Below are 220,721 nucleotides of genomic sequence, written 5' to 3' on the forward strand. Positions count from 1 at the left end.
AAAATTCTTCTGATAACTGCTCAAACAAAATAAAACAAAAAATGCACCACTGAACAATGTTATCAAAGGGAATAACAAGACCACCTCTATTCAGGTCATCAATATAGGCACCACATTTTATATAATAAAATTTTGTATCAGTATAATCATAGCCATTTTTTCTTTGAACGTAACCAGCGATATATACAATTGAAAGCAATGATTCTGCTTGAACTTTATCTTCTAATTCTGGTAAGTTATCAAAAACCTCACATTCCTGCTCATTTAAACGTCGAAAACAATTATTACAGGAATGACCATTAAAACAATCATCAAAACACTGCATTTCTAATTGGAGAGAAAGTTTTGCATGTTGGATTCTAACTTTTTCTATGACAGACTGAGCAGTAATAAAATAGGTTCCTCCAGAACCCTGCCTAAGCTTGCTGAAAGCTTTCTCCAATGGATCGGTTGTGAACCACCCCAGGATAACATAATGGATGGATGATTTTTTAATGCTGCAATTGTTTCATCACAGAAAACTTGCAAACAAGTACTAACCTTCTGCCTCTCAATTGGTTTTGGTGAGATGGAAATATCATTCAATTTGCTAAGCTTTAAAAGATTGCCAGACTCTAACTCATAAAGATTCTTTAAATCAGCCCATTTTGCTATATGTTTATTTCCATCAAACTCAAAAACTAATTCTCCGTTTTCTTCAGTTAACCAATTATTACGAACACACTTCATAACATGAACAAAATCAAATAACAAAAATCTGTGCTCGTCATCTCCGCACCAAGGTTTTCCTTCAATTTTATTCATCATTTTGAAAAATCTTTGATTTACTCTATTTCCATCAGCAATAACCGATAACAATTTTGCATTCGGTTGATTGTTAATCATTCCAATAATTGGTTTGCATTGATTTAAAAGAAAATCAGAATCTAAGCAACTGATTGGAATCATTTTTATAAGAAACTTTGGTCCACCAAATAAACATTTTACCATTATAGCCAACATAGTTTTGGCAAGGACACCGGGTTGATCAGTAGAATACCCAAACAATGTACCTCCATGATAAGTTAATATAGATTTGATATAAACTTCATCAACCAACAATACACATTTACGCTGTGTATCTTCAATACTCATCAAAACATTTTTTAAAAATTCCATACTATCTTGTAATCCAACTTTTGAAGTGATTCTTGTCAAAGTTCTAATACTTGGTAATTTATAGTCATTGGAAATACGACTGTACATGACCTGGATATTGCAAAATATTCAAATGCTCTAGTAATTATATCAGCAGAGTAAGTAAATTCACCAATTTTCTTTTGAGACATACACTCCATATGTTCGAGTAATATTTTTTTTTTATGGCAAATATCTTCGTTTTTTAAGTATCGAATAATCTCATCGAAGACAGACCAATACTTACAATAAGATGATGACTTACTTGATAGAAGAATAGGAATACTGCAAGATGATCCAAGGTGAAATGAAGTCAATGTTAAATCCCTATTAATAATAACCAAAAACTTTGCAATACCACATATAAATTCTTTTGACTGAATGTAAACATCATCATTATTATCATTTATGTTGTATACAATAAGATCATTATTCTGCAAAAGTCTCTCCTTGATGTTATCAAATCGAAAAAGATCATATTCTCTAAAACTATCTAGTTCATCTGATGTTGTATTTCTTATAGTGAATGATGAAAGTTTTGTTGGTCTGGGTCTAGAAGGAGGTAAATTAAGACAGCTAGATGGTGTGTTAGGAAAGATAGCCGGTGGTTCTGTAGGACGCTCTTTTGCACGATATGATGTAAATGATTTGCAATCTACAGGCCAGTGAAAACGACACACAACAGTGTACTTGTTAACAACCAGATTTTTCCTAGGAATAGATTTTATCCATTTGTCTTTTTCGTATTCATCGCTAGGAAATCGATAAGTGGACACCTTTGTAGTTGATGACGCATAACCACTATTACAAAATGGTACACAACATTTTCGAGGCATATTTGATAATTCTTTATTGATAAATATATTGAAATATATTGCACTTCTCATTAACATTTATCTAAAAATGCGAAGTTTTCAATTAAAAAACGTAAGTTAGATTAGAAAACGGTACAAAGTCGCTAAAAATTTGTGTTTACGCCAATCGCTATAGAGTATTACTACCGTAAAACAAAAATAATTAAATATCGTGGAAATCCAGCCATATTCAATCGGCCTCCAGTCAAAAAAAGTTTCGGCGCGTTGTCAAGGCCTGTATTTCTAGATAGCCATGGATACAACAAATCGTAATTTAATTTCATCACGAACTGATAATGGGATACGGACTCACCAATATTCTGAAAGAAATAATGATAACAGTTGTCATCATCACATTGTGACACCATTGTATGAAATACATAGTCTAGATCTTGTTAGACAATTTCCTTTAGATTATATGCATCTGGTTTGTTTAGGTGCAATGCGTCGAATTTTATATTATTTCAAAGGCTCGTATCCACGTATTTATTCAGGAAGATTATTTGCTGCAAACTTAATAAAAATTTCTACTCGTCTAAGTCAAATTAAAGGAAAGTTACCTTCAGAATTTGCAAGACAGCCTCGTGAATTGACTGAGGTTAATCGTTGGAAGGCAACTGAATTTAGGACATTTCTTTTATATACCGGTATAGTTGTTCTTAAGAATGTTTTAGATCCTAAAACATGCAAACATTTCTTAAGTTTAGTGCTTGCCATTCGTATGTTATGCGAAGAAAGTAATAACTTGAGGCAGATTTATTTAAATTCTGCACGTGAGTTAATTAAATATTTTGTAACCAATGCCCACGAAAATTATGGTAATATTTGAATATTTTCAATTTTCAATTGCCTCTTGATGCTTTTTCTTGTTTTCAATTTGAAAATTATTTACAAATTATAAAGCGTCTAGTGCGTGGTAAAAGAAATCCATTAAAAGAAATTATAAAACGACTTGATGAGTTAAAGGGTACATTACAACAAAATCCAACTCATATTACAAAACTTGATTGTGCTCAAAACTCTTGGTTTCTTACGGAAAATTATGTGTGCTTTATAAAAGAAATTTTACCAAACGGTAGACTGGTTTACAATGCCTTTAAAAAGGCTGAGCTAGATAATTTTTTCACAGATTTTATTGATTCTAATAAACTAAACATATTCGTCATAAAAAAAACAACAAATATTCATTGGAGAAAGAAGACAATGTAGACATTGTATTAAGAAAATGTGTTTGTTTGATGCATGAAGATGATCAAGTTGTTATACCTTTATTAAGTTGTGTAAATTTTAAATGACAATAATATTGTTTGTTTGTTTTCATAGCTTGTTTTATATCTCAGTTCCTAGGTTATAATTTTTGGAGCTGTTTGTCCAGCTCTAAAAGTTTGTTAAATCACTAACCCCAAGTAAAAATACATATACTTGGAGTGTGATTCTGCTTTGACATTTCAGTATTGTTCTGAGCTAAATTTTTGTAATAGAATTAATTGTTTAAAAATTTATTATTTTGTTTTAAAATTGATTTTTGAGCGTGGTAGAAAAATAACATACTAGTTCTTTAAAAATTTGAATAAATTTACAATTTTAATAAATATTTTATCTTTAGACTATTCAGTACTATTGTGATAATTGAAAAAACCAACCAACCAAAACAGTAGTTCCAGCTCACTGGGTTGACTCTGGTAGTTCTGTTGTATATTTTCCCCCAAAAGGGTACAAGACAGTTGGTATGTATATTGCAGAATGGGCTGTACCTGAACCAGGATGGCAGGAATTTGAGTTTGTTGAGTACATATTAGATTCTGGAACATTAGAAACATGTAACCAGATGTTACATTTTCAAACAGAAGATGAGGCTGAAAATTTATGTAATTATTTTAACGTTTTTGTTAATGTTTTCCAGAACATATAAATGTAAAATTTAAACATAATATTTTTGTTATTTAGCAATAAAAAAAATTAAAAAAATAAAGCTGTAAGTCCAGTGATAGATTTCACACATATATCATCTTCTCAACGTTTTACACCTGATGATATTTTGGAAACACCTACAAAGTCTTCAAAATTCAATATTGCATCAGCGTTCAAACAAGATCATACTTGTAAAGCCACAAATTTGGTTGAGAAGCCTTTAAAAGTGGGTGATGGCGGTTCCTCATTTAAAGAAATGTCAAATAAACGTGAGTTAAAGGTTACCAGCAAAAAAACTGTTTATTGAGTTGTAATACATTCTTTTTTTTATATGACATATTTATTGCTAGTATTAGTAGTCTGTTCATAGTGACAATAAAAGATTTTTTAAATACTTTAAAATTGTAACTTTAAAAAGATAAAACATTTTTGTAAAGTTGTTTTGTTAGTATAAATCAACCTTTCTAACTGTATACTTGCTATTTTTTGTGTACTTGTTTTATTACATTTAAAATAAAACATGTTTTATTGTCAGTATGAATGAGGTATTGGTCGTTACTTTAATATACATTTTAAAACATATTCCATAAAAAAATGTATTATTTAGTATTTTAAAAAAACTAAAGTTTTCATAAATAAAATGTTACAATAGTTAAATGATTATTAGAATTTCAGTATGCAATATTCAAAGACTGGCTAATGAATTTACGCTGATCAAGGAAAACCAAAAAAAGATTATTGACCGCTTGGATTTACTAGAAAGTAATTTCGTTTGCATAACAGGAATATCAAATGATACAATTGAAGCAGACATAATTATGAAGCCTATTGACTCATTGGAGGAGTTTGATGAAGAGGAAAATAGGTTAAACCTTAGTAAAGTAGCAAGGTTGCAGAAGGTGTTTTTAAGTTTTATTTTAATAGATTCTTAAAATACTGTTTCTTATTTTAAAATAGTTTTTTCTACATTGTGTTTTCTTCTTTAAGCTCTGTAGTTTGTGTCATATTTCTTTAAGCTCTGTAATTTGTGTTATCAATGTAATTTGCGGATAGTTTAATTTTCTGATTGTAATTAGGTGAAGATACCATGTTTATTCAATTTTATTATGGAGGAATAAAAAACATTTAAAATGAAGACATTTTATATAATTAATTACTGTTTATATATTACTTTTTTGTATAGATTCGTCAGATTAGAAGTGTGGGTGGACCAAATCCAAGAAGAATAATCAAGAACGTGTTAGATTGTTTAATAGAGCGTAGAGTGCAAAATTGTTTCAGCAAAGATGGGTTAAAAGGAAAGCGAAAATTTCTAAGTACAGCACTTTACAAATGTTTAAAGAGTAAGTGTTTGTCACATTAATTTCATCCTTAATTTTTAGGCATTTAAAATATTTTACAATTATATATATATATATATATATATATATATATATATATATATATATATATATATATATATATATATATATATATATATATATATATATATATATATATATATATATATATATATATATATATATAAACATACATAATTACAAGTTTGATTTTTTTTTTTTTTTACGTTTTAGCTGCACTTATTTCTGACAAAGGTGGTTTCGAAGGGCGCCATATAGAAAGTCTCGTTGGTGATTTGTTAAAACGCGCCGGTACCGAAGTCACAAAAAGAAGAAAATTGCCAAGATTCTTCATTAACAATTGTAACAGAAGATACTTAGTTTTTTTATTACTTATTGTAAAAGATGCTTTAACAATAAATGGAAGTTATTTTAATTGTATCTTTTTTTGTCTAAAAGTTTCCGTTTCTTTAAACCGCTCCTTATTTAAACCCTAACTACTTATTTTTTGCGAAAATACTTGTATCGCATTGACCATAGTAAGAGCGTAAACGTTTTTTTGGTATAATATGGAACATTCTACGGACGTTTACAAGACGTCCAAGGACGTCTTGTAAACGTCCGTAGACCTAAAATATTCGTCCAACTTCAGTCTGCAACAGACGTCCATTAAGGTCTAAAATGGACGGACGAAACATGTTGCATTTGGACTTAATTTAGACGTCTGAGTACGTCCAAAACAGACGTCCGTTCGTCGGAAATAGACGTCCATTGTACGTCTAGTAAACGTCCAAATGTTTACTGGGTGCAATAATTTTTTGAGGTAATGATATCTAATTTATATCGTTCTACACTCATAAAAACGCAGTTTTTACAGTGACAACAATACGATAGCGATTGTTACGGAATTAATGTTTTTTATTATTTCTAAATTGTGTACTTGAATATATATCTTGTTCAACTCTAAATTTTTTATTTTTTTATTATTATCATTAAAATGCTAATAACTTATCATGTTTTTGGTATAAAATATCAGCTGCGTTTGACGGAGTTGTTCTACTAACAAACCAAACTTTTATTTAACTCAATAAAAAAAAATGTGGGTTACAAACAAAACATTTTCATTACCTAATTATCACAAATCATATAACGTATTTTAAATTTCTTAAAAACAATAAATTTCAATGAATATCTTTAAGTTGATTTATTTGTCATAATTCATATTATGTGTAAAATTAAGATGACGATGTTTTCATTACAATTATGTATTTCTCTCTTTCTCAGCTTTTACAATTTATATAGGTTTTCCAAATTCATTGTGTACAATGAATTATACAATGAATATGACGTACGCCCAACGCTTCTTTTGGCGCGACGCAACGATGCATTTTTTTACGCTAATTACAACATTATGTTCATATATTTTCTCAACATAACAAAAATTTAGGAATGTCTTTATTGGAATGTATTTAGGACTGACACCTCAAAGTAATGGTTTCCCGCTATATACTAGATAAACCGTTATTCTCAAAATTATCTTTAAACTTACTACAGTACAATCTCACTAATTCGAACTTCATGGGGAAAAATAAAAGTTCGAATAATAGAAAGTTGATTTTTTTTTCAAATATTCTGGTCAAACTACAAATAGATCCTTAGGCCTAAATGCAATAGAGATTATGTGTTTTAAACTTTTTTATTTAAAAAAAAAAAACTCAGTAATTGTAGATCGTCTTTTTTGAATATAAGCTCATTTGTTTGAAACATTTAAGTAAGGCTTTGTTGACATGATAATACGTATCAACCTTCACCCGTTTAGCCAAATTTCCTTGACGAAAAGCGTCAAAGATTTTATCTTTATTCTTTTTCCAGGTTAAAAGAATGTTTGGTGGAATATCAAAGATTTTCAAAACCTCTATTTGTTTTTCCTTTCTCCAATTCTAGTAGAACATCGTATTTCCGCTTTAAATTAGTTTCTTCATGCGGTCTCTTTGATGTCATGACGTTTTTTAAACAAAAGATAATAATACACGTTAATCGTTTTTCAATAACTCAAAACATTCGAAATTTGAAAAAAGAACTCAACGGTTAAAAAGAACTCAACGGCTTTTTACACGTCAGAAAATAAAAAAATCGATTTACAAGAGAGATTAGATAAAGGGTCCGAAAAATCCAATCGAGTTAAGGAGGTTTTCGAATTATAGAGATTCGAATTATAGAAAGTTAAACAAAAGAGTTTCTTAAGCGCATGTCACGGTGACTTTACATTTAGTCGAATTACGGAGGTTTTTGAATTAAGGAGATTCGAATTAGAGAGATTGTACTGTATAAGAAATTGTATCTTAAACTATGTCGAACAATAATACGTTTTCTCCAATTGAATATGCTGCTCCAATATCTGATTTAAAGAAAAGATTGGATAAAAGAAAGACTATAGATGAACAAAACCCTGTAAATCATAACGATAGCGAAACAATTTCAAGTTTTTCATCCGGTCAAACAGAAATTGAAGTTGATACTCAGTCTATTGACGAAGCAGCTAAAACTACATACGAATATTACTCAATCGAGGAGGAAACATCAAAATGGATATGCAATCTATGTAATAATAACAGACCTAAAAAGTACTCATGTAAAACATCAAAGAGTATACTAGATTACCATCTTGAACATGATCACGAAATAATAACGCCGAAAAAAAAACGAACTACAAGTGGCTTGTAAAAAGAAATTAGCGATAAGATTGATAGAGCTCTTTTAATTTTCATTATTGCTTGTTGTCTTCCATTTATGTTGGTAGAAAGTAATGCATTTAAAGAATTTGTTTTGTGTTTAAATCCAAAGTATAAAGTGCCTTGCCGAAAAAAGTTAAGATCTCTTTTAACTGATTTATATCGAGAAAAAGTTGAACTTTGAAGTCAAAATTATTATCAATTAAAGTTTTATCTATAACTACTGACGGATAGTTACATATCTGCAACTGCACATTTCATTTCTGACAAAACAAATTTCATTAGTTTTTGTTTGGGCTTTGCATACATTAATGGCCGCCATTATGCAGATAATATAAAAGAGGCTTTGTTAAAAATCGTAGAAAAGTTTATGATAAAAATCTTTGCTAAAAATCGTAGAAAAGTGGATGATAAAATAATGAGTATAGTATCAGACAACGCCAGTAACGTACGCAACTGTCTAATTTCTTTAAAAGTTTGTTTAAACATTCAATCAATAAGATGCATGGGACATGTTTTGCAATTAGTTGTTAAAAATGTCATAGTTTTAGTTGAAGAAGGTGAAAAAGATAATTCGTCTAAATTGCAAGAACATTAACTAAGTGCAGGAAAATTGTTACATCTTTCAATCATTCTTCTCAACTTAATGATTTATTAGAAGAAAGTCAAATGCGACAAGGTGTCGAAAGAAATCACATACTTCATTTGATTCAAGATGTGAAAACTCGTTAGCACTCTACGTTTCTCATGGCAGAGCAAATGCTTTAGCTTCACTCCTACGTAAAAGATATCTTTAATTCGAAACAACAATACAAAGATATGAGAAAATATTTACTCGATGAAGATGAAATAGTAAACTTAAAAGAAACGGTAAATGCTTTATTAAGCTTTCATCAAGTAAGCGTTTTACTATCTGGCGATAGGTATGCTACGTGCTCTTTAATTATTCCAAGTATAAAGTGCCTTGAGAAGCAGCTAATTAAGAATAAAAGTGAAACTCTTCCTCTAATTGTAATATTGAAATCGCATTTGTTAGAATCTTTACAAACTTACAAAAATTCATATGAATTAGAGAATAATTCCTTTTTATTGTGTGCCACTTTTTTGGATCCAAATTATAAAAGTTTTTATTTCTTTGAAAAGTACGAAAAAAAGAAATATTTAAAAAGCGTGAAAGAATTTTTGTCAGATTTTTATCTCGCAAAAAGAGTTGGTAAAATAATTCCAATTAAAAAGGTGACAATGGAATCAAAAAAATTTAAGTTGTCATTTGAGGATGAAGAAGATGATTCCGGAAGTGATAGTGACAAAAATGTAACCTTAGATTTAAAAAAAGAAATCAGTGAATATATAAAATTGTCAGTGAACGAACAAAGTTTTTTAGAGTTTTGGCATCAAAATCAATATGTTTTTCCAATATTGTATTGCATTTCAACGATGATGACACCTGCTACCAGTGCACCAAGTGAGCGCCTTTTTTCTGACGCATTAAACAATTTGAATGCTAAGCGAAACAGGATGACGGCTGAATGTTTTCAAATGTTGATATTTTTGTACGAAAATTTGGAATTTTTAAATTTGGTTTAAAGTCAGTGCAATTTAATCAAAGTAATACAGAAGTGTCTTGTTGTAATAATTATTTTTGAATTTATTTTATTGTTCTTGAATAAAAACTCTTAAATTTAGAACTTGAACTTGTAGTTGCGTCATTGTGTAATTCAGTGTTAGGGTTTTAATTCCGTGCTATATTTAAAGTCCCGGGATTTCGGGATTACATTTGCCTAATCCCGGGATCCCGGGATTAATCCCGGGATTTTGAAATACCTGTTTTTGAAAGATTTTAACATATTATTTTAGAAAGATATTAAGGAAATTAGTAAGACATTTAAAGTATGTTTAGAAAAGACTTTCAAATTAAAAGGAAATTCTTTGGTTTGTTAATATTATACATACCTAATTATTAAAAAATAAAGACTTCCTTGTTTTTGTAGATATAATATACGTATGTAATTATTTTTGATTATACTTAAAATACGTTTTGAGGAAGCAGAGTACATCCAAAGTTTCATCGCCCAGACGACTTCTTATTTTTGTTGCAAAAAGTCCGGCCGCAGAAAAAGCACGTTCTGATTCCACACTGGTAGGCTTAATAGTCATTAAAAAATCATACGCTCTTTGCAAAAAATCACCACGTGTTCCTCCATTTTCAAACAACACCATTTCCTTTTGAATTTTCATCGATAACGTCTCACATCGAGTTGGTATGCTGGGCAAATGTGCTTTTTTTATAGCTTTATTAAGTTCGTCTGTGATTCTTTTGCTGTTTTTAAGAGCAAAAGAAATAGATTCAGATGAAGAGTCAGAAGAATCAGAAACAATTTCGAATAGTGCCTCATTTGAAACAGGAAGTTCAACTTCTGATTCAGACTCATTAGCTGTTAATGATGTAGCTGGATTTGTAGCGTCTAGTCTTTCAACTAACTCAACTATTAATTTGCGACATTTTTGTGAAGTCGGAACTGTTACTAGCTCTATTTCAGATTCGCACTGAATGTTGGTTCTACCATTGTGCAGATACTGAAGGATCCCACTTGCATCAGTACGCCTTTGTTGCATTCGAAGAACGAGAGATGAATGCAACTTTTGACTTATAACGTTGTTAGCATCTTTAAGTTTTTTTAACATGAAAGTTATGGCAACATCTGCAGTAAACAAATTAGCATCCCGACGGCAAAGGGCCTCAACTGTTGCTTTTACTGGAAGTAGCGCATTAATGATAGCAGATACAGTTTTAATCTCAATATTAGATAAAGCCAAAGATTCACCTTCCGGTAGACTTATGTCTATTAATGCCTTTTGTATACAATTTTTTAATAAATAGACGCGTTGAAGCATTGACAAAAGACTGTTCCATCTTGTCTTGCAGTCTTTAACTAGAGCTATTTGTTTCCCAAATTCAGCCGCAACATACTTCTGCAAAATATCGTTTTTTTTTTGGTGATCGTCTGAACATTACTATTACTTTTCGTACCTTTTTGATCACTGGACCACAATTTACCTCAGTAACATCACATTGGTTTCCTCTATGCCAATTATGACTAGCATCGAGATCAACCAATTTATCGTTGTCAGAAAAATCATCATCCTCGCAAGAGTTACTCTCTGAAAAATCGTCTTCTATATCTGATTGTTCGTCTTCGTCTTGCTGATCTATTTCTCTTTCTATCCTGCTTTTGATATAGTACTTCAATAACGGCCAGTTGCACACCATGGGCAAAACATAACTGTTGATTTACAGGTAATATTCTCCCAACTTTTTTCATCACACTTGCTCCGTCAGTCATAATACCAACAATATCTTTTCTCAAATCAAGTCCATGTTGTGCAAGCTTTTGTTCTAATAGCTTAATACACTTATCTGCAGACATTGATCCCGTTATACGAATTAACCCTAAGCTCCAGAACTGACAATTTCGTGCATGTAAATTAATATTCATATAGCAACGGTTACGCAATGATGTCCATTCATCAAAAGATAAAGAAAATCTTTCTCCTACACCGAATTCAGGTTTTTTTTTGCTAGCAATTTCAGTAATAAAAAAACTCCTTATTTTTTTGCTGTAATCTACAACCATTTTACGCACAGTGTTGACTGTTGTGGGTAAACTTTTGAATCCTGTAGCTATAAGACCTGCACGTATATCACTAGAACGGCATATCACGTTGAACGAAATCCCATCAAGGGCTGTTAATCGTGCAAGTGTAGCAGGAAAAGATTTTTCTTCTTGCTCCAATATCGGAAAATAATTGGTTAACGTTTTTTTTTTTTTTTATTGGTGGTTCATCTCGTGTGTTTATTGAAATAGTAGTTGGTGTGAGGTTAATTTTATGGACGGAAAGTACGTGCGTATGGAGACCTTTCGTTGAACCACCTCCAATTTTTAAAATTTTTTTGCAGTCAGTAGACTTACACATTGCTGTTTGCCCTTTTTCTTCTCTTAAAAAATGTTTCCAAACAGCAGAATTACTTTTTTTGTCATATTCCATGTACGAAGCCATTATAATTTTAGAAACTTTACTGTTCAAATAACCAGCAATTTTTATTTTTTTATTAAAACTTGTACTTTAAAATAGTCACAAACAGATAAAGTCTATTCGAGATAAAAAGTGTCAGAAACTTGAATAAATGCGACTTAGCACCAAAAACTTTTAAGAATGTAATTGCAATCCAATTTCAATTGTTATAACAACTTTAATCCAATTATTCAAAAACTTAACTGCAAGAATTTCGAAATTGTAAAGTTCGAATTTGATTGCAATCGAACGAAAAAAATAATTTAATTTAAAAATGTTCAACTGAAAACGATTTCAAAAAAAATCCCGGGATTAAATGCTTAATCCCGGGATTTCGGGATTGTTAAAAACCGCGGAATCCCGGGATTTCGGGATCCCGGGATTCCCAACCCTATTCAGTGTGCACAATGAATATGTAGTTCGATGACATGTTCAGTGGGTACATATCCTGGAGTAATAGCAGAAAAGCATTGTTTCCATAAATGTGCTTGCATTGCTGCTCTCTTTGTGTGCTGCAGAAGAGCATCTGCAGTCGGCGGAATGTTTTCAATTGTTCTATTCTTTATGGTGTAGAGGATACGGCGGCATTCGTTAACGCCAGCAGCGCGCTGTCCAATCGATCATCAACCGCAGCAGCGGTTGATGATCGATTGGACACCAATACTACAAATCGTTCAATGGCCTTCATTGCCGTATCAGTTAACAAACCATTTTTTAAGTCTAACGTTGAAAGATTGTGAAATGCAGCATCAACTACTCGGTAGTTCATCCACGCTTTCCATGCCGTTCGTTCTCCAATCCCACAGAATGTTGATACTGTGTCACATCCAGTGAAGGCATGGAAGAGTGATAAATTTGATGATACACCATCTGGAATGTGTTGATGTAGATGGTGAACTCCTATCATTCGTCTTCCTTTTCCAACTCCAAAATCAATCCACAACTCTTTCACTTCAATCATCTGGCTAAACACAGAGAGAGCTATAACGACCACATTGGAGTCCATAGTGCGTATATTTAAGTTGCTATTTTTCAGTGCATGATTAGCATGGAGCAAAAGACGACCATCTGCCTCTTCAGCACTACATGGAGATATGGACGATACATCTAAATCTTGTTGACTGGTACATGCAGTTTCTTCAATGGTACAAACAATAACTTTTCCAACTACGGATTGCGTTAAAACGAATCTGGAAATAAGACCGAACAGTTGCTTTTTATTGAAGTCCACAGATAGGAATTTGTCAAACTTTTTTGGAATAAGTATTCCCATTGTGACGTTTATGCATTGTCCTGATCCACGATCTTCCCGTGTTTTGGACTTCAAGCTTTTTGGGACATACCGATCAAAAAATGCCAAGGCGCTTCACGGATCTCAGAAGTCTGTCCACGAACAGTCCAATCACATTTTCGCAGTATGCAATCAATCAATCAATATATTTCGTGTTAAGGATGTTACAAAAAACACAGGTCATTGCAAATAGTAATTCACTAATAAAACGCAATGACCTAAATAATAAAAAGAAAAGACAAGAGAAAAACTTAAGAAATAAACTAGTCACATAGTAAAAGTAGGACTATACAAAAATTTATAAATAACACTTATAAAACAGACTTTTAAAAGAGTTAAAATATAGGTCAAATAGTTATTATAATGTATTCACATATACATACATACAGTATTGGACAAAACATTTGCAACCAAATAATGCTAATTTAGTTTCTTTATATAAAAGTGCTGCATTTTTTCAATTTAGAGAAATAGCTATTTAACTGTTTAGAGACAAAGTTCTTCAAGTTTTATTCATCACAAAGTTCATTATTTGTACACGAAAATTAATAAAGTAATCAAAAGTATTAAAAAAAGTTGATTTCCTTCTGGACAAAACAAGTGCAACTCGACAAAATGTTGACCAAGCTGTATTTCGCTACCAATGTTTCGTGGCGAATCCTTTGTTGTCGATCACAGCCTTGCATCTTCGAGGCATAGATTCAATCAGGTGATCAATTAAACTTTGTGGAATTGCTGCCCAGGCCTTTTGGATTTGTTCAAACAGTTGATCTTTATTACGAAGACCTTCACGATTAATTCTGCGGTTGACAATCTCCCACAGGTTCTCGATAGGGTTGAGATCCGGAGATTGAGGCGGCCAATCCATCACCGATAGGTGGTTGTCTTGAAACCACTGCTTGACTACTTTTGCAGTGTGTTTCGGATCGTTGTCTTGCTGAAAAACCCATTTTATTGGCATATTCCATTTAGCATGAGGTAACATAACATCTTTCAGGATATTCTTATACATGAAACGGTCCATTATTCCATCGTTTCGATGTATTGGACCTAGACCGTTAGCAGAAAAACACCCCCAGACCATTACATTGCCTCCAGCATGCTTCACGGTCTTATGGCAGTAACGTAAATCGAGGCGTTTTCTGGCCGGTCGACGTACACGGCAAATGCCATCGCTCCCAATGATGTTGAACTTCGATTCATCACTGAACAGGACAGTTCGCCATTTCTGCACATTCCAGTCAATATGAGATGTAGCAAACAGGAGTCTTTTCTTCTGGTTTTTTTGTGAAATCAGCGGTTTCTTTGCAGGGCGTCGAGAAAACAATCCGGCTTCAACAGCACGTCGTCTGATTGTTCGGTCCGATACAGGCAGCTCTAATTGCTTTTGTATCTCAACTAATGATATCCAGGGATCCTTCTTGAAGGATCTGACGATCGTAGAATCCTCTCTAGAAGTGGTGGAACGCGATTTGGAACATAGTCTTGATACGGTCTGCTGCCACTTTCCCTTAGAACGATATTTGGAACATAATCTTGATACGGTCCATTTTTTCACGCGATATTTATCACAAATACTTTTTTGTGACGTTCCACTTAAGTAATCGCCAACAATTTTCTTTCTTAGTTCCAATCCAAGACTGTCGGGAGCCATTTTTGCACTTGAAGTCATAAAAATAATAAAAATAATCACGCTTCTCAAGGCTTACCGTGTTACATTTACCTTGTGATGATACAATAATACTCTGTGGAACACAACGGCTTGGTTGGATGTGGACTGTATTGATGTAATGAAACACTTGTTGTATTTCACTTCTTGTATTGATGTTCTTCGATAAAACACTTTGATAAAACTCACTTCGATAAACTGTCTTGATAATACTGACTGATTGACTTCCATATACTGACTGAATTACATGTCGATTTACATATCTCTTATATAGTAAAATGAACCTGTGTGAAACTGTTCTGGAAGATTCTAGATGCTTCTTTTCGATGCTTCTGGAAGCTTATGGATGCATCTGGATGCTTCTGAATGTTTCTGGATATTTCTGAATGCTTCTAGATGCTTCTTCTGGAAACTTCTGGAAGCTTCTGCATGCTTCTGGAAACTTCTGGAAACTTCTGGATACTTCCTTTAATTATTAAAAAACTTCCGTGACTTTGACACGGACCAGACTTAAGAAAATGAAACAAACCAAAAAAGTTGCACTTGTTTTGTCCGCTGCAAAATGGCACTTGTCAACGAAATTCTGCCTGTGTGCTGTCACCTGTCAGCTGATTGCTCATGTCATGGCATGCTATGACTCCAGACTCCTGAACTGTTTGCTGTGGTAGTATAGTTCGTTTCGTTTTTAAGACATGTAAAATTAGGAACACTTTTTAGCATTGTTCGATGTTGGTTGCAAATGTTTTGTCCAATACTGTATATACACATATACACAAATAAGAAATTATAAACTGTACATAAACAAAAAGAAAAATGTTATAGTGGTAAAGATTAAAGTTAAGCGTAACTTTTTAGGTAAAAGTGATGGAGTGACTTTAAGAACAGATTCTTGGATCTAAGGATAAAATCTGTTTTTAGGGTGTACGAAAGGGTGATCCAAGAAAGGATACACTGATATGTATTGGAATTTATTCCATGTTTAGTTGTTTGTTTTTGTGGGATGGTTAAGTTGCTAAAAGTGATCTTAGGTTATGCCCACACGTTTTCCTACTACTAAGGTAAATACGAAATATGGAAGGAAGTAGACCGTGTTGTTGATCCCAGATAAATGAACAATTTAGAAACTGGATTAAATCATAGAAAAGAAGAACTTTGGATGTAAGATACAGGATGTCAGTAGGGAAGTCTCTTGGACAGAAATAAATTATTCGTATTGCTCTATTTTGAAGCGAAACAATTTTAGAAAAACAGACGGTTTTAGATTTTCCCCAAACTTGGCATGCATATTGTAAATGTGAACCAAAAATTGCGTGATATATAGATAGTAATGTTTCAAAATTAACTTAGCCTCGAATTTTTGCTAACATGCCGTTGGAACGGTTTAATTTGAGAGTATGGTTATTTATGTGTTTTAAATGAAAGTTTCTCATCTGTCACAACACCAAGATAAGTTATGTTACTAGACAAAGGCAGCTTTTGGCCACTTATTCTAAAGTTCAAGTATTTTGGAAGATTCTTGTTAGTTTTTTTAGAAAAGTTAGTATACTGCGTCTTAAATATTACTATTTCTGTTTTTTTAGTATTCAATTAGATTTTATTTGCTCGGAGCCATTGAACAAGACTGGCCATATCCTCATTAATATATTTATTTAGTTTTTTGAGGGAGTTTGTCGTTAATTGAAGATTTGTATCATCAGCAAAATGATACGTATTTGAATGTTTGATTGAAAGATTAAGATCATTGATTTAAACTAGCAAAAAGCAACCCGTAAAACGGGTTATGGTCGGTCTGTTACTTAATTTATAGTGGCTGATTTCCACAATTTAAAGTTGCGAAACCTTAACTATACCCTTTTAGAAAAAATCCTTCAAATTGATAAAATTAAACCATCTGTAAAAATATACATGAGTTATTAATTTTTTGGTATCCGCTTGATACATGTTTCTTTAAAAAAGGAAATTGTCTTTATAACGTTAAATGCACACAACTAAATAAATTTATTAAAAGTAGCTGACCACTCGACCATTACTATATATGGCACTAATATAAACAGTTTTAAATAATGGCCGCTTTGTTGCAATAGTTTTAAGTAAACGGTAATTTGCTACCATTTACTAAAAATTCCTTTTGTTACTCGAAATTTTTTTGTTACTCGAAAATTCTCCTAAATATTTTGACACAAATAAAGGACCTCCCTTCCCCGATTTTGCCTTAATGGTGGTCAGGAGAATAGAGTTATTTTTATTAAGAGTAATCAAGTTTTTGATGAAGACCTTTTACCAGAATAATAAGATGTAAAACAATGATTTAAATGTATAAGAATTTTTTTCTTTTTAACATATATGAGAATTTAACATATATAAGAATTTTTTCTTCCCTCAAAAGTGTTACAAATGCAAACTAAGCTAATTAATTAGTTAAACACCTTATAAAATATAAGTAACTTGATATTTGACAAATGTGCAAGACTACAATATTCACCCACCATTTAAAAAGATCCCCTAAGTTACGTAAAACAAATTATTAGGCATAAAATAGAGAAAATTAAAAAAAAAATTGAACTAATTGCATATATTTATGTCATTTTAACTGACAAATATTTACAATAAAAGATAATCAGGTTTTTTTTTATAAATCATATCAATGCGTCAATTGTAAATCTTTAAGAAAAAAAAAAAAGAATTATGATACCATAATTACAACAACAACAACAACAACAACAACAACAACAACAAAACACCACATAAAAACTGAAAATCAAATTAAGATATAAATTGCATTTTTAGCATAATGTTGTCTTGGCTTTTAGTAAATAAATAAAAGCAGTAAGTTACACCCTTGATCCTAAAATCCAGCGAAAATAACAAACCAAATTAAATTATAAAAGGCAAAATTAGAAAACCAATTTAAAGTTAACTATATTTATCTTTTTACTAAACATATAACTACATAAAAGTATATTTGTTTTTATATTCAATATTAGTTATTCAATTACTTCAAATTTAGGACATTAAAACAGTTTAGAATTAAAGATCATTACGCTAAACATTAACAGACATTGTTTTTCCAGAATAATTAAAAAAGGCTAGACAACACAACCTAGCACTAAATGCTGCCAAGTCACACATCTGCTATAAATACACCGCTTGGCTGGCAAGGTTATCAATCTTGCTCAACATAATGCCACTTTGTCACACCACTTTGAAAACATGAAAACAAGATAAATTAGAATCTGAAGGAGCCAACTGAATTTGAGGAACAAAAACCCACTTACCACCAGAGACACCTGTAAAAACCTCGGCATAAATATAATTATTTTGAGGAGCACAAACTTTCATTCAAGTACCATTGCATAACCCAACTTTGAGATCTAAATTTCTAAGTAGCATAATTACACAACCAATTTTCAATTTTAAACAATGAGGTGGCATACCTGAAGGAGTTAAGCTGTTCAAAAACTCAATAGGAAAGTTATTTCTTTCATTAAGGTCATCAGTTTCAATTTGGTCAGCACTTAAATAAGCTTTGACATTACCCGGCAGACGTTCAAGCACTCTTCATTGATTGATAATGAATCAACATTAGTTGGTGTTAAAATTACGTGATTAGAATAATCATTTTGATCAGCATCTCCAAAAATCTTTTTAACAATCTATTCATTTTCTCTAATAATGCACTGGTTTGGTATTTCAATCCATCCTTTAAATGGATCCTCCTCTTTGACATGTATTGTTCAATTTCCAAGTTTTAGTAGCCATTGGGAAAATTCACCTTCCCCATCTTGTACTCTCATATTTTCAGTTAATACAAACTTCTGCACCCATTGCCAATGCAAAGAACATTTTATACACGATTCTACTATTTCAGCTGGTTGTCCTCTTTTCACAACAGGAAGAACTTGCTTAAAGTCACCACCAAAAAGAATGATTTTTCCTCCGAACGGAAAGTTGTTGTTGCAAATATCTTTTAACAACCTATCAATTGCATTTAAGGCATGTTTAGGTATCATGGATGTTTCATCAAGCAAAAACAAACTAACTTGTCTTAAAAAATGCCTGTGTTTAGAGTTAGGAGTTAAATTACATATACTATTATCCAATATTGGAACAGGAAGTTTGAAGAACCCATGCAATGTAGATCCATTTGTAAGGAGAGTTGCTGTTATGCCACTCCATGCAGCTGTAGCAGATTTAAAGCCCCTACTTATGGTTTCAGCAATCAAATAATTATAAGTAAAGGTTTTTCCACTACCAGCTGGTCCATCCATGAAAAACAATCAAGAATGTTGGTTTTCTACACTTGGTTGCTCATTCAGTGCAGCAAGGATAGCATTACATACATTTAATTGATTGACATTAAGCGACAGTCTCATTCGATTGGCTTTGTCAATAGATTGTTGAACATTTTCATCAAAATTTTCTAGATTTAAGCCAATAAACTCATCAATAACAGGCAGATTGTAATCAGCCAGCATTTTACCACTTTGATTAATAATCTTTTTAACTTGATGAAGAGTAGCTTGTTCAGCTTTTAGAAGTGGGACTGAGCAGTGAATGAAATCTTCCATCAAAAAAGCTTTGTTTGTATTCCAGAGATGTAAAGGATTGTCAGGTTCACAAAAGGTCAAAATAATTGAAAACAACTGTCTAATTTGCTTTGGCATACGTGTAAAAACTGCCTCAGAAAGATTATTCTGCCATTCAGTGTCATCTTGCAACAAACCTTTCAAAACACATGCTTTACAAAACGTTTCAAGGACAATACCATTAACAGTACGCACATCCTCCCAAGATGTTGCTCCTTTTGCTTGCAAAATTAACAGTCTTAGAAAAAACAATTCTCCAGTTGGATTAACTTTATACATTCTTACTATCACCTTACCACCACCCCTTTGTCTAAACTTCCATTTACAATGTTTATCATCAAATATAAAGTGATAAGGAATGTCTACATACGAATAGCAATCTGCTCTTTCATTTTCAGTATTCAACTTAAACCATGCTGTTAAGTGCATATCACAATGAGCTGCATGATCTAAAGCCATTTGTTCTGCTCCTTCTCTAAAATACAATAATTGATTTTCAGGTAATGTTTACCAAGTCACTGCACTTTGAAAACACAGAAACAACATAATATAAACATATGTACCAACTATAAACAAAATAAATGTGTTTAAATATGTATATAAGGTTGATTATTTACCTTATATACATATTTAAACACATTTTTAAAACAATTATATAACACATATTAACACATACACAAACAATAAAAACACTATCAATTATTGTACTACTTTACATTATTGTAAAAACACATTGATAAAACAACTATTTTGCACTTATTACCACATACACATACATATCAAAAAAGCATATATGCAAACAATAAACGTGTGCAAACAAAAGTTTTAAAAATGACACGAGAAAACTTAAAAAGATTCAAAATATATATTTACAAACAATACTCTTTACCTTCTTTTTTTTTTTTTCATAAGTGTTGTTCTACGCATTTAAGAGCCATTTTATTTCGTTTCTAATATCTTCATTACTTGTCAACAACCTCGACCACTTTACAAAAAAAATTGTTCGCTACATATAGCATTTAAACATACAACTTGTGACTCTTGTCAACAAATAATAATCGTTATAAAAACCGTTATAATAATAAAATTATGCAGCGTGTGAATCTTGTCAATAATTAGCTTTGCTAATTATTGGCACATTATTGACGCATATTAAAATCACAACATCTCTCCCAGCTCACCAAGAGCTCATACATAATCTTGATACTTTCGATTAGGAAACACTCTTCTCCCATATCGAGTAAACCGAACAGGGTGTGTCTCTATCTCACACTTTGTTGGATAGTTTTGACCAGCGTGGTCCGCACTATTGTCAGCTTCACCATCGTCCAGGGGATTTGTTTGAGAACTTGAATCTTCGATTACAACGCTTTCTAAGTTAGTTTCGGGAGGTTTAACCGGCGTCAGATCGTAATCGTCATCAGTTGTTATGTCTCCTTTCTTGTCCCCACAACGATGCTGCAGATGAGAAAAGTGTCGTGGCAACGTTTGCCCATTATTTTCAACTTCAGCTGTCAAACCATCACGCAGTGCCACTATACTTCCTCTTAACCATCGCCGTGTACACGGCGTCATATGCTTGAGCTTCACCCACACTTTATCGCCAACTTTCCATCCTTGAAACTTAGTTAGGGGTTTTTGTGTGAAGACCCCATTTCTTCAAATGTGCCACCAGCATTCTTCCGTTTCCATTGGTTGCCAAGGTGTCATCAATGTATCCTCTTGTTGATTTTGCGAGTGCTGAATTTTGTTGGAGCACATATCGTAATATTGAGCTCATCATCACAGGTGCTAGGTTCAGACCGAAGCCCAAACGTGTAAGCGCATACCGTTGATCTTTGTAAATGACAGTTTGGTAAGGCCAATGTCGTGTATGCACATGAATTTGTAAGTATGCTCTTTTTAGATCCACCACAGAATCGTTGCTAATTGTACTCATGAGTCTCCAATCTCTCATTGCATCGTTGATAACATCCGCATCCCTTGTAGAGGCTTTTACATAGGCGTTGAGTTCGCGATTAACAAGCACCGGCCTTATCTTCGAGAACAATAAGAACTGTAATCCTCATAACAAAATTTAACCTTTACATACAATAACATGTGACATGCCATGTCAGTGTTGGCACAAAATTTTAATTTATTTTTCTAAATTTTCTAAAAAAGAACAAAAATAGTTAATAGCTTCACAGAAATTTCAAAGTAGTAATAACCATTTTATGGAAGTAGCATTAGTGTAACTTTAAATAACATCCATACCCCTATTTTCTTTTAAAAATTAAAATAACAAAAATAAAAATGCTAAAAGAAAAGCTAAAACAAACAAAATATAAACGATTTAAGAAATTAAAACCCTTTCCACTTTAAATCCTTTCTACTTTTTCTAATAAAAATGTATAACTATTTTATTTACTTACTTCAATTGTTATATGATCTTAACGATGATTATTTATCTTAATATGATTCTTTATGTAATATATCTAAACTAATAATCAAATTCTAAAAGGAAAAAAGTTTTAACTCGCTCAAAAGATCTTTCTCCAATGGCCGCGTGCATTTAGAGAACGCGCTTTTTCAAAGCCAAGTTACTAATGACGAAACGACGTTAAACGTTAAACGTTTCTGTACTATTTATATTATGATGATACAGGATAGATTTTAGCTTTTTATATAAAAACTTTTGGCCTGCAGTGTATAAATATATATATATATATATATATATATATATATATATATATATATATATATATATATATATATATATATATATTTAAATGACGACATCTTGTATGAGAGTTGAATAAATTTAATATATGAACTTCAATAAATACGAATTCTCTCAATACTAATTTTTTATTTTATCTAAGAAATTTTCGCTAGATTATTGATACTAGCATCTTCAGCTTTAATTACAAATATTATTAAATTAAATTACAAACAAACATTAACGGTAATGTCACTTTTTAATGGCTTCTTTAAACTTCGCTTTAGTTGGGCTTCTTTAATATTTCGTAGGTATAAAAAGTATGGCGTCCAGAATTGCGTTTTTACATATTGACCGTCATCTAAATTCATACCTCCATTTTTAGGTCCGCATTTGTTGAACTGAATTTCGATTGCCTCTCGAACTTTTCTTTCAAATTTTTTGGGTTCTACTTTTAGCGTCTTTACTTGATCCCATTTTATATTACCTGAACATTTAATTTTATGATGGCCAATTGCATATTGTTCTAATTTTTCTTCAAAAACATTATTTTGGTGTTGTTTTGTTCTTGTTGCTATTTTCATTTTTGTTTCACCGATGTATTTTTGTTTACACTCACAAGGTTTCCTGCAATTTTTTGAAAATAAAGCAATCAATATTGCGCTTCATTCTAATCCACCGTTAGAAATAAAATCGTTTTTCAGGTACGTAGATGATAGCCACGCAAGATTTACAAATAAAGATAATGCCATCCGTTTTCAACAAATATTAAACAGTCAACATCATGCCATCAAATACACAATTGAATTAGAAGATGAAAATAAAAGATTAAATTTTTTAGACATCCAAATAACGAATAATCAAAAAGGTAAATATGATTTTAACATACATCGAAAAAAAGCAATAACAAATATTCAGGTTAAGCCCAATTCAAACCACGATCCAAAAATCTTGGAAGGAATATTTAAAGGATTTATTCATAGAGCTTTATCAATTTGCTCTGAAAAATTTTTAAATAAAGAAATCGATTTCCTAATAAATGTGTTTGCTGAAAATGGATACGAAAAGAAGAAATTACAAGACCTTGCAAATATTGTTATAAAAAAACGACACTCAAATAATGAAATAGTTTTATCTAACAACAAAGCAACTATGCCAACTATATCACTACCGTGGATCCCAGTATTATCACCAAAACTTCGAAAAATCTTTAGGAAAGCAGGTTACAGGGCAGTCTTTAAATCCAGTGCAAATCTTAAATCTTTACTAACTTCGCGCAACAAAACAAAACTACCATCAAATAGCCATCCCGGAGTATACCTAATAGAATGCGAGTGTAAACAAAAATACATCGGTGAAACAAAAATGAAAATAGCAACAAGAACAAAACAACACCAAAATAATGTTTTTGAAGAAAAATTAGAACAATATGCAATTGGCCATCATAAAATTAAATGTTCAGGTAATATAAAATGGGATCAAGTAAAGACGCTAAAAGTAGAACCCAAAAAATTTGAAAGAAAAGTTCGAGAGGCAATCGAAATTCAGTTCAACAAATGCGGACCTAAAAATGGAGGTATGAATTTAGATGACGGTCAATATGTAAAAACGCAATTCTGGACGCCATACTTTTTATACCTACGAAATATTAAAGAAGCCCAACTAAAGCGAAGTTTAAAGAAGCCATTAAAAAGTGACATTACCGTTAATGTTTGTTTGTAATTTAATTTAATAATATTTGTAATTAAAGCTGAAGATGCTAGTATCAATAATCTAGCGAAAATTTCTTAGATAAAATAAAAAATTAGTATTGAGAGAATTCGTATTTATTGAAGTTCATATATTAAATATATATATATATATATATATATATATATATATATATATATATATATATATATATATATATATATATATATATATATATATATATATATATATATATATATATATATATATTAGGGTGATTCATATTTGACGAATTTTTGAAAATCATGTTGGTCCTACCTGGAATGGTTGACCACCAATATAAAAATAATTCCAAGCCCAAAAATTTTAATGTCACGTGAATTTAGACGTCCCCGCCAGCCAAATTTGTGTATAAAAACATAGCAAACTTCAGGGGTCTGGCGGGCACCTTTAAAATCAACACGGAAAGCCAACTTTTCTTCTGTATGGTATATTTTGGACTACTTATTTATAATAGGGTAGGACCAAAAAGAAATACGGTGGTATTTATTCCACATGATGTGGAGAAAGTGGCCGAAAAACCGTTTTTTTCATAAAATGACGCATTACGATGTATAACTGACGCTTGTTTATTCTTCATATTTAGATCAAATTTTGAAAATTAATATTAGAACTAAGCATTAATAATGTTTATATAGAAGGGGCATGTCAATAGCTACCCGCCCCCCTCACTCTATTAATAGGGATTTATACCCCCTCTATCCCTTCTTCATTGGAAGGAGGGGGGTGGCGAAGTTATTTAAATTTTATTATAAATATTTTCTTTAGCAAAAAAGAAAATATAAACATTAAAGGCGCTACTGCAGTTTCTCCCCCCCCCTTTTTTTATTTTTGATTATGATAGAGAATTTTATGCTGATTCAGAAAAGTATAAAAACATGGACCTGAAAATCAACGGAAAGTGCTCTATTTCGAAGTCAAAGTTGAAAAAAATCCCACTAAAAACCCTAATATTCGCCATTTTTTTTCAAAACGCTTTCATTTTTAACGAAAGTTAATTACCGTTACATTGCGCAATAAAAAGACCTGGTTTCCATCAGCCTTCGCATTACTATTTTAAAGTGTTATAACGAAAGTGTAATAAACGAAATGAAATTAATGGAAGATTTCAAATAAAAGTTGAACGTAGAGTGTGGGAATGTAGACAAACTGATGAATAATTATTATTGTATTGTACGCTGGTTTTTTTTATTAAAAAAAACGGTTTAAAGATGACATTTTCTAAATTTTACGTGATAAAACAACTATGAACTAAGTTTCAAAAGTTCTTCTTTTAGGAAACAAAACTGCTGAATTCTTTTTTAAAATTCATTACAAAAGTACATTACTTGCAATATAGTTTATTCTCTAATAAATCAAAAAACGGCTATTTTCATTGCCACGAAAATTGCGCGAGATAAACATACTTTAACGACTTTTTTTAATGTAAAAACCATGCTATAAATGTATTGCTTTTGTCAGCCAAAAAATCATTAACTTAATATTCTCAAAATGGCGAATATTAGGGTTTTTAGTGGGATTTTTTTCAACTTTGACTTCGAAATAGAGCACTTTCCGTTGATTTTCAGGTCCATGTTTTTATATTTTTCTGAATCAGCATAAAATTCTCTATCATAATCAAAAATAAAAAAAAGGGGGGGGGGGGGGGAGAAACTGCAGTAGCGCCAACATTAAATTATGATAACATTTTGATTCCTTAATATTTTGGAATAATTATTCGTTTCCGCGGTTTTATAAACTAACATATTGTCGTATTTGCGGAAGACATTTTGTCGTAATTTTACATTCTGTGTGTATGTGGTGTATCCATAACAATCTACAAAAGGTAAACTGTCTGCGGTTATATACAAAACTATTATTGTAAAATACATTTGGCTTAAACAAAGAATGAATATCAATTGTTTTCTTTTATCAAATTACTTTTTAGAAACCAAGATGTCAAGATCGACTAGACTTAAAACAAGGGCATATCTTTTTGAAGAAGAGGATCTTAAAGAAAATCTTCCAGAAATAATGTTTTCAACAAATAAAGACATTATTCTCTACTTTCAGTTCAGACGATCTGGAAAACAAAATAACTCCAACAAAAAAGCTGATTGCTTGTACCATTGGTCGTCAAACAGCAAAGTGTTCTGGTCTTGGTAGCTGTCCTGAAAATTGCATTATGTTCGCAGTTAAGAAACCATGGGTAGACGGAGGATACAAGGATGGGATACTCACTGATCCATTTTTAAGGTACACCAAACAAAATTTAATTCAAATTAAAGGGACAGGTTACCATAAACACACCACAAAATTTGGATAATATAATATTTTCTAAACCTGTTATATATATTATTATAGGAAGCATATCACTGATCTGATCAACAGCTGGGAGAATTTAAAGAAAAGTAAGTGTAAGAACTCAAAAGAAGCAGGAAAAGCTAGACAAGATTTCAAAAAAAAAGGAAAGAAAGTTTTTTGGATTGCTAAACCAAATATCCAAGATATTCTAAAGAAGACTTGTCTTGATAAAGATTCGTATTGTACCGATATGAAATTTTTGAGAGATCAAAAAACCAGTCGTAAAATGACTCTGGGTAAAAAAGACAAAATTTATAACCGGAGAATTAAGAAGAGAGAACAGAGAAGATTGAAAAATCCACAGTTAGTACACAGTGTTGAACAGTTTTCTCAGAGAGATGATTTTACTACAGAGCTTCAGTTTTCCTCAGAAACCAGTGATGTAAATACCAGCATAGACTCAGATTGTTCGTTTGATTTCGATCAGCCAGGTCCAAGTAATGACACGCCACAATTAGCCAAGGATTTTGTAAAAGATATTGCTATGACTTCAGTTTCCAAAAATATTTCCTCTAGAGATTTGCTGCATGTGTGTACAGATTTGGTTGTTAATTCAGGTGGAAATGTTAAAGACTTTTTACTGTCTCAATCTACCATTTGGCGGGCACAAAAGAAAACCATCCAGCAAAATGCTGCCAAGCTCAAAATTGGGGTTAAAAAAGCTGCTGAGAAAGCACTTTTCCCCATAATAGCTCACTTTGATGGAAAAATTATGGAAGATATTACTAATGGGAAAAAAGAGAAAAGAGATAGGTTTGCTGTTTCAGCTAATATTGATGGAGACATTAAGCTTCTTGGAATTCCAGTAATGGAGCATGGGACTGGAGCTGCTCAGTATGAAGCTTTGTATAATGTACTTGAAGATTATGGAATATGTGGCGATGTGAAGGGACTATGTTTTGACACAACTGCCTTAAATACTGGAAGACATTCAGGAACCAATATTAGGTTCAGTCAAAGACAGGAATCTATTTTATTAGAGCTTGCCTGCAGGAGGCATATATATGAACTTCATCTCAAACATTTCTGGGAGCAAATTACCTCAGGCAAAACAGCAGCTCCAGAAAATTTAATGTTCAAACGGTTTTAGACAAACTGGAATGACATCAAGGAAACTGTTGATTCTTTCAATTTAATAAGGTTTGATACCAATTCCATCAGCAATACTTTCTTGGCAACCCAGATTGAGGAAACTATCCAGTTTTGCAAAGATGCATTAAACACTGACATATTTCCAAGAGGGGATTATAGGGAGTTATTGGAACTTACCCTGATGTATCTGTATCCTAAAATATTTTTCAAAGTTCGAGCTCCAGGCTGTGTTTCTCATGCTCGGTTCATGTCAAAAGCCACTTCTACTTGAAGATTCAAATATTGAGAACACATCTGCCCTATGATTTGACTGGTGCCCAAAATAAAGAGTTAGAGACAATGGCAGAATTTATCGCAATTTTCTATTCTGTCTGGTTTCTGAGAACCTCATTGCCCTAAGCGGCACCATTTCAGGATGTAAAAGCCTATTGGCAAATGGTGCTGTACAAAGAATATGTAGAAAAACGCGACTCTGATTCCAAGAGAGTTCTAAACGGAATTGAAAGTACAATGATGTCAATGAAAAGGCACACTTGGTACTTAGATGAAACTTTGGTTCCACTTGCTCTCCTAGACCCTACCCTTCCTGATGTGGAGAAAGAAAACATCGCAAAAACATTACTCTACAAACCAATTCCTGATCACTTTCAGCATTCAGAGAAGTCAAACTTGATAAACAAGTTAAAATTTAAACAAGAAGTGCCACCAGGACTTACTCCATTAATTGGAGAGAACTCTTGGTTCATCTTCAGTTTATTAAACCTGACAAGAATGGAGGACAAACTTTGGTTAAACTGTCCTGCTCCTATATGGTGCTATGTTGACCAGTTCAAAACATTCTCCAATTTTGTAAGTAAACTTGAAGTAGTGAACGATTGTTCTGAAAGGGCTGTAAAGCTTGTATTAGAGTTTGTGAACAATGTTCACAATGAGGATGATCACCAAGAACTTATACTAGCTGTGCAGCAAAGACGAGATCACCTCCGTGGGTCAGAAACCAAAGAACAGTTGCAGCTAGCGTATGAAGCAATAGGAAAGCAGAGAAAAAAATAACATGATTTATATACTATATTTATGCATTGCAATAATTATATTATATTTAAATATTATGATTTTAATATTTATTTTGCCAAATGATGTTTTTTTTTGCTAAAAAAAATAAAGTAGTTTAAAATTATATGATTTATAATAAAATTTAAATAACTTCGCCGCCCCCCTCCTTCCAATGAAGAAGGGATAGAGGGGGTATAAATCCCTATTAATAGAGTGAGGGGGGCGGGTAGCTATTGACATGCCCCTTCTATATAAACATTATTAATGCTTAGTTCTAATATTAATTTTCAAAATTTGATCTAAATATGAAGAATAAACAAGCGTCAGTTATACATCGTAATGCGTCATTTTATGAAAAAAACGGTTTTTCGGCCACTTTCTCCACATCATGTGGAATAAATACCACCGTATTTCTTTTTGATCCTACCCTATTATAAATAAGTAGTCCAAAATATACCATACAGAAGAAAAGTTGGCTTTCCGTGTTGATTTTAAAGGTGCCCGCCAGACCCCTGAAGTTTGCTATGTTTTTATACACAAATTTGGCTGGCGGGGACGTCTAAAGTCACGTGACATTAAAATTTTTGGGCTTGGAATTATTTTTATATTGGTGGTCAACCATTCCAGGTAGGACCAACTTGATTTTCAAAAATTCGTCAAATATGAATCACCCTAATATATATATATATATATATATATATATATATATATATATATATATATATATATATATATTAATAATAAACATCAAATAATACGAATTCTCTAAATATAAATATTAATTTATTATGAGAAATTTTCGCTGGATTACAGTTACCAGCATAATCAGCTCGTAAAATTATTTTAAGTTACAAAAAACGGTTAAAATTAACTGACGTCAGCAGTTGAATGGCTTCTTTCTTTATTATCCTTACGTAAAAACGTAAAAAATGGTGTCCAAAATTTAGTTTTTACAAATTGCCCATTATCAAGATTAATCCCGCCATTTAGAGGGGAACATTGGTGCCTCTGTATTTCAAGAGCCTCACGGACCTTCCGATCAAATGTTTTTGTCTCTACTTTAAGGGGGTCCTATACCATCAAACTTGTGTCGCTGACGTTTGACCTTAAAATACTTTTTACTGCATATAATAGGATGCCCAGGTATAAAAAAAGAAAAAAAACCAAAAAAATTTGAAAAAGTTTTTTTACGGGGTTAATAAACCATGTTGAGACCCGAATACCCCAATTACTGTTTCCTTAATAACTTTTAAACCATATTTACTTGTTAAATAAAATTTTACAAAAAGTTTTTTATTACTATGAAGAACAATTTGAACTAAAATCAATAAAATTTATTGAGTAGTTTATATTTTATAGATAAAAGACCATTTATATCAAAAAGTGACTATAGTTATGTTAGTTCTTATATCAAAATTTCAAAAAATACAAAGTAAAAAACTTTCATTTTAGTTCAGGTTGTAGATCAAACTTAAATGAATAACTTGGGATATTTTTAGGTCAAATTGTAAAACCTAGGAGATTTTATTCTGGAAACGGTGACTAAAAATAGGCAAAAATCAAAAACTGAGAAAAACAAAAATAAGAAAATAAATAGAAAATAACAAGTATCAAAATAACATCACACATAAAAAAATCAATATGCTCCAGTTATATAAGACTCATAGTCATTTGTGTTTGTCTGTTCATCAATAAAACCCTTTCTTTTAGCTCTTAAAACTTTTCTTTGCTTTTTATAGGAACTACTTGACTTCTTGTTAGCTTTTTTTATTCTACATAAATCTCGTTTTGGACCATTTATGCAAAATGAAGCTCCAGGAGTAATGTTTAAAAATTTAAATACATTATGAAGCCCATTAAATCCATCATTAAAATGAATAACTGCTGAACAAACACCAATTTTAATTATTTTTTGACTTCAATATTGATTTTTAGGGCATCGAGACCAAATCATTGCATTAAGTGATTCATTGACATTCTGGGTCATTCCATGCAAACATTTAATCAATAAACTATCGGTACTTAGGTCCATAAAAGTTTATACTTTCATATACTGGTTATACTTTCATTAGCAGCAGTCATGTATGAATCTAACATTTTGTTGTTAATTTCGTTATAAGCTTTGAGATTTATAGGATCTGTTAAACTTAATATACGCAAAAAGGTCTGAATTGATGCAAGACCTTTGCCAATTTCTCGAAGTGCCATAACACATCTAGTGTTAATGTCAAAACATTTTTGACCACTTTTATTTGGTAAAATAATTTCTTTAGAGGTAAAAATATTTTTACTCCATTGACAATAAGTACAGGAAAGTCTCAGTTTATTTTCCCATCCTTTCTTTTCTGTTGTTAAATTTTGAGTACATAATCCCATTTGATTACACTCTGGGCAAACTGAATATAAACATATTGTTTCTGCCAAAATATTAAAGTCTATTAGCAAATAAGATGTATTCAAATCTGCTTCCTTCACGTTATTATTTTTCAATTTTAAACCACTTGCTGAACATGGAGCTTCATTTATAATGATTTCTGAAGTAGGAATTGAATTATTTATTGTTTTTGGTGGAGCAACTACAAATCGATTTCCATGAAATACTCTTTTTAAAGGTTTGTAACCTGACTTTCTTCGACCCATAACAAAATTTTAACTGCAGTACCAATTTACTAAATTCAAACAAATTAAATGAAGCACAAGGTTAATATAGTTTTGTTCTTGCAAAGTATAGCCAAAAAATGAGTTTGAAAGTTGGCAAACTATACTTTAAAAATGCAGCGTTAACATTTTCAAACATTCATTTTAGCAGTGGGTAAAAAAGATCAGAGGAAACTTTTTTAATTTTAAAAATTACGTTGCTAGGGGCGTAACTACGCAAAACAATTTCAGCACTTTGTTTAAAATTAAAAATATACCAACTTGTGTTCTGAATTTATTTAAAATTATTAAAAAAACTTAAACTAGTATAAATTTTGCACAAAATTATGTAAAAAAAAAAATTTTGAAATTTTCCATTTTTAATGGTATAGGACCACCTTAATATATATATATATATATATATATATATATATATATATATATATATATATATATATATATATATATATATATATATATATATATATATATATATATATATATATATATATATATATATATATATATATATATATATATATATATATGTTAGATTTTTCACTTTCAATTTCACTGTCATTAAACTTATCTGGAGCGCTAAATCAACATTGAGATTTTGATCGGCGGGAACGGTTTTCACTTGTGGCATGAGTAAGTTTTACAAACCCACTAAAGATTCGTACGAAAACGTTCGAACCTGGGTTCGTATGAAAAGTAACAAATCATTTTCATAAGTTCGTACGAAATAACCCTTAACTTTTATTACTTTTTCAGATCGAATCACAGCTCCCTATTCATATCGCCTTGGCTCCTGGAGCTTTTGCTACTTTCTGAGCTTGGGGATAATTGCTGCGTTGGCTGTGATATTGCTGCCTGTTCCTCCCTTTATTAGTGTGTAGATTCATGGATTGCTATGAAAGAAATTGGTGTCAATCTTTCACTGACTTATTTTTGATAGGATCAACTCCTTTCAAGGACTAATCTTTAAATGTTGGGCGCAGCAGTGATCCTATGACATGGATTCTTTTTAACCATGCCATCTTATGTTTAATTCTTGCATTCAACTCTTATAATATAGTTTGGGTGTGTAGGAGTAATGAATTGTAAAGAAAACTCGATGAACTTACATACAATACTGAATGGTTAAATTAAGTGTTAATTTCCGAATAAAAACCTAACTTAATAAAAACGATGCGCACATACATAGCGAAATTAACACTTAAATTAAAACGATGAAAAAAATAGGTGATAAAGTTTGGGTGTATAAGAATATTGATTTGTAAAGGAAACATAAGCTTATATATAACAAAGGAAAATATCGATTTTAACAGGTTTTATTCGATATTTCTGATTCGATTGGGAGTCAAAAAAATAAGTACTTCGATACGATATTGGTATCAGCACTTTTAATAATCGATGTCCATATCAATCTCATCGGTATTGATATTATTCGTTTTTTATCGGACTTCCTTCGAAGTTACTTCGAATATCCGCTGCTCAAGTAATGAAAACATTCTCTGGAAAGTTAACTATTCTTTTTAAATATTAAAAACTTTCACATCAAAATAAAATATTTCACTTTTGTATAAAGATTACTTCAGTATCTACAACACCAAATTTTTCAGTCACATAAGCTTTTTTTTTTTTTTTGGAAGAAATTAAAAAACGGCTTTTATTAGACAGAGCTCCCCTTACTAAAAACGCTTACTCGAATGAAACCCAATTTAGTTAAACAAAATTATGAGCCATACTTGTAAGTATAAATAAGTTAAGGATTATTATATATATAACCACTAGAAAAAAATAAATTTTTCATGTTCATTTTAAAATTCTAAAAAAATTCTTCACGTGTAAATATAAATAATAAAAATTAAAAGAAAATACAGAGGAAGACGCAAAAAGGTTTCTATAATATTTTCCAACAAAATACAATTCAATTTCGGACTCATAAAAGTAAAAAGTTTGCTTCCTTAAAACGGAATGAGAAGAGAAATCGTAAACATTTTGTAACGAAGTTTCTAGATTAATGTACAAAGAAAATTTTTGGAAAAATAATTTAAAAACTATACATACTAACAAAAAATATTAAAAGAAAAAAAAAACTTGTTCAGTCTTGCAATATAGATTTTCGTAAAAATACCAAGTCAAAATGAAGAAAAGTGGTATTCCGAGGTTAATTTGAACAAAGAGATTTATCTTTTTTTTTTTTTAAATAAATAATAAAAAATAAAAAAACAGAGATTTAAGATCTTTATCGAAGTGATTCATTCTCTATACAAAGCTTTGGATTCATTTCAATGAGTTTTCCGGGATTTCGCACTGTTTTACAACCGTACAAGTGCAGTGTTCGCAATCTGGTAAAAAGAATAGGAAAAAGTAGGGGAAAAAAAAAATAAAACAAAAAAAAACAAACAAAAAAAAAACAAAACAAAATAAAAAAACAAATCCTTTATTTGAAACTTTAAGCTTTGATAACCATTCATTTTACGACTTTTAAAGATTTGTAGATGTGTACCCTATGGACATTTACGAAAATTAACATATAGAAACCGATTATCGGTCGTTTAACCATCATAAACAGTTCACTTTTAGGTATTTCAGATATTCAGGTACTCCAGTATTTTAGGTTTCTCTAGTATTTCAGCCTTAACTTAACTTGAAGAAACACAACTATTGTTATTTTTTTGTTCTTCCAACGCTAAAGTAAAACTTTTGTTTTTTAGTGGTTGGAGTTTATTATATTTCAAGTAGAAGGTTATTATGAACAAACCGTAGCTTCACACTTCGCAAAATTTTGATTGAATTCTGTCTTGATTTATACACCATGTGGAGAAATAGCTCAATCTGTGGGACGTGGGGGCATGAGACATGCATAAGTATAGATAAAGCAAACGATTATGTGACTACTAAGTGGATCTTTAACATCATTAAGCTTTTATTGTTTTGATAAACATTATGAATGGTCCATCACCTCTTTCTCAAACTGTTTCTGTGACCTGTTATTTTTCTTTTTCTTTATCTTCCATTTGCTACTCTCTGTCAGTAAACGACATTCCATTCCACATCACATTTTTTTACATTCCAGACAAAAAACGTGATATTAATTTATCTGTCAATTCAGATAATACAGTGTGTCCAGATAGTTTATACGAGGGAAAATTTTTTATAATATCAGTCTAATTTTTTGATGATAATTTTATCAAAACGAAAGATTGAAAAAAAATTAAGTAACCTTTATTAAGCTTTAAAGTTAACAAATTAAAAAAATCTTGTAATCAAAGTTTACAAATTTATATATGTAATAATACAAGAGGAACATATAACTATTCAACTGGTTTTACAAAAACTGGCAATTTAATTTAAAAGAACTAAAAGAACTCAAAAAAACTTTATAAAAAAATAATAAACTTATATTTAAAAAAGTATGGATTAATCAATCTTAAGCAATAATCGTTTAATCATCGAACTATTCGTGAATTGAATTCACATTATGAGCTGTTTATCCTAGTGAAATGTCCAATTTTTACTTCTCCCATAAAACAATGTAGCCGACAGTTTTAAACACTTTTCTAAAGTATCTTTGTAGCTACAGTGATTGAATCTTTTGGTATATATTGCTGAGACCTGGACTTTGTAAGAAATACATCCTCATATTCTAGCTGAACCTCCGCCTGTTTGTAATCTTGGTACAAAATAGAAACATGAAAACATCTCATGCTTGTATCTTTTAACATACACCTTTCCTTTGTGGTTTAATACCTCAAAATTTCACTCATTTCTAAAAACTAAATGAGACCATTCTTCAACAAACCAGTTAATTCTTTATTGGCACCATTTCAATCATTTTAAACAGTCTTTTATGGTCAAAAATGTTTTTTTAATGGCAATATATGATTCTATGGCTTTGTTGAATAACAGCTTTCTCACTGTTTCTTTGCTAACTGTAATATTCTTTAAGGAAAGGTTGAATTCTCTGGTTAAATTACAAATACTTATCCTAGGATTTAATTGGACCATGTGAAAATGACATTTTTGTCTCTTCCAGTTAACTTTGAAGGCCTATCAGACCTTGGTAAATTATTGATAGTCTCAGCTTCTTTAAACCTTTTTAATGTATTTTGAATGCAGCCCTCTGAAACACTGACTACTTTTGCTATAGAAACATTAGATTGGTTTCCTTGTTTATTTCAACCAACAATTTGCCATTTAATGCACTCAGCGATGGTTTTCTTGCCCAATTGGTCTAAATTTTACCAGATCAGATTTTGCATTATTTATTTCAAAAACTATTTAACATTTCATGAAAATTTCTTTGGTGGAGTATATTATCAATAAATAAAAGACGTTATCTTTTTCAGAGAAAACAGATGTCAAATAGATTAATAAAAATGAAAAATAATACAATTTGTTTAAACTTAATGGCCATTTAATTACAGGTAAAAAAAATCAGTAATTAATTTTCAATAAAGAGAGGGAAGTTGTCAAGAAAATTTCAATAAATAAGAAACTCTTGTCCTAATTAATAAAAAAAGATTTAAAAAAGTCTTTTATTTTGACAACTTCATCATAAAAAAAACTAGACCAACAAATTTGCTCTTATATAAACTTTATGAACATGTTATATTTCAGAGAACAAACTGCCTTTTAATGAATTAAATTCCAACAAGGTTAAAATGTTGCTATTAAAATTGCGTGTCAAAATTTCTAGATAACATGAACAGGTTCAATATTAAAAGCCCAAAAAAAACATTCCACAAAATTATCCAGGAAAAACTTATCACTCCTACAAGTTAGTTTTTTTTAAAAATCAACTCCAAATTGGTAAAAAAGTCAATAAAGAAAAATGTTTGGTAATATGTAACAAATCCTCAAACATTTAGTGTCTCATGAACAAAATTCTGCGTACTAACTCAAACCTTTTTATTGCCATTTTTATCTCAAGTATTAGCAGATATTCAAACAGGGTTTGTTCTTTACTACATTCTTTTTTAAAGTTATGTGCTGAGGAAATCAATCCATATGATCATAATGTCAGTCTTGTTATAGATGAGATGTAATAAAAGCAGCATTTAGAATATGAAATTCTGAGAACTTCATAAAATGAAAAATGAAAAATTTTAAAATCAGGTTCTTGTTATTATGGTAAGGGGATTTACGGTTAGCAAGGATCACAATAATGCCAACCTAGCTGACCCAAGAACGCCCCTTATATGGGGTGATAGCATACACACCAAGGTACCCTGTGATGCAAACTTTAAAATCATTTTACTTTGTCCGTGGAAAATAACTTCATTTGAATGTTCAAATTGAGTGAAATTTTGACTTCATAATGCGCCAATAAAAACACCTGTAGAATGAGAACCACTCTATATAATTTGATAAAACTTGGTTGCAGCTTTGTGCAAATGTTGCCTACAACTACACCAAACTTTGGATAAAATGTCAGTCGGACTGGTTCATAGGTTGTTAGTTTTTTGCTACTTATACCTCAAAACGTTACTGATTACTGTGATATTCGGTCACTGTTTTCAAAATTATGGTTACATGAGTGTTCTACAATGTAATACCAACAATTTTTATTATAATTGTTTAATTGCTACATGTACTGTTTTTATTTTATAGACAAAAATATTGGTTTACTATTTAAAGCGTGGTTTGGCTTGGCTTATGCATAGCGTGAAAATCTCGGCATTTCCTAAGGTATAAACTTCTGCCAAAATGCATGAAAATGCTAAAAATTGATTGAAAAGCTTTTGTAAGGATACCTACATAGAAAATAAAAAATATTTATTTCTGTTAAAACAAAAAAACTATGAAAAAAACCAAATATTTGTTATATTGACTAAGATAATTGACTTAAAAAATTTAGATAACTAAGATAACTGACCGCTAAAATGTTTGGAGGGCCAATCTGAGGAAAATCAATCTTTACAGATTTGGGTTGTTTTGAAACAAAATTTGTAAAACTTTTATAAAAATAATTGCAGAGACACAAAAAGAGAAAATCTCTATCAAAAGTTTTCAATAGTGTGATAATTTTTGAAGAGAGAAATTTTATGAAGGGCAGAATATTCCTTTGAAGAGCAATAAAAACCTTTTGTAGGACTGTCTCATCATATAAGATATCTTCTAAATTGTCATTAAGTGTGACAAGTATCATTGATTTAAATAGTTGTAAGTATGTCAAAAATTGTAATTGTTAACAAGTGTCATTAGTAATTGTTAACAAGTATCACTAATATAAATGATTATGAGTATGTTAATAATTGTAAGTATGTTAAGTGGATTGTTACCCAATATAAATTTAGGTTAAATTATGTAAAAGGCAGAGTTTGATTTAGTAAAGTTAGATTTAGTGAATTAACACAATGCCAAATCAAGCAAAGATTCATGATAAAAATCAAGAGTTTGCTCTGTCTGAAAAATTGTTTAAGACAGCTTACTGTTTTCCAAGCAGATTGAATATGCTAACTGTATAAGACCAAGATCAATATCAGTGATTCTCGGATACCACAAGGACTCTGCAAATTGTGCAGAGCTACTTTGTGCAGGAAACAAGAGGGGAAAGAAGTTACACTCCCCCCTTTGTTTGATTTCAAGTCAATACAAGTGAGACTTGAAACAAGAGGCAGTATGTTTCAAGCAGCAAGCATCATTGGCTAATCTGCCATATTGGTCATTCAAAGCTACAAGAAAAACATCCTTTTGAAGAGCAAACCACTATTGAGAAAGAACCAAGTGTGTGCTGCAGAAAATGCCTCAGCCTTTTAGGAAAAGGTTTGCCACACCAATGCTCTCAAATAAAGTTTAGGGAAAACCTTCAATCTTTAGCAGCAAATGATGCCAAAGCAGCCGAACAAACTGCATCGAGTTATTTCCAATAAAGAATTATCCCCGAAAGGAACTATTCAACTTGCTAAAGCATCTGACGGGCCTCCACTTACAATAACCCCCAGTAAATATTAACACTTAAATAATTTTTACATGCATATATTTAAAGAAAGTTTTGACTATTAAGAAATGAGATTAAATAGATTTCAGGAATTATATTTTTGAGAAGTTTTTTAATCTCTTTAAAAATGAATAATTTAAAAGCTTTACCAAACATTCTAAACAAAGTTTTGTATAAACATAAAAGATGTATGTTTTAGTTTCTGGTCGAAGTAGTGCCCTATCACCATCAAGCACTCCAAAATTGACCACTCCAGCTCTTGTAAATGTACAATTAAATACGGGCTGTCAAACAACAGATTAAAAGAACTGGCTAAAACTATAAACCAAACATCAAGCAGCAAGATGGTAGAGCCAAAATTTTACAAGAATTTCCTAAGAGCAGGTTAACACTTAAGTGATTTCTTCACCTGCAGTGACTTAAAAATCACTGACAGAAAAGGAGATTCTGGTACAGTTCAGGTTGTTGTTCGCTTAAAAAATAAAAAAAATATAGTAAAATACCAACAATTTTGCGTATCAATAAAATAATTTTTATTTAACATAAAATTGTAAAAAGCATTGTATTTTCGGTTGTACAATAAAATACGATATCGAAAAAGATTGATTTAGAGAAAAACAAAAGTGAAAATCTTTGCACTATGTCATGTTGGTTAACATATACACTATTTAAAAATTGAATACGATCTGATTTAAATAATAGATTTGTAAGCAAAGAAAAAAATTATTATAGTATGCTTGCTTGCGATACCCACACTTTTTATCATTACATACGGTTTATATTTATTTTATAATAATTTGTTATATAATACAAATATACGTTGTTTCTAAAAAGTTACTTACATAAACACTTTAAAAATATTCGCGTTAAATTAGTTAGATTTTTTAATACCTGAGTTACTATTGTTAATAATTTTTTGTAGGTTCTTTACTATTGTCAGTTTTTTCAAACTGAAGAAAAGCGCGTTTCTTATAAGGGAGAATCTTATAATTAAAAATTAAATCAGCATGTTGTATGTGGGTTTTACAATTAAAAGTAACTCAGCTGTTTGGAAATATTTTCTACAGGATGGAAAAGGCCAAACAGCGATGTGTAAATTACCAAACTGCAAGAAAATTTTAAAAATTGGTGGTGGCTCAACAAAAGGACTTCACACGCATAGACCTGTATGAATTCAATGCAAATCAGCCAGATTTTAACAATGAATTTTCTGACAGTGATTCATCCAAGAATGAGGACACTGAGGAAGATTTGTTGGACTACAATCATGAAAAGTTAAGACCTAAAATTGAACTAAATGAAGTTCATTATGGGCCAGTCATTAAAAAAGTACGCAAACTAATACTAAAATTTAAACAATCACCTACCAAGAACGACATCTTACAAAAATATATTAAGGCTGAATTTGGAAAACAACTGTCTTTAATAATGGACTGCAAGACACGGTGGAGCAGTCTTCTGTTAATGCTTAAACAATTTTACAAAGTAAAAAATTGTATACAAAAACCATGAATTGATATTTAACGTTGACGTTCTTTGCTTGTATTATTGTCAGCATCTTTTAATTTTGTAAGCATGAAATTAATAGCAATGTCGGCTGTAAATAGGTTAGAATCTCGACGACATATTGCTTCAACTGTTGCTTTAATGGGAACTAAAGTTGTAATAATCTCTGATAATATTGTCACTTCATCATCTGACAGAGCTATAGAATTATCTTGCACTGGGTATACCCAGTGCAAGCCAACCCTAACGGTTGAAGCAATATGTCGTCAAGATTCTAACCTATTTACAGCCGACATTGCTATTAATTTCATGCTTACAAAATTAAAAGATGCTGACAATAATACAAGCAAAGAAATGCGTAGAGCTTTAATGGCTCGCATCCATGAACGCCGAACCGATATGAGTGGACTTCTGCAATACCTGCATAACGGTCGAAGCCCCGTTGAAGTCGATGAAGAAATAATTACAGTGCCTTCTTCATTTAAATGTCGAAAACTTTTGGTAGAATTGTTGGAAAGATTAAATGCTTCCAATCCTGCTCTAGTAAGAGCATCAGTTGAGTCTGACATGCTGGATTTGATTGAGGAACCTAAAATGGCTCCTGAGTTTGAAAGTAATACGTTAAGTATTGAAGAGGAACTTGATGTTATTAAAGAAGGACAATCACCAATACAACCAATTAGACATGAAATTTTGTCATCAAAATTTCAAAAAGAAATGACACTATTTGAAAATGTGGATACACGTAGCGATTAGCTAGAAAGAGTTTATTCTTTTCTAACGACCGTGAAATCGACTTATTTCTAACATAATTGTTTAACATTAATTAACATGTAAAATTTAATTAACATGTTAAATTAAAGTCATTTAATAAATGTATTTTTAATTAAATGTAATGTTTTTATTCTAATTAATACTATATAGAAGTTGTATCTGCTTTTCAATCCCCGGATTAATCCCGGAATCCCGGGATTGATGTTTTTCAATCCTGAAATCCCGGAATTGAAAAAAACCTCCGGGATTGCAATCCCTATGTTCACTGCAATGATTTATCAAGTCTTGTGAATCATGTTATTCAATCTCGCAAAATTTCTGGTGGCTATTTTGTTAAGCTCGAATTGATGGTGGCAAATGTTTTCTCAAGTTTCATCTAAGCATTGTCGATACTGCATTCAGGGATGAAACCAGCTTACTGCCACAAAAAAAGTCTCTCACTCAAAGGACTGGTAAAGACACTGGAGTCAAAAGACAAATTCCTGTTGCAGTATCAGAAGATTTGCCAGAGAATCACTCCAATATTAAACAAATCTGGTCCCTAATTAATTCAAATGGGCTTAAACTAATTTTGGCTTGTGATATGAAAGTTGCAAATACAATTTGTGGTCTTCAAACCCAACTATGCACCCTTGCACATGGTGTGACGTCAAATCAAAGTGTTTTGCCAAATCTGGAAATTTGCAAACACTGGACTCAATCAAATCTAGTCTTGAATCTTTTCATCAATTTGGCAGGGATGTTGCTAATGCAAAGCTGTTTGGCAACGTCATTCGAAAACCAATCATCAGCGGGCCTGACAATGTCCTGATTTTGGAAATCATCCCACCAATCGAATTGCATCTCCTCTTATGAATTGTCAATCATCTTTTCAAGATCCTTAAAACTGCTTGGAAGAAGCTGTTAAGTGGCCAGCTGCTCTCCACATTCAACTTAGACCATATCATGGGGGCCAGTTTGACAGAAGCTAATGCAGAAAGCTTTTTAAAAATGTTGATGTGCTGCAGCAACTTGCTGATACAAACTTGATTCCCGATGTCTTTCAGATAATCAAAGCATTTAAAAGTTTCAATTTAGTTGTCAAAGCTTGCTTTGGATTCATCCTATAGCCGGACTTCGCTGAAAGAATTGAAAATTTCTTTCAGCGAAGCGAAAAGGTGTTACTTAACTATAACTGGTGCAAGCGTAACACCTAAAATTCACACCATCTTCTACAGCATCAAGGATTTCATCAGCCATAAAGGATCCTCCCTGGGACCCTATAGTGAACAAACTGTTGAAACCGCTCATCCAGATTTTTATCAACATTGATCAAGGTGTAAGCAAAACAATATTCATCCAGAGCACAAAGAAAGATTGTTGTGCTGCATAACTGATCTAAACAGTAAGCATCTTTAAAGAACTGCTAGCATGATTTGAGTTATTAGAGCTAAGGAGCAGAAAATCATAGCTTACGGTTTAAAATGAACATTTTAACCAACTTTATCCTTAAATGCTGTCAATTTAAAAATAATGAATTTTGATATTACATTGAAAATAGTATTGTAGAGTATTTGTACTAAAAGAGTATATTGCGCTATTTGTTAATAAATTTTTTATGGAGAAAATCAAAAAACATTTCTTAAATTGTAATCAGATGCTATATAATGGTAATGTAATGTAAAAAAAGGGGTTTTAATATTTATTTTATCACCTAATTTTGAAAGTAAATCTTTTTAAGAAGGTTTCAAGAGTCAACAAAGATGTATTTTTTGTTTTGTTTTACCAACTGGTTATCATTTGACCAGGTTTTACACTTTTTTTTTTTTTAGGGTTTATTTGCATTTTGGCAGTAGTTTATTTTTGGCATTTGGCAGTACCTTATGAAATGCTGAGATTTTCACGCTATGCATAAGCCAAGCCAAACCACGCTTTAAATAGCAAACCAATATTTTTGTCTATAAAATAAAAACAGTACATGTAGCAATTAAACAATTATAATAAAAATTGTTGGTATTACATTGTAGAACACTCATGTAACCATAATTTTGAAAACAGTGACCGAATATCACAGTAATCAGTAACATTTTGAGGTATAAGTAGCAAAAAACTAACAACCTATGAACCAGTCCGACTGACATTTTATCCAAAGTTTGGTGTAGTTGTAGGCAACATTTGCACAAAGTTGCAACCAAGTTTTATCAAATTATATAGAGTGGTTCTCATTCTACAGGTGTTTTTATTGGCGCATTATGAAGTCAAAATTTCACTCAACTTGAACATTCAAATGAAGTTATTTTCCACGGACAAAATAAAATGATTTCAAAGTTTGCATCACAGGGTACCTTGGTGTGTATGCTATCACCCCATATAAGGGGCGTTCTTGGGTCAGCTAGGTTGGCGTTATTGTGATCTGTGCTAACCGTGGATTGGTTAACAAATGGAAATAGCTTATCTTTGTAGTAACTCTAACAACTCACTTGGCTTCTTTACAATGTGAAACCATTTCCAAATTCAAGAAACTGGTTTACATACTAGATTGATAGTCTGTGATCAAAGAACTACTAACATAGCTGCCTTACATTTGCTTGGGTTTTCTAAAACTTCACTATATTTTCCAAATCCTTCAAGTAGTAGAAACAATTATATTATTTTTGATCTTCCACATTTAAAATTAAAATTAACTTGCAGAGACATATCATTTGTATTAATAGTCTTTATACAAAATAAACTCTGCATCTAGTACCAAAATAATAATAAAAACACTTAGACCCTTGTCTCCTAATCTATGAAAGTAAAACTTATAACTCAAACTTTCATTTATCAGGTTATTTCTGCATTATATTGCTATTCTAATACAAATTTACATACTCTGAGTGTCATATCAAGAGATTTGCTGAACACGGTCTGTAAAAATCAGGTTTAATGTTTACAGTGATACTTAAGAAAACCCTTTGGAGGTATGAATATTCAAATATGGTAGAGCCTAATGGCTAAGATCAAGTGTAGCTGCCCTAGGCCGGTGTGCTTATATTAAACTGATATTTTTCTTTTTTTTCTTGCCCACTCTTTAAAGGGGAGGCAAACTCAGGATCAATGTACTACTGGGTCTTCCCTGGGAGGAGTGGGCAATCTGCAAGGCAGTTGCTGGAGGACTCTAAACATTACAATACAAATATGGTAGTGACTATGCAGAATTTTCAAAGTCTTTTAGCTTTGTCCAAAAAAAGATTTTATTTCAAAGATTTTAATAAAAACCAACATCAAAACATGAGTTATATCACAATTTTGTGTTCATTTAGTAGAGGATGAATGTAAATGAAGCAAAAACCATCTAAAATTATCAACTATTCAAAATTTTTCTTAAACCAAAAATACATTATAAACAATCTGTTGTAAACATTCATCTTTCATTTTGTAATTCACATTGCAACATTCGAAACTGCCTAGTACAGGCAAAAATCATGGAAATTGCTGCAAAACTATGTTTTTTGCATTTGCAAAAATGTAATTAGGAACTTACATCACTTATGATTGTGCACAAACTTGTGAAAAAGGGCTTGGAATTCAATAATGAAAAAGTTCCAAGAGGAGTTTGTGACAACTTTTAAAAGTTATTCCAGAAAATTGACCAATATAGACCAATATGTTCAAATTTAACTCTATACAGATAAGGCCACACTTAAAATTCTATGAATGGTAAATGTTTGATTTGTAAAGCTGGAAAACTACAGCTGAATGAAAACTGCAGCTAAATGAAAACCATCCATTTAAAGACAAACAAAAAAAAATCAAGATATTTGCTCATCATCAACCTCATGAACCCCATTTCCACAACAAACTGAAAAAGTTGCACAATAAAGTATCACTTCTGTAAATGAGACAAGACATCAAAACTTATAAACGTTGGTTTCAAATAATCTAATTGGAGCTGAACAAATTACATCATCAGTTATTGCTAGTAAGCAAGGATCACCTCATGATACCATCAGACTCAGCCAAATGGTAACCAGAGGTATTAACCCTGGCATTAACTAGAGGTAACCAGAAGCATTAACCCTGAAATTTACCAACCATGTGAACATATGGATACATTATTTGATATACTGACTTAATGTTGTATGCAGACAAACCAGCTAATCTTGAAAGAAGCAAGTATTTTATTACCTGGAAGTATTGGATTGAGAAATGGAACTTTTTTAGTGTTAGAACTCAATCAAGTAAATCATGCCATTGGGGTTTAAGTGTTACAATAGATAGTGCAGTGACTTTAACTGGAGAGCTTTTCTCTGAAGGTTTCGAGTTTGTTAATATTTCTTGTTTTAATCAGGATTGCATGTAGAACTTCTTTCCCATTATTCGAAGCAAAGGTGGCTGGAATGACCATCCTAATTTAGCTGCCTTCTGAAATGGCTTACTACTTTTAACTGCAGAGAAAAACAAATCCAATAGCAACTGTATAAAGGACTCAAAGTTTAGTACAGTTCAATCTAAATTATGTTATGAAGTATTGCAATCAAACAATCACTGGTTATGGGATTTATGTAGTAGAAGAAGAAAGACCTAAGAAAATCTCTTATTTTCTTCCAGGATCAGTTTATATGTTTAATGGAGAAGTTTCAATACAACTAATCAAACAAGCCCTTTCACAAATGGCTGAGTAACTTGTAATTTAACTCAAAAAGTTAAGTTATGTGATAGGTACAAAATACACTGTTTCTTAGTTCAACTGACAATCCATCAGCTTTTGTCACTAGCTTATGAAATGGAAACAACTTTTATAAAATTCATTAACAAATATCTTGACAGAAAAGGACTGGCCTTGATTTTCATCAATAAAGTTAAACAATGCAGCCACTTTCAGTTTATACATGATCTAAATGAGAACATGCACATAATTTGGTGAGAAATAATGTTTGACTTTTAGTTATAATAAGACTTTATCATTTCATAAATCTTTTCAATGGAGATCTAAATCCATAAAAGAAGTCAAATTTGTATATCATTAGATGTACAAATTTATAAATCATTAGATGTATTGTTCATAATAGATACTTTTTCAATACAATTCGTAATTAAATGTTAAAAACCTTTAATATGCTTTATGAGTGTATATTATATAAAAAAACAAATAAATAAAGAAAACGTTCATTTTTCACCATTTCATCCTTATTGAAATATCTAAGAAATTGAAATATCTTACAACCAAGTTTATCTATAATAAAAAAAAATAATAAAAAAATAAAATATTTATGATAGTTGCAGAAAAGGTCTGGTTGGACAAAAGGCAATTTTTAATCACTTAGCAGGAGCTTTGTGTAGTGAATAGGCTTTGATTGCTATATCCAAAACAAATATTTTTAAAAACCTTTATTAAAAGTTATCCAGCCCCTTTGCTATATTTCCCTCATTATTACATTGTTTATAACTAAATTAAAAGTAATTGATATATGTTATGAAAAAGACATAAATTGGACTTACTTTTGACATCTAGACACAAGAGCATAAAGAGAGGCATCTGTTAGACCATTACAAAAACTTAATCTGAGCGATTGTAACGTATTACGACAGTAGGTTGAAATTGAGGTAACACTAAAATTTGAATAATTTAATTCAAACATCGTCTTTTTTCTTATTAGAATAAAAAAAATAAATAAAATCACAAATAAACCTTAAACTTTAGCATGTAAGCCAATTTAAATTCAAATGGCTTTTCATATAGTTATATTATACGAAAACCTTCTTCCTGTGACTTTTGTTGAACTTAAATCGAGAGACTGTAAATTAGTGCAACCTTTAACCAAGGAACTGACACCTTTATCAGTAATTTTGCCACACCCACATGCATCCAAATTTCTATATAAAAAAATTACTTTGTCATCATTTTTCCTACAGTTTACTTCAGGTGATTTAATTGAATACACTAAAAAAATGTTGTTTTTATTCAAATGCCTTGCCTATTTTTTTTTATTAAATATTATAAAAATTTTTATGATTGATCAATTTAAAATGAGTTGTGATGACAAGAAATGAAACAGGCATCAACATATAACAGCTTTGACCATGTAATTTTTTTTTCTGAAAAGAAAGCAGCAGTTTTTAATGAATTGGATTTTAAAGATTATGAAAACATATGTATCTTTTTTTCCACTTTCATTGAGTTATCAAAAAGCAAAAATGATAAGAAAATAAAGAAGATTTTTTGATCTAATTAAGATGTTAAGTTTTCAAATCAAACAAAATTTTCTTTCACTTAACATACTACAGCATTTACAAAGCATTATTTACACTCACATAAATTGACATATTAGTGTCACTAATATTGTTAAAAAATGTTGCAGTTGGTAACTTTAGATAAACAGAAAAGATAATACAGTAGCGTCCAAAAGTAATTGGACAAACACCTTTTTGGTTATATTTTCTCATCGAGTCAACATTTTTAAATGAAATTTTGCATAAGCATGTCAAATTATACTACAACTATGAAAAAGAAAACAAAAATTCCGTTTTGGGAGTAATTACTTAAAATTTTGCTAAAAGAATGGAAATGACTAGCTCAAAAGTAATTGGACAAACTAAATATGTCGTCTAAAAATAAAACTTTCTCAACAAAGGATAAATTTTCAGCATTTTTTATGAAGATTTCTGTTAAATAATATATATAATATTACATAGTGTTATATTCTGTTACATAATGTATATAATCTGAGATAATCCTAGTACTTCATTGGAAAACCTTTTGCCGCAACGACAGCATTACATCTACATGGCATTGAATCAACCAAATTAATTAAAACATCAATTGGTATTTCCTCCCAAGTGCGTTTAATCAACTCAAACAAATCATGCTGATTAGATAGTTTCCGAATACTAATTTTTCTCTCAATATGTTCCCAAAGATGTTCGATTGGGTTCAGGTCCGGAGATTGTGACGGCCATTCCAAGATACGAACTTTCTTTTAAGCTAAAAAATCCATGACTAGCTTGGAAGTGTGTTTTGGATCATTGTCGTGTTGGAAATTCCAACCACGCAACATTTTGTTATTTGCATGTGGCAGCATTATATCTTTGATTATTCCTTTATACATGTTTTGGTCCATAATGCCTTGAACTCGATAGATTGGACCTACTCCATCACGGCTAAAACATGACCAAACCATAATTGAACCACCACCATGCTTTACTGTAGGAACTTGGTACTTAACATCATTTCAAAGACCTATTGGACGTCGAACATATTTAACACCATCAGAACCAAACATATTAAACTTTGACTCATCACTCCATAGTATTTTTGACCATTGGTTTGCTGTCCAACTTAGATGTTCTTTAGCGAATTTTAACCGTGCTCTACGATTTTTTGCAGAAATAAAAGGTTTTTTAACAGGAAGACGGCCAAAAAGGTTGTTTTGTCTTAAGCGATGCTTTACTGTTGCATAAGAGCAAGAAATTTGATGGGACTGTGTAAGTTGAATTTCTTTAGCACTCTTGCGCAGATCTGCCTTTGACGATCTTACTACAACATTATCTTGGCGAAAAGTTGTTGATTTTGGGCGTCCTGACTTTGTTGATACTTGGAAGTGACTCCGTTGTTGAAAAACTTTTAATGTATAACCAACTGTTGATTGTGGAATATTCATATCTATTGAAATTTGTTGCACAGTTTTACTGTTATTGAATGCTTGTACAATCAACTTTTTCACTGCCTCGCTTAAATATTTATTATGTCCCATTACAAATTATTGATCATTGAATGTTTTTATAAAAATCTGCCTTCAGAAAAAGAAGTTAAAATAGTCTAAGTTATATCAACATTGTTAGAATTTAGTTTGTCCAATTACTTTTGAGCCAATCATTTCCATTCTTTTAGCAAAATTTTGAGTAATTACTCCCAAAAGGGAATTTTTGTTTTGTTTTTCATAATTGTAGTATAATTTGACACGCTTACACGAAATTTCATTTAAAAATCTTTACTTAATGAGAAAATATAACAAAAAAGGTGTTTGTCCAATTACTTTTGGACGCTACTGTACATACCTTAACATTGGAGACTGAGTTGATAGCCAATACAAAGTAATATCAGTAACAGCTGGACAATTAGCAACTACAAGAGATGATAATTCATGGCAATTCTCTATAATTTCACGAAGAGACACATCACGGACCTAGCAAGAAAAAAATCAAATACTAGCTTTACTATTAATGTTAAAGTTGGAAAACTGAAAGCTTGAAAAAGGACAACAAATCATATTAAGACAAACTTTTCATATTTTGCTAAGTTTATTGAGTATAGTTTTTAGATGAACATAAAGTAACCATATGTTCTTTTCTGCAAATGCAAAATTTTTTTGACAATACAATGGTAGGAAAAATAAACAACAGAATAGAGATTTTTACTTTGCAATCTTTAAAATAAGAAGAAATAGAGTATTAAATTCAAAAATTAACTTGATTTATTCTACTACCTGTGGTATTCTAGAATTACAGTTTGGGGTAATTCATTTTGTAATAAACTGTTTCAGAAAAAATCTAAAGATTGATTACTTTCAGAGGATACATGATGATAATTTAAAAACTTTCAACAATATTCCTAGCAAATAAGAAAAAGATCTTCTCTTCCACTTTAACAATCAATATCAGCAACTACAGATGATAATTGGTTTTTCAATAACAAACAAAATTTTTTACTTGTTTACACCCCCTGATATCAAGACTTTGAATTTTTCTTAAATGCTTGGCAATTAATGTTATTGTATAGTTGGTTACCTGCAATAAAAAAAAGTTTTTTGCGTAAAAAGTAATTATTCATCAAATCATTATAAACATAAAAATTTGAATTAAAGTAAAATAATTAGTAAATTATTCAACAAAAAGAAACCAGCAATGACTTTCAAATAATAATGAATTATGTTAAAACCAATTGCTTAGTGCAAGAATAAACACAGGTAGTGCACATTAAAAAATTCATACTTGATCTATTTTTTAAAAATTGTTTAATGTCTTAACAGGAGAACTTTTTGTGCTGATTTGGTAGCTATCAATAAGGGTAATGCTAAATAAACACCACATTAAACAATTATTTAAAAAATATATCACAACTTAAAATTTTACAGCTCAATTTGATGAAAAGTATTTGATTTACTATTCTTAAGGTTCATACTTATTATGGCTGAAATATCATTGACCTAAGTCATTGACATTTCAACCATAAAGTATTTAGTAGGTGTCTCAAAATAATATTTTTTCTTAAGTCAAGGGGCACCTATCAGAAAGATGCTTAATGATAAAACAATAACACAAATTTTAGCTCATTATAACAATGTTCATATCATCCCCAAAGTATCTTAAATATCATAAATAAAAATCTTTTATTTGTGTCATTGGACAAAGTCTGGTAAGTTAACCGTTTATGAATATTTATTTTAACAACCATTGAAAGCTCTTGAAGAAAAGATTCTAAAAATATATTAACACAATTGAACTATTGCATCAGTCAGAAAAATAATGAGATCACATCATCAAAAATCCATTTTTTGACATGCATTTCTAGATGAAAAATATGTACTATACAAATTTCAAATTGCCACATGACTTAAAATGATTGTTGGATTGCATGTAAAAACAAACATTCAAAAGCTAGGTTCTCTTCTTAGGACAGGGTGGATGGCAAATTCCATCTATTCTTTAAGAATGAAATTTATCTTTGATAGCAATGAAGCACCACTTCAAATATTTAAGTGATTAGCTGAATCCATTTATATTAAATCCTAGTTTACCTGTAGAATGTTTGTTGCTGCTTCAACAAATGCCATTGACTTAAGTCAAAGTTTAAGAGACTAGGATGAAAAAGTTTTAGAATTTAACATTCAAGTGCTTTAAAATGATATATATGTAAATAATACAACATCAAATTAATTTACCAGACATTCGTCAATCTATTAAATGATCTGGAGAATTTTTCACGAGACTTAAATGTTTGGGGTAGGGTAGGGGGGGTAGGTCTCTAAAAATTGTTCAAATTAGAAAAAATTTGGTTAATAGCATTGTTTTATCATTTAGCAACTTTGTGAAAGTTGCCCCTTGATATCTAGAAAGAAAAGTTTATTTTTGGACACCCTAATTATTTTGAATAACGTTTTTATTTTCTGTAACTTTTTCTGGTCTGAGAAAATTATTAAAAGTAACTAGTTAGCTATTTTCAAAGGGAACTCAAAAACCAATATTTTAAGCTTTAAACTGGAATAGGAAAAAAAAATTTTAAATTCAGTTTCAAGTATAGATCTAAACAACTTATAAAAACTTATTTTTTTAAAAATTGATTTATGATGTTTAAAATTCAATACTTATCCAAAGTCTCAAATATAAACCTTTAAAAAAATTAACCTTCTCTTCATGGAGCAAATACTGCTTTTATGTGCATGAATAGGGATGGCAAAATCCCGGACATTCTCAATCCTGGGATTTCAGGATTGAAATATTTATCCCCGGGAATGATTAGGAAGTGAAGCATGCGAAGAACAAATTTTTAAGTACTTATTTAACACTAAAAAATGAATAATTTATTGATAATATATTATCAATAAATTAATCATTTTTCATTTTTTAGTTAACTAAAATAGTTCATTTACTAATGAACATAAGTAATTTAAATTATAAAACAATACATTAAAAAGATAACACAATAATAATAAAAATAATATAAATATACATCAGTATACATGAATTATATTTATTTTTGAAAGTGCCATCTTAAAAATTAAAAGTGTCAATCATTTTGTTGTTTAATCGTGTTTGATTTTTTGAGCATAAAAACCCAGCCGCTGAGAATGCCACACTTGCCAAATAGATAGTATATAATCATATGCTTTTTGAAGGTGATTACCTCTAATGGCACCACTTTCAAATAACGACAATTCTTTTTGAATTTTAGAAGTTATACTTTCAACCCTTATAAGTAGTGTTTGTATTGCTGCCAATCCTTTTTCCATAACTTCATTTAATTCTTCACTAATAGTTTTAATTTTATTATCACACTCCTTGCTTGATAAAGCCTCGCTCAGTTGAGCATCAGTAACATTATTCTTGTCTGCTGATGTAATTACATCTGCCAAGTTTAGACGCTTTATTAGGTTTATTATAGCTTTTATTTTGGGCACTTGTATTTGGTACAAAAATATCTAGGCTTTTCAATGAAGTAACCTGGGGATTACGAAGATAATAAACTGAGCTGCTTAACGGTGTTCTTCTCTCTTTAACTTGGTGACTCAGAGCAGCATACAATTGTTTTCTGATTTCGGATTGTTGTTGTTTTATTTTGGTCAACAAATTCTAATGCAATGTCAGCTGTAATTAAAGTTGTGCTTCATCAACAAAGTGCTTCCACAGTTCGTCGCGTTGGTTTGACAAGGTTCTAACTGATTCGCGAGTAGTTTTGAGTAAATCAATGTTAAAAATTGTTATGTTCCTACCATCAAAAATTATCAAAATCCATCGATAATATTTTTTAGTCATGATAACATAAGCATTTGCTGTAAGTATTACTATTTTTTATTAAAAAATGTTTCATTCTACATAGAAAAGTGAATACCCCAAAATGCAGTTAGAACCTTGTCATAGTGAAATAATCATATTCTCACTATGACAAGGTTCTAAATGCTGTTTAATGGTAGCTAGAAACATGTTAGTTACTTTGAAATTTTGTGACTGAAGCAGTTAGTTACTTTAAATTTTGTTACTGAAACAATAATATAATAAAAAGCAAATTTTTATAAATTTTTATAAACCATTACATTAAGTACAACCCTTAAAAGTTTTTCATGTTTACTTTAAAGGTGAAGAACAACTCGATAGTAATCTCTGTCCTCGAGAGGCATAAACGGAAATGCAGCTTTAATATTTTTTTTTTTAAGTGCTAGTTCCTTTGTACAATTTTGAATCTTTGGTTTTACATTCAAAACAGTGGAAGTTGATGGACTTGTTGCTGCATTCTTTCTGTTAGGTTTTTCATTGAATTTGACATTCGCACAGCTCATAGGCTCATTGCAATCATGGGAGATGTTTGAGTAAATTTTAGAACAGCAACGTTAGAAAAAGGAACTAAACTGTAATTAAACAGCTTCGCTGTTACTGAATAATCCTTGAAGTCATGTGGTTTCATTTGAATAATACAACAAGGATTTTTTCTGTTAAATTGTTTCAACATCCTTATCAATCCAATTGGACTATAAAAATCAGTTTTCCTCTTGAGCCTTTCAATTTCGCTATGGGGATGATCTACCTCTTAGACGATCAGTGACCTGGAAGGGAGTATTTCATAGTGATTGAGTTAATGTTATGATTGTCTCTTAAAAAATGTAACACTGCGTTTGATAATATACTATTCCGATTTTGAGGAACGCAGGAGTTAGACCAAGTAATTAAGTCAAACCAACAAGACGAGTTGCTTTAACAGCAGTCAAAAGTATTACTAAATCTGATATAGTTCGATACTAATTTTTGTTCATCTTAATTGAATCATCAAAAATGGAATCCAATTCTAAATCTAGAAATGCCTTTTTAACAGAATATTTTAACTTGTCAAATCTTTCAAGTATAAGCAAGGAACTGCTCCATTGGTTTTGCAATTCATGAATATATGGATGACCTTTCCAAACTCAATTTTTACGTACTTTTGCAAATAACTTTAACTTTTTGTTGGGGACCTTTTAAACATTTTTACAATTTTCCTGACTTTAGTTATAATAGGTCCAATAATTTAATGTTTAATTATAACCTCAGTTGTTTCATTAATTAACAATGAATCTTGAGTACAATCTTCTCTTAATAAACATATTCACTATTTTAATCCATTTTCTTTGTCTTCATCATTATTGTTATCTAAATTTTTAAAAACAGTGTTCTCATTATCGAAACTTTTATCAACTTCCAAGTGACTGGCGTCTTTTTTGTAAAGAACTGATATAAATGCCAGTTGTATAACTTAGGCAAAACATAATTTTTGATCACATCTAGAATTTTTTCAAGTTTCTTCATAACGCTTGCGCCATCAGTCGTAATACTAATGATATCATCCTCAAGGTTTATTTTAAAGTTGTGGAGTCTTTCTTCTAGAAGTGAAAGGCACTTTTCTGCTGGCATAGACCCTAAAATGTGAATAAAATCTAAATTCTAATAGCTTTTCAGTTTCCGAAAGAAGTCCACTCATCAAGTGTTAAGGAAAATTTAGAGCCTCTTGATATTTGATCAATTATTTCCTTTATAACTTGCTTTTTAATCTGCTCGTAGTAGTCTAACACTATTTTTCTGATAGTATTATGTGATACAATTAACCCTTGTGCAATTAACCCGTCTCGTATATCAATGGAATTACAAATTGTACTAAATGATATACCATCTTTTGCTGTCATACATGCCAACACTTCAGATAGATTTTCCTCTTTTTTCGATGTTGTTGAAAAATAATTCATCATTTTCTGTTTTTTATTTTGAAGTTCTTCTAAATCTTTCGAATTTGAAGCTCTTGTGGATAAACTTGGTGCTTTCGATTGCAATGTTACTTTAAGTTTATGTTTATACAGTAAATGGGAATGTAGACTTTTTGTTGAACTACCAGTTATTTTCAATATTTTTTTTTGCATGTACTAACTTTGCACATGGATGTTTTATCTGTTACTCTTAAGAAATGTCTCCATATTAGATTTGTGCTGTTGAATTCAGCATAGCTTGTCATGATATTTATTTAAGTTCTAATTTTTTTTTAAATTCTAAAGTTCTTAAATTATTTCAACTTACATTTCTTTATCAGATCCCTATTTATCTTTACTTTTTTTATTACATTCCTAAAATTCCGAGAAATTTTTGTGAAAAATCCCAGGATTACCAGATCAAAAATTTGTACAGGATCCTGGGATTGCCACCCCTAATTATGAATTATTTAGATAATTGTATATGAAAAAGCAAAATTTAAAACATTAAATACTGTAGTACTCAATCAATGTTAAAAGGTTGTTTTTTTTAAAAAACAAACTAACTTACAACTATGATATGTGAAAATAATTTAAAAACATTAAATTCAAATAATTATGTGTAAAAAATAAGAAAATAGAAAATCAAAACTTTTAAAGAATTAAAAAAAAAAAAAAATTAAGATGCCTTTTTATCAGTCTAAAAAAAACAAAAACTTACTAAATTTGTACTCATAAATAAACCCTCTTAAAATACCTAGTTTTTTTTAGGTACTTTAAGGGCTTCTAAATTAAACTTTTTATCTTAGATAATTGAATTTTACACCAATAAAAATAGCTAGTAGCTGAATTTTGTTAATTTCTATCGATTAGAAAAAGATCTATAATGGGATACTTAAGGCAGTTTAGGTAAACTTGTCTGTGTAAGTTTGTAACCCACAAAATTAGGTTTTTCCATATTTGCCCTACTTTTTAATAGCATCAAAATGGAAATTTTTTCCACTTTTTATTTTGGTTTTATATATATAAGATTGAAGTATGACAGTGGGACAGATTTTTAAAAATTTCTTTGAACATTAGTGATTATAACCATCATCAGAATTAAATAACCAGATTGAAAGGTTCAGTTATTAAGAAAGGATTGGTAAGAAGATATTAAATATGGGAGTTAAGTAACTTATTGTTGCTGTGATAAAAAATTAACTAGAACCTAAGTATCTCAAGAAAATTTTTACAGCAACTAGACAACTTGTTTTAACTACTTATTTATTTTGAACTTAAAACTATCTTTGTCCTTAGTGTGTTGCTATCAAAGATTAAAAGAAGAGATTTGAAATAGGATGCTAGAAATGATTAGATCCTTGATGATGTGAAAACTCAAAAAGGAATTTCAAACTATCTGCTGCATCTAATCTTTATGTTTAAACCACTGAATTTTAGATTTACCAGACACAGATTAGTCAGAGAGAATTCACAGTTTTTAAACTTGGAATAAAACCAGTTTGTATGAACATAAAGCTTACCACTTTGTTATGTTGAGTATCTTATATTTACCTAGTGTTTTTGTGTTTGTATGTATAATAATGCAATAATTTATAAACTATATATGATTATAAACTTAATTAAAATAAATACCTTATGACACTGACCAAGGTTTAACTTTCTAATAAGAGTACAATTTTCAATTAGCTTGTTAATTGCTTGCGGTGAAACGTTAAAACATCCAAAAATTTCCAGCATCTCAAGACTAAATAAATTTAGGCAGGATATCATTTTAAAACAAATTACAATAAGAAAAGGTCTATTGCATTTTTATCTTCTTGATTAGCAAAGTTGTGTAATAACATAAAACATTGATTTCCATCATCAGTTCAATTTATTTATGAACTCATTTTTATTCCCACACAATTGGTTCAATTTAATATAAATGCCCAGAGGAAAAAACCTAATACAAGAAGAGATTAGAAAAATTGAAGTTTATCATGAATCATCTCTATTGTGAAATTACTGGAAGAAGTTCTTTTTAAAAAAAGAACTTGAATAAAGAAAAAAGGATAAAAAAAAGTGAGCTATTTAAAAAAACAAAAATTTTCTGAAGACAGTAGAAGATCATCCACACTGCGTATAATTCTATAAATCTGTGAGTCATACAAAATCCTATTTGTAAATAGATATTTTGCTGTAGTAAACCAGATACTCTGACCTAAACCCAATTGAAACACATTTGTGGGATATTAATATGAAAAGTTTCTGCAAGTAACAAATAGTAACAAATGAGCTGAAAGTGTGATTTTTTGAAGCATAAAAAGGACTGGATGACAAAACTCTGAAAAATTTAGTAATGACATAAATGTATGTGTGTGTGTGTATGTATGTATGTATGTATGTATGTATGTATGTATGTATGTATGTATGTATGTATGTATGTATGTATGTATGTATGTATGTATGTATGTATGTATGTAAAATATAAAAATAATACAAAACCTTCCAGAATATTTATCAGCAATTTTAACCATTGACTCATTTGTTATTCCTTGGCAGCCATTTAATAGTAAGTAGACAAGCCTTTAAGAAAGTACAGAAAGATATTATTTGAAACTAATTATGCCTGAATTAAATAAACAACACATCTTTGAATAAATGAGATTACTAAAATTTTAACTTTTAAGCTGCAATATAAATCACTTAATGAGATTAAATAAAGCGATCTAAATAAGACAAGTTAAAAAGATAAAATTTAAAGCACCTGGGCAGACTATTGCATAATGCTGTAATACCAACATCAGTGACATTGCTCCAACTAATGTCTAAAGTTTCAATATTTTTACAGTGCACAGCTACATGTATGAGGACAGCTTCACTATTCAAAATACCACCGCTGCAACCACTAATACTGAAGTCCTAATAAATTTGAAAAAGGTACAGTAATATTTATCACATTTCAATCACAGTAATAATTTAATTTTTAAAAATATTAGGTGTATATTTATAAAAAATATTTTTTGAAGTAAGATGGTGTAAAAGAAAAAAACCTTTAGAGAAGCAGATACTGTCTGAAACAAATGTTTTAGACCATCTTCAGTCAAGTTTTTACCATTACACTGTGAGATAGAAAGTATTGCTGGATATCGCTTAGCTATTTTCGCAAGTGTTATATCTGTCAAATTGCTTTGACGTTTTATACGGATCACTTTCCCTAAACATTAAACATTTAATTCTTTCAATATGCATAACAAAACATTTGATTCTCTTAATCTATATCTTTAAGATTAATCAATATTACTGATAATGAATGTATAAAACAGTGTATCTAGAAACAGATATTTTAGAAAAAATAAGCATGAAGGTATACTATCAACATTAGCTGAAGAAATTCTTAGAAGATTTGATGAAAGCTGTAAAATGATTTTATGTACTTTTTATATCTAAGCTAGTCAAGGTCAGTCAATATTAAGACAATAATTAATGCCTAAATTAGTTTTTGTCAAAAATTTAATAACCTGTTTCTATGAATGTTATCTTAAAACAATATTATTTAAATTTAAGTCCTAATAAAATTTGAAATAAAACTTACAAAGAGAATCATCCATTCCAATTCTATAAAGCTGCTTACACACACATAACATTTTCATAATATCTGATAATGTTAAGTAAGACATTATACGTAGCAAAACTTCATCTGGAAATGGAAGGTGAGATGAAACTACTGCAGAAATCTAAATTAGAAAAATAAACTTCATACACGATCATTTTATGTTAAGAGGATTAATGGCCCTACATGAACTACCTAAGATTTTAATGAAAAATTTTGGAGTGGTCTAAATCAATAAATCACAGCCTGAAAACTTATGCTCAATATTTTATGTGGCTATTAATTAATGATTAACTAAAAAATAGGGCATTTTGTGTGAAACCTTGTCCTTAAAGTAAAATTTTTTTTTTTATTTTTATTTTTAAAAGTTAATAACTACTGTAAAAATTGTATACAAACTCAAATTTTCCAAGTTAGTAGGCACTCTGTGAAAACTTTCAGGTAAGTAAAAATTTCCTTGTAAAATTGCATATTTTTGTAAATTTAAAGAGTTTTTCTTTAAGGACTAGATTTCAAAACTCTACAAATCAAATTAGATATTGATATACTCATACTGTATAGACATTTTGAATAAATTCAGGAGGTAAGAATTTTTTATTTAAAAGTTATGAGTTATTAAAAACTGTTACTTGAAACTCAGAAATCTTGGAAAAATATATGAAACTGCAATGACTTTAAATTATCACACGTCATTTACATTTAAAAAAGATAAATATCATTAATGGATAGTATACTATGTTAACACATAAAACCATGAAAACTATTGGATTTTATAAATAAAACAAGTTTCATCAAAATCTGAGGTTGTCCATGTAAGACCATCTAAAAATTTGTCTACTTGATATAGAAGGTGTAGTATATTTTATTTTCAACTTATCAATTTTTACATAGAAAATCCTTTTATCATTTTTTGTCAAATCTTAAATAATCTTACCCTAAATCTTTTACTAGTTGTTTAATAACTACTTGCTAAATTTTCACAGGTTATACAGTGAAAGGAACTTACAGGAATACTCACCTTGTGAATTGTTTTTTTATCGGTTGTAAAACCTGAAAAAAATTTATGTGCTAATTTAACAACCAATTTGAAAGAAATTTTCACTAGTACAAGTTAAATTTACTAAAACAAAATTGGGGATTAGATTAGAAGCAGTTGATAGATAGTGGAAATCTTGCTTACAATTTTCAAAGGATCTATCTATTTCAAAGGATCATCATCATCATCATCATCATCATCATCATCATCATCATCATCATCATCATCATCATCATCATCATCATCATCATCATCATCATCATCATCATCATCATCATCATCATCATCATCATCATCATCATCATCATCATCATCATCATCATCATCATCATCATCATCATCATCATCATCATCATCATCATCATCATCATCATCATCATCATCATCATCATCATCATCATCATCATCATTTTAAATTACATTTACAAAATGATCAAGTTTTTGTTTGACAACTTTTTTTTAGTACCTTTGAATTGGAGTTGCAATCAATAAAACTAATAAATACCTCTACTAGATGTCACTAACTTCGAAGAATTCCAAATTACTGATTTTGATTTAATCTAAAAGAATTATACTTTACTATTACACATTGCTTAGATGTTTATGTCTATAGTTATTTTAAGAGACAGAAGATAATTAAGCATTTCCAGAAGAATCCTCTTGCCAACTTGAAAAGATATACTAATTGAATTTAAATTATATAATGATATTTCATTTGGCTTTAACATATATGGATATGCATTCTTATGTAACTAAGAAAATGATTTCTTTTAGATTTCAGACATAACAAAAAAAAAAAAAAAAAAAAAAAAAAAAAATAGGCTAAAAATCATTTTTACATAACCTCCTACCCAAACAACTCCCTATGAAAGCAATAAGCTAATATTGTTTTGTAATAGGATCACTTATAAATATACTAAGAATCTTTCTATTAAATTTTTACAAAAATAAGCAACGGCATAACTGTTTTTTTTTTAAGATTATTTATTGACAGTCTTACTTTTGAACACATTTTTAAAAATCAGCTTAAACATTTTAAGAAGTTAATTTTGTTGAGCATTCTTGGATTGGGTTACTTGTTATCAAACAGTCTTAAGAAATATACCTTAAAAATGTTGTGCGAAATACTTTTAAAGTTAAGGTGTTAACTCAATAAGCGAATATTTGAATAACTAAACATCAGAGAGAATTCGCTAATGAAGCTACAGAGTTTGTTTTTTTTTTTAAAAAAAAAAGAAGTTCTTTAGATCAAAATTATAATGTAGTTGTTATTAGATTTGCTATAAGATAAGCATCTTGAGTGCAAAAAGCAACAGAATAGATATTTTTAAAACAAGATTTTTTTTTAAAATAGTAAAGCATATACAGTACAATCTCTCTGATTCGAACTTCATGGGGAAAAATAAAAGTTCGAATTAGAGAGATTTTCAAATTATAGAAAGTTGATTTTTTTTCAAATATTCTGGTCAGACTACAAATAGAAATGAAAAAAACAAACAAATAGTGATTCTTAGGCCTAAATGCAATAGAGATTATATGCTTTAAACATTTTTATTTAAAAAATAAAGTCAGTAATTGTAGATCGCCTTTTTTGAATATAAGCTCATTTGTTTGAAGCGTATCAACCTTCACCCGTTTAGCCAAATTTCCTTGACGAAAAGCACCAAAGAGTTTATCTTTATTCTTTTTCCAGGTTAAAAGAATGTTTGGTGGAATATCAAAGATTTTCAAAACCTCTATTTGTTTTTCCTTTCTCCAATTCCAGTAGAACATTGTGTTTCCGCTTTAAATTAGTTTCTTTATGCAGTCTCTTTGATGCCATGATGTTTTTTAAACAAAAGATAATAATTCATGTTAATCATTTTTCAAAAACACAAAACATTTGAAATTTGAAAAAAGAACTCAACGGTTTACGAGCTTTTTACACATCAGAAAATAAAAAAATTGATTTACAAGAGAGATTCTCACTAAAGAGTCCGAAAAATCCAATTGAATTATGGAGGTTTTCAAATTATAGAAATTCGAATTATAGAAAGTTAAACAAAAGAGTTTCTTAAGCGCATTTCTCGGTGACTTTACATTTAGTCGAATTACGGAGGTTTTTAAATTAAGGAGATTCGAATTAGAGACATTGTACTGTATTGCAAATGTCAAAGACTTATACTTTTTTTTAAACCTCTGTTATTTAATTATTCTGTTATTTAAATAACTAGTAAAAATTGATACCTTTTTATTAGAATTGTTGAAAGACAATCCTATAAAAAAGTGATCAATTTTTCAATATGACAATAATAACACAGGGCTGCGTTTGAAAAAAATTTTTCTGTTCCTGGGGGTTTTTTAGGTAATTCCTAATGAAATTGGCCTCCTAAACCCGAATATGACATTCATTTTGCTCAATCAAGTCAGGTTATTGAAACACTGCACACCTGATTGTTTTAAGAAAAACGTAATTTTCAAGAAATCTCTCATTTTTCATTCTAGTAATGTAATACATTGCAATAATTAATTGTGAACTGAAAAAAGGCTCAATTTCACTCCTTTATATACTTTAAACTTAAAAACAACTTGTGAAGTAATCGAATGCTGTAAACAAAAAATCTATTTCCCACTAAGAAAATTTATTTCCCATTAAGAGCCCCCATTCTCTTGGTTGGTAAGGAATGCCAAGTGCCTCTATTTAGCCTTTTACATTATTGCAATATACCAACGAGCTAGAAGAATCAACTTCAAAGAACCTTTAAAACTTTTCTTCTCTGTTTCTATACCAATAGAAGGAAGATTCTTTGAAGAGGAGATTGCTCTCACTAAGACGTGAACCAAGAAGTTGTGCATTCTCTTTAGAAAGACCAAGATCTCTGGTCAAGTTATTTAATTGACTTTGAGTGAGTGGTCTTGGCAAAGTCATGCTAGACGTTGGCTCATATGTCACAGATATGTCAGTGTCTTCCACTTTTACACCTTCCATATCCTCTTCAAGTTTGCCTTTCTCAGGTGGAGAAGGAACTGGAACTCCTGGACCATAAAGTACTGGCTTAATGGCAGAAGGAATATCAGGATAGACCACCATGTGTTTGTTTTTCTTATTGACACCTGAATAAATTTACATATTTATTTTCAGATTTTTATCCACTTTTTTATACAATTTAAAGAATTTTTTTGTTGAATTTCAACACAATTTTTATAAACAATTCAAACTTCATTAGACTATATGTGGGGCAAAGCTTTTGTCTTGATCGCCAAGCCTTATTCCGAACTATGCACTGTAAAGGGACTTTACTAACGTAGTTATAGTGCATTGCTGGTAGTTATGGTACATTGCAGAATCTGTCGGGACTATTTTTACATTTTCAATTCATTTTTATGAAATAAATTTTAATTATCTCATATATTAGCCTGTAAAAAAATTGACAATGATAAATAAAACTTTATAAATATACTTAAGATACTGTTTTTAGATATATTAGTACACAACTGTCACCTGGGAATTGCAATAAAATGGACACTCAGCTGTTATATGCGGTAAAGAGCCCTAAGTCAGTTTCTTAAAAACTAGACCTGATTGACAAATTTGAATCCTAGATTCGGATTTAGAAGGCAAATTTCATTGAGAATCACCTAAGAGAACCCTAGGAACATTTTTGACGCAGACCAGTGTAATAGACACACACTGAAGCAAAATCTTGTCAGATGCTCCCTTTCTTTCTTTCTTTCTTTCTTTCTTTCTTTCTTTCTTTCTTTCTTTCTTTCTTTCTTTCTTTCTTTCTTTCATGCTACATGCAAGAGATAGGAAAAGATCCTATAGTTGAATATTACACATTATGGAGTATTTTATAACAAAATGTAAATCCTGAGAGGATAGGGGATAGGGAAACATTAATGCTTATACTATGCCACTTACGGAAATATTTTATATTTTAAAATGTATATTTTTCTTTCCATTTTACAGAAGAAGCACTGAAGATGTCTTTAGATAATACCATACAAATAATCCTCTAATTTAAATGGCACTAAAGAGTCTTTAAAACAAGAATAACAGCATATTTAAAATATATGCTATTAACAATAAGTTAAAATGGTAGGTAAAAAAAAATCAAAGCAGAATTACAACAAAAACCTTACTAGCAGAAGATTTTAGACACAAGATTTAAAATTGGTCAAATAACTTCAAAAGAAAGCACTGAAGAGAAAATACCTATCCTGGATAGAAATAGAGCAATAATTTTGAAAATTTGAACAAAGTGCATTTAAAATTTTTTAAACATACACATACACAAACACATGTATACATATATCTAACATTTTAAATAATTCACTAAATTTTTAGTTATTGATAAGTAATTAGGCTATAAATACTTATCTAAGAAGTGAAACAAATTAGATTAAATAGACACTCTAACTTTATATTAAAGAATATATATTTTAAAATAAAAATTACCTTCTGGAGACTTTTACAATGGACTTTAAACATTCTTTTCTTTGGCTGAATATGATGAACTTTTTGATAAAAGTGCTTTTCATTTTTGAATAATTGTTGTTGGTTATAAACTTCAACACTTGAGGTGTTAGACAAAGGAAAAACATATCCTAGCATAGGATTACATATGGTAAATACAGGATTAAGAGAATCATCAAAAGAATAAAATTGAGATTCAATTTTTTTTTTCCCTTGACATGTTGTCTTATAACAAACAGAGTTCTTAAGATTATCAGAAAAGAATTCTTCTGATTTGTGGTTAAACAAAGCTGAATGGGTATAACACAGGGTTGCATTATTTTTGGGTGGTAATTCTGCTTTATTAACAAAATTCATATCATTAAGTTCAGAACACATTACACTCCAGTTATAAGGGCTAAACGATGAAAAGACTTCAACATCATCAGTTATTATCTTGGTTTGATTTTTATAAGATAAAGGAATATATGGCTTTGCATCTCCTTTCAGCTGCTGACACCGTCTCACTTCAACAGATAATATTGCTTTACCACATTGCAAGCACCAGTTAGCATCTTTATCATTTTCTTCATTGCATTTAGGACACTTTTTAATGTACTTAAACTTTCCCAATTGAAGAATTTCCATTTTAAATCTAGTAAAAACACACACAGATATATATATATATATATATATATATATATATATATATATATAATATATATATATATATATATATATATATATATATATATATATATATATATATATATATATATATATATATATATATATATATATATATATATATATATATATATATATATATATATATATATATGTATAGTATAAAAACGCATTTCAACAAATCGAAATTGCTCACTTAAGTTTTTAAAGTATTTTTCTGCTCAACTTGTCCTCAACTTCAACGCAGCTGTCTCTATGTATGCATCGGCTTGGAAGCTGATTGTGATTTGCAAAACTCTTTTCACTTTTTTAATTCAACACGATTTTATTTCAAAATATCTTCTAAAAGATGAAATGGCAAGATGCAAATTAAATGAAAATTATCAACTAATAAATTCTTGCATCAAATGTTGCCCAAAGAGTGGAGTATTCAACGCGCAATTGAACTTGGAAGTTATTATAGTAAAGTTTAGATATTTTTTTACTGACCCGCTTTTTAAAAGCTTGTTTACAGGGTTCCAAAACAGGATAAATGATCGGGGAAACTCCTTTGTTAACTCTACACTAAATTTTTTTTTTAATCTAAAAATACGAAATCTATTAACTTTACTACCACTGCATAGGTTACTTATTCATAAATTCATTTTAACTTATTCAAATTTAATAAATCATTTGTAAATATTTCAAAAAAAAAAATTATTTTCTTAAATTTAACAACGAACCGACACAGTGTTATCTACAGCTTTAAAAATGCAAAACAGCTTAATCATATCTTCCTAAATTACTAGTTGTCAGATTTTAGCATATCTGTCAAACCGGGATAAATAAAGCAACAAAATAAACAATCATAAAATAACAAACTCTGAATTGGACTATTTTCCTTATTATCACTTTTCCCTCTTAGATCGCTGTCACATCAAAACTCCATGGCTTTAAAATCACTGTTTAGCATCCGACCGGCTGTGAACCAGGTCTGATAAATAGCAGTATTTCATATTTACCTTTACATTTATATATAGTACAACATATTTATCTACTATTAATGATAATCCTAAAAAATATTCTCTACAATTCATAAAGAAGTCTTTAAATGAGACTTTTAGATGAGACTTTTACCATTAGTTGGATGTATATATGTGTGTCTGTTTACGTCCATTTGCGGCGTGTGTTATGTTTATAGAGTCAGTCTGTAACATGAAGTAACAACAAAACAATAAAGATGAAACATCAAACCTTATTTAAAAAAAGAGTACTATTTAGGTAGTATGCATTAATTGAATAGTATACACCTACATATATATATATTCTAGTATTGAACCGTTTTTTATAACTTCAGCATAAAAAGCATAATCATAAGATAATAAAAGTTTCAAACATGCTTATAAAATTAGAAATAAGAATGTCTATTAAGTTTATGACTTTTTTTATAACCTTGTGTTCTTGTGTCAAAATTAATGGTGACCTTAAATCCACTACTCTATAATCTGTTAAGTTACATAAGTAGACTTCTTGTAGAATTCTTCAATAACAATTAGCATTATATCATCAAAAATTGCAGAGTATAAAGAATAATTGTAGCATTAAATACAATAAGTATATTTTTAAGACAGCTTTTTAAGCTTAAGTTTCCCCTTCTTTTATAATGTGACAAATATCTAGAAAGCACTTGATATAAACACAAGTTTGGGTTCTTTTTAAAAAACTAAATAAAACTATTATCTTTCTCATTACTTTTAAATAAAATTTTATTTGTTTATGATGCAGAAACATTAGCTCACAAAACAGTTAGAAAACCCTAATCAGTCCTGAAGACTAAAAATTATATTACCACAAAAGTTTTTAAGTGTTTGTGTCAAATTGGAATCAGTTTACACAGAAATTATGCTCAGCTGTTTTATTATTCTGATTAAATTTTTGATAACAATTTTGCAGCATTTTGAATAGAAATATTATTCTTTTTACATTTAAACAATTACCATTGTTGTTTTTTCTGGTAGTCAAATAACTAAAAAAAAAGGTTATTAGTATATTTATGGAAACTTAATAAAAATAGAATAATAAAAAATTACAAAAGTTTTTATTTAGAGTAAGGCAGTAGCAATCATCATATATATAATACTTTTTTGATTGTAATTATTTGTCAAAAAAAGCTGTTATATATTGATATGTTCACAGTTATAAATTAATAGTTAAAAAGTTGTTAGAAAATGTTTTTGTAAAAAAAACTTATCAAAATCTGATACATAAAAACCAAGGATTACACTTACATTGAACTGTTTCAAAGTCCAAACTAAAAACATGATATTAATATAAAGCACATAATATAAAATAGTGCTCAATAAAGTTAGTTTAAGATAATGTTAGCATTAAAAAATTAAGAATCAAAAATTAAAAAAAAATTCATGTGCACTGGCTGAAATACTATTTTAGTATTTAATATTTATGCTAATGGATATACATCATGACAAATTTTCAAATAATATTAATAATCATTTTTGGGTGTTTATATATATATATATATATATATATATATATATATATATATATATATATATATATATATATATATATATATATATATATTATAATAATTATAATAATAAATTTCGTCTTGTTAACAAATCTTTATAAAATATATTTTCATTTAGGCAAGTGCTGCTAAATTAATAGAACGTTTACTGTCAATAACTTCAGCTTCATTTGGGCCTGGAGAAGGACAAGACCAAGTAAGTAGTTATATAATTTTATTTGCTTATATTTTTGTTTTGCTTTTTCTATTAAAATCATCAAATAACTTATTTTGCTCACATTTATAGATGGTTAGAGTTGTGCTTTTGTTTATTACTTTACTATAAATGTTCATGAAGATTACATAAGAAATATTTTTTAAAAAGAAGATTATAAAAAAATGTTGTTTTTATTTTTAATTTAAAAGCTTAGAGGTTTTATTGATCTTTTGAATTTTATTGGGTTTTTTTGTTTAGTTGTTCTTTTTTAGATAAACCATGACATTTAAAGATATTTTTCTTTTTCTATTTACATGAGCATGTGCTCATTCTTCTCAGAAGTTTCTACTATTATATATTTACAGAAGAAAATTCTTGTAATAGTTTTGTATTTTGGATACAGTTGTGATAAAATTGTAACAAAATGTTCATTGATAATCTGCCAATATAGTTTGTCTAGTAAAAAGAAATGATTTTTGCCCGCTCTATTATGATAGCTTCTAAAAAATCAGGTGATTTACTCAATAGTTAACTCAAATTTTTCAAATGTCTTTTTTAAATTTATGAATTAAAGAAAATCTATTTAATGATTATTTTATTTATAATTGTGTTATGAAATTTTAATATCAAATCCTATTATTACCATAATTCATTCAAGAGTAAGAAATGAAGATTGGGACTTTGTATTGTGTTTCTGTTTGCTAGATTGATATCAAGTGCAATCATATTTTGAACCATTCAAAATAATTTTTTTTAAAGGAAGTTTCCTTTGTGGTAGAGATTTTCATTAGCATTCTTCTTCATTCTTTTGAAGGGACACAATCTTTGTGTTTACCAATATTTAAAATGTTGTAATAAATTAGCTTTAATTTGTATATATAGTGTTATCATGTTAATGTAAGTTATTATATTAAGGTTTAAAAAATAAATTTATGTTTAGTTAAGCATTCAAAAGAGTAGAAATGAGGATGCAGGAAGCTATACAGAGTTAGTAAGAGATTTTCTTGATCCTGCAGAATTTCACAAAGCAGTACGTAAGCAAGGAATCAGTTTTTTTACTGGTGTTCCTGACTCATTATTGAAAGACTACTGTGCTTTTGTCACTACTAATGAAGCTTCTGGAAGTCATGTAATAGCTGCTAATGAGGGTTCTGCAGTTGCTCTTGCTGCTGGCTATCATTTTGCAACTGGACGAACTGCTCTAGTTTATTTGCAGGTAATTGTAAAAGTTATTAGGCTTTTTTAAACTAAAGCATGTTTTCAAAAGAGTAATTCATTAAGAACCCTATTTTTATTTACCAATAATTTTTAACCATGATCATTTGTTTTTTCACTGTTATTGTAAATGTTTTTAATCTAACCTAATAAAGAGGACAGAATCACTATACCATTGTCATGGCAACTAGGGTTTCTTACTTCAGTTGTGTATGGGATCATGAATTATTAGCCAATAAGATCAAGGCAGAATACCATTTAATACAATAGCTTCAAACATATATGAATTAAGAGGGTGAATCTAAGTTATACCTCTTTAATTTTATGTAAAAGTATAATCACTTACTCTAATGCTTGCATTAATGACTTCATTCTAGTTTAAGTGTTAATCTACTAATAACATCAATTGTTATTATTATAGTGGTAAAGCAATTTAATTTCATTTGTGTTATTTGAGCAAAGATGACACCAATTTAACTTTTTCACTCCTGGTATCTATTAGGATGAAGTGCTTTACAATTGGTTATTTGCCTATTTTACTTTAAGCTAGCTTAATCTATAAGCATCTAGATTAACAATTTTTGAAAACTTTTGTCCTAGGATTACCTGCAGGTTTTTTATTATACTATTTTATAAATAAGTTCTCTTACAAATAACCTTTGTAAATTTAAAAAAAAAGTAGATTTTAAGATTTTGAATCATGAGATCTTAATGAATCAAAATCAAACTACTATCTTGATGAAGCAGTTGTAAGTTTAAACAAGTTAGGTAAAAAGTTTGAAACACTTCAGAATGTAATAAACTAAAAATTTCATGCATTTGCTTTATGTTAAATTGACCAACTTAATATTACATGGATCGTTTTTTAGAATTCTGGTCTTGGAAATATTGTTAATCCTATCATGTCTCTAGCTACACCATCTGTATACAGTGTTCCTATGCTATTGCTGTTAGGATGGCGAGGTGAACCAGGAAAACGAGATGAGCCACAACATGTAACAAAAGGACAAGCAACTCCTGGAATTCTAGGTGTTATTTAGTATTTTGTTTATGATTATTTTCTATAGTAAGGCATTGAAAATTAGTTTATGAAAATGTAGCTTTATTTATTTAAACTAAATTTTTAGATTAGTACAATTTCTTTGGCTTTTTCAGTACTATAGTACACTCAGTAAATTAGTATTAGCAAAGAGTCCTTGTTTTTCTCCAATATAGATGACAATTAACTTTCTGATCCACCTTTTAGCAATTTTAAAAAACAATCATGAAACTTATTTAAAGTATCTTAGAATAACTATTCAATTGATTCTTTAAAAATTTACTGTAGAAACTGACAAGTATGTTAAAAGCAGGAGTTATTAGGTTTCTTCTAACTCAAGAGAATTCAAGAGAATTGAAAGAGAATTTTCTAATTCTTGTTTCCAATAAAACTAAAACTTTTGAAACAAGTTTTAGATTGTGTGAAAAAGTTCTTATTTGCTTAACTTTCTTTCTTGGTATAATTTTATATACCCTATTTTTAATTTGAACCCTGAACTGTACTTCTAAATAAAGTAAACAGCATGAACTAACCATTTGTTTACTTTCCAGTAGACTGTTGACTGTTTATTAGGGTTATGACTAAAAATCATTTTAAAAATTTTTTTTGTTTCCCATGCCACCATGAGTGGAGAATTCATTTTTTTAAACAGCAAGTAGCATAAAAAGTTTTATATCTTAGAAAAGATCACCCCCAGCTGAAGACTGTTTTCTCCTGTCTTTTTCTATTGTTAGATAGGTACAGTTAAAGATAATACAATTTTAATTCATTCCTAATTTCATTTTGCTAATTATATGGATTGTTGTTTGTAATCTATTATAGTATATTATATATTTGTTATCATCACCTGCCTTTTAACATGTAATCTTGTTTAGGTAGTCTAACTCATAAGACTAATTAAATTAACTATCAATCTATTAATTGGTGAGACTAAATAAAGATGCCTTAAAATATTCATTCTTTAGAAAATAAGAAACTATATGAATCAAATTAAGTGATGTTTGAAATGGAAGAATGCAAGAAAGTATACTGTATCATAATTGAAGATACACAAAGAGTTCATCCTAAAAATCTAAGTTAGTTAAAGAAAAAGTTAATCAAGATACCAATAATGAATTAAACAGTGAAAATTAAGAAAATTTTAGCACTAAAGAAGAAAAATAAAATGTTCTGGAAAGAGGATATGGCTTTTGTTCATCACTTGTTTACTTATTATAGGTTGTTTAAGAAAACAGGAAGCTTCCCTAAAATAAGTTTAAAAAGTTTGCTAATTATATGCAGTGCAAGATGGATTAGCTGAGCAACCTATACTTAGCTAGCTTATATTTTACTTTCAAAATAATCAGCCAAAAGTCAGTCTTCATATGGCTGACCGTTGTTTGACTATTTTGAGTGAAATCTGGTTTTCTAGTAAATATAATCAGGATAACTACAAATATCTAACAGTTTGCAAAGATCACTCAAAAACAATAAAGACTTTAAAGAGTTTGTTGTCAGTTGAGCAGACACCAACTCCGATTCAATAAGCAAATATTTTTGCTGAAAGTGGATTTAAAGTTTTTCATGATTTACTTCATTTGTACAAAAGCATTGAAAAGGTTAACATAAAACTTCTTTTTAAAAATGAATACTAAATGCCTCTATGTTTCTATTTTTCATTAAAAAAAAGCCTATTTTTTACATATAAATATATGACTTTTTTTAATATAGTTGACACTTTCAATTTGTATTTTCTTGATTTTTATTTTGAAAAAAATCCACAAAAAATAACATAGGGATAGGATTTTAAAATTTGTCATATTGCTACTATTTACACCATATAAATTATTCAACAATCCTAAGTTAATTTCAAAGTTGATAAATGAAAGAAATTTTCTTGCCTCTGGTTTTCTTTTGCAGTAAATGCCGGCTCCTGTTTTTGTTCCTAGTATTGGTAAAAGAATGCTCTGGGGCTTCTGCTAAAAATTATTTCATATTTACACCAACTGCAAAAAAAATATTCATTTTGGTGTAACTAAATTAAAAAAAAAAAAAAGTATTTTAGAATCATTCATTTGTAATTTTTTTCATTTTATTACATAGAGTTAGATAAAAATCAACTTAATCATCATAACAAATGTTTCAGTTTGTGTTTAATGATAAGTTTTAAAGTTTGGGTTTTGCTTTAAAAAAAAAAAAAATTAAGTTGAATCATTTTTTTACTGCTTGAATTATAATTCAAAAAGTCACATTTTGTCAACTTAAAACATAAGATAGTAAAAGAGCTTTTGATCAATTAAAATGCTTTCCAATGCTTCTGAATCTAAATTGATACCAGTTATGTCTTGCAGAGGATATTCTACTGATATAAATCCAATAGAAAACCTTTGGTTTATATTGGATAGAAAATTGAAAGATTGTAGGGCAACAAGTGAAGATAAACTGTTCCAAATTCTTCTTGTTGGTTAGAATGCTTTGCCAAGTGACTTATTAAAAAGACTTGTAGATAGTATGCCTTCTAGATGCGCAGAAGTCATAAGAAACAAAGGGTGGCCAATTAAGTACTAATACTGCTAAAACCTGAAAAATACTTCACAAATCCTAATTTCACTTTATCATATATAATATACAATAATATCATGCATTTCAATCAAAATTGTCTTTAATTACTTTGATTATGTGAGTTTAAGACAATTTTTAAGACAATGTGGTTTTTTTTGCACTCCCCTGAATATATAAATATATATATATATTCCAATGACCTAAAACACCACATTTCTGAGATTGTTTTCATTGCAGTTTTTTAGTTTTATATTACTAAGGAAAAGACTAAAAGTTTTTTTCTATATAAGGGCTCGTTATATTATCGTTTTGGAATGTTACTGTTAGCTTATTTCTAACTATATTCAACAAGCATTGATATTAATGATTGCTAGTTGAATATAGTTAAAAATAAGTTAGAATATAGTTAGAAAGAATACAATAGAAATTATAATCAGCAGAAATCTTTTTGCCTCCACTTTTCTTCTGCAACAATTGGTAGCTGCCACCTAAAAAAGTTGACCTTTTGGTCAAAATATTTTTTTACATAGGGTGTAAAAATCTAATAATTATCTTAAACTTCCAATATATAACCTTTGTTTTGAGTTAGTAAACTAAGTTGTTCAATAGTTTTGAAAAAAAAAAATACTGACAAACTTATTCTTTAGAATATTCAAAGTTTGGCAATTAATCATATAAAATCCAGTTTTCTTCCCAAATTTTGACTATGTTAATTAAATCTTTAAATTGTATGTCAATCAAAAAACAAAATTTCCGCCTTAAGTTTGGAGACTAAGCCCAGTTGAGGGATTGGTCTCCAAATTTAAGGCAGAAATTAAAAGGCAGCGTTTAAATCTTCTTGCTTTCAAATTATTTCAGATTATGGCTGCCAGTGGCTTCTGCCTCCTCTGTGACCTCCAAAACATTCTACTTTCAAAAAGAGTTCTTGCAGCAACTGCAAATTGGGAGGTAGAAACCAATGAAGGCAGAAGCCAGAACATTCTGCCACCAAATAGATTTTTGGGAGCTGACTGCCAATGGTTTTTTATTCGAAAAATATTGGCCTTTTAGGAGAATGTAACTTTGCTGTCATGAAACATTATCGCATCTGGTTAATTTGATGCACAAAATTTATTTGAAAAATTTTTTTTTTTACATCAAACTAAGGATATTTGAAAGTAAAATGACAATGTAATAATTTACACTAGTGATATGGATGCTATTTTTATTGTCTGAAACAGTTTGATACCCTACTTTTTTTCTCTAGCGGCTTGTGGAATTCCATTTCAAATACTTCCTGATTATTTGGAAGGTGCTGAACAAGTATGTTTTTAAATTTTTTAAAAAAATACAAGTTATTTTAGGTGAGCAATCAATTAATATATCTTTAGGACTAATATGCATTAAAAGCATTAAAAGATTACTTTTTCATATTACTATTTGGCAGTTACAAATATTTTAAATGTAAGCTTGATAATAAACTTTATGACCATTTACTTTTGATGATAAGGAGAGAAAAGGTTTCTTTATATTTATACATAGTAGTCTGTTTAATTGAGATTGTAACTGTAATTTGGACATAAGGTTGTTAAATGATATTTTTAACAAGTGTAATGTTAAATAAACTACAACAAGGTACTTTTAAAATTTGTTATAAAAATATTTGTAATTTTTCTTGGACCTGTGGTAACATTTTAGTTTTTTTTCTGGCCCTGTAGTAATTTGCATGCAGAAAAGTTAGTCATACAGCACTCTTTGATTGATAAAGGAAAATATTTAAATAAATTTCAACAAAGACTTGCTATAGACTTGGTTAAACAAGGGTAATCTTTTAGAAATATCTGAGTTACAATAATTCCTTTTACAGCAGTGAAAGCCATGGTAAAGAAATACAAACTGTATGACACATTTGAAAATTGTACTGGACAAGAATGAAAACCGAAGAAAATTCTAAGAGAAATATTAGGAATTCTAAAAGAAAAGTTGTTTTAAAAAAGTAAAAAAAATTACAGATAATCTGAAAAACCTCACAAGAACCAGAATTTCACAGACAACAATTAGAAATCTTATTCACAGAACAGGGTTTAGCTAATATTTAGCTTGTAAAAAACCATTTTCAATAAAAAATTGTATGAAGAAACAACTGAATTTTGCAAAAAAGTATTATTTAATGCCACTATCTTTTTGGTCTGTTGAATCCAAGTTAAACTTAAAATATCGGTTATTATAAAGCTTTTCATTTGAGTTACATGATAAGAGCAATTTATTATGGTGGTGGAAATGTGATGATAGGAAAATGGGGTTGTATGGCATGGTATGGTATTGGTAAATTAGAATTTATTGTTAAAACTATGAAGCTAGATTGTAAATTGATATATTGCACAGAAATTCAAAATCTTCAGCTAAAAAACATAGATCAGCAATTTCGTGTTTTAATAGGCCAATGATCCAATACAGGTTGCTAGAAAAACTTGTAGCTTTTTTTAGCAGCATGTTTTGGATCCAGTAGAGCATTTAAGGTTTTTATTAGCTAAAAAAAGGCCATAGATCAATAAAATAAAAAAAAAGGATTAAAGAAAGGCTGTTGTTAAGTCATGATCATGATTGAGAGTATTCAAATCAAATGTCTAGTGGAATCAATGCCAAACCGCCAGACAGAAGTAAATAAAGCAAAAGGAGGAGCAACTAATTATTGAAACATGTTATGAAAATATCTTTATTTGCTAACTATTTTACAAAATATGTATTTATAGCTTAAATGTATAACATTTTCTTGTACAGTTATCTTTTCTGCTATTGTTTTTTGACCTGCTTTTTTTTAAATTAAAGTAAATTAGTCCTAGTTACAAAATTTGTATATAAAGTACCAAGTTTACTCAAAAATGACTCTGTACAATTAAATTCTTTTTATACATGTGCATGTGTGTGGTTCTTACTCTGAAAACTCAAATATAAGATACATTAAAATCTCTATTTTATATTATATATATATATATATATATATATATATATATATATATATATATATATATATATATATATATATATATATATATAACAGTTATATACATATATATATATGTATATAACAGAGATTTTAATGTGTCTTGTATTTGAGTTTTCAAAGTAAGAACTACACATATGCACTACAGGTCTTTTTGTACTAAATTGTTTTTTTTTAGGTTCTATACTCAGCAAGAAAACACATGGAAGTTTCAAAAGGACCATATTGTTTACTAGTGAAGCGTCAAACATTTCTTCCTTACAAAATGAAGTATCCAACATCTATGTATGTATTTTGCATTATTTGAAATTGAAGCATGTTTCTTGGTTGGTTACTAATATAAGGGTATTTTTATTTTTAGTTTTGATGGAATGCCTTTAAATCGTGAAGGAGCAATTGAAGAGATAATTAAATGTTTACATGACCGTGATGTTGTTGTAGGAACAACTGGAATGTTGAGCCGGGAGCTATTTGAGCTGCGTGAAAAACACTTCCATGGACATGAAAAAGATTTTTTGACTGTTGGAAGCATGGGACATGCCTCTGTTATTGCTTTAGGAATTGCTTTAAAGAAACCAAAAAGACAGGTTCAAATTTTGTTGACAGTTTTAAACCAAAAAGTTACATGACAAAGTTACTTATATTTTCTATACACATTCAAATAAAAGTTTTTATTTATGACAAGTAATACAGGAAAACAATAACTAATAAAGATAAATTTTTTTAAAACCATTTAGTACAAGAAAGAGGTATACCACCCATGGTGTTTACTTTCGCCCCTATTTCCAACCCTCGTGTGTGCAACTTCTGTTAATGATTTACTATTTAGAAGCCCCTTTTAAATAATAAAAACCAAAAAAATCTTGCACACACGAGGGGTGAGAGTAGATATTTCAATTTTGCTAAGTGTTATTTAAAATGACTTCTTAGCTGTTTTTTTTTAAAGGTTCTAACTTGGAATGGATAAAAGACTAATCTATGAAATAAAGGGCTAATCTATGAAATAAAAAATACATTTTCAACTATATTTCAAAATAAAGACTTATAAACCTCTTGTTAAATTTTATTTACTCAGTTAAGCATTCATTTTATTTATTAAATATTATATTATCTAGTATTTTTAAGTATGTTTTCATATTCTGCACAGTTGTTTTTAAATTAAAAAATTCACAAAAAACAATTTAGTTTAATTTGGAACACACTATGTAGATAGATTCGATTCATGTTACTTTAATCTCTCATTCACACTAAATAATAAACGCAAGTAGAAATATGATGATTAGGACATCAAAATCATGTTTCTGTGAGCATAAATTATCCACTAAATAAAGTTTTGATTTTATATTAAAAATACTTCGAAAATGCTGTCTTTTGCAATAGGTAGTGCATATAAACTTGTACATTTTACCTTCGCCAAAAGATATTTCATTCGGTTGTTGATTGACATTTGATTTATCTCGAACATCCGACTTAATGAAAAGATAAGGAGGAACATCATTAAAATTATTTGAAATCGAAAGTTGATGTGAGCAATAAGAACACTTTTTTTAAGAAAAAAGTTCAAGACAATGTCTTCACATACTTTTGAGAAGTAGAGATCATTAATAGTGCTAGTTGAACTTCGCATGCACAATTAATTATTGCAAATTACTTCTGACTCAAAAGACTGAATTGGCTTATTAAAATAATTAAATGCTCCATTTCAGTTCTAAATGTACAGATCGAGTGATTTCCATTTTCCTCTTGCAAATGGCTAAGAGCCAAATACTTTTTGCTTTATTCCAATTATTGGAATCAATAAACCTTATTATAGAAGCAATTTTTTTCTTTGATATCAGAGTTTTTCAAATTAATCAATATGTTCTTAGACAGCTTGCTTGAAGTCCAAAGCGCGAGTAAAAAATAATCAATGGTACATGTGTTCAATAACTTAACTGGCTTTTTAAAATTTGATTTAATAAGCTTTCCTCCCCAATTGGGAATATTACTAAAAAACCATGAGTTTTTACATTGTTTTTTGTTAACTTTGAATTTCTTTGGACTGACTACATCCTGCTTATTAGATAGTGAGCGCTTTTTATTCTTGACAGATTTATCTTCATCTATGCTTGAATGATCATCAAATGACAAATGAAGAAGAAACTAAATTAATTTTAGGCTTCTTATTCAAAAACTTTTTTAACTTTTTTGACTCATAAACTTCATCTTCCGCAGTTTCAATTTGTGTCAACATTGAAGTTTCTGGTTTAGCCTTATTAGTAAAAAAGAATGTTAGTAATACAGCTGGATTCGAAAGCATCTCTAAGTACTTTCCACATGCTAAATAATAAATTACGCTAGCGATATGCGCACAGCAGCCTACAGTTCTCATGCTGGTCTTACAAGTACAGTACCATCCTTCAATTCCAGTTTCATCATTTGCATTAGGTAAATATTGCACGTACACTTTATACTTTGTAGACCCAGAATGACGAGATCTGATAATAAGAGAAAGAACTTTTGATTTCCCTATCAATTGAACAATTTCACATATTGCCAATTCATATTTTCCTTTATTGAAATGTTCAGAAATGCAGCTTAAGCATTGCCTAAGTTGATATGAGCCCAAAGTGATGTTGTTTTTTTATTATTTCTTCAGACAATTTAGGAAAACCAAGTTCAAGTGTTGCTTCAATGTTTACAAACAAACTCTTTTTGTTTAGTTTTTCAGTTTTGACCAGCTTTTCCAAACTATTTTTGAAATGAAGCTTTACTTTCATTTTATTAATAATTTTTTGTTTGTCATCCTGGTCTGAGTAAAGATGCTTGAAAAATCTATTAATAAGGGATGTTGCAATTCTGTAGTTGGTGAGTTTGTGAGGCAAACATTTATTGCGCACTTTATCTAAGGCTCTGAAAGATGTTTTTAGAAATGAATATGTGACTTCGATAACCCAACAACATTTGGTAATCATTCTAGATTGATTAGCTTGTAATGTTGTCAATTGTTTTTGACCTTTTTCTACACATGCAGGTTTTTTTGGCTCCAAATTATAAGTATTTTTTAAGTTATCAAGACAGTCTCGAAAACCTCTATCAAGTAATATAATGTCACCAGGATGAAGCAATTTTCTAAGATTTTTGTTGCCTAGAAGTACATCATTCATGATTGAAGCATCGTTTTTTGTTGCCTCGTGAAGTCCAAACACATCGACAATATTTCCATTTGATGTAGAAAATAAAAAAGGTTTAACCAAATGTGTTTTTTTTTTGTACGCTGAATGTTTTTCGTTGAAAATAGTTATTGCTGCTCTTTTAGCAATAACAGTAAGTTCCGTTGACAACTAATATCAACTGAGATTCTTTAGCATTAAATATTTCTTTGGCCAATTTGCTGTTATTTGCTAAACATTCACTCCTTGTTAAGTGACCTACACCTAAGTTATTAGGGATGAAATCTTTGACAAAAGCATCTCTCACTTGTTGCAAATATCAAGATACTTCAAAATGAGAGTCAATATCAAAATAATCAGCAACAGTGTATTGATCAAGGCCAGTTTTTAGCCAAAACAGAAAGATGGCTAGAACTTGAGATTTAGATCTACTACTGGTGTTTCTGAATGAAATCAAATCTCCGCTTAGTTCTTCAAATTGTTGTCTATTGAATCCAGTAGTTCGCTGGCAAATAGAATCAGGTAGTTTTGAATTATGAGAAAACTTTGAAAATAAACTGCTATGCTGAGCGTAATATCAAAACATCTCTTGTAAAGATTTAACTTCTGATACATTTAGTTTCACATTCTTTTTAACAACAATCAGCTGATTTAAAGCTTCATTGTTTAATAATCCAACTTCGTTTAAATGTTCTCCGCAGCATCTTGATCCAGTAGGTAAGAATTATTTTTTGGACATAAGCATCAATAATGCCTTGCCCTGAAAAAATGTGACATACGAATAAATAGTGATGAGAAGCAGTTGTTCGAGGTATATCCACTAAAAATGATGTATTTTTTTCGCTCATTCCTTCGCTTTTTTTTAGCTCAACTAATTCTTTTTTAAACTCAACTAGAAAACTTTTTGAAGACTTTAGTGATATTTGTTAATTTTGTTCAATAATCGGTGGGCAAGCTGATATTTGATTTGTTTCTAGAGTTTCAGACAACTCAAGATTCGTTGTTTGAAAATCAAACGACTGAGTCTCTATAAATCTACTTAATGGTGAATTTATTTCCTCATTCTCCTTTCTCCGTGCTCTTTCAATACAGGCAGCACAGCAATGTGTTCCAAGCTCAATGACATTTTTGTTTTTGTTGATTGTTTCTCCTATTTCATTTAGGAACCTCAACTTCATTTCTAAAAAAACTCTAGATATTCAAAGCTTATTTTTTACTTTATCCAATCTTTGGAAACAACATCCACATCTATATTCTCTTAAAGTTATTTCACTCATTTTTAGTTTTATTTTGAAAAAAATTAAAACTTATTTCAAACTGTTAATCTTTTCAATTTGGTACTTTTTAATTTTAAACAAATAACTTATATATGCCTGTTGGGAATTCTCTTCCGTTGGGAATACAATTTAATAGCATTAAGTGGTTATTATAGTCAATTAAGTATTAGAAAATTGCAAAACTTTTTTAAAATTTTTCCTTTTAAATAAGCGGTTCATTAATCGTAATAATTAATTAACTTCTATATATAATTAATTATAACTAATCATACGCATTATAATTGGAATAATAGTGTTGGAATAAAAGAAATTAATTTAAACATAAACCAAAAGGGGCAAAAACTTGATAGTTAGACGCCTAACCTCTTTAAAAAATATAAATACAGTTAGTTCCTTTACAACTTGATTTTTTTACAAAAATCTTCTGTTTGAGGCGTGACAACAAGTGTCACAAGAAGTAAAAATGGAAGAAATGTACTATGTACAATGGCAAAACATCAGAAATGAAAAAATTCAGAATGGAAAGAATATAAAATGGAATAGTTTTCAAAAGAAAAGTAGTAGAATGGAAAATAGCAAAGTTTATTTACATTTTAAAAAAGTTTCTGTTTATAGTAATTTGATGGAAATGCAATTGAGTTGTTGCTTATAGTAAGAACAAGATTTTGTAAAACTATTTTCATCAGAAAAATGATTTTTCAAGTTTGTTTCAAATGTAGTTAAATTTTATTATTTTTCATTTTGAACTATATCCATTTTGATACATTACTATTATTGTGGTTTGTTGTTGATTTATAAAGTAAAACTTGTTGAATTACAGCTTTAAATTACAACTTGTTAAATTTTCTATAAATTTGAAATATTGGATTTGAATTTGGGTATTATGCTAGACAATGCAATTGCCTAATGTTATCGTATTGAAACCATATCTTAGCTTTAGAAGCTCTATGCTTAAGATCTGTAACCTGCTAATATGCTAAAAGTATCAGCATATTTTTGTGTTCATATGGAAGAGTTATTTTTTCAAGTATTTTGATATAAATATCAATTGTCATAATTTCTGTTACTAGGTGAATAGAACCTAGAAAAGTAGTGTTTATTTAGTATTGTTTAAAAGTCATTAAAAATTGTTTAGTAAAATATCATCTAGTCTCATTTTTAAAAACAGAGAAAAAGTATTAGTAGAGTATTGTTATATTAAAATGCTGATAAAATGTTAGCAAGTGGCAATTGACAAGTTATAACAACAGCAATATCATTGTATTTAACTTATTTTTGTATTCTTGACAAAGATCACTTTTTACAAAGTGGTGAAATGCCAGACTTGACCTTTTTTAGACTAACTGAATTAAGTTCAAATTGATATTTGTATGTTAACAACTTCTTGGTTCATTTAATCTTTTTCCTTCAAGAAAAGTCCCACTTTTCAATGATTATGAAAAATAATCACTTTCCTCTGTGTCAGTAAGTTTCCAAAAGTGAGAATATAAAGGATGTTGAACATTTTTGTTAAATATTTTAGGATAAATTTATTTTTAAGATGGCAAACACTTGTTTTCTTCCATTCTTGCATGTCTCTTTTGACCCTTTAAATCTGTTGTACAATTTGGAGGTAAGTATTTGTAAAAAAAGGCTCACCGCACAACCTTTTTGTTGGAACTGAGTAGTATGAAAAAATGTTTATATTTGCATACTAATTTGTTTACATATTTAGTTTATATACACTAGTTAATTCAGTGTTTCCCAACCTTTTGAGTGCCATGCCCCACCAAAGCTCATAAAAACTTAAAATGTCCCCCCATGTTACATATGAATAATTTTTAATATTATAAATTTTTCATTAGTAGCATAAATGATATACTGAAAGAAGAAATCACAAAAAGTTATTTATTAAACAAAAAAATTCAAGTAAAAAAAATATAGTTAAAAAATGTAGTAAACATTTTATAAGTAGATAAAATAAAATACATCAGGTATTCAAGTCTAAAATAAATGAAATTTAGTGAGATCCTTGTGCTTGAAGCTGGTTACAAAGACAGGGTTCCCACTCCTCCTTATAAACCTTAAATATCCTTAATAAAAAAAAAACTCCTTAAAAGTCCTTAAATAACCTTAAATAAAGTTCAAATTTAACTGCTGTCCTTAATTTCTCCTTATTTTCTTACATTATCTTCAAGGGAATTTTATTAAAGTATATGGATTATACTTATCAATAGAGAAGCAAATAGTTACTTCTTTGATGATTTGAAATCCTACACCTATATATATATATATATATATATATATATATATATATATATATATATATATATATATATATATATATATATATATATACCCAGTTGGCACAAGACGTGTTTTAATTGTCTAAAGTATGTATTAAAACGTTTTAATACGAGTTTTAGATGCTTTCAACGCGTCTTGTGCCCACTGGGTATATATATATATATATATATATATATATATATATATATATATATATATATATATATATATTAGGGTGCATCACAAAACAACAATTTAAAAAAATTGATTTTGTCTGACACCTAATTGTGTTCTATATATTAAAAAAACACTGACTTTCAATATTTTTTAGAGGTCCCCCAACACCCTTGAATATTTGACCGGTCCCTAATGATTTCAAAAAAATTGCTTTTCAAAAGTAGTTCATGTTGGGTCTCAAATTAAGTGATATTTTATAAAAATTTAAAAAATAACCATCATTTTATTAAAAAAAAGGTGCATTTTTTGTAGTTTTATATATACATAGCAGTGAAATAAAAATGTGTTTTTTTTTTAAATGATTATTTTTGAAATTTTTTTAAAATTTTGCTTAATTTGAGACCCAACACGACCTACTTTTGAAAAACTATATATTTTTTAATTATTAGGGACTGGTCAAATATTCAAGGGTGTTGGGGGACCTCTAAAAATATTTCTTATTCTTAAGTTTTTGAAAGTCATTGTTTTTTTAATATATAGAACACAATTAGGTGTCAGACAAAATCAATATATTTAAATTGTTGTTTTGTGATGCACCCTAATATATATAAATATATATTTATATATAGAGAAAGCCCACTTTCTCCTTTTTTTTTAAAGCACCTGTTTGATTGAAATTATTTTGAAAACTGTTTAATTTTTTCAATATTTTATTAGTGCTAATTAATAAGTAAAGTCTTTACTATTTAATTGACATGTTGTTTCCTTAAAATTTACTTAGTATTACTAAATATATATAATTTTAAAACATCTACTTTATAATTTTCATTTTTTTAATGTTGGCCAAAAGTTGAGGCTTGCTGCTTTATTTGATAATTTTCTTTTATAATTTTGCTTTTATTTTCATCAGCATTTACTAACTCTAAACTTTTGTTATTGTTGTTTGAAATATTACTAACAAAAACTTAAATTAAAACAAGTAATAAAAAAAGTTACAAAATGAGCTATAAAAAAATACAGCATGAAACTCCAAAATTACGGTTGACAATCTATGAAAAAACATGTTACGAATCTATTTTTCTTTGAGACCAAAGACTATCTCATCGTCAAAAAAACAATTTGAAAAAAAGTTAAATTTTGCATATTCAATTTTACATTAAAGCGAACCAAGTAAAGTAGTAGCACATGTATGCAATTGGGCCTGCATGAACTATACAGAAGTTGTATGCTATCAATTATTTGAAGGTCAAATTAATTTTGATAAGTATATTGAAATTTTAGAATATTGATAATACCTTCGTAAAGAAAGGTCAAATGGACTTGCATGTGTGGTATTGGAATGAGGAGAGTAATACCGTTTGTACTAGATATTATACTTCAGAATTTATGGGAAAAGCTGCAGCCCCAGATATTCTAAATATGTTTAAATCCTGCATGATTGGTTTGAATGATGAAAAAACGCTCCAGGTATCTATGGATGGCCCTAATGTTAATAAACAATTTTTGACAATGCTCAATGAAGAATGTCAGACCAATGAATTAAGTACGCTCATTGATATTGGTACCTGTGGTTTGCATACTTTAAATGGTGCCTTACAAACTGGTGCCAAAGCTACAGGCTGGAACATAAAGAAGTTATTGTCTTCAATGTACCAAAAACATTTGTTTACTTGTATAAAAAAAAGTGGAAATCTGCAAACTATACTGTCAAAAATTTTGAAAAGAAGTTTGTGAGCTGTCTTAATGAATATTTAATTGTCAGAAAAAAAGACAATGAACCAACTGCAAGTAAACAGGGTCGAAAACCAGTTGCATTTGATAATAGTTCTAATAAAACTAAAAAACGGCGTGTATCTTGTTTAATTGAATCTCATTCATCCAATGAATTATTTTTTGCTGCTAATAAAAAATTTAGAGGGATATTTGTTCTTAGCTAAATCACCAATGATGGTTTTCGGAATTAGTCTCTCAAGGGAATACTTTGGCAATAAGTTTTCATGCAATTCTTCAAAGGGAATTGCTTATTGCGCAATCGCTAATCGTTATTCTGAACTAGCTTTTGAAATGATTGTCCAGAGGGAATTGTTTTAACGTAACAATCATTACATATTACTTTATTTTTCTTTGAGGTATCTAAATTCTAAATAATTGATTAAATATATTTACAATTATATTTACTGACCAACTATATTTAAATATCACTTGTATTTATTTTTAAAATGTATTAAAAATTTTAAAACAACAATAAATTTGAACAACTGCTTTTATTTCTAGTAAGCACAGCACTGCTTTTATTTCAAATTAACGGTAACGCACATTGATAGAATGATACAAGCAACTGATAATCCTAGTCCAAATTCTAATTTTCCAAATCAAATCCTAGTTTTCCGAATTAGTTTTCTGAATCCTAGTTTGCCGAAGCAAATCTTAGTTTTCCGAATGCATTCCAGCGAAAAAATTTTGGATGATGCACTTCATAAATTTCCTACACTCCACATTGGGAAAATTTCCTACACTCCACATTGGGAAACACTGAGTTAATTATATAGCAAATATCCGAAATGGCATTTAAAATCCTCATTTTATTTCAAGAACACATTTTACGTGACCAAATTCATGCACTCCTATTGGTGTAACTTTTTAAAAAATATTTAAGGGTCAATCTTTTAAAATTTATGCCTTTGTAACACGAAAAAATAAACCATAGAAATGATCTAGTTAAAGATAAAAGTTGATACTTGCTTTATGTTTTTTGAAATAACAATCCTCTCATAATAATACTGGGAGGTCTTAATCTTTTATGTTATATTCATTATTTTGTAAATAATGTGTCATGCAACATATGTATTCTCAGATGAATGATATGGCTACAGTTTTCCTTTCTGATACTTTCTTCTGACATTTTACAAATTCTATCTTAATGTAGGAGTCTCTTCAGCTAATTATTAAGGATGTTTATATTTGTAAAGGTGTTTTGTTTGGACGGAGATGGAGCATGCATAATGCACATGGGCAATTTATCAACTATTGGAAACTGCTCTCCCCCTAACTATAACCACATTATCATAAACAATGGAGCACATGATTCAGTTGGTGGTCAACCAACAGATGCATTGAACAATGAAAATTTCAACATTTGTCAAGTTGCTCTAGGTCTTGGTTACAAAAAGGTAAGGTTTAACTAATAAATTTATTTTACAATAGGGTGGTGCTAAAAAAACTTTTTTAAAAGTAGGGATGGATTATGGGAAAGATAAAAGTAGGAATGGAAAATGGGACAACTCCTTATTATGTTCCTTTTAGCATAATGGCTGTAAGCACTTTTCAAAGTAAAATTGAAATTTTTTTGTTATGAAGGCCATCAAATTTCAAAATTATTTCTGCAATAAAATATTAAACATTAACAATATTTTAAAATAGTTGTGAAACATTAACTAACAATCCAATGTCATTATTTTTTTAACAATTTAACAACATTAGTTTTTAGTTTTGTATGCAAAGTTAGTCCTGTTTATCGTTTAATAACAGTGGACTTCTGGTTTTCAGGAAATTTTTCTTGATTTTCAGGAAATTTTTCTTGATTTTCAGCTTACAATACAAAAGGAATAAAAGTTTGATAAAAAAAAATGTTTATTCTATTCCTTTAATTCTTTAAAGTTGTGTTGAGCTATTTGGGCATGCTATTAATCAATTTTTAACATGTTAATAAACAACCTCTCTCAAATCTTTTTTATTACAAGGCTCTTGCTTTATAATTAATCTTTCAAAATTTTCCATAAATTTGAATTATTGGATTTAAATCTGGTGATTGTACTGGTCAATCCAATTGTCTTATATCATTATAAAGAAATCATCCCTTAGCTTTAGAAGCCATACAGTCATTAACTTGCTGAGACGCCTAAAGCATGTTTTCATTCGCATATAGGAAGCATTATTTCTTCAAGTATTTTGATGTAAATACAAACTGTCATAATATCTGCTATTAAGTGGTTTGGACCAACACCAAAAGACGAGAAACATCTTTACACCATGATGCTCCCACCACAATATCTAACTGTTTTTTTAGTGTAGTGTAAGTTAAGTTTTATTTTGGTGGTTTATGTACATACTGCTTACCATCTGATCCAAAAAAAAAAAAAAAAAAAATTAGATTCATCATATCCTATTTTTTTATTGACAATGGAGAATACTTATGGATGAATTAATTTATGTTTTTAATATATTGCTTTCAAAAAAAAGCACATTTCTTGGTGTTTTTGATAACACATTAGCTTCTACTAAACATTCTCTAATAGTACATGACCTTATCTTTAATTTTTTAACTTTTTTTTAGTGATGTTGCTGGAGATCTATTTAACGGATCCATTTTAGCTTCATAAATAAACTATTTATCATCTTCACAAGTTGTTTTTCTTTTCCAACCTCTAGTTTCAACACCTTTTTGTTTCTTAAAAACGTTCTATTTCAAATATCTGGATATGACTCATCTATTTTTTAGTTACTGAATTACAAAGAGTTTAACCAAGGTATAATGTCCCATTCTGCCCATAATATCCTAATATTACTTACTTTACTTAGTGTATTTCCTGCTACATAGTAGTTAAAGAATGCAGTTTTAGTTTTTATTGGAAGGTTTTTAGTTGTTTTGTTTTTTTTTATCAACTTCAAAACACATGTTTTTACTTTAACTAAATATAGGAAAAAACTTCTCTTGCCTCTCATGCCTAAGCTTCAACTTGACTGCTAATTTGATCAAAATCTATTTTACTTGAGTTTCTTTAATTTTCAAGATATATTTGAGCCTTAAGAAAAATTTTGCCTAAGAGAACTTGTTCTGCATGGCCTAAACATTAAGATTTCATTAAGCAAGCTTTTTACACCACAATAATATGTATTTTACAATAACAAAATCCGTCTTTTTTAGTGAACAAGGAGTATCATGCAACAAAAAGATATTAAAAGTATAGTTAAAACTTTTTTTTGAATAATGTAGTTTTAAAAGTTTAATTTACAGTTAGTGATTTTCAGTCAGTGATTTGTGTACAATATTTGAGTGTTGTCCTCAGAAACAGTAACAGAAAATACTTTTTCTTCTTTAGATACCGATGACAACATAGTTTAAAAGTTTAGTTCAAAAATTAAAGTTTTCTCACAAAGATGTTAACTATAAAAAACTTGTACATTTTATATTATACTTATGGTACAATTAAAACATCTTACATATGTATGTATGTATGTATGTATGTATGTATGTATGTATGTATGTATGTATGTATGTATGTATGTATGTATGTATGTATGTATGTATGTATGTATGTATGTATGTATGTATGTATGTAAAGAAAGAGAAACCACCAGGTTTTTATGTCATGTCACTTGATCCAAACCTTTATCATTAGTTTAGTATTGTATAGGGTTTCTTAAAAATAGTTTTAAAATCTGGTTTGCATACTAAGGTTTTGAAATCATCATGTGTAACTAAATTAGACATTTCTTCCATTAAAATAATTTATTAATTTTTAAACTATTTTAAGTATTACTCTTAGCAACTTTTTCAATATGATTTGAAAAAGCTTTTAAAAATGTTAAAGGAGCCATTGTTTTTTTTTTCCACATATGGCTCCCCTAACTTTTTGCATTACCTTGTGGCAGATTGTAAAAACATGTATACCTAAAATGAAAGTTGTTGCTGTCAGTTAGAGCTCTTAAGATATTGCAGAGCGAATTATTTGTAATAATTTTAAAGAAATTTGTGGCCATGAAAATAGCTAATTTGACAGGTTTATAGTCACTGTCCTGGACTTGTTGACTTTTTTTTGTTTTTTGAGGACTGTATATCAAGTTAAGGTTAACTTAAACTCTTCTTTGATTAAAGTTAACTACAGAAGATAGCAATTACTCTCCATGTTGAGTATGCTCCTCTACAAATTTAAATCTACTCAATGTAGGTTTAAATTTAGAATGAATAGCCTCTCCACACTGTTCAGCAAACTTGGATAGGCCACAGTTATGGTATTCAACAAAGGACTGAACATGACACAGCAAAATGTGAAATTTCCAGCTTATTGAAATTTCTTTTCTAGAACCTGTGCAAAGTCTTTGGTAAATAGGAAGGAGTTTTTTTTAATTCAGCAAATGCTAAATTATGCTCTGACTTGACCAAAACAAGAAGCCTTTACTTTTTTTAAAGTTTTTCATGCAATAGACTATAAGTCTAAGTTAAGAAACCTGAAATGTTACTACTTTATCAAGTTCATTCAGATTTTCAAGATATTTTCGGAATTGTTTCCATTCTAACCTCTACCTTGATATCTTCACTAAAGAATTTTCAGCCAGTCATCAAATTCAGAACAAGTATTCATAAGCAGACATCCTAAAATAGATACAACTTCAATTAAAAGATGGAATTCAGGAGGTGTTACCAAATTGCTGGATAAGAGAATCTGAACTCTCCTTAAGGCAGAGAATTCTCGGATGTATCACATTCATGTAATGTTGCATGTTAGGTTTTTTGGAGTTATCTTCCACATATCATTAATCTACATATCATTAATTAGTTTTCCATATTCTTCACTTCTAAACCCTTCACACCACAAGCAAACTCTTTCTCCTGAATGGTCAGACAGACCAAACACAGCATTGGTACACTTTAAATCAAATGCTGTAAAAAACGTGACATCTTGCAAAATGAGTTTTTCTAATATTATTTTTAATTTATGGTTAAATTCAGAAATATCTTATCAATTATTGCAAAAATTTGACAACTTTGAAATACCAGTACTCATGTAAATTACAGACTTTTTACTTTCATTTGCATCAAAAATATTGATTACAACTTTTTACTTTCACTTGCATCAAAAATATTGATTATAACTTTCAAAAAGGATCCTCTGCTATCCATAGAAATTCGTACAAATACTGAATGAAGGTCTAGAGCAGGTTGATTTATCAGATCCAGTATGAAAGATGTCTCTTGAGTCTACAAGATCCTTTGAAACCTTTTTCTCTTCTCTGTCTAGGAAATCCATCTGTAAAAATATTTAAATAATTGTCATTATTTTTTTAGGCATCAAAAAACATATTTCACAACTTGTTGAAGCATGTCCAGACATGGAAAACTTAGGGGTTAAAGCATTAGCACAAAAATGCACTCAACATTCATCTTATCTTTTAGCGTGTTTTTGTTCAGCATGAATACCTCCTAAACTTATGACAAGAAAAATCAAGTTTGTTACAGCATTTAAATAATCTATTATGGGGGTGTCTAGGTACTAAGATTGAGCAGCTTTTTCCACAGAGCTCTGAGTTTTATGGTGAAGAAGCTATGATTGGTTTGGTTTCACTAATTTAGAGCATTGAAATTATTTTTCTAGTCAGCATTTTACACTCAACCTTTAAATTTGATACTTTAATACATAATTTTATAAAATTAAATGTTTAATTACAATGTATGATTTGACAAAAATCTTAGTATAGTTTTTTAAGTAATAAGGTTAGAAAACATCAAAACTCTAGACATTTATTAATCTCTATTAACCCTATGGCTTACTTTATAATAACGCTTTTAAAAAAGTTTATGAGTTTAAAAAATAATTTTATTGTGTAAGTATGAGAATTACTTTAGATACTTTCTCTCCTCACGATCCTCTGGGTATACTACCTGACTTCATCAAGTAAAAGTTTCTTCTACAACCAGAGAAAACTACAGTTGGGTAATTACAAATTTCATGGGAATACGCAGGATATATATATGCACTTCATCAGACCTTTTTTATTGATTTTACTGGAGATAAAGACTTGGACTTCGCTCCAAAAAATTTCCAGCAAAGGTCATTTCGTTCAAAGACAACAGTCGACGGGCTAATAACAGCCACTTTGATTGAATTCAAAGTGAATTAAATCCAAAAAATAAAACGGTTATCCTGTTTTAAATCACTCAATTAGATAAAAATATATTATTTTGATAAAAATGTAATTTAAAATACAATCTTTAGAAAAAACTAATAAGAAATTTTTTTAGCTGTTTTTGAAAATTGATTTTACAATATGTTTGATTCTCAAATAAGTATTTATAAAAGTTATTTGTATCATTTGATGTAAGAAACCCGTTATTTAGGATTTAGCTTTAACCTTACGCTTTTAATTACTGACATTTTCAACGTCGTCATTACAATAACTTTTTTTTACCGATTTTTTAACAATTTTTTTAAACCTTTATTCAAGGCATATAATCACCATTTTTGAAATTTTAACATTCAATTATGAATTAAAAAATAATTTTATCAATATAAACTTTTATGATCAATTCCCTATTAATCCAATCATGTGCTGGAGCATAGAGGAACTTATAGGGCATACCAAAAATGCTAAAAAGTCTGAATAAATCCGGCCCAATTAGGTCAACTAAAGAAGTACCACATTCTATTGTAGGAGGAAGATAGGGCTTGCCATATCCCCCAAAGTTAAGTCCAACTCTCTTTGTGACAGAAGTCTTTTCAAAGAAAAGAATGGATTTCTTCATTTCCTCTTTAGTTTCTACTGCTACCATAGATGAGAACAGAGCCAATGGAATCAACTCCTCAGCTAAGTACCAAGTGTGCCGACTGAATGCCATACAAGCACTTTCAACGAGAGTTGAGTCATGCTCAGCAAATTTTACCAGCTTTTCCACTAAAATCAAGTCATTAACTGGTGCACTAGCTGGTACAGGACAAACAAGCCACCACTGCACATATACTGAAACTGTGAACACAACAAATCGTTCCAATTTTCTTATTTGGTTGCTAGTAACAATTTCAGCTTTTTGAAAATGTTCTTTGATCTGTCCAGACAGAAGCACAATCTTTAGAGAATAAAGGAGTTTACTCATCCACCTTGCTTTGTGAAGGGCACCAGGATAACGCATCTTGAAGTTCTATGGTTCAGATCCCTTAGTTATTATAAGCAAACAAAGCTGAACCAGCTCTTTGTAGTCACCTCGTGTGAAAGATTGTGTTAAAGATTCACGAAAAAAATTAGCCATCTCTTGCTGGTGTTCTTCTTTTATAAACATCATATTAGGATAATGATACTTCGCTTGTTCATCTGATGATAGTTGAGGGAAATGTTTTTTGAACCTAGAAAAGTGAAAAAGATAGTAAATAAATGTTAGCTTGTAAGTTAAAAATATAAAGAGTAAGTTCACTAATCCCAATTTTTAAAAGTAGCTTTTTACTATTATATGTGTCTCTTCATTGATTGAAGGTAACACTAATGGTATATTCAATTAGACTCACCTTTGAAAGATCAAAATATTTGGACTAGCTGATGTCTCAACTTTCAAACCTTCCCAGCAATGACTTAAAAGTAATTCACCCACATGCCTTCGACAAGGAAACCAGAATAGGGCACGATCTAATTCCTTCTGTAAAGATACACATGAAGCAGTTCTCTTTCCTGAAAATGCATACATCTACAGTGTAGATGTAAGATCTTTATTCATATATTCTAAATTTAACTAATTAAGTTTACCTGTATTTGATGAAGTTGTATCAAAAACCATTCCAATAACATTTTCTTCACAATTCCATTCTCTAAGAAGTTTTTTAGTTGCTTTTGATATGATGTCTCCAAGAACTTTACCAGTTTCTTTAGTTGATTTTGGAAGTGGAGGAATGCCAAGGAGCTTTGTCCCATCAGCCCCAGACACAAGAATTGGCAATCGGTCATCTGTTCCTTTGGAATCAAAGTGTCCATAAGTTTTCCATCCCAATGCACAAGCATTATAGGCGATGGCATCCAATTTTCTTTGATCTTCAAACTTATTTCAGGTACAATGGCGGTTCTATACCAATGGGCTGTCCTTGCATTTAGACATAGCTTGTAAAGGTCACCCCCACATGCCGCTACAAGGGAATGCACAATTGCACTAAGTTGGGTTGATGAGATGTTGTTACGGATACTGCATGAAACAAGATCAGGGTTTTTCAATATATCATGAGGAACAAAGATATCTATGCCACATTTAACTAATCTTCTGTGTTTCCTACTTTGTGCTATGGTGGTAACTTCTTCAATATTCTCATCCTCACAAGAGCTAGTGCCTGGTTCAAGATTTGTTATTTCAAAAGTACGTTTACACGGGTTTAGTTCTTCTCGCTCCAGATGATGTTTTTGTCTTTCTATTCGCTTTTTTGTCTCTTCTGTGACTACTTTATCCAACCCAGAATATGTAGCTACTCTATCATTCAACATGCTTTTCATAAATTCAATATCAATATCGATGGCGTCTTGTTCAACTTTAGTTAACTCCTTTTTCTTTGCAGCCATGTCTTTTAGAACTGTGTTCTTATAAAATTTCATTGTCAAATTCAATTCTGATTTGAATTTTATTATTCTAGGTTCATCCTCTCGTCTTCTATAATCTTTCAATTTCATCAAACTAATGAATTCCTTTTCATAGTAATCTTTGATTACTCTACCAATAATGTTTCTGCCTTCTAGAGTTGGGATATTGGCTTTCTGATAGTGTAAGAGCACATTTCCTATAGTTGCAGATAAAGCTTGATCGCAGTACAAATCCTTCAGGTTTGATAAAAGGCATAACAATACTTGTCTCTGTGTTGGCAGTTTAGAACCTTTAATTTTCTTGTCATCATCTCCAGGATTGGTGCCAAGTAACAATTTTATATATTTTGTGTGTACTTTTTTATCCATTATTGTATACTACAAAACACAGTAACAGTAATATGTAATGACATGTAATAATATTTATCTGAAAAAATATCAATATACATATTTTTCTGAAAGGAGTTCAAGTTACAGTTCAAAGTCATTAACAAATGGTAATAAACATCAGGGTCAAACTAGGGTCGAGGGGTTGGGAGTCTGGGGTATATTCCCCCTGGCCTCTGCCAGACACGAAGGTCCTGGGCCTAACTATAAAAAAAATGAACAAGTAAAACACACAAAAAGACATAAATAATAATAATAAATGTTTATATGCTTCAATTTTGTAAAAACAATGCAATAAATATTGTAGTTATTTCTAGAATTAAACTGTCATATTTTACTGAATAACATTATCAGAAATATCCTCTACCCTTATCTCCAAATAACCAAAATTAAACCCTTAAGTGATTAAGGGTTTAATTTATTTTGTGCTTAATTTTTTGCTACCATAAGGGCCTTATCTATGTCTTGCCTCCAGGCCCCTTACTGCCAGTCGGATCCTGCCCAATATATTGGATAAAAATGATAAAAAACAAAAACTTTGCAAGGTCGGAGCTACCACAAAAATTGCACAATCTTCTTGAAATTTCACATAAATGCTAGTTAGACCAATATGCAATACTAAAATTATGAACAGCCCTCTACAATAAAAATCTAATATTTTAGGGGCAACTGTCACTTCCTAATATATATATATATATATATATATATATATATATATATATATATATATATATATATATATATATATATATATATATATCTGTGTGTGTTTTTTTTTCTTTACCTACAGGTTAACTTTTTTTAAATATTTTTATCCGCAGGCAACGTCTGTATCCACACCTGAGGAGATCCATGAATCGGTACTAGCAATGAGATCAATGCAAGGCCCTGTACTTCTGGAAATTAAAGTTAAAAAAGGAAGTAGAAAGGACCTTGGTCGACCTACAAGATCACCGCTTCAGAATAAAGCAGATTTTATGCATTTTTTAGCTATAGATTAAAATATTTTACGCATAAAAAGGAGAATATAAAATTATTCAAGTTAATATTATAAAAATAAAGTTACATTTCGAATTTTCCTTCATCATATGGCACACTGTTGTAAAAAAATGAAATATTGCCTGATGTCATGACCCAGAAAAATCCTTTGGGGGGTATGATTGTATTATCATTGGTGGTTACTAGGTTATAAGTCCCTAAATCTGGTTACACCGTCCGTGGAAGAAAATCCATTTTCAAATTTTGCATAAAATCCCATTAAATACATAGCTGGTAAGTAACTAACAAAGTTGGTTTTAAGAATTTTTATTCATCCAAAAAACATAACAAAAATATTTATGCAGTAAATTCACTGGTAAATAACAATTCTTCAATTCTTACAAAGCAAAGTTTCAATTTTAGTTATTTTTTCCTGGGAAAAACGTCAAAACTTTTAATATTCCTAATCCATTTTTTTGCTGTTGAAGTCTGTGATGCATCTTTGCAGTCTGTCTTCATATTCTGGGTGGTTGCTTGGTCTCTTGTACCTTTGCCAATTGTTTCTGAAAAGATGAGCTACTGTGGCGTTTGGATGAATTGTGGAATATGGTGAATGACAGCATGAACCTTGGGAGTGATGGTGGTGCCCTGAAATTGTAAGTAGGAGATTCTGAACTGCTCAATTTTTTCAGCATAGCTGTAATCAAGAGTATTGCCAAAACAAGCATGGACAACACCATTGAATTTTCTTATTGTGTCAATAAAGGGAACAGCTGGAAAGAAAGAGTGCTGCTGGGCTAATCTCTCCAAAACATCCACATTCTTCAAAAGCTTCCTGCACTCATTTCCAGCCAGTTGTCCACCATGAAATGGCTGCTGTTGAATATGAAGTAAGGCCAGCCATTCAGGAGCATGTGTCCAAATTTTTGAGAGAGACTGTAGAAGATGGTTTACGACACCAAGCAACAGATGAAGCTCCATGGGTGGAAGAACATCAAGAACAAAAGATGCATCTGAGGCATTGATGATGGGTTCATGAACGGAGTTTCTGAATAAACTTGCCATGGTTCGTACTGCACCTGGAAAACCTGGAAAATTAGCCAATTTTGGCTAAAGTCATGGAAAACCTGGAAAAGTCAGGGAGTTTTTATTTTTTCTTCAGATAGTCCGGGAAAAGTCAGGGAATTCTGATTGAGAAGTTTTACAATTAGGCTATTATGTTTCTGTTGGTGCTACCCATTTATTTTGACAATTAAAAAATACCCTACAGTGTTTCACGGGAAGGCATGTGATCGAACACCTTTATATGACCACACATATATTTTATTTTTACAATTTGACTGCGGCTTTTTAACTTTTTTTAAAGTTGAATATTTTTTTAATACTTAATATTTAGGTTTTCTTGAAAATTATCTGAAACTAAAATTTATTTGCATAATATTTAGATTTTTCTTGAAGATCATCTGAAACTTCATAGTGTTCATTCTTAGTCATCCTTAATAATAAGATCCATACTAATATGTATAATAAAATCCATACTAACATCCAACTTAATTAAAAGCTAAGTTTTATAAGTTTTGTCATTCAAAGCATGTATAATTTTAGCATTTCATTACAGTAGTAACTTTAAACATTTTATAAAAACCATTGCAAATCTTGAAAATGGTCAGGGAAATTCATTTGATTTTTCAAAAAAGTCAGGGAAAAGTCAGGGAATTTTATATAAATATTTGGCTACGAACCCTGCTTGCTTTCTTGATGTTCGCATCAGTCGTAATGAATGCCTGATAATCTCTTCTGATTGATCCAAAAGTTCTCAGAGATCCACACTTAGCAAGATCTTTTGATGAAATGTCACACCAAGAGCATGGGTGTGCACTGGAATGTGTTTGTAGACCACAAATGATGTTTGCCAGCTTCATATCACAGGACAAAATAAAGGGAAGTTTTTCAATGTTCAGCAGGTCAAAAACTTGCTTGAAATTGCTATAGTTTTCCTGGAGATCTTCAGAAATGGCAATCAGTAACTGACGCTTAACACCAGAATCTTTGGCCAGAGAATTGGTGAGAAGTCGTTTTGGTAGCGGAGATTTTAAAACTGAAACTTTTTCATGATTCCAAAGCTTACTTTTAGAAAACCACCACCACCATCCACTCCCAGCTTCATAATGCAGTCATCAGAGAGGTTTCTAGTTTCAAGAACTTGCTGACAAAGAGCTTTTAAGTCTTTGCAGTGAATGACAAGTTTATCCACCTGATTTGTGCCCTTGTCAGAACTGGTCAAACTTAGAGAGGAAGTTCTTTTCTACAATCCGGCTTGAAACAACTTGATTAAGTGTTGACACCAGCTTTTTCACACCAGAATTGGACAGCCCTGTGTTGTGTTGCATATAGACAAGCTCTTTTGCTGTCAGTTTTGGTTCTTTATTGAAAAGTCTTCTTGCTCTTAAAGATGAACCTTTGAAATAGTTAAGAAAGATTTTACATTATTATGCATTACATAGACTTAAAATATGAAGCTAAAACTTTATATATCTAATACAATGTTACCTGGAAGAACTGGAATAGAGTGGCCTCCTATTCCCTCTGGTCTGCTAAGAAGAATTGTTCCATGGGGTGAAGCTTCCTTGTTGGCAATGACTGATGCTGCAACTCTTTCAGCTGCAACAGAGTCCTTTGACACAACTTCTGCTAAATTCTTTCGCAAAGTGGACTTTGAGCAACTGTGTGGAAGACCCTTGCCAATTATTGAAAAGCATTGAGAACATCTCCTTTCAACTGAGTTCTGGTTTGCTTTAGGTTTTTGGGTTGCCATGACTGGATGCGGGGAATTGTGCTTTACTTTACCAAATGAGCAAATCAAACAATCAAAAACTGAATCTCTTGTAACTCGACGGACTTTAATATTGGAGAAGTAAAACAGTTGTAGTTGGGTTTGAAGCTTCCCTTCCTCAAGCCTCCTAAGGTTGGAACGGCAACGCTCACAAATGCCAGTTGGGACTTTTGGATCATAAAAGTCAATTGGCTGCTTCAGAACTTGTTGCATTTTTTCTGTTATGAAGCTGGTTAAAAAGCGATTAGCATTGCCAAGACACAAGAAGCAAACAGTCTTTTTGTTCTCTTCGTGGGTTTTTGCTCGATGTGGCATTTTTTGTTAATTCAGATACTAAATCTATGAAAAAAATGGATTAAATAACTAATGCTCAAGTTTTTTCTGAGAATTTTATCATAATAATTTATAAAAAAGCAAGTTCAATTTTTTTTAAAATTTTTTTGGTACAAATAACTTGTATATTCTTTTTTAAATTAAAAAAAGCTCCAATTTTTTTTTTCTTCCCAAAACAACTTAGTTAACAGAATCTGTCAAAATTTATAAAGTGGATGAAAGTAAAAGTTATAAAAAATTAAGTTTTATTGCTGTAGAGTTAAATATTTTGTAGTATTTTTAACGCGATTTTATGCAAATTTGAGAATGGATTTTCTTCCATGGACGGTGTAACAGATTTTGGGACTTATAACCTAGTAACCACCAATGATAGTACAATCATACCCCCAAAGGATTTTTCTGGGTCATGACATCAAGCAATATTTTGTTTTTACAAAGTTTTTACAATAAGTTTTTGTTTACAAAGTTAGGTGAATTCGCATTGTATAAAACATTTTAAATAGGTTACATGGAGTTGTTTCACTATTTGGTGATTTCCAGATCCACGGATATTACGAAAATCTATATACGAAAGATCGCCGTGGTTAACACCCTTTGGTGATCGCTTGCGAATTAAAAAAATTTGCCCTTTTAAAAATGATTGACAAATTCAACAGAAGCGAATTCAGCGTTTATTTTGACTCTCTTTCAACAGACCTCTCCAGCAACGTTTTTGTTAAAACGGACGGGTCGAGCACCATCTCTACAGGCATTGATTTCAATTCGAACAAAATCATCAACCTGGCAGAACCAACCAACTCGCACGACGCCGCCACGAAAAATTATGTGGACACGCATTCGTCGGGAGGAACTGGCACGGTGATTGGAACTGCGGACTTGGATTTAAATTTTCACAAAGCGATCAATTTGAATGAACCAACAATTCTTCGTGACGCCGCCACTAAAAATTACGTTGACGTCAGCTCGAGCATGCGCATCAAAACAGACGGGTTGAGCACGATCACGGGAAACTTGGATTTAAATTCTCACAAATTGCTCAACGTCTCTGATCCAACCACTTCTCACGACGCAGCCACAAAAGGGTATTTGGACGCTCAAGTGGCTTATTTAAGCATAAATTACTCAGACATTAACATGACGTCGCACAAATTGACAAATTTGGCCGACCCCACTTTATCCTCTGACGCCGCCACGAAAAATTATGTGGACACGTATTCAGGAATTGTAAAGGTAACTGCGGACTTGGATTTAAATTCCCATAAATTGATTAATGTGCTCGACCCTTCAAACTTGCAAGACGCTGCGACAAAAAGTTACGTGGACGTTTCGTCGCAAAAATCCAACTTTTTAAGACTCGTTCCAAATTCGAGCTTTTCATCCTAGGGGATAAAACAACAAACTATAGCAGGAGGATTGTCTGATGCAGTTACCGTTTTCACTTACTCGGACGGTCCTGGAGTTTTGAGGAGGTTATGGCTGGCAGTGAATGGAACTGTCACAGGAGGATTAAACGTTCCTGGGAATGTTTTTATTCGAATATTTGCAGACGGTGAAATTGGCGTTGGGAATTATTCAACAAGCACAGAAGGAATTGTTGTGGACAGCACTGCCCTTGCTTGCGACTTGCTTTTCTCACCTCTCGGTGGACTATTTTACGTCAATTTTTTGCAAGGATGCAACGTTTTCAGCACCAATTCGTTGGGAGGATATTTTACCCTCGACATGCCGTTCAGGACAAACATAATCATCCAATTGCTCAACAAAACAGTAAATCCAGTAACTTACTGGATTCAACCCTTCATTTCCACATTGACCACCATCCCACCCTCCTTTCCTCCGTTAAATTGTACTCAAGGATGTTCAGATACCTCAACACAACTTACGGAAACGAATATGTGCTGCTGAACACTGCAGGAAAAGAAAATGGCGTTTTTCTAAAATACATCAGGGTGCACATCATCGGTGCCTCTGGAAACTGGTGGGAATCCAGAGTCAGAATGTACGATGGAAATTTGCCTCCCGGCAACGGCACTGTACTCAGTCCATGGACCACCTACAGTGCAAACAGTTTTACTTACTTTCCTGGATATGACGGAGACAGCAAATGCATCTTCTCCTCGTCTGGATTGGAAGATTTTTACTTGTCCTCGTGGAACGGATCAAACTTAACCTCTTTTAACAACAAATCGACTGGACTGCTGTACCAATCCACCGCCTCCATTGGCTCCACCACCACCATTTCGTTTTACAGAAATTTTTCAGAGGCGGACTCCATACCCAGCGTTTCCACCGGCAGAAGGCTCGTCGTCACGCTCAACTCCGGTGACGCGCAAACAGGTCAATCCGGAAGCTTTTACCTTCTCCTCGGACAAGTGTATTATTACGCCTAATTCCAAGCATGCCCTTTTTAAATTTAATTTTGTGAAAATTTTGACTTAAATAAATTCTTGGCACATTAACAAAATGAGATCTCCCATTCGAGAAACTTTTTCCATTGAAAAATTTGATCCTGAAATTGGAAGAAAAGTTTGATACTGAAACTGGAAGAAATGTAATTTACGTCTTCCAATTCAAACAAAATAAAAATCAGCACGCTTGCAAATTAAATGAAAATCAACCCGATTGGAAATTGAATGAAATATTAAAAAATATACAACAAAAGAAAAAAAGAAGACGAAGAGTTTCAAACAAGACAAAATGCAAGAAATATTAATTACCTTCACAAAAAATTAAAAAAATTTTTCATTGTACCTTCTAACGCAATCAAAAGTTTCATGCTCACTTTATGCTCAAAAAAAGTTTTGTCCCAGGACTCCCAAATCCTAGTAGTTTGGGCAAAACGTTATTTTTTTAAATCTTTGTATATATTTATTTATAAGTATGAGCACTTATCCAGGGCAAATTAAAGGTTTTAATAATTATTAAAGCTCTTTTTTATTCGTATGTAAATCCTTTTTCGCAGTGCGGCTCATGAAAAAGACACTAATAGTTTAACACGCCTGCCCGGAGAGCTTCAAAACATAAAAGTCATGCTCAAAAAATAAAATCAATTGGGTTTGGTAGCCCATACATCCATGTTTCAAAAAAAAAAAAAGTTGAAATCATCTGCCTACGTCCGAGGGAAAAAAATGACTTTGATTTTTTGGATTTTTTTGTCCCTTGCTTCATCGCCCGGTGAGCCTCAAACCACAAAAGACACACTCAAAAATAAGAAATAAATAATAAAACTGATATTACTATTATTGATATGCATTGTCTATACATAGAGGCTTTAAAAAAAAAAAATTCGTTAATGTGTAGGAAATCATTGTTACTTTGAAATTGTCAGTCATTTTGACCTTACTTTTAATGGAAAAGATTTTTTTGATCACCATTTTTTCTTTGAATTTGAATCATTTCTAAACTTAAAACATTATCGCAAAATAAAAAAAAACTATTAAAGTAGTGTCTATAATTAAACTTCGGCAAAGGCTGTTTCAAAATTCTAAATATTATAGGTTTTATTTACTGTGGGTTTTTTTTACAAATTACAATTACACACAGGTTAAACAAATAAGTATTTAAAAAGATTTAATCTCATAAATAAATTTTTGCATCAGTTTAAATAAATCCATAGGTATTTTCTCAGTTGATTTTTTTTGTCACAAACACTCCAGAAATTGGTGAATTGCACTTTTTCATACATACAACACACACTGTTTTTCTACATTCGTGAGATTTGGCACTATTGGGCATTTTAAAAGAGTCCAAGTTAAGTTAAAATTATAAAAAGTACTTGTTTGTGTTTTTATTTGATAAAGCACTTATTTTATTGTCAGCAACTAATAAAAAAATTTATGTTTTTACAGTTTCCTTATTTCACTACAGGCGAGGATCTAAGGGGTGGCCATTGTGGCAATGGCCACATAGTTTCAAGTCCAACTGATTTATAAGAAAATGTATCTAATATTTATTAAAGATCTTTTAGAATTTTTGGGATTAAATATGGAAATATTTTAGGGATATACTAAGTTATTGAAAAGAATTTGAAAATATTTCGTAAGACTTGCGTAACAATTTTTTGTCTAGCGACGGATTGAAGTTCGTTGGCCATATAGATTAAATTTAACGACAGCCAAATTAGTTTTGGGTTTTTGCGCTTAAGGAATGTCTCTAAAAATTGAAATTTGTCTGCCGTAATTTACGGATTTTGGCTATAGAGATTCCTGCCATGGCCACAATAGTTCTTATTATACGTTACCGATATTTTATTCAATCAATAAATGCTGTGAAAAAGTATTAAAATATTGATCTTTTATCGAAATTTCAACCGTGAAAATAAAACTTGGCCACATAGTTGGTTTTAACGTGTCCGATTTTAAAAAATATTCTGTTAAATTGGAGCTAACAAATACGGGTTTTTATTCGCTACCGTGAGATTATCATAAATTTTTCAAAATTTCTTCTTCAGAAACAAAGATAACTTGGTTTTTGTCATTTGATTTTTTAAATATAATAAAATATGAATCCATATATAACCGAAGAATTAGTTGCTTGTGCACTAGAATCAAAACATTGGCCTAATGTATTAAATTACAAAACTCGACTCATTAAAGAGCTCTCTGAGATAAATTTAATGTTTCCAAGAAAACCTGATTCTTACCAATTCAATTCAGAAATGATGGATTTTGTACCCTTAGTTAAAAGAAATCTTGGCTATACAGCATTAAGTTATTTTTTTTCTTTAGAACTTTTTTTTATTATTTTTAATTCAAATAATATCACAAAATAGACCCAAAATTCCGGATGTTAGAAACATGAACAGTTTAGACCTTCATTGCGTTATTTTCTTCTATTTCTTTTCTTTGAGAATTCAGTCCATTTTTAATAGACTTTTTTTTTTTTTTTTTTTTTTTAGCTATTTAACTAGTTATTGGAACATCTCATTATTAAACAAACAAGTCACTAAAATTATGTAAGCGACTAGCTTGTTTAGTAATAACCAAATCACTTGCATAATATATAAATGATTTGGTTGTTTAACAAAAAGTTATGGTGTATACTAAAATTACACTAATTTTTTTATTATTAATATTACTTTTCAGTAAATATTGTTTTTTTGTGTCAGAACTGCTGAAGATGGAAATTGTCTTTACAGCTCAGTCTCTTTGATTTTAAATGGCAGTAAACATACTTCAAAAATTCTAAGATTGCTAACGTCAATTGAGATATTTGAAAACATAAACTTTTACGCAAGGTATAGGGTCATTCCAGTAGAATTCAACAAAAGTTTGGTGGCACTATGTCTCAGATTTTGCTCTTCTTTTGAAATTATGTTAATAATAATAAAATATGAACAATTTGAAAATTTCAATGCATTTGCATTATCCGTTACTAAATTATCGGCATTAAAAGATTTGCGATGGAAGCCTACTTTTTAATAAACTGTATTTTTGGCATTTTAATACGTTTATAACTTTTTTCTGTAATATAATAAATGCATATTTTTTTATTTACTAAATAAATGTAACTTAGCCTAGATAAAAAACAAGGTGCAGCTTATTTATTTGATTTCAGAAAAAAAATATCAGCACACAAAACTTGAACAATTTTCATTAAATTGAAAAAAGTACTACTTTTATACCATTATAATTTTTTTCTGATGTATAATAAACTATGTATAATTTTAGAACTATAATCTTTGCTATAAAAGTAGAATTAAAATTTAAAAAATCTTCATTTATTGTTTAACAGAAAAAATATATACATCGTTAAAAATTGCCATTGATGGAAATCGACAAATTTTGGGCTTAATTAAAATAGTCAGTAAAATTTTCTGATACCTTGTACCAAACTAATAATGACAGCAAATAATATTCATGTATAGTATATTATTTAGCAAATAAAAGTTTTCATTTATTCAGTAACATGTTAAAATGACAGGCCATTATATATTATGACATAATCTTATAATTTAGCACACTAATCTCCGCCATAACTAATTTTTAGAAATATTTTTACATAAACTGATATTACAATAAAACATTTTTATTCAACAATACAAAAGTAATGATGCCATCCATACATTATTTCAAATCAAAAAATATAAAATTGTCTTTTATTTGTGCTTTTAGGGTACAATTTCGGCTTCCCCAGAATTTCTTGAGCTCATGTCACAGGTTCCCATAACAGGAATCATGCTGAAAAGTAAATTTATATATAAAAATAAAGATTAGACAGTAAACTAATCTTCTTCAACATAAAATTATGAATGTCTTAGATTATTAAATAAAAATAGGCTGTACATATTAAGTAATGACTGAATATCTGATTAAATTCATAATTTAATATATTGCACATCATTGTTAAAAAATTGATCATCAACTAAACTAATCATAGTTATGATGGTTATTGACAATTTTTCAAAAAAGGAATAAATTACAAAAATGTATGCTTCCTGTTTATTGTTATTGCTATTATTTCTTTTAATTAAAATTATATTTACTTTTTTTTATTAAATAAGCTTTCTTTAACTGGAATAACAAGCGTTCCATTGATATGCTCACTGAGAGTATAAGCAGCAAGACCATTATCTGTTATTCGAAAGGCATGGAAAGATCGGGTTCCTCTTATTGGATCAGTCATCTTTTGGTATCGAGTCTGTAGAAATGATTGGCATTGAGAAACAGCTAACTTATCAACATAGATGAATCTAAAATTAAAAATCATATTTATTCATTACTATATCATTTTTACTAATTATTTTTCATACTTTTTTATTCATTACCATTTTTTAATTATTTTTTTTTTATCATTTATTTTTTTATTTCAATTTTATTATTATTTTATTTTTGTATTTGAACAAATATTCATGATATGTTTGAAGTTGAATTGTAACAATGTTATTGATTCAAAATAAAATACAGTTAGTGAGTGTAAAGTACTTACTCTATTCCTTTAATCTTGTCAATACAACAGTTCATAATTCTTTCAGCATTGTTAAGAAGGTGTCCCTGGAGTGATAACTTAGACAACACTCGTTTCACAGTACCTCCAATACCGTCACATACATTTTTGCCGTGGCTTGTGGCAAAAAAATTCCAGGAGGCTTCTACACCAAAATCGTGTTTGTGGTTTGCAAGATTCACTAAGTTGTATCTAAAATCGTAGAAATGTATGCTGTACAGCTTTACAAAGGTTGTTAATAAGCCTATTATTACAGGTATAGATTACTCACCGATTTTTGTATTGTGCAGCTGATCCATCACTGAAATAATGAATGTGTTTCAATTCTGAAACCAATAATTTGAATTTTGGTAAAAGTTCTTTAAGGAATGAGTGAACTGCAACATGGTTATGATCCATGGAGTTTGACAGTATGCAGTAACATTTTGATGTTAAGCCATTGGTTGTGTTGTAGTAGGCAGCAAATGGATGTAATGTCACTTGAGTGGCTGAGAAGTATGCTGCTTGTATGGAATTTTGAACAATACATGTATAATTTTCGGCAAAGTCACCTATAACCAGAATTTCATTTTGCGGTAGAGAATCCTTCAGATTTCTAAGGTATGCAGCTTGTCTATGCCTGACAAATTCATGAATGGATAGTTTCCAAATATCGAGACTTAAATTTTCAATGAACACATGTGCATCTTCTGTGATTGTTGTTAATTCACTGCGGTCAACATTTACCCATTGTTTGAAAGTGTAAGTGTCACTATTTGTAGCATATCTTTCCAGTTCCATCTTTACAGCGTTAACTCCGCCACAGTTTTCACACTTGTGGAGCATGCATTCTTCTGAATTTACACTGCATACTTGTATAGCCATCATGGTTTTTAGCTCTAAGGTACTATCAAGAGCACAAAGTTTGAGTTTTGGGTTTTCATGATACTGACATACGCAAACACTGTGTGTACCAGAAGACCCTGCCAAAACACACCATTTAGGCCTTAAACTGGCAAATGTGGAGAAACCAACCTTTATTTCTGGGTATTTTAATTTGAACGCAGCATAAAGTTCCTTTAAGTTGCATAGAATTAAAATTTTTTGTTTATGTGATTTTCCTACATCAGTATTAACACTAATATAGTCTTTCTTGCCGGGAAGTAAACGAGAATTTTCTTCATTTTCATAAAACTCTTTTATTGTTTTAGTAACATCAGGTGTCAACTTCTTTGGTTTGTTGTTTTCCAATATTCGATCTCCAAGTATGCCTTTTTCATCCCTTAGTTTTCTTGCCTCTCTTACCATATACTGTGTAGTGTTAAACTCTTGCATTGTAAATTCAAGTGTCCAATGTATTGGGACAAGTGTCAGCAATTTTATTTTTTCAGTTATGTTAACTTCTCTGTCATACTTCTCCCTTAACTTCATAACAAAATAGTCTAATGATTCTGCTTTAAGAGTTGTTTCTGCATCACTGGCTTCAATGATATTAACAGAGTTTACTGATTCATTCAGCCTTCGAACTTTAACTTTGACTCTACTTTGAAGTTGTTCATAGCTTCTTTTTTTGCTAATTATAGGGGAATGTCCAAACGATGTTAAACTTATGTTGAGATCTTCAACATTTTTTTTTATATGTCCATCATCTATATAATCAGGATCATTTTCTATTTCAACACTGATTCCATCATTTTTTGCTCTCAGCTTTCTTAAGCAGGGACAACATATCTTTTGACCAGGAATTAGGGAGTTGTGGATGCTGTGATGAACAAGAGTTATAGGGGTTAAATTCTTTTTAATGACCTTTGTGTGAAGATTCAGAGGATTACAACAGCTACGAAAATTATTGCCATAGTATCGAAAATATTCCATTTCATGATGAGTGCAAATTGTCTTCAAGTTTTGTACACTAATTCCTGTTCTCACGCTAAGCAAATATTTATGTTCATGTGTTATATCACAAACATCTGACTTTGAGACATAGGATAATTTGTGGCACTCTTGATTTAAATGATCACCTAATGAACACGTATTGTTAGTCATTATGCCTGAATAATAATAAATTTTTACTATAAACTAAGAGTTAATAGTAAAAATTTTAAATGCTTATAAACTAGTTTCTTTAGTGACTACAATGTCTTTAAAGTGTTTATAATAATTTAAAACTAAATATGTTTTTAAAGATGTTTTACTTCAATTTAACACATACTATGAAAGAAAAACAAAAACCTAAGTACTTTATTAAAAAAAATTCTTTAATTATGGCTTAAAGTTTTCTACATTTTACTTTAATTTACACACACACACACATACACACACACACACACACACACACACACACACACACACAGATATATATATATATATATATATATATATATATATATATATATATATATATATATATATATATATACCCAGCAAGCACACAACGTTGAAATAACGTTGATCAACGTCGATCAACGTTATTTCAACGTTGTTTCAACGTTGTGTGCTTACTGGGTATATATATAAATATATATAAACGCTCATATCTTTTAATAGGTGTCATTTTAACATGTTACTGAATAAATGAAAACTTTTATTTGCTAAATAATATACTATACATGAATATTATTTGCTGTCATTATTAGTTTGGTACAAGGTATCAGAAAATTTTACTGACTATTTTAATTAAGCCCAAAATTTGTCGATTTCCATCAATGGCAATTTTTAACGATGTATATATTTTTTCTGTTAAACAATAAATGAAGATTTTTTAAATTTTAATTCTACTTTTATAGCAAAGATTATAGTTCTAAAATTATACATAGTTTATTATACATCAGAAAAAAATTATAATGGTATAAAAGTAGTACTTTTTTCAATTTAATGAAAATTGTTCAAGTTTTGTGTGCTGATATTTTTTTTCTGAAATCAAATAAATAAGCTGCACCTTGTTTTTTATCTAGGCTAAGTAACATTTATTTAGTAAATAAAAAAATATGCATTTATTATATTACAGAAAAAAGTTATAAACGTATTAAAATGCCAAAAATACAGTTTATTAAAAAGTAGGCTTCCATCGCAAATTATTTAATGCCGATAATTTAGTAACGGATAATGCAAATGCATTGAAATTTTCAAATTGTTCATATTTTATTATTATTAACATAATTTCAAAAGAAGAGCAAAATCTGAGACATAGTGCCAACAACTTAGATGGAAAATTGTTGAAATCTACTGGAATGACCCAAAAGTAATTTAGATTTATACTTATACAAATAGTTTGTATCGAAATGTAATTTACTTTTTACATGTAAAAGTAAATTATTTTTGAAAGTGATCTTACGTAAATATAAGATTTTAAAAAAGTCATATTTACTTTAAAAAGTAAGAGAATACAGCATCGTAATATGAAATTACTTTTATGCGTAAAAGTAACAAAAATTAATAAAGGCAACTTACACAAAAACTATTTGAAAAAAAAACTAGTTACCATTACAAGTAAATGTAAATTTTTATCATTGAAATACTATACTTTACTTAGTAAGTAAGTAAAAAGTAAGTTATTTTATTTACTTTTATCAAGTAACAAAGTCATTTTATGTTGTTTTAACATACTGATTGGTAAGAAAAACAGCGTTTTAAGGAGAATTACCTGCTTCTGGGTACTTCTGGGTTATAATGTTAGGAATTATTCTGCGTGTATGCGGACCATTTTTGTGGAGGGGTTTTGTAAATTGGGGGCAAGTTTAATAAACATGGTGGGTTGCTTCCTATCCATGCCAATCTTGACTACGTCACTTTTCCGACAGAGCGCACTTTTTCGAAAACTTCCTTTATATTGCGCTTTTTGATTAAACATTATTTTTTATGGTGATATAACGTATCAGCGTTAATAATCCCTTCCGGCGGCAAAGTAAGATTATGCTGAAACACGAACTCTTTTTAGAGGTGCAAAGAATTGCCGTCCGCCTCCCAAAATATTTTTGCGGGCAGAATGTTTTTGCCTCTGCTTACAGTAGCTTTCGCCTTCCGATTGGCGGCCACTGCTGGAAATTTTTTTTGGAGGCTGGCGCCAACCAAAAGGTGAAAACCGCTGGCGGTTGCCGTCAGAAGTTATTTTCTATGCAAAAAGATGAAAAGGTTGCCTTCAGTGGTTTCCACTTCTTAACTGGCGTCAGCCGCCAAAGGGAAGGGGGTGGGTGGGGGTGGGCGCAAATTTTCGCTTCCTGTCGCCAGAAAAAATGGAAGAAAGTTCAACGTTTGTTTTTACATTATTAAGCAATTTAAAGATTAATTAGTGCAAAATACATTTTTTCAAAAAGTATATTTTTATGCGGAGAGAGAAAACCTCATAATGACAGTAAGCAATTCTGTCGCAAAAAATATAATCTATTTAGGAAATAAAATATTCCATCTTTGTGAAAACTTTAGTTATTGAAAAAATTCAATTAAAGCCGTTAATCATCTCTAACGTCCCTAAACATATTTCGTAATTCGTTTAACGCATTATCAAATATTTTTAGTGTGGGACATGGACCTTTCCAAAAGTTTTGCAAAAATTATAAATCAAGTATAAATTATTTGATTAAAAACGATTTCCGTCAGGGACATCGGAGGCTGATAGACTTTCTAGTAAAGCCTTATGCACCCAAATAATTTTCATTTTGGTCATCGTGGTTGTTGTTATCTACCACACTGAATAACAACAACCACTTTAACGCTATTAACAAGAACCACGCTGAATATTAATTCGAAATTTAGAAAATTATTGTAAAATGCAGACCAATTTAGTCTAACTGTATGAAAAGTCTGAATCAAAAACAAAAAACTAGTTAGTGATTTAAAACAAATTACAGCTAAAATTTTGACACTTTTAAAGCAAATTAAAAGCCAAATAAGATTTGATTGCTTTTGTTTAAGAATATAATAAAATGTACAATTATATAAACGAAATCAATCGCTGAAGCAAGAAAAAGGCAGCAATTAACCATATCGCTAAGTCCCATTTGAAAAATATTTTATAAATCCGTAGTATTATAGCCAAATAAATCTTCAAAAAATATCCCTTATTAGATACAACTTAAAAAAAAAATGCTCCTTTTAATAAAAAAACAGCCCCATAAATCGCTGGGGAGTGGGAGAGCCTAGCCACGGCCCTGTTTGCAAATGCTAAAATATTTAGGAACTACATAAATAATATATTAAAAAAAAAAAAAAACAACTGATAGTTAAAACAAACGCTATGTGTTAAACTAATCGCACAATTTTTTTGGTTTGTCAAATCGCCAAACCCCGCATTGGCATTTTTAAAAGACATATTTCATAATAAAATGTATAAAATTTCTTCCAGATCATCATAATATCAAAATATAAAATACAAATTACATAAGTGAAATATGAAAATTATGAAAAATATAAAATACAAACTATATAAGCGAATTACTTCCATTCTGAGTTACATTAAATATCAAATTTTAAAGTAAGTTTAATCTTATCTTCTCTTTAAGGAGCATTGAGTAACGTAAGTTTCTTGAGCTCATGTTACATCCTTCTTTTCGATGAATAAAGTTAGCAACACTGAATGAGGATTCTGGCCTTACCGAACTAGCAGGCGAAGTACAAACCACTCTTGCTTTAGAGGCTAACATTGGAATATCTTTTTCATATTTGTACCAAAATTCATCAAATTTCCAATTTTTCTGCTTTAAAGCGTAATTGAAAAAAGACAACTCTTCTTTGATATTTCGTTTTGATTGTGTTTTTTCTATGCATAGATTGACACCGCACAATGTTGCAAGTTTAGCGAATCCATTTTTGTGGTTCACAGACTGTTCAGGTGAATCTTGAAGTTCGAATCGAACATCTGAATCTGTCTCTTCTAAAAATGAAAATGAGTAATAATATTTGTCAATATGCAAATCTTTTTACAAAAGTACTTTAAACAATTATTTACATAAGCTTAAATATATTTAATTTTAAAAACAAATAATATTTTATAACTAACCACTTCTCGGCTGATTTTGGTCATTTTGCAAACAAGTGTTTACAAACGTTGACCTTCGAGGATATTGTCGGAGCATTGTATTCAAAAATGTTTTCAACAGTTTACTTTCTGCTTCTTGATATTCTTTTTCTGTAAGACACTCGTTAGTTCTCGGATCAAAGAACCATGCCAGTAAAGTTTGTAACTTTTGTTTTGGAGATATCTTTTCAATAAAGTATACCTTCATAAACTTGAGAAGACTGCTTCGTAACATGTTTTCTTTCTCGACCAAAGAAGACGATTGCAATAGTAAACATTTAGCTGAAGATTCATTTTCAAGAAAGTTCATTAACGTATTTTGGACAAATTTGGCCGACGAAAGTGTTGGAAAATTTCTAGTAGAGAGAAGTTTAGTTGCTTCAAAGAATGGCGCAAGATTATAGTGTAAAATTTCTAGGAACTTCCAATCTTCTGATAACAGATTTAGTTTCTTGAGTTTACTAACTTGTTTTTCTGTTAACCCATTGATAGTACCAGGATCTATAGTAATTTTATTATAAACATTTTTAGCTTTAATTATCTTACTAATCATTAAAAAAGTTGAGTTCCAACGTACATGAAAATCTGACGATAAGTTATTTATTTTTAGCCCCTCTTTCTTAACCTCATCAAAAACAAATGATTGCAATATTGAAGACCTTTTAACAAGAGCTAAAGTTTTTCTTAACCTAAATAAAATGATGGATGAAAAGTTAAATAACTGATTAACAGTTTCATCTGTAGATGCTTCTTCCTCCTCGCTACTTTTATCATCATCCGAGTTCACGTTTTCCGTTTCAAAAGTACACGCATTTTCTACTTGATTGTTTACATCGTACATTTCAAGCTGTTCGTCCGACGATATATTTTCATTAGACTCGATATCGCTTTCATTGTAGTTATTGTAATAAATAAGATCCTCTTCGATATCTGATGTTCCATCTAATAAGCTCTGTGATGGTTTGGCCCACAACTTTATTCCATGATTTAAAACGAGATTTAAGTTATGACAAACGCATGAAAGCCGTAAAGCTATAGATCCCATCGCCTTTTTAATGTCTTCAGCGTTGTCTGTTGTTATTGAAATAACTTTAGTATCAATTTCAAGTTTAGTAATTTCTTTTTGCACGAATGCTGTAAGTCTACTACTTAATTGTCTTCCGTAAAATCTACGAAAGCAAACTATATTTGATTTGTATTTAAATTTCTTTGTTAAATAATGCGCTGTTATGCAAAGCCAATAGGATCCAACCCTATTTTTCCACAAATCGGTTGCTAGAGCAATATGGGTAACTGACTTAAGTTTAGCTCTAAGATTGTTCTTGTATTGATAGTATTGCTTTCTCAATCGCTTTGCTATTGTCTTTCGATGAGACGGTTTGTAAAGTGGGGCAAGAATGTTTAGAAGACGTTGCATACCAGGTTTATGAAAATCGTTAAAAGGACGGCCATCTTGAATAATGCAATTTATTACGGCTTCATCTAATTCCAATTAATTAAGAGTATTTTTTTTTGAGAATCGTAAAGGTACTCAGATTTTTTATGAACATGGAAAATATGTTTTCGCAGATTTGGTTCAGGCCCACACACAAGGTTTCCATTCTCCGGGCACATCAAACAAACATACTTATTTGTGTTGGCAACAAATGAAAATAGGGTCTTAATAGGCAATGTTTTTATTTTACGGACTGATTTTATAACTTGATCATCGTCGGTATCAGAGTTCGAACCTACAGCACAAGCAATAGTTTATAAAAATATATTTCAAGTATCAACGCAAATTAAAGACTGATACAAATACATGACTGTAAAGCAAGTAATTATTCTGGGTCATTTAATTTCTTTGACCTTTCTGTTTTCATTCACAAGTTCATCTTAATATTTAAATAAAATTTACAAACATACCTGAATATGTAATATTGTCACCAGATAGACGTCTTGCTTCAACAGTTGGCGTGTTTGTTTCAGATAAAGACAAACATTTCTGGCGATGTATGTTGATAAAGTCTTGCGTTCCAAATAAAGGTCTTTTAGATAATTTTCCTTTTTTGGTCTTTTTTTCCAGTCATTGTTGTCGAAAAAATTAAACAAAATTAATATGGTGCTTGCCTTGTTTACGAGAAGTCTCAGATTCAAATCGTAAATAAAGACCCTGATAGTAATTTAATTTAATTAGTTTCCTCAATCATTTTTATGTCTTTGAAGTCCCATACAGAATAGTTGGATTTATGGAACGTAAGGTAATTAAACGATCGAACACGAGGTTGTAACATAATTAAAGAAAAAGTAGAACATGTGAAAAAATTTTGATATTTGAAGTTCGCCTAAGGAATGATTTGAGAATAGTAACTTGAGTCAGTTATGTAAAGTAATTTCAATTAAAATTGCTGTAACTGTCATAATTAAAAATTGACTTACCCACAAACGATTTCAATTAGGAAAACGTCATGACCACACTGAATTAAGAACAAGTTATCTAAACTTAAAAAAATCTCCTCACAAAAGTTTCTGCTCATTTTGGTAGTGGTTTGAACAGAAATTTTGGCCGAAACCGAATAAGTAAAAAGTTGTCGAAGCAGATATTTTTCGCTCACTAAATTGGTTGTCAAAAAATTATTTTTTTCTACGCGCCAACAAAACATGATTTATACATACATATACATATATATATATATGTATATACATATATATACCTTTACATAAAAAGTTTTCAACTTTATAATCGTAATTCCGTTACGGAAAGAGCACGAACGTTCAACGGCGTTACAGATTTAACAATTTCAATATCTTTTTACCTGTGAATATGATAAAAATGTTGAAGCGGTTTTTAATGACGATATTTGAGGGATATTTTTGGAAAACTATCCGGTATAAATGAACAAGAAAATTTGTAAAAGGAGATTTTTTGGAGAGAGAACTATTATAACTGTGTCGATATGATAATAGTTATCTCTCCAAAAAGTTTATTTATGTGGCGAGAAAGCTAAAATGCTGGCCAGTTTTAATGGCCTTATTATAATCTGTTTTTATATGCCCTTACTATATTTAGTGTCCCTCCTTAATTTTTAAATAAAAAAAACATTTATACATAAAACCTTAAAAAAAACTACTTATAAATTTGCCATTCAAAGAATCTCTTCTTCCTAAACGGGTGTCTCCCAGGGATTGCGTTTTCTCCTTACTACTATGTTTAGGCTATTTCTAAATTGGTTTAAGAAAGAAACCCGAGAACCCCACCCAAATATCTCCCTGACAAAAAATCCCCTGGAAAAAATCCCCCCTCTCCCAAAAATAAAAGAAAAAGAAAAAAAAAATCAAACTTTTGTTTAAATTAAAAGATTGCCTCCCCCAAGTCCTAACCGTCAGTTGTTGTGTGTACTATTTCGTGCATGTTCTCCCTAACAATCAGTCGATGTATATGTACACTCCGTTGCACAAATTCCAAAAAAAATTATCGATAAAACAAAAATAAAAAAGCAACAAATAAATTTAAAAATTTACACATTAAAAGCGGTATCAGGAAAAAAGCTGATACAAAGATAAAATGACAGTAAAGCGTATCTAAGTATATTAAAAAAAACTATTTCGGCATTTTTCCTGGGAGGTTTTTTCAGGAGGATATTTTTCTTGATACCGTCTGAATTCCATACGTTCCGTCATTGAAAATTTTCAAAAAGATAACTTCTCCGGCCTAAGACTAGTAAAATATTTCCATGTTGGACAGGAATTAAACCTTTTTTTTTAACCAGGGTCTAGCAATGGTTTCAAAGCAAATGCGAAATTGTTCCGGCGCTAGGAATGGTTTTAATCGCCAATATAATCATGGATCGGAGTCGGTTATTGATATTTTAAAGGTGCACCGGGAAAAAAAAGTCTAAATCCGTTCAGACTAGTTGTTGCCCCATATTAAATTAACTATGCTTTACTGCAAGTTTTGTTTCACTGCATTTCACTCTCTCATACAATATCCTTTCAGAGAAAAATGTTGACCAAAAGTAAATTGACTTACTTTTTAAGTATAGATTACTTTTAATTGTAACTAAAAGTTATTTAAAATGTAAACTTAAGTAATCAAAAGTAATTTTATGTAATTTACTTTTAATAGCCATTTCATTTTAGTTATAAAATAACACACGTCTACTTAAGAAAACTAATTATATAAGTAAATTTTATTTACATTTGATTGCATGTAGCTTTTTTATAATGTATTTTAAAATGCTTTTTTTTTTACAATTACTGTTATATAATTTTTCTAAAAATAAATTCTTTTTAAATGTAAAAGTAAGTTACATTTCGAGGTAAAATTATATTATGTAATGCAGTTTTAAAAAAGTAATTAACTTTTAAATGTAAAAGTAAATTATTTTCCATGTAACTCAATTTTAAATGTAAATGTAAATTACTTTTTTATATAATCTACTTACATATAACTTACATTTGAAAGTAAATTCACCTTTCTTTACAAAATAAAAATTGTTTTAGAAAAGTAAATTACTTTTAAAAGTAAATTTAAGTTTTTTTTGAACGCTTACAATTATATACGCAATTTACTTTTTCATAAAGGCTTACTTACTTGAGTAAGTAAAAAAAAAGTAAGTAAAAGTGCCATCCCTACTAACCATCCATCAAAAAGAAAAAAACTCCATAAAAACTAGCTCCATAAAAACTAGCCATCCATCAAAAAGAAAAAAACTCCATAAAAACTAGCTCCATAAAAACTAGCTCCATAAAAACTAGCTCCATAAAAACTAGCTCCATAAAAACTAGCTCCATAAAAACCAGCCATCCATCAAAAAGAAAAAAACTTTTCTTGGAGCCTACTGTAACAAATGCAGCATCAAAAGTACAAAAAAACCAAAATTGCTACAAAATTAGTAAAATCTTCAAAGTTGTCAACCAGAAAAGCAGCGACCATTTGTCGACAGTTATCTTAAGATGAGATCGACATTCATACACCTTTACAATCTGGCATATTCAGACCCACTATTAAAGAAGCTGTTAAACTTTAAAAAGAAATGTAGAGCACATTACATTTTGAAAGCTGGTCACCGCATTTTGAAAGTAAACGTATAAATCACCAAATTATCAAGTGTTAGTGTTGAAGAATGAAAAAAGAGAAGATAAGTTACAAGATCTACCTAAAGGAAAAGCAGATATTGTTGTCGAAGGCATTACATCCGTTCTCGATGAATACAATTAATGGGAGAGTACACTACGATTGTGAATACTGGATGAAGGAATGGGAACGTTACTCAGTTACAAAGACTTTTTTTTCAAAAGAATTGGCAAGAACCATTATTTGTTGGTTGTCAACATCATGTCCTTGACCGAGTGCTTCGCGAAATAATGGGTGTAGAACTTGGAGGAAAGACCGCGAAATAATGGGTGAAGAAACGTCAGCAAACACCGAATATCCTTTTCTTCCGGAACTTGTGAAGAAGCTATGTAGAAGTTTACTGGTTCATGAGAAAGCAATAAGCTCTATTGAAAAGTTTTGGAGTCAGGAACCGTCGAGGCGGAAAATGCCCAGGACAAATCAATGTGCCGAACGGGCAATCAATTGTCTTCAAGAACTTTTCAACGTTTGTAAAAAGAAAGAGAACATTCAGCTTAGATTTATTTTGTCTAACAAAACATAAGTATTGTATACTATGCCTTAATTGTACTAAATACTTCACATTCTTTTTCGTTTTTTGCAATTTCTTTTCGTTCTTATAGAATTGATATTTAATCGCTTTAAATAATTTTTTATTGTATAATGTATATTCCAACGACGTACTTGTAGAAAAAAGCTTTTCTAAAGAATAATGAAGTATTTTTATATTGAAAACTCAAACACATACAATTTTTTAAATAAAATGATAAAACAATTAAACAACCGTTACTTTTTTATGAAATATCTTTAACGTTTGTGATAAAGTGAACTTTAAAAAATAAAGAATTAACACACCTATCCGGAGAGCCTTAAAACATAAAAGTCATGCTCAAAAAATAAAACTAATTTCGTTTGGTTGCCCATATACCCATGTTTTAAAAAAATAAAAAAATTGACATCATCTGCCTACGCCCAAGGAAAAAAAATGACTTTGAATTTTCTCATGTTATTGGTTCCTTTCCTAAAGGCATAAGGAAGAAAAGATGATACTTATTTATGAATAACTATAAAATTTGATAATCACTAGAAAAAATAAAAATTGATAAAAAATAACCATATAAAATAAACGAAATGAAACTAGATTGCTTTTATTGCTAATCCATTTTATTGCTAAGTACTTAATGTTACACATATTTATGTCATTTAATAGTGCAGGGGCGGATCCAGGAATTTGTAACTGTGTGTGGCCAAATTTGGGATAACCTACTTTACTTTTGGTGTTCCTGTGGGAAGGGCTGGTGAGTAAAAGCTAAGCCCATGGGCGTCACTTCTATAACATTTTTTACTTAAAATGATAGGGAGACTCAATTTGTTTTCTTCTCTACTTAACCATCCCAGATTTAATAAGTTGAGAGCGCACTTGAAGTACAATAATTTTCACAAATGTGGGTAAAAACTTCGTTGATAAAGTCTTCCAAATTTTTCTATAAGGACTTTTTCATGGAATATAAAGAACCCTTGTCGGCAGGCCTTAAAGATTATTTATATTATACTTGTAGACTTACAAAAAATAATATCATTATATCAAGTTCCTAATTAATTATGTAATCCAAGAACACATATTTAAAAATCATTAGAGATAGAATATTTTAATTTTTAGAGGTAAAATAATTTCATATATGAGGAGTGGACTTGCAAAACCAGATAAAATTCACTTTTTTAAAAAAACAACTTTTTACCTGTTATTGAAGTCTGTTCACCTAATGTGTTTATTCGATACCATTTTGCTAATGGAATGCTATGCTAAACAGTCGAGTCAAGCTTGGTAAAGTGTTGTTTTGTATTGTTTTTAGTTATCCTGTTAATAATAAAGTTATTCAAAATGTTGCCTTGGCTATTTAGTTCATAAATTAGACATGTAATACTTGTCTAACTTATTTAACGAAGTGCACCAACGAGAAGGTAAGCCATAGGACTTTGCACTCAATCTGTAAACTGTCGTGTTGTCTAAGGTTAGCCCTCCATTTCTGGATTCTTTCCTTTTCTTGATAGCCAGGTTAAGTAAAGTATTAGGAATGTTGCCTAAGGTTAGCCCTCCATTTCTGAATTCATTCCTTTTCTTGATAGGCAGTTTAAGTAAAGTATTAGTAATGTTGCCTAAGGTTAGGACTCTGTTTTTGGATTTTTTATTTTTCTTGATAGGCAGCTATGCCCAAATTTTTTTAATATATTTTTATAATTTCTTTTCTTTTTTTTTAATTTTTAATAAATAAATATATAAGACAAAATATAATACAACAAGTTAAGTAATAACTAATAAAGTTAAAACTGATATAACCTGAAAACACTTTCAACATCAAGAATGAATAGAAATAATTTGCTTATGAAAAATGATTTTACAGTTTACAAGTTTAAAACATTGAATAGAAGTTTATGTAAGACTCTTAAAACTACTATTTACTAATCAATTCTAAATTTACTCATTTGAATATTAACTCTAATTTTCTGTCTCCTTTGGATGCAAAAATTTCAATAACTCTGCTAATATCTGGAACTATTTCCTGATGAATAGACATTAATCCAAGTCCATTCAATCTATTTTCAGACATAGTACTCCTGGTGTAAGTTTTTATTCTCCTAAGAGTAGATATTGATCTTTCACACTCACAAGTTGTGATTGGTATTGTAGCAAGTATATGAAAAGCCTCTAAAATGTTTGGAAAGCCTCTGATATCCATGAACTTTAATGTATCAGAAATAGTAGATGGTAATTCTGTCTTTTCTTTCCAAAATTCCTCCCATAACTCTAATTTGGCATGAATTGATGAGAAATGAGGAAGATCTGATTTATAAAAATTCAAAAACATTAAGAACTTTTCTTTCTATGGGCATGATCTAAAATATTGCTTTACTAAGTAAGCAGGAATAGCACACAGACCATTATAAACAATCATGCTCTCAACATCAAACCTGTTTTCTAGTTCATTGAGAAGATGATTCACAAGAGGCAATATAATAGAAACTTTAAAATAACCAGATATAGTATCACATATTTGATTATCTCTATGTTTCTGAACACCACATGTTCTAGGTTTTTTTCATCAACATCAAATGTTTTTGCCAATGCAAGAGCAATTTTATACCATTTATCATGGTAAGCATCAACATCTCTCTGTATTTCTTTTAAATGTTTAGTCAAATTTTGAATTTCATCTACTTGCTGGGAAATATCAAAAGATTTAGTTTGAAGGATGATGGAAATTCCATAAAAGTAATCCAGAAGCTGTTTAGTTAAAACCAAAGAAACAATAAAAGAAAAATTTGTCAACAACTTCATAAAAGAAGATGCTTTTGAAGATGTTTCTTTATTAAACTCTTTTAAATTATTGTCTTCCATTTCTTCAAAAGCAGAAAAAACTGCTGAATAATTATCAAAAAACACATCAAGTCCACAAAGCTTTTGTACCCACCGAGTTCAACATGTGTCAATAAGTTTTGCCTGACCAGGAAGAAGGTATTTTTTTAAACAATTACTTCTTTTAGGAGACAAGTTAAAAAAATAAGATATGTCTTTAACTTGCTCAAGCAAATTTTTTACTTGCTGGATTTGGCAACTCTTGCCAACACTTAAACTAAATTTATGTGAGGCACAGTGGAAAAATAATGCCATTGGATTGATTTTTTTTATAAGAGATGAAACACCTTTGTATTCACCTGACATTGAAGCAGCTCCATCATAAGACTGGCCTCTGCAATTTTTTTATATCTAAACTGAATTCTTTCAAAGTTTCAAGAATGTTGGTAGCTATATTTAAACCAGTTGTTCCTGTTTTGCATTCTAAAAAGCTTAAAAATTATCCTTAATACTATTGTTCAAGTCAACATAACGTATGACAATAGAAAGTTGTTCTAACAATGCACAGTCTGAAGCCTCATCTGCTATAATAGAGAAGTACTTACTTTTTTTAATATCATTTATTAGAATCTCTTCAATTGCATTTCCACAACACTCAATCAACTCATTTTGAGAGGTCTTTGAAATACATGTTGAGTTTTTTGGGGCAGAGAGAAGATGCTCCTTTAGAATTAAATCACCTGCATCAACTCTAAAATTTAAAAGCTCAATAAAATTACCCAACCCTGTAATTTTTGAAGGCTCTCCAATTTCTCTTGATATTTTCTATCATCTCTCACGGTTATCATGAAATCCAATATTGCCAACCTAGCTGACCCAAGAATGCCACTTATATGGGGTGATAGTGTATACATACCAGTGTCACCTTGTGCAAATTTTAAAATCTTTTAGGTACGTCTGCAGGAAAAAAATGACTTTGAAGTTACAAAAATGGAAAAAATTTACCTTCTTTTTTGACATAGCAAAACTGCTGTAAAATCCATACCATTAGTCATAGATCAATAAAATTTGGTGGCAATTCAGCCTATGCCAATACCAAGATTTGGGTAAAGTTTTATTCCAATCCCTGCAGTATAACAAAAGTTAGAGTAGTTTTAGTGTTGATTTTTTGTTGATTTTTTCACTAACAGTGCAAAACTTTTCTGATTATGGCCTATTACAAGCCCCCAGGCCATAATGTGGGTAACACATGTGCTCTAGTTGAATATACCAACAACATTATAAAATAAGGATTTTCATGTTCTTACCAAAATTTTTGGTTTAGGGGGTCAAAACTATTGTTCTTGATTGAGCTCTATTTACAGCATATGCACCTTTTTCTATATAAAACCTTATATAATAGTGCTATTAGTGCCCCATAAGCATTCTTTTAACTAAACCAATACCTTAGAAGTTAGTTGAGACATTTTTACAGATTTTTTGACGAGAATTATAAAAAATCTTGACATTTTTTACTCTAGTAACTTTGCGCTTATTCTACACATGGATTTAGCCCTGAAGATTTGTGAGCAAAGCAAAGAAACGTGTCAAAAACCTTTTGCATGTGATTTTTAACTGGTCAACATGTATTGTGTGTTAAAAAACCCATTTCATACATAAAATCAGCTAAAAATGCCTAGAATTTCCTTAGTGCTTTGTTTTCAAAATCATTATCAAATGTACAAACTGTAAAGTTCAATAAATTTACACTAACAGTGAATTAATTTCTAAAATTTATTCAATTCTATTCATTTCTTGTGAAATCTTGACACTCTTTAATTTATTTAACATGACATTTAAAGCACTGGTCAGTTTATTATTCTTAAATGGCACTTAACTTTGACATAAGATTGGCACAAGTTTTAACTATTTTTTTTGAAATTGACTATAACTCATCATATAGGGTTACTTATGAGCTTAAATTCTCTTCTAACAAGTAATATTAATCCATTAAAATGAAGCTGAATGTATGAAAATTTTTGATAATTTTCTAAAGGAGTTTGCTATTCAAATCCACAAGACAGCTGAACAGCCTTCTTTGTATTTATTGTTGGTTTTATCTCTCTTGTATCATGACCAATGCAGGTGAAAATCTTGAGTGCGGTCTCAACAGCTTGTTCACTGAATTGTCCTAAGGGCAATTATTTCATGTTTACAAAGTACTTGATGTGGTGGAATACTGTGTGGATTTTGGGCGTGATGCTTCCAAGTTGGATTGCAAAATATATGGCTTTAAATTGATCAATCTTGAAAGAAAAATCCTTTTCTAGTATATTTCTAAAACATGAATTCACAAGCAAATTAAACTTTTTTGAAAGCTTCAATGACAGCTCTGCAGGCAAGGTTCTTTGAGTCAATATCACACTAACAACAAGGAAGCATGCTTGACTGTGTTTGAAGTCCACAAATAATGGTGGCAACTTTCATGTCACATGCAATAATCATGGATGAGTGACCAGACCTTTTGAGTATTAGAATGAGTTTCTAGCAAATCTTCAGAGACTGCCACAAGAATTTGTCTTTTCACACTTGCTACTTTTGCTGCTCTGGAACTCAAAAGTCCAGAGCAGCAAAAGTCGAACTCACCGCTTTTGAGGTGGTGAGTTCGATTTATCTTGTTCTGTGGAACTCTTAATAAATAACACTGACACAAAACTTGAGGAAACCTTTGCCTCCATCAATGCCTAATTTAACAAAGTAGCCACCTGGAGTTTCTCTATATTGAATGATTTGATTAACCAGAACAGACAAATCTTTGCAATGAACAACAACATGGGTTGTCACAACCATTGGAATCACTGGTTTTTAAGTCTGTAAAAGTAAAAAACTCCCTCAGTTGTTGACCAGCCATTTGAAAATTGGCATAAAAGTTGGGCTCAATCAACTTCCTGTCTGATGACTAATGAACAGTTTTCACTAATTTTTTGATCCCATTGTCGGAGAGGCCAGTGTTAATTTGTACATTGATGAGGTCTTGGGTTGTCAAAGTTGATGTGGCAGAATTTAATCTTGCTGCACTTGACCCTATAGAAAATTTGCATTCATTACCTCTTTTTATAACTAATCACTTACAAAATTATAATATTGTAATTAATTTTTGCTGATACTGTACCTGGAGTAACAGGAAGTGGATGACCTCCAGATGCTTTTGCCAAACGAATTGTGGCTTTTGGCGATGCTACCTTATTTTCATCACTTTGGCATCTAATGAAACCAATTTCTGTATATTTTCCCTGAACTTTAGCTGTGAACAATGATGTGGTAATCCCTTACCTAATGGGCTGAGGCAGGTACTGTATTTCACAGCTGGCATTTGACTCACTTTCATTTTTTCACAAGGTTCACAAGGCTTTTTCTTGAGACCTAGACTGGCCAATTTTGCAAATCTAGCAGTCACAGACATGACTAAGTGTTTTAGCTCTGACTCTGATAGATTTGAAATCAAACAACTTTGGCAAAGCAACATCCTTGCCTTCCTCTTTTTGTCTTATGGCAGTTCTGCATGATTCACAAAGACCTTGAGGCACACAAGAGTCACATATATTAAGATTTGTCTGGTAAATGCGACAAACTCTTTTAGCCTGAAAAGCAGTCATCTGTCGGCCATATTTTTAAAGGCAGAGTATGCAGACACACTTTCTGTTCTGCTCATGGTTTCTTGCCTGATTTGGCATCTTAAGGAGTCAGTGGATTGTAGCTGTGTAGGGGAGACTGGTTCTCCTAGGGACGTTTTTACGTTAATGAGTGTAATTTTTCATCGGTGAATATAATTGAACTTTTGAAAACTGTATATGAAAATATGGTCCTTTGTGCACTTTTGATGAGAATCTCTGCTTTATAATCCAATTTTTTAGTACTTTTTTTTAGCCGCAAAATGAGGTCTGACTTTGTCCCTAGGTACAACATGGGGTTGTACCTAGGGACATAGGTGGTTGTACCTAGAGACGGCGGTTGTACCTAGGGACGCTGGGTAATCGAATACTCAGATTGGCTTCTATTGAGCTAATAATTATAAATACAAAAGAACCTGTAAAAAATCCTGAAAGGAAACTAAAACAATGATATAGATCGTTAAAAGAATTATTTATTTGTAGTGAATGTAACGATATTATTTAAAATAGTTAAAACTAATAAATAAAAAATAGTGAGATCAATTTTTCTAGAACAAACAAATATTTAAATTGTAAATAAACATATTTAAAATAGTTAACACCAATAGATGAAAAAAAGTGATATCAATTTTTCCAGTACAAAAAATGATTGAATTGAGAAGCAGCAATATATTTTGAATAATTAAAACTTATAGATAAAAATGTAACATCAACATATCCAGGACAAAAATACTTTAATTAAGAAACAACAGTGTTTAAAATAAAATAGTTAATAATTATAGGTCAAAAAGAGTGATACCAAATTTTCCAGAATAAAAAATACTTTAATTAAGAAGAATCTTCATTACAAGACTGGTTCATTGGGTTGTAATCTTTATCTGCAGCACTATCGTCGCTATAAGCATTTAAACATCTTTTACAAATAAATTCAAATGGCAGAATACCAGGCTCTGCACATTTTACACAAACTGCATTTCGGCAGACTATGCATTTATTCCATTTATCATCATTGTGTATTATATTGTGACAAACACGGCAAAATACTTGTTTCGAGGAACATGGAGATGATCCCACTAAACGAAATGTGTTTTTTGTTTTCGATTTATATTTTTTAGAAACTTAATTTTTCGGCAGTATTTCTCGTTTTTGTTTTTTCGATTTATCGTTACAAGTTGTTTTCTTTCTTTTCCTCTCCTCTGTTTCCTTTTTTTCTGGCGTGTCAGTAACAATACGTGCTTTACCCTTACGGGAAGGTTTATTGTTTGTCCTTGGACCAGCTTTAGGTAATGGCATTATATCGAAAGGAGACACAGATTTCAGATTTGTACAATCAGATTTTGGCGGTGTTGAAAGAAGTGAGCTCTGAGACGACGTAGGTGGGTTATTATCTTCTGATGTTAGTGGTCTATCAGTCATATTTGATGGCAAAAGTGAGCCCTGAGACGATGTAGGTGGGTTATTATCTTCTGATGTTTGTGGTCTATCAGTCACGCTTGATGGCAAAAAGTCTTCTTCCGAAAATATATCGGGATTCAGTGGATAGAGGCCACAAACTTTGAAACCATTTATTATATTGGATGGTGTAAACGCTTTTGTGTATGCCATTCCAGCTAGTTCTGCAATGTGATAAATAGTAATAGGCTTTCCTGCGTTTTCTGATGATATCATAAAATTGGTTACAGCATTATTGTAATGTGTTTTAAATGGACTAAAGACGGTTCTATCTAACGGTTGCATCTTATGAGTAGTATGCGGGTGAAATGTCACCAAATGAATGCCATTTTCTTTGGCTTTTCCAATAGCATCAATAGAAATGTGACTCGCGTGATTGTCCATTAATAAAACTACCTGGTTATCCTTACTTGGATGAGCATGCGCTATGAAATGATCCAAAAATTCACTAAATGTTTTTTCGTTCGACCAACCAGAGGGATTTGCTGCCCCAATTGATCCTGGAGGAGCTCTTCTCATCATTGTCATTTGTATATATTTGACTCGAGGAAAAATGAACATAGGTGGAATCGAATTTCCTATCGCGTTCACTGCGGCAATCATTGTTACATTGATGCCTCGCTCACCAGAAGTCATTGCTCCAACTTGTTTGACTCCTCTCTTCGCAAATACTTTTGGACTAGCCTGTACAGCTGAAACTCCCGTCTCATCTACATTATAAATCCTTGACGGATCGAAGTGGTGTCGTTGTAGAATGTCGGTGTATATATTGAAAAAATTCTTCACATTTTCTCGATCGAATGAAGTAGCCCGGCCAAAACTAGTTCCTTCAGGTTTCCTTAATGATATAATTTCCTTAAATTTGTTTTTGAATGTACGCAACCATTCACTGCCCGCTTCTTGATTTTTTTCCCACTGTTCAGGATATTTTTTATTATTTATTTTGGCAAATTGAAAAGCTAGTTCTTTCAGCTTCTTTGTTGTTAATCCGAAATGAAGTTGAGAAGCTTTTTGAACATACTCAAGCAGTAAACACTCTTCGCTATGAGTAAAAACTTTCCAATGTGCATAATTTGTTTCATACGAGTAATTTTCAGGTCCAGATTCCTTAAATTTTTTGACTTGGCGGCAAAGCATCGATCTCGATATTCCATATTTTTTTGCTGCGCCTCTGACTGTATTTTTATTTGCAACTATTTCCTTCACAGCCTTCTCCACAACTTCTTTATCTGGATCTTGCCGGATTTTTTGTTTCTTGCTGCGTGGCATGACAAACAAAATCTAGAATGAAAATAAAAAATACTAAAGATAACTTATAACTATAACTTTAATTATTTATTATTATTGGCATAAATTGAATTACAACTATTATTTCCTATTAATTACTGCACAACGAGTCACAATTATATTATTTATTACACCACGATTCATAAATGAATTATTTATTACATAAAAACACAAATAATTCCTGATGATACAGAAGTTCGGCACTTTGTTGTACCTAGGGACATGTCCCTAGGTACATGTCCCTAGGTACAATAGAGTGCCATATTGACAAAAAACGCCGACTAAAAATTTTAGGTTAGGATTTGAGAGATATTACTAACGCAATATTCAAGCAAACAAAATAATGTATTCGTATAAACTAAGAAAAATTTTGTTAAATACATTATAAGGGCGAAATTAAAAAAGAAAAATGTTAAAAAACTTACGTAAAAGGGTTGTAAAATCAATTTTTAATCACCACTTTGCAACGCTTCACACCAACACGATGACACTTCGGCTGTCAACTGACCTCAAGAGGTGGAGTGTTGTCACATACAAAAAATATTATGCTTATACAAAATTCTCAAAATATTTGAGTGTCCCTAGGTACATGTCGTCCCTAGGAGAACCAGTCTCCCCTACCTAAACAAATTTAGCCATAATATGAAATTGAAGAACATGATTGACAAATATTAAGATTCCTGGCAATGTTATTTCATTATTAACATTACTAGCGGACTCTCTGTAATGTCATTGTAAGAGATGCCTAGATTTTTTTTGATTGGATTTCAAGATTATGATAACCTTTAGAATCCTGCCATCTTTAATAGTTTGAATTTAACACAATAACATATACGTCACATTGACTCAAGCAGGTGTATTTCAAATAAATAACATATTGCTGCAAGTAGAGCTACATATATACCTAAATCAATCCTATTACTTCAGCCTAACAATTTCTATATTATAAAAATGAAATGCAAAATTTTTTACCACATACAACGATTTTCAAGTGAAAGGTTTAACAATTTTGGATATTTCTACAAACGTTTCATTTCAGTGCTACAAAAACAAAGTTTTGTTGTGATTTTAAGTTTTTATGATATGTACGTCACAGCGTACAAAACCAAAAATCATGTTAATCATGTACGCTCTTATTCACTTGATGATGGGTTGATATTGTTAATTCCTCTTTTGCAAAATCCTTTTTTTTTTCTAATCATTGTTAAACCAAAAATGGATTAAGACTAAAATTAAAACACTTAAAACTTTGAAATTAAATTTAAGTATATATTATGATAGAGATGAAAAAAATATTCATTTTAAGAATAATAAACTGACCAGTGCTTTAAATGTCATGTTAAATAAATTAAAGAGTGTCAAGATTTCACAAGAAATGAATAGAATTGAATAAATTTTAGAAATTAATTCACTGTTAGTGTAAATTTATTGAACTTTACAGTTTGTACATTTGATAATGATTTTGAAAACAAAGCACTAAGGAAATTCTAGGCATTTTTAGCTGATTTTATGTATGAAATGGGTTTTTTAACACACAATACATGTTGACCAGTTAAAAATCACATGCAAAAGGTTTTTGACACGTTTCTTTGCTTTGCTCACAAATCTTCAGGGCTAAATCCATGTGTAGAATAAGCGCAAAGTTACTAGAGTAAAAAATGTCAAGATTTTTTATAATTCTCGTCAAAAAATCTGTAAAAATGTCTCAACTAACTTCTAAGGTATTGGTTTAGTTAAAAGAATGCTTATGGGGCACTAATAGCACTATTATATAAGGTTTTATATAGAAAAAGGTGCATATGCTGTAAATAGAGCTCAATCAAGAACAATAGTTTTGACCCCCTAAACCAAAAATTTTGGTAAGAACATGAAAATCCTTATTTTATAATGTTGTTGGTATATTCAACTAGAGCACATGTGTTACCCACATTATGGCCTGGGGGCTTGTAATAGGCCATAATCAGAAAAGTTTTGCACTGTTAGTGAAAAAATCAACAAAAAATCAACACTAAAACTACTCTAACTTTTGTTATACTGCAGGGATTGGAATAAAACTTTACCCAAATCTTGGTATTGGCATAGGCTGAATTGCCACCAAATTTTATTGATCTATGACTAATGGTATGGATTTTACAGCAGTTTTGCTATGTCAAAAAAGAAGGTAAATTTTTTCCATTTTTGTAACTTCAAAGTCATTTTTTTCCTGCAGACGTACCTAAAAGATTTTAAAATTTGCACAAGGTGACACTGGTATGTATACACTATCACCCCATATAAGTGGCATTCTTGGGTCAGCTAGGTTGGCAATATTGGATTTCATGATAACCGTGTCTCTATGACCTCGTAAAGACATATCATTTCGACCCAAAAACATTATTGTCTTAACAATTGATGCAAGTTTTTTTTAGTTTTCCTCTATAAGCTGCTTTCTAGAAATATCTAGAGATATTTCAATAGGCAAAGTGTTATTTTTAGCTCTAGATAAAAGCATATTATAACAATGCATGGACTTGATGTGTAATCCGTCAACAGTTTTCTCACGATCATTGAAAACCTTTACAGCATTACGCCAGGTATTGAATGGTTCTTTGAACAACTTATGTAATGCATATTTGTTTGGTAAACTTGGACCAAAAAGAGTGCATGGAAGGCAATATGCACCATCCTCAATTTTAGAATAACAAAGCCAAGAAAACTCATCTAACCATTTTAACAAAAAATGTCTTTTTCTGCTTTTACCTGTTAAAGGGAAATGAAAGCATTTATCTGGAACCTAGACATTACTAATTAGAGATAACAGCTCATTATCATTTGTTCCTGATTTTAATTTTTCACCCAGTAGATGGTATAAAGAAACATCATAATTTGAATAGGATAGCTGATTTGTATTTAATAAACTAACATCAGCAACCATGTTTTCCTTAAGTGGAACATAAGAGTCAATATTGTTTTTATCACTGCTGTTGATGTCTTTTGAAACAATTACTTCAGTTTTAACTGTTTTATTACAATTAGCCAACTTATCTAAATCTGAAGTGTTCCTGGAAACAGTAGGAAAAGATAATTTACACTGAATTGTTTTTTGTATTTTATTCTCTGTTGCTGAGAAACTTGTCTTTGAAATTTGTTTTCTTTTGATACTAGGTAAAGTTGTATCACTCATTAAAAAAGTTGGTTATTTGTTTGGAAGATCTTTAATCAGTGTTACAAAATGATTTGGATTAAAACATAAAGCACTTTTGTTTTTTGTTTTATCTAAATTGCACCACAAAATATTTATTGGACTATTTAATTTTTGGATATGAGGCTTTATAACAGTGTTAAAAAAGCTATAATACTTTTTAAAACCAATTTCAGGATAGACAGATTCAATAGGTTGCTTTATAACACTAGATAATGCTATTAGGCAAATAAACGATGAAAATGTTTTATCAAAGCAATTTAAATGCGCTTCTTTTAAAAGAAGTTCTGAAATCATATTATCATTAATTGTTGAAAAACTATCAGAGCATTTAAATGAAACAGCTATAAAAAACAAATTAGCAAGCTGAGAATATTCTGATCTATGCTGATTAAAATAACTCAAAAAATAACTATAGGGTCATTCCAGTAGATTTCAACAATTTTCCATCTAAGTTGTTGGCACTATGTCTCAGATTTTGCTCTTCTTTTGAAATTATGTTAATAATAATAAAATATGAACAATTTGAAAATTTCAATGCATTTGCATTATCCGTTACTAAATTATCGGCATTAAAAGATTTGCGATGGAAGCCTACTTTTTAATAAACTGTATTTTTGGCATTTTAATACGTTTATAACTTTTTTCTGTAATATAATAAATGCATATTTTTTTATTTACTAAATAAATGTAACTTAGCCTAGATAAAAAACAAGGTGCAGCTTATTTATTTGATTTCAGAAAAAAAATATCAGCACACAAAACTTGAACAATTTTCATTAAATTGAAAAAAGTACTACTTTTATACCATTATAATTTTTTTCTGATGTATAATAAACTATGTATAATTTTAGAACTATAATCTTTGCTATAAAAGTAGAATTAAAATTTAAAAAATCTTCATTTATTGTTTAACAGAAAAAATATATACATCGTTAAAAATTGCCATTGATGGAAATCGACAAATTTTGGGCTTAATTAAAATAGTCAGTAAAATTTTCTGATACCTTGTACCAAACTAATAATGACAGCAAATAATATTCATGTATAGTATATTATTTAGCAAATAAAAGTTTTCATTTATTCAGTAACATGTTAAAATGACACCTATTAAAAGATATGAGCGTTTATATATATTTATATATATACCCAGTAAGCACACAACGTTGAAACAACGTTGAAATAACGTTGATCGACGTTGATCAACGTTATTTCAACGTTGTGTGCTTGCTGGGTATATATATATATATATATATATATATATATATATATATATATATATATATATATATATATATATATCTGTGTGTGTGTGTGTGTGTGTGTGTGTGTGTGTGTATGTGTGTGTGTGTGTAAATTAAAGTAAAATGTAGAAAACTTTAAGCCATAATTAAAGAATTTTTTTTAATAAAGTACTTAGGTTTTTGTTTTTCTTTCATAGTATGTGTTAAATTGAAGTAAAACATCTTTAAAAACATATTTAGTTTTAAATTATTATAAACACTTTAAAGACATTGTAGTCACTAAAGAAACTAGTTTATAAGCATTTAAAATTTTTACTATTAACTCTTAGTTTATAGTAAAAATTTATTATTATTCAGGCATAATGACTAACAATACGTGTTCATTAGGTGATCATTTAAATCAAGAGTGCCACAAATTATCCTATGTCTCAAAGTCAGATGTTTGTGATATAACACATGAACATAAATATTTGCTTAGCGTGAGAACAGGAATTAGTGTACAAAACTTGAAGACAATTTGCACTCATCATGAAATGGAATATTTTCGATACTATGGCAATAATTTTCGTAGCTGTTGTAATCCTCTGAATCTTCACACAAAGGTCATTAAAAAGAATTTAACCCCTATAACTCTTGTTCATCACAGCATCCACAACTCCCTAATTCCTGGTCAAAAGATATGTTGTCCCTGCTTAAGAAAGCTGAGAGCAAAAAATGATGGAATCAGTGTTGAAATAGAAAATGATCCTGATTATATAGATGATGGACATATAAAAAAAAATGTTGAAGATCTCAACATAAGTTTAACATCGTTTGGACATTCCCCTATAATTAGCAAAAAAAGAAGCTATGAACAACTTCAAAGTAGAGTCAAAGTTAAAGTTCGAAGGCTGAATGAATCAGTAAACTCTGTTAATATCATTGAAGCCAGTGATGCAGAAACAACTCTTAAAGCAGAATCATTAGACTATTTTGTTATGAAGTTAAGGGAGAAGTATGACAGAGAAGTTAACATAACTGAAAAAATAAAATTGCTGACACTTGTCCCAATACATTGGACACTTGAATTTACAATGCAAGAGTTTAACACTACACAGTATATGGTAAGAGAGGCAAGAAAACTAAGGGATGAAAAAGGCATACTTGGAGATCGAATATTGGAAAACAACAAACCAAAGAAGTTGACACCTGATGTTACTAAAACAATAAAAGAGTTTTATGAAAATGAAGAAAATTCTCGTTTACTTCCCGGCAAGAAAGACTATATTAGTGTTAATACTGATGTAGGAAAATCACATAAACAAAAAATTTTAATTCTATGCAACTTAAAGGAACTTTATGCTGCGTTCAAATTAAAATACCCAGAAATAAAGGTTGGTTTCTCCACATTTGCCAGTTTAAGGCCTAAATGGTGTGTTTTGGCAGGGTCTTCTGGTACACACAGTGTTTGCGTATGTCAGTATCATGAAAACCCAAAACTCAAACTTTGTGCTCTTGATAGTACCTTAGAGCTAAAAACCATGATGGCTATACAAGTATGCAGTGTAAATTCAGAAGAATGCATGCTCCACAAGTGTGAAAACTGTGGCGGAGTTAACGCTGTAAAGATGGAACTGGAAAGATATGCTACAAATAGTGACACTTACACTTTCAAACAATGGGTAAATGTTGACCGCAGTGAATTAACAACAATCACAGAAGATGCACATGTGTTCATTGAAAATTTAAGTCTCGATATTTGGAAACTATCCATTCATGAATTTGTCAGGCATAGACAAGCTGCATACCTTAGAAATCTGAAGGATTCTCTACCGCAAAATGAAATTCTGGTTATAGGTGACTTTGCCGAAAATTATACATGTATTGTTCAAAATTCCATACAAGCAGCATACTTCTCAGCCACTCAAGTGACATTACATCCATTTGCTGCCTACTACAACACAACCAATGGCTTAACATCAAAATGTTACTGCATACTGTCAAACTCCATGGATCATAACCATGTTGCAGTTCACTCATTCCTTAAAGAACTTTTACCAAAATTCAAATTATTGGTTTCAGAATTGAAACACATTCATTATTTCAGTGATGGATCAGCTGCACAATACAAAAATCGGTGAGTAATCTATACCTGTAATAATAGGCTTATTAACAACCTTTGTAAAGCTGTACAGCATACATTTCTACGATTTTAGATACAACTTAGTGAATCTTGCAAACCACAAACACGATTTTGGTGTAGAAGCCTCCTGGAATTTTTTTGCCACAAGCCACGGCAAAAATGTATGTGACGGTATTGGAGGTACTGTGAAACGAGTGTTGTCTAAGTTATCACTCCAGGGACACCTTCTTAACAATGCTGAAAGAATTATGAACTGTTGTATTGACAAGATTAAAGGAATAGAGTAAGTACTTTACACTCACTAACTGTATTTTATTTTGAATCAATAACATTGTTACAATTCAACTTCAAACATATCATGAATATTTGTTCAAATACAAAAATAAAATAATAATAAAATTGAAATAAAAAAATAAATGATAAAAAAAAAATAATTAAAAAATGGTAATGAATAAAAAAGTATGAAAAATAATTAGTAAAAATGATATAGTAATGAATAAATATGATTTTTAATTTTAGATTCATCTATGTTGATAAGTTAGCTGTTTCTCAATGCCAATCATTTCTACAGACTCGATACCAAAAGATGACTGATCCAATAAGAGGAACCCGATCTTTCCATGCCTTTCGAATAACAGATAATGGTCTTGCTGCTTATACTCTCAGTGAGCATATCAATGGAACGCTTGTTATTCCAGTTAAAGAAAGCTTATTTAATAAAAAAAAGTAAATATAATTTTAATTAAAAGAAATAATAGCAATAACAATAAACAGGAAGCATACATTTTTGTAATTTATTCCTTTTTTGAAAAATTGTCAATAACCATCATAACTATGATTAGTTTAGTTGATGATCAATTTTTTAACAATGATGTGCAATATATTAAATTATGAATTTAATCAGATATTCAGTCATTACTTAATATGTACAGCCTATTTTTATTTAATAATCTAAGACATTCATAATTTTATGTTGAAGAAGATTAGTTTACTGTCTAATCTTTATTTTTATATATAAATTTACTTTTCAGCATGATTCCTGTTATGGGAACCTGTGACATGAGCTCAAGAAATTCTGGGGAAGCCGAAATTGTACCCTAAAAGCACAAATAAAAGACAATTTTATATTTTTTGATTTGAAATAATGTATGGATGGCATCATTACTTTTGTATTGTTGAATAAAAATGTTTTATTGTAATATCAGTTTATGTAAAAATATTTCTAAAAATTAGTTATGGCGGAGATTAGTGTGCTAAATTATAAGATTATGTCATAATATATAATGGCCTGTCATTTTAACATGTTACTGAATAAATGAAAACTTTTATTTGCTAAATAATATACTATACATGAATATTATTTGCTGTCATTATTAGTTTGGTACAAGGTATCAGAAAATTTTACTGACTATTTTAATTAAGCCCAAAATTTGTCGATTTCCATCAATGGCAATTTTTAACGATGTATATATTTTTTCTGTTAAACAATAAATGAAGATTTTTTAAATTTTAATTCTACTTTTATAGCAAAGATTATAGTTCTAAAATTATACATAGTTTATTATACATCAGAAAAAAATTATAATGGTATAAAAGTAGTACTTTTTTCAATTTAATGAAAATTGTTCAAGTTTTGTGTGCTGATATTTTTTTTCTGAAATCAAATAAATAAGCTGCACCTTGTTTTTTATCTAGGCTAAGTTACATTTATTTAGTAAATAAAAAAATATGCATTTATTATATTACAGAAAAAAGTTATAAACGTATTAAAATGCCAAAAATACAGTTTATTAAAAAGTAGGCTTCCATCGCAAATCTTTTAATGCCGATAATTTAGTAACGGATAATGCAAATGCATTGAAATTTTCAAATTGTTCATATTTTATTATTATTAACATAATTTCAAAAGAAGAGCAAAATCTGAGACATAGTGCCACCAAACTTTTGTTGAATTCTACTGGAATGACCCTTTTTAAAGTAAATTACTTTCACACGGCTTACTTTTAAAATTAATTTACAAAAAGTAAATAACTCTTTTATGTAAACTACTTTTACTTGTAATAAAAAAATAACGCATTTTTAATAAGTTTTTAATAAGTTACGCATTTTTTAAATTAACTTTATGTAAGTCATTTATACGTAATATAATGTTATTTTTTAAAAAATGAATTACTTTAAAATGTAAATATATTTCATAATTTAATCTAAGTTATGTAAAGTAATTTTTTTTTTAAAGTAATTTTTTTTTTACATCAAAATAAGTAAAAGTGCCATCCCTAATGGCTAGTTTTTATGGAGCTAGTTTTTATGGAGTTTTTTTCTTTTTGATGGATGGCTAGTTTTTAAACTCGCAGCATTCCCAGTTTTATACCCGACCTTTGCTTTCTAAAGATTATACATCCTTTTATCCTCACTACAGAGTCATTTGCCATCTTTTTTTGTTATGTCAAAATATATTGACATAACAAAAATAGGTCTTCAGCAGTTGATCCAATTTTGCATGTACGATTTGAATGGATGAAATTGGAAAATTTTAATTCTTTTACCATGAGCTCGTGACTTCTTTCTCAATTTGCATTTTAAGTTCGCGTCTACTTTTGATGGATTCCCCCAAGAACAGAAAGCGACCAACAACTTTGATTTTGAGTAGAATCTTGGTGTTAATTTTCAATAATTTAATTTTCAAGTGAACAGTTCTTGTTTGTAATTCAAGTAATCGTACAAGATTCTTCGTCCTAATCATCTTACTTTTTTCACACGGTGCATAGAAACATGCTGTAAGACCTTTCAACACATTCCCAGAAATTTTGTTTTTGATTATCATCAGGAAATATTTCCTCATTCAAAAAATATGAACGAGAACTTTTTTTAGTGGGGACCTGGGGAGAAATCACACTAAGAGGCATAGGACATACTCAAACTTCTAGTATTTTGATACTGGTATCGAATGAGGATGACTTGAAAAAAATTAGGTTAATTGGAGCTAAACCAACCATGCCCCCACCCCTAACTGCCCCCTTCTTAGAACTACGTCTCCTTTAATCATAAAAATATTTTTTTGTTTTATTATAAACTAGATCAAAATTCATCGAGAGATTTCAAATTTCATCAAAAAATCTCTTTTCGTTTAAGATTTATAGCCATGCAAAGCTTAAAATTACCTCCAATTATCCCCTAAAATAGCTTTAAATGGCCATAACTTTTAAACGAAAAATTTTTTTTTTGCTATTAACCTTGTAAATTGAAGTGGAGACGGTTTATTCGGAAATCAGAGATGAAGGTAATAACTTGGAAAAGAGCTTTTACATAGAAAGTGAGGGACTTAGAGCCACTAATACAGTTTTTTCCCCTCTTCTTTTTATGATTGATTATAAGCTCGTGCGTCTCAAAACTATTTTTGTTACGAGACATTACGATACGAGATCTCGAAATGACACTGAGTTTCGAGAATAGTTTCGATCGAGATCATGGTTTTTACAAATTTCGAGAATTAGTTTCGAGAGGTTACAAGAAGTAACGAGATTCTCGATTGAGAATTGGCCACAAAATTTCCCTTCTCAAAACATGACAATATTAAAAGAATAACGAGAAATTGACGAGATTTAAAATATTTTTTCGAGATATTATAAGATAAGTTTTCTAATTTTTCGAATATATTGAAAAAAACTGGAACAAAAGGTTTTTTGTTCATTTTTGTACCTAAATTTTGATTAAAATAACAAAACACTGCTTCTATGCCCACCTAAGCAGCCATTGGCAGTCCTCATCGTGAAACATTCGACTCTCTTTTCAGTTTCTACCAGATTGAAGGGAAGGTTGCATCTGGCCAAGAACTTTGCACTTTCTTTGTCTCCTCGAAGCTGCTCTTTCTCCTGCGGCTTATACTTCATGTATGCATCAATGTTTTTGGCTTTCTCAGGTGTTGATGGTCCTACCAACTTCCTCTTTTTAATGCCTCTATCCAAAACTTTGATATTCTTCCTCTTTTTAATGCTTTTATCCAAGACTAGGTGTATGTCCTCCTTGCTCTTGCTCGTATCGCTTATCTTCGTCGTATAACTAAAAATAAAAAAAAAAAGTAATAAGTACCTTTTTTTGTAAAAACTAAAAAGGTTTTGGATTCATAAGTAAACAAAAGAAAAATGATTCAAAAATCCTAAATCAACAATGAAATTATTAACATTCAATAAAAATGGTTTAGTAAAGATTAATAAAAATGATTTAAAACACCAACTCACCTGCTCTAGAATTCTAGTAGGCAACATCTCCTTGGCGCTTTTTCTCTGCCTTTTCTTTTTCCAAAGCTAGCCAGATCACTGAGTGAGAACTAATTATGTGACGCCTCATACCACTGATGTTTCCATCTGTAAGCTTGGAGACATATCCACAGTTGTCAATGTTGCACTTCGCAAAAACTTTCTCAATGCCATTCTCGATGACTCATTCCTAAGTAAAGTGCTTCCTTATTTCTGTCCTTGGACGAACCATGTTGTTAGACTAAAAGTAGGAAATCAAATATCAAAATCAAAAAAAAAATTATCCAGGAACTACAAAAGAAAACTTGCACTTTTCCGCAAAATGATTACCAAAATATGTACTGCAATTAACCAATTACTTCAATACTCAGGTGATTTAAGGCCAGTCCAAATTTTTATGGTAGTTCGTCCTACCTTCTATAACTTCTTTTTAAAAAAAATTGTTTTTGAAAATTTGTTGTCTAAGCTGAATAACACTAAGCAAAAGTTGGGCTAAGTTGAAAAAAATATTATTGACAAAAATATGGTGGATGACGCATATTGTCCTTAAACTTAAAGATGAATGTTTCAAAAAATAAGGGTTTAAACTGTTGAGCACAACTTTTCTAATTATCTACAAGCTGAAAGGCATCGATATTGAATTTTATTGTTTTTTCATTCTTTGATTCAGATAGTAGGGTAGAAAATTCAATGTTTAATTATTTCTTTCGACAACGAACACTGAAGTGTCGAGAACTCGGTAATACTTAGCGATTTTGTTTTGAAAGGCTTTTTGATGACCGCATAAACAGAATAGTTTCTGTCGGTGGAAGTTATTCGTAATAAACAAAATAGAGCGTGTGGTCATTTTATATATATATATATATAAAATATATATCGAAATTTTTATATTATATAAAAATTTCGATACATCGCTAAAATATCGGTAATAGTTAAAAAGTTGTAACGATACTTTTTACGGAGACTCCTTATTATACCGATACGATGCATAAAAAATCTCGTTATTTTATTCCGATACGAGATTATTTTTGGACGAGTATCGGTACATAACGATACGAGATTTCTGGTATCGTAATGTGAATCTTGTTTGACTCCGATAAAAAAAACAACGATACGCAGACCCTTAATATCAACCGTCCATTTTTTGAATTCGTGCAGTATGCAGTTTTAGTACATAACAAGAGGCTCTTGCAGAAAAAAAAACTTGATCTCAACTTGGCCGAGCTCTCCTCAAGAATACATTAAAAAAAATTTTTCATAACAGTAACACCATCATACGAAATTGATTAATCCCTCCTCTTTCTAAAGAACTACTAATTATTATGCTCATCAGCTGAAAGATTTCAATTTACTTATTTTAAATATTTTTCTAAATTTGGAAATCTATTTCTTGGTCGTTTTAGTAAGCCGCACCAGAAATTCGAATGCTATCCAGACGATTTTTAAGATAAAGCTTGCTCACAAAATAGATTCAACATATATACATGTTAAGATCTGTTTTGTGAGCAAGCTTCATCTTAAAAATATATATACAATAATATACTATACATATATATATATATAGTATTATAGTATATATATTATTGCCATATATGCTTTTTCACTGCTTGATTTTCCAATATAAACGATTATTTTTATTTACTGCTTTAAAATTTATGCTTACCTTTTAACATATTTACAAAAGTTCATTATCAACATGTCTGAATCAAATGAATTAAATGTCACAACAAGTAAGATGGAAGTTTTGGAAATCAGTAAACAAAATCCAATTTATCCATCTTCATTTGCCAGCCGGAATCGCAGTCGAAGCTGTCTTATGCACTTTTCTCAACATGATCTCTCGAATCCATGTGCAAGATCATCTATACAAAGAGGATCTCTAGTAAATGGAGTTTTATCAAGTTCTTCAGCATTAATTGATGGTGACCTTTCTTTGCAAGCGTTTGAGAAGTTAAAAAGTGAATTAGATCGTGCCCAACAAGATCTACATTCACGTGATGTACAATGCAAAGCATTGTCAAAAGTGCGAGATGAAGTTGATATAGAAATAGAGGAGTTAACTGCAAGCTTGTTTGAAGAAGCTCACAAAATGGTGTTTGAAGCCAATACTGCTAAAGCTATGGCTGAAAAGAAGCTTTATGAAACTCAGCTTAAGCTTGATGGCTTACAAGCTGAAGTATCAGCCCTTAAGTTACTTGTAATAACATCAACTCCTGCTAACCCTGGTAAAGAAAAGCAGAATAAAAAAGACAAAATTAGTCATCAAAAAGTGCAGAGTACTGGACAAATTTGTTTAGAGTGCGAGACTTACCATTGGATAAATGAAAGTCACAAGTTGCAAGAAGGAGAGGCAGATTTTAACGATATTCTTAGTAAAAAAGAAGTTGATTGTGTTGTGTATCAAAACTTTCTTGCATGGCTTGAAAGTAATTGTCCGCTGAAAGATCACCCCTTCCTTAATCTTATTCACAAGGATGATATTATTCCATGTTTGCGCTTCCCTAATGAGGAATTAGCAAAATCAATTTATACTGCAATACAAAATAATATGCTTACAGTTGAGGCAATTAAACCAAAACAAAAGAAGTGTGCATTAACTCATATGTTTTTGTTGTGCCCATTCAGAATCAAAACAAGTGATACTTGTGTTGATTGGTATTTTATTTCTAATGCATCCCGTGCTCGAGTGGTTGCAGTTGTGGACTTTTTAATGTTTCTGCGTTATATTAGACAGGGTATTATTAAGAAAGATGTTACTGTTTTATATTGGGAGATGACTAAAAAACGAGCACAAATGTCACTTACTCGCTTAGGTATGCAAAAAAGTTGTGAAAACCCATTAAAACTTTCCTTTTTAAATACAAATTCTTGAACAAAATAGTTTAATGGAAACAGTCATTATGCGATAGTAGCAGATTTGTTAAAAATGATTCAGTAATAACTTTGTTTTTGATAACAATATATAAAGTTTTTGTTGTAGTTATTGTTGCTGTGATTATTACTAGTAATTTATATAAAATATTATAATTATTACTGTTATTAGTATTATTGCTGTCACCATTGTTTTTATAGTTATATTGTTAGGTAGTTGAGTTGTATGTGATATATATTTTTTTATGCATGTACAGAAATACAAATTATTTTAATGGTTTAATATAAAAATGTACATATACAAATATTATCTATCTTAAATTGATCTTTTTGTAGTATTATATAAAATACCATTTAAACAAAGATTATATTAATGTCATATTCTTTTTATAAATATGCACATATAAGAAGTGGCAACTGCACATATACAATTTCTGAGTATGTGTATTCACTTGTATATGTGTGCATATATATAAAAAAGGAGTAGTAATAATACTAATATTAGAATAATTTGGTTTTTAGCTTTTATTATAGTTATATTATTTTTCTTGTTAATATCTCATTAATTTTTAAAGTGCTTATTAAAACACCTGTGTTATTAAAATAACATTATTTTTATACTTAATTAAGCTCAGAAATATTTGATTAGATTTGAATTTGTTTTTATAATTATTAATGATAGTTTTTCTGAAAAAGATCTTTTTTGTAAATAATTTAATCTCTGTTCAAGAAACTGAATTCCTTTATGTGATATTTAAAGAATTAGTGTAATACTATTATTGTAAAAAAGTAACAACTTTGCATGTATATATGCAAATCATGATAATACTATTACAGTTTATATATCCATGTTGAGTTAGTACTTTTTTTTGTCTGATATAAATTTGGAATTGTATATACCCATTTTATTATACCATAAATGTATATGGTGTAATATATATATATATATATATATATATATATATATATATATATATATATATATATATATATATATATATATATATAAAATATAAATATATGTATATGAATTATACATATGTTTATATTTTATATGTATATGAATTATACATATGTTTATATTATACATATATATATATGTATATATATATATATATTACACCATATGTATATATATATATGTATTTATATATACATACATACATACATACATACATACATACATACATACATACATACACATGCACACATACAAACATTTATACAAATATATTTTAAATTCCATAATATATATATATATATATATATATATATATATATATATATATATATATATATATATATATATATATATGTATATATATATGTATATACATATATATAAATATGTATATATATATGTATATACATATGTGTATATATATATATATATATATATATATATATATATATATATATATATATATATATATATGTATATATATATGTATATATATATGTATACATACATACATACATATATATATATATACATACACACACATGCACACATACATACATATATACAAATATATTTATAAATAACAGTACTAACTTTTAACTTTACATATTTTATAGGAATGCACGTAGTAAAATGAATTCTTGTAGAAAAAAACGTAGAGCTGCTTTTGGTGAGCCTCCAACAGAAAAGTATATGACACTAGTGGATGAACAAATTAAAAACTTAATTCATAAACAGCTTCAAACAGAATTAACTTTAAAAGAGTGAGTAGTTTACAGAAAATTAGCTTGTTACTTCATTTTGATTTTTGAAAATTATTTTTTTGTAGCATAATTTTTTTAAAATAGAAAACTTCTATTACTATTGCTGTTAAAATTTAAATGGAATTTCGCCAGGGGTCTGCATTAAGGAAGTGATTTTGTAACCTCTTAAATCATTAACTTTATATGCAAGTATGTTACAAAACACCAGATAAGTTTTTAATTCAATTTTCAAAATTGCACAGCTATTAATCAATTTAATTTTGTGTTGATCTAGTGGGTATATTAGATAATGTGTATAAATAACAATAGTTTTGTTTAGTATACATCTTTATAAGAAGTTCTCTGACTCATTCTAAAATTAGGAACAGCTATAAATTCTTTAAATTGCAGTATAGTTGTTAGCTGTAAACTTGCTACAATCTAAGAAAATTATTACAGTGATGCATGACATGAACACTGTACACAATATCTATAGATATCAACTTTTAAATACACCCCATAGGAATTGTATACAAATAAACTAGTAGAATTACAATATTGATAGTTTAACTTATATAGAAGTCCTTATCAGAGTTTCTGGAAAAATCTAAAATCTTCTAGAATCTTCTAGAAAAGTTTAGGGACTGGACTGAAAGGGTAAAAAACCTGATGTAATAAATTCAGTTTTTAAGATTACTGAACAGTGCACTTCAACTACTAAAATTTGCTTTATATTCTGCCAATTACCAAAGAAGAATTTTAAATGTTCAAGTCTACTCTTTTCTAAAGTAAACTGAAGCTGAATTGTATTTAAATTTTCTTCTATTAAAAATGTGGCTGTTTTTTAATTTGCAGTTGTTTGGCTAACCAAATAATTTTTACCTGATATATCTATGCTTCTTACCTTTCTTACAGAAAAGAAAACTGTTCAGAAAAAAACAATTTAGGCTGCAAATCCTGTTATTGGCAGGATTTGCAGCCTATAAAAATGTAAAGCTTGCTGGATGGCCAATCCTCAGTGTAGAATATAAAGTTGCATATTAAAAAGCAGTTTTTTTTATAGTAAAAAAAAATGTGATTCCTGGCATATCAATTTTTATTCTCAGACTCTGTTTATTGGTGTGGTTAAAAGATTTTCCTTTAAATTTAAACAACTTGCTCTATTGAAGAATCTACAAAGTCATAAGATGATGTTCTGATGAAGCTTGCTGATCAACTAATATCTTTCAAATTATTAAGTTTCCTAATGGTCAAACCCCCTTTTAGCTTTATTAGTTGCAAAGCAACACAGAAAAAAAAAGAAAAAAGATTGAAACAATTTTAGTAGTACCACTAGCAAATCAATTCTTTTAAAGGTTTGTTATTGTACAAAGTTCAATATAATCTACAAATATTTATGATAATGCCTTTAATACCATATAGTTACTAAGTCTTTGGTTGCTTTACAGTTGTAGCCACAGATGATGCCAAGTAAGCATTTTTATAACTTTCAAATGCCTGCCTTTGTTCCAGTGATAATTTTATTTTATGATTTTAAATCAGTTTTGTTTTTATTTTGTTTTGATTATCTCTTTTTACTACTTTTAGTTTTTGTTTCTATTTTGTCTTTGAATTTAATTTCAGTTACTATTTCGTTTCAGTTTCAAAAAAATATATTGTTTTTGTTTTGTTGCACATACTGGAGCCAAATATACAGTCTAAAAGCAGTGCAGTCACTGACTAGTACACATTAAAAAACTAAGCAACTGAATACAGTGTTACTCTAAGCAGAGCAGATGTAAAGAGGCATAACTAGTATGTCTCAAAAAGTTTTACAGCAAGCCAGGCATAAAATGTATCATAAATGAATATTGGCTTTGCAAGTATTTCAAGTGTAACTTAAGTAGAAAATTGCAGTAAAAAAAAAAAAAAAAAAGAAAACAAAAAAGGTATAGCAACGAAACGCAACTTTCTTATTAAGAATTCTTAATAAGAGTATTACAAATTCTAAAAAAAAATGTGGCATTTTTTTGCAGTAGTATTTGTGATTTTCTTTCTTTTTTTTTTTTACCTTGATTTTCTATTGGACCATTATGTTTTGAAATGTTTAAAAATGTGTCTTTTAGCTATGTAAATTGAACATCATTTGAATAAGAAAATGGCTTCAAAAAAGAGTTTTGTTTTGATTTGTATTTTGCGTTCTAATTTTTAATTTGTATTCTCAACATTTAAACAACAAAAATCAATTAAATATTTGCAAAATTATGCTATCTCAGCAGTATCTATTTTTTGAGAGGTTTATATAATAAAACACTCTACAAGATTGTTTTTTGACATAAACTTCTCAAAAAGACCCCTAGTTCTTTCATCATGCTTCCAGAAATCCACAGATAGATCTACTATTTTGAAAAAAAATATAACAAAAACATAACAATACAATAAAGTCACTAAGAACTTTCTCACTTCCTTAAATACAACTGGTTGTCTCTTTTCCTCTGGTGACAATGTGATGTCAAAAAACCAAATCCCTCTAGTACCTCAAAATGGTATCAAAGATTTTGACCAAATCATATTGATGTATTATTTAATAGGATACAGTCAGGATACTGAACCAATCATTTAATCGCCTTTAGGTCATTTTTGGTAGCTCCTATTGAGGATAGGCTTTCAAAGTAGTATAAGTTATAGATGCAGGTTATAAGTAGGTATAAATGCTCATCATATTTCCAGATTTGTCCAAATTTTCCTTCTGTGATCTCTAATAATTACATATTGATGCAACCAATAGCCTTCTAGCAAGCTTTTTAAACAGCAGCACACCCCTCCAGTGAAAGTAATTGTCAGTTTAAGTATTTCGTTTTAATTCTCCCTTGAATGGAAGTTTTAGATTTAAGATACAACAAACTCTGTTATCTTTCAACTAATCAATCGATTCTGCACCCTCAACTGCTATTGCAGTGGAAAAGGGATTATATTATGCCAATTTTTACAAGTATGATTAAAGATATTCTTGTTTGAAAACTTTCAGACATCATGAAAGCTGATTACTTTATCAAGCATAATCTTTTATGATGGGAATAAGCTAACCATTCTTATTCAAACTTTAACACCAGGAAAAAGCACACCTTATTCTTGAGAGAGAGGTTTTTCTATTTTACAAAAATCCTCTCATGTCTAGTTTCAGTTAGCTTGCTAGAAAAAAATAATTTCAAGAAAGTATGAAAGTAGATAATTTTGAAAAATAATATGGGTTTGATCTTTAAAAAAGTAACAAAAAGCTCTTGAAATTTTTTAGCTTGATATTTATGATTTTAGGAATTTTTTATCAGGTTTTTGCATATTGTAATATTTTAGAAGTAATAACCATATAAAGTGGAAATTTTGAATAAAGTTTTGGCTTAAAATAGTTAAACTATTATTTATTAAGTGAATTAAATCAACCCAACAAGTTTACAGAGAGTGTATTAATGAAGGATGAGTCACATCAGAAAGGAGGAATAAAATCTCTTGTGGAATTCCAGATGCTTGAGCAATTAGAGGAAGAAGTTGTTAAGCTTAGGGAAGCCAGTTTAACAGAACAAGAAATAATATTGAAGTTGAATGCCTCAGTAAGTTAGCTTTTTTTTGTTTTGTTTTGTTATCTGAATGATTTTATTTTGGAAAAGTGTTAAATAATTCATCTAATAATTAGGAATCTCTACTATGAGAGGCAAATGAATGTTCTGCTGTGTTAGTTTGAAAATATGGCTTTTACAAAAAGGTGCAAAAATTACTTGTTACATGCAAGCATCATGATTCTATTTAGTTATTATGTTAAACTAATGGATTTTTATCACTATTTTTTATATCAAACTAAATAGAACAGAAAACAATCTGATTTTGAGAAAAAAGTAGTTCCTTTAATACTTTGGAGTAGATGAGGCTCATGATCTGATCAAGCTGAAATGTTCTAATTTTTTTTATCAATCAGTATCTTTTTAGAAGCTCCTATAATTCAGATATCAATTTCTTTTATTTAGCTTAATGAGCATATATTTTAAGTGATTTTCTTTTTCAATTTTGAAAAGTAATCTCATTCAAATTATTACAGATGATTGTGCATCTAAATATATAACTATTATTAAAGGTAAATTGGCCTACAACCTCACACATGATCATATTTTCAAAATCAGATGTTAAAGGCAATATCAGATTGTAAGTACATAGTTGCATGTTCAGATAAGTCTCGAAATGCAGTTCTTAAAAAGCTGAATGGATAAATGAGAATCTCATGTCAAAAGTTTTACTAGTTTTTATAGCTCCAGTTTCTATTGTAAGTGCTTCTTACACAATCTTTCTCAGTTCTATAGGCACAAAGTTATTTTTGATACATTTCAGGATTAATTAAAAATATCCACTAATATATGTGTAAAGAGTGTCATAAAAGAATAGTAATAAACTATTTAATTGTTTGATAATTTTTTTAAATTTTACAAAAAAATCCCAATCTTAGTTTTTAGCTGCCTCTTTTCTATAGAGACATGTCAGTTTTGAGAAAATTTTTAGCACTACATGTCAGTTTTAGTAAACCGTTTATAGTGATTATTAAAAATAACTACAGAGTGGGGCAGCAAAACTTAGAAAATCAAAAACATTATACAGTTAGAGAGATTATCTGAACAAAATATATTGTGAAAAATAAAATTTATTGTGAAAAATAAACTTTGGCAAGTTATTTCAGAAAAAAAAAAAAGTTTTTGAAGAAAACTTTTATGATTATTCTGAAAGCAAATTTAATCAAGATTTTAGATAACAAAAACAAAATAACATTAACTTTTTTTGCATAAAATTTAAATAAACACTCAAACTTAACAAATTTTCAATGTTAAATACAAAACAAGGTTTTTGAGATTGAAATTTTCTCCTATTAATTAATTTGTGTTCATGGTATAAAGTTGGGCTGCCATTTGCTTTAATGACTTCTACTAGTCAATTTTGCATTGGTTAAACTAACTTTATTGTTGTATCTGAATCAATTTCTTCAGCTCTTCTTTCTTTTTAATACATAGTGTGCTGGCTTTTTGATTCAAAATAGCCCACAGATGTTCAATTGGATTGAGATCTGGACTTTGAGCTGGCCATTCAAGTAACTCAATCTGCTTCTGGATGAAAAGCTCTGCTATCTTTGATATATGCTGGGGTTCGTTGTTTAGTTGGAAGATGAAATGTGTTCCCATTGACAGTTTTTGATTTGATATTAGAAGATTTTTACTGAGAATTTTTGACATAAACCTCAGAGTCCATAGTTCCATCAATAAACTCTAGCTTTCCTGTTCTACTCCAAGTCATCAATCTCCACACAATAACATTACCTCCACCAAATTTTTCTGTTCCTCGAATGCAACTGAGTTTGAATGCTTTACCTTCCTTCCTCCTTACTTTTTGAACTCTATTGGGCTTCACAAGATTAACTTTTGATTTTTCAGTCCACAAAACTTTCTTCGAGAATGATAATGACATGTTAGGATATTTTCGAAAGTAATGGTATCTTGGATGGAACTCTTACTTTAAATCCACGCTCTTTCAATCAATTTTGAATAAGAATTCTAAGTTCTTTTTCAAGACTGGAATTCTAAGTTCTTTTTCAAGAAGGTTAAATGCTTTTGGTGCTAAAAAAATTTGTTTTCCTGCACCATTTATACAATTTGTCAATCAATTCTGGGTGTCTTTTCACGCTTTGGTTCTGATCTTGGGTGATTTTTCACATATCCTAAACTTTTGTGTTTTTTAACAAGTCACTGATGGTTCCTAACGCAATTCCACTTGCTTCTTGTCTCAATTTACCTTGTTTGAACAAGTAAATAAATAATTTACTCTGAGCTTATGACCATTCTTTAGTTTTAACTCCCATTTTTGATGGTTTCAATTACAAATCAAATAGCTCAGAAAATATCAGTCAATCAATAGCAGTTGCTCATTATTTGATAAAATAGCTTGAATTATTGCTTAAAAATGTTTTTTTAATAATCACTCAGAAAACGTTGTTTGGATAATTATCTTAGTCAAGATTTTATGACACCTTAAGGAACCGTTAAATTTCTGATTAAAGTTAATAAAGGCAATTTTGTTTTTGTTATCTGAAATCTTGATTGAATTTCCTTTCAAGATAATACTAAACTTGCCAAATTACATTTTTCACAATAGTATTTAGTGTTTGGATATTTATCTCTCTAACTGTACATAATTTATTTTTCAATAACCAATTAGCATCAATATAACTTTAAAAAATGCTTTTAAGGCCATTAAGAAACATTTTATTCAACATGGGCACTTTTGTTGTCTATTACAGCCTGCACATGGCGTCTAAAGGTGTTGCAACTGTTCAAAATGAAGTCTCTAGATATTTTGTCCCATTCTAATCTCAATAGTTGCTTAAGAATATTGACACTAGGATGAGATTTTCTGTTGGTTGAGTGATCTAATTTGCCTTAAATTGCATAGTCCAGGGGGTTCAAGCCAGGGTTGTTGGTTGTCTTTGCAGAATTTCTGCACTTTTTTTTGCAGTATGAGGCAGAGCACCATCCTGGGTTCATACAATTCCCATTAGGGTAGTTCACCTTCAGCCAAGGCAAAACTTTATACAGTAAGACCTTATAATAAACTTTAGCTCTCACTTTTTCAACAAGTTTAATAAAATGGAGAAGCATCTTTTTTCCATTAGATGCCACAACTCCCAGAACCATGACTTGATCTGGGTGCTTGGTTCTAAAGATTCCTTCTACATGAGGAGATGACTTAGCAATATACCAATTGTTGTGATGGTTTAATACTGCACCAATAGTAGATACTTTTTCATCAAAAAAGATTTTTATGTTCTATAAATAAAACTACTTTTGAATCTAATTTTTAATCTTTCACTCTCAAAAAGAAAAAATTTTATTATTATAAACAATTGAAAAAATAATTTTAAAATACTGTTCAATATATTCTAAGTTTTGCAGCCCCACCCTGTAAATGAAAGGCTCTAACCAATGTAGAAAAGAGCAAAATTTTAGCCTTTCATGAAGAAAAAAAGTTGGGAAATTGCCAGGAGACTCAAAACATACTTTTGGAAAAATCACTATAAATATTTCAAAAATGTATGGAAACCAAAGCAAAACAAACTAATTATTTGAAAAAGGCATTGAATTGTAAGATTGGTATCAAGTTCAACTAAATCTTTGTCCCAAGTCAGAAATAATGCTCAACGTTAGTAGAAACACAAATAAATGAGACACCAATTTCTTGAGTTTATTGCTAACTTCCTTTCATATCCTCATTCTAACATGATATTTTTCTTATTATGTGATAAATTAACTACATTCAATATTTAAATTTTTTTAATATAAAGGTTTGCCAATAGAACTGAGACAGAATGTGTCTTTTAAAGGTCTGGTAAGTTAAAGCATTACCCATATTAAACCCTCTTTATCTGCTGCAAGTAATTAGTGTAAGCTGGTAGGAAACAGCAGACTTGAAACAAGTTTTGTGACCATTTAATGTTACCTATGATATCACTAAAAGTAACCAACAGCAAGTTACGGAGAAGCATTCTGGATTGACTTGTGGGTTCTATTATGCAATACAAGAACAATATACTTTATATGATAATCTTAAAATTTGCTTTTATATGCTGATTTTTTAAAATGGGTTTTTGTCAACATTATAGATGATGCATTTTAATGTTAAATTTGCCCTTAACTGAAAAAGAAGATAAAATTTGTAAAAAATAAAAGTGTTTCTGTTCTTAAATTCTTCTTTATTTTCCTTGTATATAAACAATTTAAAAAATCATGAGTTGCTCAGATTATCTTTTTGCTACCATCTTTATAATATAGTATCAGATTTTAATTGTAAATCTCACACTTTAAATATTTGCATGTAAGTGGATTAAAGCTTAGTATTCTAACAAAATTGGGTGACCTTAGATTAACATTAAAGTAAAAATAATTAATTGATTGTCCTCAGGAGGAGCATAATGTGGAGGTAACAGTACTTTGTATTTCCACTTTTCTTTTTTGTTGGAAACAATCATTTACCTAAATCAAAGATTGTTTTCACATCTTTTACGTTCAGCATTAGATAATACTCAGTAGAAATGTTGACTATAAAGAGTGATACCTTGATTAAGTTCATAGTATGATTTAGCATCAAGGTTATTTTACAATATCTTAAATCTAATAATACTATGCTACTTTTAGTGAATCTGAAAGTTACTAATTTATTATTCTAGTCTATTTTTGTCTTTTTTTTTTTTTAATCTGTAAAAAAGACATTCTTTCTCCACTTGTCTGCATAGTTGATGACTGCACAAAAAGGCTGATATTATACATTACTCATTGTTGTTAAATATGGTATTAACTATATTTCAATGGTAACTCAAAGAGAAATATTTTTAGAAATATGGCCCTGAAGTTATTGACTTAGAACTAGGACTTAAAAAAGTAGAAACAATTTTTTTTCTACTTTCCTAAATCCCAATATTTACTAAATAAAGAAAGTAGAAAAATTGTTATATATTATAGTTTTATGAACAGAACTCTACTTCATTCATATGTTTACCACAGGTGTGCTTGCAGTGGTCAATTTTTTGGAGCCAATTTTTAGCCACTCTTCCACTTATCCTGACAATTTTGCATTTAATAAAAACTTATCTAAAATCTCTGGCTTATTGGTATGGCCAATTATTTAATGTAGCCCCAAAGAAAAAATTCAACAGGCATCACACTGTTTATATGTTATTTATTGCTATTGGTTAAAGATACCAATTATACCTGTTATAAATAGATGGCTTGGCTCATCTTAATTGGTATAGAGCTCTCACTGAAATATGGTAAGTGTTTCATTATGTTTACTGATGCAAAAAGTTATTGATTAAAAATTTTTATATTTTTTAGGAAGCAGGCTCAGAAATCTTCAGCAAGAAATTAGACATAATTGACCAAAAAATTGAAATACATAAGTCTGAACTTGCTAAACATAGAAAATCAACTGGTACAATATCTGTTTCTCGAAAAGTGTTTGAGCTAAATCAGGCTACCTATAATAATAGCACTGCAAGCCAGCCTTTCAAGCATCTAGTTTGTCGTGAAGAGAAAGGTATTTAAAAAAACATTTTTCAAAAGTTTTAAGTGCTAAATAATGCTAATGTTTTTAAAGGGATTCTTAGGTTCAAATGATACATTTCACTAAGATTCATACAATTTAAAGTCTATCACTAAAAATAGAATGCTATAAATTGAAAAATACTAAAAACTACAATATTATGTTAGACTAAGTAAATTTAGAAAATATTTATAAAGATTCTTCCAAGGGCTTCTAAATTACAAGATCTGACTATACAGAATGAGACATCAAGATATAAGTGAATTGATATATCATGTTTTTTAAAAGTTTTTTAAACCTTTAGTTTTCCCTTTTTAACTTATTTCAAGATAGAGTTTACACTCAGTTACTGCACTCAATAATGAAAAATTTTGATTATATCAATGACAATCCACCATTTATTTTTTAAAAATTAACTTTATAAGTTTTCTACAGCTTAATAAAACACAGTTTTCCTCATTCAAAAACTATTATATCTTAAAACAAAAAAAGAAAAAATTAATATACCAATGTTTTCATTATTATACTAATTTTTAAAATATTTTTAAATTTAGATATATTTCAGTTAAAAAGGTCTAAAACAATTATGTAAGAAATGTTGCCAGTTTCTGTGACACATTTGCAAGATTTTTTATGCTTTTTTTACATACTTTGTTAACTAATAGCTCTTTTGCAATAATTATTTAGATAACCATTTGCAATTGTATTTACCAAAACAGCAGACACTATCAATCATCTCAAGAAAAATGCCTTTATCAATGTTAGTAAAGAAATTAGGACTGTTTATGTTTTTTTATCAACAAAATTTTGGATTCATTTTGTGAAGATATCAAAGATAAAAAAAATTTGAAAAAACTTCTTTTAAAAGTCTAACTTCTTGCTTGAAGAGCAAGAAGTTAGTTGACTATTTTAACCCTCCATTATCTAACTAAAATAGATACTCATACTCTGTAGTAACATTAAATTTCAATAAATGTTCTGATACAAGTTTGTTTTTTTTGGCATTGCTTACAAGAATTTTTTTTATATTCTAACTTAAAAGCAACACAATCAGAATTACAAACATTATAGACGTTATATACTTCAGAATTGTGTGTAGAAACATTTGCATTCATATGATTGTAACCAGAAATATAATCTAAGAGTGATATGCTTAAATGTTTTTCAGAAATAATTTTTAAAGCTCTTGATGAATGTAACTTTTTTTTCAGTTTTTTTTATCTCTTAGGCTGATACAGTTTCTGTCCTAAAACTGTTGATAAGAACTAAAAAATGCTTCATAACAGTTTTTTTGATATTTTTCTTTTAACACATAACATAAATGCAAATCAGTTGACGAGTATTAAATTAGTACAATAAAAGTTATTACAGTGTGCTTTAATGCAAAAACTGATTTGACATAGTAAACTGTTTAATAAGAAAGTTTAGACACCTTGTTAAGTATCTTTGCCACAATTTTATTGTCAATCAAATTACCAAAAAACCCTCAACAAAAAGTTTGTTGTGAACTTTTAATAATATACCTATAAAAAATGGGAACATTTTCTTGAAGCCAAAAATGTAGTTGTTGTATTACTGTGATTATCAAGCCTTCAATGAGATTGCAAATTTATCATTTAGTTAAAGTTGCAGAAAGTGTAAAACCATAAAATTGTGAAATTAAAAATGAAATAAAAATAAAACAAAAATAAAACAAAAATAAAACTAAAAAATTTAGTACTGAATTTTTGATTTTATTTTTGATTCTCAATTTTCCAAGGACCAAAAAACGTTTTTGTGTAAAAAAATCAGTTAAAAAAAATCACATTATACCATCAAAATTGAAACCCAAAAACATTTTACCATCAGGATTGAAATTAAATTTTCTACACTATCTTGTAGAAAATTTAATTTCAATTCTGATGGTATAATGTTTTTGGGTTTAAGATAAAAAATTTAATATAAAATGAGAAAAAATGAAATTCAAATCTTTTCTGATAAAACTGACTGCTGAATTATTTAATTAATCTATATTCTGAATAGCCACAGCTTCTACTTTACCAAGTACATAGCTTTGAACTTTAACAAGTTTAAAGCACTACATAAGAGTATGAAGTTCTTTTTTTAGAAATATGAAATGAAAAATTTTTTCTAAGACAAAAGTCAGTCTCATGTAATGAAATATAGGCAATCTAGTATTCCAAGAATTGGTGGCCAAAAAATTGCTTCCAAAAATTGCTTCCAAAAAATTGTTGGCCAAAGTATTACAGAACTTGATATTATTGATCATCTCCAAAAAAAAAGAAGAAGAAGCAGAGCAACTCAAGCTAGCTGAAAAAGAAACTAAAAAATAAAAGCAGCCAAAACAACCAAAAGTAAAAGCAACCAAAAACTCTCAATGCCATTGTACAATCCTGCTGAAAAAGAAGAAGCTGAGGGTAATGAACAGATTATACCATCTGCAACTAAAAGAAGTAAAGTTTATTAGATGCCAAAAAAAAAAAAATGTTATTTAGTTTTTATTGTTCGGCTATTGGCTTGCGCTGATTTTACTCTATATTTACTTTATTTCATTGAGCTGTACTATAAAAAAATAATAATTACCATAACTCTAGATCATAAGAAATTCTGTTAGAAATATTTTCAAAATATAATTTCATAAAGCTACTACATTTACATGTGTTACATTTGAAATGTATTATGAAAAATTTTCGTAAAGTTGTTAGCAACAGTACCCACTATCAGATGTTTTAATACCAGTAACTCACTCTCCTCACTTTAGGCCATGTGATTTCTGATTGTGCTTTATCATTAATCATGCAAATACAAATATAATTTAGTTTATGCAAAAAATTCCTTTCAGATTTATTGCTCATATAATTATTAATTTGAAGAGAAAATTTTTGTCTCTTGTCACCTACTTTTCAGATCTCTCCTCATCTCAGGTTTCAAACTCTGCATCACAGTACATCACTAAATTTTTGCATTTAGAGATTGGTTTATTCTATAAATAAAAAGGAATATAAAGATAGGTAAGCATTAAGTATTAATTTTAACTTTGTGGTATTAAATAAATCCAAGTGTCTATTGCATTATTTGGAAATTTAGAAATACTAACATTGTTAAATGGTCAGTTGATTGAGTCTACAATGGTTGTATGATGTGCCCTTCATAGGGCAGATCATACAATCAACAATTTTTAACTTAATTTACTTCAGTTTTGACCCTATGATTTCTGTGTTACACTTTGTAAATTATGTCTGCTGTAAAAATTTGAGATTGTAATAATAACAAATTATTATTAAACAATAATCACCCATAAAAACTATTATACAAGATGATACAAGGATAAACTATTGTATTTAAAAATTGTTTACCTGCTGCTTTAAGCTTAACATCAAATTCAAAACAGTTTGCCATAGCATACTCCTCTAAAAGTTTACGTTTTGTGATAGCATTTTATTTCTATATTATGTAAATTAACTTTTCACATCCTAACCAAACTCTTAATTAAACAGCAAAACATAATAGAAACAAAAGCCCTTACCCAAATTTAAAAACTGTATGATCAATGTGTTTATACTTTTTAAATAGATAAAATAGCTGCCTGTTTTTCTATTCAATTAAAAAACACATATAGTTAAAAGCTCAAGAAGTACTTGGAAAAAATTCACAAGTGTAAACAATTACAGTAATAATCTGTAAGTTTAATGCCATGTTTTGATATTTCCTTGACATATTCACATTGGCAGTTGATTTATTGTTTAAAGTAGTTATAAAATACACAAAAAACTTACTAAATTGTAGTTAAATTCTTAGAAAAACTTAAAGTTCAATGCAGATGATGAAAATTCTTAAAATATCTTTTTGAGAAAACTTTTTTATAAATCAGTAAAGCTTTAAAATGAGAAAGACTCTTACTATGATAATTCTTTAAACGGAAGTTTACCAAAAGTTGTTTAAACAAGCCCTCTTTACAAAAATAAAACTTTCCAAGATCTTCATCACTTGGTAAACAATAAAACAAGAATATTTTTTTGAAGCTCTCATAGCTAAAACTTAGCCAAAGACTTGGTACTACTTTAGCAAATGATAATGAACATAAAGATAACAGTGCAGTTGCTATAAAACTATAACATTTTTTTGAAATAAAATATTGCACTTAAGTAAAAACCATTCAAGGGATTTTTTTTCATATAAAAAAATGTTCTAATTTTGCAAGTATTTATTTGCTTTTAATATGAGTTTTAAAAGTTTTTTGAATTTAATGGTTGCTTCAGTTTTTTTTTTTAGTCTACCCAATAAATGACCCTATAACATCAACTTTAAAAGATTATGGCTTAACATCAAAAGATTATGAATCAACATCTAAAGATGTTTCAGAGAATAAAGTAAGTGGGTTAGAAAGTAATTTTAAATCAGCAAATGAATATGAAAGTTTTATTGGACCAATGCTTGCACATATCAATCAAAGAGCAATTCAAATACCAGAGAACATTATTAAACAAAATCAAATTGATTTAACAAGTATTTTGTCAATGAAGAGATTTCAAAACTATAAAGCAGGTTCACCAACCAAGGTGTGTTTTATCTAACATAGTAATTTATTTTTGTTTCTACAAAACCTATTTCTTTAAGATAATAAAGGAGTTATATTTTCTTTTTAAGAAAAGACCTAATATAAAATAATGATGAAAAATGATTTATTAAGTCCAAAAAAATTGTTTTTTGATAAAAAAATCACTGTAGGCTGAAAAGATTTAATAAAAAAATCACTGTAGGCTGAAAAGATTGCCTGGTTCAAAATTGTAGCACTCAAACGAAACCTTCTGAATTTAAGAGTATTTACTTTGTAGGTCTAGAAAAATATATTTCTTAAATCTGCACAAAATTTGAGGGTTGAAAACAGGGCTATGGTGTAAATTTTTTTGAGGGCCTAGACCCATTTAAGAACTTGGGGACATTTCTTTCTTCTTTTTTTATTTATAGTCTTTTTTTTTAATTTTATTTAATTTACATTTATAACATTAAATGTTTTAAGATAAATAAAAAATCAAACTTATAAAAACAAAATCAAATTCTTTTTTTCTCAAAATTCAACAATGGCTGGTAGTTCCTTTTATAACCTTGGCTATGTTAGTTTATACTTTCCATGAATACTTTCTCCACTTTGTTTATCAAAGTTACCCAATCCTTGATTATGATGTTCAACATACGGTAGTATATGACACAGTTGAACATAGATTTTCCATGTTGTATTTATTTTTTAATTTAATTGCAGCCCCTTGCGCTGAAAAAAACAAATTCTTTAGATAGGTTATTGCTTCTTTGAAGCCAGGTTGTAATTTGCTATAAAAACCAAAAATTTTTACATTTTAAAAATTTTTTAATTACTGAAAATTAGAATTAAAAATGTAAATGTTTCTAAAGTTTTTGTTTCAAGAGAATCCAAGTCTTCTAATATTTTGTTTGAGTTGTTTTTCTCTTCCCTGGTAGCCTAATTGAATAACATTGATAGATTGTAGCCAATCTTCAAACCCTGGCCATCTAAACAAAAAGTTTACTGAATTGTTCTCTAGATATTTACAGTACATTTAATCAATATTTTTATGTCTTTAATTACAAGTTGATTCAGGAATATCAACATTAGCTAGAAATTGTGACCATGGTACACCAGTGTTCAAGAACAAAAATAAATCATTTTTCTCTTAACATTCAAAATACTAATGATGACTTTAAAAAATGAACATCCACCATCCAATCAAATTCTGATAAAAGGTGAAGTTTGATCTAAATCTTAAAAATTTATTAATTCTAGTACAAAATCTTATGTCTTTTGAACATATAAGAAGTCTCATAAAATTATTTGGTACTATCAGTAAATTCACATTTAAATGTAATATTCTGATTCAGAAGGCGACCAAAAGTATTAGAATCTTTGAAAAGTTTACTTCCCAATCCTTAAATTGAGCAGCAACCATCTCTTTTTTTTTTTTTTTTTTTTTTGATAGTTCCAGTACAATTTGTAGTTACTTGACTATTTTGGACTTAACTTGCTAAATAAAAGTACTCTTTGGTTTATTTTCTGGTGCACCAATGGTTACTTGTAAAGGATTTCCCCCTGTAGATTAACAAAAAGTTGATCTACCAATCAAATTTCCTGTACTCATTTTGCTTTTTATGATTCCAAAAAATTTTTTCATAGAATTTGCAATAATATAGTTTGTATAAAAAATAATTTTTTACAGTACTTAAAAATGCTAATGATATTAGCCACAGCTCTGGTGGTAGTTGCAGTTATGAGAATAAACAGATAGAAGATAATAGTAAAACAAACAAAACATAAGTTTTTTAAGTATGAAGAACATAAGTGATAAGATTTAGGTAAAATTAACTTAAAAAGGGGGACTGGCGCTGCTCAAAAAAAGGTTTTCCATCTGATCTAATTAAAAGTACATTTTAAAGTAAAAGTAATAAAGTTTGAATAGTAAAAATGGAACTTAAAAATCATTGAATACAACTTGGCTATTTTAGCTCTCCATTTACCGCAAGGGGAGTATCCCTTTTTAAGTTTATAAAGTTTTCTGCATTTGTTGTTCATCACCATTTGCACACGTCACTGGTAATTTAGTAGTAATGGTAATTGGTAATTTAGTAGTAATTCAACACTTATTGTTAGTGGTGATTGATTACTTATTCACTGGGTATCAGAGAATAATTGAACTAAATGTTTTGAATTGTTAGGGAAATACATTTTATATATATATTTATCTGTAAACTTTTGATCATCAGTGATTGAGTGGTGACTTGTCAATAGTGAATATGCAGTGATAATCACCATTGATTTAACACCAGTTCACTAGTGATTTGTTAATGATTCAACACTTACTGTTAGTGGTGATTGAGTACTTATTCACTGGTTTTCTATATACCTTGCTTTATAACAATTTCTAATAAAGTCTTCACTTATATGGAATCATTAATATAGTGATGATTTTTATTACTACTGTCAATCACTAATAAAAAATATCTAGGTGTCAAACATATCTGTAGTGAATGCATCATACACCAATAAACAAAAGTCATATATAATAGAAGTGAATATAATATATAATAGAAGCATAACAATATTATATGTAATAGAATTTGATTTTTGAATTGAAAATAAAAAAAAAAGACTCCTGATGTCTCTAAAAATAGCACTGAACCTCAAAAATGTGTAATTGAAGTATCTTTTTTTATTTGAAACATGAGTCAGTCACATTTGTTAAAATATTTTATTAAAATATTTACTTTGTTTATACCTATAATGGCTCCATAAATATTTTTGAACTCCATACAAAAATTGCACTTCTGAGAAGTGCCTTTGATATTATATTTTGAGACAACATCTTTTGTAATTAGTTTATTCAATGCCTCGTATATAGTTTTTTTTAGGTGGTTCCCACAGCTTAACCTGCCACCTGTAGTAATAGTTTCTTATCATAACTTTAGAATAGTCATATTAACCACTGATAGATCTAGGGGGATAAGGAAATGAATAATCTCTCCACCAGATTATCTAAAACATCAGAATAGCAAAGTAACTTGAAAATAGCAATTAAAATAGCTACAGAGATGAGAAATTGATGCTTTGAAAAGTTAGTGAAATTTATAACTACTTTTTTTTAGGAATTGAAACCCCCACTGGGAATTCCCAGATCCATCACTTTGAATAGCGTTTACTTTTTAATATTTGGTTAAATACTCTATCAACTGATTAGTGAACATTGAGTGTGATATATAAATGCATCACATACCTCCTGTCACACTTGCAGCAGTGCAAAATTCATAGTAATTAAATAATGTTGATAAGAATGGTGTATGTGTGTTTGAAAATGACTTCCAAAAAATGTCTTAAAATTAAACTAGTTTTCCAAAAGATTAAAAAGATTTTTGATGTTAAAAAAAAAAAATTAAATAAAAAAACTGGCTGATAAAAATAGTTTGTAACTCTGTATCAGCCACTGGTCCCTCGCACTTATCACTTAAATTTTCTATACCCTTATTACTATAAATGTTTTAGTCCCACTATTGGATACAATATGATAAATAGAGGATCATTGTTCAAGAAACTATCAAAAAACTAAAAAAAAGGTGTTTTGTATATTTCTCAGTTTTTTTCACCAAAGTTAATGAAATATACTTGTGAGTGTGTTTTGGACAGTTAAACACAAAAACAAGAATGAATGAATGAACTGATTGGTGACATAACTTACCAGCTGAAAATGTAGATTTCTGCTTTCAATTAAGTTTCTAATTTTCCTAAATCTTCAGCATTGTCAATAGTAATCAGGACTAATTTTTTACCAACATCTGACTCTGTATGTTAAAATCCTGAAAAAGTCTTTTTAGTTTTGCTTAACCTCTTCTAATTCTCTCTTTAAATTTTTTAAAATTTTCATCAAATTTTTCATGCTGGAAATAAAATTTGAATAATTTAAACATACCTTAAAAGTGTCTTATTTTGCACCAAATTAGCCTTATTTCTAATTTTTATCTATAAAAATCTGGTTTAAACTTCTATTTTACGGATATAAACTTGCAAATTATTTATTTAGGATATCTAAATTCTTTTTTAATTAAATTAATTTTTACAAATTAAGAAGTAGTTTTTCAAGGTTATTAAAAAAATTGCAAAGTTACCCAGGGAACTGGGTAACTTTGCACAACATTATCAAAATTATAATAGCTTTATTATGGGATTGGTGCAAAGTACCCTCTTTTTTTCTTACATTTTGAAGGACTAATAATTCTAAGGCTAGTTTAATCAAAAACAAAAGATTAGTTTTGTACTATTTTGCTTAATAAAAAAAATAACTTATTATGATGAAAGAATATTGAACACAATCTTATTAAATACACAAAAAACACAAAAAAGTTCCTTTGTATGCGGGTAAACTTGAACAAAAGGAATGAAAGACTTCCTTTTTTAAATATAAAATCAAAGTTAAAAGAGTTCAAAAGCTCATTAAAAATCTTATTTGGGCACTATTTCATTTTCTTCACAGCCTTCAATAAAGTTTGGAAAGATGTGAGAGGATGTTATTGACTAACAGAACTTTAACTTCTAACTTCTTTTTTAAAGGAGGTAAAACTATAGAAAAAAACTACTCATCAAAAGCTGCTGTATCAAACCAAAGAGATATCTGGCTGCTTTAGGATCTCCTTCACACTAAGTTGACCACAGTCTTGGAAGTACTTCTTTTATTTGTATGGGTATTTACTGCCTCTTTTACCAAGCATTTTTTTGAGCCATGGTCAGGTGATCAGTTAGATTTGTTTCATCATAGTTGTACAACTTTGCACAAAAGTTTGATCAAGGTAGAGTTTTTCATAACAATGTGCCAGTTTTTCTAACATTAAAATTTATTGGATTTAGATTTTTAAGTTAATCTTTTTTGTTTTTTGCTATTTATGTTTGTATTGATAAAATAGACAAAACAAATGTTCACACATACTACACTACTTCCGTAAAACTAATATAACGTTAGATGATGTATTTTACTAATGACATAAAAGTTTAATCAAGTTGTTGAAATTTACATTTTTCACACTTCATAACTAAATAATGTACTTAATTACCGCTTTAAATGATAAATATAGTGAGTACTTGTGAATCTTAAATAATCAAAAGAATAACTGCGACATTTAAATTTCAACTCGCTTGCAAAAGGGTAGAAATTTAGTGTCAGAGAGCACCAAATGGCAAATTATTGGACTGGTCAAATCAAAGACTCATAACAACGTTGAAGTTACTAAACTTATGGATGTTTCTGAATTTTGTATGCAAAAAACCATGAAACTTGGGAGCTGACAGTTACAATGTTGGCTTGCCTTGTTCTGGAAGACCACCAAAGCTTAGTGACCGCAACAAAAGTAGCATATTCAGAACCAGTAGAAAAATTCTAGGTTCAGCAACAAAAAGCTAGCTTAAATATTCAACCAATCCTTTTCTAATTGAAATGTAAGCGGAGAACTTGTTAGAAGAACATTAGCGAAAAAATGTATTGGGTCTTAGATTTTAATAAGAAAGCCTATCCTGTCAATTATGAATCAATGCAAAAGACGAAAATGGTGCAAAGAATGTTTGCATTGAGCAGTTGAAGATTGGGCAAAAGTGATTTGGAGCAATGAGTCAAATTTTCAGGTTGTGAACCGTAAAGGAAGAATATATGTTAAAAGATTTGCAACTGAGAATTATTGTGAGCACTATTTAGAAGTAAGATGACAAGGTGATGGAGGCTTAGTAAGCATATGGGGATGTTTTTCCCACAAAGGCCTTGGTATTTGTAAGCTGTATAATGGCTGTATCAACAAATATACCCACAAAAACATACTTGAGACACGTTAGATTCCATCGATAAGTTAATTGTATGGCAGAAGCAAACAATGCATCTTCCAGCCAGACAGGACTTCAGCACACACAGCACATAGTATAACACACTGGTTTAACAAAAAAAAGGAGCAATTTGTTGCCTTGGTGCCCTATATCACCAAATATTAACCCGAAAGAAAATATTTGGTCTACAGTAGACACTAAATTGGTAAACCATCAAATTCAATCAATTGAGCATTTGAAGTAACTTCTGAATGAGTATTGGTTAAAAGTGCCACATGACATTTGCATGAAATTGGTTGAATCAATGCAGAGATGATTTCTTCTTTGCTATCAAGCCAAATATAAAATTTGTATTTTTATTTTATTTTTTATGTTCTGAAACTTAACTCAATTAAACTTTTATGTAACTCATTTTATGATTTTATAATTATTTTATTTTTTTTAATCATTTTTTCAAACTATCTTATCTTATTAATGTTAATTGTATAGCTAATTGGTTGTTCTTTTAAAAATAAAAAAAATTAATTAAATTCATTTTCCTGATTTTTTTAGTTGAAAAAAACCCTGAAAAGTTTTATTAAAATTGCCATCTTGCTTAAACTTTTGTGCATAGCTGTATATGTTGCCTGGTGGGACGTTTTGTATGGTTTTTGGTAAGATGTTGAATATATTCTGTTAGAAATTCTTTTTAAACATTTGCTCGTGATTTTTTTTATGTTTGGCACCGACTTTGTGTATTGTGCAAAGTTACTCCAATTTCTGCCAAAAAAGTACTTTATTTATAAGAATATTAAATCTTTTTTTTTTTTTTTTTTAATCAACAATAGGTTTAACACTTCCTATACTTCAAACCAATACTATAATAAACACTTTAAGCAGTTTATTCACTTTTAAGTTCAATTCTAATCTGCTGCACAGATAAAAGTTGCAAGAAATAATTTTGGTTTTCTGTTTTTATATTTAGACAAAGCAAATCATGTTGCCAGAAATCGTGTTTATAAAACTATTTAAAATGAGTGTTGTATTGACACTCGAACAAACCGTCAGATTCTAAAGTGATTTGCATTTGCACAACATATTGTTGTGCAAAGTTGCCAAAAATTGTGCAAAGTTAGGCACTTTTATGGTTCTTCAATATCCATATTTCTTCAATAAAATTAACCTAGTCCAGTCTATTTTTACTTGTTGCCTGTTTAAAAATTACTGTTGTACAAAGTTAGGCACTTTTATGGTACTTTCTTTTCTGTATTTCTTTCTTAAAAGACCAGTCTTTTTTTAGTGGTTGTTTGATTAAAAATTGCTCTTATTCTCGATAGTAGTACACAAGACACAAATGAAATGGAGTCAGTATCATTTTCAACACTAACCTCTTTCTTGTTAGGATTAAATAATTTTTTAAAACTTTTATAATCTCTCACTAATTTTTCATATAGTTCTTGCACTTGTTTTCTGCCATATTTAACTCAAATTTTGTGTTATTGATCACATGAAAAAATCATCATTAAATGTGCATTAAATCATCACTGACAAAATCTCATCTAAATGTTTGAATTTTATGTAAAACTATACCATATATTTGCGGCAATAGTGGTGATTGATTGGCAATCAATAGTGATTGTCACTCAATCACCACTAAACAGTACTAAATCACCAGTGATGCATGCTTAGCACAAATATTCAAGAAAGATAAACAACTGAATTTGTTCTTTTAAGCTCTAATTCAATTCTTTCATTGACTTTTTCACCATGCTTTTCCTAAAAAAAGATCATATAGATTTTATAGTGAAAAGAAATACTAAATACTAAAAAAAGTCACTAAGATATCTGTGATTTGAAAGTTACTAAGCAATTGAAATGTCAATATTTATCTTTGAAATTAAGTAGTTTAGCTTTTATAAACTTTATTTTTTATAAAAAATTTATATAAAGGAAAAAATATTTATTTTTATTAAAATGTAAATAAACTATTTCAAAAAGTTACATTAGAAAAACTTATAGTTGTTTTCAGTATTAAATATAATATATTAGAAGTTTGAGAATCAAGAGACTATAAAATTTATTAAAAATCTTGAAATCATTTAATCTAAGACAAAAATTTGATAGCAATGCCTTTTGATTTCAGAAAAATAGTTATTTTGAAACTAAATGTGTTATTCTTTTGTAAAAAAAAAAGTTTGGTTTGAGTTTTGTTGCATGCAGTTTCTTTGGTTCATGGTGGCAGTCTCTTTGGTCCACAGTGAAGTAGCATTTGCTAGTTTTTATTTTTGGATCAGATTTTTTCTTACCAAAATTTAAAGTTTCAAAGTATTTTCCATGATAATCAAAAATGATAATGATAATAATAATATAAATAATAATATTTTGATGATTAATAATAATAATAACAATAATAATAATAATAACAATAATAATAACAATAATAATAATAATAACAATAATAATAATAAAAACAATAATAATAATAATAAAGATAATAAGGATGATGATAATAATAAAAATGATAAAAACAACAACAACAACAACAACAACAACAACAACAACAATAATAATAATAGTAATAAATAATAAAGCTAAATTTTTTTACATTTAAAAGTAGTTACTTGGATTTTTACTTTCATAAATGTAATTTTTTTTTTCAAAAAGGGTAAAAGTGTGTGCTTTATTATTTTTCAAAATACCTAACATATTCATATGGCTAATTAGTTTTAAAAGGGCTACTTTTTGAGAGAGTGAGGTGTATTAAGTTTACTTAAAGTGATCTATAAATCATATTTTGGTGTATATATTAAGCATCAGCATTACCGCACTAAGGTAAGTGTGTAAAAATGAATAAATCTGCATAAAATGCAAAACGTTTACTTCAGCTTGAAAATGCATAATTCGCAAAATTACCTCTTTCATCACTTTTTACTACTTTTCTTACTTGACTTCATCATGTTGCTTACTTTTCCTTTTTTGTTAATACTACTACTACTTTGTTATTGGAATCAACAAAGAGTGACTTTGAGTTTGATCTTCACTTTGAGTCTGTTTATTCCCTTCTTGTTGAGTATAAGTCTCTTGACTCTCTTGAGTATCTAGCTGTAGCTGTTGTTGTTCTTTAGGTTCAAGACCAGTTTGAGTTTCTGTTAATTGCCTAGGAGAAGCTTTTTCAGGTGTGCCCCTTTTTTTAGTTTTAGTTTGACTTAGTTTTTGAGTCTTAGTTTTAGATTTTCCCTGTTGTTGAGTCTTCACGGCGGTGCACTATGGGATAAAATAATAAAAATTTATCACAAAAATCAAAAATCACAATTTTTTAATTTTCAATTTAGATATGGTTTTTTATTAACTAGTGATTATAGAAATTTGTAGCTAAATGAACTTTGAAAATATCTCTCACGGTATTGATATTGTAGGTTATCGAAATTGATATTTATTAATTAAAAAAAAAAAAAAATTCTGATATTTTCCTGCAAAGAATTTGCGCAAACATGTAGAAGCTTTTCCTGCAACACATATTTAATAGTTGCAAATGTGATTCTTAGCAATTGATTGCAACTAATCAGATCTATATTTCTCCTCGTATAAAACATTTTAAGAAATATTTAGAGATACGGAATTAGGGGTTATTACCATATTTTTGGCTTTACAAGACCCGCATTCTCCATAGTATCAAAAAGTATCAATTATTTTGGTACCAAATGAAAGGTAAATACTCCGGGTTTCAAAAAGGTTAAGGTTATATACCCCTCAAAATCCCCGTTTGAGAGTTATAGAATTTCAAACAGAATGATGGAACTTCACAAAAACCTCAATTTGAGGGGGGTGTAAACTTTATAAAGTCATTAATGCCGATCAAAAAGAGATTATTGAATCAAATTTGAAATTTGTCAATGAATATAAATAAAGTTTAAAATTAAAAAAAATAATAACAAACTTGACTCATTGCCCTCATATTTGGGGCTGGGGGGCTAACGTTTTGGGGTTTTTGTTGTTCCCAGCCTCCAATCACCGCAATTTTTTGCTTAGCATCCTCATTCCTTATGTATATGAACATACTTAAATATGGAGTTTTCTTCATGTTTCAAAGTTGCTTAGCTCAAACATCAAAAAAAGTTGTCTACGGCCTTGCTAATACATACATGTGATCATCTTTATAATTTGCATTAAAGATTACTTCTGAAAGCTTACATGCACAAAATATTTGTTTAAGTATAACTCGTTTTTAAGTAAAAATTCTTGCTGCCCTTAATTGTCACGAACATTTGATTTTTGAAAAATTTGGGTCCTTCTGCCATGATACATATTCCTTATTTATTAGTAAATATAAATGGTTCAACATGCCTGCCTCTCTTCATAAAATTCTTTGTCGTTCAAAAAACATTATTATGACACTACCATTATCACCTGGATTTTTTGGTGAAAAGGGAGCTGAATCTTGTAATAAGTATTTTAGGCACAATCGAAGATATCATTCTCAAAAGTGTTCTCATAAAAGTAATTTGCTCGATGTATTTAATCGAGCATTAGATTCATCGGACCCTATAGTGTCTTTAGCAAAACTGGATGTGAGAATGAAAAGGATTAAACATCAGGTATCAGAAGCTGTCAAAAATTTCCTATTATTTAAAATTATGAACAAGAAGCTGATTGGGACACTACAACTGAGGAATCAAATTTCATGGATTAAAATGAATGTTCTCTTATTGACTATTTTGAAGACATAAACTTAGATATTTAGCAGTAAGTTTTGCATATTTATTAATTATTAAATAACTGCAATATCTACCTACCTATAATATCTTATAATATAATTCTTTATGCTATTATAAAAAACCCAAACTATTTTTCATTTACTTTTTATTGAGAACATTTCAAAAAATTGAAAATTCTATGGAGTTATGCAGAAAGGAACCAACCCACAAAATCCTTTGTTAGGACAAAGAACAATCTTCAAATCTCCAATTTTGCAAATATTTTTGATGAAAACCAATATGGGGTTTATGTAATGACATTTACAGGCATAAACAAACAAAATAATTATCACAAATATTTTTGTGCAAAATTTGTATACTTTTGTCCCATAGTGCGGTGGTGTGACATGAGGTAACTCACATGGCTCACCTTCACAAGTTTTCTTCCAATCTTTGAGGTTAGAGGAACCCTTGTGTAATTCTGAGTTACAAACCCTAACATGGTAGTGTTTTCTGGGTTTACATTTTGTCTAAAATCTATAATTATCCTACTTCCTACTGAAAGCATTCTTTCTGATAAAGAAGAATTCACAGGTTTGGCCAAGTATCTTGCTTCCACCATTCCAAAGCATCAACAAACCTTTCAGGTAAAGCCACTGTCTGATATTTCTCACATTCAAACATCAAGGTTGGCTTAAATTTTGATTGGCTTTACTATGAAGTTGCAGGGTGCTGTGCTGAAACCTGCTCTCTGTCTTTCGAAAACTCAAGGTCCATTGGATCCATAGCTTAATTGAGGTCTAGTGTTTCTAGCAAAGAATGATTATCATTCAATGACTCATCAAACTGAATTGTGTTTGGGAGATTGTCTACTAATGGCAGCTTCTCCCCCTTTCTTACTGTTTAATATTTTTTTGAGTGTACATACTTTGTAATATTGGTGCAGTAGTGAACCCACATTATTGTATTTGACTCAAATGCCATTGTTGGGTAGACTTTTCTCAAATTCCATGAAGTATTTTAGGCATTCTGCAGCAGGAAGTTTATGCTCTTCAATGTCATTTATGGTTCTTTTGCAAAGCAAATGGAGATTTCATATATGTTTTTGAGCTTTGTGCATGACCACCTGTTTTTCTGAAGAACAGCAATCAGAGCATCTTTTACATTCTGGCAGAAACAAGCAAAGTGTTGTAAATGCTATTGAACTCTAACTCATTTGAAATCAAACTTTGAAGATCTGGCTTGTTTAGGGTTTCAAGAGCAACTAGCAAACCAACCTTCAGTCTGAGGATTTGATCTAAGCATTATGAAGTTGGAATTCCATCTTATTACCAGAGGCTAAATATTTGGCTGGTTCTATATTTGCTGCCAGTCCTATAAATTTTTGAGTCCATTAAGCAAGTCCTTTGCATCTCTTGATTATAGCACTGAGTCCTTCTGATTTTTGTGCAGCATTTGTTAAGTAAATGTTGAGCAGATGATCAGCACAGGTTAGATGATCACTGATCTCTTTGCTTTCTGTGATTGCTTTCTTCATATTGGCTGAAGCATCAGTAACACCCACTTTGTAAAGGTCTTCCCTCTGAAGAGCAGAAAATTGAGAAATATGGTCTAATCCTTAAGCAAGAAAACCCCTGTATGTTCCTCAATGAATTTTTGACAATCCAAAGACAATTTTTTGAGTTCAAAGTCTTTGGTATCATAATGAAATATAAGGGAGATGAAGGGATCACCATTTCTTGCAGTCTATCCATAGTAAAAGCTGCCATTTTGCAATACGGGATGTCTCTCAAGTTGCTTTTCTACATCATATCTTAGATTGAAATAAATCATTGGCAGCTTGTATTTGGATAAGGTAGTTAGACTTTTTAGGGTGGCTTATGAACAAAAATAATTCATCAGCATTTTAAAGGCAGTAGTTTCAATAACTTGAAACAGGAGGTTAGAGAGCAACAGTGCTAGAGTAATTTTATATTTCATTACACTTTCTGTTGTAAAAATGCTTAAAATGTACATAATACACAAAATGTGTAATATGCATTTTTACCTTAGTGTGGTAAAAATGCATGTTTCATATTTTACTGCATATTACTTTAATTTTTTTACCACCAGTGCAGTTATGTTAATGCTTAACATATATAATGTAATAATATATATGGTAGTAATGGTAACAATAGTAATGCAAATGATTACTTTTTAGATACTTTATATTAAAAATCTCTCTAAAAACACCCAAGAGTCTAGCCTTGCAGAGCTGTTTGCAAGATTCTGTGTAAATGATTATTCAGAAGTAAAGTACCAAGTAATGAGAGGTCCAATGAGAGGTCAAGCATTTGTAACATTTGTTGGTATGGAGTATTAATTTCTTAAATAGTATTCTTTTTTATGTATTCAGTATAACTCTTTTTATGTATAACAGTATAACAAGTTTTACACAGTGAATTTTAAGTAGTGAGTTATTTTAAGTATGTTAAAACTATTTTGGTAAAATATATCAATCAATATAATATTTCAATTAGATATAGGTTACACAGACAAACAAATAGATTGAGTTGTAAAATTGGTGCCATAGTTATAGATCTCAATGCAGAATGGTTTTTCACCTCATGCATAAATATAGATTATCAATATTATGCATAGAGAATTGAATTGTAGGTGAAATATATTCAGGCAATAATTTTCTAAAAGTCAATATTAGTCAAAGAATCTAGGAAAAAAAGTATTTTTTCATAGTATGATGGAGAAAAAAGGATAAAGGATCAGTTATACCCCCCTCCCCCTCTTCTTTATTCATTATTGAATTTTTTTTTTAAAAAAAGTGACACTATATGTTTTAAAAAAAACAAACAAAAAAAAAAAAAAAAAAAAAAAGCAAGAAAAAGTGTTTCAACATTATGTATTTAATGTTAAGAATACAAGATAATTGTAATATCAATGTATAGAATATTAAAAATTAGAGTGTAAGAATTTTAAAATATTTTGAAAGTTTCAATTTTTAGTGGTTCTAGTATTTAATGAACCATCCATTGTTTTTTATGACTTCTGCACATCTTAAAGGCATACTATTTGTGTTGTTAACAAACTGATTGGCAATGCATTCCAACTGTCAAGAAAAATTTTAAATAGTTCTTGCTCATTTTTTAGCCTACAATCCTGCAGTTCTCTGCCCAATATAGACCAAATTTTTCTATTAAGTTTAAATAAAGAAACTAATTGCTGGCTAAATTATAACTGATACCAATTTGGACTCAAGATATCTTTTATTTAACTGTGTTGTATGCTGAGGACCATTCTTCTAATGTCTCATCTAAGTGCTCTTTATACCACTGCTATTTTTATTGCAATTACTTTCAATAACAAATGGCTTTTTTGATTGCTTGCTATCAAAAAGTCACTTGATGCTTTTATTTGACAAGATATTGTCCACATTTAGATAAGGAAAGGTTAAAAAAAAACTAAGGTTCTAATAACAAGTAATTTGACAATCTTTTTTCACAACTTTAAGAATGTAAAAGTCTTCTCTTTTAGAAGTTTTAAACTTTCTCCCTGATCCATCACTTTTACCAGTTTTATCTACTAATTTTGATGATAAAACTTTTAGTTTACATATAAACATACCTCTTCTATCCTGTATTGTTCAGTGCCACATCCAATTGTTCTTATTCAACTTGAATATCCTTTTTAACTGGAAAATTAAGAAAAAATGTTAGCGTGGGTTTTTTTTTTAAAAAAAAACAACTGTATATATATGTGTATCTTTTTTTTTTTTTTTTTCAATTACATGTGTAAATGATTTTAAAATTGAATTAATATTGTTAAACCCATTGAATAGAAAATACTATGCCAAAAAACATTTTCTTTAATTAAAATGACAACCAAGTCTCAAAATTAAAACCAAATAGATAAAAACTTTTCACCTTTTATGAACTTAGCAACAAAAATACAATCTTTAACAAAAACATTTTTGTATAAAAATCCAATATCAAAACTAAAACAGATAGTCAAATGAATAGAAACAATTTTTTCACCAGTTTTTAAATTCTTTCAGACTTAAAAACAAAAATATATCCTGTCTAATCTATACTTATGAAGGAAGAAAGTGGAAAACCAGTGATGTTACATTTTTAGATTTTTCAATTTATTGCCCATATAATAAAGTACGTTGCTGCATCATTACAAATATGTAAACAATAAAAAAATTTAAGTCCTCCCAAAATTTATCAAAAGAGGTAAACTGCAGGTGCCCAAATCCTTCAAGCAGTAAAGAATTGCTGTTTTTAGCAACCTTGCAGCCAATCAAAATATTTTTACCAATAACATAACACTTTGTTGTTTATCAAAATGCCAGGTGGAAAATTATCACATGTGATGGGCCTTCCCTACTACTGCAAGCAATATAAATTTTTTCAGATAATAACAGCAGAAGGGAGAATTTTTACTGGCATACTTTAGCAAAATACAAACTAAAAATTAACAAGACATCTTTCTTGTTTCAATGATTTAGGTCTATAATATAAAAAAGTAGACCTTAATGGACCAAAGGAACACCATTGCTTCATGACCACTTGTTCTTTTTTTGCATAACAGTTCTGTCAGTTTGTATCAATGCTATTTTGTCAATCTTTGGGATTCGAAAAACCAGAAGAGAAAGAATCAGAGATCTCTTGCTAAGACTGGAAAGCACTTGAGAGTATTTAAAGTAATTACTAAATAATTATTCAAATAAACAATCTAATATTGGTATAATAGTTTACAAATATATTTTCACCAGTTTTCTCTCAAAAATAGCAAAATAAATTATTTTGTGCAACTTGAAAGTTAATAGTATTAAACAGTTTAATATTTGATTATGTTGCTTGTGAAATTGTTTATACTTTAGGAGTTCACCTTATCAGCCTGCAAAGAAAACACACAAACTGCCCATTTAATTTATCAAAGATAAACAATATGTACAAGGAACACTTCTCACAAATATCAAGTTTGTTGTGAGAGTTGCTTTAACAATGTTTGATTATTTAAGAATAATATTTAATAATTATTTATTTTTGTGATTTATAATGATCTCTGACTTTAAGATATAATTCCAACTGCTTTTTTTCCAGAGAAATATTTTCAGAAAAATATAACATCAGTTTCTTATAAGAATACATGCTGAACATGTGACAAGCTTACAGATATACTTGAAAATAAAAAGATCTCATCAAGAATTAACAAGAAAAAGAGCTTCACTTGGGCAAAGCAGAGCTGTTTTATGTCAAAAAGGCAGCTGCAGGATGTAATGCTCTTGCATCTGGCTTAGATTATGACCTGTTTTAATGTTTCTTTTCCAATGATGCTTATTATTTTAGGCAGCTCTCTATGTACACATTTAATATACTAAGCTTAGGATTAGACAGTGTGCAACTATTTTGTTATGATGAAACTTATGGGAAGATGGAGTAGACAATGTAGCAAACATGGTGCAGCAGCATTTTGATCACATTATTCCATGAGATGTATCACAATAAGAGCTCTTTTGCAAACAAAAAATAAATCAAATGATTTAAAAGTAAAAGTAAAAATTTTTTAAACAAAATGTTACAGAAAAAAGTAACAAAATAATAAACTGGAAGCATAAACCATTATTCTTGGGTGGGTTTTTGTCCTAACATAAATATGTTTATGTTTTAAAGTGAAAAATTAGGAAACTCAACTTTATAGTCGTGTTTTTTAAGTCATTATAAGCAACACATTGAATGTTATTTTTAAATAAAATTAAAATTTATATCTACAAGAAGTAAACCAGTGATGTTACAAGAGGATACAAATTTCAGAATTTTCTGCAGTTCATGTATTTTTACTGTTGATAAATTTTTATTGTATTTATATACTATGTAATACGCCATACAAAATTTAAAACTTAAGAGAAAATTATGAAACTAGACAAAGCTTATTATATAATTCTTCAAACTTCCTTTTTTTTATTTTCTCAAAATTAAACAACTGTGGCATCAGTAATTTTGTCCTTGCATCCCTTACATGTATTGCTGCAAATTATAACTGTTTGGCAACTGTTTTTTTTAGCAATCTAAAATTAAAACCTATATTAACTATTCAGATAGCAGTACCACAAATGTCTAAATGGTTGCTGGATTGTTACTTCTGAGGCTTTTCCATCTTAAATTATTATTTCTTTTCTATATTTGATGAGTTCTTTTCAATTAAAATGTAGTTGGCTCCAACTTAAATTTCAGATTTTAAAAGGTGTTTTTTTTCAAGTGAAATATCTTTAGTTCAATTAGAAATTGAAATTCTACTAGTTTACAAATAAAGTAGACTTGCCATTTAACTAAGTTGACCTTAATGATATTGGTTTAAATTCAGTATTAGAATTTCAAATTAAGATGTTAGATGTATTTTGTTTAAGTACTGTAACTTTTAGAATTGTTGTGTACTTTGTTAACTATATTTTTAATTTAGTTTTTTCAATTTCAATATTAAATTTATTTTTATTTAATTTCCTTAAATTATGTCGAATATTAAAATATTAAATTTATTTTTATTTAATTTCCTTAAATTATGTCGAATATTAAAATATTAAATTTATTTTTATTTAATTTCCTTAAATTATGTCGAATATTAAAATATTAAATTTATTTTTATTTAATTTCCTTAAATTATGTCGAATATTAAAATATTAAATTTATTTTTATTTAATTTCCCTAAATTATGTCGAATATTAAAATATTAAATTTATTTTTATTTAATTTCCTTAAATTATGTCGAATATTAAAATATTAAATTTATTTTTATTTAATTTCCTTAAATTATGTCGAATATTAAAATATTAAATTTATTTTTATTTAATTTCCTTAAATTATGTCGAATATTAAAATATTAAATTTATTTTTATTTAATTTCCTTAAATTATGTCGAATATTAAAATATTAAATTTATTTTTATTTAATTTCCCTAAATTATGTCGAATATTAAAATATTAAATTTATTTTTATTTAATTTCCCTAAATTATGTCGAATATTAAAATATTAAATTTATTTTTATTTAATTTCCCTAAATTATGTCGAATATTAAAATATTAAATTTATTTTTATTTAATTTCCTTAAATTATGTCGAATATTAAAATATTAAATTTATTTTTATTTAATTTCCTTAAATTATGTCGAATATTAAAATATTAAATTTATTTTTATTTAATTTCCTTAAATTATGTCGAATATTAAAATATTAAATTTATTTTTATTTAATTTCCTTAAATTATGTCGAATATTAAAATATTAAATTTATTTTTATTTAATTTCCCTAAATTATGTCGAATATTAAAATATTAAATTTATTTTTATTTAATTTCCCTAAATTATGTCGAATATTAAAATATTAAATTTATTTTTATTTAATTTCCTTAAATTATGTCGAATATTAAAATATTAAATTTATTTTTATTTAATTTCCTTAAATTATGTCGAATATTAAAATATTAAATTTATTTTTATTTAATTTCCCTAAATTATGTCGAATATTAAAATATTAAATTTATTTTTATTTAATTTCCCTAAATTATGTCGAATATTAAAATATTAAATTTATTTTTATTTAATTTCCCTAAATTATGTCGAATATTAAAATATTAAATTTATTTTTATTTAATTTCCCTAAATTATGTCGAATATTAAAATATTAAATTTATTTTTATTTAATTTCCCTAAATTATGTCGAATATTAAAATATTAAATTTATTTTTATTTAATTTCCTTAAATTATGTCGAATATTAAAATATTCTTCCTAAAGTATTTAAAAACAAACATTAAATTTTAAAAAATTTTAAAAAGTTTGATTATTATAATAATAAATAGTATAGTTTAAGACATCACTATTTATTATAGAAATTATTTACAATTACCTTCTAATTCTAACAATTATACATTCAAGAAAAAAACTGTTTTCACTGTAATAAATAGATATTTTCGAAATATAATTAAAATTTTTATGTCTATTAGACTTTCAAACAGCTAACAATTTGTATATTGATTCAAAAACAAACTCATTAAGAAAAAAAAAATAATAAAAATGTTCCACTAATAAAATTTCTTTAAATATTCCACTAATAAATTTTCCACTAATAAATTTCCTTTAAAAATTAATCTTGATAAAAAAAACAAACAAAAACAAAAAAAAACCTAGAAAAAGATTAGGAAAATGTGGACATGAACTTGCTCAGAAAATGCTAGATGAAGCAACTAAGTCTATTCTAAGTGCTATCAATAAAAAAGATACCATTGGTGTTACACTTACCCATCACATGTTAAACAGTACAAAAAGAAATTTTACAAATGCCAAAGCAAATAGAAACAAACAAAAAAGTTGCACTTAATATTGGTTTAAAACAAAAAAGTGAAATGCAGTTATTAATCAATGGCTCATTTCAAAATAGATAATCAATAGGTTGTTACATAGTTTTCATTTCTTTTTTATTAACTTTTGTGTATTTTTTTTAATGAAATTTGTCATTTTTTTCATTTTTTTTAAATTTATCTTTTTTCTTTTTTTTTTTCCCCATTTTTTTCAAAAGTAGTCATTTGACAGCCTAGCAATAAATCTATTAAAATTCTCCCCTGTGATCTTCATGTATTTTTTTTATACCTGAACCACCACATCTCCTTACATCAACTTAAAACTTTATATATTGCTCAGGTTCTGGTTCTTGTTCAAGATACATCTGGAATAAAATTGATTTATTGAATAAACTTTGAATGAAACTTAGCTGTTAAAGTTAACTTTCAGTCAAGCTCTATTCTAAGTTTCTTTAGTAATACAAACTTCTTATTGTAGAAGCAAAAGTAGTTAAACTAATTAATAAATATTAACTTTTTACTTAAAATGTTAGAATGAAAATTTATCTCATAGGAGACCCTTAAAGATATTTAAATTATTGTAAGTTTCTTTTTTCTTGTGTTGTTTTTTGTATATTTAACTAAGAAAATTTGTCAAGATCCAGTTCTTGCTAGGATAATCTGTAAACTATATATTAAAACAACCTTTATTTGAAAGTCTTTAAAGCAAAGAAGGAAAGTAATTTGCTTGAAGATATTCTATTTAAAGATCAATAACTAAATAATTGAAATGAAACAAAACCAATGGCCTTTCTATACATAGAATTGAATATAAAACAGCTATTTTTACATGTTAGTAAAATGTGTAAATCTTTTGCAATATTTTTGAATATTTTTTCCCTTAAAGTTACTAAAAAGTATATCCTCAAAAGTCAAGAAAAAGTAGTTGAAAAAAAGTTTCTATTTAAGTGTTATAACTTGGTAAGACTCATCTTTGCCTTTTTTTTAATTAGTTATTTGAATTGTCACCAGTGATTCAAAATGGTCATTTTGATTTAAAAAAAAACAACATTTTTTAACTTTTCATGGCAGTTTTGTATCAATGTTAATAAATATTGTATTTTTTCATTATTTCTTCTTGATTTTGTAGTATTTCACTACTCTTTAAACTGTAAACATGAGAATTGTTATAAAAATGATATAAGCTACTTGCACTTTAGTTATTAATTTTTCTCTTTAATTTGAACTTTAAATAACATGAAAAGGTTTGCTTTTTTTTAAGTAAGCAACATGGTGAGTTTTATTAGTAGGCACCTTTTTGTAAAATATTTTCAAAACTACTAATGGTATTTTTAGACAAACTTACTGCTCAAAGAGCATTACTTCTGTGTAATGGTTTTATTTTGAATGGTCGACCCATGATTATTGCATTTGGAAAAAGCTCTAGGAATTGATAAAAAAGTATGCGCTTAAATAGGGTAAAAAAATTTTACATTGACAGTATTTATTATTCTTTAATGTAGTAATCTTCAAGATTGTATTTAATGAATAGTGAAGTTTTTTAGTGCATCTTTTTTTAGTGCAACTTTTTTTATTTTTTTTTTTATATTTACTTTTTAGTAATATTGGTCCTACTAGCAATCCTTGCTTGAATTTTTAGAGGTCATATTGGGATAATTAGATATTGAGTTTAATGTTAAATGTGTATCTTAATGTAATAAACTGTAATATATTGTATCATGTATTGCTTAGCATAGTTTTTGAAATGTTAATAAAAATGGCAATCCAATAGCTTCTCATATCTTCTTTTAAACTTTTTTTTTTAAACTAGCTAAAATTTTTTTTATCTATATTATATAAAGTGTTGAGAGCTTCTGTAAAATATTGATGCACTATTGTAAAATGTTAATAGGCTGTGTAAAATGTTGATATGTTGGGTAACTTTATTTTAAAATGCATTTTTTGATGTTAATGTATTTAAAATCTTTTTCCACACCATGGTTATTTAACTTTTTTATAGCCTTATGGTATTATAAAACTACAGAAATGTTTAATGTTTAACGTCATTTTGTCATTAGATACTGGGCTTTAAAAGAGCGCGTTCTCTAAATGCACGCAGTCATTGGAGAAAGATCTCTTAAGCGAGTTAAAACTTTTTTTTCTTTTGGAATTCAATTATTTGTTTAGACATACTACATAAAGAATCATATTAAGATAAATAATAATTGTTAAGATCATATTATAATTGAAGTAAGTATATAAAATAGTTATATATACACTGCAGGCCAAAAGTTTCCGGACACTTGGATTTTGTTTATTTTTTTAATTCAATCTCCCATAATTATTTCAATAAAATTCAAATATCATATTTTTTAAAAGATACATATAGTTATTATTTAAGAAAAAAAAAAAAAAAAAAATGAAATAAAAAAATACTAACAACACTATTATTATTAAACTGTCTTTTCGTCAAAAAATAACCCACAATTTTTTATCACTTTTTTTGCGATCTGTGGCATCCTATTTATTAATTTAATATTTCGGGTGTAATTGATAACCAGGATTCTTCTAATATTTGCCACAGGTGCTCTTAGGATGTTGGGCATTTTTGTCTGACCTTTCTGTCCAATTCTTCCCACTGTAACTCTATTGGGTTCAAATCTGGTGATTGGGCTGGCCAGGTCATGTTTTTGAGGACACCATTATCCTCTTGTTCCTTTATATAGTTCTTACATAATTTTGAGGTGTGTTTAGGGTCATTTTCCTGCATAAAAACAAAACCACGACCAATAGTTCTTAAGCCAGAAGGTATAGCATTGTTTTCTAGAATTGTTTTATATTGTTCTTTTTTCATAATACCCTCAATTTTAACTAAGTCACCTACACCAGCTGAAGAAAAACATCCCGATACCATAACTGACCTACCACCATGCTTGATTGTCGGCACTAAACACTCTGGGATCAATTTTTCTTTTGTTGTTTTTCTGATGTAAATTCTATGTCTTTGCCCAAACAGTTCAAATTTGAACACGTCGGTCCATAGTACTTTTCCCCAGTCTTCTTCTGTCCAATTTTGGTGGACTTTAGCCCATTGTAACCTTTTCTTTTTATTTTCAATCCGTAGCAACGGTTTCCTGACCGCTATACGGCCAGAAAGTCCTGCTTGTCTAAGACGTAGTTTTTTAGTGGTTAATGAAATAGATTTTGAATGATCCCTATTAAAGCCTGAAGTTATTTCCGGGGCCGTAAGTCTTCGATTTCTTTTACTCATCAATATTATACTATTGTCTTCAGCTTTTGTTGTCTTTCGTGGTCTACCAGATCTTTTTTTGTCTTCAAAAATGCCTGTTTCTTTCCATCATTTGATGGTATCTTGTACAGTACTTCTGGCAACTTGTAATTTTTTGCAAATTTTACGAACTGAATAACTTTCGTAAAATTTATGTAATGTAATAATTTCAGAACGTTTTGCAACTGCTAAAGAAGGTTTTTTACCCATATTTTTAATTAAATAGTCGAGTTATAAAATTTTAAAATTTTTTTGAAGATTTTTTAATGCAACCGTCATTAATACCAAATGAAAACTAAACAAAACTAAATATTCTCAATCATTTTAGTCGGATATCATTATATTATAAGTATTTCCTTCATGTTTCAACAAATAAATAACTTTAACAAGACCAAACTCTTAAGAGAAAAAAAAAACAAACTTATTTATGTAAGTTTGAGGCCAGTAATACCTAATTACTGACCTCAAACTTACATAAACACTTAAAATTAGTAAGTTTAAGTATTATAAATCAATATTATTGATTAATTTAATGATACAGGATAGATTTTAGCTTTTTATATAAAAAATATCAAGTGTCCGGAAACTTTTGGCCTGCAGTGTACATTTTTATTAGATAAAGTAGAAAGGATTTAAATTTTTATTAGATAAAGTAGAAAGGATTTAAATTTTTATTAGATAAAGTAGAAAGGATTTAAATTTTTATTAGATAAAGTAGAAAGGATTTAAATTTTTATTAGATTAAGTAGAAAGGATTTAAAATTTTTATTAGATAAAGTAGAAAGGATTTAAATTTTTTAAATCGTTTTTATTTTGTTTGTTTTAGTTTTTCTTTTAGCAGTTTTATTATTATTTTATTTTTTGGAAGGAAAATAGGAGTATGGATGTCATTTAAAGTTATACTAATGCTATTTCCAAAAAATGGTTATTACTACTTTAAAATTTCTGTGATTTTATTAACTATTTTTGTTCTTCTTTAGAAAATTTAGAAAAATTAATTAAAATTTTGTGCCAACTTTGACACGGCGTGTCACATGTTATTGTATGTAGGTTAAATTTTGGTTATGAGGATTACAGTTCTTATAAAAAAAAAGAAGGTAAAGAGTATTGTTTGTAAATATATATTTAGTTTACTTTGAATCTTTTAAAATTTTCTTACATTTTTAAAATCCACACATTTATTGTTTGCATTCATTTATTGTTTGCATATATGCTTTTTTGATATGTATGTGTATGTGGTAATAAGTGCCTTAAAGTTGTTTTATCAATGTGTTTTTATAATAATGTAAAGTATTTTTTTATTGTTTGTGTATGTGTTAATATGTGTCATATAATTGTTTTAAAAATGTGTTTAAATATGTATATAAGGTATATATTTAACCTTATATACATATTTAAACACATTTATTGTGTTTATAGTTGGTACATATGTTTATATTATGTTGTTTCCGTGTTTTCAAAGTCCTGTGACTTGGTAAATGTGTAGAGCAAGATTTGTCAACTTTGCCAGCCAAGTGATGTACTTTTAACAGAGGATGGGGACACCAGACCCTTTACATATCGACCTAACTTTGTTTCACATTGTCCTAGGATAACAGTCTTTATGCCTCTGTAGATACTGAAAAAACTAAAAAGGTCTCATACATAACTCATTTTCACAAAAAACTGGACAACCGACTTTTGTCTTCTGAGGTACAGATATTAAGATTTAAAGTTTATTTTAGTTTATAGTTTTGGTTTAGTTTATAGTTAATTTTAGTTTACTTTTTGTTAGTTTTAGCTTCAGTTATCTTTTTTCTTACTTTAGACAACTTTATGGAGGAAATGAGGGGAATAGGTAAAAAAGTTATAATAATTTATTTATATGTAAATATTATTTTATCAATTATTCTGAGGTATATTTTTGTCTTAAGTATCTGGTAGTAGCATAACTGTTAGGGCTGTGTTTTAAATTTTATATATTTTTTATGGAGGATTATATGTGCAATAGGTGAAAGAATTATTTAACATAAATATGACATTTTTAAACTGTTTGCATTTTACTCGTATTTTTATTAAAATCAAATTTTTCACAAGTTTAACCCTTTTTAATTTTTAGCATCCTCTTCATCCTGTGAAAATGGTGAGGTTATGCTTTATATTTTGATTTATATTATGAAATATATCAAGCTACTAATAATGGTTTTATGTGTATAGAACATGAAAAATGGGGAAGAAAATTAGCAAACACTATTGTTACCAACATGTATTAACAATGAGCAACAGTTGAGCAAAACATGAGCAAAAATGGAAACATCAGAAAAGATGACTTTTCTATTTTTAAAGTTCGAAAAAACATGAAAGATTAACGAATAAACACATAACAACACAGTTAATTCAACATTGCAATTTCAAAATGGTATATAGATGGTTTCTTTAAAAATCAAAAGAATATTTACTTTGGGGAAAATTTACGATATAAATGTGCTATTTCTTTATCTGTAAGTTTATGTAGCTGTACATTTAAAAAAGTTTCTTAGATCATAGTTTTAGGGGAAAGTGGGGAAATATGAGATGGTGGATAATATAGGCATCTAAAATATCTTTTTATAGATCCAACCAACATAAAGCTTGCTGAAGTGAAAACCAGGTACTATATTACTACAGATAAATTACAACCCTTTTAGAGAAAAAGCATGTTGAAATCATATCATCAGATGAAAAAGGGAGGATAGAAACAACAGTGATTTACATGAGTGCATCTGGTGAATATGTTTATTTAATGATTACCTTTCCTTTAGCACAGATGAAGATGGAGTTAATGGAGAGGCACTTCCTGGATTCACTTATTCTTGCCAAAGACTTATGTATGTAATAGCATAGACATTTTGTTAACTTAGTCAAACCCAGTTAGGTAAGCCCAGCTTTAATGCTTTTAGATGGACATGCTTTACATACAAAAAATTTAAAGGCAAAAAAACCTTGAAAGACAAAATCATATCATAACAATTTGTCTACCACCAAATTGTACACACAGAATGCAATCTCTTCATGTGTTGTTCATTACACCGCTGACAACATACAATGATTCTGAAAGACGACTATGGCTAAAATCATATCCTGGGCAAATCATAACTGAACTTCAAATTGCAAGCATATTCACTAAAGCTTTTCTTCATGTTGCCAGCCTAGCTACAGCAGCTAATGGGTTTGAGACGAGAGATTTGACCTGTCAATTGAAACATCTTTTAAAACTGGCAAATTAAGGCAGCTGCAATAACAGAAATTCCGGTAGCAACTACAACAAATATAATGGAGGAACAAGAAATGAACACAACAACCAATTTGAGATAAAAGATACCATTGTTATCCAGCAATACTAATTCGAGACCTGTATTTTTTTTGCATCTTCTTCATCCTGTGAAAATGGTGAGGTTATGCTTTATATTTTGATTAAATAAAATTGAAAATATTTTTTATTTTTATTATATCCTTCTATTTGTAATTTTAGAGCCATTAACATTTGAGCGATCCTTCAATAAGTGTGTAGTAATGGCGGTATGGATGAGCCGTCCTTTAAATGGAGAGCTCATGCATACCAGGGTGTTGGGAGACACCGAAGAAAAAACAGCAACCAAAAGGTTGTAAATGTCTTCTATCAGTGAAGATATTTTTAACTTTTTTGTTGCTGCTTTTTCTTCAGTGATTTATTTTTTTTTAATACTGTAATTTTTTTTTTAATAATATGTTGTAAATTTGGTTTGTTTTATCTTTTTTAGTTAAAATGTTATTTGTTTTTCACCAATTAAACTTAAATATAGTTAAATTGATTCATTACCCAATCATCATAATATGATGCTACATTCTATTGTTAAAAATAATTAATTGGTAGTTTAATTTATTGAACTCACTGCTTTTAAAATTTTCTATAAACCAAGGCAATACGTTTAGCTATATAAATGTGATTTATTTATCTCAATTTGATTTTTTATCTTTAACGTTTATAGTTTGGCTCCTTGAAGCATTTGTTATTTTGCTTTTTAATTAAAATATTTTAAATCTAATGTAATGTCTTTTAAATTAAACTAAAGTTTACTAAAAGCCAACATGAAGTAACGTCATAAAACAACACTGACAAGCTGCATCACGACAGTAGTTTAAGTATGGCGATAGGTTACTGAAAAGCAGGTAAATTGTTTTCCAGTTGTTTTTTTTTGTTCTTTTTTTTCTATGTCTACTTCTTTGTTACAATTTTTATTTTAGGTTTGTCATATGACGCATTAATGCAATATAAAAGATTAAAGTTTACATATTTTCTTAAATTTGTTATACTCATGTTTGATTGTAAATTAACTTTTTTTTGTTTGAAACGTATTTGTACTCAATTGGTTAGTTATTTTTAATAAATTTATTTAGTTGTATGCATTTAACATTTTAAAGACATTTTCCTTTTTTAAAGAAACATGTATCAAGGGGATACCAAAAAATTAACAACTCATGTATAATTTACGTTTGCTTTATATTAATCTTGTTAATTAAAGTTCATGTTATAAAAAATATAACAAGAATTTAGCTTTACTTTTTCATCAATTTAAAGCTGATGAAGTGTTATTATTTTGTGTCAGTAACTAAAAACATATTGTGTTGAACTTAGTAATGTCGAGGAAAATGGTTCTGCATTACACCTATATGACCTATGTCAGTTGTAAATTACTCAAATAATGTTAAATAATTGGTAAATTATTTTACCTCCGAATACTTTTTATTTTAATTTTACAGATGGTTAAATTTTTTCAATTTGAAGACGTTTTTCTAAAAGGTTATTAGTTAAGGTTTTGCAACTTTAAATTGTGGAAAGCAGCCACCATGAATTAAGTAACAGACCAGCCATAACCCGTATTACGGGTTGCTTTTTGCTAGTTCTTACTAATACTTTATTTTATAGTTGGTTATAGTTTGATCATTTTGACATCTTTTTTTCCTAAATTTTTTCTATCTTCATCAGTCATGGATTATTGTGCTTATGTGAAATGTAGTAAATTTTAATTTTTTACAAATTTCTTACTTTATCAGCAAACAAACAACTAATGGATGCTATAATGATTGGGAAATTTAAAAATATTATTGGAGAGCGCTTGTTAAATTCAATATTCAAACGCTCTGTTTCAGTACTTCATCCTCTTCTTAAAAAGATTAACAAAGATTGCATAAATATATTATACAATGAAGTTAAATTAAAAGTTGAAAGTCCTTTCATTTTCAAAGCATCACATGCTTCAAATCATGATAAGAACAGTTTTAAATCAGTAAATATTGAAGCTCCAATTATTTATCAAACACCAAAATCAAATTTTCTTACTTATACTTCTCCAGTAATTATATCTGAGGCTAAGTTGAAAGAATGTGTTTATATAATACAGCCAAACTTTAAATGGGGTAAACAGAGGCATTTAACAAAATTGAGTGAATGTCGACTTGATGAAGCAATAGCACTTATAAATAGTATTGAGCATTGGAAAGTAAATTCGACTTGTTTTGAATCTATACATGAGTATAATCCTAAAATGTTTTTTGGTTCTGGCAAGTTAATGGAGCTTTCTGATCGCATTGGAAAACTTGTTCAATCTGGAGAAGTTTCAGCTGTATTTATCAATATAGGAAAACTGACATCTCAACAATTAAGAGAGCTTCAAACAACATTAGGTTGCAAAGTTTTTGATAGATATCAAGTGGTTTTGAATTTGTTTAAAGAACGTGCATGTACAAAAGAAGCAAAACTACAAATGAGATTGGCAGAAATTCATTATTTAAGGTAATGTTGTTTTCATCACAAAGGTAACTTTACATTTTGTTGAATTTTAAAATTTAAATGCTAGTTTTGTTATTGTAACTTCTTGTGTTTATTATTTTTATTTCTTGTGTTTGAATTTTCCACAAGAAACTAAAATAAAATAACCAGCATTTAAATTTTTCTTTTAAAGAAGTCAAATATTGTCTTGACTATCAACCATGGACATAAAGATTTTAATTAACATTTTTGAAAATTTTAAGTGCTTAATCTCTGAAAAATGAAAAAAAAAGTGTGTAGAAGGAAATCTGTTTTTTAGATTGAAAATGTTGATGATTCTAAAAAACTACTTACATAATGAAAGGAATATTGAAGCTTATTCATTTTTTTTTAGTTTTCTTTTATTGTTTCCTCTCAATTGGGAAAATGTTCTTTTCAGCATAATGTCAAAATGAAACCTTATTTCCAGTTGTCATCTTGAATGTCATTAAAAAGACTTTAAATTTTTAACAATTACCTTTGTTTAAATGAAAACTAAAAAAGTTAATATAAGTTCTAGGTTTTTATTTTTTAAAGTTTCTCCCCAAAATTTAAATAAAATCTGAAAAAAACATTTACGAGTTCACTGGAGTGTGGAGCTTTATTTTGCAAATTTTCTATTATAATGAGAAAGAAGCTTTAATAACAAGACTACCACTACCACTACTACTACTGCTGCTGCTGCTGCTGCTGCTGCTGCTGCTGCTGCTGCTGCTGCTGCTGCTGCTGCTAGATACTATTCCTAATACTAATTATATACATCCTAATAAGTTCTAATAGTAGCACTAGTTAGTAATTATACTAGTAATACCAGTAACACAAAATGCTAAGTTTTGAAAAATTGATACTGGAAACATTTTCTTTTTTCTTTTTCTGCTTTTTGCTTTTTCCACTTGTCTCAAAATAATTGTTCTTTCTTAAGACTTCCTTAAGAAAGTTAAAGTATAAAATTAGATCCTTTTTTAAACACTTTTTTAGATCGCATCTTTCTTCTGATGAAACTCATTATGACCAGCAAAGGGGTGGTGGCAAAATGATGTCTGGCGCTGGTGAAACAAGCACTGACCAACAGCGCAGGTTTATATGACAAATTATTTTTTTTATAATATAATTTTACATAGTTAAAATGAATTTCATATAAGTCAATTAAAAAGAAATAATGAAAATTTCAGTTTGAATTAGAACATAGAAGTTGCTTGTTTAGTTATTTGTTGAATTTCACCAACTTATTTAAATTTTAAGGTCTTGTTTTTTTAATCAAAGTACAAGAAAGCTGAATGTTTTATAATTTTTATGACCATTATGTGTTTTTTCAAAAAGTTTAATAATGCTAGAAATATTTTTATGGTGTTTGTTTTAAATGTAAAGACCTCATAAAACTGTTTTATATAGCAGGATAACAAATGAGTAAAAAGATGAATTAGTATTTACTTATTACATATGCAACAAATGTACAAATTATAAAATTTATACTAGAAAGACCATAAAGCACAAAAGTCATTTCAGGAAATGTCATAATCAATAATTTTTAATCCTTGGTATACAATTAATTGGAAAAATTAAATATGCTTACTAATCCATTCAATTTATGGGAATAAAATTATTATGTTCCTATCAATTTTTGAAATATTTATTCAAGTAGTTAATTACTCCATATGTAATTAATGATAAACAAAAATACTTATTTCCAAATAATTCAAAGTCAAACAAGTGTTTTAATTTTTATGAAAAATTTTCTTGAAGTTCATGTGCAAAAAAATGCATACACTTACATTTTTTTTACATAAACACTTAATAAGTATGTTTACATATCTACAAAATAGTACATTAGCTTGTTTGAACTTATTTTATGACCGAATGTATTGTTTTATCAAAAAATTAATTTAAGTTTATTTCTTAACATTGACAAAATGGGCAGAAAAAAAAACATTGCTCTTTTGATGAACATAATATTGTTAAGAAGAAGAATGATGGATTTTTATTTAGAGAAATAGCAAATACATTTAAGTGTTCAAAAGAAGAAAAAATGCTACTGAGTATCAAAATAAAGAAGAAAAAAAGAGAGACCAAGAAAAACATCAGAACAAATTGATAGACAAATTTTACAATTAAGCTAAGGTAAACCCTTTTGTGTCAGCATCCCAAATTTTAGTGAAAACTGGAGCAAATGTGGTATGATGGGTGATACACAGACAATAAGTGGAACAAGGTTTAAAAAGTTATTTACCTCACAAAGTGTCATTGTTAAAAAAAAAAACAATTGCAAGATTGTGTAAAGTTTGCTAGGACCATTTAAATTGGGATAGGGATATAGAGTCTAAAAAGAGGAAAAATATTTTGTTTAATGATGTAACCAAGTTTATGTTGTTTAGTAACAATGGGCAAAGATTTGTTAGAGATCCCAAAAATCAAGCTTTTAACCCAATAAACACTAAAAAGACCATAAAATATTGAGGCAGAAATATCTTAGTTTATGGCTGTTTTTTATGGTATGGCATAGTTCCCAAATTTCTAATAGATGAAATTATGACTAAGGATGTTTACATAAACATGTTAAAAAATATTATGTTGCATTGAAAGTTTTTGGAAGCAAGTTAAAGAAAAATTAGGAAATACAAAACCAAGCAATAAGGCAGAACTTTGAGTTGTAGAACAACAAGCTTAGTACAGCATTCCAATTGAAAGATGTCATTGAATAATCAAATCAAAGCCTAACAGATACAGGTCTGTTTTTCAATAGAAGAGTCATGCAGTTAGTTATTAGATTTTTGTTGTTAATTTTTTAAAAAATAATAATTTTTATTAAGAAATAGAATTTCATATGCTTTTTGTGTATATTTTTTTGCACATCTATTTCATATGTTTTCCATAAAAATTTAAATATTTATATAATTTTTTAAAAATTTAGAAATTAATACTGCTGATAGTCTTCTAAACAATTATTTGTGTAAATACACAGACATGACAATAATAATAATCAAAGAAACCCTATATTTCATTAAACAAGTAGTTTATGCAAATTAGGTAATTGTAAATGGTCACAAAATAAATACTTAATACTTGTTTGACATCCCCTTTGCTTTTTTTAATGCAAAGACCCTTCTAGGCATCCCAAAGGTGAGTTGATGAATATCATCTTGAGGAATTTCTTCCCATTTACTTAATAATTTTCCCATGACTTAATAATCCTAAAAGTTTGGCCTTAAAAGAGGTTTCCTGTCCTTTTTTTGGAGGTTTTGGTTTAATATGCCCCAAAGGTGTTCAATAGGATTCATATTTGGGGACTGACTTGGCCATGGAAGTTTATTCATCCCATTTTGTCTAAACCAATCTTGCTTTGCTTGAAGAGTGTAACATGGAGCTCCATCACTTGAGAATATTGAAAGGAGCCCTTTCTGCAATATAGGAACATATTTTGAGGTTTATTGCACTCCTTGCCCTCTCTGATAAATTGTGTGATTACTCAATAACAGTAGAAAGGGGTATTTAAAGATTTGACAATATTTTAAGTTGACAAGGACCACCTTTATGTTGAAATTCAGATAGTTCTGATGCAATATTGTGGTGCAATATCTAAATTAATTTAATATTACCTGTGAATAATATTAATCATGAAATAACATTTATCATGCTGTCTGTTAACTTCTGTCATTACTGTGTCATTATTAAAAAGACTAATTATGTTAGTTGACTGTAATGGTCTGCCCTATCCTTTTCAAACTAGGTTATATGTATTTGAGCAGTTAGAGCAAGGAGGGTAATGTGTTGTGAAATTTTGAACATAAAGTAATTTTAAAATTTAACACTTACTTTTTAAACAGTTAGAGTTTTAAAAATGTTTCACTCAAGATTTTCAGTCTGTCTTCTTTAATTTTGAAGGATTGTCAGCCACAAAATGAAAATTGCTCAAGTAAATCTCCTCTTCTAAAGATTTCAATGAAGTTTTGATTATGTATAATACCATTCTTTGCAACAAGGAGATCTTTCAATTCAATATAAATTGAAAATAGTTCTCAGTTTAATAAACAGATTTTGATCTCATATAAATTAAATTTCTAAAAATCGATGAAAAGCAAAACAAATGTTCAACGTAACCTTTAATTTTCTTTTTTTTTCTTTTCAATTATAATCTCAATTTAGTCTTCCAATATTATAATTGTTAGGTTTCAGTGTTTGTAATAAATTAGAAACTAGCTTATGCAGCTCATCTACAGGTAGACCTTTATCCGCAAGGCACATGAAAATCTTTCATTACTATCTTTGGATTCAGCTATTTTACTATATTTGGTTTTATTTCAGCTAAATTACTATATTTGGTTTCAGCTTATGTATTTAGTTAACATCATCAATATAAACAACATATACCTGTTTTTCCAAATAATTTCCTTCTTTTTCTTTTAAGTTGAATTTTTTTAAGTTATTGTATATCTAATTTTCAAGAATAGCTTTCCTGTTACACTGCAGCTTTCAATACTTCTTTGAAAGATCCATTTGTATTTTCCACAATATTTGATAAGTACTAAAGTATATAAAAAAGTTTTAACTATATTCAACTTGAATCTTCTAATTTATATAACTGTTTTAACAATAATTAAAGAAAATAAATAAATACATTTAATTTTTCTTGTATATCAATTTTCTTAAGTATTAACCTTTATATGCAGTTCATATACTTGATGGCAAAAAGGTAGTCCAGATGAGAGCCTTTCCCTTCCATTGCTTAAGTTAAACTCCATTTATTTAATCAATTTTGTAGTTATGGTATTAAAAGCAAGACAACATAAATAAAAAGCTTTAAGACTATGCAATATGATCTTTTTCAATTGGTCAAAAGTTATAATTCAGGAAGATCAGGTGAACTGGTGCACAGCAACTCTTTCAACTTTGTCTTTCAAATTTGTTTTCATGATTTTTACTAATATTGTTGATTTCCATTCTTAACAATGGATAAACTTTATGCTTTCTCTTCTAATCTTCAATAACCAATAATTTATCTTTTTTAATTGATTCCATCTTTAGTAATTTCATTCTTGTCTTTTTTTTCTCATTTTTTAATTAGGTTTTGTGAAATTTTTTAATTCTCCAACCTTTCTTGAATATACAATCCTTGTTGCATGTTTATTCAACATCTTGTCTAATTTTGAAATCTTTATTTTAATTTTTCATAATTATATCTGTGTTTTATTATGTAAACTATCTTTTCTCTAAATGCTGCAGTGTGTTTATTAAGTAACGCAAAAAAAAAAAAAAAAGACATCTCAAACATTTTATTAAAACATATATACAACAAAGTTTCATAATTATTAGCACTCTTGGAGGTTTTATTTTATATGTTCAATAATACCCCCATCAACTTGCATTAGCAATTCACATCGATAAAGAACGGCAGTCACAGAAGCCAATAATTCATCCTGTGATAGTTCAGGTATGACCTCTAAAATTCTTCTGTTAAATTATTAATGCTTTGGACACTGCCTCTTTGATAAACTCTTGATTTAATCACACCCCAGAAATAAAAATCTAAGATCTGGTGATCTGGCAGGCCAGTTCTTAATCCCTTCCATTCATGGAAGTGCTCCTCTAGCACTTCTCTAGCAGACAAGGAATAATGAGGAGGTGCACTATTGTGCTAAAAGACTGTTGAGGATAATTTATCTTTTTCACTCAATTTTGGCAGAATGTGAGTCTCTAGCATGACCGTATAATTTTCTCCTGTTACAGTATCCTCTAAGAAAAATGTTTCAAAGAAAATGAGACTATAAAACCCATCGAAACACAAATTTTTTCTGCATGGAGCATCTTTGGTAATGTTTTAGAGGGTTTTTCATCACCCCAAATGACGCAATTGTGTCTGTGAACATGACCGTCTGTGTAAAAATATGCCTCATCACTTCAAAGGATGTTTGGTAAGAGATGCTGATTTTCAATTAATTTTTTTGAGAAATTGAAACGTGCAATCTTGTCAGCTGCTGTTATGGCCTGTGTTAAACGCAACTTGTAAGGATATTGATGCAAATGATGCAGCAGCAAAGTGTAAACACTTGATTTGCATATTCTAGTTACTCTTGAAATATCAGATGTTGTTGCAACACCATAAGGACTATTGCTTCGAAGTTCTTTCAGAGCATTGAACACACTGCCACTTCATTAATCTTTTAGAGATGGACGTCCTGATATCGGAGAATTGTTAACAGACCCAGTTGTTGCAAACTGTTCAATTAATTTAGTGGTTATGGATACTGAGAATGGATTCTTATTTAATCTATGCTTTGTTTTAGACTGCCTGAGAACACATTTTTTATTTTCATAAAAAAATTGTATTATCTCAGTGCACATTGCTAAATCCATGTAAGTTTTAAATACGTAGACAAAAAATATTTGTTCTAAAAATAAATAAACTTCCATATATGCGCTATATATATTTATTTGATAAAATTTTTATCAAAGTTCCATTAGTCAAAAAGTATAGTTCTATGTTTTTTTTGCGTTGTTTAATAAATGCACTGAGATTAAAAATAAAAGAAATCATTAAAAATAATAGTTATTAATTTTTTAACAAATAGGTCACCTCACTAATTTAAAGTGTCAATTTGAAACATGTTTGATTTATACTGTGAAAAATTAATTTTAGAAAAAAACTTTTATAAAATTCGGACTGGAAAAATATTATGGGGAAAAATACTCAGTTAGGATTACACAGATAAAATATATTTTTTGTCTTAACTTTTGAAGTTGGTTTTATCTATTACTGGGTTGGTGATTTTAAACCTATTTTTGATACATCTGGAGCACTTCAAATCTGGACTTGAAAATATCAACAGTAATCTGTAAAATTATGCATGTCCCATCAGCTATGATAACTCTCCTCCATAACCTTATTATCTTAATCAAAGCATTTACCTTCACTCATGTTGCCAAATTTAGCAGGAAATTAGTTGGTGTGGCTTTTGAGGAAACAAATATTTATGCTCATGATGCAGCCCAATCAATGATATTAAGCAGCAGTTCTACAAGATGTGCACAGCTTTCTGCTTTTCTATTCAACAAAAATTGTTCTTACTAAATTTACTACTCTTTGTCCATAACTTGGCTATACCATAATATACCTTTTTATTGATCAAGTAAAGAGTTTATCAGTAATGAGTTAACCATATTGAGATCCACACAAACAATTCCTTTTATGTTCATCATATTTGAGCATATTTTACACTCTATGTGTATTTTGGTTTTTTAAAACATCCACAAGTGTAATGAAATCATCTGAACAATTCAAACATTATCTACAAGTTGATTCCATACTGATGCTTTATTATCTTATTTTGTTTAGTCTTTTAATCCAAAAACCATAAATATAAGTAGTAAGATCTTTTATCTGTATTGTCTATGCTGATAGTCTTGTAATCAAACAAGCAAATAGTTTTTGACTTTACATAGATTTATGATTACATTCATTCTGTTTAGTTGAAATTAAATCTATTTGAGGAAAATTGAAAACAGCTGTAATAAATTTCCATCAAGAAAATTAAAGGCTGTTTTATTTATATTTTGTCATTATTGCAGTGACCCAAGAAAATCTATTTGGAGGATGATTGACCTATTCCTATATGATACTTGGGTATAAATCTCAAAATGGGGTTAGGTTGTGGAAGATCTGTGAAAGAAAAAGCAATTTTGATTTTCCATTAAAATCAACTTGTTACAAAAGGGATATTTTATTAGCTTTTTATTATTTTTCACTTATTTAAAACTGGTCATATATCAGAATATTAGATCAAGGAAAACTTTTTATAAACAATTACTAGCTGGGGAGGGATGGTAGAGGATTTTTAAAAATCACTCTCTGTATTATTTCTAAAGAAAGTACTTTTCCTTACAGATCTTGTTGCTAAAGATTCTGGTATAAATTAGCAACTGCTAGTTTTCATTTCAGAAAATCTTTAAGGGAACTATAAAACAAGTAGTTGATTTGGTGAATTTGAAAAGTCTTCCATTTGTTGTATCATGTGAAATGAAAACTTGAAAATATACTCAAGCACACTCCTTTACTCTTGGTGTAAAATCTTAATGTGAATTTCTAAGAGCTATTGGTTCAGTCAAAAGATATTTTCAAGCTTTCTTCAGAGCTTACTTTAAAGTGGCTAAATTATTTATAAGTTGTGTTCATTCACCCATCATTCATTTTCCTAATGAAACCTTGATTCTTTATATTCTCCCACCAATGTAGCTACATTTATTGCTGGCATTGTTAATCATCTACTGATTTCTTTAATTGAGATTTGGGCTAATGCTTCAGAGTGGCTCACCTCACTTCACATTCAACACTTCACTGTCATTTCACAGAAGGCATCCTGCTGGAGATAAATATAAAATGCTACTGAAAAATGTAAATACCCTTGAAAGATTAGTTCAGAAGCACTCCTTCATTCCAGCAATTCCTTTAATTCAAACAATTAGAATTGTGTCAAAAGCTTGTTTTTGTAATGTTCTTGATACTTTTTCTGCTCAAAAAGTTGATCAATTCAGGTTGTCTTATAAACAGCTTCAGAGATCAAGTTTCATCACCCCAAAAGTGTATGCAGTCTTTTATCATATTCAACAATTTATTCACTGCCACAGTTGCTCTCAGTTTATTCTTAGCAAGCTATCAAAACATGGCATCAGTTCTTTGGAGCCTAATTACAGAGATACAAAAGACCTAATGACTATCTAAAGTATGGTGACAGTTTTCAAAGATGTATAACAAAATTTAACAGTAAAAGACTCAAATAATCTCAATGTTTATCACTGCATGTGTAAAAATAAGAATTTAACTTACTGTTTTAAATAGTTCATACACCATCTGTCTTTTAATTTTTTGTTAGATGTTTTTATTATATTTTTTAAAAATTTAGAATTCTGATGAACTATAACTTACATGATAATTCAGTAAAACTATTCCATTAACCCAACTTGCTAGTTTTTACATCAAGTTACAAATAGTTTCAGTTCAATATCCAAATCATCTCATGCTGAAACATTTTTATCAAGCTTTTTTATTTTTGAAATTTTTGTTATTTTGTTGACAATTTTGTCTAAATAAAAAGTTATGAAATGGTGTGTAAAAACTGAAAAATCTTATCCTCTAACTAACCAAATATATATAACCTTATTTCTAACTGATGGATCCTATTGCAATTGTCGTATGTATTTTTTTTTTTTTTTTCTCTTCATATTCTAAAATACACAAAAAATACAAGGTTTTTATCAAAAAATCTACCTAATTTTTTAGACATTTAAAAATAAAAGAAATTTAACTGGGAGAAAAAGAAAAAAAACAAACTGTGAAAATGAAGGATAAAAATTGTAAGAACATAATGCTTTGAAGATGGGTCTATAAAAAACAGTTGGTGGAATGAAGATTATGTTAAGGGTACCAAAATTAATTTTAAAAAATTAGAATGACTTTTGTCTAAAAAATGTTTCAATAAAATTCTGGATAGAAGTATTATTATACTGCAGCATACTATCAATATTTAAATCACTAATATTTAATGGCTGAAGAAAAGATATATATTAGTACTTTTTTACATAATTTTCTCATATGTTAAGACTGTTTAAAAGCAACTTAAAAAGTTGTAAAACACTTAGTATTTTATTAAAAATGAAGTATATTTCTTACCTAAATTTTTTTTTTTTTTTTTACAAATTTAGTGACATAAAAGCTAATTGACAATCATATGTAAATAGTTATATACAACTTTTTTCTTAAGGTCATAAGCAACTTTTTTGCTTTAAAACAGCTGTTGTTTTGGAATGAAATTTAAACTAGTCTCTTTTTATTTGATAGAGCATTGAATTTAGAAGAATCTAAAATTAAAAAAGTTTTGTTGCATATCCGTGATCATCATAATCAAATAAAAAATGATCGATTAGAAAAGCACTTCCCCCATGTTGCTATGGTAGGATATACCAATGCAGGTATGTTTTGTGGGATATACCAATATATATATGTGTATGTATAATTCACACTCATTCTCTTTTTACAGTTATAAGAGTTTTTAATATTCCGTGGAAGTGTATTTGGATTGTAAAAGAGTGTGCACTTTTGTATTCAAAATTAATTTAAAATTTTCTCTTAGGGAAAACTACACTAACAAAATGTTTGTCTCAAGATTCTTCTCTTGCTCCAGAGGACAAGCTTTTCGCAACTTTAGATTCTACTGCACACCGAGGAAAACTCCCATGTGGCTTGAGCATTATATATATGGATACTGTGGGTTTTATATCTGATTTACCTCATGAGCTAGTTGAATCTTTTTCTACAACACTAGATGACTTAAAAACAGCAGTTAGTTATTTTTAAATATATATAATTAATCAGTTTATGCTTTTAATTGCTCATTTTCGAAAAAAATTTTCCAAAATGAGCAATTTTAATGTCAAATTAAGAATTATTGTGAAACATCTACACCACTAACAAATTTTAGAATCATCCCTAATTTTCATATAAATTTGCATATACTATACATTTATTTAAACTAAATAAAGTATTTTATTATAGTATAAGCACTTTGTACATAATTTATGAAATTTTTAAAAAAAATTCTGTTAAATAAGTGTTTGTAATGCTTTAATGCTAGTCATTATTGTACAAAAAGCAAATCATATTTTAAGCACATTAGTTATGATTTTCGGCATTAATATTATGTTTTGCTTTTAGAAGTAGAACAAAATCAAATAAGATAAGCATTGGAAATTGAATCACTTTGCAAAAAGAACATTTCATTAGAGAAATTGTTGAGAGATTGAAACACGAGTGTTCTTTAGTACCATCCAAAGTAGATGAATTATGCTTAAAACATATTTCTAATCAAAATAGGTCTTTGACTGTTTCTCAATGAAATGATGTTTTTGGATGCTCAAAAATGATCCTTCGCCGTAAAAAGAGCCTTCGCTAAATAAAATGTATAAAGATTTTAAGTTGGACAAAGACACATTTGATTTGGAATGTATTTAATTGCTCTAAAACCTCTTTGGACATATGATTCTAAATTTAAGGTCTGTGGATTAAATTGACTAGTATATGTACAGCATAAATCTGAAGAGAAGATGATACCAGCTTTTATTGCTCCAGTTGTAAAATGCAGTAGTTGCTTGTTTATGGTCTGGGGATGTTTCTCATCAAGTTGGAAATGTGACCTTACAAGATTCTATGGCGTATTGAAGAAGGGGGTTATAGTGAACACACCACTTATAAATTCCAACTTATTTTGAAAAGTTTTATGCATTTCCCGGATTTATCAATTACAAAGATGATAATAATCTTTATTGTTATGCCTTTGGTAGGTTTTATTCCAATTCCCTTATTTAATTTCCAAATTATAGCAGCTTTTCATAAGTTGCATGTTTTGCTGCAATTAAACTTCACTTCTAAAAGAAAAGTATGTATTGGTTTTAAATTGTTTTAACAGTAGAAAAGATAACTGTAATTTAAGCAATACATCTGTTTGAAATGCAGCATTCTAGACAAAATTTTAGTCATGATGAGTGTGTTGCAATTGTTACTTTGTCCAATGAAGGATTAGCAAATTGCAAACTTGGTAGAAGATTTGGAGTAACTTGTAAAACAGTTGATAGGGTTCTGCAAAGGTTTGTAGATGATTATGCTAGACAACTTGGCCAAAACAGACCACAAGTTACCAATGCTGTGGAGGACCAATTTTTATTGCTTATGACCACAGGTAGCAGCTACTGGTCCCAGATTTTCTGTAGACTTTCAAAGACACGGACTAGCTTTTGAAAAGGGGCATATGAATTGGGAGATACATGATTGGGGACAGGTCTTATTTACAGATGAGTCAAGATTTTGCCTAGTAAGTTTTGATTGCTGCCCAAGAGTGTACAGAAGAAGATTAAATAAAAGAATTTTCCTAGTAACATTCGAGAATCCACTTTATATGGAGGGGGCTCATTGATGGTATGTGGCAGAATATCTTTAACAGCTTGCACAAAGCTTTCTTTGTTGATGGTGGACATCTGACTTCTCAACAATACATAGTAGACATTTTAGAACCTTTTGTGGTACCATTTGCACTGTACATTGGAGATGGATTCCTTCTTATGCAGGATAATGCTAGACCACATACGGCACATATTGTTAGTGAATACTTAAATAATGTTAATATTCAAGTTTTGAACTCAAAATGGTTAAGAAATTTGAAATCTGCAAAAAAAAGTTTTAAACATGATATTAATTTACAATAATGGTAAAGCTTTCATCCAGGCTAACAGTTAACATGGCTGGATTATCTTGATTTTAAGATTTCCTAAATTACAAACAAAGAAGCGTATTTTAGAAAACACTAATCTTTTTAAAAAAAACTGAAAGTTTAATGTACTATTTTCACATATTAATTACTTTAACATCATGAAATTCATTAGGGTTACTAAAATATTTATGTAAACCTTTGACGCATATTGAATACTCTTTGTGATTAAAGTATGCCTTATCTATTTAAAGAGCACTCAGTCTAGGTATCAATATTCTCTCATTTACATTCAAATCTTTTTCGACTTTTGGAAGCAATTTAGTAAGAGACATTTTCGTGACATTTTTATGCTTTTCAAAACATTAAGCTTTTAGTACAAGAAAAATTCTGAAACTTTTATGTTGTTAATATTTTATGGTGCAATATTGTAATACATTAGTTCAATAACTGACTGCTTTCCTGTTATTTACTATGTTTTCTTTTAGAATAATGATTGTATGTTTTCTCTCTTGTTATTTTGGAAAAGCATGGGAGTAAAATGCTTAAATTTATCTAATTGAGCATTTTACTTCCATGCTTTTCCGAGCTAATATAATCCAAGTAAATTCTGATGGATGTTTTATTAATATCAATGGCAGTGGCTATATTTATGAAAAATGTATAATTAATATTTTTAAAAAAGGTTTTTTTTTTAATTGGTCATTAAGAGAAGATGTCAAAATCCTTTTAAATCAAAATATACTGAGAAATAAATTTTTTGAAAAAAATGACAATAATTTGCTTAAAGAATATATTTTAGTTGGGGGAGAAAGACGGTAGATTTCTTCATTAAAGTTTTACCTTAACTGTTAATTTAGATCGAAGTACAAATTAGTAAAACGCAGGTTTTGTGCTAATAAAACCATTTTATTATTTAAATGTAAATAGTTGCCTGTGCAAACTTTGATTAACTTGTATACAAACAATTGTAAGCATCTCTAAAGTTTTTTTTTTTATAAGAATAAAAACATGGAAGTAAAGGAACTTTTTAAGATAAATAAAATAACTAAGTCCTTATTTCCTAGATCATTTTCCTACTATTGTGACACTGAAATTAGAAAAAAAAAAGAGAAATAAGACATCTTTATTGTCTCGGAATTTTTTTTTATCTAAAGTATTGTTAATTTTTTATTGATAAAAGAATAACATTAATCATTATTATATCAAAGCTATTTTATGATTAAATTATACATTCCAATACAAAGAGCATTTTAATTTTTTTTTTTGCATTACATAATATTTCATGCAAAGTTTATGACATGTTTTTAATCTTACAAAAAAGATTCCAAAAACTAGATAGTTAACATTTCTTAAAGATAATTTTGAAGAAAATTATATTATTAGATTTTGAATCACAAACTTTTAAAGTTTCTTAACACTTTTATATTGTAATATAATACAACTTTTTAATTTAAAAGTTCATCAAAGCAATTGTTAAAAAGCAATTAAAACAACCAAAGTTTTAATGTTACAATCTGTTTTATATATGATATATTGAGTAAAAAATTATATTGCCTTTAAACAATGTTTTTATTGAAAAAATCTTTCTTTTTTTTGATAATAAAATGGTATTACTATTTTACCTTTTTTTTTTAAAAAAAAAATTTCTAGATTTACTTAAATTTGATTAAGAGTATGTATTTATATACTTACAGTACTTACTACTTTTTATTTAACATTTTAAATCCAGTCTATGTATATTTATACTGTAAACTGTTGTGTGCATTTCATGTTTAGGATATGCTTTTGCATGTTTCTGATTGTTCTCATCCAGAATTTGAGCTTCAAATAGATACAGTAATGAATGTGCTATCAAAACTTAATTTGCCAAGAAATTTGTTAACAAATATGATCCATGTTTTCAATAAAGTTGATTTAAGGTAGAAGTTTAAAAAACTGTGCTTTTATTATTTGTTTATTTGTTAGTTTTCTATTTCATAAGTTGCAATAGTAGTTAAACTTTTTTTGAGATGTTTTGTGATTTGTGATTATTTTTTCTGATTCTAATAGTTATGAAGTCTTGTTAAGTATTCTATGTGGGTTTTAAAACAATTTTATATTGAGCGTACCATAACTGTTTATCAGGAACACTGTACTTTTACCAAAGCATCCTGACAAAGAAATAGATGTGCATTTTGTATCTGCCATACATGAAATTGGTCTTGATAAATTGCGACTGGCAATTGAAGAAAAAATCTTAGATATAACTAATAGAAGTATCTTTAACATTCGCTTTGATCAGATGGGTAATGAACTAAAGTAAGTTTTTTTTTTTTTTTTTTTATATTCTTATTTTTATAATAGATTTAAGTATTTAATAAAAATTTTCCAATTAACAAAGTATTTTTAGTAATTAAAATAAGCAATATTGAAAGGGTAACAAGTTTCTACTGCAAATAACTTCCACAAAATGACTGCAAGAAAGATGATAGCTTACAAAATAATACAGCACATAAATTGTAACAAATAGAATCGGCTTTATAGTTCCACTAACCGTAAAATTAGATACGAACGTAAAAACTGCTTAAACAGTTATGTTTTGTTAAAACTAGTTAATCTTATTCATCTGAAATGGGTGGATATTTGCACTTCCACTGCCTGTTATTCTACATTGTGGACAGCTACCTCATGTCTGATGTTTAATGAGAATGAGTTTATTTAATATTTACAGAACGCACTCTTTTTTCTGGACTAATTAACAACAGATATATTGGGTATCAACTTACATTAACATAATAAAGTTATTAAAAAAAAAGGAAAGTACTTAGGAAGTATCTTCACTTAGGATTTTTATTTTTTTTAAAGTAAAAACATTCAAAAGACTCATGTTCTTGACGCTGTTCTTCACTGACAGTTCTTGTTTGAAGGAGTTTTTCTGTTTTTTAAAAATTGATATGTACTTAGGTAGTTATTGTAATACCTTGATACTTTAGTATCAACTTATCATGCCTGGATTTTCCTGGAGATTTTAACCAACAAGTTCATCTTGCCTGAGAACTTCCATGACCGTCTGTCTGGAAATAACTCCGAGCAGTTGCTCACTTTTGTGGACTAAAATCAGTATTGCAAACCTTTTAACCTTTATCAACATATACTAAGATTTTAATATTGAATGTAGGCAAAGACATTTCCCATTGGCTGTTTGGTTTACGGTAAGTATGAAGGAACTGACAGACCAATTTCTGTAGTCAAAACGATTCTGTCTGGCAATCATGGGGACCATATTTTAGGAGTTTAAACGTGAAAAATTTCATTTTCAAGAAATTGATGGTTTCGTGTGTTCTGTGTACTAGCGTATATATAACATGGATGGAATTGAAACTTTTTCTTGACCCAGGTGATCAACTCGTCCTTGATGAATGTAATAAAGGTGCTTTAAAACCAGCGGTGTTTTGGAACTCTCTTTGGAAATTCCGCCCAAAACTATGAATTTTCCAAAGTGCTGTCTCTTGTTTCTAACATCAAATGGGATAGCTTCTATGCGTTTACCAATCACCCTGCCAATTTACAAGTTTGGTTCTAACTAAACTTTTCAGATGCTTCTTATCGTCTTTTTTGCTATGACTTCTGTCGTTTGTTTTAAACAAGTTTTTAGCTGAAAATCTTTGACTTCTTCACAAAAAAATTTAACAATTGAAGCTAGGAACAAAAGTTCGTTTTTTTTACATAAGTTTTTATTTAAAAATGGCGGCAAATTTTATTTTTTTACAATGTCTTGAAATTATGGATACTCTTAAAAAAGTCTGAGAAGTATATTGGACCGGACATTTCTGTGGAATTACCTGTATACTAAATAAACCACGTAGAAAATCTTCTGTAGTTCATTTTAGATAAAATAAAGTAAATGACAACTGCATTGAATAAACTTAATAAATTGATCGTTGTTTAATTTTTAGGTGTTAAATGATTTCTTCGTTTACTTCCAGTATAAAGTAGTTAAATAAAGTAACAGAAACTTCGTAGGTTACTCAGTGTTAGCTTTTGTCAATAAAAAAAGTGTTACAAAAGTGTTAGTTTTTGTCAATAAATACATGCTGATTATTTGGTATTTAGTTTTTTTATAGTTTTTTTGTTCTTAGCTGGCTTTATCACAATGCGACTGTCGTTAAAACAATTGCTCACGAAGACGGTTCGTTAGATGTTACTACAATTCTAGATAACGCTACACGTTGTAAATTTGAAAAACATTTTAGAAGGAAAATCATTGATTAATGTAATACTGCGAAGTCTGGAATCTGGTATTTGAAGAGATTTACTACAAATCAATAATTAATAAAAATTTAAAAATGTTGTTCGGAACTATATTTATTCAGTAAAAGGTCTTATTCAGAAAAAGGTCTTAAAACTAAAATATCTTTTAAAAAAATCCGTAATTTTAAATTTATGAATGAAAATTCAAGGTGAATTCACTAACTCGTGATAAAATTAATTCACTAACTATGTTATTTTAATAGACCAATTATAAATAAATTTTGATTGCAAAATTTTTAAGTAATTTAATTTTGCATGTAGGAAATTGCATCACACCGATCCGCGTTATACTAAAGGATTTTCAAAAATTTAAAGTATTAAAGAATAACAAATCAGTTCTATCAAAAAAACACAGACCAATGTTAGGTTTACTAGTAAGACAGAAAGTGTATGTTGGTTAATGATTTAGGAAATTTTGATATAAACTATTATTTCTCTGTAATTTGAGAAGAGGCATGACGTTGAACATTAACAATGCTGAAAAAAAAAAATTGTAAATCAATTCCTTGATTATCGATTCAGAAGTTGAAGATGCTATAGTAAATACTGAAAGCGAAGTTACTTAAACATTGTGCTTAAATATTACCCTCCCCTTCAATTGGATTTATATTCACTTAGATTAACATTTAGAATCGAAGAGGAGTAGGTGTAACCCTCGAATTTGACAATAATTGACCAAAACTTTTACGTTTCGTAAGGAAATAGATCAAAAATCGAAGTTTTGTCGCCTAATCCAATACTTACCAGCCTCTCTGTTGATTGTCTTTGTCATATTTGTGCTCAACCTGATAGGTTACAACAAAATATGTCCAAAGGCTCCAAAAAATCTCGGTGAAAGGCTTCAATTTTACGAAATAATCACGGAATTGAAAAAACAAGCATATTCTAAGCATTTTAGTGGATTTGTCGCCAAATCAAGTGCTTGCAAGCATCTCTGTTGATTATCTTTGTCATTTTTATGGTCAGTATGATAGGATACAACAAAAAATGTCCGAAGGCTCATTTTTCGGTCATATTTTGTTGCATCCCACCAGGCTGAGCAAAGAAATGCCCAAGGGCATCAAGGAACTCACTGACAAATACCGAAACTGGCGCAATGCACAGAAATGCTTAGAATTCGCTTGTAATGTCGATTCTGTGATTATTTCGTCATATTGGAGCCTTTCACCGAGATTTCTTGGAGCCTTTGGACATATTCTGTTATAACCTATCAGGCTGAGCACGAAAGTGACAAAGACAATCAACAGAGAGGCTGGCAAGTACCGGATTTGGCGACAAAACCCCGTTTTTGGCTCAATTTCCATACGAAACGTCGAAATTTGGGCCAAATGTGGCCAAAGTCGAGGCTTTCACCGACTCCCATTGGATCCCTTGGCCATATTTTGTTGTATCCTCACAGTTATCACGGAAACCAATAGTGCCAACCTAGCTGACCTGAGAACGCCACCTATATGGGGTGATAGCTGACACATTCAGGTATCCTGTGATGCAAATTTTGAAATCAATTAATTACATCCGCGGAAGAAAATTAAGTTTTAATGCAAAAGTTTTGTGTTTTTTTCCCCTTTTGAGAACTGCGGAAAATCTGCTATAAAATCAGAACCACTCAAGAAAAATCAACGAAAATTTTTCCACTATGCCTTAACTATATTTTCCACATTGCCTTAACTATGTTCATGTAAAATTTCAGCCAGTTTCATGCTCTAGTTTAAGATTTATAGTCATTTAAAGTTCAAATTTTACCATTTTTTGGTACTTTTGCCACTTATCTTTTCATTTTAGAACACTTAAAATGTGACAATACTAATGGTTTTGTAATATTTGAACTCCTCAGGGTAAGGGCAACAACTTTTGTATAAATGGTTTTTTTGATTGTCATTATCATTTTCGAACTATGAGGCAAAACGTTTTTCCTGCAAACCAAAGTCTATATATATACGTAGGCCTTATAAGAGGCTCTGATATAAAAAGACCAATTTTAAATTTCAAGACAAGAAATGTAGTCAGAAACTTTAAAAATAAGCATTCTGTAAATAATTAGCTGAAGTTAGTGTAGATTTAATGATATTTTACTCCCCACCACCTTTTTCTCTTATTTTCATTTCAAAATAATGGAGAAGCTTTTTCTATTTAATGCTTGATGACATAACCTAACTGCAGACAAAATAAATAAGCTACAGAATCTTCATGAGTTCTTTATTTACAAATAAAAACTGTTCAGAGACAAAAATAATGTCTGAAAAACCTTTTGAAACAATTTTCTCTCAAACTGTTTTCAGAGATGTTATCACATAACATAAATATTAGTTTTGATTTCTTCCTCAAAGTTCATTTTTTTCAAAAATATTTTAGATAATTTCTGTCACATAACTACTATATTGTAGTTTCTAGCATGACATATATGAAGGACTCTAATGGCAACAGGTTTCATAAAAGGAAAGCAATTTACCTCTGAAAATTTCGTATAAATAGTGTTTGTTCACAACAGTGAAAAAAAATTTAACTCTGAAAACTTCTCATAAATAGTTTTTGTGAACAACTCTTTAAAGATGCTTACTATTCAGATCAATCAAGCAGTTCAACAATTTTTCCTTGTACTCCGGATGATTTTTGTCTCTCTTATATCTGGACCAATGCTGGTGAAAATCTTGATGCGCTGTTTCAACTGATTGCTCACTATAGGGTCCCAAGGGGGATCCTTTGCGACTTATGAAATCCGTAATGTGGTGGAAGACCGTGTGAACTTTGGGAGTCACACTTGCACAAGGTATCATGAGATAGCTCCTCTTGAAGGCTTCAATTTTTTCATCAAAGTCCGGCTGAAGGATGAAACCAAAGCAAGCTTCCACAACCAGGTTGAAACATTTGAATGCTTCAATAATACTGAAGGTTTGATGAACTGAATTTGTCTCAACCAGTTGGTGCAGAACGTCCACATTTTTCAGAAGCTTTCTGCATTGATTGCCCTCAAACTGAACCCCATGATAAGGACTTGGTTGAATGTGGAGTGCAGCAGGCCACTTATCGGCGTCAGACCATGCAGTTTTGAGCATCTTGAACAAATAGTTCACAATGCCTAAGAGGAGATGCAACTCCATTTGCGGGATGATTTCTAGAATGAGAGAGGTGTCAGGTCCACTGATTATCGGTTTTCTGATGACATTGCCAAATGATTTTGCATTGGCAACAACCCCACCTGATCGCTCAAAAGACTGCAGGTTTAATTTGATTGAACCGAGTGTTCGCAAGTTTCCGGTGTGGACGAGACTTTTTGAATCAATGTCACAAAATGCGCATGGGTGCATGCTTGAATGGGTTTGCAGACCACAAACAATATTTGCAAATTTTAATGTCACAAGCCAAAAGGAGCTGAAGTCCACCTGCATTGATCATAGACCAGACTTTTTCAATATTGTCATGGGTTTCTGGAAGATCCTCTGATACTGCAACAAGAATCTGTCTCTTGACCCCAGTGTCTTTGCCAGTCCTTTCAGTGAGAAGTTTTTTTTGTGCCAACAAGCTTGCTTCATTCCTTGCCGGAGTTTCAACAATGTTGAGACAAAACTTAAGGGATCCTTTCCCGCCGTCGATGCCTAGCTTGACAAAATAACCACCAGAAACCTTGCGGGCCTTAAGTACATGATTAACAAGACTTGGCAAATCTTTACAGTGTGCCACAACCCGAACTGTACCAGAATCTGCCTTTCCATCTTGAATTTTCAAGGCAGTGCAGGTGAAGAAATCTTGCAATTCTCGGTCGGCTTTCTGAAAATTCATGTAAAAGTTTGGCTCCACCATCTTGGCATCAGATGTTTGATTCACAGTTCGGACAAGTTTCTTCAATCCGTTGTTTGATAGCCCAGTATTTAACTGGACATTCACCAAAGCCTGAGTAGTCAACATTGGTGTGCTCAATGTAGGTTTGGCACCACTTGGATCTGAATTCATTAGAGCAATGGGCTTTATTTCTTTTAATATTTTCAGTGTTGAAATTGTGCTCTAACCTCAGAAAAGTAAGAAAAATTCATACTGCAAGTTACCTAGACTCCTTTTAACGAGCTGAGTTTTAAACTAATAAACTATGTAAAAATTTAATGAAGTTAAAATATTTACCCGGTTTGATAGAGAGTGGAGGCCATCCACCTGCTTTAGCAAGTTTGACTGTTCCTCTTGGGGATGATTCCTTGTTGGCAATAACTTGAGAAGCTATCTGTTCTGCTGCCTTGGAGTCTTTTGCTGCCAAAGACTGCAGATTTTGTCGAAACTGCAACTGAGAACATTGATGTGGCAGTCCCTTTCCAAGTGGATTGAGGCACTCATGACATCTCACACTTGGCTCTTTCTCACCAGCATTTTGTTTTTAAGAGGGTGTTTATCTTGCAGCTTTGAACGTGCAATCTGACAAAGGAGACAATCACACACTTGACTACGAGTTTCTGCTCTCAACCGTATTGAGCTGAAGTCAAACAAGGAAGGAAGTGTGACTTCTTTTCCCTCCTCTTTCCGGCGCAAAGCAGTTCTGCAAGATTCGCAGAGTCCTTGCGGTACCCGGGAATCACAAACATCAAGATTGGTGCTGTACAACTCGCAAATACGTTGTGCCTGGAAAGCTGTGAGTGGCCTAGAACTTTTTTTGAGGCAGAGCAGGCACACACATTTACGGTTTTCTTCATGACTTTTGGCATGGGTTGGCATTGTCACAACTTCCTTTAACTGTAAAAAAGAAAAGACAAGAGAGTGCACACTAGAGAACTTTTTAATTTTGCCTTTTACTTACAGATTATCAAAAGGTTTAAATTAGATACAAGGCACCATACAAATCATAAAAAGAAATGAAAAACACAATCAAATGCAGCCTTTCATGTCACAGGCAATTTGTATGCATACTTTCTAATTTGTAATCTATTGAAAAAATCTACATTTAAAATTACCTTGATGAACCATGTCTATCTCTTTTTATATTTCAAAAGTAAGCTTTCTCAAATCCAACAAACCAACATTTATTAAATAGAAAAAAGCTTTAACTAAAGAAAACTAAGTAATGGTCTCTTTTAGGTTATTGGAACTTTTTAAAAATACTCAAAAAATGTACCTGACAGATAAAAGTTGAAGTATTGATGAACCCTGATGTTCTGTTGGTGAATCCTAATGAATCTCCATTGATAAATTTTGAAGATCCACAATTGATGAATTCTAATGACTTACTGATGATGAGTTCTGATCTACATAAAGCAAATAGTTTCTTATTTTATAAGAAGAAAAAGGTTTTTGAACATCATGTACACAAAAAAAAATAAGTAAGGGATTTTGGCTACACAACATAGGCCATCAAAAAATCCATTTTTACCTTTTGCCTATGATTGTTTGAATGCTTCAAACAAAATCCTTTAAAAATGGTCTTTGAGACTTTAGTAGGGAGAAATGTTTAATGCAACACTGCTTAATTCTAATTACTCCCTGATTTGAATTAAAGGAGTCTCTTTTCTACAAAGGGAAAATTTTGTTTTTGGTAGCCTTTCAAATATAAGTATATTAAATAGGAAAAAAAATACTTACTGTGAATTAAAGAATGTTATGAATGCTTTTCTTCTTTTCAAAAGAAAATTCTTCTTTGGAGCACTTATTACACATAAAAAAAACGTTTGCACTATGCAAGAAAAGGTTTTAAAATGATATTTCAAAACAAATACATGCTAATCCCTAATTATTTAAGGTGGTAGCAATAATCCGTTTTTGTACTATATCTTAAAAACACGTTCAAAGCAAAAATATATACAAAAATTTAATTTTTTAGATAATTGTTTAAGTTATACTCATCTTTAAAAGTTTCTGACTACATTTCTTGTCTTGAAATTTAAAATTGGTCTTTTTATATCAGAGCCTCTTATAAGGCCTACGTATATATATAGACTTTGGTTTGCAGGAAAAACGTTTTGCCTCATAGTTCGAAAATGATAATGACAATCAAAAAAACCATTTATACAAAAGTTGTTGCCCTTACCCTGAGGAGTTCAAATATTACAAAACCATTAGTATTGTCACATTTTAAGTGTTCTAAAATGAAAAGATAAGTGGCAAAAGTACCAAAAAATGGTAAAATTTGAACTTTAAATGACTATAAATCTTAAACTAGAGCATGAAACTGGCTGAAATTTTACATGAACATAGTTAAGGCAATGTGGAAAATATAGTTAAGGCATAGTGGAAAAATTTTCGTTGATTTTTCTTGAGTGGTTCTGATTTTATAGCAGATTTTCCGCAGTTCTCAAAAGGGGAAAAAAACACAAAACTTTTGCATTAAAACTTAATTTTCTTCCGCGGATGTAATTAATTGATTTCAAAATTTGCATCACAGGATACCTGAATGTGTCAGCTATCACCCCATATAGGTGGCGTTCTCAGGTCAGCTAGGTTGGCACTATTGGTTTCCGTGATATCTGTGTCCTGTCAGGCTGAGCAAAAAAATGCCCAAGGGCATCAAGCAATTCAGTGGTAAGTACCGATTTTTGCGACAAATGCACAGAAATGCTTAGAATTTGCTTGTAATGTCAATTCTGTGATTATTTCGTCAAATTGGAGCCTTTCACCAAGATTTCTTGGAGCCTTTGGACATATTCTGTTGTAACCTATCAGGCTGAGCACGAAAATGACAAAGACAATCAACAGAGAGGCTGGCAAGTACCGGATTTGGCGACAAAACCCCGTTTTTTGCTCAATTTCCATACTAAACGTCGAAATTTGGGCCAAATGTGGCCAAAGTCGAGGCTTTCACCGACTCATCTTGGATCCCTTGGCCCTATTTTGTTGTATCCTCTTAGCCTGAGCACGAAAATGACAAAGACAATCAACAGAGAGGCTGGCAAGTACCGGATTTGGCGACAAAGCCCCGTTTTTTGCTCAATTTCCATACAAAACGTCGAAATTTGGGCCAAATGTGGCCAAATTCTAGTGTTGTTACAACTTTGAAATTATTCGACTGTCGACTAAATCGATTAATGTATTTTCTAAAGTCGACTAAAATTGACTTTTACATTTTTAAAATCGACTAAGTCGACTAAAAGTCGATTTAGTCGAAATATTTGAATAAAAAATTTTATTATAGTCATATACTTAAATGTTGCTTGACAGTTTGTTTATTTGAATAAACAAAATAAATAAAACGGAAATTACAATCACAAAGAAAAGAAAAAAAAACACGGATGGGCTTTTTTATAACAATTAAAGCAAAAAACTAACAAAAAATTTAATTAGTAAAAAACAGTGGTGTAGATAGGTGGGGGCAGATGGGCGGCTAACCTTTTTTGTGGTGGCAGGTTTATAAAACATTTTCGCATCCTTAACTGAGTAGGGTAGGGTGGCGCTAGTTGAGCATAGGAGCAAGTTGGGCAACTAAATTACATCTAATGGATGAAAGATAGGTATATATAATGGTAATACAATTCGCACCAAATGGTTGTTGGACCGCGGTCAAGTGAGCACTTTCTCGATTTTGGACCAAAAAAAATTTTTTTTGCTATTTTTCTCTTAGGTTCTTAAAAAAAACATTTGGCATCACTTAAGTGTTGATATTTTACCCATTTATTTGACTTTCGATTATACTTGGCCTTTTTTCCCAAAGTATTATAGCTCTTTTTATAACCTCACTTTTGTGTCACCTAGTCTAGTCGGGGTATGTTGAGCAGGTTTGAAAAAAATTAATTAACAAAATTAATTAATAAAACGGCGTTATCGTATACGGAGAAACAAATTTTGCTTGGTAAACATTTTAAGGTCCATAACACTTTTAAATTAATCATTATTAAATACTCTTAGCAATTTAAAATAATATTTGAAACCCTTTTTCTTGAAAAATATGTTAATGAGATTTAAAACTATAAAATGTTTGCTTCTTTTAAATTTTTTATTACTTAAATATTACTTAGTAAATGATATGTATAAATCAAAAGTTCTGAAAAAAAATTATAAGTTTCTAACTTTATTTTTATTTTCCTCTACACAACTGCTCAACTTACCCCGGTGGGGTAGGATGAGCAGCTCAGTCAACTTTAGGGAATATTTTCTCAAACAAATCTAAAAACGCTTTTTTTTCTTAAGCAATTTTTAGCAAATAAAATTATCTTTCTAATAGTGAAAAAATTATGTAAATCCGACGCACCGTTCAAGAGATCTATTAGGTTTAGTAAAAATTCCTCAACTAGCCCCGCCCTACCCTACCATACGTTTTGTTTTGAAAAGCATCAACTGGTTAGTATAATGAGAAAAAGGAAACATTAATGAAGTGGTGGTACATACAGTAGTTAAGAGTTAAGTTTATGTGATACAGCAAATTAGGTTCAATGTTCAGATATTTTGGTTGAATTAAAAAAACCGCTTTGAATGATATTGAAACACATGGCTCAATCTTTACAAATAAATTATCTTTACAAGATAAACTATTTATAAAGAGACCTCTTTACTAATTGGTCAGCATCATAACAATATTAAAGATTGATAAAATTAAATCAAGTGAAAAAATAGAAATAAAGGTATTAGGATAATATCCCGACTAAATCGACTTTTAGTCGATTAGTAGGAAACCCAAAGTCGATTAAATCGACTATTCGGTTTTTCAAAGTCGACTAATTTCGACTTTCGACAAGTCGACTTTTAGTCGATTTAGTCGAAGTCGATAACAACACTACCAAATTCGAGGCTTTCACCAACTCCTCTTGGATCCCTTGGCCCTATTTTGTTGTATCCTGTCAGGCTGAGCACGAAAATGACAAAGAAAATCAACAGAGAGGCTGGCAAGTACCGGATTTGGCGACATAACCACGTTTTTGACTCAATTTCCATACAAAACGTCGAAATTTGGGCCAAATGTGGCCAAAGTCGAGGCTTTCACCGACTCCCATTGAATCCCTTGGCCATATTATGTTGTATCCTGTCAGGCTGAGCAAAAAAATACCCAAGGGCATCAAGCAATTCAGTGGTAAGTACCGATTTTTGCGACAAATGCACAGAAATGCTTAGAATTTGCTTGTAATGTCAATTCTGTGATTATTTCGTCAAATTGGAGCCTTTCACCGAGATTTCTTGGAGCCTTTGGACATTTTCTGTTGTTACCTATCAGGTTAAGCACGAAAATGACAAAGACAATCAACAGAGAGGCTGGCAAGTACCGGAAATAATCACAGAATTGACATTTCAAGCAAATTTTTATCACTTTTTTGCATATATCGCCAATATTGGTATTTGTCAGTGAATTTTCTTTTGCCCTTGGGTTTTTATTTGTTCAGCTTGATTGTTTACAACAAATTATGTCCAATCGGTTCAAGAAAACTCGGTGAAACGATCCAATTTGACGAAAAGTTCACAGAACTGATATTACAAGCTTATTCTAAGCGTTTCCGATCATTTTTCGTAATTTTCGGTACATGTCAGTGATTTCCTTGATGCCCTTGGGCATATTCTTGCTTTGCCTGATAGTATACAATAGCAATCAACCAAAGTATCCAATGCTTCAAATTTGTTATTATTTGGCCCAATTTTGGATGTTTTGTATGGATATTGAGCCAAAATCGGGGTCTGTTTTCTATTCATCATATATTTGCCGTGAGCTCCTTGTCATTTAAGGTTTATAAAAATTTCAATTTTTTTTTTTTTTCTCTGCAATTGTTTTTATTTTTCTACGTTTTTCTTATTTTCTTTCTTTTGAATTTTGTCCTTTTTTTTCTTAGTTTATAGGGTTTTTTTTTTGGTAATATATCCCTGCCGTCACATGATTGATGTTTAGATTTCTTTGATAGTTTGTTATTTTAACTTTGAAAACTTCTCCCTAGGTGTGTAGTACTTGACGGTGATTTAACGATCTCTGAATGATTTTATTTTTTTGTGTCTTTTAGACTTTTTTTTCGAAGCTTAACGTAATTAATTTTCTTTATGATCGTTTTATATTTCTATTATCAGTTCAATATTACGGAATGAAATTTAATAAATAATTTTATTAGTAACTGTCCTTCAATAATATCACGTTAATATTAGTTTATACATAGAATTATTTTAGAAGAACTGTTCGTTATGACATTTATAAGATTAAAATATGTAGCTACACTGTCATCTAATTGGATGATAATAGTAAAACACATATTAATTTGTGTCATATATATATATGTAAAATACAAATAGTTTACACCCACGATACATTTAAATATTGAAAGAGAAATGCACTATTTTAACTACTCTTTATTTGTAGATAATTATTTGAAGATAAATAGGACTAACACGGAACTATCTGTACACTTATATCAATTAGATTATAGATTATAAAGTTTCACAAATAAAATTGTTAAATAGAAATGCAAAAGCACAAACATCAAACATGCTTATTTAAAGCATTGAAAAGAAACATTATTTCTACCCTACAAATAGAGTTGCTGAAAAATATAAGTATAAATGGTTAAAATGTTAGGAGTGTCTACTAATTCAAACTGCATTCGTATTAAACTCCTCAACGTCATGGGTTCAAATACAGTTCTTAACATCTTTTTGAAGTCTTTAATTCTTTAGCTTAACTAATGCTCAAATTGCAATAACAACTCTTCTGATCACGGAAATTTTTACAGCATCTGCAAAAATACATGAGCACTTTTAATAAGTAAGAACAACTCAAACGTATAATAAAAACAAACAGCAACTGTTTATTGATCATCAATAATTACAACATTGAATAACAAAAAAGTATTCTAAAACACAATAAAAACAACAAATAACAACAACACTATTACAAACAATTTTTAAAGTTTAATGAAAGCAATAAACAATAAAAGTAATAATCAATTACAAAAAAGATAAGTGATCAAAAGAATTTAATAATACAACCACATTAACTTAAAAGTATAGCAAAGATAATAAACAACAACAATAATTAAAAATATTGCAAAATATCATAGAAATCTTAACTAACATTAACAACAACAACAACAGAAACCCTGCCTGAAAAACAGAATAGAAAGACAACATAGAAACATAGAAAACTGTAGTTGCGTCATTGTGTAATTCATTGTGCACAATGAATATAGTTCAATGACTAGATATGGCTCGTTGTGCATAATTCATCGTACACAATTAATTAAGAAATGATATTTAAATTGTAAAAGCGAATGAACGTGACGATGAAATACATAACGTATATAGAATGTAGTCGTCTTAATATTACAAAAACATAAAAAAAAAAAGCAAAACAAACCTTAAGCACAGCTTTTATGCCTTGTTTCATAAAATGATCTAGCTCTTGCATGCATTGGCGTCCGCAAGGCACACTAAACATACAAAGATCAACTAAAAGCCGGGAAGGAAGATGTCAAAAGCTCTAGACCTGCAGAAGACATTCTTATTTATTACTTTTAAAAATTCTCTTTTGTTAATTACGTTGCTCAACATTACCGAAACATTTTCATTAAGTAAATATAAACATCGTGAGAAAATTGATAAACCATAAACAACATAAACTTTGTGAAGAAATGCTAGCACGTCTAAGACAGATTTTGTCCACCGGTCATTGAAGCTAGCTAAAGCAATTCTATAAAACAGCCATACAAAAACTCAAAAAAGCAAAACCAAAACTTACTCAGTTTACTCTTAGTTTACAGTTTATTTGCAGTGTACAGTTTATTTGCAGATTTTGAAATTTGTATCACAGAAGCCCTTTATATGTCTATTTTCAAAGCCTGCTAACGTATGTGTATTTCCCATAAGTAGCTCATTAGGGCAGACCTCTTGTGGGAGGATAGGCATTTGTGGCAGAGGCGAACTTCTAGGCTCATTGTTTGCCTTAACCAATAATAAACCAGGAAACGGCCCACGTGAATGTACCAATTTCATTCTATGCACGCTGGATCCGCACAAACCTTGGAATTTTCGACATTCACGTGACCAAAGGGGAGGGGGTTTTATGTTACAAAAATTTAACCCTCTCTCTTTCTCTCTACCCCTCTCGCTCCCCCTCACCCCTCTTACTACAGGCCTATTCGTCGTGCGACCGGAACTTTTTGTACAGGCCTATTTTTTTTACGGTTGTAGAAAATTATTCGTTTAGACTTGTTTTTAAAAGAGAAAATGCAATGTTGTTTATGATATATTGTGAATTATTCTTACACGATGTAATGAAAACAAACTCGTATAATTTAAACGTGGAGTTTTAGAATTCATTTAAAGCAAATAATATATATTTTTTAATTTCAGATTAAGTTTTTATATCGTGCCAAAAAAATGTTGTGTGTATGCTTGTCACAGTTATCAAAATGAATATATATATATATATATATATATATATATATATATATATATATATATATATATATATATATATATATATATATATATATATATCGAGTGAAGCTAGTAAAGTATCAGTGCATCAATTTCCATGTAATAATCTCTAATTTAGTTGTTACCAATAATACTGTTATCTGTGAGTTACACTGGCCTCCAAGTTTTGAAACATTTACAGCACGTGGAGGAAATTTTCAATCAAAAAAATACTCCATCTGTTTGGCTGGGAGTACCCTTATCTCAAATTCCAACTGCTGGACCAACTCAAAGAACTACCATAATATCTTTAAGTGGCATTAGAAATACATTATATGATGAATTCATGAAAATCTTAGCTTTGAAGCATTTCATAATGGAGTTAAGCTTAATATTTCTATTTTAACATTCAATCTAATTATAACTGTTAACACTTGGTCTAAGTTTGATAAGATACTTGATTTTTAAGTTCCTTGAAAATGAACAATAAAAAAGAATTAATTATGCAACATATTTCAGTTATAGGACAAAAAAATAATTAGAGATAAAATTTATACATCAAACATAGTTATATGCTCTTTTTACATACTTTTCATCATCAAGAGATTTAAGGCCAGAAGGATACATTTATTTTCATTCTATGGACGCGAGATCCACAACATTCTGACATTTTTTTAATATGGTCATTATTGTTATATCTTAAAGTTTTTTTTTATTTTAGTATTTATCACTTACTGTTGTTAATGTCACTTACTGTTGTTAATAGTTTTATCAAACATTAAGTTTTTTTGTTGTTTTTACTTGTTCTTCTGTTTTATTTTTTTCATCTGTTTCAGTTTTTAAAATTTTTTTTTATTTTCACATATACAGTTACTATGCTTTTTTTCGTTGTTACAGGGCTTTTGTTGCTGTTGGTATTAGTTAAGGTTTCTATTTTACTTTGTAATATTTTAAATTATTGTTGTTGTTTATTATCTTTGATATACTTTTAAGTTAATGTGGTTATGTTATTAAATTCCTCTCATCACTTAACATTTTTGTGATTGATTATTACTTTTATTGTTTATTGCTTTTGTTAAACTTTTTAAATTCTTTGTATTAGTGTTGCTGTTATTTGTTGGTTTTATTGTGTTTTAGAATGCTTTTTTCTAATTCAATATTGTAATTATAAATCATCTTTAAATATAGTTGTTGTTGTTGTTGTTGTTTTTGTTTTTTTTTGTTTGGATTGTGGTGGATAAAAATTTCCAACAGATAATTCTTGCCAATGGACATTTTAAAGTTATTTTGTTAACATTTTTTAATTGAGCTTGCATTTTTTTTTTAATTTTTTTTAATCAAGTTTGGTCATTTATCATCATAATAACTATCATAATAAAATCTATTTTATTGTTATTGCTTAGCATTCTTAAATAATAATATATTATTTTAATAATAATATACTATCATTTAATGGTTTAATTTTATGCTTTAATTTATTGATAATTTATTATGAAAAGTTTTTACAATTACTATGAGTGAATGAGGTATCAGATGGTGTGCATTATATGATGCATCATTTGGTGAGTTTTTTTTTAAAAAAAAAAAACAAAAAGTTTTGCATGTAAATAATATTTATGTTATGACAAAATTGCTTATAATTATTATCAAATAATATTTATGTGCACTTTTTTCATCTTATCAAGCAGTTTATGTGTTTATGTTTGAAACAGAAATAAGTGCATTATCTAAAAAAAAAAAAAAAGAAACTAAAGTAAATAACATTCTCTTATTAAAGTTTTTATTCATTTTAAAAATAATTGCATTTAGCATTTTAAGGTATCATGGGGCCCAAAGGAAAATTTTTGTGTTTTGTGGTGCAGCAAAAAAATATCTAGCATCAAACTTTACATCGCCTTCACAAATAGACATAGACTGTAGAAACAGACATATACTGTTTATATTTATTAACAATGATGAATCACAAAAAACAACTATCAAACAACTCAATAAGCTTTATGGCTTCAAGATTTACAGAAGTCATATTAAACTTCTTGTTAGAGAATCAAAAAATGGGCTTGCAATTTTTTAAGAGATTCTAAACACTTTATTGACTTTTACAATGAGCTTTTCTTGTGTCAAATAACAGTATTGCCAGCAACACATTCATTTCAGTCAACCACAAATTCAAGTAACACTATTTCATCTTTGTCAGTTAACTCATCTCCTAAACATATATAAGTGCTTTATCTTCATCTGATTCAAGACCGTTATTCAGATTAAGGGCTGACCAGTTGTCTCCTAGAACAAACTCCCAAAATGACGGTTTAGTATTTTGGCAAATGATATTACTACCAAAATGTGTAATATCTAAAGATTTAAACTTCTCAATGAGACTATTGCTCACAAAGACTAGATAATTAAAAGTTTGAGGAATAAATAAAAACTCCAACGTTTAAAGTAAGTTGTAAAAACACAGTATGCTGACAATTGTTTTTCTTATTCTTATTGTTGTTAATGTTTTTGTATTTCCTTGCTACTATAATATTATTATTTTTTTAACTTTTGTTATACTTGTTACTCTTTTTTTTATTACTACTGTTACTTTTTTATATATGATGTATATTTTTATTATAAATTTTTGTTATCGTCATTGTCATTATTATAACTATTGTTATTTTTTTACATTATGTATAGTTTTCATATTATTATTTTTTGTTATTCTTATTTTTATTCTTATTCTTTTTTTTTTGTTAATGTTATTCTTCTTATTATTATTTTTATCCTTGTTGTTGTAGCTGTTTTTGTTATTATTATTATTATTATTATTATTGTTATTATTATTATTATTATTATTATTATTATTATTATTATTATTATTATTATTATTATTATTATTATTATTATTGTTATTATTATTATTATTATTGTTATTATTATTATTATTATTATTATTATTATTGTTATTATTATTATTATTATTGTTATTATTATTATTATTATTGTTATTATTATTATTATTATTATTATTATTATTATTATTATTATTATTATTATTATTATTATTATTATTTTTATTATTACTATTAATATTATTATTATAATATTTTTGTTACAATTATTTTTCATTTTGTTTTATTTTTATTAATTAAGTTCTTATTATTATTCTTTTTATTTTTCCTGCTGTTTATATTCCTCTTATTGTTAATATGTTTATTGTTATTATTGTTGCTCTTTTTTTTTGTTGTATATATTTTAATTTTTATTTTCCTTTTATGGTTATTATAATTATTATTGTTATGGTTGTTATTTTATATGTTATTATTGTTTTCGTTATCATTATTCCTGTTATTTTTATTTTCATTATTACCACTACTATTTATATTTTTATCAATATTTTTGTTATCATTCATTTCATTATTTTCTATTTTTTATTAATCATTATTATTCTTATCATTACTGTTACTATCCTTATTTTTTTTTTCTTTTTTTACTCTTTAACATTTTTATATCTTTTTTTTATTGTTTTATTATTATCATTATTTTTATAATTTTTGTTATCCTTATTACTCCTTTTATTTTTGTTGTTGTTTTTATTTTTTTGTTACATATTGTATATTTTTATTGTTATAGTTTATTTTATAGTTCATCATCTGGTTCCTATTTTCAGGTGATTTTTTATGACAATTTTTTTTTCTCATAGTCCATTACAATAAGTCTGTTTCATTTTGGTTTAGTATGCAAGTAGTTTACTCATAAAAAATTTGCTTTTATAAATTAGGGTTTCAATTATTTTTATGTCAAAATTTTAATTTTTTATTTTTCAGGTATTTTATCAAATAAGTAGTGTTTATAATCAAGTACTGAATGTACTAATTTTCCCATGGCTAACAATAACTTTTGAACTCAAAAGAAATTATAATTTATGCATATTTCTTTCTAGTGAGTCAATTTTGAAATATAATGTATTGCTTTAGATTTTGTTTTTCAGTTCATACTTAATTGAAAATAATTCAAGTTGTTGAAATAAAAAGCTCATTAATTTTATTCTCTTTTATACAGTTATACAGGTACTCTATAATGTTATTTTCTTCCATTTCAAGTTAGTTACTTCTTTAAAGAAGTTAAGTTGAGCTGATTATTACTTCAAAATATATAATTCAGTTAATGTTGTGCTTGTTGAAAGCTAATTCTTCATTCAATATTGCATATTTACACTACTACTTGAGTAGTGCAAATGCATGAGTATTTTTTTATCTGTAAATTTTCTTTGTTATTTTCTTAAATTTTCATTCTAGTGCATACTAAAAATTTATTTTTATGGAATTCTTTTATTCCAACTCTGTACATTTGCTTGCTATAGGAATGGTAGTAAAATTTACAACATTTCCCAGAAATAGCAATAAAATGAGTAAAACTTGCTTTTCTCTGCTATTTTGAGCGGAGTGTTTTAAAATATGTGGCTAACTCCTATTTCTCCATTTTATTAATGTAGTGATACTACATTTTATTTATGAATGAAGCAGAATCTTTAGACATCCTTTAGCTTTTGCAGATAAAGCATAACTGAAACTTTGCTTTCCCTGAAGCCATATTTTTCTTAATGAGTTTTAGTACAAATGAGTTTAGCAATATGCCAAAAATCAAAGAATTTTTAATCAAGATGCCTTTAAAAAGAAAAGTTAAATCAAAATGCATTTAACAAAAATACAGAGAAGAAAGTCCACTACAACATGAATATTTCTAACATCAAAATATGGAAAAAATTATATTTATTCAAATAAGTAAAAAATCATGCCAAATAAAGTTTACATTCAAATTAGTGAGTATACTTTAAAACAGTGATTACTTTTAAAACACTTTATTATTTTATTCTATTTTTTCTAAATGGTTTAATTGAATTGTTTTTAAAAACAAATTATTTCAAGAATTAGTTATTATATAAGTAAAAATTATTACTTGCTAAAATTATCAACTGATTTTCTCCCAATGTTTAAAATAGGAGAACAAAATAGTTCTAACCTAAAAAAAATAATTCTCAGTCAAAAAAAAAAAGCAAACAACAACCAAAAAAAATTGCTAAAGATTTTCTTTACCATCACATTTTCAAATTACTTGTACATGTAAAACAATTCTTCAGCTTATCATATTAATGCCTCCTTTTTTTTTTTTTGCTTTTATTTCTCAGTATTTAAAGTAGTTATAAACTTTAGATCTAAACTAATAATATTATTATTACTATTTTTATTATTATTATTGTTATTATTATATAATAATTTTAGAAGATTTTGCTTAAAATTATCAATATGTTGTCCAGGATGAGGTTAAAAGTTATCACTGGAGCAAAAGTTAGTTGTCACACTTTTTCAATTGCACTTTACTTTATAGAGAAAAACTTTCTCAAACAAAAATCTTTTTGTTACTTTTCAGAAAATGTTGATAACAACACAGGGTTTTTTTACAAAATTTAAGAATATAAAATTAGATATCTAAAAGAAAATTTATCTGAGGTATATTGTGTGAGGTATTTTTTCTGTGGCTGTTTGAAAGCAATAAGTTATAAATAAAAAGCATTGATGCAATTTCTGAAGTATTCAATATTATTCCAAAAAAGATAATGATAAAGAAAATTTCATTAAACATTAAAAATGTTGTTAACAATGTTGAAAAATACACTATTTTTGAAACTCAAACTTATGGTCTTATTTATCATTTAAAATGATTTTTTAAAAAAGTTTTCATGAGATTTTTTCTTAAAAATTATGAAGATAATCTAGCAGCATAATTGTTGTCTTAACATCTTTTTTTAAAAGATGATCTGCTTTATTTTATTATTTTATTTTCTATATCAACATTCTTTTTACATTTTGATAATAATTTAACCATAACCTACTGTTTTTTGTTCCTTATCTTTAAAGCCTCTGTGTGGGAAAAACTGCAAAGAATAAAAAACATAGTTCTTTTATGAAATACACTAATGGGTAATTCTTTAAAAACTTTTATGACATCATACTTTGAAAAAATACTGTAAAACATTTTTTTTCGTTAACTTGCAGTATTACAGTTATTAAAAAAATTCGCAAGTTTAATTAAGAAGAAACAAAGTAACAAATTATTGTTGAAGAAGGACTAGTATAAATTCAAATGAAAAATGCTTAACATAATAAAAGTGTTCTTAAGTTTAGAGTTATAGTTTTCTACCTTCTGAACCTTCATATTTCATTTTGGATAAACTCTGAAAAGTATGAAAATTGCATATTGTTCATAAGCTTTTATAATATCCTGTAACACTGAAAATTTTTTGTTAAAAAATGTTTAATTTAAAGATTTTGTTTTTTATTTTTCCTGAGAACTTTTTTTATCTCGAAGCATAGATTTTCTAGTGTTAAAGTATGTCTCACTTTGACCCTCAGCTTAAAAAAATGACAGTTTTACAAATTAAGAAAATGTTAGTATCTGTGTATTAAAGTGATTTGTACAAAAATAGTTTTGTTACTAAGGTAAAAAAAATTTACATTCATCAAGTAATTCAAAGCTGAATTACTGTAATGCTTTAAAGAATTACGTTTAATTTAAACTTTCAGACCGTAGGATACATTTTTTGTGTTGCTAGCTACTTAATACATTATATTAACAGGCTTGTCATTATTTTACTATCTCATGAACAAATGTTTTCTAGCATAATATTAGTTATTTAAATTATTGGTAATGGGCAGTATTGTTAGTAATATTACTATTTCTTGTATAGATTTATTTCTGTAATTATTTTTTATGTGTCACCGTTTTTAATTAGGGGTATTAAAACCTTGCCAAAACTAACATATGTGCCTTGGGCTTTTTGTAATTAAATTTAATGTTTGTTTGCATTTTTCAAAAAGGACTATTCAAACCCTGCCAAAGCTGACATATTTGCCTCAGGGTTTACTTTTTTAGTAAACCCTGAGGCAACTATGTCAGCTTTATGTCATAACTTTTACTAACTTGTAATTATTTATTCAGGATATTTATTTGACTAAAACTTGTTGTTATTGTAGTTCTTTGCAATATATTAGGTGAAAACCTAATTAGAAAGGAATTTAGAAAGTCACACAGTGAAACAGAAAGTCACTCACAGAATGTCAACCAATGTTCACCCAATGGTTGTTTGTTTTGTGCAGAGTTCCTTTTTTTCATTTTTATGAACTTGTTTACTTATTGTATTCGAATAGCTGCTTTTAAATCATCCTTTTTTATTTAGTGGTTCTTGTAAACTTGTCATCAGATAGATCTAAAATTTTATGTCACACTTAAAAGTGTTTTTTAAGAGTGTCATAAAATACTGTAACTTTTTTTTTTTTTTTTTTTTTGTTCTTAATCAATGTAACTTTTTTTTTTCTGATTCTGTAGAATTATGTGAAGTTAACTTTGTCATGTGAAAGTTGTAAACAATTTTAGATAACATTTAAAAAATAACTTGAATGTACTTTATCTTTTTCAGTATACATTGATAATATTGTGTCAAGTTTGATATTAATGTTGTGTATACTCCTTTGCAAGTAATCTTTACCCAGAAGGCCATAATTTTGGTACAGAATCTGGATGCCTTTTGCTGTTTTATGCTTGCATTATTACTAGGATAATACTACTGAATATGTGAACTTTAGACAAAATAAATTAACACTGTTAATGATGCTTGTCAGTAAAAACAAGAAACAATTAAAAACGAGTATAGATATAGTAAAATCTTGAAAATATTAGAAAAACTTTTCCTTTCAAATTAATATTTATTTGATGGCTATTGGAAGTGCTAAATCAGTTTGTAGAATCAGTTTGTTAACCAATAAGTAAAAACAATCAATTTATTACTGAATTAAATGAATGAAATAAACTTGAAATATATTTTAATATTATAGGGTAATGAGATATTGTTTTTAGCGCCACTAATTGTTAAATGATGTAAACTGCATTCCACTACAGAAATTAATATTCTTCTTACATAATTTTAAGCTTTGAATTTCTGCAGCTGAAATGACTATTATGTTTTGATAAACCTAACTTTTTGTAGGCAGCTGAAGCTAATCTAACCAAAGAATGATCCAAAATGGTAACCATACAGTAATTAATTATTGAAATTTAGCAAAATAGTTGTGAAGATCTTTACAGTTTTTTTATCTTTCTTATAAACTGTTACTTTAATTTGTTTTTAGGTAGTTTTTTGTAGTTTTGATTAGAAAAATTTCATTGATCATTCTATTTGAAAACAGACTTAGGCCATTATATGCAGCTGTACCTGCAAGAAATCTTTTAAATTACTTTTGAATAATAAACACGTCTTATACAGCCATGGTATCATCGTGGGATAAGTTTATAGTGGTTGAAGGATTAGGTCTTTTAGACCTAGCTTTTCTGCAAAATCTGATTTTGTGGATTGTAACTTTGTCTTTTTCATTATTGCTGTAATATTAAAAATTAATATATGTATAAGGATTCTCATCTAATTCTAATTTTCTTTTTGATCAATGTACAGTAGCGTGCAAAAGTTTATAAAGAGCTATATTTTTCAAGTTTTTTTATCATAACTTTTTGACTTTTCAGTGAAAATAAATGAACTTTTCAACAATTGATCCTATAATGTGATTACATACTATAAATCACTCAAAAAAAATGATAACTTGTAATGGAAGGGAGAAATTAAAAATTTATTAAAAACATGATTATGTTTTCAAAAGTGTGCAAAATTGATTGTGTGCAAAAGTTTATAAACAAATGAAGAAATTTCAAAAAAGAGGCTATTTCTAATTCCTCCATAGTATTTTATCACAGCACATTAGTATTTTGTTGGATAGCCTCTAGACTTTAACATTGCTTAACAACAACAAAGTGCAGATTTAATTAAGTCAATCACAACATCTGTGCGGATGTTTGCCTAACAATCCAAAAGCACCTGGAATAAATCATTTTTATTGATCGGTTTTTTGCCTTTCAATTGACGATCAAAATATTCCCAAAGATGTTCTGATGGATTTAAATCTGAGTTTTGAGAAGGCCAGTCCAAATTAAGAATTTTTTTCAAATTTTTTTATAGAATTTGCACGGTGCTTTAGATTGTTGTCTTGCTGGAAAATCCAACCACGAGGCATTTTGTCCTTTCCATGTGGCAGCATAACATTTTTGATTATATCTAAATAAAATTGATGCATCGATTTGCATATATTTAGATATAATCGATGCACCGATTTACTATCAGTCTTTATTCTTTTGATCTACTTCATCGCATCGGTTATATCTAAATATAATCGATGCGATAAAGTGGACCATTAGAATTACAATTGAAAGATCCCAAATCATTATTTGCCCCCACCAGGCTTAACTGTTGGCATTTGATACTTAGGAGCAAGTCTTTCATCTTTCGAACGTCTCATGTACTTGATACAATTGCTACTAAACATCAGGGCTGTGGAGTCGGTAAGCTGCTGTTCCGACTCCGACTCCTTGATTTTATCATGGACCGACTCCGACTCCCGACTCCGACTCCTTCATAAGTAACCAATTTCTAACAACAAATAGTTGTTTGTTTTACTACAGTTATTTGTTCGTAACAACAAATAACTGTAGTAAAATGTTAACATCGGCTATTTCATCACTATGATACAAATAATCCAACCACTTAGTGCTTTAAACAATATAAGAAAACAATTTCTGAACAAACAACTTTTCTGAACTCTGGTTATGCAATAAACTCTTATGCAGTCGCTAATAACATTATGAATTTGTCAAAATCATGTTTGAAATATTGTCAGTTGGACAATATTTCAAACTTGAAAGAACTTGTTCTTCTTTAAGTTCATATTCTTTAAGAATCTTTTCTACTGAGACCTGGAGAAATTCGCTGGTGTGATTAGTTTTGGCGTCTTTTACTGACAATGTCTTGGTAACTGCTTCATTTTTTTAAAAAAAGAATTAAACATTGATTGCAAAATAGTTCACTCTGTTAAGAAACACAAAGCGTCCCTTGAGACATTCATTAAGTTCTTCTTTTTGTTTAACAACTTCTTCAATCACTAATTTTCTAATATTCTCTCTCTCCAGAGAAACAAAGCTAATTGAATACTTACAGTCTTTCTGTTTGTGGAGCAACTCTTTGGTGCTTGGTGGTGGCACGCCAAGCTTTCTACTAAGAATATGTAGCACAGTGCCAGACAATTAATTTAATTATAGGATCTTATGTTGAAATGATTTTCGGACTTTTTTAGTATTGTGAGGAGGGAAAACTAAAATAAAAACGACGATCGGAAAAGACACATACAAGATGACTCGTCCACTATTCAAATAAATAAATGATGAAGCAAAAAGAATTAAGTTAAAAACAACAACAGAGAAAAGACGTAAACGTGGAGACTCGTAAACGATAAAGCGACAATTAGAAAAGTTAAAAACAACGATCAGAAAAGACTTATACACGATGATTCACCGATCTATCACGTAAGTAGACGATAAAATGGAAAGAAGAAAAGTTAAAAACAACTGAGAAAAGACGTAAACACGAAGACTCATAAACCTGCCATATAAATAAATGAAAAGATATCGCAACAGGAAAACAAGCAAAAACTATAAAAGCTCAAAAAAGAAAGAATCTGACATTTTTTTTTATTAGGAGAAGAATTGGAGAAGAATTAGAGTTTTTGGGAGAAGAGAAAAGAGTTTTTGAAGAAGAGATTTAAAAGAGAATTTTAAGAGAAAGAGTTTTAAAGAGATTTAAAAGAAGATTTTTATGAGAAAAGAGTTTTAAGAGATTTAAAGAGAATTGATAAACAACAGACGCGTATTAGTATGGTCTAATTAGTTTTCAAATTATCTAAAGAAATTGGTTCAAAATGATTGGTTCTCACATTCAAATGCTCTTCTTGCTTAATTTGAAAATATAGACATTTATCCACTTAACCGCGCCGAACTAAGTGCAGAAAAATGACTTATTGGTTTAATTAGAATATAAAAACTGTTATTTTAAAGCACTTGAAAAGCTATTCACTAACTTGAAAATGTTTTTTGCACTAAGGAGTATCTTGCAATGGAGACTCCTGCGATAAACATAGTAAACAATCAGTATATAATCGAAGTCGGATATCAATAGAACATTAGAACCATACTTTTTCGGTAAACTGAGTCATTTTGTCACAAATATCAAATTCTGTTCTGATGACAAAAAAGATGCCCAAATAACTTTTTACTATTAAAAATATGCTCGCCAAGTAAATATGGAGGAACTTTTTTTCTGGGCTATGGATATTCTACACAGGAATGGTTCAACTATGCTATGCATGTAAATTCGACACTATCGCTTAATGATGACTAGTTT

The 220,721-nt window shown here is 29.3% G+C and overlaps 10 protein-coding genes and 4 pseudogenes across 28 annotated transcripts; 8 read left to right on the plus strand and 6 right to left on the minus strand.

Annotated features, from left to right (window-relative positions):
* LOC149885040 (uncharacterized) overlaps positions 1-3,368 on the plus strand; it is a 4,245-nt pseudogene extending 877 nt beyond the window's left edge.
* A 301-nt stretch (positions 3,369-3,669) lies between these two features.
* Positions 3,670-5,662, plus strand: LOC149885041 (uncharacterized; annotated as a pseudogene). The gene is made up of 5 exons (XR_016455037.1): positions 3,670-3,898; positions 3,978-4,210; positions 4,609-4,840; positions 5,125-5,284; positions 5,516-5,662. The product of XR_016455037.1 is annotated as an uncharacterized LOC149885041 (transcript).
* Positions 5,663-17,604: 11,942 nt separating this feature from the next.
* LOC145197056 (uncharacterized) lies at positions 17,605-21,783 on the minus strand. The gene is made up of 2 exons (XM_090096722.1): positions 20,523-21,783; positions 17,605-20,108 (listed from the first exon to the last, which is right to left on the minus strand). Exons 1-2 carry the CDS (start codon positions 20,558-20,560, stop codon positions 19,325-19,327), a joined length of 822 nt encoding a protein of 273 aa, XP_089952848.1. The 5' UTR covers positions 20,561-21,783; the 3' UTR covers positions 17,605-19,324.
* Positions 21,784-25,798: 4,015 nt separating this feature from the next.
* On the plus strand, positions 25,799-28,598 carry LOC149885042 (uncharacterized; annotated as a pseudogene). The gene is made up of 3 exons (XR_016455175.1): positions 25,799-25,908; positions 26,011-26,318; positions 26,427-28,598. The product of XR_016455175.1 is annotated as an uncharacterized LOC149885042 (transcript).
* A 4,416-nt stretch (positions 28,599-33,014) lies between these two features.
* LOC145186523 (uncharacterized) lies at positions 33,015-64,078 on the minus strand. 2 transcript variants are annotated; one of them, XR_016455259.1, is made up of 14 exons: positions 63,832-64,078; positions 62,952-63,603; positions 59,019-59,073; positions 58,496-58,527; positions 57,460-57,601; positions 56,918-57,081; positions 56,632-56,786; positions 56,370-56,450; positions 55,518-55,629; positions 49,108-49,185; positions 48,457-48,584; positions 46,091-46,275; positions 45,901-46,011; positions 33,015-33,562 (listed from the first exon to the last, which is right to left on the minus strand). XR_016455259.1 is itself a non-coding variant. In XM_090096740.1 (14 exons), the coding sequence occupies exons 2-14, from the start codon at positions 63,594-63,596 to the stop codon at positions 33,460-33,462; spliced, it is 1,923 nt and encodes a 640-aa protein (XP_089952866.1). In that variant the 5' UTR covers positions 63,597-63,603; positions 63,832-64,078; the 3' UTR covers positions 33,322-33,459. The 2 variants fall into 2 exon arrangements, 1 of the variants encoding a protein (XP_089952866.1); XM_090096740.1 differs by having other exon boundaries at positions 33,322-33,562; positions 46,159-46,275.
* On the plus strand, positions 63,961-92,797 carry LOC145186526 (uncharacterized). Of its 6 annotated transcripts, none has more exons than XM_090096746.1 (10): positions 63,961-64,097; positions 64,540-64,606; positions 66,284-66,361; positions 67,302-67,577; positions 68,446-68,605; positions 72,403-72,458; positions 74,318-74,424; positions 74,501-74,726; positions 83,980-84,180; positions 92,545-92,797. In XM_090096746.1, the coding sequence occupies exons 2-10, from the start codon at positions 64,562-64,564 to the stop codon at positions 92,722-92,724; spliced, it is 1,329 nt and encodes a 442-aa protein (XP_089952872.1). In that variant the 5' UTR covers positions 63,961-64,097; positions 64,540-64,561; the 3' UTR covers positions 92,725-92,797. The 6 variants fall into 6 exon arrangements, with proteins under 6 accessions (XP_089952872.1, XP_089952869.1, XP_089952868.1 ...); XM_090096743.1 differs by lacking the exon at positions 92,545-92,797 and adding an exon at positions 88,635-88,924; XM_090096742.1 differs by lacking the exons at positions 63,961-64,097; positions 92,545-92,797 and adding exons at positions 64,172-64,258; positions 88,635-88,924.
* A 2,174-nt stretch (positions 92,798-94,971) lies between these two features.
* Positions 94,972-95,849, minus strand: LOC145194255 (uncharacterized). The gene is made up of 2 exons (XM_090094606.1): positions 95,252-95,849; positions 94,972-95,159 (listed from the first exon to the last, which is right to left on the minus strand). Exons 1-2 carry the CDS (start codon positions 95,847-95,849, stop codon positions 94,972-94,974), a joined length of 786 nt encoding a protein of 261 aa, XP_089950732.1.
* A 6,498-nt stretch (positions 95,850-102,347) lies between these two features.
* Positions 102,348-104,837, minus strand: LOC149885043 (uncharacterized). The gene is made up of 3 exons (XM_090094607.1): positions 103,084-104,837; positions 102,795-103,004; positions 102,348-102,558 (listed from the first exon to the last, which is right to left on the minus strand). The coding sequence occupies exons 1-3, from the start codon at positions 104,835-104,837 to the stop codon at positions 102,348-102,350; spliced, it is 2,175 nt and encodes a 724-aa protein (XP_089950733.1).
* A 3,419-nt stretch (positions 104,838-108,256) lies between these two features.
* Positions 108,257-110,193, minus strand: LOC149885044 (uncharacterized). Its single transcript, XM_090094608.1, has 2 exons — positions 108,787-110,193; positions 108,257-108,657 (listed from the first exon to the last, which is right to left on the minus strand). Exons 1-2 carry the CDS (start codon positions 109,847-109,849, stop codon positions 108,257-108,259), a joined length of 1,464 nt encoding a protein of 487 aa, XP_089950734.1. The 5' UTR covers positions 109,850-110,193.
* Positions 110,194-116,379: 6,186 nt separating this feature from the next.
* LOC149885045 (52 kDa repressor of the inhibitor of the protein kinase-like) lies at positions 116,380-127,136 on the minus strand (annotated as a pseudogene).
* Positions 127,137-128,430: 1,294 nt separating this feature from the next.
* LOC149885046 (uncharacterized) lies at positions 128,431-130,920 on the plus strand. Its single transcript, XM_090094609.1, has 3 exons — positions 128,431-130,184; positions 130,264-130,473; positions 130,710-130,920. Exons 1-3 carry the CDS (start codon positions 128,431-128,433, stop codon positions 130,918-130,920), a joined length of 2,175 nt encoding a protein of 724 aa, XP_089950735.1.
* A 5,027-nt stretch (positions 130,921-135,947) lies between these two features.
* Positions 135,948-137,916, plus strand: LOC149885047 (guanine nucleotide exchange factor for Rab-3A-like). The gene has a single exon (XM_090096723.1). The coding sequence runs from the start codon at positions 136,143-136,145 to the stop codon at positions 137,316-137,318; it is 1,176 nt and encodes a 391-aa protein (XP_089952849.1). The 5' UTR covers positions 135,948-136,142; the 3' UTR covers positions 137,319-137,916.
* Positions 137,917-138,867: 951 nt separating this feature from the next.
* Positions 138,868-173,275, plus strand: LOC145186646 (RNA-binding protein 41-like). 5 transcript variants are annotated; one of them, XM_090094936.1, is made up of 7 exons: positions 138,868-139,042; positions 142,428-142,608; positions 147,916-148,117; positions 152,396-152,682; positions 165,357-165,504; positions 172,843-172,964; positions 173,107-173,275. In XM_090094936.1, the coding sequence occupies exons 1-6, from the start codon at positions 138,912-138,914 to the stop codon at positions 172,938-172,940; spliced, it is 1,047 nt and encodes a 348-aa protein (XP_089951062.1). In that variant the 5' UTR covers positions 138,868-138,911; the 3' UTR covers positions 172,941-172,964; positions 173,107-173,275. The 5 variants fall into 5 exon arrangements, with proteins under 5 accessions (XP_089951062.1, XP_089951063.1, XP_089951061.1 ...); XM_090094937.1 differs by having other exon boundaries at positions 172,843-172,947; XM_090094935.1 differs by lacking the exons at positions 172,843-172,964; positions 173,107-173,275 and adding exons at positions 167,744-167,855; positions 168,036-169,077.
* Positions 173,276-175,750: 2,475 nt separating this feature from the next.
* On the plus strand, positions 175,751-197,167 carry LOC145186652 (putative GTP-binding protein 6). 7 transcript variants are annotated; one of them, XM_090094943.1, is made up of 16 exons: positions 175,751-175,872; positions 176,238-176,467; positions 176,583-176,612; positions 176,874-176,897; positions 176,972-177,255; positions 177,368-177,404; positions 177,561-178,183; positions 178,266-178,395; positions 178,846-178,942; positions 179,828-180,566; positions 181,560-181,658; positions 190,408-190,538; positions 190,700-190,908; positions 194,606-194,748; positions 194,954-195,127; positions 196,948-197,167. In XM_090094943.1, the coding sequence occupies exons 10-16, from the start codon at positions 179,842-179,844 to the stop codon at positions 197,078-197,080; spliced, it is 1,614 nt and encodes a 537-aa protein (XP_089951069.1). In that variant the 5' UTR covers positions 175,751-175,872; positions 176,238-176,467; positions 176,583-176,612; positions 176,874-176,897; positions 176,972-177,255; positions 177,368-177,404; positions 177,561-178,183; positions 178,266-178,395; positions 178,846-178,942; positions 179,828-179,841; the 3' UTR covers positions 197,081-197,167. The 7 variants fall into 7 exon arrangements, with proteins under 7 accessions (XP_089951069.1, XP_089951067.1, XP_089951068.1 ...); XM_090094941.1 differs by having other exon boundaries at positions 176,972-177,173; positions 177,556-178,183; XM_090094942.1 differs by having other exon boundaries at positions 176,972-177,173; positions 177,556-177,621; positions 177,694-178,183; positions 178,266-178,942.
* The last annotated feature ends 23,554 nt before the right edge of the window (positions 197,168-220,721 follow it).

This window comes from Hydra viridissima, unplaced genomic scaffold, assembly GCF_058129835.1.
Source record: "Hydra viridissima isolate aposymbiotic clone 2 unplaced genomic scaffold, HvirCarnegie_v1 scaffold_8, whole genome shotgun sequence".
Taxonomy (NCBI): domain Eukaryota; kingdom Metazoa; phylum Cnidaria; class Hydrozoa; order Anthoathecata; family Hydridae; genus Hydra; species Hydra viridissima.

Excerpts from the sequence above, each read along its gene's own strand:
- LOC145186646 (XM_090094934.1), top strand. The coding sequence starts at position 138,912 with ATGAATTCTTGTAGAAAAAAACGTAGAGCTGCTTTTGGTGAGCCTCCA. Across the intron at positions 139,043-142,427 it reads ACAGAATTAACTTTAAAAGA|TGAATTAAATCAACCCAACA; the intron begins GTGAGTAGTTTA and ends TTATTTATTAAG. Across the intron at positions 152,683-165,356 it reads AAGCAGGTTCACCAACCAAG|ATACTTTATATTAAAAATCT; the intron begins GTGTGTTTTATC and ends ATTACTTTTTAG.
- LOC149885044 (XM_090094608.1), bottom strand. The coding sequence starts at position 109,849 with ATGGGATCTATAGCTTTACGGCTTTCATGCGTTTGTCATAACTTAAAT. Across the intron at positions 108,658-108,786 it reads CCAAAATCAGCCGAGAAGTG|AGACAGATTCAGATGTTCGA; the intron begins GTTAGTTATAAA and ends CATTTTTAGAAG.
- LOC149885047 (XM_090096723.1), top strand. The coding sequence starts at position 136,143 with ATGTCTGAATCAAATGAATTAAATGTCACAACAAGTAAGATGGAAGTT.
- LOC145186526 (XM_090096743.1), top strand. The coding sequence starts at position 64,562 with ATGGCTTTAAAATCACTGTTTAGCATCCGACCGGCTGTGAACCAG. Across the intron at positions 72,459-74,317 it reads ATTTGGAAGGTGCTGAACAA|GTTCTATACTCAGCAAGAAA; the intron begins GTATGTTTTTAA and ends GTTTTTTTTTAG. Across the intron at positions 74,425-74,500 it reads ATGAAGTATCCAACATCTAT|TTTTGATGGAATGCCTTTAA; the intron begins GTATGTATTTTG and ends TTTTATTTTTAG.
- LOC149885043 (XM_090094607.1), bottom strand. The coding sequence starts at position 104,837 with ATGACTAACAATACGTGTTCATTAGGTGATCATTTAAATCAAGAGTGC. Across the intron at positions 103,005-103,083 it reads GCTGCACAATACAAAAATCG|ATACAACTTAGTGAATCTTG; the intron begins GTGAGTAATCTA and ends CTACGATTTTAG. Across the intron at positions 102,559-102,794 it reads GACAAGATTAAAGGAATAGA|ATTCATCTATGTTGATAAGT; the intron begins GTAAGTACTTTA and ends TTTTAATTTTAG.
- LOC145197056 (XM_090096722.1), bottom strand. The coding sequence starts at position 20,560 with ATGCGTAGAACAACACTTATGAAAAAAAAAAAAAGAAG. Across the intron at positions 20,109-20,522 it reads ATGAAAAAAAAAAAAAGAAG|AGAAGGAGCAGAACAAATGG; the intron begins GTAAAGAGTATT and ends ATTGTATTTTAG.
- LOC145186652 (XM_090094939.1), top strand. The coding sequence starts at position 179,842 with ATGGATGCTATAATGATTGGGAAATTTAAAAATATTATTGGAGAGCGC. Across the intron at positions 181,659-190,407 it reads AGCACTGACCAACAGCGCAG|AGCATTGAATTTAGAAGAAT; the intron begins GTTTATATGACA and ends TTTATTTGATAG. Across the intron at positions 194,749-194,953 it reads TTCAATAAAGTTGATTTAAG|GAACACTGTACTTTTACCAA; the intron begins GTAGAAGTTTAA and ends ACTGTTTATCAG.
- LOC145194255 (XM_090094606.1), bottom strand. The coding sequence starts at position 95,849 with ATGCCACATCGAGCAAAAACCCACGAAGAGAACAAAAAGACTGTTTGC. Across the intron at positions 95,160-95,251 it reads CTCTATTCCAGTTCTTCCAG|GTTCATCTTTAAGAGCAAGA; the intron begins GTAACATTGTAT and ends ACTATTTCAAAG.
- LOC149885046 (XM_090094609.1), top strand. The coding sequence starts at position 128,431 with ATGACTAACAATACGTGTTCATTAGGTGATCATTTAAATCAAGAGTGC. Across the intron at positions 130,185-130,263 it reads GCTGCACAATACAAAAATCG|ATACAACTTAGTGAATCTTG; the intron begins GTGAGTAATCTA and ends CTACGATTTTAG. Across the intron at positions 130,474-130,709 it reads GACAAGATTAAAGGAATAGA|ATTCATCTATGTTGATAAGT; the intron begins GTAAGTACTTTA and ends TTTTAATTTTAG.
- LOC145186523 (XM_090096740.1), bottom strand. The coding sequence starts at position 63,596 with ATGGAAATTCTTCAATTGGGAAAGTTTAAGTACATTAAAAAGTGTCCT. Across the intron at positions 46,276-48,456 it reads ACTCAGTCTCCAATGTTAAG|AAATTTGGATGCATGTGGGT; the intron begins GTATGTACAGTA and ends TTTTTTATATAG. Across the intron at positions 33,563-45,900 it reads CTTGTGTCTAGATGTCAAAA|ATTGCGAACACTGCACTTGT; the intron begins GTAAGTCCAATT and ends TCTTTTTACCAG.